This window comes from Phyllobates terribilis, unplaced genomic scaffold, assembly GCF_046119375.1.
Source record: "Phyllobates terribilis strain yellow unplaced genomic scaffold, ASM4611937v1 Scaffold_13__5_contigs__length_258822181, whole genome shotgun sequence".
Classification (NCBI taxonomy): domain Eukaryota; kingdom Metazoa; phylum Chordata; class Amphibia; order Anura; family Dendrobatidae; genus Phyllobates; species Phyllobates terribilis.
The window spans coordinates 159,748,322-160,005,088 of NW_027362773.1; the positions used below are offsets into that span (position 1 = coordinate 159,748,322).

Sequence of the window (256,767 nt, forward strand, 5' to 3'; positions counted from 1 at the left end):
ATATTGAATGAATTTGTTAGGAAAATTACTATTTTGGGTGTGCAAAATAACAAATCTTGTTTGCAATCAATGGTCGATATTTATGGGAGTATTTAGTAATCTGGCACCCAGAGAAAATGCTGATTCTGAAAGGAAACTTTTCTGACAAATCTGTTGGGGTGTACTCATTTATGCTGAGCACTGTGTGTCCCTTCCCAACGGCTACTGGCAGAATTCAGGCAGAAAATAACTGAAGTCCTTAGTTGCCTTACATATATATGTAGCGCTTTGAAGTTTTTAGGAAGGTGAATACTTTTGCAAGGCACTGTCTCTTCTGTATGAAAGGAGATCTAGATAGCATCTTGAGAGTCACTTAATATAGCGCTAAGTAAAATATGTAACACACCTGGCGGCGTTCTTGCATGGTGGTCCATCTCCCACTGTGCAAGAGCGCGCACTTGATCTCCAGTCCAGAATGTCTCTCTGGCTTCCCTCCATGCTGTCTGTTTGTGTCTGTTTCTGCTGCTTAAGGGCGGCGCCCGATCACTTCCTGCTTTTTGTACCTGCTGTGGGTCACACCCCTTGTGCGTCCTCAGCCTATTGCTGTCTGTCACCTGGTATATAGCTCAGCTGCTCCCATCTATCCCTGCCTGAGCATAGTGTTTCATTCAGTGTGTGCTTGCACTCTGAAGGTGCCAGGTCACGTTCTTTGTCTCCTGCTTTGCGGTATCAGTTCCCGTGTCTGAACTGAGTCCTGTCTATTTTTCCTGCTTTGCGGTATCAGTTCCCGTGTCTGAACTGAGTCCTGTCTATGTCTCCTGCCTTGCGGTATCAGTTCCCGTGTCTGAGCTGAGTCCTGTCTATGTCTCCTGCCTTGCGGTATCAGTTCCCGTGTCTGAGCTGAGTCCTGTCTATGTCTCCTGCCTTGCGGTATCAGTTCCCGTGTCTGAACTGAGTCCTGTCTATGTCTCCTGCCTTGCGGTATCAGTTCCCGTGTCTGAACTGAGTCCTGTTGTAGCGTCGGCGTCCCTGCCCTCTGCTAGGCAGGGACGCTGTTCCCCTCACCTCCCTGCTCCGAGCCCGGCGTCCTCCTCCCGCTCTGCTGGCAGCGCGCGCTCCTTCCCGGCCACTGTGCTTAGGGCGCGCGCGCTCCCTCCCTCTTAAAGGGGCCGCGCGCGCCGTCCTAAGGAATCCCCGGCCAATGGCCGGAGGACTTCACCATATATAAGGCACCTCCTCCAAAATGGAGGTGCCCGAGCAATGTTGTTGCACTGTTCTCTACTCTGCTTCAGCCCTCAGGTCCCGTTGCCAGTTACCTGCCTGATTCCTGCCAGAGTCCTGCCAGTTTGCTGTCTGTTTCCTGCCTGATATTCCTGCTACCTGCTTGCCAGCCTGAGGTCCGACGGTCTGCCTTCCTACTCCTGTCAGTCTGTCTATGGACCAGCTTGGCCGCTCACCTGGGAGCGCTCCTCCGCTACCTGCCTGCTAGCCTTCCTGGAGGCTCCGCCGTCACGTGCTGTGACCACCTGCTATTCCAGAGACTCCTGCCCGCTCACCTGGGAGCACTCCTCCGCTACCTGCCTGCTTGCCTACCTGGAGGCTCCGCCGTCACGTGCTGTGACCACCTGCTATTCCAGAGACTCTTGCCCGCTCACCTGGGAGCGCTCATCTGCTACCTGTCTGTTGATCTTCCTGGAGGCTCCGCCGTCACATGCTGTGACCACCCGATTATCCAGAGACTCTCGCCTGCTCACCTGGGAGCTCACGTCCATCATCTGCCGCCACAGGTCGTACCAATCCTTTACCCAGAGACTGCCCCGGTCACTTGCCGTGACCTCCTGCCCGTTTATCCAGAGACTGCCCCGGTCACTTGCCGTGACCTCCTGCCCGTTCATCCAGAGACTGCCCCGGTCACTTGCCGTGACCTCCTGCCCGTTCATCCAGAGACTGCCCCGGTCACTTGCCGTGACCTCCTGCCCGTTCATCCAGAGACTGCCCCGGTCACTTGCCGTGACCTCCTGCCCGTTCATCCAGAGACTGCCCCGGTCACTTGCCGTGACCTCCTGCCCGTTCATCCAGAGACTGCCCCGGTCACTTGCCGTGACCTCCTGTCCGTTCATTCAGAGACTGTCCCAGTCACCTGCTGTGACTGCCTGCCCGTCTACCCTGGTCGCCACCCGCTCCCTTACAAGGACCGCCCCCTTGTATAGTAGCTCAGAGGTTCCGCCTCCCAGACCCGTTACAGTTTGCTCGGGCCATGGAACCCGGTGGCACCCAAGCTCCCTCGCTCTCAGACCTCTGTCATGAACTGTCCCGTCAGAGGTCCCAACAGGAGTCCATCCTGGGTCACCTGCGGAATGTCAATTCTCGCCTGGACACTCTGACTGCTCCACCAGCAACCACCGCCAGTGCCATGACTCGCAACCCGGCAGCTCCGCTGCCCACCAATACCATGGTATCCTACCCCGGACCCCGGCTTTCTGCACCTCCTCGCTTCGGAGGCGACTCCGCCCAGGCTCGGGGCTTCATAAATCAGTGCACCCTGCACTTTGAACTCCTGTCCCACCAGTTTAACTCCGACCGGGCCAAAATTGCCTTCATCATGTCCCATCTCACCGGGGAGGCCCTGGCCTGGCTAAATCCTCTATGGGAGAGAGGAGACCCCCTGGTGTCCGACTTGCCTGCCTTTCTCATGGCTTTCCGGAAAATCTTCGACGAACCCGGACGGAAGACCTCATCCGCATCATCTCTGCTACGCCTCCGTCAGGGAAGTCTCACCGTGGGCCAATATGCCATACGGTTCCGTACCCTTGCCTCGGAGCTGGCCTGGGATAACGACGCTCTGGTATCCGTCTTCTGGGAGGGTCTGTCCGGCCGTATTAAAGACGAACTTGCCAGTCGGGATATTCCTACCACTCTCGATGACCTAATAACTCTTGCCACCCGGATTGACCTACGGTTCCAGGAGCGTGCCAAAGAGGTCACCCATGAGAGGAGGTTTCCACGTCTAGCTCCTACCTTTCAGAAATCCGTCTCTCCCCAGGTACACTCTCCTGAGCCTATGCAGGTCGACCAGACCAAGATGGTCAAAACCCGTCAGGACTTACGCCGTGCCGAAGGGAGCTGCTTCTACTGTGGCAGTAAGGAGCACCGGATCCGTACCTGCCCGGAGAGGTTGGGAAACGCCTGTGTCTAGGTTCGCTCAGAGAGGTCAACCTAGACAAGAATAAATCCTCTCCATCTCTGCTACTGTCAGTCTCTATTATCTGCGGGGAGAATCGTTATTTCGAACTAGCCCAACTTGACTCTGGAGCGGCCGGGAATCTTATCTCACAGTCCCTGGTAGAAAAATACCGCATTCCCACCAAACCTCTGGCTGTACCATTATCTGTCGCTGCTGTGGATGGGGGCCTCTTACCACGTCCCATCCAACTCATCACCGAATCCGTAACTCTGCAGGTGGGAATGCTGCATTCTGAGAGCATCTCTTTTCATGTTCTGCCTGGACTCTCTCACGCCCTCTTACTAGGTCTACCTTGGCTCCAGAGACATGCACCCGTGCTTGACTGGCAGACCGTAGAAGTCCTTCGCTGGGGACAGGACTGTCATAAGACTTGTTTGGTTCCTGTTCATCCCGTCCGTCCTTCTCCTACCCCAACTAATCTACCTGGACTTCCGATTCCCTACTGGTCATTTGCTGATGTCTTTAATAAAAAGGAGGCAGAGACATTACCCCCTCATAGACCATACGACTGTCCTATCGACCTGTTACCCGGTACTACTCCTCCCCGTGGGCGTATTTACCCATTGTCCGCTGCTGAGACCCGGTCGATGTCCGAATATATTGAGGAGAGTTTGGCCAGGGGATTCATCCGGAAATCTACCTCCCCGGCGGGAGCAGGCTTCTTCTTCGTAAAAAAGAAGGACGGCTCTCTCCGTCCCTGTATAGACTATAGAGGCCTTAACCAGATCACAGTGAAGAATAAGTACCCCCTTCCGCTCATTCCTGAATTATTTGATCGCCTGAGGGGGGCTAGAGTCTTCACCAAACTGGACCTCCGTGGGGCGTACAACCTGGTCCGTATCCGTCAAGGGGATGAATGGAAGACTGCATTCAACACCCGGGACGGCCACTATGAATATCTGGTAATGCCCTTTGGTCTCTGTAACGCTCCTGCCGTCTTTCAAGAGTTGGTCAATGACATCTTCCGGGACCTTCTCTACTCCTGCGTTGTGGTGTACCTGGACGACATCTTGGTCTTCTCTCCGGATCTCCAGACTCACCGGAGGGACGTTCGTCAGGTCCTGCTCAGGCTCAGGCAGAACCACCTCTTCGCTAAATATGAGAAGTGCCTCTTTGAGCAGACCTCGCTTCCGTTTTTGGGCTACATTATTTCTCAGACCGGCCTACGAATGGATCCAGAGAAACTGTCTGCCATCGAGAAATGGCCCCGACCGGAGGGGTTGAAGGCCATTCAGCGGTTCCTGGGCTTCGCCAACTACTACCGCCTCTTCATACCGCACTTCTCTTCCCGGACTGCCCCAATTTCCGCGCTCACCCGTAAGGGTACTAATCCCAAAGAGTGGCCGCCCGAAGCAGAGGAGGCCTTTCTTTCCTTAAAACAGGCCTTCTCTTCCGCCCCGGTGCTGCATCGTCCGGACGGCAACAAGCAGTTCTTTCTGGAGGTTGACGCCTCCTCCTCTGGAGCCGGAGCTGTACTTACTCAAAAATCTTCTTCCGGGAGGATGGTAACTTGCGGCTTCTTCTCCAAACTCTTCTCCTCTTCTGAGCGCAATTATTCCATAGGAGACCGAGAGTTATTGGCCATCAAGCTGGCATTGGAGGAGTGGTGTTACCTACTCGAGGGGGCTCTTCATCCGGTAATAATTTACACTGACCACAAGAACTTGGCTTGTCTCCAGCATGCCCAGAGACTTAATCCGCGCCAAGCCCGGTGGTCCTTGTTTTTTGCTCGCTTTGATTTTGTTCTACATTTTCGCCCGGCTGACAAGAACATCAAAGCAGACGCCTTGTCCCGATCCTTTCAGGTATCTGATCTCGAGGAAGAACCTAAACATATCATCGATCCCGCCAGAGTAATGCAGGTGGCTCCCGTGAGTCTAAATCGTCTCCCTCCCGGTAAGACGTTCGTATCGGTACCTGATCGGGAGAAGATCCTACACTGGGGTCATTCGTCTAAACTAGCTGGCCACGCCGGTCAGAAAAAGACCCTCCAGCTTATTTCCCGGCACTACTGGTGGCCTAACCTGCGCAAGGATGTAATAGACTTTGTTTCTGCCTGTGTGTCCTGTGCCCGCAACAAAGTTCCGAGACACCTGCCAGCCGGTCGCCTTCTTCCTCTGCCAGTACCTGCTGCCCCCTGGCAGCATATAGCGATGGACTTCATAACTGATCTTCCCGTCTCTGCCGGTTGTACGGTCATTTGGGTGGTCGCTGACCGCTTTTCCAAGATGGCTCACTTCATTCCCCTGCCAGGCCTCCCGTCTGCACCCGAGCTGGCTAAAGACTTTATCCGCCACATCTTCCGTCTTCATGGCCTGCCCCGTCACATCGTGTCGGATCGTGGGGTACAGTTCACTTCTCGTTTCTGGAGAGCCACTTGTAAATTGCTAGATGTCACCCTGGACTTCTCCTCCGCTTACCACCCACAGTCTAATGGTCAAGTGGAGCGGATCAATCAGATCCTGACCTGTTACCTCCGGCACTTCGTTAATGCCCACCATTCTGACTGGGTGGATCTCCTGCCATGGGCCGAATTCTCGTACAACAATCACGAGAGCGAATCTTCCTCCAAATCCCCGTTTTTTGTAGTCTTCGGTCAGCATCCTCGGATCCCGTTTCCCGTCTCCACCTCGGTGGACAATCCGGCTGCGGAATCTCTTGTTAACAAATTTTCCTCCACATGGGAGAGTACCCGGTCCGCACTCCTTCTGTCATCCGAGCGTATGAAAAGACATGCTGACAAAAAACGTCTGGATCCTCCTCAATTCCGTCCAGGGGATAAGGTCTGGCTCTCGTCCAAGTATGTCCGGCTCAAGATTCCTTCCTATAAGTTAGGGCCTCGGTTCATCGGTCCTCTGGAGGTCATCAGTCAGATCAACCCGGTGGCCTATAAATTTAAACTCCCGGCCAACTTGCGGATCCCTAACTCCTTCCATGTATCTCTCCTCAAACCTGTGGTACTTAACTCTTTTTCCAAGTCTACAGGTACGCCTCCTGCTCCGGTTTCCCCTGAAAACGAATTTGAGGTAGAGAACATTCTGGCCACCAAAAGGGTAAGAGGGTAGACCTTTTTTCTAGTAGATTGGAAGGGGTTTGGTCCTGAAGAGAGAACGTGGGATCCCCGGGAGAACATCCATGCCCCTCTCATCCTAGCTAAATTTCTGTCTGGCCTAAAAAAGGGGGGGCCTAAAGGGGGGGGTACTGTAGCGTCGGCGTCCCTGCCCTCTGCTAGGCAGGGACGCTGTTCCCCTCACCTCCCTGCTCCGAGCCCGGCGTCCTTCTCCCGCTCTGCTGGCAGCGCGCGCTCCTTCCCGGCCACTGTGCTTAGGGTGCGCGCGCGCGCGCTCCCTCCCTCTTAAAGGGGCCGCGCGCGCCGTCCTAAGGAGTCCCCAGCCAATGGCCGGAGGACTTCACCATATATAAGGCACCTCCTCCAAAATGGAGGTGCCCGAGCAATGTTGTTGCACTGTTCTCTACTCTGCTTCAGCCCTCAGGTCCCGTTGCCAGTTACCTGCCTGATTCCTGCCAGAGTCCTGCCAGTTTGCTGTCTGTTTCCTGTCTGATATTCCTGCTACCTGCTTGCCAGCCTGAGGTCCGACGGTCTGCCTTCCTACTCCTGTCAGTCTGTCTATGGACCAGCTTGGCCGCTCACCTGGGAGCGCTCCTCCGCTACCTGCCTGCTAGCCTTCCTGGAGGCTCCGCCGTCACGTGCTGTGACCACCTGCTATTCCAGAGACTCCTGCCCGCTCACCTGGGAGCGCTCCTCCGCTACCTGCCTGCTTGCCTACCTGGAGGCTCCGCCGTCACGTGCTGTGACCACCTGCTGTTCCAGAGACTCTTGCCCGCTCACCTGGGAGTGCTCATCTGCTGCCTGTCTGTTGATCTTCCTGGAGGCTCCGCCGTCACATGCTGTGACCACCCGATTATCCAGAGACTCTCGCCTGCTCACCTGGGAGCTCACGTCCATCATCTGCCGCCACAGGTCGTACCAATCCTTTACCCAGAGACTGCCCCGGTCACTTGCCGTGACCTCCTGCCCGTTTATCCAGAGACTGCCCCGGTCACTTGCCGTGACCTCCTGCCCGTTCATCCAGAGACTGCCCCGGTCACTTGCCGTGACCTCCTGCCCGTTCATCCAGAGACTGCCCCGGTCACTTGCCGTGACCTCCTGCCCGTTCATCCAGAGACTGCCCCGGTCACTTGCCGTGACCTCCTGCCCGTTCATCCAGAGACTGCCCCGGTCACTTGCCGTGACCTCCTGCCCGTTCATCCAGAGACTGCCCCGGTCACTTGCCGTGACCTCCTGTCCGTTCATTCAGAGACTGTCCCAGTCACCTGCTGTGACTGCCTGCCCGTCTACCCTGGTCGCCACCCGCTCCCTTACAAGGACCGCCCCCTTGTATAGTAGCTCAGAGGTTCCGCCTCCCAGACCCGTTACACCTGTCTATGTCTCCTGCCTTGCGGTATCAGTTCCCGTGTCTGAACTGAGTCCTTTCTGTGTTCTCTTGTCTGCCTATCCTGGAGGCTGTATTTCCAGGCCTGTCTGAACTCGCTCCTAGCCTGTTCCTCCCGCCTTCTAGGGGCCGATTACCTAGATCTGTTCCTGTATCTTGTCTGTCCTGTCTGAACACGCTCCTTGCCTGTTCGTCCCGCCTCTCTGGGGGCCGTATTCCCAGACCCGCTCCTGTATCCCGCTGCAGTGTCGGTCTCTTCCGTACACTCAGTTCCAGTCTGAACTCTTTCCTATCCTTTACCTGTTTTGCCTCTATGTCCGTTCCCTTCCTTTTTTTGCAGAGTCTGAACTCGTACCTAACTCCTGCTTGTTGTCTCTGTACTCCCGTTTGTGAGTTTGTGGTCCACTCGCTACTTCACTGCAAGTATCCTGTGGGTATCTGGCTCTGCCTTTCTCTTCCTGTCTGTTCCATGTGAACAGAGCCCTGTCCCCCCTGCTCTCCTTTGCTCACCGCTCCGGCGGTTCTAGCCTGCTCTGACTCCTTTGCTCACCGCTCCGGCGGTTCTAGCCTGCTCTGACTCCTTTGCTCACCGCTCCGGCGGTTCTAGCCTGCTCTGACTCCTTTGCTCACCGCTCCGGCGGTTCTAGCCTGCTCTGACTCCTTTGCTCACCGCTCCGGCGGTTCTAGCCTGCTCTGACTCCTTTGCTCACCGCTCCGGCGGTTCTAGCCTGCTCTGACTCCTTTGCTCGCTGCTCCGGCAGCCTTGCTCCGCTCTTATCCTTTTGCTCGCTGCTCTGGCAGTCTCGCTCCGCTCTTATCCTTTTGCTCACTGCTCCGGCAGTCTTGCTCCACTCTTGCTCACCGCTCCAGGCGGCCTCGTCCTGCTTTACTCTTGCTCACTGCTCCGGCAGTCTCGCTCAGCTCTGACCCTTTGTTCACCGCTCCTGGCGGCCTTGTCCTGCTCTACTCTTGCTCACCGCTCCAGGCGGCCTTGTCCTGCCCTGTTCTCGCTCACCTCTCTGGGCGGCCTCACTCTGCTGTGTTTGTCCGCCACATCTGTGGTTCTGTTCCTGAGTCCCAGTGTGTACTGGGTCCTATCCCGCCAGTGTCCCTACCTGCTAGTGCCTCCCTGTCTGCACTCTAGCTGTGCTTGCCGGTACCCCTCTGCCTGTATTGTTCCTGAGTCCCAGTGTGTACTGGGTCCTATCCCGCCTGTGTTCCTACCTGCTAGTGCCTCCCTGTCTGCACTCTAGCTGTGCTTGCCTGTACCCCCCTGCCTGCATACCCGCCTGCCTGCATACCAGTCGTGCCTGCCTATACCCACCAGTCTGTGTGCCAGCCTACCAGTCTGTTCCTGTATTCCCCTGTGTGGGTCAACAGCCGTGTCCGGGGTCTGTCCTGGAGTAGCACCTGGTCCCTCTGCTCGGTTCCTCCTTGGTGCACTGGCGTCGTATGCCGTCGTGCGACCCTGGTCGGATCGGGTGAATACCTAATTACGCCCCTCCAGGCATTCACTCTCCGGCACGGTCCAGTGGAATCACTACAATCACACGCACGCGCCGCTCAGCCCGGGCGTGTGCATTACAAAATATACTGAATTTCTGTTGTTTTTCACACTTTGTGAATGACTGTTTTCACATAGTATCGTTGCACTGCAGCATTGCAAAAATTGCACTGCTCAGAAGTTTCATACAAGGACTGGCATGGTCGTGCCAAAGTCAGGTGGCACCCTTTTGGCTATGATAGAATTTAGGTGCTGTCTCCATGTACTGGTGCTGAAGTCTGTTATGATAGTGACATCCTGTCATCTCACACTTTGAGCACCCTGTTAACCCGCTCTGTTGGGGGTGGAGGGGTGGCCGGAGAAAGCGACGCAGAGAAACAAGACAAATTCAAGAAGGAAGTATTTAAAAACAGGAAGGATCTACAAAAATATCAGTCGTAGAAGAACCGGGAGCGTCGGAGCTAAAGAGGGAAAAGGCAAGCAGGGTCGAGGTAGGAAGAACTGTCAGGAAAAGGGCTAAGTGAAGTGGAGCAGACTGCATGGAGGAGAGACAGAGCGGCGAGGAAAAGGAGGACAGAGTCTCCGAGAGGAAGGGACATCCCTGAGAGGAAAGAAGGCCACCGCTGCAAGGAGACAAGGGCACAGCTGTGAAGAGAAGGGAAACGACAGAGGGTGGGCCTCGAAAGGAACATAGCAAAAAACGCATAGATGTCAAAACTGCTTGAAGGCTTGCAAAAAAATAAAAAGAATGCAGTAAGTCAAGAAAAGTGAAGTGCGTGGTTGAGGTGGTGAAGAAAATTTAGGGTGCCAGAGGTTAGGAGAACATTGCAAGAGGTGGACGAGAAAAGAGAAGTGACATGTTTTTAAGAAGAGTGGTGGACACGTATGTGAGCTAAGAGAGAAGTGAAGTGTGCTCGGAAGTGAAGTACGAGGCGCTGGGTGTGAGCATGTAAGACCACAGACCAGGGAAGACCACCTTAATGGGGACCACATATGAGTAAGAAACTAGAGACATCAACTACGTAAAAGACCAGCGGAGACAGAAAGCAGGACCCATGTGGAAGAGACATTCCTGGGATGTGCCACAAATTCTGCCGGAGAATGTGCCAAGGTCAGTGGGCGTCAGTGCTATATTGCCATGCCGCATTTATTGCTCTCTGTTACGCCGCCGCCGTGGTCACACATGGCAGATTTACGCTGCAGAATTCACTAGAGCATTCTGCAGCACAATATTCATTAAGATCCCATCTATACGAAGCAGAAAAAAATCTGCACAGAATTCAAAGCACGTATGCCATTATGTGGAAAAGCAGATTTTAACCTCTGCAATACAATAAGGTGAAATCAGCTGTAAATCCACAGCCAATTCTGCACGCAGATTTTGCAGAACAATTATTCTGCAGCATCTGAACGTACTGAAAGCTTTATCCTGGTGGAAAAGAAAGGAAAACAAGGCTCTTGTACTATTTGATTTTGTTGTGCAAAAACATAGTACAATATGTCAGCGTTTCTTGCATTGAGTGGGGTTATCCATTGGAAGGATATTTATTATCACTTATCCACAGATAAAATTTCTACTCACTGGCATCTACACGGTCAGTAAAACAGGGGTCCCAGGCCTGAATGTTTCTACTCATTGCATAACCGCAGTGAGGAAGAGCTTGAATAGAGCCACTGTCACACTTGTGACTTAATGCACCATACATTGTATATGGGGGTGACTGAAATCAGCCCCGTACAACTTGGAGTTCCTGGGCTCCAATGCAAAAGCCACCACTGGGTCCCATAAATTACCTCTTATGGGGCCTAAAGGAACAGCGGTGGGGCCCCTTCAGGTTTCAGAACCTTTGCACCTCCTATAGTTACCTCTGATGATTCATGTAAGTGACCAGGGACTGGCATTAGTTGGCAGAGTGACGGGTCCCAGGTGCGGAGTCCTTTGCCAAATCAGCGCTGATATATCTGCAGTTCTAAAGATCTCCGGACCAATACTGACGTCAAAAGTGCCTGGCAGCTGCTCGTCTCCCTCTCCTCATTGAAATAAGCATGCGTGCTCAGCTGATAGGAGTGTGCATGTCATATGAGAAGGTTTGATGAGATATCTTCATGGCCAGCATATTTGTGCAGTTCTAAGAAATGTTCACAATAAATATGTCAGAAGGTTCAAAATATTTAATAAAATCTTACTGCAAAAAATGTGCTTTTTTTACCCAAAAATTACCGTACCCTCGAAAGTATCCAACTTTTTTAAATACAATTTATGCAATTTCTTTTATTAACTCAGCGTTATTGGCCATCTCCAGCAGACATCACACATTCCAACTGAGCTCATCAGTGACCTTATAAGAAAGTAGCCTGGAAATGTATCATTTAGAATAAACTGTAAGGTTAAGTCCCCACAATGAGTTTTTGACACTTTGTATTTTCACTGCACAAAAAAAAACGCAGGCTATGTTCACATGCTGCATTTTTGCAGCGTTTTTTTTTTTTTTTTTTTCAAATTTTAAGCTGTGCTTTACGGTACCAGCAAAGTCTATGAGATCTCAGAAATTTCTTGCACACACATTGTTTTTTTTTCCTGACTGTTGCGTTTTTGCAAAATGCAGCATGTCACTTCTTTCAGCGTTTTTGCAGCGTTTTCCACCCATAGAAAGCAATGGGTAAGTGCAAAAATGCAGCAAAAAAGGCAGGTATCAGGTTTTGCGGCGTTTTTGGTGCAAAAACCCTGATGAAGTTGAATCATGTTCTTTTATACACTAAACTTTATCGGCATGCACAAGAGACAAACGTACCTGACAAAAACACAGGGAAAAAAACCTAAGCAAAATCTGTTTTTTTTTTTAAGCTGCTTCTTTACTGCCAAGAGAGCAGGTTTTGCCTTTAGAAAAAAAATGCAGCAAAAACGCAACGTCTGAACATAGCCTTACAGTTCCAGCAAAGTGAATGAGATTTAGAGAAATTTCATTCCCTTTGTGTTTTTTTTTTAAACAGCGTAAACTGACCTGCGGTGTGTGTTTGAAATCCATAACATGTCAAATCTCTTGCGAGCACGCTGAGTTTTATGTGTGAGTTTTCCCCATAGAATTGCATTATGTGCGTAAAATCCACAAGTTAAAAAAAACAATACACGACTGTATCAAAAACATTTTGTCAAAGCCAAATACCAGAAAGGATCAAGAGCAAAGCAGCTCTATTTCAAATATGATATACCAAAAAGAGACAAAAACCGCAGTGTCGAAATGCGATAAAAATGCAAGTAACCAAGTTTACCTAATAAGTTTAGAAATGCTGCAGAAAATCTGCGACATCAAAAACTCGCCATATACTCATCGTGGGAACATAATATCAGGGTACATGCACTCAGAGTCTTTTTGCTGAGTTTTCAGAGCTGAAGCTCCAAGTTTTTTAGGAGTTTTGAGATTTTCAGTTTCTGCTCCAAAAATTATTCAGAGAACTTTATATTACATTCAATGTGATTAGCTAAGACCTAAATAAGGAATATTCATTTTTTGGGGGGGAATAATTTTGGTCCTTATTTGTCCATGTAGTGAAACTTTCAACATTTCAAATAGGAAACAGTTGCACCCCCCACAGGATACAAAGTAACCGTTGTGAGATGTCCCCCATAATGGATTTCCTCATATGTGCTTGTTCTCGATGTCACAGATCCTTCCATAAACCCAGCCTCTGTTTACCCCTTGCGACAATGAGTAGACAGGCGGGGGCAGGCCATTTCTCGAAATTTGCTGCTATTCTTCTTAAGGTTTTCCAGTTTAGCCAATAAATTCAGCTGCGCATCAAAAAATAACAAACCGCTGCACTTTATAAGCGCTAATCACATTGGAATACTCGGGTGCTCGACCCGAGTAACGAGCCCAATTGTAAGTCTATGGGAAACTCGAGCATTTTTCAGGCGGCTCCCCCCAGCGGTCTGCAGAGGGCCTAAAAATTGCCCAAATCAATGGGAACAGTGCTCAAATGACATGGGAACAGCATGGGGAAGACCCATGGAAGCATCTCTGACTCCCAGGTCACTGCTGTGAACAACGTTGTCAGAGGTATTACGCCACTTTTATGGCCTCACAATAAAACATACAAAAACTAAACCAAAATGGATTTTCCTGGGAAATATGTTAAGGAACATCCTTTTCAGGGTAATAACATGTATATAAAGTAAAATAAATAACCAAAAACAAAAATACTCCTCCACACCTTGGGCTATGTTCACACGTAGCGTTTTTGATGCGTTTTTGCACTTTTGCATTGCTTTCAACCGTGACAAATGCATTCACCAGGAAATGTCATTTTAACATTTTACAACCTTATCTGGCCATGTGCTGTGTGACACATCATTAGACACATCCTGTTTCATTTATGAAGGAGGGACTCTGAAAGTCGCAAAGCCTATTTTTATAGGGTCTTCAGTCGGCCTTTACTATTCTTAAAGGGCCAGCAGTCAGCCCTCACTATTCTTAGAGAGCCATCAGCCGGCTATGCTTCGTTGTTCCCATTACTAAAGAGTGGGTCTCCTATACTGTTATTGCATATGCAGTGAGTGGCATGGCTGCCCAAAAATTGGACGCACCCCAATACCCCTTTGAAAATTAGAGGAAGGCCTCCTGAAAACAATGTTCCCATTATTAGGAAGTGGTTCTCTCATACTGTTTGCCTATGCAGTGAATGCAAGGGCTGCCAAAAATTGGGAGACACTCCAATACCCCTTGGAAGAGATGTAGAGGGCCTCCTGAAAACAGTGTTCCCATTATTAGGAAGTGGGTCTCCCATAGTGTTTGACTATGCAGTGAATGCAAGGGCTGCCAAAAATTGGGAGGCACTCCAATGCCCCTTGGAAGAGACGTAAGAGGCCTCATGAAAAAATGTTCCCATTATTAGGAAGTGGTTATCCCATAGTGTTGGCCTATGCAGTGAATGCAAGGGCTGCCAAAAATTTGGAGGCACTCCAATGCCCGTTGGAAGAGACGTGGAGGTCAGAGGGCCTCCTGAAAACAATGTTCCCATTATTAGGAAGTGGGTCTCCCATAGTGTTGGCCTATGCAGTGAATGCAAGGGCTGCCAAAAATTTGGAGGCACTCCAATGCCCCTTGGAAGAGACGTAGAGGTCAGAGGGCCTCCTGAAAACGATGTTCCCATTATTAGGAAGTGGGCCTCCCATTGTGTTTGGCTATGCAGTGAATGCAAGGGTTGCCAAAAATTTTGAGGCACTCCAATGCCCCTTGGAAGAGACGTGGAGGTCAGAGGGCCTCCTGAAAACAATGTTCCCATTATTAGGAAGTGGGTCTCCCATAGTGTTGGCCTATGCAGTGAATGCAAGGGCTGCCAAAAATTGGGAGGCACTCCAATGCCCCTTGGAAAAGATGTGGAGGAGGCGCTCGTAAAAAAATGTTTCCATTAGAAAGGAGCGGGTCTCCTATATTTGTAATGCCCATGCACTAAGTGTATGGGCTGACAAACATTTACCCCTGGGGGGTATACATGAACATACAGTATAAAAATTTTTTTTATGGGCATCATAAACACCCTTTAAAAAAATTATGTGGGTGTTGCATCACGGACCACAGTCACCCTGGTGATATGGTGGTGGAGGATGAGGAGAAGGAGGAGGACAAGAGCAAATAGCCAAAATTAGGAAGTGTATACCCATGTGTGGGTGTGAAAAGGTGCATGGGAATACACCTCCCAAGAAAAGACACTGGATTGGAGTTTATGTTACGCTGCTATCATTCGGCGGTGTTGAGAAGTCTGGCCCAATCCAGCCCTTGTTCATTTTTATAAGAGTCAGCCTGTCAGCATTTTCAGTTGACAGGCGGATGCGCTTATCAGTTATAATTCCACCAGCGGCACTAAAAACCCGCTCTGATAAAACGCTGGCGGCAGGGCAGGCCAGGACCTCCAAGGCGTAGAGAGCCAGTTCATTCCGCGTATCCAGCTTGAATACCCAATAATTATAAGGCACAGAGGAATCACGGAGGACGTTGGTACGGTCGGCAAGGTACTCCCTCAGCACCTTCCCAAACTTTGATCTCCTTGTGAGAGTACCCCGTGCCTCAGGGCCTGTAAGATGGGAGGGTCTGAGAAAACAATATCAGAACTTTGACAGTGTTCCCCTGCCTCTGCTGGATTGGAGTTGTGTCTCTCTCGCCTGTACTCCTTGGTTGTCCAACGAACTGTGACCTCTGCCGCCAGCGTTTTCAGATGGGAATTTTTTTAATAGTTCCGCAACAAGGGCCTTCTGGTACTGCCCCATTTTTGTAGACCTGTCCGCCCCAGGAATAAGAGATATAAAGTTCTCCTTGTAGCGTGGGTCTATAAGTGTCTCTAACCAGTAATGACTGTCACCCAAAATTTTGAGAACGTGAGGGTCACAGGAAAGGCAGTGTAACATAAACTCAGCCATGTGTGCCAGAATACTAACAGGCAAAACTTCCGTGTCTTCACCAAGAGGATGAGTGACCATGCTCTCCTCCTCCTCCTACCTGTCCTCAGGCCATTCACGCTGAACAGACAGTATGACAGTTGTGCAGGTAGTACCGTCTATAGCGCATGAAACTAGCTCCTGTTTTCCTCCTCCTCCTCTTCCTCATTGTCACCCAATCCACAATTGGATGAGATGAGGCTGGGCTGTGTGTAATCACCCTGTATGGTTCCTTGCTCCATCTCATCGTGATCCGCCTGCAATGCATCCTCTTTGATTGTGAGCAGAGAGCGATTCAGAAGAAAGAGAAGCGGGATGGTGACGCTGATTATGGCGTCATCGCTGCTCACCATCTTGGTGGAGTCCTCAAAGTTTTGGAGGATGGTACATATGTCTGACATCCATGTCCACTCCTGAGGACTTATGTGTGGAGTCTGAACTGAATACCGACGGCCTTGTTGATGCAGGTAGTCAACAACTGCCCTCTTCTGCTCACAAATCCTTCCCAACATCTGCTGTGTAGAGTTCCAATGCGTGGGGACATCACACACCAGTCGGTGAGCCGGAAGCTGAAAACGCTGCTGAAGCACGGCAAGGGCGGAAGAAGCTGTAGCTTACTTCCTAAAATGGGCACCCAGGTGGCGTACTTTGACAAGCAGATTCGGCAGCTCCGGGTAGGTTTTGGTATCCTTTTGCGAGGTTAATCACATGGGCCAAGCATGGTAGATGTGTGATCTCGCCTCGTCTCAGAGCCGCCACCAGGTTACGGCCATTGTCACACACGACCATGTCTGGCTGCAGGTTCAGCGGTGTGAGCCACAGATCTGCCTGCTCTTTCAGAGCTGCCACAACTCTTCAGCATTGTGCGGTTTGTCACCTAAGCATATTAGCTTCAGCACAGCCTGTTGCCGCTTGGCTGAGGCAGTGCTTCCAGCTTTTGACTGATGTTGTCATCAGAGAAATAGTGGCGGCTGGGGACTGAGTACTGAGGGACGGCCGGTCCCTCCATCAGGTTGCGGAAAACTTCCGTCTCCACGAGCCTAAAAGGCAAGATTTCGAGAGCAAGCAGTCGCGAAATGTGGGAATTTAGTAATGTGGCCTGTGGGGCATTGGCTGCATATTTGCGTTTACGTTCCAAGGACTGGGGCATGGACAACTGAATGCTGTGCTGGGACAAGGATGTACTTGCTGATGGTGCTAGTTGAGAATTTGCAACGACAGGAGCAGGGCAGGAGGCATCTTTACATGCACTATGGACAGGGGATTGGCTTGCACGCACAACAGAGGAAGAAGCAGTGGTGTCACCCGCAGACACTGTTCCTGGACCTTGGTGTTCGGCCCACAAAGTCGGGTGCTTTGCTGCCATGTGCCTGATCATGCTGGCGGTGGTCAGGCTGGTAGTTTTACTACCCCTGCTGATGCTGGCCTGGCAGGTGATGCAAATGGCCTTTTTTGGGGTTACCGGCAGAGTGGCAGAGTCTTTAAAAAACAACCAGACTCGGGAAGATGTACTGGCAACTTCCGTCGTGTTGGTGTTAAGGGGAATGGTTGCCCGTCTTCTGTCTGCGGCCACCACATTGCTTCTTCCTGCCTTTTGTGGTGCTCTGCTTCCCTCCCCCTTATGTGCTGCTGTCCTCGGTCTGCATGTCCTCCTGCCAGGTTGGGTCAGTTACTATATCATCCACCACCTCGTCTTCCACTTCTGCACCCTGGTCCTCCTCCTGACTTTCTGGCAATTGTATCTCATCATCGTCCACCTCTTGTGACACTTTCCCACCGTCGCCTTCGTGTGACCGTGGCTGCTCAAATATTTGGGCATCGCTACATGTGATGTCCTCTTGCCCCGCTTCAAGTGGACCGGGCGACAGGCCCGAATCTATAAATGGAAAAGTGAACAGCTCTTCGGAGTGTCCAAGTGTGGGATCAGTTGTATCTGGGCACTCTGCATGGTGGGAGGATTAGGGTGAGGAATATGAGGTCCAGACTCATGCTACTAAGACTTGACCGTGTGGAAGAAAGGGTGGTGGTGGTAATGGTGGCTAAGCGACTGGAAGCATTATCTGCTATCCAACCAACAACCTTTTCACACTGCTTTGTGTTCAATAGTAGTGTTCTGCGGTCCCCTATTAATTGGGACAGAAAGGTCGAGCGAGAAGATGTGGGTGTTTGTTGTGGCACAATTTCAGCTTGCCCACGTCCTCGGCCTCTGCATGCACCATCACGTCCATTTCCCCACCCCTTGCCACACACCTTGCCCATTTTAAATGGAGGACAGTATCTTCCATGCTCATTACAAATGGCTGAATTTGGAGTGAACTTATATGTGATCCGTGTGACGGACAAACCACGGTTTTAAATAGCTGGCCTGTAGGTAACTATTTTTAACAGCGCCGACCTCGTGTCAATAAGTTCGCTGACACACTGCAACAAAATTTAAATGGAGGCCAGAAAAGGCAATATTTTTAGTGCAATTATATGTGAACTGCGTGACGGACAAACCACAGTTTTAAATAGATGGATTTTTAGCGCTGTAATATGGAATGGACCTGGCTGTATTCTGCAGTGCCAACAAGCAACTGCTTGCTCTAAAGATCTCCAAACATGTAGGGAGGGGACCCGAGCTCCCTCCGAGCAACCCCAGAAATACTCGGCAAGCGCCGAGCATCTTGAGCAGTGAGATGCTCGGGCGAGCACCGAGCAGTAGCGAGCATGCTCGCTCATCACTACATGCTATATGTTTATTATGGTGCAGCGCTTTCCTATATAGTTAAATAATGGTATGCAAAACACTCTTCTCTCCTCCATCTGGTAAATGGCAGACTATGGGACTGGCAAAGGTTCCCAGTGATTACTTTTACCTAAGTGCATGACACTTTTGCTCTTCTTTACACCACCTCTCGGTTGGTATTCTTAAACCAATATTTTGCAGCACAATTTTGGTGCAATATGGCACATTTTAAGCCACACCGATTTTCTCGAAGCCATGTTTATGTCCCGTGGTGCGGGGCGTAGCCGTGGCGAGGTACTCGTCTTCTATGCCCCGGCATGCTACATGAAGATGGGGGTCCTGGGTGGGTGTTTGGGCTTCGTCTATTGGGGCGCTACGTCCTTGCAGGCTGAATGATACCGATGACTTCGGCTGGCCAGGACTAGGTGTTGGGAGGTTCAATGAGGGAGACCACCAGTCAAAAATAAACACTCTTTTACTCAACATCAACTTGGTGGGGATTATATGCAACAGATAGCGGTGCATAACTTCACGAACGTTTCTTTTACAATATCTTCACACGATCTCTCTACTTCCTTCAAGCTCACTTGTTTTTGCCTCAAATTACTCTGGCTTCACCACAACCCAGCACAGTATTGCAGTCCAGTAAGTGAGAGTCCTGTCCTCAACCCACATTTCCGCGTCCTCTTTGGGGAACTAGTTTGCCACTATGGCCAGTACTTAGTTTCTCTGCTACTGATGCCTTGGAACTCCTGCCCAGGGCACTCTTTTCGTCACACGCTCCCTGTTCCATCTTGGCCCTTTACCTCTCTGAGTTATAAACTCGGGGTCGTACTGCTAAGCGTTCTGTCACAGGACCCGTCTCCGGTGCATCACTCTGTCCTTAGGTCACTTTCCTTCCTCTACTCCAGATCTCGCTATCCACTGTCTCAGTCTCCACTCACGTTAGGGACACCCGCGTTATGCTGCTCTGCTCACTGTTCAGACCATAGGTCTGCTTCTGGTACACGCTGGCCCTATCTGACGTCCTGACATGAAACTGTCTCTATCCCTTCGCTTCATCCCCTCCCACTCTGGACTTGTCCCAAACATGAACCCTAACTCTCCCTACTGTTGGGCAAAATACAACCTATCACTAATAACATATGTCACAATACACATAACACATTAAAATATACTGCAACAATACACGTGTCTTCAAGGGGGAACATGGCAGCATGCCCAGATCCTTATATTTACGTATATCATGGTTTCCATGTAGTACTACATTTTCTTTGCTGCAAGTGAGGCAAAGAAACAGCCTGAACAAGTGAAAGTTCCATGGTGCCGAGCTGGAATAAATTTAATAGAGACGTCTCCGCAAAGACAAAACCATTCAGATTGCACCTGACATGGAGATCGGCTCCTTTCGATATGAGATATGCTTATTCTGTATTGTCAGTATAAGTCCCCCCCTAAAATTTATAAAGTGCTGCGGAATATGTTGGTGCTATAAAAATTATTATTATTATTATTGTATTATTATTAGTGCTACATGGTGGACCTTTTAAAATATGGTCATCTATGAAATAGAAGGATTGCAAGAAGCTGCAAATCATTTGCCCCTCGTACAAAAGCTTTTACACCCAAGCTGGTTTTCACCACCCTATAAATAATCCCAATAACATTATTAAAATTGTTATCTAATGCCCACGAAGAAAAAAAACGTCAATTTTAACAGAATCTATAGGTCGAGTGTCTTACTTTACAAATTTCACTTTTTTAGTATGTTTTTTCTTTCCACTTATACCAGTGGGGTCCAATTGGATGGACCTCCCCTTACAGAATCATCTTCATAAGACATCCCTTATAAGTAAAAATACATCAAGATCTCTATCAGCTCCTCCAACCCTCCCAAACCTCTTCCATCTAAAGCCATAATCCAGCCTTACAATCATGTCCGTACTTTCCCATGCTGGTTTACACATGTATTAAAATCAACTTGTAATTGCATATGTTCTTGGACGAGTCCAACGGGGCGTCACTTCTATAGTCGAATACGACCGTCACTTCACACTTTATAATCAAGTTCCTCTTGGGTGTGACTGATATTATCCACCCTGCCCACGATATCTCTGGAAATCTTGCACATGCGCACAACTCCATAATTCCCTGCACATGCGCTGATATAAGCAATGAGCGTTCACCCGGCTTCCTTGCACTTGCCTAGAGAGGAGTGAAGTCTCACATGCGGGATGTCGTGGAGGGATTAGAGAGGGACTCTACTATAGAAGCGCTGCCCTGCCGGACTACTCCAACTTCATTTGCAATAAAAGTTGTTGTTTTTTTGCAGACCTTTGCAGAACTTTGTAATGCCGGATTATGGCAATTTGGATGACATGACAACTTTCTTTTTATTTGGCAGAAACAGTTATTTTTCACAGCTCTGATGAAAGGAGTTGAACAATCAGCGATAAAATATAGAAAAGTGGAAAACGGACTTTAATTCACAGAGAAGTGAATGCGGGAAAGTTTATAGTTCCGTTCATTAGTAAGAAGAAGTTTAAGTAAGTGTCAGCTGTGAATTTGTTACCCAAAAAAACTATGCAAAAACAACTTTCTATGTCATTACCAGAATAGGCTGACCGATTCTGAGAACCGAAGGCTACTTTCCCACCATCAGTGTTTGTCGAGTTCTTGATGCTGCAGAATTTCTGCACCTTAGTTTACTTGCGTTTTTTCATTGCATTTTTGCGTGCGTTTTTTGATGCTGCCTTTTTGTCACGTTTTTGACGCTGCCTTTTTGTCACGTTTTTGACGCTGCCTTTTTTTTTGTCTCTGTTATGTTTTAAATAAAGTTGCTTTGTTTTGAAATTTCCGGCTATTGATATTGTAAGGCCACGGCCCCACTATCAGTATTTGGTCAGTATTCGGTCAGTATTTTTGCTCAGGAGTGGGAACCAAAACCAGGTGAGGGACAATCAGAGAAAAGGTATAATAGAAATTGGCTCCCACTCCTGAGAAAACATACTGACCAAATACTGATAGTGGGGCTGTGGCCTTAGGTGCAGATTACATGCTTTTTTTTAATGCATTTACACTACATAAACACACTTACAACGCATGTGCGTTATTTTTTTTCTGTGGATTTTACGTATTTATTGCAAGTCTATGGGGAAATTCTGCACAGAAAACTCAAGAAAAGAAATTAACATGCTGCGGATTGGAAGAACGCACCGCAGAGCAGTTTACGCATGAGATTTCTATAAATCTCATCCACTCTGCTGGTAAAGGCAGCAAAAATATGCAGTGTCAAAAACGCAATAAAAGCTCATCGTGAACACGTAGCCTGATACAGTCATCTTTTGCAAAAACATAACAAAACTGAAAAATTCCAATAAGTCTAAATAGCATAAATCTTAAGATGTTGATCAGAAGTACCATAGCCGAGATGTGTGCCATCAGCTGAAATATATAGGAAATCCAGAAGCAAGTGTTCAATTTCCGTGCAGCGCCCCCCACAGGGGATAAATAGCATTACCTAAGCAAGTAGCATTACTGCCGGTCTGTAAGGGCATCTTTAGACGAGCGTTATTTAATTCCGTGTGCTGTCCATACACTATTCTGGTCAACAATATATATGTAGGCTGAAATTGGTCTGTTTGCTGTCCGTCGGCAGTCTGGTGTGCACACAGACCAAAAATACGTGTGATCAAGCGTAAGTCTTGGTTGGGATCAGATGGACATATGATATGTTGGCCAAGGCAGACAGGAGCATACACTATTAGGGTCTGTAAAAAAGACCACAATAGGTAATACTGAGATTTTTTTCCATGGAGACCATCGATCCGCTTTGAGAAATGCTCATGTGCACTAGCACATAGGCTAAAATGGGTTCCTGAGCTGTGCGTGTGTGGTCCGGTGGTCCGGGGCCTACAGGGCTTCACGCACATAAAAATCATGATGTATTAACAGTTATGCTTTGGCCGTCTTCTGCTATGGCCGTCTTCTGCTATGGCCGTCTTCTGCTATGGCCGTCCTCTGCTATGGCCGTCTTCTGCTATGGCCGTCTTCTGCTATGGCCGTCCTCTGCTATGGCCGTCCTCTTCTATGGCCGTCCTCTTCCATGGCCGTCCTCTTCCATGGCCGTCCTCTGCTATGGCCATCCTCTGCTATGGCCATCCTCTGCTATGGCCATCCTCTGCTATGGCCGTCTTCTGCTATGGCCGTCCTCTGCTATGGCCATCCTCTGCTATGGCCGTCCTCTGCTATGGCCGTCCTCTGCTATGGCCATCCTCTGCTATGGCCGTCCTCTGCTATGGCCGTCTTCTGCTATGGCCGTCTTCTGCTATGGCCATCCTCTGCTATGGCCGTCCTCTGCTATGGCCGTCCTCTGCTATGGCCGTCCTCTGCTATGGCCGTCCTCTGCTATGGCTGTCCTCTTCCATGGCCGTCCTCTTCCATGGCCGTCCTCTGCTATGGCCGTCTTCTGCTATGGCCGTCTTCTGCTATGGCCGTCTTCTGCTATGTCCGTCCTCTGCTATGGCCGTCCTCTTCTATGGCCGTCCTCTTCTATGGCCGTCCTCTTCCATGGCCGTCCTCTGCTATGGCCGTCCTCTGCTATGGCCATCCTCTGCTATGGCCGTCTTCTGCTATGGCCGTCCTCTTCTATGGCCATCCTCTGCTATGGCCATCCTCTGCTATGGCCGTCCTCTGCTATGGCCATCCTTTGCTATGGCCGTCCTCTGCTATGGCCGTCCTCTGCTATGGCCGTCCTCTTCTATGGCCATCTTTTGCTATGGCCATCCTCTGCTATGGCCGTCCTCTGCTATGGCCGTCCTCTGCTATGGCCGTCCTCTTCTATGGCCATCTTTTGCTATGGCCATCCTCTGCTATGGCCGTCCTCTGCTATGGCCGTCTTCTGCTATGGCCGTCTTCTGCTATGGCCATCCTCTGCTATGGCCGTCCTCTGCTATGGCCGTCCTCTGCTATGGCCGTCCTCTGCTATGGCCGTCCTCTGCTATGGCCGTCCTCTTCCATGGCCGTCCTCTTCCATGGCCGTCCTCTGCTATGGCCGTCTTCTGCTATGGCCGTCTTCTGCTATGGCCGTCTTCTGCTATGTCCGTCCTCTGCTATGGCCGTCCTCTGCTATGGCCGTCCTCTTCTATGGCCGTCCTCTTCCATGGCCGTCCTCTGCTATGGCCGTCCTCTGCTATGGCCATCCTCTGCTATGGCCGTCTTCTGCTATGGCCGTCCTCTTCTATGGCCATCCTCTGCTATGGCCATCCTCTGCTATGGCCGTCCTCTGCTATGGCCATCCTTTGCTATGGCCGTCCTCTGCTATGGCCGTCCTCTGCTATGGCCGTCCTCTTCTATGGCCATCTTTTGCTATGGCCATCCTCTGCTATGGCCGTCCTCTGCTATGGCCGTCCTCTGCTATGGCCGTCCTCTTCTATGGCCATCTTTTGCTATGGCCATCCTCTGCTATGGCCGTCCTCTTCCATGGCCGTCCTCTGCTATGGCCATCCTCTGCTATGGCCATCCTCTGCTATGGCCGTCCTCTGCTATGGCCGTCCTCTGCTATGGCCATCCTTTGCTATGGCCGTCCTCTGCTATGGCCGTCCTCTGCTATGGCCGTCCTCTTCTATGGCCATCTTTTGCTATGGCCATCCTCTGCTATGGCCGTCCTCTGCTATGGCCGTCCTCTGCTATGGCCGTCCTCTTCTATGGCCATCTTTTGCTATGGCCATCCTCTGCTATGGCCGTCCTCTTCCATGGCCGTCCTCTGCTATGGCCGTCCTCTTCTATGGCCATCTTTTGCTATGGCCATCCTCTGCTATGGCCGTCCTCTGCTATGGCCGTCCTCTGCTATGGTCGTCCTCTTCTATGGCCATCTTTTGCTATGGCCATCCTCTGCTATGGCTGTCCTCTGCTATAGCCATCTTCTTCATACTGTCTACCAAATCTGAAAATTACAAAAATTTTCTGTCAGAAAATGTGACAGGAGACTTGATATATATAAAAGTCAACCCTCAAAAAATGAAGGCTAAGGGTCCCACTTAGGCAGAATTCAGACGTCCTGACCCGAACTCGATAGCTTTATAGGAGGGAGACCTGCGGTCAATGCGTCATTCACGGGCCGTACTCATAATCGACAATTGTCAGAATCGACCTTGATTAGACGCCAGTAACAGTGCCGTAATTTTGCCACCTGCATAACCACGAGGCCGACCTGGAATTCCCTCCCTGTGGTTCTAGTAAACCATGGGGCAAATATGCAGTGGATTTTTCACTATGGATTTGGGCACTGAAAGTTTGCTGCGTAGAACAGTGCGAATTGCATGTTTAAAATTCTCATTCACGTGCGGCATAGAAAATCTGCGGCATTTCCCGCTGTGACTTTTGGTGCCGCACTTCCACTGTGGGTGAGTTTGTGTTTTTGTGCATTTTTTTAATGGTAAAAAAAAAAAGAATACTGCAGCCAGATGTTTGCTGAGAGTGAAAAAGAAAATATAAAACGACAAACACCCCCTGCATTTATATTTGGGTGGCATTTATTTTTATTTTTTGAGGATTTATTTTTATTTTTTTCAAAATTGTACCATTTCTTTCTTCTCTGCCACTTTGTGGCGTTTTTTTTTTTTTCCCACAATAGAACTCTATTTTCTTTTTAATTGTTAAAAAAAAGTGATGATTTAACTTTTTTTGTTGCTTTTTTTTAATTAAAACCAAAGAACTATATTTTTTTTTAAACACAATTATAAAAACAAACTTCGGACCCAATTCATTTTTTTTTATTGTCAGATTCTTCAAAGTGGTGCAATGTGCAAAGTAAAAACTGTTCTTTGTGTTTGTCTTTTACCTTTGTTACTCCTGGAAAGCAAAAATGCTGCCAAGAACAAGAATCAAAAACAGGCTAAAAGCACCTAAAACTAGACAAAAAAATCAGGTGCAAATGCAATAATGAATCCGCCTGTTAGGTTTTATTTTCACATGGAATTTTTTCGGCCTGAATTTTTAAGCAGATTCTGAGAAAAAAAAAAAGTTTAATACCTCTCTGACAGCGCTTTCTAATGATATCAATGGGAAAACATGCACGAAGGGCACATTGTGCTATTTTTCATGTATATTCTTGAGACATTTCTGCTTCAAACTTGGAATGGATTGAATCAGCAAAAAAAATCCCATACACAGAAAACAGGAAGAAAAAAAACCACACATACAAATTTTTTTTTTCCAGCCAGAAAAATCAGCAACTTAAAACTTCGTGAACACAGTGAGACACTTAGGGCAGGTGCAGACGACCGTTTTCTCCACATCCAAGAAAATCTGTCCAATTATGATGATCAGAGTTTGATCAGAGTGTGTTTTGATTTTTTTGGGAGATGGAAAGAAAAAAAAGTTTCTCCATCTTCTCCATTATGTCTGTGAAAATCAGACACTTGGGTCCAATTTGTTCCACAAACCCATAGAGCTGAATGGGCGAGTGCAGGGGCTAATTGTGCGTGCCTCGGTCTGAGAATAAAATTGGGCATGTGCACAGCCCCATAGAATAACATTGGTACGAGTGTTATCCTGGATAGCACTCGTCTGAGTTATACGGTTGTCTGCAGGAGATCTTAGGCCACGGCCCCACAGTATGTGGTCAGTATTCGGTCAGTATTTTTTCTCACGAGTGGGAGCCAAAACCAAGTGAGGAACAATCAGAGAAAAGGTATAATAGAAACAAGTCACCAATTCTGCATTTATCTCCCACTCCTGGATTTGTCTCCCACTCCTGAGATAAAATACTGACCGAATACTGATAGTGGGGCCGTGGCCATAAAAGAAAAAAAAGGCTTAAAAAAACACTTTACAAGCAACTTTTGTATTCTGCAGCTGAATGCACAGTTGTAGTGTTTTTTTACACTTCTGTGCATCTTTCTTCATGTTTTGTGCAGATCTCTCCTAACACTGCACACATGTTGCTGTACATTTTCCTCTTTTGCACAGTTCTGCACTGGTCTCCCTGGTCACACTGCTCCATCCTCCCAGTACACATGTTGCTGTACATTTTGCTCTTTTGCACAGTTCTCCACTGGTCTCCCTGGTCACACTGCTCCATCCTCCCAGTACACATGTTGCTCTACATTTTCCTCTTTTGCACAGTTCTGCACTGGTCTCCCTGGTCACACTGCTCCATCCTCCCAGTACACATGTTGCTGTACATTTTGCTCTTTTGCACAGTTCTGCACTGGTCTCCCTGGTCACACTGCTCCATCCTCCCAGTACACATGTTGCTGAACATTTTGCTCTTTTGCACAGTTCTGCACTGGTCTCCCTGGTCACACTGCTCCATCCTCCCAGTACACATGTTGCTGTACATTTTACTCTTTTGCACAGTTCTGCACTGGTCTCCCTGGTCACACTGCTCCATCCTCCCAGTACACATGTTGCTGAACATTTTGCTCTTTTGCACAGTTCTGCACTGGTCTCCCTGGTCACACTGCTCCATCCTCCCAGTACACATGTTGCTGTACATTTTCCTCTTTTGCACAGTTCTGCACTGGTTTCCCTGGTCACACTGCTCCATCCTCCCAGTACACATGTTGCTGTACATTTTGCTCTTTTGCACAGTTCTGCACTGGTTTCCCTGGTCACACTGCTCCATCCTCCCAGTACACATGTTGCTCTACATTTTGCTCTTTTGCACAGTTCTGCACTGGTCTCCCTGGTCACACTGCTCCATCCTCCCAGTACACATGTTGCTGTACATTTTCCTCTTTTGCACAGTTCTGCACTGGTTTCCCTGGTCACACTGCTCCATCCTCCCAGTACACATGTTGCTGTACATTTTGCTCTTTTGCACAGTTCTGCACTGGTTTCCCTGGTCACACTGCTCCATCCTCCCAGTACACATGTTGCTGTACATTTTCCTCTTTTGCACAGTTCTGCACTGGTCTCCCTGGTCACACTGCTCCATCCTCCCAGTACACATGTTGCTGTACATTTTGCTCTTTTGCACAGTTCTGCACTGGTCTCCCTGGTCACACTGCTCCATCCTCCCAGTACACATGTTGCTCTACATTTTCCTCTTTTGCACAGTTCTGCACTGGTCTCCCTGGTCACACTGCTCCATCCTCCCAGTACACATGTTGCTGTACATTTTGCTCTTTTGCACAGTTCTGCACTGGTCTCCCTGGTCACACTGCTCCATCCTCCCAGTACACATGTTGCTGAACATTTTGCTCTTTTGCACAGTTCTGCACTGGTCTCCCTGGTCACACTGCTCCATCCTCCCAGTACACATGTTGCTGTACATTTTACTCTTTTGCACAGTTCTGCACTGGTCTCCCTGGTCACACTGCTCCATCCTCCCAGTACACATGTTGCTGAACATTTTGCTCTTTTGCACAGTTCTGCACTGGTCTCCCTGGTCACACTGCTCCATCCTCCCAGTACACATGTTGCTGTACATTTTCCTCTTTTGCACAGTTCTGCACTGGTTTCCCTGGTCACACTGCTCCATCCTCCCAGTACACATGTTGCTGTACATTTTGCTCTTTTGCACAGTTCTGCACTGGTTTCCCTGGTCACACTGCTCCATCCTCCCAGTACACATGTTGCTCTACATTTTGCTCTTTTGCACAGTTCTGCACTGGTCTCCCTGGTCACACTGCTCCATCCTCCCAGTACACATGTTGCTGTACATTTTCCTCTTTTGCACAGTTCTGCACTGGTTTCCCTGGTCACACTGCTCCATCCTCCCAGTACACATGTTGCTGTACATTTTGCTCTTTTGCACAGTTCTGCACTGGTTTCCCTGGTCACACTGCTCCATCCTCCCAGTACACATGTTGCTGTACATTTTGCTCTTTTGCACAGTTCTGCACTGGTCTCACTGGTCACACTGCTCCATCCTCCCAGTACACATGTTGCTGTATATTTTGCTCTTTCACAGTTCTGCACTGGTCTCCGTGGTCACACTGCTCCATCCTCCCAGTACACATGTTGCTGTACATTTTCCTCTTTTGCACAGTTCTGCACTGGTCTCCCTGGTCACACTGCTCCATCCTCCCAGTACACATGTTGCTGTACATTTTGCTCTTTTGCACAGTTCTGCACTGGTCTCCCTGGTCACACTGCTCCATCCTCCCAGTACACATGTTGCTCTACATTTTCCTCTTTTGCACAGTTCTGCACTGGTCTCCCTGGTCACACTGCTCCATCCTCCCAGTACACATGTTGCTGTACATTTTGCTCTTTTGCACAGTTCTGCACTGGTCTCCCTGGTCACACTGCTCCATCCTCCCAGTACACATGTTGCTGAACATTTTGCTCTTTTGCACAGTTCTGCACTGGTCTCCCTGGTCACACTGCTCCATCCTCCCAGTACACATGTTGCTGTACATTTTACTCTTTTGCACAGTTCTGCACTGGTCTCCCTGGTCACACTGCTCCATCCTCCCAGTACACATGTTGCTGAACATTTTGCTCTTTTGCACAGTTCTGCACTGGTCTCCCTGGTCACACTGCTCCATCCTCCCAGTACACATGTTGCTGTACATTTTCCTCTTTTGCACAGTTCTGCACTGGTTTCCCTGGTCACACTGCTCCATCCTCCCAGTACACATGTTGCTGTACATTTTGCTCTTTTGCACAGTTCTGCACTGGTCTCCCTGGTCACACTGCTCCATCCTCCCAGTACACATGTTGCTCTACATTTTGCTCTTTTGCACAGTTCTGCACTGGTCTCCCTGGTCACACTGCTCCATCCTCCCAGTACACATGTTGCTGTACATTTTCCTCTTTTGCACAGTTCTGCACTGGTTTCCCTGGTCACACTGCTCCATCCTCCCAGTACACATGTTGCTGTACATTTTGCTCTTTTGCACAGTTCTGCACTGGTTTCCCTGGTCACACTGCTCCATCCTCCCAGTACACATGTTGCTGTACATTTTGCTCTTTTGCACAGTTCTGCACTGGTCTCCCTGGTCACACTGCTCCATCCTCCCAGTACACATGTTGCTCTACAGTTTGCTCTTTTGCACAGTTCTGCACTGGTTTCCCTGGTCACACTGCTCCATCCTCCCAGTACACATGTTGCTCTACATTTTGCTCTTTTGCACAGTTCTGCACTGGTCTCCCTGGTCACACTGCTCCATCCTCCCAGTACACATGTTGCTGTACATTTTCCTCTTTTGCACAGTTCTGCACTGGTTTCCCTGGTCACACTGCTCCATCCTCCCAGTACACATGTTGCTGAACATTTTGCTCTTTTGCACAGTTCTGCACTGGTCTCCCTGGTCACACTGCTCCATCCTCCCAGTACACATGTTGCTCTACAGTTTGCTCTTTTGCACAGTCGTGCACTGGTCTCCCTGGTCACACTGCTCCATCCTCCCAGTACACATGTTGCTGTACATTTTCCTCTTTTGCACAGTTCTGCACTGGTTTCCCTGGTCACACTGCTCCATCCTCCCAGTACACATGTTTCTGTACATTTTGCTCTTTTGCACAGTTCTGCACTGGTCTCCCTGGTCACACTGCTCCATCCTCCCAGTACACATGTTGCTGTATATTTTGCTCTTTTGCACAGTTCTGCACTGGTCTCCGTGGTCACACTGCTCCATCCTCCCAGTACACATGTTGCTGTACATTTTGCACTTTTGTACAGTTCTGCACTGGTCTCCGTGGTCACACTGCTCCATCCTCCCAGTACACATGTTGCTGTACATTTTGCTCTTTTGCACAGTTCTGCACTGGTCTCCCTGGTCACACTGCTCCATCCTCCCAGTACACATTGTTGCTGTACATTTTGCTCTTTTGCACAGTTCTGCACTGGTCTCCCTGGTCACACTGCTCCATCCTCCCAGTACACATGTTGCTGTACATTTTGCTCTTTTGCACAGTTCTGCACTGGTCTCCCTGGTCACACTGCTCCATCCTCCCAGTACACATGTTGCTGTACATTTTGCTCTTTTGCACAGTTCTGCACTGGTTTCCCTGGTCACACTGCTCCATCCGCCCAGTACACATGTTGCTCTACAGATTGCTCTTTTGCACAGTTCTGCACTGGTCTCCCTGGTCACACTGCTCCATCCTCCCAGTACACATGTTGCTGAAGATTTTGCTCTTTTGCACAGTTCTGCACTGGTCTCCCAGGTCACACTGCTCCATCCTCCCAGTACACATGTTGCTGTACATTTTGCTCTTTTGCACAGTTCTGCACTGGTCTCCCTGGTCATACTGCTCCATCCTCCCAGTACACATGTTGCTCTACATTTTGCTCTTTTGCACAGTTCTGCACTGGTCTCCCTGGTCACACTGCTCCATCCTCCCAGTACACATGTTGCTGTACATTTTCCTCTTTTGCACAGTTCTGCACTGGTTTCCCTGGTCGCACTGCTCCATCCTCCCAGTACACATGTTGCTGTACATTTTGCTCTTTTGCACAGTTCTGCACTGGTCTCCCTGGTCACACTGCTCCATCCTCCCAGTACACATGTTGCTCTACAGTTTGCTCTTTTGCACAGTTCTGCACTGGTTTCCCTGGTCACACTGCTCCATCCTCCCAGTACACATGTTGCTCTACATTTTGCTCTTTTGCACAGTTCTGCACTGGTCTCCCTGGTCACACTGCTCCATCCTCCCAGTACACATGTTGCTGTACATTTTCCTCTTTTGCACAGTTCTGCACTGGTTTCCCTGGTCACACTGCTCCATCCTCCCAGTACACATGTTGCTGTACATTTTGCTCTTTTGCACAGTTCTGCACTGGTCTCCCTGGTCACACTGCTCCATCCTCCCAGTACACATGTTGCTCTACAGTTTGCTCTTTTGCACAGTTCTGCACTGGTCTCCCTGGTCACACTGCTCCATCCTCCCAGTACACATGTTGCTGTACATTTTCCTCTTTTGCACAGTTCTGCACTGGTTTCCCTGGTCACACTGCTCCATCCTTCCAGTACACATGTTGCTGTACATTTTGCTCTTTTGCACAGTTCTGCACTGGTCTCCCTGGTCACACTGCTCCATCCTCCCAGTACACATGTTGCTGTATATTTTGCTCTTTTGCACAGTTCTGCACTGGTCTCCGTGGTCACACTGCTCCATCCTCCCAGTACACATGTTGCTGTACATTTTGCACTTTTGTACAGTTCTGCACTGGTCTCCGTGGTCACACTGCTCCATCCTCCCAGTACACATGTTGCTGTACATTTTGCTCTTTTGCACAGTTCTGCACTGGTCTCCCTGGTCACACTGCTCCATCCTCCCAGTACACATGTTGCTGTACATTTTGCTCTTTTGCACAGTTCTGCACTGGTCTCCCTGGTCACACTGCTCCATCCTCCCAGTACACATGTTGCTGTACATTTTGCTCTTTTGCACAGTTCTGCACTGGTTTCCCTGGTCACACTGCTCCATCCGCCCAGTACACATGTTGCTCTACAGTTTGCTCTTTTGCACAGTTCTGCACTGGTCTCCCTGGTCACACTGCTCCATCCTCCCAGTACACATGTTGCTGTACATTTTGCTCTTTTGCACAGTTCTGCACTGGCCTCCCTGGTCACACTGCTCCATCCTCCCAGTACACATGTTGCTGTACATTTTGCTCTTTTGCACAGTTCTGCACTGGTTTCCCTGGTCACACTGCTTCATCCTCCCAGTACACATGTTGCTGTACATTTTGCTCTTTTGCACAGTTCTGCACTGGTCTCCCTGGTCACACTGCTCCATCCTCCCAGTACACATGTTGCTCTACATTTTGCTCTTTTGAACAGTTCTGCACTGGTCTCCCTGGTCACACTGCTCCATCCTCCCAGTACACATGTTGCTGTACAGTTTGCTCTTTTGTACAGTTCTGCACTGGTCTCCCTGGTCACACTGCTCCATCCTCCCAGTACACATGTTGCTCTACAGTTTGCTCTTTTGCACAGTTCTGCACTGGTCTCCCTGGTCATACTGCTCCATCCTCCCAGTACACATGTTGCTCTACATTTTGCTCTTTTGCACAGTTCTCCACTGGTCTCCCTGGTCACACTGCTCCATCCTCCCAGTACACATGTTGCTCTATATTTTGCTCTTTTGCACAGTTCTCCACTGGTCTCCCTGGTCACACTGCTCCATCCTCCCAGTACACATGTTGCTCTACATTTTCCTCTTTTGCACAGTTCTGCACTGGTTTCCCTGGTCATCCTGCTCCATCCTCCCAGTACACATGTTGCTCTACATTTTCTTCTTTTGCACAGTTCTGCACTGGTCTCCCTGGTCATATTGCTCCATCCTCCCAGTACACATGTTGCTCTACAGTTTGCTCTTTTGCACAGTTCTGCACTGGTCTCCCTGGTCATATTGCTCCATCCTCCCAGTACACATGTTGCTGTACATTTTCCTCTTTTGCACAGTTCTGCACTGGTTTCCCTGGTCATCCTGCTCCATCCTCCCAGTACACATGTTGCTCTACATTTTCCTCTTTTGCACAGTTCTGCACTGGTCTCCCTGGTCACACTGCTCCATCCTCCCAGTGCACATGTTGCTCTACATTTTCCTCTTTTGCACAGTTCTGCACTGGTCTCCCTGGTCACACTGCTCCATCCTCCCAGTACACATGTTGCTCTACATTTTCCTCTTTTGCACAGTTCTGCACTGGTCTCCCTGGTCACACTGCTCCTTCCTCCCAGTACACATGTTGCTCTACATTTTGCTCTTTTGCACAGTTCTGCACTGGTCTCCCTGGTCACACTGCTCCATCCTCCCAGTACACATGTTGCTCTACATTTTCCTCTTTTGCACAGTTCTGCACTGGTCTCCCTGGTCACACTGCTCCATCCTCCCAGTGCACATGTTGCTCTACATTTTCCTCTTTTGCACAGTTCTGCACTGGTCTCCCTGGTCATCCTGCTCCATCCTCCCAGTACACATGTTGCTCTACAGTTTGCTCTTTTGCACAGTTCTGCACTGGTCTCCCTGGTCATATTGCTCCATCCTCCCAGTACACATGTTGCTGTACATTTTCCTCTTTTGCACAGTTCTGCACTGGTTTCCCTGGTCATCCTGCTCCATCCTCCCAGTACACATGTTGCTCTACATTTTCCTCTTTTGCACAGTTCTGCACTGGTCTCCCTGGTCACACTGCTCCATCCTCCCAGTGCACATGTTGCTCTACATTTTCCTCTTTTGCACAGTTCTGCACTGGTCTCCCTGGTCATACTGCTCCATCCTCCCAGTGCACATGTTGCTCTACATTTTCCTCTTTTGCACAGTTCTGCACTGGTCTCCCTGGTCACACTGCTCCTTCCTCCCAGTACACATGTTGCTCTACATTTTGCTCTTTTGCACAGTTCTGCACTGGTCTCCCTGGTCACACTGCTCCATCCTCCCAGTACACATGTTGCTCTACATTTTCCTCTTTTGCACAGTTCTGCACTGGTCTCCCTGGTCACACTGCTCCATCCTCCCAGTGCACATGTTGCTCTACATTTTGCACTTTTGCACAGTTCTGCACTGGTCTCCCTGGTCACACTGCTCCATCCTCCCAGTACACATGTTGCTGTACATTTTCCTCTTTTGCACAGTTCTGCACTGGTCTCCCTGGTCACACTGCTCCATCCTCCCAGTACACATGTTGCTCTACATTTTGCTCTTTTGCACAGTTCTCCACTGGTCTCCCTGGTCATATTGCTCCATCCTCCCAGTACACATGTTGCTGTACATTTTCCTCTTTTGCACAGTTCTGCACTGGTTTCCCTGGTCATCCTGCTCCATCCTCCCAGTACACATGTTGCTCTACATTTTCCTCTTTTGCACAGTTCTGCACTGGTCTCCCTGGTCACACTGCTCCATCCTCCCAGTGCACATGTTGCTCTACATTTTCCTCTTTTGCACAGTTCTGCACTGGTCTCCCTGGTCACACTGCTCCATCCTCCCAGTATACATGTTGCTCTACATTTTCCTCTTTTGCACAGTTCTGCACTGGTCTCCCTGGTCACACTGCTCCATCCTCCCAGTACACATGTTGCTCTACATTTTCCTCTTTTGTACTGTTCTGCACTGGTCTCCCTGGTCACACTGCTCCATCCTCCCAGTGCACATGTTGCTCTACATTTTCCTCTTTTGCACAGTTCTGCACTGGTCTCCCTGGTCACACTGCTCCATCCTCCCAGTACACATGTTGCTGTACATTTTGCTCTTTTGCACAGTTCTGCACTGGTCTCCCTGGTCACACTGCTCCATCCTCCCAGTACACATGTTGCTCTACATTTTCCTCTTTTGCACAGTTCTGCACTGGTCTCCCTGGTCACACTGCTCCATCCTTCCAGTACACATGTTGCTGTACATTTTGCTCTTTTGTACAGTTCTCCACTGGTCTCCCTGGTCACACTGCTCCATCCTCCCAGTACACATGTTGCTGTACATTTTGCACTTTTGTACAGTTCTGCACTGGTCTCCGTGGTCACACTGCTCCATCCTCCCAGTGCACATGTTGCTCTACATTTTCCTCTTTTGTACTGTTCTGCACTGGTCTCCCTAGTCACACTGCTCCATCCTCCCAGTACACATGTTGCTGTACATTTTGCTCTTTTGCACAGTCCTGCACTGGTCTCCCTGGTCACACTGCTCCATCCTCCCAGTACACATGTTGCTCTACATTTTCCTCTTTTGTACTGTTCTGCACTGGTCTCCCTAGTCACACTGCTCCATCCTGCCAGTACACATGTTGCTGTACATTTTGCTCTTTTGCACAGTCCTGCACTGGTCTCCCTGGTCACACTGCTCCATCCTCCCAGTGCACATGTTGCTCTACATTTTCCTCTTTTGTACTGTTCTGCACTGGTCTCCCTAGTCACACTGCTCCATCCTCCCAGTACACATGTTGCTGTACATTTTGCTCTTTTGCACAGTTCTGCACTGGTCTCCCTGGTCACACTGCTCCATCCTCCCAGTACACATGTTGCTCTACATTTTGCACTTTTGTACAGTTCTGCACTGGTCTCCCTGGTCACACTGCTCCATCCTCCCAGTACACATGTTGCTGTACATTTTGCTCTTTTGCACAGTTCTGCACTGGTTTCCCTGGTCACACTGCTCCATCCTCCCAGTACACATGTTGCTCTACATTTTCCTCTTTTGCACAGTTCTGCACTGGTCTCCCTGGTCACACTGCTCCATCCTCCCAGTACACATGTTGCTGTATATTTTGCTCTTTCACAGTTCTGCACTGGTCTCCGTGGTCACACTGCTCCATCCTCCCAGTACACATGTTGCTCTACATTTTGCTCTTTTGCACAGTTCTGCACTGGTTTCCCTGGTCACACTGCTCCATCCTCCCAGTACACATGTTGCTGTACATTTTGCTCTTTTGCACAGTTCTCCACTGGTCTCCCTGGTCACACTGCTCCATCCTCCCAGTACACATGTTGCTCTACATTTTGCTCTTTTGCACAGTTCTCCACTGGTCTCCCTGGTCACACTGCTCCATCCTCCCAGTACACATGTTGCTCTACATTTTCCTCTTTTGCACAGTTCTGCACTGGTTTCCCTGGTCATCCTGCTCCATCCTCCCAGTACACATGTTGCTCTACATTTTCCTCTTTTGCACAGTTCTGCACTGGTCTCCCTGGTCATACTGCTCCATCCTCCCAGTACACATGTTGCTCTACATTTTGCTCTTTTGCACAGTTCTCCACTGGTCTCCCTGGTCATATTGCTCCATCCTCCCAGTACACATGTTGCTCTACATTTTCCTCTTTTGCACAGTTCTGCACTGGTTTCCCTGGTCATCCTGCTCCATCCTCCCAGTACACATGTTGCTCTACATTTTCCTCTTTTGCACAGTTCTGCACTGGTCTCCCTGGTCACACTGCTCCATCCTCCCAGTACACATGTTGCTCTACATTTTGCTCTTTTGCACAGTTCTGCACTGGCCTCCCTGGTCACACTGCTCCATCCTCCCAGTACACATGTTGCTGTACATTTTGCTCTTTTGCACAGTTCTGCACTGGTTTCCCTGGTCACACTGCTCCATCCTCCCAGTACACATGTTGCTGTACATTTTGCTCTTTTGCACAGTTCTCCACTGGTCTCCCTGGTCACACTGCTCCATCCTCCCAGTACACATGTTGCTCTACATTTTGCTCTTTTGCACAGTTCTCCACTGGTCTCCCTGGTCACACTGCTCCATCCTCCCAGTACACATGTTGCTCTACATTTTCCTCTTTTGCACAGTTCTGCACTGGTTTCCCTGGTCATCCTGCTCCATCCTCCCAGTACACATGTTGCTCTACATTTTCCTCTTTTGCACAGTTCTGCACTGGTCTCCCTGGTCACACTGCTCCATCCTCCCAGTACACATGTTGCTCTACAGTTTGCTCTTTTGCACAGTTCTGCACTGCTTTCCCTGGTCATACTGCTCCATCCTCCCAGTACACATGTTGCTCTACATTTTGCTCTTTTGCACAGTTCTCCACTGGTCTCCCTGGTCATATTGCTCCATCCTCCCAGTACACATGTTGCTGTACATTTTCCTCTTTTGCACAGTTCTGCACTGGTTTCCCTGGTCATCCTGCTCCATCCTCCCAGTACACATGTTGCTCTACATTTTCCTCTTTTGCACAGTTCTGCACTGGTCTCCCTGGTCACACTGCTCCATCCTCCCAGTACACATGTTGCTGTACATTTTGCTCTTTTGCACAGTTCTGCACTGGTTTCCCTGGTCACACTGCTCCATCCTCCCAGTACACATGTTGCTGTACATTTTGCTCTTTTGCACAGTTCTGCACTGGTTTCCCTGGTCACACTGCTCCATCCTCCCAGTACACATGTTGCTCTACATTTTCCTCTTTTGCACAGTTCTGCACTGGTCTCCCTGGTCACACTGCTCCATCCTCCCAGTACACAGGTTGCTGTACATTTTCCTCTTTTGCACAGTTCTGCACTGGTCTCCGTGGTCACACTGCTCCATCCTCCCAGTACACATGTTGCTCTACATTTTGCTCTTTTGCACAGTTCTGCACTGGCCTCCCTGGTCACACTGCTCCATCCTCCCAGTACACATGTTGCTGTACATTTTGCTCTTTTGCACAGTTCTGCACTGGTCTCCCTGGTCACACTGCTCCATCCTCCCAGTACACAGGTTGCTGTACATTTTCCTCTTTTGCACAGTTCTGCACTGGTCTCCGTGGTCACACTGCTCCATCCTCCCAGTACACATGTTGCTCTACATTTTGCTCTTTTGCACAGTTCTGCACTGGTTTCCCTGGTCACACTGCTCCATCCTCCCAGTACACATGTTGCTGTACATTTTGCTCTTTTGCACAGTTCTGCACTGGTCTCCCTGGTCACACTGCTCCATCCTCCCAGTACACATGTTGCTCTACATTTTCCTCTTTTGCACAGTTCTGCACTGGTCTCCCTGGTCACACTGCTCCATCCTCCCAGTACACATGTTGCTGTACATTTTGCTCTTTTGTACAGTTCTGCACTGGTCTCCCTGGTCACACTGCTCCATCCTCCCAGTACACATGTTGCTGTACATTTTGCACTTTTGTACAGTTCTGCACTGGTCTCCGTGGTCACACTGCTCCATCCTCCCAGTACACATGTTGCTCTACATTTTCCTCTTTTGTACTGTTCTGCACTGGTCTCCCTAGTCACACTGCTCCATCCTCCCAGTACACATGTTGCTCTACATTTTCCTCTTTTGTACTGTTCTGCACTGGTCTCCCTAGTCACACTGGTCCATCCTCCCAGTACACATGTTGCTGTACATTTTGCACTTTTGTACAGTTCTGCACTGGTCTCCCTGGTCACACTGCTCCATCCTCCCAGTACACATGTTGCTGTACATTTTGCTCTTTTGCACAGTTCTGCACTGGTTTCCCTGGTCACACTGCTCCATCCTCCCAGTACACATGTTGCTGTACATTTTGCACTTTTGTACAGTTCTGCACTGGTCTCCCTGGTCACACTGCTCCATCCTCCCAGTACACATGTTGCTGTACATTTTGCACTTTTGTACAGTTCTGCACTGGTCTCCGTGGTCACACTGCTCCATCCTCCCAGTACACATGTTGCTGTACATTTTCCTCTTTTGTACTGTTCTGCACTGGTCTCCCTGGTCACACTGCTCCATCCTCCCAGTACACATGTTGCTGTACATTTTGCTCTTTTGCACAGTTCTGCACTGGTTTCCCTGGTCACACTGCTCCATCCTCCCAGTACACATGTTGCTGTATATTTTGCTCTTTCACAGTTCTGCACTGGTCTCCGTGGTCACACTGCTCCATCCTCCCAGTACACATGTTGCTCTACATTTTGCACTTTTGTACAGTTCTGCACTGGTCTCCCTGGTCACACTGCTCCATCCTCCCAGTACACATGTTGCTGTACATTTTGCTCTTTTGCACAGTTCTGCACTGGTTTCCCTGGTCACACTGCTCCATCCTCCCAGTACACATGTTGCTCTACATTTTGCACTTTTGTACAGTTCTGCACTGGTCTCCGTGGTCACACTGCTCCATCCTCCCAGTACACATGTTGCTGTACATTTTGCTCTTTTGCACAGTTCTGCACTGGTTTCCCTGGTCACACTGCTCCATCCTCCCAGTACACATGTTGCTGTATATTTTGCTCTTTCACAGTTCTGCACTGGTCTCCGTGGTCACACTGCTCCATCCTCCCAGTACACATGTTGCTGTACATTTTGCTCTTTTGCACAGTTCTGCACTGGTCTCCTTGGTCACACTGCTCCATCCTCCCAGTACACATGTTGCTCTACATTTTCCTCTTTTGCACAGTTCTGCACTGGTCTCCCTGGTCACACTGCTCCATCCTCCCAGTACACATGTTGCTGTACATTTTGCTCTTTTGTACAGTTCTGCACTGGTCTCCCTGGTCACACTGCTCCATCCTCCCAGTACACATGTTGCTCTACATTTTGCTCTTTTGCACAGTTCTGCACTGGTCTCCCTGGTCACACTGCTCCATCCTCCCAGTACACATGTTGCTGTACATTTTGCTCTTTTGCACAGTTCTGCACTGGTCTCCCTGGTCACACTGCTCCATCCTCCCAGTACACATGTTGCTGTACATTTTGCTCTTTTGCAGAGTTGTACACTGGTCTCCCTGGTCACACTGCTCCATCCTCCCAGTACACATGTTGCTCTACATTTTCCTCTTTTGCACAGTTCTGCACTGGTCTCCCTGGTCACACTGCTCCATCCTCCCAGTACACATGTTGCTGTACATTTTGCTCTTTTGTACAGTTCTGCACTGGTCTCCCTGGTCACACTGCTCCATCCTCCCAGTACACATGTTGCTGTACATTTTGCACTTTTGTACAGTTCTGCACTGGTCTCCGTGGTCACACTGCTCCATCCTCCCAGTGCACATGTTGCTCTACATTTTCCTCTTTTGTACAGTTCTGCACTGGTCTCCGTGGTCACACTGCTCCATCCTCCCAGTACACATGTTGCTCTACAGTTTGCTCTTTTACACAGTTCTGCACTGGTCTCCTTGGTCACACTGCTCCATCCTCCCAGTACACATGTTGCTCTACATTTTCCTCTTTTGTACAGTTCTGCACTGGTCTCCCTGGTCACACTGCTCCATCCTCCCAGTACACATGTTGCTGTATATTTTGCTCTTTCACAGTTCTGCACTGGTCTCCGTGGTCACACTGCTCCATCCTCCCAGTACACATGTTGCTGTACATTTTGCTCTTTTGCACAGTTCTGCACTGGTTTCCCTGGTCACACTGATCCATCCTCCCAGTACACATGTTGCTGTACATTTTGCTCTTTTGCACAGTTCTGCACTGGTTTCCCTGGTCACACTGCTCCATCCTCCCAGTACACATGTTGCTGTACATTTTGCTCTTTTGCACAGTTCTGCACTGGCCTCCCTGGTCACACTGCTCCATCCTCCCAGTACACATGTTGCTCTACATTTTGCTCTTTTGCACAGTCGTGCACTGGTCTCCCTGGTCACACTGCTCCATCCTCCCAGTACACATGTTGCTGTACATTTTGCTCTTTTGTACAGTTCTGCACTGGTCTCCGTGGTCACACTGCTCCATCCTCCCAGTACACATGTTGCTGTACATTTTGCTCTTTTGCACAGTTGTGCACTGGTCTCCCTGGTCACACTGCTCCATCCTCCCAGTACACATGTTGCTGTACATTTTCCTCTTTTGCACAGTTCTGCACTGGTCTCCCTGGTCACACTGCTCCATCCTCCCAGTACACATGTTGCTCTACATTTTGCTCTTTTGCACAGTTCTGCACTGGTTTCCCTGGTCACACTGCTTCATCCTCCCAGTACACATGTTGCTCTACATTTTGATCTTTTGCACAGTTCTCCACTGGTCTCCCTGGTCATACTGCTCCATCCTCCCAGTACACATGTTACTCTACATTTTGCTCTTTTGCACAGTTCTGCACTGGTCTCCCTGGTCACACTGCTCCATCCTCCCAGTACACATGTTGCTGTACATTTTGCTCTTTTGCACAGTTCTGCACTGGTCTCCCTGGTCACACTGCTCCATCCTCCCAGTACACATGTTGCTCTACATTTTCCTCTTTTGCACAGTTCTGCACTGGTCTCCCTGGTCACACTGCTCCATCCTCCCAGTACACATGTTGCTGTACATTTTGCTCTTTTGTACAATTCTGCATTGGTCTCCCTGGTCACACTGCTCCATCCTCCCAGTACACATGTTGCTCTACATTTTCCTCTTTTGCACAGTTCTGCACTGGTCTCCCTGGTCACACTGCTCCATCCTCCCAGTACACATGTTGCTGTACATTTTGCTCTTTTGTACAATTCTGCATTGGTCTCCCTGGTCACACTGCTCCATCCTCCCAGTACACATGTTGCTGTACATTTTGCTCTTTTGTACAGTTCTGCACTGGTCTCCGTGGTCACACTGCTCCATCCTCCCAGTACACATGTTGCTCTACATTTTCCTCTTTTGTACTGTTCTGCACTGGTCTCCCTAGTCACACTGCTCCATCCTCCCAGTACACATGTTGCTCTACATTTTCCTCTTTTGTCCTGTTCTGCACTGGTCTCCCTGGTCACACTGCTCCATCCTCCCAGTACACATGTTGCTCTACATTTTGCTCTTTTGCACAGTTCTGGACTGGTCTCCCTGGTCACACTGCTCCATCCTCCCAGTACACATGTTGCTCTACAGTTTGCTCTTTTGCACAGTTCTGCACTGGTCTCCCTGGTCACACTGCTCCATCCTCCCAGTACACATGTTGCTCTACATTTTCCTCTTTTGTACTGTTCTGCACTGGTCTCCCTAGTCACACTGCTCCATCCTCCCAGTACACATGTTGCTCTACATTTTGCTCTTTTGCACAGTTCTGCACTGGTCTCCCTGGTCACACTGCTCCATCCTCCCAGTACACATGTTGCTCTACATTTTCCTCTTTTGTACTGTTCTGCACTGGTCTCCCTAGTCACACTGCTCCATCCTCCCAGTACACATGTTGCTGTACATTTTGCTCTTTTGCACAGTTCTGCACTGGTTTCCCTGGTCACACTGCTCCATCCTCCCAGTACACATGTTGCTCTACATTTTCCTCTTTTGTACTGTTCTGCACTGGTCTCCCTAGTCACACTGCTCCATCCTCCCAGTACACATGTTGCTCTACATTTTGCTCTTTTGCACAGTTCTGCACTGGTTTCCCTGGTCACACTGCTCCATCCTCCCAGTACACATGTTGCTCTACATTTTCCTCTTTTGTACTGTTCTGCACTGGTCTCCCTAGTCACACTGCTCCATCCTCCCAGTACACATGTTGCTCTACATTTTGCTCTTTTGCACAGTTCTGCACTGGTCTCCCTGGTCACACTGCTCCATCCTCCCAGTACACATGTTGCTGTACATTTTGCTCTTTTGCACAGTTCTGCACTGTTTTCAACGGTCACACTGCTCCATCCTCCCAGTACACATGTTGCTCTACATTTTGCACTTTTGTACAGTTCTGCACTGGTCTCCCTGGTCACACTGCTCCATCCTCCCAGTACACATGTTGCTGTACATTTTGCTCTTTTGCACAGTTCTGCACTGGTTTCCCTGGTCACACTGCTCCATCCTCCCAGTACACATGTTGCTGTATATTTTGCTCTTTTGCACAGTTCTGCACTGGTTTCCCTGGTCACACTGCTCCATCCTCCCAGTACACATGTTGCTGTACATTTTGCACTTTTGTACAGTTCTGCACTGGTCTCCCTGGTCACACTGCTCCATCCTCCCAGTACACATGTTGCTCTACATTTTGCTCTTTTGCACAGTCGTGCACTGGTCTCCCTGGTCATACTGCTCCATCCTCCCAGTACACATGTTGCTGTACATTTTGCTCTTTTGCACAGTTGTGCACTGGTCTCTCTGGTCACACTGCTCCATCCTCCCAGTACACATGTTGCTCTACATTTTGCTCTTTTGCACAGTCCTGCACTGGTCTCTCTGGTCACACTGCTCCATCCTCCCAATACACATGTTGCTGTACATTTTGCTCTTTTGCACAGTTGTGCACTGGTCTCTCTGGTCACACTGCTCCATCCTCCCAGTACACATGTTGCTGTACATTTTCCTCTTTTGCACAGTTCTGCACTGGTCTCCCTGGTCACACTGCTCCATCCTCCCAGTACTCATGTTGCTCTAAATTTTGCTCTTTTGCACAGTTCTGCACTGGTCTCCCTGGTCACACTGCTCCATCCTCCCAGTACACATGTTGCTGTACATTTTGCTCTTTTGCACAGTTCTGCACTGGTCTCCCTGTCACACTGCTCCATCCTCCCAGTACACATGTTGCTATACATTTTCCTCTTTTGCACACTTCTGCACTGGTCTCCCTGGTCACACTGCTCCATCCTCCCAGTACACATGTTGCTGTACATTTTGCTCTTTTGCACAGTTCTGCACTGGTCTCCCTGGTCACAGTGCTCCATCCTCCCAGTACACATGTTGCTGTACATTTTGCTCTTTTGCACAGTTCTGCACTGGTCTCCCTGTCACACTGCTCCATCCTCCCAGTACACATGTTGCTGTACATTTTCCTCTTTTGCACAGTTCTCCACTGGTCTCCCTGGTCATACTGCTTCATCCTCCCAGTACACATGTTGCTCTACATTTTGCTCTTTTGCACAGTTCTCCACTGGTCTCCCTGGTCATACTGCTCCATCCTCCCAGTACACATGTTGCTCTACATTTTGCTCTTTTGCACAGTTCTGCACTGGTCTCCCTGGTCACACTTCTCCATCCTCCCAGTACACATGTTGCTCTACAGTTTGCTCTTTTGCACAGTTCTGCACTGGTTTCCCTGGTCATACTGCTCCATCCTCCCAGTACACATGTTGCTCTACATTTTGCTCTTTTGCACAGTTCTCCACTGGTCTCCCTGGTCACACTGCTCCATCCTCCCAGTACACATGTTGCTGTACATTTTGCTCTTTTGTACAGTTCTGCACTGGTCTCCGTGGTCACACTGCTCCATCCTCCCAGTACACATGTTGCTCTACAGTTTGCTCTTTTACACAGTTCTGCACTGGTCTCCTTGGTCACACTGCTCCATCCTCCCAGTACACATGTTGCTGTACATTTTGCTCTTTTGTACTGTTCTGCACTGGTCTCCCTGGTCACACTGCTCCATCCTCCCAGTACACATGTTGCTCTACATTTTGCACTTTTGTACAGTTCTGCACTGGTCTCCCTGGTCACACTGCTCCATCCTCCCAGTACACATGTTGCTGTACATTTTGCTCTTTTGCACAGTTCTGCACTGGTTTCCCTGGTCACACTGCTCCATCCTCCCAGTACACATGTTGCTCTACATTTTCCTCTTTTGCACAGTTCTGCACTGGTCTCCCTGGTCACACTGCTCCATCCTCCCAGTACACATGTTGCTGTATATTTTGCTCTTTCACAGTTCTGCACTGGTCTCCTTGGTCACACTGCTCCATCCTCCCAGTACACATGTTGCTGTACATTTTGCTCTTTTGCACAGTTCTGCACTGGTTTCCCTGGTCACACTGCTCCATCCTCCCAGTACACATGTTGCTCTACATTTTGCTCTTTTGCACAGTTCTGCACTGGCCTCCCTGGTCACACTGCTCCATCCTCCCAGTACACATGTTGCTGTACATTTTGCTCTTTTGCACAGTTCTGCACTGGTTTCCCTGGTCACACTGCTCCATCCTCCCAGTACACATGTTGCTCTACATTTTTCTCTTTTGCACAGTTCTCCACTGGTCTCCCTGGTCATATTGCTCCATCCTCCCAGTACACATGTTGCTCTACATTTTCCTCTTTTGCACAGTTCTGCACTGGTTTCCCTGGTCAACCTGCTCCATCCTCCCAGTACACATGTTGCTCTACATTTTCCTCTTTTGCACAGTTCTGCACTGGTCTCCCTGGTCACACTGCTCCATCCTCCCAGTACACATGTTGCTGTACATTTTGCTCTTTTCCACAGTTCTGCACTGGTCTCCCTGGTCACACTGCTCCATCCTCCCAGTACACATGTTGCTGTACATTTTGCTCTTTTGCACAGTTCTGCACTGGTCTCCCTGGTCACACTGCTCCATCCTTCCAGTACACATGTTGCTGTACATTTTGCTCTTTTGTACAGTTCTCCACTGGTCTCCCTGGTCACACTGCTCCATCCTCCCAGTACACATGTTGCTGTACATTTTGTACTTTTGTACAGTTCTGCACTGGTCTCCGTGGTCACACTGCTCCATCCTCCCAGTGCACATGTTGCTCTACATTTTCCTCTTTTGCACAGTTCTGCACTGGTCTCTCTAGTCACACTGCTCCATCCTCCCAGTACACATGTTGCTGTACATTTTGCTCTTTTGTACAGTTCTGCACTGGTCTCCGTGGTCACACTGCTCCATCCTCCCAGTACACATGTTGCTCTACATTTTCCTCTTTTGTACTGTTCTGCACTGGTCTCCCTAGTCACACTGCTCCATCCTCCCAGTACACATGTTGCTGTACATTTTGCTCTTTTGCACAGTTCTGCACTGGTCTCCCTGGTCACACTGCTCCATCCTCCCAGTACACATGTTGCTCTACATTTTGCACTTTTGTACAGTTCTGCACTGGTCTCCCTGGTCACACTGCTCCAACCTCCCAGTACACATGTTGCTGTACATTTTGCTCTTTTGCACAGTTCTGCACTGGTTTCCCTGGTCACACTGCTCCATCCTCCCAGTACACATGTTGCTCTACATTTTCCTCTTTTGCACAGTTCTGCACTGGTCTCCCTGGTCACAGTGCTCCATCCTCCCAGTACACATGTTGCTGTATATTTTGCTCTTTCACAGTTCTGCACTGGTCTCCGTGGTCACACTGCTCCATCCTCCCAGTACACAAGTTGCTCTACATTTTGCTCTTTTGCACAGTTCCGCACTGGCCTCCCTGGTCACACTGCTCCATCCTCCCAGTACACATGTTGCTGTACATTTTGCTCTTTTGCACAGTTCTGCACTGGTCTCCCTGGTCACACTGCTCCATCCTCCCAGTACACATGTTGCTGTACATTTTGCTCTTTTGCACAGTTCTGCACTGGTCTCCCTGGTCACACTGCTCCATCCTCCCAGTACACATGTTGCTCTACATTTTCCTCTTTTGCACAGTTCTGCACTGGTCTCCCTGGTCACACTGCTCCATCCTCCCAGTACACATGTTGCTGTACATTTTCCTCTTTTGTACTGTTCTGCACTGGTCTCCCTAGTCACACTGCTCCATCCTCCCAGTACACATGTTGCTGTACATTTTGCTCTTTTGTACAGTTCTGCACTGGTCTCCCTGGTCACACTGCTCCATCCTCCCAGTACACATGTTGCTGTACATTTTGCACTTTTGTACAGTTCTGCACTGGTCTCCGTGGTCACACTGCTCCATCCTCCCAGTGCACATGTTGCTCTACATTTTCCTCTTTTGTACTGTTCTGCACTGGTCTCCCTAGTCACACTGCTCCATCCTCCCAGTACACATGTTGCTGTACATTTTGCTCTTTTGCACAGTTCTGCACTGGTTTCCCTGGTCACACTGCTCCATCCTCCCAGTACACATGTTGCTGTACATTTTGCTCTTTTGCACAGTTCTGCACTGGTCTCCCTGGTCACACTGCTCCATCCTCCCAGTACACATGTTGCTGTACATTTTGCTCTTTTGCACAGTTCTGCACTGGTCTCCCTGGTCACATTGCTCCATCCTCCCAGTACACATGTTGCTCTACAGTTTGCTCTTTTACACAGTTCTGCACTGGTCTCCTTGGTCACACTGCTCCATCCTCCCAGTACACATGTTGCTCTACATTTTGCACTTTTGTACAGTTCTGCACTGGTCTCCCTGGTGACACTGCTCCATCCTCCCAGTACACATGTTGCTGTACATTTTGCTCTTTTGCACAGTTCTGCACTGGTTTCCCTGGTCACACTGCTCCATCCTCCCAGTACACATGTTGCTCTACATTTTGCACTTTTGTACAGTTCTGCACTGGTCTCCCTGGTCACACTGCTCCATCCTCCCAGTACACATGTTGCTGTACATTTTCCTCTTTTGCACAGTTCTGCACTGGTTTCCCTGGTCACACTGCTCCATCCTCCCAGTACACATGTTGCTCTACATTTTCCTCTTTTGCACAGTTCTGCACTGGTTTCCCTGGTCACACTGCTCCATCCTCCCAGTACACATGTTGCTGTATATTTTGCTCTTTCACAGTTCTGCACTGGTCTCCGTGGTCACACTGCTCCATCCTCCCAGTACACATGTTGCTCTACATTTTGCTCTTTTGCACAGTTCTGCACTGGTCTCCTTGGTCACACTGCTCCATCCTCCCAGTACACATGTTGCTGTACATTTTGCTCTTTTGCACAGTTCTGCACTGGTCTCCCTGGTCACACTGCTCCATCCTCCCAGTACACATGTTGCTGTACATTTTGCTCTTTTGCACAGTTCTGCACTGGTCTCCCTGGTCACACTGCTCCATCCTCCCAGTAATCATGTTGCTGTACATTTTGCTCTTTTGTACAGTTCTGCACTGGTCTCCCTGGTCACATTGCTCCATCCTCCCAGTACACATGTTGCTGTACATTTTGCTCTTTTGCACAGTTCTGCACTGGTCTCCCTGGTCACACTGCTCCATCCTCCCAGTACACATGTTGCTCTACATTTTCCTCTTTTGCACAGTTCTGCACTGGTCTCCCTGGTCACACTGCTCCATCCTCCCAGTACACATGTTGCTGTACATTTTGCTCTTTTGTACAGTTCTGCACTGGTCTCCCTGGTCACACTGCTCCATCCTCCCAGTACACATGTTGCTGTACATTTTGCACTTTTGTACAGTTCTGCACTGGTCTCCGTGGTCACACTGCTCCATCCTCCCAGTACACATGTTGCTGTACATTTTGCTCTTTTGCACAGTTCTGCACTGGTCTCCGTGGTCACACTGCTCCATCCTCCCAGTACACATGTTGCTCTACAGTTTGCTCTTTTACACAGTTCTGCACTGGTCTCCTTGGTCACACTGCTCCATCCTCCCAGTACACATGTTGCTCTACATTTTCCTCTTTTGTACTGTTCTGCACTGGTCTCCCTGGTCACACTGCTCCATCCTCCCAGTACACATGTTGCTCTACATTTTCCTCTTTTGCACAGTTCTGCACTGGTCTCCGTGGTCACACTGCTCCATCCTCCCAGTACACATGTTGCTGTACATTTTGCTCTTTTGCACAGTTCTGCACTGGTCTCCGTGGTCACACTGCTCCATCCTCCCAGTACACATGTTGCTCTACAGTTTGCTCTTTTACACAGTTCTGCACTGGTCTCCCTGGTCACACTGCTCCATCCTCCCAGTACACATGTTGCTGTACATTTTGCTCTTTTGCACAGTTCTGCACTGGTTTCCCTGGTCACACTGCTCCATCCTCCCAGTACACATGTTGCTGTATATTTTGCTCTTTCACAGTTCTGCACTGGTCTCCGTGGTCACACTGCTCCATCCTCCCAGTACACATGTTGCTGTACATTTTGCTCTTTTGCACAGTTCTGCACTGGTTTCCCTGGTCACACTGATCCATCCTCCCAGTACACATGTTGCTGTACATTTTGCTCTTTTGCACAGTTCTGCACTGGTTTCCCTGGTCACACTGCTCCATCCTCCCAGTACACATGTTGCTGTACATTTTGCTCTTTTGCACAGTTCTGCACTGGCCTCCCTGGTCACACTGCTCCATCCTCCCAGTACACATGTTGCTCTACATTTTGCTCTTTTGCACAGTCGTGCACTGGTCTCCCTGGTCACACTGCTCCATCCTCCCAGTACACATGTTGCTCTACATTTTGCTCTTTTGCACAGTTCTGCACTGGTCTCCCTGGTCACACTGCTCCATCCTCCCAGTACACATGTTGCTGTACATTTTGCTCTTTTGTACAGTTCTGCACTGGTCTCCGTGGTCACACTGCTCCATCCTCCCAGTACACATGTTGCTGTACATTTTGCTCTTTTGCACAGTTGTGCACTGGTCTCTCTGGTCACACTGCTCCATCCTCCCAGTACACATGTTGCTCTACATTTTGCTCTTTTGCACAGTCCTGCACTGGTCTCTCTGGTCACACTGCTCCATCCTCCCAGTACACATGTTGCTGTACATTTTGCTCTTTTGCACAGTTGTGCACTGGTCTCCCTGGTCACACTGCTCCATCCTCCCAGTACACATGTTGCTGTACATTTTCCTCTTTTGCACAGTTCTGCACTGGTCTCCCTGGTCACACTGCTCCATCTTCCCAGTACACATGTTGCTGTACATTTTGCTCTTTTGCACAGTTCTGCACTGGTCTCCCTGGTCACACTGCTCCATCCTCCCAGTACACATGTTGCTCTACATTTTGCTCTTTTGCACAGTTCTGCACTGGTTTCCCTGGTCACACTGCTCCATCCTCCCAGTACACATGTTGATGTACATTTTCCTCTTTTGCACAGTTCTGCACTGGTTTCCCTGGTCACACTGCTTCATCCTCCCAGTACACATGTTGCTCTACATTTTGCTCTTTTGCACAGTTCTGCACTGGTCTCCCTGGTGACACTGCTCCATCCTCCCAGTACACATGTTGCTGTACATTTTGCTCTTTTGCACAGTTCTGCACTGGTCTCCCTGGTCACACTGCTCCATCCTCCCAGTACACATGTTGCTGTACATTTTACTCTTTTGCACAGTTCTGCACTGGTCTCCCTGGTCACACTGCTCCATCCTCCCAGTACACATGTTGCTCTACATTTTGCTCTTTTGCACAGTCCTCCACTGGTCTCCCTGGTCACACTGCTCCATCCTCCCAGTACACATGTTGCTGTACATTTTGCTCTTTTGCACAGTTCTGCACTGGTCTCCCTGGTCACACTGCTCCATCCTCCCAGTACACATGTTGCTGTACATTTTGCTCTTTTGCACAGTTCTGCACTGGTTTCCCTGGTCACACTGCTCCATCTTCCCAGTACACATGTTGCTCTACATTTTCCTCTTTTGCACAGTTCTGCACTGGTCTCCCTGGTCACACAGCTCCATCCTCCCAGTACACATGTTGCTGTACATTTTGCTCTTTTGTACAATTCTGCATTGGTCTCCCTGGTCACACTGCTCCATCCTCCCAGTACACATGTTGCTGTACATTTTGCTCTTTTGCACAGTTCTGCACTGGTCTCCCTGGTCACACTGCTCCATCCTCCCAGTACACATGTTGCTGTACATTTTGCACTTTTGCACAGTTCTGCACTGGTCTCCGTGGTCACACTGCTCCATCCTCCCAGTACACATGTTGCTGTACATTTTGCTCTTTTGTACAGTTCTGCACTGGTCTCCCTGGTCATACTGCTCCATCCTCCCAGTACACATGTTGCTGTACATTTTGCTCTTTTGCACAGTTCTGCACTGGTCTCCCTGGTCACACTGCTCCATCCTCCCAGTACACATGTTGCTGTACATTTTGCTCTTTTGCACAGTTCTGCACTGGTCTCCCTGGTCACACTGCTCCATCCTCCCAGTACACATGTTGCTGTACATTTTGCTCTTTTGCACAGTTCTGCACTGGTCTCCCTGGTCACACTGCTCCATCCTCCCAGTACACATGTTGCTGTACATTTTGCTCTTTTGCACAGTTCTGCACTGGTCTCCCTGGTCACCCTGCTCCATCTTCCCAGTACACATGTTGCTCTACATTTTCCTCTTTTGCACAGTTCTGCACTGGTCTCCCTGGTCACACTGCTCCATCCTCCCAGTACACATGTTGCTGTACATTTTGCTCTTTTGTACAATTCTGCATTGGTCTCCCTGGTCACACTGCTCCATCCTCCCAGTACACATGTTGCTGTACATTTTGCTCTTTTGCACAGTTCTGCACTGGTCTCCCTGGTCACACTGCTCCATCCTCCCAGTACACATGTTGCTGTACATTTTGCACTTTTGCACAGTTCTGCACTGGTCTCCGTGGTCACACTGCTCCATCCTCCCAGTGCACATGTTGCTCTACATTTTCCTCTTTTGTACTGTTCTGCACTGGTCTCCCTAGTCACACTGCTCCATCCTCCCAGTACACATGTTGCTGTACATTTTGCTCTTTTGCACAGTTCTGCACTGGTTTCCCTGGTCACACTGCTCCATCCTCCCAGTACACATGTTGCTCTACATTTTCCTCTTTTGTACTGTTCTGCACTGGTCTCCCTGGTCACACTGCTCCATCCTCCCAGTAGACATGTTGCTCTACATTTTGCTCTTTTGCACAGTTCTGCACTGGTCTCCCTGGTCACACTGCTCCATCCTCCCAGTACACATGTTGCTCTACATTTTGCTCTTTTGCACAGTTCTGCACTGGTCTCCCTGGTCACACTGCTCCATCCTCCCAGTACACATGTTGCTCTACATTTTGCTCTTTTGCACAGTTCTGCACTGGTCTCCCTGGTCACACTGCTCCATCCTCCCAGTACACATGTTGCTCTACAGTTTGCTCTTTTGCACAGTTCTGCACTGGTCTCCTTGGTCACACTGCTCCATCCTCCCAGTACACATGTTGCTGTACATTTTGCTCTTTTGCACAGTTCTGCACTGGTTTCCCTGGTCACACTGCTCCATCCTCCCAGTACACATGTTGCTCTACATTTTGCTCTTTTGTACAGTTCTGCACTAGTCTCCCTAGTCACACTGCTCCATCCTCCCAGTACACATGTTGCTCTACATTTTGCTCTTTTGCACAGTTCTGCACTGGTCTCCCTGGTCACACTGCTCCATCCTCCCAGTACACATGTTGCTCTACATTTTGCTCTTTTGCACAGTTCTGCACTGGTTTCAACGGTCACACTGCTCCATCCTCCCAGTACACATGTTGCTCTACATTTTGCACTTTTGTACAGTTCTGCACTGGTCTCCCTGGTCACACTGCTCCATCCTCCCAGTACACATGTTGCTGTACATTTTGCTCTTTTGCACAGTTCTGCACTGGTTTCCCTGGTCACACTGCTCCATCCTCCCAGTACACATGTTGCTGTATATTTTGCTCTTTTGCACAGTTCTGCACTGGTTTCCCTGGTCACACTGCTCCATCCTCCCAGTGCACATGTTGCTCTACATTTTCCTCTTTTGTACTGTTCTGCACTGGTCTCCCTAGTCACACTGCTCCATCCTCCCAGTACACATGTTGCTGTACATTTTGCTCTTTTGTACAGTTCTGCACTGGTCTCCGTGGTCACACTGCTCCATCCTCCCAGTACACATGTTGCTCTACATTTTGCTCTTTTGCACAGTTCTGCACTGGTCTCCCTGGTCACACTGCTCCATCCTCCCAGTACACATGTTGCTCTACAGTTTGCTCTTTTGCACAGTTCTGCACTGGTCTCCTTGGTCACACTGCTCCATCCTCCCAGTACACATGTTGCTGTACATTTTGCTCTTTTGCACAGTTCTGCACTGGTTTCCCTGGTCACACTGCTCCATCCTCCCAGTACACATGTTGCTCTACATTTTGCTCTTTTGTACAGTTCTGCACTGGTCTCCCTAGTCACACTGCTCCATATTCCCAGTACACATGTTGCTCTACATTTTGCTCTTTTGCACAGTTCTGCACTGGTCTCCCTGGTCACACTGCTCCATCCTCCCAGTACACATGTTGCTGTACATTTTGCTCTTTTGCACAGTTCTGCACTGGTTTCAACGGTCACACTGCTCCATCCTCCCAGTACACATGTTGCTCTACATTTTGCACTTTTGTACAGTTCTGCACTGGTCTCCCTGGTCACACTGCTCCATCCTCCCAGTACACATGTTGCTGTACATTTTGCTCTTTTGCACAGTTCTGCACTGGTTTCCCTGGTCACACTGCTCCATCCTCCCAGTACACATGTTGCTGTATATTTTGCTCTTTTGCACAGTTCTGCACTGGTTTCCCTGGTCACACTGCTCCATCCTCCCAGTACACATGTTGCTGTACATTTTGCACTTTTGTACAGTTCTGCACTGGTCTCCCTGGTCACACTGCTCCATCCTCCCAGTACACATGTTGCTCTACATTTTGCTCTTTTGCACAGTCCTGCACTGGTCTCTCTGGTCACACTGCTCCATCCTCCCAATACACATGTTGCTGTATATTTTGCTCTTTTGCACAGTTCTGCACTGGTCTCTCTGGTCACACTGCTCCATCCTCCCAATACACATGTTGCTGTACATTTTGCTCTTTTGCACAGTTGTGCACTGGTCTCTCTGGTCACACTGCTCCATCCTCCCAGTACACATGTTGCTGTACATTTTCCTCTTTTGCACAGTTCTGCACTGGTCTCCCTGGTCACACTGCTCCATCCTCCCAGTACTCATGTTGCTCTAAATTTTGCTCTTTTGCACAGTTCTGCATTGGTCTCCCTGGTCACACTGCTCCATCCTCCCAGTACACATGTTGCTGTACATTTTGCTCTTTTGCACAGTTCTGCACTGGTCTCCCTGGTCACACTGCTCCATCCTCCCAGTACACATGTTGCTCTACATTTTGCTCTTTTGTACAGTTCTGCATTGGTCTCCCTGGTCACACTGCTCCATCCTCCCAGTACACATGTTGCTGTACATTTTGCTCTTTTGCACAATTCTGCACTGGTCTCCCTGGTCACACTGCTCCATCCTCCCAGTACACATGTTGCTGTACATTTTGCTCTTTTGCACAGTTCTGCACTGGTTTCCCTGGTCACACTGCTCCATCCTCCCAGTACACATGTTGCTGTACATTTTCCTCTTTTGCACAGTTCTGCACTGGTCTCCCTGGTCACACTGCTCCATCCTCCCAGTACTCATGTTGCTCTAAATTTTGCTCTTTTGCACAGTTCTGCACTGGTCTCCCTGGTCACACTGCTCCATCCTCCCAGTACACATGTTGCTGTACATTTTGCTCTTTTGCACAATTCTGCACTGGTCTCCCTGGTCACACTGCTCCATCCTCCCAGTACACATGTTGCTGTACATTTTGCTCTTTTGCACAGTTCTGCACTGGTCTCCCTGTCACACTGCTCCATCCTCCCAGTACACATGTTGCTGTACATTTTCCTCTTTTGCACACTTCTGCACTGGTTTCCCTGGTCACACTGCTTCATCCTCCCAGTACACATGTTGCTCTACATTTTGCTCTTTTGCACAGTTCTGCACTGGTCTCCCTGGTCACACTGCTCCATCCTCCCAGTACACATGTTGCTCTACATTTTCCTCTTTTGCACAGTTCTGCACTGGTCTCCCTGGTCACACTGCTCCATCCTCCCAGTACACATGTTGCTCTATGTTATGCACACGCCCGGGCTGAGCGGCGTGTGCGTGTGATTGTAGTGATTCCACTGGACCATGAACCGGAGAGTGCCTGGAGGGGCGTGACTAAGTATCTGGCCGATCCCACCAAGATGGCACGACGGCATACGACGCCAGTGCACCAGGGAGAAACCGGGCAGAGGGACCAGGTGCTACTCCAGGTCAAACTCCGGACACGGGGGTTGACCCACACAGGGATTACTGGATCAGGCTGGTTAGGCAGGCACACAGACTGGAGGGTATAGGCAGGCACGACTGGTATGCAGGCAGGCGGGTAAAGGCAAGCGCAGCTAGAGTGCAGACAGGGAGGCACTAGCAGGTAGGAACACAGGCGGGATAGGACCCAGTACACACTGGGACTCAGGAACAATACAGGTAGAGGGGTACAGGCAAGCACAGCTAGAGTGCAGACAGGGAGGCACTAGCAGGTAGGAACACAGGCGGGATAGGACCCAGTACACACTGGGACTCAGGAACAGGCAGGTTAGGCTGGCACAGACTGGTGGATGTAAGCAAACACGGCAGGTATGCAGATGGGTGGATACAGGCGAGTATGCAGGCAGGGAGGTACTGGCCGAAAGGACGGGCTGGAGCACAGAAAGGTTAAGACCCAGTACAGACTGGGTCACAGAACCGCAGATGCGGTAGACAACCACAGCAGAGAGGGAACGCCCGAAGCGGTGGGCAAGAACAGAGCAGGACGGGGCTGCAGGAGCAGCGAGCACAAGCAGGGCAGGACAGGACTGCCGGAGCAGCGGGCAGAAGCAGGGCAGGACAGGACTGCCGGAGCAGCGGGCAGAAGCAGGGCAGGACAGGACTGCCGGAGCAGCGGGCAGAAGCAGGGCAGGACAGGACTGCCGGAGCAGCGGGCAGAAGCAGGGCAGGACAGGACTGCCGGAGCAGCGGGCAGAAGCAGGGCAGGACAGGACTGCCGGAGCAGCGGGCAGAAGCAGGGCAGGACAGGACTGCCGGAGCAGCGGGCAGAAGCAGGGCAGGACAGGACTGCCGGAGCAGCGGGCAGAAGCAGGGCAGGACAGGACTGCCGGAGCAGCGGGCAGAAGCAGGGCAGGACAGGACTGCCGGAGCAGCGGGCAGAAGCAGGGCAGGACAGGACTGCCGGAGCACCGGGCAGAAGCAGGGCAGGACAGGACTGCCGGAGCAGCGGGCAGAAGCAGGGCAGGCTAGAACCGCCGGAGCGGTAAGCAAAGGAGTCAGAGCAGACTAGAACCGCCGGAGCGGTGAGCAAAGGAGTCAGAGCAGGCTAGAACCACCGGAGCGGTGAGCAAAGGAGTCAGAGCAGGCTAGGCTGAGTAGGGGGGACAGGGCTCTGTTCACACGGAACAGACAGGAAGGGAAAGGCAGAGCCAGACACCCACAGGGTACTAGCAGAGAAGTAGCGAGTGGACCACAAACTCACAAACGGGAGTACAGAGACAACAAGCAGGAGTTAGGTACGAGTTCAGACTCTGCAGAAAAAGGAAGGGAACGGACATAGAGGCAAAACAGGTAAAGGATAGGAAAGAGTTCAGACTGGAACTGAGTGTACGGAGGAGACCGACACTGCAGCGGAATACAGGAGCGGGTCTGGGAATACGGCCCCCAGAGAGGCAGGACGAACAGGCAAGGTGCGTGTTCAGACAGGACAGACAAGATACAGGAGCAGGTCTAGGTAATCGGCTCCTAGAAGGCAGGAGGAACAGGCTAGGAGCGTGTTCAGACAGGTCAGACAAGATACAGGAACGGGTCTAGGTAATCGGCCCCTAGAAGGCAGGAGGAACAGGCTAGGAGCGTGTTCAGACAGGCCTGGAAATACAGCCTCCAGGATAGGCAGACAAGAGAACACAGAACGGGACCTGGCACCTTCAGAGTGCAAGCACACACTGAATGAAACACTATGCTCAGGCAGGAATAGATGGGAGCAGCTGAGCTATATACCAGGTGACAGACAGCAATAGGCTGAGGACGCACAAGGGGTGTGACCCACAGCAGGTACAAAAAGCAGGAAGTGATCGGGCACCGCCCTTAAGCAGCAGAAACAGACACAAACAGACAGCATGGAGGGAAGCCAGAGTGACATTCTGGACTGGAGATCAAGTGCGCGCTCTTGCACAGTGGGAGATGGACCACTATGCAAGGACGCCGCCAGGTATGTTACACTCTACATTTTCCTCTTTTGCACAGTTCTGCACTGGTCTCCCTGGTCACACTGCTCCATCCTCCCAGTACACATGTTGCTCTACATTTTCCTCTTTTGTACAGTTCTGCACTGGTTTCCCTGGTCATACTGCTCCATCCTCCCAGTACACATGTTGCTCTACATTTTCCTCTTTTGCACAGTTCTGCACTGGTTTCCCTGGTCACACTGCTCCATCCTCCCAGTGCACATGTTGCTCTACATTTTCCTCTTTTGCACAGTTCTGCACTGGTCTCCGTGGTCACACTGCTCCATCCTCCCAGTACACATGTTGCTCTACATTTTCCTCTTTTGTACTGTTCTGCACTGGTCTCCCTAGTCACACTGCTCCATCCTCCCAGTACACATGTTGCTGTACATTTTGCTCTTTTGTACAGTTCTGCACTGGTTTCCCTGGTCACACTGCTCCATCCTCCCAGTACACATGTTGCTGTACATTTTCCTCTTTTGTACAGTTCTGCACTGGTCTCCCTGGTCACACTGCTCCATCCTCCCAGTACACATGTTGCTCTACATTTTCCTCTTTTGTACTGTTCTGCACTGGTCTCCCTAGTCACACTGCTCCATCCTCCCAGTACACATGTTGCTGTACATTTTGCTCTTTTGTACTGTTCTGCACTGGTTTCCCTGGTCATACTGCTCCATCCTCCCAGTACACATGTTGCTGTACATTTTGCTCTTTTGCACAGTTCTGCACTGGTTTCCCTGGTCACACTGCTCCATCCTCCCAGTAGACATGTTGCTGTACATTTTCCTCTTTTGTACAGTTCTGCACTGGTCTCCCTAGTCACACTGCTCGATCCTCCCAGTACACATGTTGCTGTACATTTTGCTCTTTTGTACAGTTCTGCACTGGTCTCCCTGGTCACACTGCTCCATCCTCCCAGTACACATGTTGCTGTACATTTTGCTCTTTTTGCACAGTTCTGCACTGGTCTCCCTGGTCACACTGCTCCATCCTCCCAGTACACATGTTGCTGTACATTTTGCACTTTTGTACAGTTCTGCACTGGTCTCCGTGGTCACACTGCTCCATCCTCCCAGTACACATGTTGCTCTACATTTTGCTCTTTTGTACAGTTCTGCACTAGTCTCCCTGGTCACACTGCTCCATCCTCCCAGTACACATGTTGCTGTACATTTTGCTCTTTTGCACAGTTCTGCACTGGTCTCCCTGGTCACACTGCTCCATCCTCCCAGTACACATGTTGCTGTACATTTTGCACTTTTGTACAGTTCTGCACTGGTCTCCGTGGTCACACTGCTCCATCCTCCCAGTACACATGTTGCTCTACATTTTGCTCTTTTGTACAGTTCTGCACTGGCCTCCCTGGTCACACTGCTCCATCCTCCCAGTACACATGTTGCTGTACATTTTGCTCTTTTGCACAGTTCTGCACTGGTCTCCGTGGTCACACTGCTCCATCCTCCCAGTACACATGTTGCTGTACATTTTCCTCTTTTGTACAGTTCTGCACTAGTCTCCCTGGTCACACTGCTCCATCCTCCCAGTACACATGTTGCTGTACATTTTGCTCTTTTTGCACAGTTCTGCACTGGCCTCCCTGGTCACACTGCTCCATCCTCCCAGTACACATGTTGCTGTACATTTTGCTCTTTTGCACAGTTCTGCACTGGTCTCACTGGTCACACTGCTCCATCCTCCCAGTACACATGTTGCTGTACATTTTGCTCTTTTGCACAGTCCTGCACTGGTCTCCCTGGTCACACTGCTCCATCCTCCCAGTACACATGTTGCTCTACATTTTGCTCTTTTGTACAGTTCTGCACTGGTCTCCCTGGTCACACTGCTCCATCCTCCCAGTACACATGTTGCTCTACATTTTGCTCTTTTGCACAGTCCTGCACTGGTCTCCCTGGTCACACTGCTCCATCCTCCCAGTACACATGTTGCTCTACATTTTGCTCTTTTGTACAGTTCTGCACTGGTCTCCCTGGTCACACTGCTCCATCCTCCCAGTACACATGTTGCTGTACATTTTGCTCTTTTGCACAGTTCTGCACTGGTCTCCCTGGTCACACTGCTCCATCCTCCCAGTACACATGTTGCTCTACATTTTGCTCTTTTGCACAGTCCTGCACTGGTCTCCCTGGTCACACTGCTCCATCCTCCCAGTACACATGTTGCTCTACATTTTGCTCTTTTGTACAGTTCTGCACTGGTCTCCCTAGTCACACTGCTTCATCCTCCCAGTACACATGTTGCTCTACATTTTCCTCTTTTGCACAGTTCTGCACTGGTTTCCCTGGTCACACTGCTCCATCCTCCCAGTGCACATGTTGCTCTACATTTTGCTCTTTTGTACAGTTCTGCACTGGTCTCCCTGGTCACACTGCTCCATCCTCCCAGTACACATGTTGCTCTACATTTTGCTCTTTTGTACAGTTCTGCTCTGGTCTCCCTGGTCACACTGCTCCATCCTCCCAGTACACATGTTGCTGTACATTTTGCTCTTTTGCACAGTTCTGCACTGGCCTCCCTGGTCATACTGCTCCATCCTCCCAGTACACATGTTGCTGTACATTTTGCTCTTTTGTACAGTTCTGCACTGGTCTCCGTGGTCACACTGCTCCATCCTCCCAGTACACATGTTGCTCTACATTTTCCTCTTTTGTACAGTTCTGCTCTGGTCTCCCTGGTCACACTGCTCCATCCTCCCAGTACACATGTTGCTGTACATTTTGCACTTTTGTACAGTTCTGCACTGGTCTCCATGGTCACACTGCTCCATCCTCCCAGTACACATGTTGCTCTACATTTTCCTCTTTTGTACTGTTCTGCACTGGTCTCCGTGGTCACACTGCTCCATCCTCCCAGTACACATGTTGCTGTACATTTTGCTCTTTTGCACAGTTCTGCACTGGCCTCCCTGGTCACACTGCTCCATCCTTCCAGTACACATGTTGCTGTACATTTTCCTCTTTTGCACAGTTCTGCACTGGTTTCCCTGGTCACACTGCTCCATCCTCCCAGTACACATGTTGCTGTACATTTTGCTCTTTTGCACAGTTCTGCACTGGTCTCCTTGGTCACACTGCTCCATCTTCCCAGTACACATGTTGCTGTACATTTTGCACTTTTGTACAGTTCTGCACTAGTCTCCGTGGTCACACTGCTCCATCCTCCCAGTACACATGTTGCTGTACATTTTGCACTTTTGCACAGTTCTGCACTGGTCTCCCTGGTCACACTGCTCCATCCTCCCAGTACACATGTTGCTCTACATTTTGCTCTTTTGCACAGTTCTGCACTGGTCTCCCTGGTCACACTGCTCCATCCTCCCAGTACACATGCTGCTGTACATTTTGCTCTTTTGCACAGTTGTGCACTGGTCTCCCTGGTCACACTGCTCCATCCTCCCAGTACACATGTTGCTGTACATTTTGCTCTTTTGCACAGTTCTGCACTGGTCTCCCTGGTCACACTGCTCCATCCTCCCAGTACACATGTTGCTCTACATTTTGCACTTTTGTACAGTTCTGCACTGGTCTCCCTGGTCACACTGCTCCATCCTCCCAGTACACATGTTGCTGTACATTTTGCTCTTTTGCACAGTTCTGCACTGGTCTCCCTGGTCACACTGCTCCATCCTCCCAGTACACATGTTGCTGTATATTTTGCTCTTTCACAGTTCTGCACTGGTCTCCGTGGTCACACTGCTCCATCCTCCCAGTACACATGTTGCTCTACATTTTCCTCTTTTGCACACTTCTCCACTGGTCTCCCTGGTCATACTGCTCCATCCTCCCAGTACACATGTTGCTCTACATTTTCCTCTTTTGCACAGTTCTGCACTGGTTTCCCTGGTCATACTGCTCCATCCTCCCAGTACACATGTTGCTCTACATTTTCCTCTTTTGCACAGTTCTGCACTGGTCTCCCTGGTCACACTGCTCCATCCTCCCAGTACACATGTTGCTCTACATTTTCCTCTTTTGCACAGTTCTGCACTGGTCTCCCTGGTCACACTGCTCCATCCTCCCAGTACACATGTTGCTGTAAATTTTGCTCTTTTGTACAGTTCTGCACTGGTCTCCCTGGTCACACTGCTCCATCCTCCCAGTACACATGTTGCTGTACATTTTGCTCTTTTGCACAGTTCTGCACTGGTCTCCCTGGTCACACTGCTCCATCCTCCCAGTACACATGCTGCTGTACATTTTGCACTTTTGCACAGTTCTGCACTGGTCTCCCTGGTCACACTGCTCCATCCTCCCAGTACACATGTTGCTGTACATTTTGCTCTTTTTGCACAGTTCTGCACTGGCCTCCCTGGTCACACTGCTCCATCCTCCCAGTACACATGTTGCTGTACATTTTGCTCTTTTGCACAGTTCTGCACTGGTCTCCTTGGTCACACTGCTCCATCCTCCCAGTACACATGTTGCTGTACATTTTGCACTTTTGTACAGTTCTGCACTGGTCTCCGTGGTCACACTGCTCCATCCTCCCAGTACACATGTTGCTCTACATTTTGCTCTTTTGTACAGTTCTGCACTGGTCTCCCTGGTCACACTGCTCCATCCTCCCAGTACACATGTTGCTGTACATTTTGCTCTTTTGCACAGTCCTGCACTGGTCTCCCTGGTCACACTGCTCCATCCTCCCAGTACACATGCTGCTGTACATTTTGCACTTTTGTACAGTTCTGCACTGGTCTCCGTGGTCACACTGCTCCATCCTCCCAGTACACATGTTGCTCTACATTTTGCTCTTTTGTACAGTTCTGCACTGGTCTCCCTGGTCACACTGCTCCATCCTCCCAGTACACATGTTGCTGTACATTTTGCTCTTTTGCACAGTTCTGCACTGGTCTCCCTGGTCACACTGCTCCATCCTCCCAGTACACATGTTGCTGTACATTTTGCTCTTTTGCACAGTTCTGCACTGGTCTCCCTGGTCACATTGCTCCATCCTCCCAGTACACATGTTGCTCTACAGTTTGCTCTTTTACACAGTTCTGCACTGGTCTCCTTGGTCACACTGCTCCATCCTCCCAGTACACATGTTGCTCTACATTTTGCACTTTTGTACAGTTCTGCACTGGTCTCCCTGGTGACACTGCTCCATCCTCCCAGTACACATGTTGCTGTACATTTTGCTCTTTTGCACAGTTCTGCACTGGTTTCCCTGGTCACACTGCTCCATCCTCCCAGTACACATGTTGCTCTACATTTTGCACTTTTGTACAGTTCTGCACTGGTTTCCCTGGTCACACTGCTCCATCCTCCCAGTACACATGTTGCTGTACATTTTCCTCTTTTGCACAGTTCTGCACTGGTTTCCCTGGTCACACTGCTCCATCCTCCCAGTACACATGTTGCTCTACATTTTCCTCTTTTGCACAGTTCTGCACTGGTTTCCCTGGTCACACTGCTCCATCCTCCCAGTACACATGTTGCTGTATATTTTGCTCTTTCACAGTTCTGCACTGGTCTCCGTGGTCACACTGCTCCATCCTCCCAGTACACATGTTGCTCTACATTTTGCTCTTTTGCACAGTTCTGCACTGGTCTCCTTGGTCACACTGCATCATCCTCCCAGTACACATGTTGCTGTACATTTTGCTCTTTTGCACAGTTCTGCACTGGTCTCCTTGGTCACACTGCTCCATCCTCCCAGTACACATGTTGCTCTACATTTTCCTCTTTTGCACAGTTCTGCACTGGTCTCCGTGGTCACACTGCTCCATCCTCCCAGTACACATGTTGCTGTACATTTTGCTCTTTTGCACAGTTCTGCACTGGTCTCCCTGGTCACACTGCTCCATCCTCCCAGTACACATGTTGCTGTACATTTTGCTCTTTTGCACAGTTCTGCACTGGTCTCCCTGGTCACACTGCTCCATCCTCCCAGTACACATGTTGCTCTACATTTTCCTCTTTTGCACAGTTCTGCACTGGTCTCCGTGGTCACACTGCTCCATCCTCCCAGTACACATGTTGCTGTACATTTTCCTCTTTTGTACAGTTCTGCACTGGTCTCCCTGGTCACACTGCTCCATCCTCCCAGTACACATGTTGCTGTACATTTTGCTCTTTTGCACAGTTCTGCACTGGTCTCCCTGGTCACACTGCTCCATCCTCCCAGTACACATGTTGCTGTACATTTTGCTCTTTTGCACAGTTCTGCACTGGTCTCCCTGGTCACACTGCTCCATCCTCCCAGTACACATGTTGCTGTACATTTTGCTCTTTTGTACAGTTCTGCACTGGTCTCCCTGGTCACACTGCTCCATCCTCCCAGTACACATGTTGCTGTACATTTTGCACTTTTGTACAGTTCTGCACTGGTCTCCGTGGTCACACTGCTCCATCCTCCCAGTGCACATGTTGCTCTACATTTTCCTCTTTTGTACTGTTCTGCACTGGTCTCCCTAGTCACACTGCTCCATCCTCCCAGTACACATGTTGCTGTACATTTTGCTCTTTTGCACAGTTCTGCACTGATCTCCGTGGTCACACTGCTCCATCCTCCCAGTACACATGTTGCTCTACAGTTTGCTCTTTTACACAGTTCTGCACTGGTCTCCTTGGTCACACTGCTCCATCCTCCCAGTACACATGTTGCTCTACATTTTCCTCTTTTGTACTGTTCTGCACTGGTCTCCCTAGTCACACTGCTCCATCCTCCCAGTACACATGTTGCTGTACATTTTGCTCTTTTGCACAGTTCTGCACTGGTCTCCGTGGTCACACTGCTCCATCCTCCCAGTACACATGTTGCTCTACAGTTTGCTCTTTTACACAGTTCTGCACTGGTCTCCCTGGTCACACTGCTCCATCCTCCCAGTACACATGTTGCTGTACATTTTGCTCTTTTGCACAGTTCTGCACTGGTTTCCCTGGTCACACTGCTCCATCCTCCCAGTACACATGTTGCTGTATATTTTGCTCTTTCACAGTTCTGCACTGGTCTCCGTGGTCACACTGCTCCATCCTCCCAGTACACATGTTGCTGTACATTTTGCTCTTTTGCACAGTTCTGCACTGGTTTCCCTGGTCACACTGATCCATCCTCCCAGTACACATGTTGCTGTACATTTTGCTCTTTTGCACAGTTCTGCACTGGTTTCCCTGGTCACACTGCTCCATCCTCCCAGTACACATGTTGCTGTACATTTTGCTCTTTTGCACAGTTCTGCACTGGCCTCCCTGGTCACACTGCTCCATCCTCCCAGTACACATGTTGCTCTACATTTTGCTCTTTTGCACAGTCGTGCACTGGTCTCCCTGGTCACACTGCTCCATCCTCCCAGTACACATGTTGCTGTACATTTTGCTCTTTTGTACAGTTCTGCACTGGTTTCCCTGGTCACACTGCTCCATCCTCCCAGTACACATGTTGCTGTACATTTTGCTCTTTTGTACAGTTCTGCACTGGTCTCCGTGGTCACACTGCTCCATCCTCCCAGTACACATGTTGCTGTACATTTTGCTCTTTTGCACAGTTGTGCACTGGTCTCTCTGGTCACACTGCTCCATCCTCCCAGTACACATGTTGCTCTACATTTTGCTCTTTTGCACAGTCCTGCACTGGTCTCTCTGGTCACACTGCTCCATCCTCCCAGTACACATGTTGCTGTACATTTTGCTCTTTTGCACAGTTGTGCACTGGTCTCCCTGGTCACACTGCTCCATCCTCCCAGTACACATGTTGCTGTACATTTTCCTCTTTTGCACAGTTCTGCACTGGTCTCCCTGGTCACACTGCTCCATCTTCCCAGTACACATGTTGCTGTACATTTTGCTCTTTTGCACAGTTCTGCACTGGTCTCCCTGGTCACACTGCTCCATCCTCCCAGTACACATGTTGCTCTACATTTTGCTCTTTTGCACAGTTCTGCACTGGTTTCCCTGGTCACACTGCTCCATCCTCCCAGTACACATGTTGATGTACATTTTCCTCTTTTGCACAGTTCTGCACTGGTTTCCCTGGTCACACTGCTTCATCCTCCCAGTACACATGTTGCTCTACATTTTGCTCTTTTGCACAGTTCTGCACTGGTCTCCCTGGTGACACTGCTCCATCCTCCCAGTACACATGTTGCTGTACATTTTGCTCTTTTGCACAGTTCTGCACTGGTCTCCCTGGTCACACTGCTCCATCCTCCCAGTACACATGTTGCTGTACATTTTACTCTTTTGCACAGTTCTGCACTGGTCTCCCTGGTCACACTGCTCCATCCTCCCAGTACACATGTTGCTCTACATTTTGCTCTTTTGCACAGTTCTCCACTGGTCTCCCTGGTCACACTGCTCCATCCTCCCAGTACACATGTTGCTGTACATTTTGCTCTTTTGCACAGTTCTGCACTGGTCTCCCTGGTCACACTGCTCCATCCTCCCAGTATACATGTTGCTGTACATTTTGCTCTTTTGCACAGTTCTGCACTGGTTTCCCTGGTCACACTGCTCCATCTTCCCAGTATACATGTTGCTCTACATTTTCCTCTTTTGCACAGTTCTGCACTGGTCTCCCTGGTCACACAGCTCCATCCTCCCAGTACACATGTTGCTGTACATTTTGCTCTTTTGTACAATTCTGCATTGGTCTCCCTGGTCACACTGCTCCATCCTCCCTGTACACATGTTGCTGTACATTTTGCTCTTTTGCACAGTTCTGCACTGGTCTCCCTGGTCACACTGCTCCATCCTCCCAGTACACATGTTGCTGTACATTTTGCACTTTTGCACAGTTCTGCACTGGTCTCCGTGGTCACACTGCTCCATCCTCCCAGTACACATGTTGCTGTACATTTTGCACTTTTGCACAGTTCTGCACTGGTCTCCCTGGTCACACTGCTCCATCCTCCCAGTGCACATGTTGCTCTACATTTTCCTCTTTTGTACTGTTCTGCACTGGTCTCCCTGGTCACACTGCTCCATCCTCCCAGTACACATGTTGCTGTACATTTTGCTCTTTTGTACAGTTCTGCACTGGTCTCCCTGGTCACACTGCTCCATCCTCCCAGTACACATGTTGCTGTACATTTTGCTCTTTTGCACAGTTCTGCACTGGTCTCCCTGGTCACACTGCTCCATCCTCCCAGTACACATGTTGCTGTACATTTTGCTCTTTTGCACAGTTCTGCACTGGTCTCCCTGGTCACACTGCTCCATCCTCCCAGTACACATGTTGCTGTACATTTTGCTCTTTTGCACAGTTCTGCACTGGTCTCCCTGGTCACACTGCTCCATCCTCCCAGTACACATGTTGCTGTACATTTTGCTCTTTTGCACAGTTCTGCACTGGTCTCCCTGGTCACACTGCTCCATCTTCCCAGTACACATGTTGCTCTACATTTTCCTCTTTTGCACAGTTCTGCACTGGTCTCCCTGGTCACACAGCTCCATCCTCCCAGTACACATGTTGCTGTACATTTTGCTCTTTTGTACAATTCTGCATTGGTCTCCCTGGTCACACTGCTCCATCCTCCCAGTACACATGTTGCTGTACATTTTGCTCTTTTGCACAGTTCTGCACTGGTCTCCCTGGTCACACTGCTCCATCCTCCCAGTGCACATGTTGCTGTACATTTTGCACTTTTGCACAGTTCTGCACTGGTCTCCGTGGTCACACTGCTCCATCCTCCCAGTGCACATGTTGCTCTACATTTTCCTCTTTTGTACTGTTCTGCACTGGTCTCCCTAGTCACACTGCTCCATCCTCCCAGTACACATGTTGCTGTACATTTTGCTCTTTTGCACAGTTCTGCACTGGTTTCCCTGGTCACACTGCTCCATCCTCCCAGTACACATGTTGCTCTACATTTTCCTCTTTTGTACTGTTCTGCACTGGTCTCCCTGGTCACACTGCTCCATCCTCCCAGTAGACATGTTGCTCTACATTTTGCTCTTTTGCACAGTTCTGCACTGGTCTCCCTGGTCACACTGCTCCATCCTCCCAGTACACATGTTGCTCTACATTTTGCTCTTTTGCACAGTTCTGCACTGGTCTCCCTGGTCACACTGCTCCATCCTCCCAGTACACATGTTGCTCTACATTTTGCTCTTTTGCACAGTTCTGCACTGGTCTCCCTGGTCACACTGCTCCATCCTCCCAGTAGACATGTTGCTCTACAGTTTGCTCTTTTGCACAGTTCTGCACTGGTCTCCTTGGTCACACTGCTCCATCCTCCCAGTACACATGTTGCTGTACACTTTGCTCTTTTGCACAGTTCTGCACTGGTTTCCCTGGTCACACTGCTCCATCCTCCCAGTACACATGTTGCTGTACATTTTGCTCTTTTGCACAGTTCTGCACTGGTTTCCCTGGTCACACTGCTCCATCCTCCCAGTACACATGTTGCTCTACATTTTGCTCTTTTGTACAGTTCTGCACTAGTCTCCCTAGTCACACTGCTCCATCCTCCCAGTACACATGTTGCTCTACATTTTGCTCTTTTGCACAGTTCTGCACTGGTCTCCCTGGTCACACTGCTCCATCCTCCCAGTACACATGTTGCTGTACATTTTGCTCTTTTGCACAGTTCTGCACTGGTTTCAACGGTCACACTGCTCCATCCTCCCAGTACACATGTTGCTCTACATTTTGCACTTTTGTACAGTTCTGCACTGGTCTCCCTGGTCACACTGCTCCATCCTCCCAGTACACATGTTGCTGTACATTTTGCTCTTTTGCACAGTTCTGCACTGGTTTCCCTGGTCACACTGCTCCATCCTCCCAGTACACATGTTGCTGTATATTTTGCTCTTTTGCACAGTTCTGCACTGGTTTCCCTGGTCACACTGCTCCATCCTCCCAGTGCACATGTTGCTCTACATTTTCCTCTTTTGTACTGTTCTGCACTGGTCTCCCTAGTCACACTGCTCCATCCTCCCAGTACACATGTTGCTGTACATTTTGCTCTTTTGTACAGTTCTGCACTGGTCTCCGTGGTCACACTGCTCCATCCTCCCAGTACACATGTTGCTGTACATTTTGCTCTTTTGCACAGTTCTGCACTGGTTTCCCTGGTCACACTGCTCCATCCTCCCAGTACACATGTTGCTCTACATTTTGCTCTTTTGTACAGTTCTGCACTGGTCTCCCTAGTCACACTGCTCCATCCTCCCAGTACACATGTTGCTCTACATTTTGCTCTTTTGCACAGTTCTGCACTGGTCTCCCTGGTCACACTGCTCCATCCTCCCAGTACACATGTTGCTGTACAGTTTGCTCTTTTGCACAGTTCTGCACTGGTTTCAACGGTCACACTGCTCCATCCTCCCAGTACACATGTTGCTCTACATTTTGCACTTTTGTACAGTTCTGCACTGGTCTCCCTGGTCACACTGCTCCATCCTCCCAGTACACATGTTGCTGTACATTTTGCTCTTTTGCACAGTTCTGCACTGGTTTCCCTGGTCACACTGCTCCATCCTCCCAGTACACATGTTGCTCTACATTTTCCTCTTTTGCACAGTTCTGCACTGGTCTCCCTGGTCACACTGCTCCATCCTCCCAGTACACATGTTGCTCTACATTTTCCTCTTTTGCACAGTTCTGCACTGGTTTCCCTGGTCACACTGCTCCATCCTCCCAGTACACATGTTGCTGTACATTTTCCTCTTTTGCACAGTTCTGCACTGGTCTCCCTGGTCACACTGCTCCATCCTCCCAGTACACATGTTGCTCTACATTTTCCTCTTTTGCACAGTTCTGCACTGGTCTCCCTAGTCACACTGCTCCATCCTCCCAGTACACATGTTGCTGTACATTTTGCACTTTTGCACAGTTCTGCACTGGTCTCCCTGGTCACACTGCTCCATCCTCCCAGTACACATGTTGCTGTAAATTTTGCTCTTTTGTACAGTTCTGCACTGGTCTCCCTGGTCACACTGCTCCATCCTCCCAGTACACATGTTGCTGTACATTTTGCTCTTTTGCACAGTTCTGCACTGGTCTCCCTGGTCACACTGCTCCATCCTCCCAGTACACATGTTGCTGTACATTTTGCTCTTTTGCACAGTTCTGCACTGGTCTCCCTGGTCACACTGCTCCATCCTCCCAGTACACATGTTGCTGTACATTTTGCACTTTTGCACAGTTCTGCACTGGTCTCCCTGGTCACACTGCTCCATCCTCCCAGTACACATGTTGCTGTAAATTTTGCTCTTTTGTACAGTTCTGCACTGGTCTCCCTGGTCACACTGCTCCATCCTCCCAGTACACATGTTGCTGTACATTTTGCTCTTTTGCACAGTTCTGCACTGGTCTCCCTGGTCACACTGCTCCATCCTCCCAGTACACATGTTGCTGTACATTTTGCACTTTTGTACAGTTCTGCACTGGTCTCCGTGGTCACACTGCTCCATCCTCCCAGTACACATGTTGCTCTACATTTTCCTCTTTTGTACTGTTCTGCACTGGTCTCCCTAGTCACACTGCTCCATCCTCCCAGTACACATGTTGCTGTACATTTTGCACTTTTGTACAGTTCTGCACTGGTCTCCCTGGTCACACTGCTCCATCCTCCCAGTACACATGTTGCTCTACATTTTGCACTTTTGTACAGTTCTGCACTGGTCTCCCTGGTCACACTGCTCCATCCTCCCAGTACACATGTTGCTCTACATTTTGCACTTTTGTACAGTTCTGCACTGGTCTTCCTGGTCACACTGCTCCATCCTCCCAGTACACATGTTGCTGTACATTTTGCTCTTTTGCACAGTTCTGCACTGGCCTCCCTGGTCACACTGCTCCATCCTTCCAGTACACATGTTGCTGTACATTTTCCTCTTTTGTACTGTTCTGCACTGGTTTCCCTGGTCACACTGCTCCATCCTCCCAGTACACATGTTGCTGTACATTTTGCTCTTTTGTACAGTTCTGCACTGGTCTCCGTGGTCACACTGCTCCATCCTCCCAGTACACATGTTGCTCTACATTTTCCTCTTTTGTACTGTTCTGCACTGGTCTCCCTGGTCACACTGCTCCATCCTCCCAGTACACATGTTGCTGTACATTTTGCTCTTTTGCACAGTTCTGCACTGGTCTCCCTGGTCACACTGCTCCATCCTCCCAGTACACATGTTGCTGTACATTTTCCTCTTTTGCACAGTTCTGCACTGGTCTCCCTGGTCACACTGCTCCATCCTCCCAGTACACATGTTGCTGTACATTTCGCTCTTTTGCACAGTTCTGCACTGGTCTCCCTGGTCACACTGCTCCATCCTCCCAGTACACATGTTGCTCTACATTTTGCTCTTTTGCACAGTTCTGCACTGGTCTCCCTGGTCACACTGCTCCATCCTCCCAGTACACATGTTGCTCTACATTTTGCTCTTTTGCACAGTTCTGCACTGGTCTCCCTGGTCACACTGCTCCATCCTCCCAGTACACATGTTGCTCTACATTTTCCTCTTTTGTACTATTCTGCACTGGTCTCCCTAGTCACACTGCTCCATCCTCCCAGTACACATGTTGCTGTACATTTTGCTCTTTTGCATAGTTCTGCACTGGTCTCCCTGGTCACACTGCTCCATCCTCCCAGTACACATGTTGCTGTACATTTTGCTCTTTTGTACAGTTCTGCACTGGTCTCCGTGGTCACACTGCTCCATCCTCCCAGTATACATGTTGCTCTACATTTTCCTCTTTTGTACTATTCTGCACTGGTCTCCCTGGTCACACTGCTCCATCCTCCCAGTACACATGTTGCTGTACATTTTGCTCTTTTGCATAGTTCTGCACTGGTCTCCCTGGTCACACTGCTCCATCCTCCCAGTACACATGTTGCTGTACATTTTGCTCTTTTGCACAGTTCTGCACTGGTTTCCCTGGTCACACTGCTCCATCCTCCCAGTACACATGTTGCTGTACATTTTGCTCTTTTGCACAGTCCTGCACTGGTCTCCCTGGTCACACTGCTCCATCCTCCCAGTACACATGTTGCTCTACATTTTGCACTTTTGTACAGTTCTGCACTGGTCTCCCTGGTCACACTGCTCCATCCTCCCAGTACACATGTTGCTGTACATTTTGCTCTTTTACACAGTTCTGCACTGGTTTCCCTGGTCACACTGCTCCATCCTCCCAGTACACATGTTGCTGTACATTTTGCTCTTTTGCACAGTTCTGCACTGGTTTCCCTGGTCACACTGCTCCATCCTCCCAGTACACATGTTGCAGTACATTTTGCTCTTTTGCACAGTTCTGCACTGGTTTCCCTGGTCACACTGCTCCATCCTCCCAGTACACATGTTGCTCTACATTTTGCTCTTTTGCACAGTTGTGCACTGGTCTCCCTGGTCACACTGCTCCGTCCTCCCAGTACACATGTTGCTCTACATTTTCCTCTTTTGCACAGTTCTGCACTGGTCTCCCTGGTCACACTGCTCCATCCTCACAGTACACATGTTGCTGTACATTTTGCCCTTTTGCACAGTTGTGCACTGGTCTCCCTGGTCACACTGCTCCATCCTCCCAGTACACATGTTGCTGTACATTTTGCACTTTTGTACAGTTCTGCACTGGTCTCCCTGGTCACACTGCTCCATCCTCCCAGTACACATGTTGCTGTAAATTTTGCTCTTTTGCACAGTTGTGCACTGGTCTCCCTGGTCACACTGCTCCATCCTCCCAGTACACATGTTGCTGTACATTTTGCTCTTTTGTACAGTTCTGCACTGGTCTCCCTGGTCACACTGCTCCATCCTCCCAGTACACATGTTGCTGTACATTTTGCACTTTTGCACAGTTCTGCACTGGTCTCCCTGGTCACACTGCTCCATCCTCCCAGTACACATGTTGCTCTACATTTTGCTCTTTTGCACAGTTCTGCACTGGTTTCCCTGGTCACACTGCTCCATCCTCCCAGTACACATGTTGCTGTACATTTTGCTCTTTTGCACAGTTCTGCACTGGTCTCTCTGGTCACACTGCTCCATCCTCCCAGTACACATGTTGTTCTACATTTTGCTCTTTTGCACAGTTCTGCACTGGTCTCTCTGGTCACACTGCTCCATCCTCCCAGTACACATGTTGCTGTACATTTTGCTCTTTTGTACAGTTCTGCACTGGTCTCTCTGGTCACACTGCTCCATCCTCCCAGTACACATGTTGCTCTACATTTTGCTCTTTTGCACAGTACTGCACTGGTCTCTCTGGTCACACTGCTCCATCCTCCCAGTACACATGTTGCTGTACATTTTGCTCTTTTGCACAGTTCTGCACTGGTCTCCCTGGTCACAGTGCTCCATCCTCCCAGTACACATGTTGCTCTACATTTTGCTCTTTTGCACAGTACTGCACTGGTCTCTCTGGTCACACTGCTCCATCCTCCCAGCACACATGTTGCTGTACATTTTGCTCTTTTGTACAGTTCTGCACTGGTCTCTCTGGTCACACTGCTCCATCCTCCCAGTACACATGTTGCTGTACATTTTGATCTTTTGTACAGTTCTGCACTGGTCTCCCTGGTCACACTGCTCCATCCTCCCAGTACACATGTTGCTGTACATTTTGCTCTTTTGCACAGTTCTCCACTGGTTTCCCTGGTCACACTGCTCCATCCTCCCAGTACACATGTTGCTGTACATTTTGCTCTTTTGTACAGTTCTGCACTGGTCTCCCTGGTCACACTGCTCCATCCTCCCAGTACACATGTTGCTCTACATTTTGCTCTTTTGCACAGTTCTGCACTGGTCTCCCTGGTCATACTGCTCCATCCTCCCAGTACAGATGTTGCTTGCTCCCTGCAGCAGTGCAGTATCTCTCAGCACCAACAGGTGGCTCCCCAGGACCCTGTGCTGGGCCACCTCTGATCAGGCAGCGACGCAGACACCTAGGCGGGGGTCCTGACAGCACACACTGCTCTGCTGACACTTCCTGGTGGGGAAGAGTCCTGTTATTGTGAGCTGGGAAGTGACAGCCAGGAAGCCTGTGTGTGCCAGGAAGGATTTGCTGAGACCTTGTGCTGCTGCCCCCTGGCACTGTATCAGGCTGCTGGGCAGACGTGTGTGGCTTCTATGCCTGCACCAGGTGAGGGGTGCATGCCTGGCTGCTCCTGGGTCCCAGCACTGAATATTGCTGTTACTTGTGTGGTAGCACATTCTGGATCTGTGCATTGGTTGTTGCTACTTTGTCCATAGGATGTGCTAATGGGGCTTAGACTTGTGCAATCAGCTGCTTGGTTTATAGCATGAAGTGCATAAGGCATCCAGTGTAGTGATGTATTGTGCCTGGGCAGCTAGTGATAGCTGGAGTGTGTAAACTTCTGCAATCTCCTACATGAAATGCTTGGTTGTAAAAAGTAACTGAGATGTGTGCATGGATGTAGCAATTTTTGCACTGCAAAATACAGAGTGTAGACTTGTGCAACTCCCCACAGAGTCAATGTGTAAAGTTCTCTCTTTAGGCTGGTAGAATTTAGCGGTTGTGAATATTTTTGCACAGAGTAGTCATTAGTGGGTGCATATACTTGTTTTGCACTGGGTATGATCATTAGGGGGTACATATACTTGTGCACAGGGTGTTGTCATTAGGGGGGACTAATACTTGTTTTGCAAAGAGTGTTGTCATTAAGGGGTGCATTTACTTTTGTACAGGTTATTGTCATACTTGTTTTGCACTGGGTATTATCATTAAGTCCTACGTATATTTGTGTACAGGTTATTGTCATTAGAGGGTGCAAATACTTGTGCACAGGGTGTTGTCATTAGAGGGTGCTTATACTTATTTTGCACTGTATATTGTCATTATGGGAGCGTATGCTTGTTTATACTGTCATTAGGGGGTGCATATACTTGTTCTGCACGGTATATACTGTCATTAGAGGGTGCAGTTCCCTTATTGTATGAAGTGCATATGTAGTGGGTTGTCAGGCTGCTCTTGCTCTATCCTATAGACTTGAGCAATGCGTGGGTGTGTATACATGTGCAACATTTGAATACATTGACGGTAATGTTTGCATAGTCATTGCAATGCTCAGTGTCCTGTGTAGGAATCCTTGCATCTTCATTAGTAGTCTAGGCAGGAGAGTGAGAGTAGTTGTCAGTCAATTACCTCGGGAGCATGACTTGAGGAAGCCCTGAGCTGCCTGGATTTTGGGGGTCCGGCTGGGATGGACGGGGAAGTGGAGTTTGCCAACACCAGCTCGGCAGCCTCCAGCGGCTCGGAGAGGACCCCTGAATCTGACAGAGGTGTTATCAGCCGGAGACACAGTGTCAAGACCTTCAGTGGGCTCCGCTTCTTCAGACGCAGGTGAGACGATAACTTTTGATTGTCCAACCATGCTGACTGTCTCCATATCTCCCATAGAAGTGTATGGAGCAGCAATAGGCCAATGCTTTGCACTGATGTAGCAGGTGACTAGGATCTACAGTATAGACCACAAGTTTGGACACACCTTCTCATTTAAAGATTTTTCTGTATTTTCTTGACTATGAAAATTGTACATTCACACTGAAGGCATCAAAACTATGAATTACCACATGTGGAATTATATACTTAACAAAAAAGTGTGAAACAACTGAAAATATGTCTTATATTCTAGGTTCTTCAAAGTAGCCACCTTTTGCTTTGATGACTGCTTTGCACACTCTTGGCATTCTCTTGATGAGCTTCAAGAGGTAGTCACCGGAAATGGTCTTCCAACAATCTTGAAGGAGTTCCCAGAGATGCTTAGCACTTGTTGGCCCTTTTGCCTTCACTCTGCGGTCCAGCTCACCCCAAACCATCTCGATTGGGTTCAGGTCCGGTGACTGTGGAGGCCAGGTCATCTGGCGTAGCCCCCCATCACTCTCCTCCTTGGTCAAATAGCCCTTACACAGCCTGGAGGTGTGTTTGGGGTCATTGTCCTGTTGAAAAATAAATGATGGTCCTGTGACTACCTCTTGAAGATCATCAAGAGAATGCCAAGAGTGTGCAAAGCAGTCATCAAAGCAAAAGGTGGCTACTGTGAAGACCCTAGAATATAAGACATATTTTCAGTTGTTTCACACTTTTTTGTTAAGTATATAATTCCACATGTGGTAATTCATAGTTTTGATGCCTTCAGTGTGAATGTACAATTTTCATAGTCAAGAAAATACAGAAAAATCTTTAAATGAGAAGGTGTGTCCAAACTTTTGGTCTGTACTGTAGGTAGGTGATGAATGCTGACAGCTGGAATCCCCCTTAATGTATATTTAATTTTTTAGCGCATTGCTTCCTTGTCACGTTTTTTCCAAGCAGCAGCTCCCTGGGTGAACTTAGTGGAGTATACAGAACGGAGCCGGCATTGCACTCGCTTCAACTTTAGGATTGCGGGGATCCCAATGATCATAAAGGGATGGCATATTCTAGCAATTTTATATAATCGGAATACCTCTTATACATTTTCAAGCTCTCCGCTTGTTGTAAGTAAATGGAAACATTATTGGAGGCTGGAAACCTTCAGTGCTATCCAAATGCTTCAGCAGCACAGATCATCGTTTGCTACAATGTATCAGTGTAGTCAAGTCAGAGTGGACAGTGCCGGATTGTGTAGAACTCGCAGAGGAATGGTAACACCCACTTGGAAATGTAGAAAGCACGATGCAGAATTCTAGGAAAAGATGCTCCAGAATAGTTATATTAGGGGGGATGCAAGTATTCAGTATTAGGAGAGCAGACAGGGCCCCTTTAATAGTAGTAGCATTAATGACTGCACCCAGTTGATCACAGTGGGTGCACAGATTTCTGCAAGCTCCATTTTGATAAATGGTTACAGTCCTATAACTTTCTGCAATAAATCTGCCGCATGAGAACTGACGATAAAAAAACGCTCAATATTGCACAAAGTTTCCTTGGAAATCTCGGTGCAATGACCCCCGATCCTTCCATCTTCTTCACACCCTGGAACATTGGACTTGTGTCTTTAGAGGAAATTCCTTGAAGCTTTTTTATTGTATCTCTTCTGTGCAGAGCGATTGCTACAATAGACACTTTACAGGTTCTCTTACAGAATTGCATAAATCATAGTGCCTTAAAGGGGTTGTCCATTACTCAGATGGCATCTTTTACACATGGCACCGATATCGCTCCTGTAGGGGAGGTGAGTATAGGGTATTTTTTTGTTTTACAATGGAGAATATAGTAATTAAGGGTTATCTGAGTAGTTTACAACCCATTAAATCCTTTAGAAAAAAAAAAAAAAAAAAAAAAAAGAGAAAACTTTCCTGAACATTTTTGACACCGGCTCATAATTGAATGAGATCAGATTGATGCCATTATAACCATAAGTGTATGATTCAATCAGTCAAACCTGAAAAACAAGGATTTACTGGCCTTAAAGGAAACTTGGCACTCGCCATAAACTTGTTATTTTTCTACCTGGTGTAAATGCCGCCGTTCTCCTGAATCCGGCGATGTTTTTCTTTTGTTTCTGCGTCTCTCCATTCCTGAGATACGGCCTCTTATCTCTGTTTATAAATCTAGTCTTCTTAGCTATGTGGGTGTGGTTATCAGTGGTTTCTTGTGGACCACGCCCCCTTGGCTAACAAGACTAGATTTATATACTGGGAAGAGAGGGCCATATCTCAGGAACGGAGAGGCGCAGGAAAAAAAGAAAAACCTCGCTGGATTCAGGAGAACAGCGGCGTTTACACCGGGTAAAATAATACATATTTATAGCGGGTGACAGGTCACCTTTAAAGGGGTTGTTCATAAATAACTAATCTCCTCCTGTCCATAGGAGAAATTCTAAATGTATGATTGCTGAGACCCCCAACAATCCCATGATTGAGGATTGCAAAGGAGCAATAGTGAGCATGTGCAACCACTGCAGCTGTTTTCCATCCTGACTTGCTGCTGTTTTGGATTTGGCACGCTCTCTAGTGACCTTCTTGGTCATTCCATGACATGCACAGTGAAGTGCTTCCTTTGGTGAATATGAGCTTGTAATTGATAAAGAAAAATGCATGATCTTGGCCGATTGCTCCTGATCTATCGCTCGGATACATTTTGAGTTGTCACAAGTTTTTTTCACTTTTACAAGACGTAACAAAACCCGGAAAGTGAATGACCTCTTGTAAGTGACAGTGGAAGATCTGTCAATCGGCAAAACTTTCCGTTTTCTTAAAGACACGCAACTAAAATACCAGAAAATCAAGTGTGACTGCAATTAACTCCGGTGCTCCCTCTCCATCTCGTATTACTTCCTCAGGAGTCCAGGTAGATGAGAATTAAGGTGTTGTTTTTGGGGTTCTTAGATGACTAAAGAGGTTGTACTGGATTGGGCTAAACATGGCTGTTATTTATTTTTATTTTTTTCTTGGAAACAGCACCACCCCTGTCTTCAGGTCGTGACTGGAATTGCACCCCAGCTCCATTTGAAGTGAAAGGGAGTGAGTTACAATGCCGCACGCAACCTTTAAACAGTGGAAGAAAGACGCCATTTTTATCTGATCCTATACAACGCGCCCGTAGCATAACTTTTTTTTTTTAACCCTGCATTTAAGAATAGGTTTATTGCTTTTCCTATTTCTAAAAACCATTGTGTGGAGCGACTGCAAAATGTTTGGAGGACCTGTCATGTTTGGCCATTACACAGGCAGCCTATTGATATAATTGGACAGGGTGTAATACTTCATTTTCCCTGTGGGGGCACTGTAGTCTGAATAACCAGTGATTGGACATCCTGCGATCAGATCGTCTCTTCTCACAGGCAGCTCCAATAGTTCTGTGTAAAGCGGTGTCTTTCTTTTGTGGAGGCATTTTATTCTCCTGTTTTATTATTGCTAGGATATGCCACCACTTTACGATGGGGGTCCAACCTCTGGGACCCTCACCGATCCTGAGATCAAAGGGTCCACGGTGTTAATTCCGCTCCGCAGCCTCCTAGTCTGGTCCTGCACATCGGTGCCTGGGTTCCCTATGTGCGGGGGAACTACCGCACCACTCTGCTCAGGTCCCTGCACAGCCGGGTGACCAGGAACCCCACTGTCCAGGGAAAAACCGCAATGATACGTCAATACGACTGCCCCGTTTTTCAATATGGCCTCTTCAACCCTGCCTAAGGGGTGGTTAGCAGCAGAGGCGGCTGTCAGCCGACATATGTCTCAGCTGCACCTTCACACAACATTGCAGGATCTGACTACGTAAGGTTGGATTGTAGTCTGTTACCATGGAGACGGATAACTCTGCATAGAAACTGTAAACACTAAAGATAGGTGATTTTTTTTTTTTTTTTTAAAAGATTTTTTTTTTCAATGGAGCAAATAAAAAAATAAGTTAAAGGTTATGTATATTTCCTTTTTTAACACCCATCAAAGGGCTTGTCTACTTTTAATTTAAAAAATATTTGTAGATGTGTTTGAAATCATCAGTCAGCCAGCCCCCTTCTCTAATAACTAGCCAGGATGGAGGAGGGGGGCTGGATTGGCTATTGAAATGGTCAGACAGCGCAGAGAAGGGGGATGGTTTGGCTATTGAAATGGTCAGCCTGCCCCCTTCTCTATTCACAGGACAGAGAAGAGGGGTGGTTTGGTTATAGAAATGAAGTCAGTCAACCCCAACTATTTTTACTGGCCGGGAAGGAGAAGGGGGCTGGTTTGGCTATGGAAATCATTAATGAGCCACCTTCTGTATTCACTGGCTAGGATGGAGAAGGGGGCTGGTTTGGCTACTGAAATCATTAATGAGCCACCTCACTGGCCAGGATGGAGAAGGGGGCTGGCTTGGCTACTGAAATCATTAATGAGCCACCTTCTGTATTCACTGGTCAGGATGGAGAAGGGGGCTGGTTTGGCTACTGAAATCATTAATGAGCCACCTTCTGTATTCACTGGTCAGGATGGAGAAGGGGGCTGGCTTGGCTATTGAAATCATCAGTCAGCCCCTTCATGTAGACAGAACTGATGATTCTGTGATTCAGGGTACGCTGGGAGTTGTAGTTCTGCAAAGGATTGGGTTGCTGCTCCCTTTCTTTAGGGTTTGGGGCTTATTTCTCAGTATTTGTTATTTGCTGGCGGTGCGGTGCCAGTCGTGGTGGTCTCTAGACATGTTACTGAATTTTTCCAGATTTTTTTGTGCATTGAGTTTAGTATTTAGTGTTTCCGAATTTGACATTTTAGGGGGGTCGCCGAAACTTTTGCAAACACAGACATGTCTGCTCCGTCACCGGGTCAGGTGTGTAGGAATCATGTTTTCTTGTTCAGAGCCTGATGTGAATTAGTCAGTCTCTCCAACGACTTCTATTGTTCCGCCTGTCACGGCGCTTCCTGTTGCTTCAGAGCGACACGTGGGGGTCGGAGTGACACTGTTTACTCCGCACAGACGCCCTCCGCCTCTTCTGTCTTTTTAGGAGAACAGGTGCTTGTGAGAGGTCACCCTAGTTCCCTTTCCCCAAACCTCCCCAGCCCAGGACTTCCTCATGTGCAGGTATATTTAGAGAACCGGTATTGATCATGGGGGAAGGACATTTGCTGGATTGCTGGTCGCCATCAAAGGGCAAACTTTTTTTTTTAACTCTATAGCCCTGAAATAAACTTTTTTTTTTTTTGGTTCTGTTTAAAAAAAAAAAAAAATGCAAATAGTTTTCATGAAACGTCCTTCCGTTTTGTGTATACAGCTCCTGCGCGTAATTATGCGTCTCCCATCTGCAGATGTAAAAAAAAAAAAAAAAAAAATCAGCTACATTTTATGGAAAGTGGTTAAGTTTTTTTAAGAAATTTCACCCATGCTGCGGAGAAAATCAGCGCTAAATTGACCTGCGCTGTACGAAGTCTACCGTCCATCCGTGCTGTGGTGCGAAGAGCGAAAGCTGCGCAGATTTGTAACATTTCTGCAACGAAACCCAAAGCGGTGTTTCCCGATGCAGCAGATCAGTCCCGTGTGAACGAACACCAGGAATAGGTAATTTTCGTAGCGTCTTTTCCTAGAGCTCCTCCATTCCTCTTCCTGGGAATGTATCATATATTGTTGAACAACTGAGTAAAGTTGAGCAGAAAGATTTGCAGGTCCCTGGACGGCGGTGGTCTTTGGGCACCAAAAAGGAGCCCTGTGAATCGGCACCTTCTGATTAGCGGGGGGGACAGGTGGATTAGTCGGGCAGCAGAGTTTAGGATGGATTGGAGGGGTGCGAGAGTGTTAGAGGGGCCACAGAACAGGAGGTTGCAGTAGTCCAGGCGGGAGATGATGAGGGCGTGCAGATTGTATGTATGTATGTATCAGTAATTAGAGGCGCTAGGAATGTGATTGGATAGGATCACTGGTCTTGTGGCCACGGACTACTGACCAGGGTCTTGTGAATATACTTTTGTTTTGCAACTAAATCCCCACGCTGTGATCGGACAGTGTCAGAACCAGTAGAGCGTGACCCGGTTGCCATTTCCAAAGATAAAGATGTCGGGATTGGTGCCGGGTCTTCTTTTTTGGCAGGTCCTGAATGTTGCTTCCCCTGACGGCCGGTCCCTGCGGGGCACGTGGGGCACGTTCATGTCTATATTCATATACCGAGCAGCGTGGAACTGGCACAAGCTGTTACTGTAAAGTGGAATTCAGTCCTGCGCTCGCCCCCACAACGCGCGCTGAGCTCATCTGTTCCTTCACTTCTGTGGTTTTGGGGATTTTTATTTTGCACGGCTTTTTCTTTCTGCCTTTCTATTAACACTCTCCATGAAAAAAAATAACAGAAATAACGCATCATCCCCTGTGGGGGCAGATGGAAGGGCACGACCCACCTGAGAGATGTCGTCAGCGCGCTCTATGTGCCTGATCTGTGGGTTTTCTTTTGTGTGTTTTTTTTTTTTTTTTGGCTTAGGACGTACATTACAATAAAGAGGAGGCGCTCGCTTCACATTTGCCAGGCTATGCCTTAAAGGGGTTGTCCTTTCGGCCGTCTAGAAACCATAAAATAGGGTTATGGTGGATCATCTCTCAGGTGGACTCAAGCTGTCTGTGAATTACAAGGGCGGCCATTCATCCATTATGTATGCTGCAGCGGCTCGGGTGGGTACATTTTTGGCTGCCCAGAATACCTATACGCAGGATAGGACCACCACTGATTTCCCCCCCCCCTTTGATGGAGCGATGGTCGAGCATGCTCACTACTGCTCCATTCATTGTCTACGGGACTGGTGACCAGTTCCATTTATTTAAAGGTGCTTTCCTATCCTAGTAAATGTTGGCGTTTCGCTAAGAGTTTGGCATCACTTAAAGGGGGTCTCAAATGAAAAGTCCTCATATTTCCGGTCACATGCTGACTAGTCTCACAGGGCTTCTCTCAATAGAAGAGAACTGAGTAGAAGTTTCCATGACCGGATTTTTCTTCTGAGACTGGACAGCCCCTTTAAGAATCACTGGAGGTCTGGGTGTACCTATTTTCCGGCCAAAACTATAAAAGGCACACGGCGCTAAAGTAATGCTGCGTCCTATTCATTCTTAGGATTTGTGGAGGTCCGAAAGCCCCGACATACCGCCCACGATCGTTAGGGGTGAATGGCCCTTTAATTTCTCCTACTCCTGAGGTTGTCACTTGGATATCGTACAAGAGAAGACATTTTTCCCATCGACCTTCTCGCCACCAGTTATATTTTCCCCAAAATTTATTTTTCGTTTGCATGTAGCGATAATTGTTGTATTTATTTCAGAGCGAATACAATGATAATCGAAAAGTCTAAGCCAAGCAGGAGTTAAAAATGGCGCTATATGTATGGTGTACCTTTACTCATGGACTAAGTCGGGGGAACCCATCACCTATCACCCCCATAGGCCCAAATAAGACATATTGAAAAGGGTGAGCGGTAATTATCCAACCATGGATGTTTATGGCAGCGGATATCCCAGAAATGTCTGATCGACACAAGTCATCTCCTCTCTTTTTACAGAAATTAAAAATGGATGCCCTCCAGGCGGATTGGTGGTCTAGGGACCCTCATTTTGCGCATAGGAGTGAATCTTGGGTCGGACTTGCAGCTATGGATATGCCATGAATTGTCCAAGACGATTGAATTCTGGCAGAAATTGAATTTATGATGACGCCAACATTTTTTTTTCTTTTCAAAACTTTGCAACTTTTCAAAATGATTGCAGAAGGTGTGTGCCGGTCGTAAAATGCGCCAAAGTCAGTAGCCTGGATATGAACCAAGCTTTGTAGGGTGCAGGCAGTTTGTTGCCATCTGATAAAATATCTTTGCCACAGAAGCTTTTCATTCTCCAACGTTCCCTGACGCGTTTCCAGGTGTCGGGCATTGCACCATTGTCTCGCTTTAGACTTGGCACCAATCTTGGCTTTGAAAGTCGCTGCGCGCGGTCTGCGTACGATATCTGTCCGGTGTGATGAGTTATGATGTGCGAGGATCCACCGGTGTTTACTCCACATTCCTGCATGTCCTGGCAGCGTGGGTTCACTTGTAGGTTGGGTTACTTAGTAGTCAGATAATACTTCTCTGCTCCGTCTGCCATTACTCAGCGTTCTCCTACACGGTTTACACACCGTGCCAGTCACTGCCCGTCATCAGGACAACGCCTGTGCACCACGCAGCCGCCGTCAGTCCTGATCCAGGACACAGCACTTGGGGTGCATTCATCTAAGAAATGCTGGAAGGCTTCAGAGTATGCTACATGAGCTTTTCTTATTAGAAAAGATTTAGTAGAACTTAGGAGTCCGGTGGGCGGTCTTACAAGTGTATGACAACCATCCTGGTAGGAGTGTGCAGGGGCTGCGTAGGACCGTGCACCGGAGCCTCTCTCGGGTATCTATCCTCCATGTTACTTATGGTCGATGCTTCCTAACAAATAGAAAGTTCTTTATCTCCCATCCGGACGACGTCTTGTCAAGGACCCGTTGGCGATGGTCTGATCCCCGGTGATCAGCGGTTATTCCTTCCTGTGTCTCTATAACCTTCTATTGGTCTGTGACTTGTTTTCGGGCTTTCATCTTGACGAGATCTTGGAGTCTTGATGCGATTTGTACATCTTGGCGAGATTTCCCCATAGATTGTGTAAAGGAACCGTTGCTGTAAGGGAACTCTGCTTGGAATGGCCACACAACATCATGTAATTTCCTGCCGTATGGGTGGATGCTACAGCTGTAGCGCCGTCGGTGGGGGCAGGGATCCATTATGTAGGTCAGAGGAAGCTAAGCTGTACAATATTATCCAATCCATATTCAGATGGAGCAGTATATGATCACTGCAGGCCGATATATTGGCCCGGGAAATGCAAGCGTTGCATCCGATTATCGCAAGTCCTGCAGCAGAACAGTAATATCCGGGCCAGGTACTGCGTGCACACTGACACTGCTGCATCGCAATGCTGTGCCTGGTCTACAGCGCCGTCACCTCTTCTTTGTTAGAGACCCAGGAGCTGCTGGTTTTGCAAAAAGAAGGAAGCGCTAATCCCTATAGGGATATAGGATGGGCAGTAAAAAAAAAAATAGCTCCGGATTTCCTGCACGTTTCACGCTTTACTTTGTAGAAGGGGAAAAAACAGGTGGTGAAATCTGCGTTTTCATCTTTGCAAATTTGCAGCTTCGGTCAATTTCCGCTGCAAGTTTTCTCTTCAGCGTGTGGATGAGATTTCTTGAAATAGAATCAGCAATAATGGAAAATCTGCTGCCGATCCTCCATTCCTAAAAGTATCTGGCAAAATCAGCGCTAAGCCAGATCCTGTTGTCTTTATTAACATGGATGACGCCTGCTAAATAATTATCCACTGGCTGCAGTGCGGACGCGGCGCCTGCACAGATTATTTACCCTTATGTGGACAGAAGAATCAGTCTTGCTCTGTGCAGGCGCCCGTCTCCTTCTAATTTCAGGGGTCCTTATCCTAAAACATCAATGACCATATCAGCGATAAAGCTAATGACTATGGGGGTGGGGTGAAGACTGGTGCGTGTGCTGCACAAAATTGATTCCCCCGTCCACAATGGCACGTTGCTCATGCGCTGGTTACTACTGTAGTGAGGGGGTCAATAACTAACGGTTTAGAAAGACCTTTCCAAAACTAAAATATGATCTGTCAGGTTGGAAAAATTTCTGCTGTGATCAGTGGTTGGCTCAAACTGATCTTGGTGAATCAGGCCCATAGTGACCCGGCGCATGCGCAGTGTCTTTTTCACTTTTATGAATGCAGTACTACATTGTGTTCAGGTTCCCATCTAACTTTTTGGGAATCATTACTCTGAATCTGTGATAAAGCGGATGACATTGGAAGTTTGAGGCGCGTGCAAGTGCAGCATGAAGGACACTGCGAAAAAGATTCTGTGCAAGCGGAGCATGAACGACACTGCAAAAAAGACTCGGTGCATGTGCAGCACGAAGGATACTGCAAAAAAGGCTCGGTGCATGTGCCGCACGAAGGATACTGCAAAAAAGGCTCGGTGCATGTGCCGCACGAAGGACACTGCAAAAAAGGCTCGGTGCATGTGCCGCACGAAGGACACTGCATAAAAGGCTCGGTGCATGTGCAGCACGAAGGATACTGCAAAAAAGGCTCGGTGCATTTGCCGTACGAAGGACACTGCAAAAAAGGTTCAGTGCATGTGCCGCACGAAGGACACTGCAAAAAAGGTTCAGTGCATGTGCCGCACGAAGGACACTGCAAAAAAGGTTCAGTGCATGTGCCGCACGAAGGACACTGCAAAAAAGGCTCGGTGCATGTGCCGCACGAAGGACACTGCATAAAAGGCTCGGTGCATGTGCAGCACGAAGGACACTGCAAAAAAGGCTCGGTGCATGTGCCGTACGAAGGACACTGCAAAAAAGTTTCAGTGCATGTGCCGCACGAAGGACACTGCAAAAAAGGCTCGGTGCATGTGCCGCACGAAGGACACTGCAAAAAAGGCTCGGTGCATGTGCAGCACGAAGGACACTGCATAAAAGGCTCCGTGCATGTGCAGCACGAAGGACACTGCATAAAAGGCTCCGTGCATGTGCAGCACGAAGGACACTGCATAAAAGGCTCCGTGCATGTGCAGCCCGAAGGACACTGCATAAAAGGCTCCGTGCATGTGCAGCACGAAGGACACTGCATAAAAGGCTCCGTGCATGTGCAGCACGAAGGACACTGCATAAAAGGCTCCGTGCATGTGCAGCACGAAGGACACTGCATAAAAGGCTCCGTGCATGTGCAGCACGAAGGACACTGCAAAAAAGACTCAGTACATGCGCAGCATGAAGGACACTTCGAAAAAGGCTCCATGCAATTGCTGGATACTGCTCTAGTTTGGATTGATAAATATAAGTTTAAAAAGGATATTTGCATGTCATTGTGGGAAGAGTTTATAGGGGTAACATGCAATGACAGGTTTCGAGGTTTGGCGGATACGGCATGTGGTAGCTGTGCCCGAGTGATGGCCGTTTTACATCCCTCTCTTCCTCCGTCAACTCTTTCAACCATTTACATCGCAGTTGGTGAAGTGTTTGGGTCGTCTTCTACTTCTTGTCTGACTGGGTGGCATCTTCCCCCCTTGTCCTGTCTGCAATAGATGAAAGCTACATATATGAAGAAATCGCAGCTCCGAATTGACCAGTGGCCCTTACCCCGTCCTATATAGCCGCCATGTCTATCCAGGTCCTCATGGTCTCATCCATCAGATTGCAGTGGAGAAATAAAACTCCGGATGTTTCTACAATTCCGGCCGTTTCGTAGCTCAGAATAGATTCTTCCCAGAATCCGTGACGTTAATGTAAAACCTGAGTAATTGACTCAGTCCGTCCTTTGCATACCGCCGACGGCTTTGGATGTCGTTTCCATAACTGCCCGTGATCTGTTTGCATTTTGGTGATCGCCCGCAGGGGTTACCTCTTGTCCAGCTGTTCTGCTTTCTGTCCCGGATTCTCGCTCTCCCCGGTCTCTCGCTCCTCGCGGGTCTGGTGCGGCTCTCGGCCGTTCTTCATAGTCTCCTCATTGTTTCTGGTGAAATATGCTTTTATGTGATGGAACAATGGAGTCTATAGAGGATCCCATTTATGGAGATCCCATTAATCGGTCAATATGACATATCTTAATTAAAGGGGAACTTCAATATCGGATTGCATTTGGATTTCGCCTGCATTTATTTCCCTTTGCTAAAGATAAGGTTTGTCAGCACCTCTTAAAATAAATGTACAGATGCAAATCTGCTGCTGTAACTGCGATGCAAAAGCAAAAATAGACACATGATGTAACAGCACCCTGCGGGCGGGCGGGCGGTACGGTGCAAGTAGTCATGTAATATTTGTATTATTTTATATTGCATCGTTGCTACATGATTGCTTCTTGGTGCACATTTTGATCAAATTGTATGAGCCCATCTGCCATATCTGCAAATTCCATAGGTATGTTTATAAAGCGGTAATGCAACAGTAAAGTCTTTGCACATTTAGCTCCGGTCCGTTGTTGCTGCTTCTTTTCGTTTGCTTTTGCATTTGCACATTATGAATTTGCAAATTTGACATATGGGCTCACACAGTTTGATCAAAATGTGCGATAGGAAACTTTAAATGTATTTCTATGTATAACAGTAATGCAATGTAAAATAATTATTTTGAGCCCATCTTGGCGCCCTCATGGTGCTGCATCTTTTTTGTGAGTTATTTTTACTTCCTGCTGAGAAAATTACTATAAAAAGGACTCGTAAAAAGTTTTACCGCATTCAAGTAACAACATATAGTGTTTGTCGTCCTACCGGTTTTACGACCAGTTTTTTTTCCTTGGACACAACACGGATATTTCTCACGGTTTTTGTTTTTTCACTATTTTAGTGACATTTCCCTGTTTGGTTGATGGTGGAGGGTGGCGAGGCGTGACGGCCGTGTGTTCATAGTTTTCAGATTCTGTATAAAGGGTTAAAAAAAAACACCCAAGCGGCCCCTTCTGGAATTCTCAGTTGTCGGACATCGGTGGCTTTGGCGCCTGGAATGTTTGGCTTTTTTTTGCAGGAGTTCTACTTTAAATGGTCACTGACATTCCAACAAACTTCACATTACAAGCAAATATAATAAACCTTGTAAGATATCTTACTTATCAGAGAAATCTGCGTCTTTCTCCACTTATGAGTCACGTCTTCTCCCTTCCTGATCTCTTCAATCTGAAAAACTGCTAAAATCTATCTTGCTCAAAGGAAGATCTACTGTTTACTCACTGAGAGATCAGATTACAGCCAGTATATGGAGATGTGGGGAAGAGAGACGCACAAACCATGCTGCTTCTTTCCAGTAAGTGTTTTATCTCATCTAAAGCTGGATTCAGAACAACATAGCGCAGTACTGCTGTATTATTTTCCTGCTGCTTTCTAGTAAGCACCTCAGAGCTGGATTCAAAGCTACATTGCTCCTTACTGATGTATAATGTCCTCTATACTACTGCTTTCTAGTAAGCTTTTATCTCACACAAAGCTGAATTCAAAGCAAGATTGCTCAGTACTGCTGTATGTTTTCCATGCTGCTGCTACTTACTAGTGAGTGTTTTGTCACAACTTTGAGCTATCCTGCTTCGTACTGCTGCAATATCTCATCTCTGTTGGTATTGCTTTCTAGGAAGTGTTTCTCTCACATCAGATCTGGATTCACAGCTGCGCTGCTCACTCCTGCTTTATAATGCTTCCCAGTAGTTGTCTACCTCACGTCAGAGCAGGATTCACATCTACACCGCTGAGTACCTCTCTATATTGTCCTCCAAGCTGGATGTGCTGTATAGAGACGGGAGCAGGAATCCCTCATGTCTGTGTTGTGTTCTATATGGTAGATGCCATACTAGTCAGTCTCTTCTAACTAGGTCAGAGATGACTGAAAATAATTGGAGATAATGCATAACTGGTGAAAATACCGGATAATGGCCATAAATTGTGTTATTCCTCATGTGGGCTCTTCCGTCATACATTGCACTGCCACCGCAGATGCCAGGGTAATATCAATATTATTATGGCGAGTGTGAAGCATGCAAACACCTTTATGTTGGCTTTGCTGTTGCTCCACAATGTTATGACTGAAGACCGCAGGAATGGGCTGCGCTGTGCGGTTAGATACCCATTTGGTTTGCGGAGATCGTGCGAATTTGTAATATTTTCTATTATTACAGTTTATGAAGCTTTTTACAAACAGAATTACTCGCACTTCGTTTTATTACCCAGTGGAAACTGAATATGTCGCTGAGCCAAGAAGCGAGGGGGGAGAGCTGCGAACGCCGTCCTGCTTCTCTCTACCACTTGGCATTGACCAGGGCAGCAGAAAATTTTTGGAATTCCCATTGATCATGAGCCGGGGAAGATTTTGCCATTGCCAAGCTATGAAGTTTTGCATCGCTGGGAATGTAATTCATATCTGACTTTTGATTATAAAATTGAAAAAAACACCATGTCCAACTCCCATGTCAATAATTATTACATGCCACTGATTTATAGAGTTGGCCTCCATGAACACTAGATATGGTGTATTTTTTTAAAATTTTTGGATAGCCGGATCTGCAGGAAGAACCACCTGTGGAGATGCGGTGCAGTCTGGTCATTCTTGCTGCCGCCCTCCTGACAATGGGGGGTTGTTCTTGGGGCATATAAACATCATTGAGGGGGATCTTGCGCTCAAAAACGAGCTCTACAAATCCAAGTGGAAGGCGGCCATACACCAATGATGTTTGGGGCAGGTGCACACCGAAGGCAAAATGCCAAATGGAGGATAATATTTTCCAACTCTTATCCATGCGATGTAAAATGTTTCCGCTCAGAAATTAACCTGCCGTGCAGCATCCGTTGCAAATTTGTTTTGCAATTTTTTTTTTTTTTTTTACTAATCTTCTCTATCAAAGTTAGTTGGAAAGTCCAAATCTGCCGCAGGTTTTAGATGCAAAGACTTTTATTTTTTTTTTGCAATTCGGATTCAGAAGGAAAATCCTCCTTAGATCTTAAAATCCCAAATTTGTGCGGATTTGTTTTACGGATTGTTGGTGGGAATTGCTGCAGAAAATGGATGATGGGAGTCGTAGCAGGCAGTAATGTTACCAAAACACTCCTTGCATTGAAACTTTAGAGGAGAGGCTTCCGGCGCCATATTGTTTCCCCGTCAGCTGACTTCTTCCCCTGTCGGATATAACTTGACCTGGAGACGTGAATGGTGGCGATCTCGCTTGTAGGCAGGAGACATTGTTGGATCATTCGAAAACATCTTGTGTTGGTTCTTAAAGGGGTGTCTAATGTTCCTCTGTCCTCCATCTCTATGGTTTCCGGGGGTCGGTGCTCATATAATGATTGACAGTAAAGACTAATCTGAACTCTCCCCGTGTTGCTGTATGAGCAGCTTTGGAGGAGCACAGATGCATTGAAGCTTCCAATGCAGCAATCCGTCCAGCTCCAGAGCAGCGCTCGCAATCGCATGTTGATTGCCTAGGAGACCGGCCACTCTGATAAGACAGCAGAGGTGGCCATTAACCGAGGCAATGAGCAGTAAATTATAAAATTACGGAACCCTTCATTCTTGAGATTACAACCACTTTGGAATTTTAACCATTTTAAGACAACCCCTTTAAGCAGAACCCAGGCTGCCATAACCAGCATCCTGTACTCTGCGGACAGTCAGGCATCCACAGGGAGAGGAGTGTTTTCGGGTCAGGCTCCTGCCTCGTACTTGATCTGCTATCAGGACTGGAGATGTCAGAGGAAATCTCCAGATCCACCTGTAAAACTTTAGGAAAACTTTAATAAAGTTTTTCATTCTTCTGTACCACAACTCAGTTCGCAACTTTTGCAAATAATTTTACGTGCCTTGACCTTGTAATAATCTTGCTCTGTTTTGGATTTTTTATTTTTTTTTCCCCACCAGATTTCTATAAATGGCAATTTCTTTTACATGTCCCCATATCAGGGCAGCAGCGGATACTGATCGTTATGTCATGGCTCAAGTATTCTCTCACTTAGTTGGAAAAGGGTGAAGATTAAAATATCAGCCAATTCCCCCCAAACCGCTGACATGTAAAAATGTTTCTTACTTTGAAAGGTTGATGCTGCGGAAAACTATGCAAAAAATCTGCATATGAATCTACTATTAAGGAATGGTTCACGCGGGATGGAACTTTCCCGTGCAAAATCTGCAAACGTTACGCGGTTTTGGCTGCAGATTCACAACAGATTTTACCCTGCTGTGTTCAACAGAATTGGATATTTGCACCTCCGCTCAGAGGGGTCTTCTATTGGCTTATACCCCTCACGCTAATAAAATATATGCACACTTGGCCAGGCCCAGCGTCCATGTATATGAGGCAGGCAGGGGTAATATCTAACAGATATAGTAGATATCTAAGTGTATGGACACTTTTTTTTTCCGACCATCACGGATAGTTTCATTAGGATCCTGGTAGGCACAGAAGCAAGTGTAATACCAGGTTCTCACCTGTAGATGTCGCCAGTGCTTTCCATGGCAGTTTTGTGCCTTGCAGCTGAGCAAAATCCATGTCCACAGGAGATCACTGCACAGCCGCGCCGTGGACTATTTACTGTGCATTTACTTTATCGGCTGCAAGAACCCCGAAGTACGAGTTACGTCTTAAAGGAATCATAACTTTTGGCACTTGGGCCTTGTCGTTTCTCACTTGGACCTCTGCTCTTCTCTATCGGAGTCTTGTTGAGGTCCACGCCCACTTGGCTAAAAAGACTGGATTAATATACAAAGAACAGCAGGCCATATCTCAAGAAGTTAGAGGTGCATGAACAAAAGAAAAAACATCGTCGGATTCAGTAGAACAGCGACATTTACACCAGATGAAAAATGATGACATATTTATGGCGGATGACAGGTCGTCTTTAAGTCTGGTTTCATTTACTTTCTGAACAAGTTTTGAGTCTATAAATGAGCATCTTCTGCTCGTACCTGTGCATTACATTGACAGCCCATTCATTTAAATAAAAAATGGTGTAATACTTCTTTCCACCTGCGGGGGTGCTGTAGTAGAATTAAACACTTATGAAGAGTTTCTCACTATATTATAGCTGTTTTCTGGGACCACCTGTGTTCTGCTTATTGTCGGTGACCACAATGAATTGTCAGGAGAAGAAAAACTCCTTTATGGCATAATCTAAGCGGAGCTGCAGTTGCGGTTTTGCCACATTTGGTGCTGGCGTAGAGGGAAATGAATACCTCTCTTATATTCCGTACACAACTCCGTCAATGGCAATTATTGTATTGTACGAACGGTTTTGGCAGAGGCCGCTCTTCATTTTAATATTCAGTCACAAAAAACAATACCGACATAATGGTCTTTTGTTGTCAGCGCCCTAATGAAGGAGCGAAATCCAAGAACGAAAAGATCTGAAGACTGGGAAATAAAGAAGATGACCTTGCGTATTACATCTTTCTTATTGTGCTATTTTGGGGCTGAGTCGAGTGTAATACGCTCTGGACACAATCTGTATTTTCATCCTAAAGAGAACCTATCACCCGGTCAAAAGTGGCCATTTTTTATTTTATTCCTGCTGCTCCTCCTGAGTTTTACATTTTTTTTTTTTTTTTTTTTTTAAATCCGCCATGCGGTTCCGGAGATATGGGTCTTTTTTTGGCTCTTGGGATCCTCGGGGGCGTGTTTTTTTCCCTTTTTAAATCCGCCATGCGGTTCCGGAGATATGGGTCTTTTTTTGGCTCTCGGGATCCTCGGGGGCGTGTTTTTTTCCCTTTTTAAATCCGCCATGCGGTTCCGGAGATATGGGTCTTTTTTTTTGGCTCTCGGGATCCTCGGGGGCGTGTCTTTAGGCTGCTTTGCATAATTACCCTGTGAGCCACGCCCCCTTGTAAAGACTCTAGCTCTAAATGAAAAGGCCAAGATGTCTGCAACCATATGGGAAAAAAGACACAAACTCGGGAACATCGAGAATAAAATAAGAGCAAAAACTGCCCCGTGGTGACGGGTCCTCTTTAAAGAGGTTCTTCACTTTGGAAAATAGTTACTAATTAGAAGTGTCTGAAAGGGTTTTTCCATCCCACCATTGGGGGAATTCTAGAATAATAAAATACTTACTTTTTTCTTTTTTAAACCGAGTTGCTCCAACACATTTCGCTCTAGTGTTCTCCATCAGAACAGGAAGTTTGATGTTTCGTCCGTCAGTCACCTGAGGTCTGTGATTGGCTGCAGCTGTCACGTGACTAGATGGGCATTGAATGATGTCCCTTTTTCGGTCACCTGACCCCAGCAGCCAATCACAGACTTCAGAAGTCAAATGACTAAAAGATGGGATGTTCTCCCTTCCTGTCCTGCCAGAGACAACCAGATTGGTTTTTTGCCAGAGTGATCGAGGATACAGCCTAGGAGTGTTGCTGTTTTTTTTTTTTGTTGTTCTTTTAAACAATTCCTGTCTTCTAGAAACAAATATAAAACATAGGTAGGTAGACAACCCCATTTAAAATTAGGAAGTGTCTTAACATTGGCATCAAATATAGGCTGCAAACTTAAGAAACCTGGCAATAAGTGCTCAACTTCCCAGCAGCACCGCCGCAGGACAGATGGAGAATTACAGTGTCCATTGGCATCATTAATAGAGCTAATGCTCCAGGGGTGGACACAGGCAGGAGGGGGGCCCTTTATAGTCCCATAGTTCCTCATAATACCCCCAGCTGTAACAGAAGCTGCTGTGGGGGCAGTCGTGGCCCCCTGATATATTGCAGCCCCTGTGGCAGCAATGAATTGTTTTGTGGGTGTGATGGTCAGAGATGTCAGCGAGTCTTCTCTCCCGCGTCTCTCGCTGTCTCTGGGCTCATGGGCGACGGCGCAGTAAATCCGAGCACTTAGTGACATTCTCAGGCGCAGGGGATGGTGCAGTGAGGGGCCGGTGTGATTGGTGGAGGCCGAGGGGGCGACGGCGACCCTGCAAGAGAACGGCTTAAACACACTGTGCTGCTAATCTCCTTATAGTCTTCAGCAGCTGACTGGAGCCCCTCATCCACCGCAGCTGTCCGCCCCACAGCAGTGAGATACAGCTATTATCTATCTATCTATCATCTATCTATTATCTATCATCTATCTATTATCATCTATCTATCATCTATCTATCTATCATCTATCTGTCTTCTATCTATTATCTATCATCTATCTATCATCTATCTATTATCATCTATCTGTCTTCTATCTATTATCTATCTATCATCTATCTATTATCTATCATCTATCTATCTATTATCTATCTATTATCTATCATCTATTATCCATCTATTATCTATCTATTATCTATCATCTATTTATCTATTATCTATCATCTATCTATTATCTATCATCTATCTATTATCTATCATCTATCTATTATCTCTCTATCATCTATCTATCATCTATCTATCATCTATCTATCATCTATCTATTATCTCTCTATCATCTATCTATCATCTATCTATTATCTATCTATTATCTATCATCTATCTATCATTCATCTATCTATTATCTATCATTCATCTATCTATTATCTATCATCTATCCATTATCTATCATCTATCTATCATCTATCTATTATCTATTATCTGTTATCTTATTTATCTGACATCTATTATCTATCTATTATCTATCATCTATCCATTATCTATCCATTATCTATGTATTATCTATCCATTATCTATCATCTATCCATTATCTATCATCTATCTATTATCTATCTATCATCTATCTATTATCTATCATCTATCCATTATCTATTATCTATCTATCATCTATCTATTATCTATCATCTATCTATCATCTATCTATTATCTATCATCTCTCTATCTATTATCTATCATCTATCTATTATCTATCATCTCTCTATTATCTATTATCTATCTATTATCTATCTATCATCTATTATCTATCTATCATCTATTATCTATCTGTCATCTATCTATCATCTATCTATTATCTATCTATCATCTATCTATTATCTATCTATTATCTATCTATCATCTATCTATTATCTATCTATTATCTGTTATCTTATTTATCTGACATCTATCATCTATCTATTATCTATCTATCATCTATCTATTATCTATCCCTCTATCTATCATCTATCTATCATCTATTATCTATCTATTATCTATCTATTATCTATCATCTATCTATTATATATTATCTATCTATCATCTATTATCTATCTATTATCTATCTATTATCTATCTATTATCTATCTATTATCTATCTATTATCTATCTATCATCTATTATCTATCTATCTATCATCTATTATCTATTATCTATCTATTATCTATCTGTTATCTATTATCTATCATCTATCTATTATCTATTATCTATCTATCATCTATCATCTATCTATTATCTATCTATCATCTATCATCTCTCTATCTATTATCTATCTATTATCTATCTATTATCTATCTATTATCTATCTATTATCTATCTGTCATCTATCTGTCATCTATCTATTATCTATTATCTATCTTTCTGTCATCTATCTATCATCTATCTATCATCTATCTATTATCTATCTATTATCTATCATCTATCTATCATCTATCTATTATCTATCTATTATCTATCTATCTGTCATCTATCTATTATCTATCTTTCTGTCATCTATCTATTATCTCTCTATCTATTATCTATCTATCTATTATCTATCATCTATCTATTTATTATCTATTATCTATTATCTATCTATCATCTATCTATTATCTATCTATTATCTATCTATTATCTATCTATCTGTCATCTATCTATTATCTATCTGTCATCTATCTATTATCTATCTATTATCTATCTATTATCTATCTATCTGTCATCTATCTATTATCTATCTGTCATCTATCTATTATCTATCCCTCTATCTATCATCTATCTATCTATTATCTATCTATCTGTCATCTATCTATTATCTATCTGTCATCTATCTATTATCTATCTGTCATCTATCTATTATCTATCTTTCTGTCATCTATCTATTATCTATCTCATATCTATATATCCATTGCATTTCTATTTGTCTTTCACACCTACATATCACATTTCTTCTTTCTCTGATTTTCTCTCTGTTCCTTTCTCTTTTTCTTTCTCTCAATTTCTTTCTTTCCTTTCTTTCTCTTTCTTTCTTGTTGTTTTTCTGTTTCTTTCTTTCTCTCTTTTTTTTCTTTCTTTTTTTCTTTCTTTTTCTTCTTTCTTTCTCTCTTTCTTTCTTATTCTTTCTCTTTTCCCTCCTTCCCCTCCTTCCCTTCCTCAGCTTTCTGTGACACATTCCTGCTTTCTTCCACTCCATGCCCCCTTCCAATGTTTTGTCTCCCATTATCTGTTTCTCCGTTGCCCCTGCCATACCCCCGATTATCTGGGAGAGGAGGCTGCTCTTTTATGGCGGTCCCTTCCCTCTCTATCGGGGCCTACAGATGGACGACTCTGCCCGTGACTCCCTCTTTATCTTGGGGTGTGTGAGGCGACTGTCCGGGGGCTTCGTAGGTTCTGGTGGGTCTGGGGTTGCTCTTCCCAGATGTTTCTGAGTTGTAGATTTGTGTAGATGATGTTTTGCTGATCTCAGCCATAGAAGTAATCACGCTGTATATGTAATAAAGCAGAAAGTGTTTCTCTGCCTCCTAACACCATGTTGTATTAAGTACTAAAATCCTGACATAATTTCCTCATATACAACATATCTTTATTGCGGTCGGAGCTCTGTTTTTTTTTCATCTGAGGCTCCAGGTCCTCTACATAGACGCTGTGCTGAATCATGATCGCCTTACTACCTGAAGCCACCACTAGAGGGAGCTCCCTGCATACTGTTTATACACTGAGCTCAGTATCTGCGCAAGATGCAGACTTGGCTCCCTCTAGTGGCAGCTGTAGGTAACTAGGGGATAATAAGGGTCAAGTTTGGATGTTTTTAATTTTTTTTTTCCCAAACAGATCCAGTAAAAAATCCATACGTTTCAATGGGGCTTTAACAGAACCCAATATAGTCAATGCAGTCTGTCGGGTGCCAGTCATGTGCTGGTGGCAGTAAGTGATGACCATCATTCAGTTTGTGCACATCCGGCGCCATCTGTACCTACGCAGCCGCCTCCGCTCACCCCGGCGATGCCCAGCGAGCTCCGCGCTTACAAAGCGTTTTCTTCAGGAAATAGCAGATTCACCCTTGGACTTTGTTTCACCTTTTGTTCATAGTAGATACCTTCTGCTGAAGACGTTTTATGTCTCATTGGAAAGTTTTTCTGCTCCCAACAAAGTACAAATTAAATCAATTTTAACCCCTCCCTGATGGGTGAATTTCCTTTTTTTTTTTTCGCCCTCTTTTTACCTCCCCTTTTTTCTATGCATCGTAACGGATCATACGTTTCTTTGCATTTCGGTGCCGGCACGGCCGTACGAGCGCTTGTTTGTTGCAGGACAAGTTGTAGTTTTGAACGGCACCGTTGGGGGATACGGTGATTGAAAAATGGCAATTCTGGCCATTGCGATTTTTTTTTTTTTTTGTGCTGTTTATAATATGGGTTAATTAATTTTACATGGCATAGATTGGAATTTTATACCAGGGTTACACAGCGACACTGGAATCGCAGCGACACTTTGCAACATTGAATGTAATGATTTCCCGTATGTGTCGCTGGTCGCGCGCGACACACTTGTCATAGACTCCAATACAACTCACATGCGACTTGTCTACAACTTGCCGGTCGGTTTTATTTACGGCGTAATCGGAGCTCTAATAATGGTCGCAGACATTGTGCGACTTATTGTGTGACGCATGTCGCCGCTTTGCCCCGGCCTCACCAATGCAGTCATACCAAATGCTTCTTGTTTCTTTTTGTATTTTGAATGATCAATTCTTTTTGGATTGGGAAATTGGTGGGATAATTCTATTTCCTTTTATTTATTTTTAATACTATAAATATATATATAATAATATAATATAATAAATATAATATATAGTAAGATGGCCGCCAAACAGGTCCTTGAGGGGGAGATATGTAACACCGAGGTTGGTAGCTCATGCTCCAGAGCATATAGTGCTGAGAGGGTTAATAAGGCGTACCAGGACCGGGTTTTACGAGCCGATGGGTTCCTTTTTGTGTGCTTGTTGGGGATAAGGATGAGGCAACATCCCCAGATGCCCACATCCCTGTGCTGGAGGGGTCTGGGGGAAACTTTGGAACCACCCAGCTCAGAGACTTGACTCTATAAGGGGCGTTTGATAATGTCACTGTTCTGAATGGTGTTGCTCAAGAGCCGGGGGCTTACACTCGATATCCGCACTTTGCCGTAAATGGGGAGCTACTATATCGGGTCACCAAGCTCAGAGGAGAGGTAATAGAACAGTTACTAGTGCCAGGGCCGTACAAACACAAGGTGTTAGATATGGCCAATGTCTTAGGTGGTCGTCTGTGGGTAGAAAAAACCCAGGAAAGTATCCGCCAGAGGTTCTCCTGGCCCAGGTGTCACCAAGAGATCGTGAATTATTGTAGGTCCTGTCCCACCTGTCAGCTGACCTCCCCGGTGGCCCACTTTCGTAGCCCTTTAGTGCCTCTGCCTATCATTGAGGTCCCATTCCATCGCATCGCCATGGATCTAGTGGGACCCTTGGTCGGGTCTGCCAGAGGACATCCGTATATTCTGGTGGTACTAGACTATGCTACGCGGTACCCGGAGGCCGTAAAACTATGAAACTCCTCTTCCAAGTGCATAGCCCGGGAGCTGGTCCATATCTTTTCCAGGACGGGGTTGCCGAAAGAGATCCTAACGAACCAATGGACTCCATTTATGTCAAAGGTGATGAGGGAGTTGTGCAAGACACTGCAAATCACACAACTCAGGACCTCAGTCTACCACCCCCAGACAGATGACTTGGTAGAGAGGTTTAATAAAACCTTGAAGGCCATGTTGAAGAAGGTCGTAGAGAAAGACGGCCAGGACTGGGACGGTCTACTACCGTACCTTCTATTCTCCATCAGAGCAGTCCCACAGCCCTCTACTGGATTATCCCCTTTTGAGCTGTTGTATGGCCGACACCCCCGCGGACTCCAGGAGACTTGGGAGGCTGAGTCTACACCCTACAGGATCGTAATTGAACATGTGGCACAGATGCAAGAGAATTGCAGAGATGATGCCCATTGTGAAAGGACACCTCCTCAAAGCACAAGAGGCACAGCCGAGGGTGTACAATAGATCGGCGAGAGTGAGACACTTCAACCCTGGGAATCGGGTACTGGTGCTGGTACCTACAGTGGAGAGCAAATTCCTGGCTAAGGCTGTGTGCCCACAATGCGTTTTTTAAGCGTTTCCGCAGTGGCAAAAACGCTGCAGAAACGCTTAAAAAACGCTTGGTAGAAGGTCTGCCATGTCCCCCAATGATAATCCCCATGTGCTGTGCACATGCTGCGGAAATTTCCGCTGCGGATTATCATTGCGGAAAAAAACGCAGCACTGCCAATTATTTTGCGGAAGCGCGGCGTTTTCGCCGCCATTGACTTGCAGTAGAAAGCATGGATTACGCATCACTGTATATGTAGATGCAGAATCCATGCGTTCTAATGTGCGGATGGTACCCGGGTCTAGAGGACAGGAGACTCTCCTCCGGACCCGGGTACCATAGAACCTGTAAAAAAAGAATAAAATAAAAAATAAATATTATACTTACCTTCTGGCGGCCCGCGGTGCGCTCCTCCTCGCATGCCGGCATTTCGCGATGGACTGAAGGACCTGCGCTGACGTCATAGTCATGTGACGGGTCACGCGACGCTGACGTCGGCAGGTCCTTCAGTGTACCGCTGCCGGCAAGGGAGAACGGAGGGAAGCAGGACACCGGGGGCCATCAGAGGGTAAGTATATATTTATTTTTTATTTTTTACCATTCTTTCGGCCACACTATATAAATCCATGCCGGTTGCATGGATTTATATAGTGTGACCAAGTTGTCAAGCACTTTCCAAGTGATGCTAAAATTGCTTGACAGCCCGCATGCAGAAATGCAAGTGAAGAACGCTACACATCCGCTTGTCCCTGGCAGGACAATCCGCATGGACAATCCGCATGCGTTTTTTTCTGCCAGGGAGATGCAGAAACGCTCAGGAAAAAATCCGGAGCATTTCTGCATCGTGGGCACATAGCCTTAGTGGCAGGGCCCGTATGAAGTACACTGCTCAAAAAAATAAAGGGAACACTTAAACAACAGAATATAACTCCAAGTAAATCAAACTTCTGTGAAATCAAACTGTCCACTTAGGAAGCAACACTGATTGACAATCAATTTCACATGCTGTTGTGCAAATGGAATAGACAATAGATGGAAATTATTGCCAATTATCCAGACACCCTCAATAAAGGAGTGGTTCTGCAGGTGGGGACCACAGACCACATCTCAGTACCAATGCTTTCTGGCTGATGTTTTGGTCACTTTTGAATGTTGGTTGTGCTTTCACACTCGTGGTAGTGTAGCGCCCCGAGGGCTCGGTTGCTACAGGGGTATTGCACCTCAACCAGAGGTATGGTATTCCACTCCCGGGTAAGGATGGAGTGTGGACCAGGGCTCAGTTAGCTGCATACACACACACACACTCGCCCCATTTCCGGGGGACACCTCTACGGTGCTCCCATTAGTATTCAGGCACGACTGACTATGTCCCTGGCTGGAGTGGGGAGGGGGGGGGCCCTAGTGATGTGGGAGCAGATAGGGGCTGGTTTCTGGGCATAGGAAAGAGCTCATTGGATGCAGGTCACCTGGGTTCAGACACGGAGGAGGAGGTATAAAAGGTGGGCACCATCTTAGAGTTCAGTCCAGTCTGTGAGGAGAAAGTGAGAGTGGAGGAGAAGGGGAGCAGAGGCTCCGCTGGAGTTCTGCTCCAGAGCCAGGCCCAGGGACACGGGCAGGGCGAGAGGGAGAGAGGAGAAAGGAACAGAACAGAAGGAGAAGGAATCAAAAAATAGAAAGGCCCAGGAACACGAAGGTAGAAGGGACCCTAAGGACCCAGGAGATTATGGGTGACGGGTCAGGCAAGAAAAGGGTACCGGATCCCAAGTTGGTGGAGGCAAATAATCCTCAGCCAAAGACCGGAGGTCGTGATCATTTATTGGTGCGACCCCTCGCTAAACCTACTAGGAAGGCACCACATAGGGCCAGGGAAGCTGGCACCAAGTTCTCCCAGAGAAGGCCCGAGGCAGCCGGACAGAAGTTTGGTCACTGGTGGGGCACGGCCAGAGGAAGGATAGAAGGGAGTTCTGTGCCATGCTCCTGAATTGCCTGGGGGTTGACCGAGCCCCGCACCTGGTGGACGCAGCACGGCTTGAGCAGTCCTACTCGCGCAAAAGTGACTTGGATAACAACTGTGAGTAAAAGAACCTGAACTGCAACACCTTGTCTTTGTGCTTCCTCGTCGTGTCAGCACTAACGATACGGGGACGCCCCGCACCACAACCCCCACCATCTACGCTCACTGCCCTGAGGCTGCACTCCTCCCGTGGGGAGTTGTACTATTCCCTGCTGCACTCACAACACCAGCCTCAGCGGTCTGCTCTGCAGCGGCTGTTCACTCTGACCGCAATCCACGGGTGGCGTAATCGGACATTGCAAACCATATAGAAGACTGCCACTGGTCTGACCACCCTGAGCCACTTGACCGGGTTGCTACTACTACCCCCATCAGCACCGTACACTAGAAGGCCCGGTTCCGAGTACCCCACGGCCCAGGGGGCGAGTCAGTAGCATGAGACGGACTCTACAACCCACAGAAGTTGCTCAGGTAGTGCAGCTCATCCAGGATGGCACATCAATGCGAGCTGTGGCAAGAAGGTTTGCTGTGTCTGTCAGCGTAGTGTCCAGAGGCTGGAGGCGCTACCAGGAGACAGGCCAGTACACCAGGAGACGTGGAGGGGGCCGTAGGAGGACAACAACCCAGCAGCAGGACCTCTACCTCTGTCTTTGTGCAAGGAGGAACAGGAGGAGCACTGCGAGAGCCCTGAAAAATGACTTCCAGCAGGCCACAAATGTGCATGTGTCTGCACAAACGGTTAGAAACCGACTCCATGAGGGTGGTATGAGGGCCCGACATCCACAGATGAGGGTTGTGCTCACAGCCCAACACCATGCAGCACGCTTGGCATTTGCCACAGAACACCAGGATTGGCAAAGTGGCCACTGGCGCCCTGTGCTCTTCACAGATGAAAGCAGGTTCACACTGAGCACATGTGACAGACGTGACAGAGTCTGGAGACGCCGTGGAGAGCGATCTGCTGCCTGCAACGTCCTTCAGCATGACCGGTTTGGCAGTGGGTCAGTAATGGTGTGGGGTGGCATTTCTTTGGAGGCCGCACTGCCCTCCATGTGCTCGCCAGAGGTAGCCTGACTGCCATTAGGTACCAAGATGAGATCCTCAGACCCCTTGTGAGACCATATGCTGGTGCCGTTGGCCCTGGGTTCCTCCTAATGCAGGACAATGCCAGACCTCATGTGGCTGGAGTGTGTCAACAGTTCCTGCAAGATGAAGACATTGAAGCTATGGACTGGCCCGCCCGTTCCCCAGACCTGAATCCGATTGAGCACATCTGGGACATCATGTCTCGCTCCATCCACCAACGTCACATTGCACCACAGACTGTCCAGGAGTTGGCAGATGCTTTATTCCAGGTCTGGGAGGAGATCCCACAGGAGACCATCCGCAACCTCATCAGGAGCATGCCCAGGCGTTGTAGGGAGGTCATACAGGCACGTGGAGGCCACACACAATACTGAGACTCATTTTGACTTGTTTTAAGGACATTACATCAAAGTTGGATCAGCCTGTAGTGTGTTTTTCCACTTTAATTTTGGGGATAACTCCAAATCCAGGCCTCCATTGGATAATAAATGTGATTTCCATTGATGATTTTTGTGTGATTTTTGTTGTCAGCACATTCAACTTTGTACAGAACAAAGTATTCAATGAGAATATTTCATTCATTCAGATCTAGGATGTGTTATTTGAGTGTTCCCTTTATTTTTTTGAGCAGTGTAGTTGAAAAGGTTGGCGACATCAGCTATAAAGTTGACCAACCAGGGAGAAGGAAGCCCTACCAGGTGTACCATGTCAACCTGATTAAGCCATAGCGAGATAGGGAGCCCGTGGAAGCTCCATGTTTGGTGGCTAAGTCTGAAGCCGACGTGAAAGAAGTCAAGGAGGCAGAATCGCTGTCACATGCTCAAAAGCAACAGTGCCAAGAGTTGGTACAGCGGAACAGGGACCTGCTGTCCGAACTACCAAGTTGTACCCAAATCCTAGAGCATGAGGTTCTTTCGGAGCCTCATGTCCGAGTGAACCTGAAGCCGTATAGGATTCCCGAAGCCCTCCGAGAGGTGATCTTGAAAGAGGTGAAGCAGATGCTAAGTCTGGGAGTCATTGAAGAGTCCCAAGAGTGGTTGATCCAGTCCCATAATCTTAGTGCTGAAACCAAATGGCGGTTTTGCAATGACTGTAGGAAACTGAATGAGGTCTAAGTTTGATTTGTACCCAATGCCCAGGGTAGATTAACTGATTGAGAGGCTAGGGCCGGCCAGGTACATTGCCACGCTTGACCTCACAAAAGGGTATTGGCAAATTCCTATGTCCCAAGATGCTAAGGAGAAGATGGCCTTTTCAACACCTGATGGTTGTTTCCAGTACACAAAGATGCCTTTTGGGTTGCAAGGAGATCCAGCTACCTTCCAGAGAGCCAAGGACCGTATCCTAGCTCCCCACGAGAAGTATGCAGCGGTCTACCTGGATGATATCGTGATCTACAGCCAGGATTGGGAAGCCATCTGAGTAAAGTCCAGGCGATATTTGATGCTCTACGGAAGGTGGGGTTTTCCATCAACCCGAAGAAATGTGCCATGGGCATGGAGGAAGCCGAATATATGGGCTATGTCGTGGGCAGAGGCGAGATAAAGCCCCAAATAAATAAAGTTGACGCGATCCAGAGTTGGCCACAACCTCTCGCAAAAAAAGCAGGTCAGAGCGTTCCTGGGCATCGTTGGCTACTACCGCCGGTTCATCCTTAACTTTGCCCCTTTGACAGACCTCCTTTAAAGGGACAAAATTGGCTATGGCTAAGTGGTCTCCAGAAGCTGAGACCGCCTTCCAGGAACTAAAGCAAGCTAGGTGTGAACAGCCGGTGTTGATGGCACCGGATTTCTCTAAGGAGTTTGTGATCCAGACGGATGTGTCAGATACTGGGCTGGGTGCTGTCCTATCACAAGTGGTGAACGAGGAAGAGCACCCCATAATGTATTTAAGCTGGAAACTGCCATCTTGTGAGAAGAATTAGGCTATGTGCCCACAATGCAGAAATTATCCGGATTTTTTTTGAGCGCTTCTGCATCTCCCTGGCAGAAAAAACGCATGCGGATTGTACATGCGCATAGTACATGCGGATTGTGCATGCGGATTGTACATGCGTTTTTCCTGCCAGGGACATGCGGATGTGAAGCGTTCTTCACATGCATTTCCGCATGGGGGTTGGCAAGCACTTTCCAAGCGTAAAGAATGGTAAAAAATTAAAAAATCAATACTTACCTTCCGATGTCCCCCGGAGTCTTGCTTCGCTCCGTCCTGGCTTGAAGGACTGAAGGACCTGCCGTCGCATGACTATGATGTCAGCGCAGGTCCTTCAGTCCACCGCGATCTGCCGGCAAGTGAAGACAAGGAGACCGGAGGCCATCAAAAGGTAAGTATAATATTTATTTTTTATTTTATTCTTTTTTTTTTTACAGGTTCTATGGTACCCGGGTCTGGAGGAGAGTCTCCTCTTCTCCAGACCCGGGTACCATCCGCACATTGAAACGCATGGAATCCGCATGTACAGATCCAGTGATGCCGAATCCATGCGTTCCAATGCAAGTCAATGGCGGCGAAAACGCAGCGCTTCCGCAAAATAATTGGTAATGCTGTGTTTTTTTTCCACAATGATAATCTGCAGCGGAAATTTCCGCAGCATGTGCACGGCACATGGGGATTATCATTGGGGAACATGGCAGACCTTCTACCAAGCGTTTTTTAAGCGTTTCTGTAGCATTTTTGCCGCTGCGGAAACGCTTAAAAAACGCATCGTGGGCACACAGCCTTACTCCATAGTGGAGAAATAATGTTTGGCCATCAAGTGGGGCTTGGACACCCTAAGGTACTACCTCTTAGGCAGGAAGTTAAGGCTGGTATCAGACCATGCCCCACTAAGATGGATGAGCGAGAAGAAGGGGAACAATGCCCGAGTGACCAGGTGGTTCCTAGCCCTTCAGAATTTAAGCTTCCATGTAGAGCATAGGCCTGGGAAACTGCATGGCAATGCTGACGCACTGTCGAGGGTCCACTGTATGATAGCGGGAGTTGCCAATCCTCCCGGCTTTGGGCAGGGGGGGGTATGTAAGATGGCCGCCGGACAGGTCCTTGAGGGGAGATATGTATCACTGAGGTTGGTAGCTTTGGTGATGTAAAACCAGGAAAGCATGCTCCAGCATGTATAGTGCTGAGAGGGTTAATAGGGCTCACCGGGGCCGTTTTACAAGCAGTCATAAGAGATGGGAGGGAATGGCTGCTCACATATCCCCACCCCCGGTGGCGTGGTCTTTGTGAATAAAATGGAGACCAAGTGTCTCATTCAGTGTCTGTGGCTGGAAGTGTGGACACCTCCAGTGGGTTTGTGCTAAAGGACACTGACCATGAGCGGGCGAACCCACAGTACAACATGGACTGTTTATATTCTGTTTTGTTACTCTGTGTTGGACAAGGCTGTGTTTTGTGCGGTTTATGAAGTTACAGTAAACCTGCCTTGGACATTTTAAAGAAACCGCTTCCTGTGCCTACCTCAAAAGCAGCTGAGTGAGTAGAACCCTACTATCTACTGTATCTATGTAATATTTTATAATATTAAATTATATTTAACCCATTTTTTTTTAAGTCCCTCTAGGGGACTTGAACCTCCATGATTTGATCACTTGTTCTATATTCTAGCATACAGTAATAATCATAATCTCTCATGACTCCACCTGCTGGGCTCCATGAGGGAGTAGTGATTAGTAGTTGTGATATATCGGATGTGACGGATGGTTTTCCCATAGCTTCTTTATATTGCCCTATGTCTATAGTCTGATTCCAGATGTCCCAAAATTGACTTTCTCCCTTCTGATAATTTACTTTTCCAGGGGGGGCTGCACAGGGTTTTAAAAACACAAAACTATGCTTCTTTCTTCCAAGCACAGCGACACCCCCTGTCGATAGGTTTTGTCTGGTATTGCAGTTTAGCTCCATTGAAATGACGACCCCAGGACTTTTTGACTTTCTTTGTTGCAATGGGGCTTAGGGGACTTTGGTCACCGGATGGTTAACGGCGCAGTTGCTCTTTGGAGATGAAGCAGAGCAGGACCCTACGTCATCCCCATCCTGCAGCGCCCCTCGCTGCCCCCTATGCTCCCTCTCCTCTGCGCTCCCTCTTGTACCCTGCAGGTGCCTTCCACCATGCCCTCCAGCCCTCCCGTCTGGTATTTTGGACCCCCCTGGCAGGCAGTTTGCTGTGTCTCCTGCTCACCTGCTCCTTCATCTCCCCCTCCTCCCTCCATGCTCCTCCTCGCAGTTCTCTCTCAAGGCTTCTGTGTCGTCCTGCGCTGGAGGGGGGAACCTCCTAACCCAAACTCCAAACTAGGACTGAAGTCCGGTGCCTGCGATTTGGGAGAATGGGCAGCGTCCTCCACTCTCCCTATACACTCGCGCACCCTACACCTTCTAGATTTCCTGTATACCCTGCACCCAGGTGCATTGTGGGTGACTTCTATATAACACACTAAACTTTTTCAGACCTCACAATTTGGACTCTCGGCCCCATATCTGCCCTCCACATCTCACACCGGACGCCCCGGGGTGCAATGCTCGCCCCCCATCACCAGCTGTAATGCGCCGCGTCTTCGTCCCTATTAACTCTTTAGTCATCGTTTGCGGCAGCTTTGCACCCCGGACGCCGGCGGTCGCACGCCTACACGGCACACTCACCTTTCACTCTGACTTTCTGGCACAGACAGGCTGACGGTTTCCTCGTTCTCACGCTGACACTCGGCGGGGCTCACCCGGCTGCACTCGCCGCACTCGCTCTTCCTCATTACTAATCCTCCTCGTCTCTCCTCACACAGTGGATCGCTCCCAGTCTCTGACTGCGCTCAATCTCCTGCCCGCCGGCGGATCAGGTCACAGACTTTTATTTCTTTATTCGGGGGGTGCGGGCGGGATGGGGGCTGCTTGTATTTTTAAAAGTAATTGATGAAAGTATCGAGGGGAGGGGGGGGTGTCGGTATCTTGGAGTCGGGAACATTTATGAAGCAATAATTTGTAACTATCCAGCACGGAGCTGGGAGTCGTTATTGGAGATAAGGATGGGATTGTGTCTGTGGGGGGTCACATTTGGACGACCTTTTGTTTGAGCTTTATATTCTGTAGACCCCGGTATTAAGGGAAATCTGTGAAATATCCGCTCTGAAAACTGGATGTATTTATAATTTTATGTGTGTACTGTGCATATAAACGTGCTGGGGTGTGTATACTTATATATCTATGAGTTGTGATCGTGTATATGTATGCGGTGTGTGTATTTTAGGTGTGTACTTTTGCATATACTGTACATCCATTTGTGTATGTATGTAAAATGTGTTTACTGTGTGTGTATATGTAGGTGCCATGTAAATGTGTGGATATATAATGTGTGTATCTATATAGAAGTGCATATTTTATATGGGTATGTTTTGTGTATGTTTGTATGTAAAATGTGTTTACTGTGTGTATACATATGTATGTACTGTGTATATGCATGGATGCATAATGTGTGTATATTTTATATGTGCGTGTATATATGCATTTATGTATGTAAAATGTGTTTACTGTGTGTATATATAGGTGCCATGTATATGTATGGATGTATGTGTAATGTGTGTAACTATATAGAAGTGCATATTTTATATGTGCATGTATATATATATATATATATATATATATATATATATATATATATATATATATATATATATATATATATATATATATATAATTTTTTTTTTTTTTTTTTTCCAACATCATTTTTATTTGATTTTTCAAAACATGAATACATAACCTACATGTAATCTGGTACATAGAGAGGTCAGAGTGGCCGTACGCAGACTGGGTCTATAACAACTCTATTCACATATTTAATTGGTATAACAGATTATAACAAACAACAAAATGAATTAGTTGACAGTATGTCTTATATCTCATTGAAGCCATCATGAATAATGAATGCATTTATATCTATGCCAGAAGTCCTGGCCCATTGATTGTTCTCCTCACCATTCTCTTCTTCATATATGTGTATATTTTGTGTTTGTATGTAAAATATGTTTACTGTGTGTATACATATGTATGGATGCATAATGTGTGTATATTTTATGTGTGTGTATATATATGCATTTGTTTACGTATGTAAAGTGTGTTTACTGTGTGTGTGTATATGTATGGATATATAATGTGGATATTTTATGTGTGTGCTGTGTATGTATGTAAAGTGTGTTTACTGTGTGTGTGTATATGTATGGATATATAATGTGGATATTTTATGTGTGTGCTGTGTGTGTATGTATGTAAAGTGTGTTTACTGTCTGTCTGTGTGTGTGTGTATGTATAGAATATATATGGTGTGTGTGTAGATAGACAGATATCATTTACACACACATCTGCACCAAAAAAAAAAAGTCACCGCAGTAACCAGAGCACAGTTTGGCGGTGACACCCGTAGAAAGAAAAGCAGCGTTTTTGAAAACCTGTTCCAAAAATTGGCCATACGCCTTAGATCGCTTTCGATCGAACTCTGGTAGGACCAACAGCCGACCTGTCCTGATTCCCTACAGATAATGGGGAGCAGGAAAAGTTCTATTCATCAAAGATCATTTCTTGGGAAAACAAGGGATTGGTCATGTCGAAATTCAAGATGTCCAATCGTTGTTTCTCCAACCTGAGGAGAGTTTAGACTAGGCCATAGGCATTAAGTAGTCGTCTGGTCCCACCAGAATCGTCACCATTTGGTTGGAACCTTATATTAGCAGTGGTCGACTTTTGGGGTCCAGTGAACCAAAACCAAGAAAACCCTGTGGTCAGATCTGCGAAGGCTGAAACGTATACATTTAATTCTATGTCCGGCCGGGACTTCCCCACTGATGATGGACGGCTGCTGTATACCATATATACCATTTATACCCTTCTCTCCGCTGCTTTGCATGAATTTGCATGACTTTTATCTTGTAGCGCCGATTCCCACCGATGACTTCAGCGCTTTCCATTTATACAAATCTTCCTGCCGGAGCTCCTCAGCGTCACTTGTGAGCATGACCTAAGTGCGGCGAGACGCGCGATGTCCGTCACAGTAATGGACCGAGCCGAGGCTTTATCTTTTGTATATGCCTTGTGTAGTATGTGACCATGTATGTACATTGCTCTTTAGTGATTAGTGACGGGGATATAAATTTGGGGAGTTCCAAAAAAAAAAAAAAAAGTTGTTTCTTATTCACATTTTCACCATAGTTTGGTGAATTCTTCTTTCTGTTTTTTCTTTTTGTTATGACTCAGATGGCATTTGAGGTCCCAAAACTGTGCAACACCGACTACAGTGGGGGACGGGCGGCAACATGTGCAGCGCTGACTGCTAAAGGCTGCAAATATGGCAATTCTGACTGCTAGGAAACGTGAAAGTAGTACAGTGCTCAATATTGGGGTCTGCAAAACTATACAATGCTCAATATTGGGGTCTGCAAAACTATACAATGCTCAATATTGGGGTCTGCAAAACTATACAATGCTATATGGGGATAGAATAACTGTGCTACATCGGTGACCGGGGTCTGCGAGCATTGGAACACTGACTACTGGATGGGTAGGGGGATAGCAAACTGCATCGCTTATCAATGTGCTATGGAAACCTCATCACTGACTACCAGACTCTGCAGACCACCTCACTGACTACCAGACTCTGCAGACCACCTCACTGACTACCAGACTCTGCAGACCACCTCACTGACTACCGGACTCTGCAGACCACCTCACTGACTACCGGACTCTGCAGACCACCTCACTGACTACCGGACTCTGCAGACCACCTCACTGACTACCGGACTCTGCAGACCACCTCACTGACTACCAGACTCTGCAGACCACCTCACTGACTACCAGACTCTGCAGACCACCTCACTGACTACCAGACTCTGCAGACCACCTCACTGACTACCAGACTCTGCAGACCACCTCACTGGCTACCGGACTCTGCAGACCACCTCACTGGCTACCGGACTCTGCAGACCACCTCACTGACTACCAGACTCTGCAGACCACCTCACTGACTACCAGACTCTGCAGACCACCTCACTGACTACCAGACTCTGCAGACCACCTCACTGACTACCAGACTCTGCAGACCACCTCACTGACTACCAGACTCTGCAGACCACCTCACTGGCTACCGGTCTCTGCAGACCACCTCACTGACTACCAGGCTCTGCAGACCACCTCACTGACTACCAGGCTCTGCAGACCACCTCACTGACTACCAGACTCTGTAGACCACCTCACTGACTACCAGACTCTGCAGACCACCTCACTGACTACCAGACTCTGTAGACCACCTCACTGACTACCGGACTCTGCAGACCACCTCACTGACTACCGGACTCTGCAGACCACCTCACTGACTACTGGACTCTGCAGACCACCTCACTGGCTACCGGTCTCTGCAGACCACCTCACTGACTACCAGGCTCTGCAGACCACCTCACTGACTACCAGGCTCTGCAGACCACCTCACTGACTACCAGACTCTGTAGACCACCTCACTGACTACCAGACTCTGCAGACCACCTCACTGACTACCAGACTCTGTAGACCACCTCACTGACTACCGGACTCTGCAGACCACCTCACTGACTACCGGACTCTGCAGACCACCTCACTGACTACTGGACTCTGCAGACCACCTCACTGACTACCAGACTCTGCAGACCACCTCACTGACTACCGGACTCTGCAGACCACCTCACTGGCTACCGGTCTCTGCAGACCACCTCACTGACTACCAGGCTCTGCAGACCACCTCACTGACTACCAGGCTCTGCAGACCACCTCACTGACTACCAGACTCTGCAGACCACCTCACTGACTACCAGACTCTGCAGACCACCTCACTGGCTACCGGACTCTGCAGACCACCTCACTGGCTACCGGACTCTGCAGACCACCTCACTGGCTACCGGTCTCTGCAGACCACCTCACTGACTACCAGGCTCTGCAGACCACCTCACTGACTACCAGGCTCTGCAGACCACCTCACTGACTACCAGGCTCTGCAGACCACCTCACTAACTACCAGGCTCTGCAGACCACCTCACTGACTACCAGGCTCTGCAGACCACCTCACTGACTACCAGGCTCTGCAGACTACCTCACTGACTACCGGACTCTGCAGACCACCTCACTGACTACCGGACTCTGCAGACTACCTCACTGACTACTGGACTCTGCAGACCACCTCACTGACTACTGGACTCTGCAGACCACCCCGCTGACTACTGGACTCTGCAGACCACCTCACTGACTACTGGACTCTGCAGACCACCCCGCTGACTATCGGGCTCTGCAGACCACCCCACTTAGTACCGGACTCTGCAGACCACCCCGCTGACTACCGGGCTCTGCAGACCACCTCGCTTAGTACCGGGCTCTGCAGACCACCCCGCTGACTACCGGGCTCTGCAGACCACCTCACTTAGTACCGGGCTCTGCAGACCACCCCGCTGACTACCGGGCTCTGCAGTCCACCCCGCTGACTACCAGGCTCTGCAGTCCACCCCGCTGACTACCGGGCTCTGCAGTCCACCCCGCTGACTACCGGGCTCTGCAGTCCACCCCGCTGACTACCGGGCTGTGCAGACCACCCCGCTGACTACCGGGCTGTGCAGACCACCCCGCTGACTACCGGGCTGTGCAGACCACCCCGCTGACTACCGGGCTGTGCAGTCCACCTCGCTGACTACCGGGCTGTGCAGACCACCCCGCTGACTACCGGGCTGTGCAGACCACCCCGCTGACTACCGGGCTGTGCAGACCACCCCGCTGACTACCGGGCTGTGCAGACCACCCCGCTGACTACCGGGCTGTGCAGACCACCTCACTTAGTACCGGGCTCTGCAGACCACCCCACTGACTACCGGGCTCTGCAGACCACCTCACTTAGTACCGGGCTCTGCAGACCACCCCGCCGACTACCGGGCTCTGCAACTGCCCCCCCCCCCCGGCTCTTGTTCTCTGCAGCCTGCGCCCCCCCCCGGCTCTCGTTCTCTGTAGCCGGTGCCCCCCGGCTCTCGTTCTGTGCAGCCGGTGTCCCCCCGTCTCTCGTTCTCTGCAGCCGGTGTCCCTCCCGGCTCTCGCTCTCTGCAGCCGGCGTCCCTCCCGGCTCTCGCTCTCTGCAGCCGGCGTCCCTCCCGGCTCTCGCTCTCTGCAGCCGGCGTCCCTCCCGGCTCTCGCTCTCTGCAGCCGGCGCCCCCCCCCGTCTCTCGTTCTCTGCAGCCGGCGCCCCCCCCGTCTCTAGTTCTCTGCAGCCGGCGCCCCCCCCCCCCGTCTCTCGTTCTCTGCTGCCGGCGTCCCTCCCGGCTCTCGTTCTCTGCAGCCGGCGTCCCTCCCGGCTCTCGCTCTCTGCTGCCGGCGTCCCTCCCGGCTCTCGTTCTCTGCAGCCGGCGTCCCTCCCGGCTCTCGTTCTCTGCAGCCGGCGTCCCCCCCCCCGTCTCTCGTTCTCTGCTGCCGGCGCCCCCCCCCCCGTATCTCGTTCTCTGCTGCCGGCGCCCCCCCCCCGTCTCTCGTTCTCTGCTGCCGGCGTCCCTCCCGGCTCTCGTTCTCTGCTGCCGGCGTCCCCCCCGTCTCTCGTTCTCTGCAGCCGGCGTCCCCCCCGTCTCTCGTTCTCTGCAGCCGGCGTCCCCCCCGTCTCTCGTTCTCTGCAGCCGGCGTCCCCCCCGTCTCTCGTTCTCTGCTGCCGGCGCCCCCCCCCCCGTCTCTCGTTCTCTGCTGCCGGCGCCCCCCCGTCTCTCGTTCTCTGCTGCCGGCGCCCCCCCCCCCCCCGTCTCTCGTTCTCTGCTGCCGGCGTCCCTCCCGTCTCTCGTTCTCTGCTGCCGGCGTCCCCCCCGTCTCTCGTTCTCTGCAGCCGGCGTCCCCCCCCATCTCTCGTTCTCTGCAGCCGGCGTCCCTCCCGACTCTCGCTCTCTGCAGCCGGCGTCCCTTACTACACAGCGGTCAACAAACTTGACCACACTGACCACTGGGATCTGTGAGCAATGCATGGCTAACTGGGGTCTTCGATGAATTAACAATCACCATTATGGGGTCTGAGAACAAGGCAACACTGACACTTCTCATTCAGAAATTGCAAATGCTGACACTTGGGACCCGTGTGCACCCCCAACCTTTGTAAACTGAGCTTCCAGCATGTAAATGTTTGTGCGCCCGTATATATAACGCTATTCGTGCGTACTGCTCATCACCAGCCGTATCTATCAGTCCCTTAATAATCCATGATTGCATTTTCAGGCTGAACGGACGCCAATTTTAATTAGTAGCTCAATTAATCTTCTATTATCTTCTTAGGATTCTCCCTTATGAATCAGCCCTGCAGGCGTCTCCCATCAGACGGAGCAGCGGCGTGCGTATATTGCCTGTATATAGCCGGGCCCCTATGCTTTGTGTTTCGGCTCGGGCAGTAGGGCCGTCCGTCAGCCCTGTGTGCGCGGTGACGTTTCGCTCTGTGCCGTGTCATCTCGGGCTCTGCACTATTAATAACCGTCCGTGTATCTGAGATCTGCTCCCTATAAATAGCCGGGGTTATGCTTTTCTTTGCCGCTTCCAGGTTAACCCCTCTCCTCTTCCCCCAACACAAACTCGTTTTTTTATTTATTGCGGTCGCCCAGCGTCCGGTTACTTTTCCTCCTCAGTGTAATGCAATAAGTGACATTGTATCCCCGGCCCGATAGCTGACACCGTATATGTAACCAGAAGTTTTCCCGCACGGACATGACACCAGATTAATGGGAGATTCCAGCTTTTGACTTAACGGTCGGCGAATAATGGAGGGTGATTAAAACCGGCGCGCAGATGTGGAGCTTTAATTCGGGCCGGTCGAGGAGATCGTGCACAGGAAATGCTCGTTCCAAGTGGTTTCCTGCTCATTCTTTTGCAAGGAGATGACCTTTAACCTGTGTCCTTTTTGGACGTTTCTGGGCTGCAATCCAAAATGGCCTTAGGAAAAAAGGCAGAGAACGTCCCTGCAAACAGGAGGCAGGATTATGCTCCAGTCGATTGCTCCGTGGCTACTTTTTGGCAGTCATGGGTTAGGGAAGGTCACCGCTCGTCTATGGCGACTCTGTACATTGTGTATGCTCATCTTTCGCCTGATGTCTGGGGAGCTGAAGCTAATCTCCCCCCTCCTCTGCCAGCATGTCGGATTTGGCCACTAAACCTTCTCCTTTCCAGCTGTTCTGCTTGCAAAAGAGATCCAACCCGTAGTGCGTGCCACATAGACGCGAGGGGGTCGGATAATTGGGCGTTTTATGAGAGAGGTGTGAAGATCTTTGCACGCGGTGCCACTTCACCTGGATTCCTTCATGACCTCCGCTCTCCTGACATGCCCCGGTTTTAGCTAATTCTTGTATCCCCCCCCCCCTTCCCCCTATCAAATTTGCTAAAAATTCCAGATAATCTTTTCTTTTTTGTTCCTCTATTATTCTTCCTGGAAACATAAAAGCACATTTACAAGAGGAAAAGTGACAAAAGATGCTCCAGTAAAACATCATAGGGGAGGTAATGGGTCCCATCATAGATCTGAACACCTGACTGGGGTCCCCCGACCCACTGACCCTGCTCAGGAGACCCTGCACATGATATAAGTGCACAGTGCATCTGTACTGCTGCGCCCCCTAAAGTTTTAATTTGGACAGCACTGTAAGAGAACAGCAGCTCTGAAGACTTTTATAGTTGCAGATTTTTGCAGCGAAACGTTCGATAGTGACGATGTCAGCATGTAATGTGGGTGAGCCGTCCCCGTTGGTGGCACAGTGTGCGGCGCTGGTTGCCCTCTCCTCCTCCCTTCCTGCGCAGGCACCGCTGGGGGGTCTGACACTGAATTACCATATGAAAGATCCTCATTAATATATACATAAACGCATCTCCTGAGGCCACGTATCACCTACATCAAAGGCCCATGAAGCCTGGGCTGACACTCGGAAGCATGAGCTGCGACGAAGGGTTAACCCTTCGTGCCCTTTCATGACACTTAGGCCAGCTCCCTACCCCCCTTTGATTACAATGCAGGTCCTTTTTCGAGGTACAACGGCCAATGGCAATTGTTAATATTTGTTTGGCCGCCAATATTTTTAGCAGCACATTTACACCGGAAGATATGCTGCTGACGATGATTTTCGTTCTGCGTAAAGATGTGACCATTTTGCTCCTTCATCAGCTGATCGCCGTCTTTTTTTACATGCGACAGTGATCAGGAACAATCGGCTTTTACTCCTATTGAAAGCCATTAGATAAAAGCAGGAGCAATGTATACTGTTAAGTGAAAGAACGGAAGTCCCAGCACCTTTAGTGCTGACAGAGTAATGAAGAGCTGTAAGTGTTAGGGACTATAGCCATTGCAAGAAGCTTATTCTGAGCAATGCCATAGGTGCCTGGCAGACAAGGGACTGCTTTATGACATAAGCCAGGAGGCTGTGGATAAACAGTACAAGTAGTGCTGTAGGTCATTGAATGGTGATGATGCATCCATGGTTGCAGCTTATCAGGATCTTCTGGAATAGCTCTTTGGGTTCTAGATTTAGTGTCGCGGCCGTCCAGTGCTGGATAGTTTACAGATCATTCATTCATGTAATCCTGATTTCATGGGGTCTTTATATAGTGCGTCTGTAGTTTCTGTGCTTAGGGTTTTACGCTCCTCTGTATAAGTTACAGCTTAGCATTTTCTGAATTCTAACATGGCGGTTTGTACGTTAACAGCCCCCTCCTCCGCTGACCACTCCGTACCATACCCCCTCCACGACGGGAACAGTATGGAAACCTTTTTTAAAAGGCACTTCAAGAAGAAACCTGCTCCTCCTCCTTCGGAAACTTTTTGCCCCCCGGCTTTGCGGAAGAGCAGCGTTGTCATAACCACTGGCAAAGCCCGCCGCAGATCCAGCGCTGGTTTGGCGTCCACCACCCTCTCTATGCAGAGACGTTGCTCTGTGACTCAACCGCCAGCTCTCCCCCTTGGTACGGCCACTCCGTCACATGGGGGAAGAAAGGACGGACGTAGAAGGTCGAGTACGACCACACCGGGCTTAAGTCCGAGGTTTGCTGTTCAGAAGAGACGTGGAGGGAAGTTACACTGCATAGATCGTCAGCTCTTGGGGCCTTCTATGTTACTTGCAAGCCTTATCCAAATGAAAAAAGGGGCAGAGACCAAAGAGATAAACTCTGACGAAGAGGAGATGGAGGAGACATCAGAGGAAGGAAGTGACCAAGAAAGCATGGAGATATGTGACCCACCACTCTGCACCAACTCTACCACTGACCAACGAAAACTGTACGCAGGGGACTAGTAAAGGGGGGTTAGCGTGTCTGCATTGTTTTTAAATGATATACCACCATTAAACATGATTATTACGACACCTACCATTATATTATAAAGGGTGAACCCCTTATTAAAGGGTTATTCCTAACTTGGCACCTACCAACAGGGGAGGTAATAACTTGCTGCTCGTTGGGGGTCCAACAGCTGGGACCCCAATTGATCCCAGAGAATGGGGCTCTGTTATAAAAGAGGAATGTGCGCTGTAGTTGCATTCATTTTCTGTAGGACTATCAAAGATGGGTGATCTCTGTACTTTACTCAGCAATCTTCAGTCCTATAGACAGTGAATGAAGCAGAGCTGCGCATGCTCACCATACTCTCATTCATTGTCTATGGGATAGGTGAGCTCTGTACTGCACTCAGCATACTTCAGTCCTATAGACAGTGAATGGAGCTGAGCTGCGCATGCGTGCCATACTCCTATTCATTGTCTATTGGATAGGTGAGCTCTGTACTGCACTCGGCAATCTTCAGTCCTATAGACAGTGAATGGAGCAGAGCTGCTCATGCGCACCATACTCTCATTCATTGTCTATGCCATAGACTCTATTGGGATAGGTGAGCTCTGTACTGCATTCGGCAATCTTCAGTCCTATAGACAGTGAATGGAGCAGAGCTGCGCATGCGCACCATACTCCTATTCATTGTCTATGGGATAGGTGAGCTCTGTACTGCATTCGGCAATCTTCAGTCCTATAGATAGTGAATGGAGCAGAGCTGCGCATGTGCGACTGATACCCCATTCTAAAAAAGCTTTGCCATAAAGTGCATGAAGAAATCACTTTGCTCATATGCAGTCCTGTATATATCCATTGCTATCGCTGGAGAAATTATTGGGAGGTTACTACCGTTTCAGAGCCCCATTATTGAAATCAAGGGGGGTCCCAGCGGCTGCCCTGTGGACAAATGATAACTTGCCAATTTTGGAATAACTTAATGGACCTCTACGACTATACTAGGTAATTGCTAGAATGTAGAAACAGTCAGCAGTAGCTGTTTATGGCGTCCTGTCCAGATTACAGGCCACCATAAACAGCAGCCTGTAGTCTGTTATGGGTTTTCTGGCCAGTAATAGAGATTATACTGTGTCATTATACAAAAGGGCGTGATTGCAGAAAATAAAAAGGCCCATATCTCCGGACTCGTACGGCAGATTTTAAAAAAGCAAAAACCAGAATATTTGGGAGCAGCGGGAACAAAATAAGAATAAAAAGGACCTTTTTTGACCTAGAAACCGGTCCGCTTTTAAGAGTCAGGCTGATTTTCTGGTACCCTTACTTGCCAAAATTTTCATTAAAGGGTTGTTAGTACTTTCCTGTTCAAAATGTGGTTGGGATTTAAATGTCCTACGAGTTGGGATTTGGATGTGTGTGAACGTCCTGATTGGTGGTATTTCAGGGGGCCATTTAGTCAGAGCCATTGTACCCACTAGTTACAAGGTTGGACGCTAGTGAGGACCACTAACTGCCCGTCCACTAACGTGAAAGCCATATCGGCCCCTGTACTGGTCACATTGGCTCCTGACTACTTAGAAATGGCCGATTTAGTGTACTGGATGATCATCGTTATATAAGGCGCCGGTTGTGTGAGAGGTGATACAACCCCTTTAAAGGAAGTACGATGTGTTCACCTCTGGGTTCCCGCTCGGGGAGTGCCCCATATTTGTGTATACAGAGCATTCATATTGGGGTTTGGCAGAGCCTTTTCTCCGCTCAACCTTTAGCTTTGTTTGGCCCAGTCCTATCTTTAGAAAGTGATATTTGAGCATGTTTTCCCCCTGCCATGTATCACTCAAGGGAGGGATTGGTGCTTTGTTTATTTTGGCTTTAGAAAGTGCTCTGTGCTGGCAGCATTAATGGGCACCTGTGTAATATCTCGTACAGAAGCAGGAATGTTCTGCCCTGACACCCGCGCTCTGTACAAGATACCAAGGTGTCCCGTCTTAGAAGGTATTGTATAAATCTCATCTTAACAGTGAAGGTGCCCACAATTAATTGGGCCTAGTCCATCAAAATGGTGAGTTTCTTCTGGCTGCCCATAGCAACCAATCACAGAGCAGTGTTCATGTTTCCAGTGCAGTTTTAAAAATGAAAGCTCATCTCTGATTGGTTGCTGTTGGCAATACCACCTGTGCTTTTTTATTGCCCCTTGCGTGGCCTGATTCTCATCTCAGATGTGTCTTCCCAAATTTATGGTCACATTTATCAACTACCTAGACTAAAAAAAACTGTCTATAGCAACCAATCGGAGCTCCGCTTTAATTTTTTAAACTGCTCTGGTAAAATTTAAAACTACGCTGTGATTGGTTGCTGGAGGTAACAAAGATATTTTCTCTTTTTTTTTTTTTTGACAGTTACAATAAATTGGGCCTAAAAATGAAGGATGTCTATGAAGTCAGGCAGACGAGAATCAGGCCATAACAAACACAAGTCATATCCCCTTAGCAACCAACCTGAGCTCAAGTGATATTTCACATAGCAACCAATCACAGTTCAGCTTCCATTTTACCAGAGCAGTTTTAAAAATGAAAGCTGAGTGCTGATTGGTTGCTATGGGGAACACCATTTTTTTGAGGCCTAGTGGCTCGCAAGAAAATAAATATTGTAGTATATAGCAGATGTCTCTTTACATGGCGACAATTAGATTGGCTTTGTTGTAAGAGTTATCTCAATATTGTTGTAAAGTTACGTTTATATTGCTTGGGTTCACACTTTTTTTCTCTTATTGGGGTCTGATCCTGATAATGAGGGGGATGCAACATTGTTTTTGCCTTGCACAGACCCCGCTGAAGGAAGTGCAGAATGGCCACATTCAAGTGCCGCTGTGCAGGGTAAAACAGTGAGGGGCAGCAATGCTAAACCAGTTGGGATCGATGGCCGGACCTCTGACTGATCAGAAAGCAATGGCTTGTCCTTACATTGATGGCAATGACCTTGGAAAGGGGTTTTCAGTAAAATATTGCCACCATATCTTGCATTGTGGCTGGAGCTAAACTGCTTTCTTGGCCACGACCCCCATTACATGGCCAAAGACGACCCTATGGGGGTGCTGCATCGCGGCGTCATAAAAGTGAAGGTGGTCCCATGTTGCTGCTTGCAACAAGACTGCATTCACTGCCATTACAGCGCGATGTCGCATTGCCACAGTGCAGTCTTTGGTCGTGCGGCATGAGTAGCGGCCATTGTTGTTGTGGTAAGTCGTCATGATGTGTGGCCCCATCTTTACAACTAGCTGAGAACGGGGGCCCCTAGTACTTCAGCCCAGAGGTCCTCAGGACCAAACTTGAGGCTTCCAGAAATCTGTTATGTTGGATACATCTGATCAATCACCTGTATATTTCCGATCGCTCATGGTCAGAGTATCTAATAAATATATGAAGCTTTTTAATTGGTCAGCCATGTTTGTTTGTAGTCACCAGGCATCTTGTAAATCTGCCATCGAGATAACTCACTTGATCGTTGGCCTCATGGCCACTTTTGCCCAGTGAGGATCTCCTGTCTGGTCTTTAGACTCTACGGACCACGTGAGCCGGTCGTTTTGTATCTCTTACACAATCTCAGATTCGTCTTTATGTTTTGCAGAAAAGCTATTGCCAAATCTGGAGCCCAGCATCTCACATCGTCATCGTCATCCAGCGTGGTGCACATCGACTCGGAAACACAAATCCGCAGTACCGTGGACTGGAGTGTGAGTATCCGCCATTATATTGCCATCCTGTGGCCATACTGCAATGATATACCATCATGTGAGGCCTTAATGCCTGAACCCCCACTAATTCTGGGTGTAATGCCAGTTTAGTGTTCAATTCAGAGCATCCACCGCACACCGGCATTACAAGGAGCTGAAGCACAGCACCGTTCACTTGCACGGGGACGTGCTGCAATCATTTGCATAGTGGATGGCTGGGAAAAAAAGAAGGCTGCAGCCCCTTCAATCTCAGGGATTGGTGAGCGTCTCAGAAGTCAAACCAACATCAAAGTTATGGTATATGTCATCACTTTGAGTGATGGGGAAACCTTTAACAACCTGTGACATATATTTTCGTCATAGATAGGAACCTTTTGTATGGTGCCAGCTCTGGGATTGAGCCAACACCAAACTCTAACTGGATCAGAACTAACTTCCATTACTGCCGTTAACTATTTAGATGCTGCTGTCAATCTCTCGAGCCGCATTTAAATGGTTGCGAATTTGTGGCAGGCTCCCTTGACGCAATTACAGGGTGCTGATATTTGATCATGGCAACTGAGGGCCCTTTGACGTGTACCCCATCGCTGCCATCTTGGTACACCTATGACGTCCAACCGCTGTCCACATAGGAGATCGTTATTTTGGCTATATCTGCAAAATATTTGCTGCAACACTGAAGTATAAAATAGTATATAGTACAGATAATCAAGTTAAAAGGTAAAGAAAAGTAAAAAATAAAATCTAAGTATATTTGGAATCGCCACATCCGTAAAAGTTGGATGTATGAAAGCATAAAATTATTTAACCCACAAGGTAAATACGGGGTGGAAGTCATTGAAATTCCAAGTAAGTGAAAAATGAAAATACAAAAATGAAAAGTTATCCTGGTCTTTAGGGGATTAAATAATCAGCTTGTACATTTTCCACCCTCAATGGACACAACAGGATAAACTTGTGGGTGGCCACAGGTTCCACTGATGATCACGTTAACCACTTGAAGTTTTTTTTGTTTTGTTTTTTAAAAACTTTTTATAATTGTAAAAAAATAATAAAGTAAAACTCGCCTTACCGCTCCCATGCCTGAACTTCCTGCTTCATCTGGACTGAGGCACCTCTGCAGCCAATCACTGGCCGCAGTGGTGACCAACACAAAGCAGAAAATGCTGGTATCTTCCAGGGAGAGGTTATTGGTTCTATTGCTATTAATTTTACACTTCTTAATGATTCATATTTACTGGCACTAGACGGAGGGCAAAGATGACATGGAGCAATAGTTTTTTTTTTCTTATAATGTGCAGGTATTTTTAACGTCCACAATTGAAAATATTTCTTATTTGGCCTTTTCCTTTCAGTTCTTTTTTGATCTTGTTTTGGTTGTTATCTTGTCCCTCTAGAATGGTTCACACGGTCCATCCTTCCTCCATAGGGAGGATGAGTTCTGTTCTGTGGCTTCTGCTGGATACTAATCTTTTGGCAGCTTTTACACAATCTCGGACTTTGTGTTTTCCCCACCAGTTCTGCGATCTGTTATTTTGCTCCTTCCTCTCGGGGGGACGCTGAGCGCTTGGCTGGTGGTGGGCTTCTCTTTGGCAAGATTTTCCTTCCTTATCGGACCAGTGGCTCGGTTTGTATGGCCCAGGTTGCCAGGCAGTAACGTTTGTCTCCAGACGTCTTCAGGTTCTGGTTTCCTGTGGCGTTTGCTGTTACTCCTATTTCCTGTTTGTATTTTGGCCATAGTTTTATTATAAGTTTACAGGGTCCCATGTCGGTCGTTCTAACAAAGGAAACAAAGAGATTTTAATATTCAATTTTTTATTCCAAGTCTTTAATGTCAAGTAGTTTCTTGCTGCTTCCTTAATGGTTTCCTTCTCTGGTTCCAGTTATAATTAAGAATACTTCCTCTTCGACTGCTTTCTACATTTTATAGGTAGAACCTAGCAGAGTCCTGAAAAATGTGGTAAAGGAGCTGACGTCATCTGCCCTGTAATAACTCTAATCTTTTAACATATTACGGTGTAACACTTCACAGCTGAACTCATTACTCTTTCAGATATATCACACTGTACATACATTAAATTACTGATCCTGTGTTACATTCTGTAATATACTCCAGAGCTGCACTCACTATTCTGCTGGTGCAGTCACTGTGTACATACATTAAATTACTGATCCTGTGTTACATTCTGTAATATACTCCAGAGCTGCACTCACTATTCTGCTGGTGCAGTCACTGTGTACATACATTACATTACTGATCCTGAGTTACATCCTGTATTATACTCCAGAGCTGCACTCACTATTCTGCTGGTGCAGTCACTGTGTACATACATTACATTACTTATCCTGAGTTACCTCCTGTATTATACCCCAGAGCTGCACTCACTATTCTGCTGGTGCAGTTACTGTGTACGTACATTACATTACTGATCCTGGGTTACATCCTGTATTATCCTCCAGAGCTGCACTCACTATTCTGCTGGTGCAGTCACTGTGTACATACATTACTGATCCTGAGTTACATCCTGTATTATACTCCAGAGCTGCACTCACTATTCTGCTGGTGCAGTCACTGTGTACATACATTACATTACTGATCCTGAGTTACCTCCTGTATTATACCCCAGAGCTGCACTCACTATTCTGCTGGTGCAGTTACTGTGTACGTACATTACATTACTGATCCTGGGTTACATCCTGTATTATCCTCCAGAGCTGCACTCACTATTCTGCTGGTGCAGTCACTGTGTACATACATTACTGATCCTGAGTTACATCCTGTATTATACTCCAGAGCTGCACTCACTATTCTGCTGGTGCAGTCACTGTGTACATATATTACATTACTGATCCTGGGTTACATCCTGTATTATCCTCCAGAGCTGCACTCACTATTCTGCTGTTCCAGCCGCTCCCTCTCTCCTCACACACATATTATACATATATACTCAATAATAACTATCTACACCATGACATCTGGTCCGGTTACCAAACAAATAATAACAATATAATAAACAATAACCGACAAATTATATACAAACTAATATATACATTCTTTTTTTCTTTTTTTTTTTTAAATAAAATAAATACGAACTATACAAATATATACAAGACAAAACAAAACCCCCCACACTCGAGCCCACCAGTCCCTCCCCGGCACTGACCTGAGAGCTGGTCCTGCGTCTCATGCCTCAGTCCATGTCCAACGTCCATAGGACAGATCAGGCAGTGCCAGTTTTTCACCCAAATAACCAGTGTCCCACAAGATGAACCCACCTCCCCCCTTTTCCCTCCACCCAACCTAACACCTACACCCAAACCCATATATACAATATATACAGAAACAAACAATACAATAACCACAACTGACAAAGACCAAGTTCGGCGCCTGCAGCCCTACATCACTGTCTACTGATCAATAAAACAAAAATCTATGGTGTCAGCAGCAGCCCACCACCAGGAGAGGAGATGACCAGACTAGGGCACACTAAAAGAAAAGCCCCTCCAGAGGAGAGCGGCCCTCCGTGTACCCAGTCTCTCATACTCCAGAGAACGCACCTTCACCAGGTCACCGAGTATGGTCCTAAACACATCGTCCACTGGGAGGATTTTCCGCTGCGTCGATACTAAGCACCGTGCGTTCCACGTGTGATACCTAACCACTGCGCTAACTAGAAATAAGGTGCAGCGGTCCCGACCACCCAGGTCCCCCAATGCTCCATAGGCCCATTCCGCATAAGAGAGACCGGCCAGCCGGGGCCAGCCAATGGAGGCGCCCACCCTGTTGTACACCTCTGTGTTAAAGGGACAATGAAGCAGGAAGTGGTCCATGCTTTCAAGCATGGTACCACAATGCTCCCGAGGACAGTTCCTGTCCTCAGAGCTCCTACACTTCAGATTGTCCCTCACACACAGTTTCCCATGGAAGCAGCACCAAGCCAAGTCCCAAACCTTCGAGGGGATCCTGATAGAATTCAAAAGATGCAGACCCACCCCAAGATCCCGACTTGGGCAATCTCTGAGCGCCAGAGGCGTCTGAAAATGGGTCAACAGAACCCTTTTGTCAATGAGCTTCCTTGACAGAGTCCTGACCTCCCACATTCCCAGACCCCACCGGCGAATTACCTTCAGAACCACGGTAGCGTAAGCCGGGAGATGTCCATGCGGTGTGCGGAGATCCTTCACTTGCCCTCCTGTCTCCCATTCCTGGAAGAAAGGCTGAAACCATCCCTTACAGGAGAATACCCACGGAGGAGCCCTCTCTTTCCAGAGGTTTGCAATATTGATCTTAATGAAGGTATTCACAAGGAATACCACAGGGTTGACCATACCCAACCCTCCTAGTCTCCTCGTACGGTAAGTAACCTCCCTCTTGACCAGGTTCAGTCTATTCCCCCATAACAGTTGAAAGAACAAACTGTAGACCCGAGTCCAGAGATGCTCTGGCAAGATGCACACACTGCCCAGATAGATCAGCAAAGGGAGCAGGTAAGTTTTGATCAGGTTTACCCTTTCCCTTAGGGTCAAGGACCAACCCTTCCATTGGTTCACCTTCTGAGTGGCGATCTCTAGCCTGCTGTCCCAATTTTGTTTGGGGTAATCCCCCTGGCCAAATTCGATGCCAAGAACTTTTGCAGAGACTTTGGGTTCTGGAAGGGTGTCCGGGAGATCAAAAACAGGATCTCCTCCTCCCAGCCAGAGACTCTCACACTTATCCCGGTTGATCTTAGACCCGGATGCCTCCGAGTAGCGATTTACCTCTGACATCAGCCATTCTGTCTCCCCATCAGAGGAAACAAAAACGGTGACGTCATCGGCATACGCCACCACTCTCAGAGTGGCTTCCGGTGCTGCTCGGTCCATCCCGATCCCAGCCAACGGTCCACGCTCCACCCTCCTAAGAAGTTGGTCAATCGCAAACACGTTCAGTAGCGGGCTCAAGGGACAACCCTGGAGAACACCACACCCAACCTCAAAAAAGCTGCCAATCCAACCATTCACAAGCGGGAAACTCTCTGCCCCAGCGTACAAGGTCTTAAGCCAATCAACAAACCCCCCCGGCAGGCCATACCTCAGAAGGACAGACCAGAGGTACTCATGATTAACCTGATCAAACGCTTTTGCCTGGTCCAATGACAGCATGTACCCCTTCCAGTGGCCAGCCCTACCCTGCTCCACCGCCTCTCGGACACAGAGTACAGCACTAATTGTACTGCGGCCCGGAACAGAGCAATGCTGGGCCCCCGAAAGGAGCTGGGGTGCAAGTTTCACCAGCCGATTAAACAGCACCTTTGCCAAAACCTTCCTGTCTGCATTGAGAAGCGCTATGGGATGCCAATTCTCAATGCAAGATGGGTCCTTACCCTTTGACAAGATGATCAGGGCAGACCTCCTCATTGACTTTGGCAGAGTGCCCGAGGAAAGACACTCATTGAATACCTCAGTCAAGAGGGGAACCTAGGCGTCCTTAAAGGTCTTATAGAATTCAGATGTTAAGCCATCCGGACCTGGAGATTTCTTTAGGGCAAGCCCTTCAATCGCCAACTTAACTTCCTCTTCCCTGATCATCTCTGTCAAAACGCCAAGAAAGGGGTCTACCCCTTGTTCGGGGACGGCTTCAGCCAGAAAAGCCGACATCTCATCCCAATCCAGATCCCTCTTCCCCAAGAGGTGCGAGTAGAGGGATCTGACGACCTCCAAGATCCCTGATCTGGATCTTTTCAGGGACCCCGCAGTGTCAACCAGTCCTTTAATAACTTTACTATTCACTGACATCTTGCTGTTTCTGTAAGGGTCGGGCGAGCGGTACTTCCCGTAATCCCTCTCAAAAACCAAAGATGCGTGTCTATCATACTGACACCTCATTAGCAAAGATTTCACTCTGGAGATCTTCTCGCGGCTACCTCCAGTTGAGACAAGATGCTCGAGTTTCCTCCTCAGGCCCTGATACAGGCGATACCTGTCCAGGCTCCTGAGGCTCGAGAGCTGGCGGAAGAATCTCGCCACCCTTTTCTTAAACATCTCCCACCACTCTGACTTACTACTACAAAGATCCAGTAAGGGTACCTGGCTCTGAAGAAAATCCTCAAAGGACTGTCTTATCTCCGCTTCTTCCAAGAGAGAAGAATTGAGCCTCCAAAAGCCTCTTCCCATCCGGGGGGGTCTCTGTAACATTCAGGGAAAACAAAATCATACAGTGATCGGAGAACTCCACCTCAACAACAGATACTGCTGAAGAGACGGCTTCCTCCTTTAAATAAAACCTGTCTATCCTGGACCTACAGTTACCTCTATGATAGGTGAACCCCTCGTGGCCTGGGGTGTGCCGGATGTGGACATCCACCAGGCGAGCCTCACTAGCTATACTATTAAGGGCGACGCTATCATAAGTCAGCTTGTCTCTGGAACCTCCTCTATCCCGGGGCCTCGTGACAGTGTTGAAGTCCCCTCCAAAGACGACCTGCCGACTCGTAAAAAGGTAGGGCTTGATCCTCGTAAAGAGACACTTCCGGTCCCACTTAGATTGGGGACCATAAATGTTAATGAGCCGAAGCTCCTGTCCCTTCATGAGGACATCTAATATCAGGCACCTCCCCATTTCTAACTCAATAACCCGTCGGCATTCTACCGGTGCGGTAAAAGGGACCGCCACTCCGCTATACGGCTCAGCCGCAAGAGACCAATAGGAAGGCCCGATCTCCACTCCCTCTTAGCTATAAACACCTCTGCCATATTTGGCAGCCTGGTCTCTTGCAAAAAGAAAGTGTCAGCTTCAACCCGGCTGAGAAAATCAAAGGCCGCAAATCTAGCCATATTTGACTTAATGCTGGCGACATTAATGGACGCCAGCGTCAACGGAGTGGGTACCGCCATCATTGGTGATTGAGTTAGATGGCTTTCTTCTTCCCACTCCCCTTATCCTCTGCCTCAGAGGATGAATCCTTCCCCCTCTTTAATGACACAGAGGTGTCCATTCCCACATTTTTCCTTCTTTTTTCGTCCTAGTCTCCGGACTCTGGGCCAGTCCCTCCCCCCAAGGACCTTGCATCCCCAGGAGAAGGAGACTCGGCGCCCCCTGTAAGCTCCGCTGAAGCCGGAACCTCACCCTCAGCCTCCTCCTCAGAGGAAGAGATGTTATCAAGGGCTTGGAACCGGTTAGAAAGACCAACCAGAGGGGAGTCGGTTTTACCTTCCTTAGGTACCTTGGTCAGAGCGGGAGAAGATGTTTTATCTCCCTTCTTTCTCTTCTTTTTGGTGCCGAGCTTACGCTTGTGCTCTAGCCACCGCTTATTATCCTCATCCATACTTTCATAATGGGAGGATTCTGAGGCAGAGGCGGTTTCCTCCCTGTGGATCCTCCTGACCTCCTCATCCAACTCATCATCCCTCGGGGCCTCAGCAGCAAGACTGGCATCCAGGACAGGGGCTGCCCCGGTAGTCTGGGGCTCGCCCCGCTCCCTCTCCTGTCTGCGCTTGTCTAGACGCCTCAGCTGGGCAGGCGTCTTTTTATTGCTTTTCTTCCCTGGCCCCTCAGCTCCCCCACCCCTGCTAGTCCCCTCCCTAGCAGAATCGGCCTCACGGCTTACTCCCACCGGGGTCTCGACTGCATTAGCGAAGGAGCGAGGACAACGGCTGAATGGGTGACCTAACTCACCACACAGGTGGCACCTAATCTCCACACAAGAGGCAGCAAGATGACCGACACCCCCACACAACGCGCATTTCTGCACGGTGCAGTTTGCACTGAAGTGTGTGGGGTCGCCGCACCTGTGCCAGAGCTTCGGTTGCCCCTGGTAGAAGACCAGGATACGATCCCTACCCAGGAAGGCAGACGATGGAATGTGGGCAACCGTACCACCTGAACGCTTAAGTTTTACCATAAACGTCCAGGCCCCTGACCAGATACCAAACTCGTCGCGGTTTTTCTTTGGCATCTCCTTTACTTCTCCATACCGACCAAGCCACGTCATGATGTCATAGCAAGAAAGCGACTCGTTACGAGTCATCACGGTCACTTTCTTGATCTGGTTTTGGCGAGACACTGCCTGAACGGCAAAGTCTCGCCAGCCGGGCTCATTTTTTGCCAATTCATAATTCGCCCAGAAGAGCTCAAGCCCCTCCGGCTGAACAAAGCTGACATCAAACTCAGGCGTGGAATAGGGATGTATCAAGGCGTAGATGTCAATCGCCTTGAAGCCCATCCTCAGCAGGAGCTCCACAACTTTAGACCTTGGCGGACATGCATCACTGCCCCTCCACCGAAGACGGGCCACATTCCTACGCACACTGCCTGGCCCGGCTGTTGGGAGGGACCACACTGTATCCCCCCCCCCTTTTGCTCTCGGAAGGCCCCGAGGCCATGCCTCTCTATCCAGAAGGATAGATCAACCTCTCGACCCTCTACCATTAGTGATCTCTCCCCCTTCTTTAGAGCCTCCAGAAGGCGCCGTTGCAACATGCCGTCTCCAAAGCCCGGAAACGAGGAGGATGCCCTATTTGCCCCGGAGGTGACACTGGCATAACTCTGGACAGGTGTTGCCACCCCCGGGGGGGCAACCGGACCAGTGACCACATCAGCCCCAACAGTATCACCATTACCCACCTCCATCCACCCTCCACCAAACCAGCAACCACACCACTAGACAATGAATTAGCCTCATTCACCCCCACCACCACATTCATTCCTGCTGGACCAGTAACAATGGTGGATGACCTTTTGACCTCCGCATCAGGCACAAGGGGCTCAGTCACCTCCATAGAACTGGAGGCGACCTCACCCCCGGTCTTATGTGTGCCCTCCACATCATCGGTCGGTAATTTCCGTTGTTTGGCATTTGGTATAATGTGCCGCTGATCTCTAGCTGCAGTTAGGCGCCGCTGATCTTTAGCATCAGGATCTTCCGGACCAGCGTCGTCAACACAAAATAGCACTTTCGTGGGAGGACCGGAACGCTCAGCCCCAACTGCCCCCTCACACTGCCGCCGCTTCTCAACTAAGTGATCAGCGGCAACAGCATTCAGAGGCGCCGAGGCTACCGGAGCTGCCCCCGACACCGGGCTGCTCCCCCCTCCCACTGAGGAGCGCACCACAGCATCGTGGCCTGATGGAACGTCCGCCGCCGGGCCGCCCTCACTGTCCAGCCTCTCGGCTGATGCACCTCCTGCTACGTCCCCACTACTAAAAGCAGAGACGGAGCTCTGCGCCTCACTACCGCGCTCTGTAATCTCCCCGCGCCTTTGCACCGGATCCACAGCAGAACCCGGGCTGGGCTGGGCAACGGGGCTTATACAGCGAGCTGAGCCTGCCGCCGACTCAGGGGGTACAGGGAGGGGGCATATACGTATCTTACCGCTTCCTGCAGCTTTGGCTTGGTCTTCTTTGCCTTTTTGTGGCCCCCAGGTGCCTCTTCTGGTAGATCGTCACCAAGATGGAAGTTTTGGAGGCACACTGGGGACTCCAGGAGCTTAATCTCCGCCATTAGCGCCCCTCCCTGAACGCTGCTGTCACTGTCCTCCCCAGAGCCGGCAGAACTGCGACCGGGTGTCACTGTCGCCTGTCCTGCAGGGAGCTCGCTGCACGTGGCCTGCGGGTGACTTTGCAGGCTGCCAGGTGGGGCTTCCTGCTGGTCATCATCACTCTCATCATCCACCTGGCTCTCAGGCTGCAGCCCCATCTGCCTTTGCTCTCTGGTATCAGCCATTTCTCTAAAGTGGTCTTCATTTATAAGTTTTTCTTTGAAAGGACCACTCTGCTCCCTGATGTCAGCTTTCCTTATTTCCAGCAGGTGAATCTCGCTGGTCAGTCTTTTTACCTCGGCTTGGAGCATGGCCTTCCTTGGTTTGGAGGCCCCTGCAGCTTTTGCGCTTGTGCAGCGCAGCTCCTCCCGGAGCCTCCTGATGAGCTTACTGGCATCTTCATACTGATGGAGGTGGATCATGACCCGGGAGGCATAGGTGGACACAGACTCCCGGGGTCCCTGCAGCGCCCACCCCCCCTCAGGGAGGTCGGCCTCACCTCCGTGAGCACTCAGCTTTCCTCCGGAAGGAGCGCCAACATGCACGCCGCTGTCAGGCTTTTCCTCCATGCTGGAAGCCTTGCGGCTTCTAGGGGTCTCCACAATCCCAGGGGGAGTAGGAGCCACATTGCTGCGACTCCTGGTGGAGCGTCTCACCCCCGAGTCCTCCGATGTGCAGGCCGGTTGCTGGTTTCTTCTGCCCCCCGCCGGCCTGGTTCGGGAAGCAGAAGCCTGGGGCTTGGCTCCCTCACTCATCCCAGAAACCCGCTCCCTCCCTGGGAAAGAGAGAGAGAGCAGGTCCCCAGGTGGAGAGGTGTTGGTTTCTCAGAGATCAGGAGCTCACAGCAGGATCTGCAGCCACCACACCTGTAATCACCACACTGACTAGCAGCTGATCAGAGCTGCACCCAGTATGCTGCTGGTGCAGTCACTGCGTACATACATTACATTACTGATCCTGAGTTACATCCTGTATTATACTCCAGAGCTGCACTCACTATTCTGCTGGTGGAGTCACTGTGTACATACATTACATTACTGATCCTGAGTTACATCCTGTATTATACTCCAGAGCTGCACTCACTATTCTGCTGGTGCAGTCACTGTGTACATACATTACATTACTGATCCTGAGTTACATCCTGTATTATACCCCAGAGCTGCACTCACTATTCTGCTGGTGCAGTCACTGTGTACATACATTACATTACTGATCCTGAGTTATATCCTGTATTATACCCCAGAGCTGCACTCACTATTCTGCTGGTGCAGTCACTGTGTACATACATTACATTACTGATCCTGAGTTACATCCTGTATTATACTCCATAGCTGCACTCACTATTCTGCTGGTACAGTAACTGTGTACATACATTACATTACTGATCCTGAGTTATATCCTGTATTATACTCCAGAGCTGCACTCACTATTCTGCTGGTGCAGTCACTGTGTACATACATTACATTACTGATCCTGAGTTCCATCCTGTATTATACCCCAGAGCTGCACTCACTATTCTGCTGGTGCAGTCACTGTGTACATACATTACTGATCCTGAGTTATATCCTGTATTATACTCCAGAGCTGCACTCACTATTCTGCTGGTGCAGTCACTGTGTACATACATTACATTACTGATCCTGAGTTCCATCCTGTATTATACCCCAGAGCTGCACTCAATATTCTGCTGGTGCAGTCACTGTGTACATACATTACTGATCCTGAGTTACCTTCTGTATTATACTCCAGAGCTGCACTCACTATTCTGCTGGTGCAGTCACTGTGTACATATATTACATTACTGATCCTGCGTTACCTCCTGTATTATACTCCAGAGCTGCACTCACTATTCTGCTGGTGCAGTCACTGTGTACATACATTACATTACTGATCCTGAGTTACATCCTGTATTATACTCCAGAGCTGCACTCACTATTCTGCTGGTGCAGTCACTGTGTATATACATTACATTACTGATCCTGAGTTACATCCTGTATTATACTCCAGAGCTGCCTCACTATTCTGCTGGTGCAGTCACTGTGTACATACATTACATTACTGATCCTGTACTGATCCTGAGTTACATCCTGTATTATACTCCAGAGCTGCACTCACTATTCTGCTGGTGCAGTCACTGTGTACATACATTACATTACTGATCTTGAGTTACCTCCTGTATTATACCCTAGAGCTGCACTCACTATTCTGCTGGTGCAGTCACTGTGTACATATATTACATTACTGATCCGGAGTTACCTCCTGTATTATACTCCAGAGCTTCACTCACTATTCTGCTGGTGCAGTCACTGTGTACATATATTACATTACTGATCCTGTACTGATCCTGAGTTACATCCTGTATTATACTCCAGAGCTGCACTCACTATTCTGCTGGTGCAGTCACTGTGTACATATATTACATTACTGATCCTGCGTTACCTCCTGTATTATACTCCAGAGCTGCACTCACTATTCTGCTGGTGCAGTCTCTGTGTACAATACATTACATTACTGATCCTGAGTTACATCCTGTATTATACTCCAGAGCTGCACTCACTATTCTGCTGGTGCAGTCACTGTGTACATTACATTACATTACTGATCCTGAGTTACATCCTGCAGTATACTCCAGAGCTGCACTCACTATTCTGCTGGTGCAGTCACTGTGTACAATACATTACATTACTGATCCTGAGTTACATCCTGTATTATACTCCAGAGCTGCACTCACTATTCTGCTGGTGCAGTCACTGTGTACATACATTACATTACTGATCCTGTACTGATCCTGAGTTACGTCCTGTATTATACTCCAGAGCTGCACTCACTATTCTGCTGGTGCAGTCATTGTGTACATACATTATATTACTGATCCTGAGTTACATCCTGTATTATACTCCAGAGCTGCACTCAGTATTCTGCTGGTGTAGCCACTGTGTACATACATTACATTACTGATCCTGAGTTCCATCCTGTATTATACCCCAGAGCTGCACTCACTATTCTGCTGGTGCAGTCACTGTGTACATACATTACTGATCCTGAGTTACCCTCTGTATTATACTCCAGAGCTGCACTCACTATTCTGCTGGTGCAGTCACTGTGTACATACATTACATTACTGATCCTGAGTTACATCCTGTATTATACTCCAGAGCTGCACTCACTATTCTGCTGGTGCAGTCACTGTGTACATACATTACATTACTGATCCTGAGTTCCATCCTGTATTATACCCCAGAGCTGCACTCAATATTCTGCTGGTGCAGTCACTGTGTACATACATTACTGATCCTGAGTTACCTTCTGTATTATACTCCAGAGCTGCACTCACTCTTCTGCTGGTGCAGTCACTGTGTACATATATTACATTACTGATCCTGCGTTACCTCCTGTATTATACTCCAGAGCTGCACTCACTATTCTGCTGGTGCAGTCACTGTGTACATACATTACTTTACTGATCCTGAGTTACATCCTGTATTATACTCCAGAGCTGCACTCACTATTCTGCTGGTGCAGTCACTGTGTACATACATTACTGATCCTGAGTTACCCTCTGTATTATACTCCAGAGCTGCACTCACTATTCTGCTGGTGCAGTCACTGTGTACATACATTACATTACTGATCCTGCGTTACCTCCTGTATTATACTCCAGAGCGACACTCACTATTCTGCTGGTGCAGTCACTGTGTACATACATTACATTACTGATCCTGAGTTGCATCCTGTATTATACTCCAGAGCTGCACTCACTATTCTGCTGGTGTAGTCACTGTGTACATACATTACATTACTGATCCTGAGTTACATCCTGTATTATACTCCAGAGCTGCACTCACTATTCTGCTGGTGCAGTCACTGTGTACATACATTACATTACTGATCCTGTACTGATCCTGAGTTACATCCTGTATTATACTCCAGAGCTGCACTCACTAATTCTGCTGGTGCAGTCACTGTGTACATACATTACATTACTGATCTTGAGTTACCTCCTGTATTATACCCTAGAGCTGCACTCACTATTCTGCTGGTGCAGTCACTGTGTACATACATTACATTACTGATCTTGAGTTACCTCCTGTATTATACCCTAGAGCTGCACTCACTATTCTGCTGGTGCAGTCACTGTGTACATACATTACATTACTGATCCTGAGTTACATCCTGTATTATACTCCAGAGCTGCACTCACTATTCTGCTGGTGCAGCCACTGTGTACATACATTACATTACTGATCCTGAGTTCCATCCTGTATTGTACCCCAGAGCTGCACTCACTATTCTGCTGGTGCAGTCACTGTGTACATATATTACATTACTGATCCTGCGTTACCTCCTGTATTATACTCCAGAGCTTCACTCACTATTCTGCTGGTGCAGTCACTGTGTACATACATTACATTACTGATCCTGAGTTCCATCCTGTATTATACCCCAGAGCTGCACTCAATATTCTGCTGGTGCAGTCACTGTGTACATACATTACTGATCCTGAGTTACCCTCTGTATTATACTCCAGAGCTGCACTCACTATTCTGCTGGTGCAGTCACTGTGTACATACATTACATTACTGATCCTGAGTTACATCCTGTATTATACTCCAGAGCTGCACTCACTATTCTGCTGGTGTAGTCACTGTGTACATACATTACATTACTGATCCTGTACTGATCCTGAGTTACATCCTGTATTATACTCCAGAGCTGCACTCACTATTCTGCTGGTGCAGTCACTGTGTACATATATTACATTACTGATCCTGCGTTACCTCCTGTATTATACTCCAGAGCTGCACTCACTATTCTGCTGGTGCAGTCTCTGTGTACAATACATTACATTACTGATCCTGAGTTACATCCTGTATTATACTCCAGAGCTGCACTCACTATTCTGCTGGTGCAGTCACTGTGTACATACATTACATTACTGATCCTGTACTGATCCTGAGTTACATCCTGTATTATACTCCAGAGCTGCACTCACTATTCTGCTGGTGCAGTCACTGTGTACATACATTACATTACTGATCCTGAGTTGCATCCTGTATTATACTCCAGAGCTGCACTCACTATTCTGCTGGTGCAGTCACTGTGTACATACATTACATTCCTGATCCTGAGTTACATCCTGTATTATACTCCAGAGCTGCACTCACTATTCTGCTGGTGTAGTCACTGTGTACATACATTACATTACTGATCATGAGTTACATCCCGTATTATACCCCAGAGCTGCACTCACTATTCTGCTGGTGCAGTTACTGTGTACATACATTACAATCCTGATCCTGAGTTACATCCTGTATTATACTCCAGAGCTGCACTCACTATTCTGCTGGTGCAGTCACTGTGTACATACATTACATTACTGATCCTGAGTTGCATCCTGTATTATACTCCAGAGCTGCACTCACTATTCTGCTGGTGCAGTTACTGTGTACATACATTACATTCCTGATCCTGAGTTACATCCTGTATTATACTCCAGAGCTGCACTCACTATTCTGCTGGTGTAGTCACTGTGTACATACATTACATTACTGATCCTGAGTTACATCCTGTATTATACTCCAGAGCTGCACTCACTATTCTGCTGGTGCAGTTACTGTGTACATACATTACAATCCTGATCCTGAGTTACATCCTGTATTATACTCCAGAGCTGCACTCACTATTCTGCTGGTGTAGTCACTGTGTACATACATTACATTACTGATCCTGAGTTACATCCCGTATTATACCCCAGAGCTGCACTCACTATTCTGCTGGTGAAGTTACTGTGTACATACATTACATTCCTGATCCTGAGTTACCTCCTGTATTATACTCCAGAGCTGCACTCACTATTCTGCTGGTGCAGTCACTGTGTACATACATTACATTACTGATCCTGAGTTACATCCTGTATTATACTCCAGAGCTGCACTCACTATTCTGCTGGTGCAGTCACTGTGTACATACATTAGATTACTGATCCTGAGTTACATCCTGTATTATACTCCAGAGCTGCACTCACTATTCTGCTGGTGTAGTTACTGTGTACATACATTAGATTACTGATCCTGAGTTACATCCTGTATTATACCCCAGAGCTGCACTCGCTATTCTGCTGGTGCAGTCACTGTGTACATACATTACATTACTGATCCTGAGTTACATCCTGTATTATACTCCAGAGCTGCACTCACTATTCTGCTGGTGCAGTCACTGTGTACATACATTACTGATCCTGAGTTACATCCTGTATTATACTCCAAAGCTGCACTCACTATTCTGCTGGTACAGTCACTGTGTACATACATTACATTACTGATCCTGAGTTACATCCTGTATTATACTCCAGAGCTGCACTCACTATTCTGCTGGTGGAGTCACTGTGTACACACATTACATTACTGATCCTGAGTTACATCCTGTGTTATACTCCAGAGCTGCACTCACTATTCTGCTGGTGTAGTCACTGTGTACATACATTACATTACTGATCATGAGTTACATCCCGTATTATATCCCAGAGCTGCACTCACTATTCTGCTGGTGCAGTCACTGTGTCCATACATTAGATTACTGATCCTGAGTTACATCCTGTATTATACCCCAGAGCTGCACTCACTATTCTGCTGGTGTAGTTACTGTGTACATACATTAGATTACTGATCCTGAGTTACATCCTGTATTATACCCCAGAGCTGCACTCACTATTCTGCTGGTGCAGTCACTGTGTACATACATTACATTACTGATCCTGAGTTACATCCTGTATTATACTCCAGAGCTGCACTCACTATTCTGCTGGTGTAGTCACTGTGTACATACATTACATTACTGATCCTGAGTTACATCCTGTATTATACTCCAGAGCTGCACTCACTATTCTGCTGGTGCAGTCACTGTGTACATACATTACATTTCTGATCCTGAGTTACATCCTGTATTATACTCCAGAGCTGCACTCACTATTCTGCTGGTGGAGTCGCTGTGTACACACATTACATTACTGATCCTGAGTTACATCCTGTATTATACTCCAGAGCTGCACTCACTATTCTGCTGGTGCAGTCACTGTGTACATACATTACATTACTGATCCTGAGTTACATCCTGTATTATACTCCAGAACTGCACTCACTATTCTGCTGGTGCAGTCACTGTGTACATACATTACATTACTGATCCTGAGTTACATCCTGTATTATACTCCAGAGCTGCACTCACTATTCTGCTGGTGCAGTCACTGTGTACATACATTACATTACTGATCCTGAGTTACATCCTGTGTTATACTCCAGAGCTGCACTCACTATTCTGCTGGTGTAGTCACTGTGTACATACATTACATTACTGATCCTGAGTTACATCCTGTGTTATACTCCAGAGCTGCACTCACTATTCTGCTGGTGCAGTCACTGTGTACATACATTACATTACTGATCCTGAGTTACATCCTGTGTTATACTCCAGAGCTGCACTCACTATTCTGCTGGTGCAGTCACTGTGTACATACATTACATTACTGATCCTGAGTTACATCCTGTGTTATACTCCAGAGCTGCACTCACTTTTCTGCTGGTGTAGTCACTGTGTACATACATTACATTTCTGATCCTGAGTTACATCCTGTATTATACTCCAGAGCTGCACTCACTATTCTGCTGGTGCAGTCACTGTGTACATACATTACATTACTGATCCTGAGTTACATCCTGTATTATACTCCAGAGCTGCACTCACTATTCTGCTGGTGCAGTCACTGTGTACATACATTACATTACTGATCCTGAGTTACATCCTGTGTTATACTCCAGAGCTGCACTCACTATTCTGCTGGTGTAGTCACTGTGTACATACATTACATTACTGATCCTGAGTTACATCCTGTATTATACTCCAGAGCTGCACTCACTATTCTGCTGGTGCAGTCACTGTGTACATACATTACATTACTGATCTTGAGTAGTGTTGAGCATTCCGATACTTTTACAATATCGAATACCGGAATCGGAAATTCCCATAATGCCTGCGCTCTGCAGTGTCTGTGAAGGATGACAAGTTGGATGGCAGCGCTCAGCTGCGATCCAGCCTGTCATCAGAATGCCATCCCAGCGGGGGAGAATTCTCCTGATTGTTTAAAAGCCGGCGCGCGGTAAAAAGCCGCCGGCTTTTAAACAATCACACAGCCCCATACTGGTTCCCCACAGCCTCCCACCCCGATCCTCCGCTCCCCTCGCCACCTCCCATCCCGATCGTAAGTTAGGACCGGGCGGGGAGCGCAGCACCAAGGAGCGGGGAGCGAAGGACCCGGGCGGGGAAGCCGGCAGTGAAAAGAAATCACCGCCGGCTTTCCCGTTCTGTGCTGCGCTTTCCCGCCGGTTCTTTCAAATGAACAGCTGAGGTATTAGGTGATGCCGATCAGCTGTTCATTTGAAGTAGCCGCGGTGCCCTCAGAGGGTTCATGTGAGTTCATGCTTGACTGCATTGTATGAACTCACATGAACTTTCCTACGGCCGCACAGGTCAGCCTCACCTCCCAGACCCGTCATGATTGGTGTGTGCGGGTGTCTGTGCGATGTCTGCGTGTGTGTGAGGGGTGTCTGTGCGATGTTTGTGGGTGTGTGCGGGTGTGCGCGGTGTCTGTGCGTGCAGGCAGACATAGGCCGATGTGACACTACTACTCCCATCTGTCCCCCGTCCACTCCTGCCAGCAGGATCAGCTCGATGGGAGCAGTAGTTCCCATCAGCCTGATCCTGCTATTTAAATTGCCCTACTGTGTCCCCAATAAATTTTAAATACATGTCATTGGTGGCCAGTGGTTACCTACAATAAATTAGCTGTCAGTGACATACATGAGGTGAGGTCATGTCCAATGAACTCAGCTCACCTCATGCACGTCACTGACAGCGTGGGAAAATTATCATGCTGAAGCGCTGAGTGCAGGAGAATTTTCCCACGCTGTCAGTGACGTGCATGAGGTGAGCTGAGATCATTGGACATGACCTCGGCTCATCTTTATGCCGTCACAGCCAGACACTGAGGAGCGCAAGCATGCCTGCGCTTCTCAGTGTCTGCGGGATGACAGGCTGGATGGCAGCGTTCTGCAGGTCCAGCCAGTCATCTCGATGTAGCAGAGCTGGTGCCGTCGTGGGAACCATGGAAAGGTAAGGATGAGGTTGCTTTATTATTTTTCTTTTATTGCAGGAGATCGTTGGCTTCAGCTGGAATGGGTGTGATGGTAAGTATGGTTTAATTTAGAACAATAAAGAATTGTGTGTTTATTTCAATTAAAGGACTTTATTCTGGGTGTTGTGTTTTTTTTTTAACTTTGACTATGGGGTTAGTAATGGGGGTGTCTTATAGACGCCTCTCCATTACTAACCTGGGCTTGATGTCAGCTGGCATTATAAGCTGACATCAACCCCAGCCCTATTACCCCACTGCCACCGCTACAGGGCAGCGTGGAAGAGCGAGGCTAAGTGCCAGAATTGGAGCATCCTATGGATGCGCCATTTCTGGGGCGGCTGACGGCTGGTGTTTCTAGCCTGGGAGGGGGCCAATATTCATGGCACCCTTCCTGGGCTATTAATATCAGCCCCCAGCTGTCTGCCTAGCCTTTGCTAGCTATTAAATTAGGGGGGGACCCCATGTTATTTTTTTGGGGGGGGTCCCCCATTTTAATAGCTAGTAAAGGCTATGTATTCAGCTGGGGGCTGATATTAGTAGCCTGGGAAGCTCCGTGGGTATTACCCCCTTCCCAGGCTTCAAACATCTGCCCCAGCCGTCTGCTTAACCTCCGCTAGAGCCTAAAATTCCGGGGAACCCCACGCCAATTTTTTTTTAAATAAATCCTTTATTTTAACACTAAATGACAATTACAGTAAGCAACACTGTTACTGTACTTCATATATATGTGACTGACATGTTTCTATCTATCTAATCTATGTGTGATGCTCTATTCTTTCTGTTGTAAATTGTCGGGTACCGGTGAATGCCGCTGATGAATTGCCGGCTTTTCATGTCATTCTACATTATTCTTAGTTGTTTTACTTCATGTAGAATTAACCTACAAGGAAAGAAAGGGTTTATTTTCATTCCGATATTTGTGTCCCATTGACTTGCATTGGTTTCCGGTATCGGAATCGGCGATATCCGATACTTTTTGGGTATCGGCCCGATCCAATCCGATACGATATTTCCTGATATCGGAAGGTATCGCTCAACACTAATCTTGAGTTACCTCCTGTATTATACCCTAGAGCTGCACTCACTATTCTGCTGGTGCAGTCACTGTGTACATACATTACATTACTGATCCTGAGTTACATCCTGTGTTATACTCCAGAGCTGCACTCACTATTCTGCTGGTGTAGTCACTGTGTACATACATTACATTACTGATCCTGAGTTACATCCTGTATTATACTCCAGAGCTGCACTCACTATTCTGCTGGTGCAGTCACTGTGTACATACATTAGATTACTGATCCTGAGTTACATCCTGTATTATACTCCAGAGCTGCACTCACTATTCTGCTGGTGCAGTCACTGTGTACATACATTACTGATCCTGAGTTACATCCTGTATTATACTCTAGAGCTGCACTCACTATTCTGCTGGTGCAGTCACTGTGTACATACATTACATTACTGATCCAGAGTTACCTCCTGTATTATACTCCAGAGCTGCACTCACTATTCTGCTGGTGGAGTCACTGTGTACACACATTACATTACTGATCCTGAGTTACATCCTGTGTTATACTCCAGAGCTGCACTCACTATTCTGCTGGTGTAGTCACTGTGTACATACATTATATTACTGATCCTGAGTTACATCCTGTATTATACTCCAGAGCTGCACTCACTATTCTGCTGGTGCAGTCACTGTGTACATACATTACATTACTGATCCTGAGTTACATCCTGTATTATACTCCAGAGCTGTACTCACTATTCTGCTGTGCAGTCACTGTGTACATACATTACATTACTGATCCAGAGTTACCTCCTGTATTATACTCCAGAGCTGCACTCACTATTCTGCTGGTGCAGTCACTGTGTACATACATTACTGATCCTGAGTTACATCCTGTATTATACCCCAGAGCTGCACTCACTATTCTGCTGGTGCAGTCACTGTGTACATACATTACATTACTGATCCTGAGTTACATCCTGTATTATACTCCAGAGCTGCACTCACTATTCTGCTGGTACAGTCACTGTGTACATACATTACATTACTGATCCTGAGTTACATCCTGTATTATACTCCAGAGCTGCACTCACTATTCTGCTGGTGCAGTCACTGTGTACATACATTACATTACTGATCCTGCGTTACCTCCTGTATTATACTCCAGAGCTGCACTCACTATTCTGCTGGTGCAGTCACTGTGTACATACATTACATTACTGATCCTGAGTTGCATCCTGTATTATACTCCAGAGCTGCACTCACTATTCTGCTGGTGCAGTCACTGTGTACATACATTACATTACTGATCCAGAGTTACATCCTGTATTATACCCCAGAGCTGCACTCACTATTCTGCTGGTGCAGCCACTGTGTACATACATTATATTACTGATCCTGAGTTACATCCTGTATTATACTCCAGAGCTGCACTCACTATTCTGCTGGTGCAGTCACTGTGTACATACATTACATTACTGATCCTGAGTTACATCCTGTATTATACTCCAGAGCTGTACTCACTATTCTGCTGTGCAGTCACTGTGTACATACATTAGATTACTGATCCTGAGTTACATCCTGTATTATACTTCAGAGCTGTACTCACTATTCTGCTGTGCAGTCACTGTGTACATACATTACATTACTGATCCAGAGTTACCTCCTGTATTATACTCCAGAGCTGCACTCACTATTCTGCTGGTGTAGTCACTGTGTACATACATTACATTACTGATCCTGAGTTACATCCTGTATTATACTCCAGAGCTGCACTCACTATTCTGCTGGTGTAGTTACTGTGTACATACATTACATTACTGATCCTGAGTTACATCCTGTATTATACCCCAGAGCTGCACTCACTATTCTGCTGGTGCAGTCACTGTGTACATACATTACATTACTGATCCTGAGTTACATCCTGTATTATACTCCAGAGCTGCACTCACTATTCTGCTGGTGCAGTCACTGTGTACATACATTAGATTACTGATCCTGAGTTACATCCTGTATTATACTCCAGAGCTGCACTCACTATTCTGCTGGTGCAGTCACTGTGTCCATACATTACATTGCTGATCCTGAGTTACATCCTGTATTATACTCCAGAGCTGCACTCACTATTCTGCTGGTGCAGTCACTGTGTACATACATTACATTGCTGATCCTGAGTTACATCCTGTATTATACTCCAGAGCTGCACTCACTATTCTGCTGGTGTAGTCACTGTGTACATACATTAGATTACTGATCCTGAGTTACATCCTGTATTATACTCCAGAGCTGCACTCACTATTCTGCTGGTGCAGTTACTGTGTACATACATTACATTACTGATCCTGAGTTACATCCTGTGTTATACTCCAGAGCTGCACTCACTATTCTGCTGGTGTAGTCACTGTGTCCATACATTACATTACTGATCCCGAGTTACATCCTGTATTATACTCCAGAGCTGCACTCACTATTCTGCTGGTGCAGTCACTGTGTACATACATTACTGATCCTGAGTTACATCCTGTATTATACTCCAGAGCTGCACTCACTATTCTGCTGGTACAGTCACTGTGTACATACATTACATTCCTGATCCTGAGTTACATCCTGTATTATACTCCAGAGCTGCACTCACTATTCTGCTGGTGTAGTCACTGTGTACATACATTAGATTACTGATCCTGAGTTACATCCTGTATTATACTTCAGAGCTGTACTCACTATTCTGCTGTGCAGTCACTGTGTACATACATTACATTACTGATCCAGAGTTACCTCCTGTATTATACTCCAGAGCTGCACTCACTATTCTGCTGGTGTAGTCACTGTGTACATACATTAGATTACTGATCCTGAGTTACATCCTGTATTATACTCCAGAGCTGCACTCACTATTCTGCTGGTGTAGTCACTGTGTACATACATTACTGATCCTGAGTTACATCCTGTATTATACTCCAGAGCTGCACTCACTATTCTGCTGGTACAGTCACTGTGTACATACATTACATTACTGATCCTGAGTTACATCCTGTATTATACTCCAGAGCTGCACTCACTATTCTGCTGGTGCAGTCACTGTGTACATACATTACATTACTGATCCTGAGTTACATCCTGTATTATACTCCAGAGCTGCACTCACTATTCTGCTGGTGCAGTGACTGTACATACATTACATTACTGATCCTGAGTTACCTCCTGTATTATACTCCAGAGCTGCACTCACTATTCTGCTGGTGCAGTCACTGTGTACATACATTACATTACTGATCCTGAGTTACATCCTGTATTATACCCCAGAGCTGCACTCACTATTCTGCTGGTGCAGTCACTGTGTACATACATTACTGATCCTGTGTTACCTCCTGTATTATACTCCAGAGCTGCACTCACTATTCTGCTGGTGCAGTCCCTGTGTACATACATTACATTACTGATCCTGAGTTACATCCTGTATTATACCCCAGAGCTGCACTCACTATTCTGCTGGTGCAGTCACTGTGTACATACATTACATTACTGATCCTGAGTTACCTCCTGTACTATCCTCCAGAGCTGCACTCACTATTCTGCTGGTGCAGTCACTGTGTACATACATTACATTACTGATCCTGAGTTACATCCTGTATTATACTCCAGAGCTGCACTCACTATTCTGCTGGTGCAGTCACTGTGTACATACATTACATTACTGATCCTGAGTTACATCCTGTATTATACTCCAGAGCTGCACTCACTATTCTGCTGGTGCAGTGACTGTACATACATTACATTACTGATCCTGAGTTACCTCCTGTATTATACTCCAGAGCTGCACTCACTATTCTGCTGGTGCAGTCACTGTGTACATACATTACATTACTGATCCTGAGTTACATCCTGTATTATACCCCAGAGCTGCACTCACTATTCTGCTGGTGCAGTCACTGTGTACATACATTACATTACTGATCCTGAGTTACATCCTGTATTATACTCCAGAGCTGCAGTCACTATTCTGCTGGTGCAGTCACTGTGTACATACATTACATTACTGATCCTGAGTTACATCCTGTATTATACCCCAGAGCTGCACTCACTATTCTGCTGGTGCAGTCACTGTGTACATACATTACATTACTGATCCTGAGTTACATCCTGTATTATACTCCAGAGCTGCACTCACTATTCTGCTGGTGCAGTCACTGTGTACATACATTACATTACTGATCTTGAGTAGTGTTGAGCATTCCGATACTTTTACAATATCGAATACCGGAATCGGAAATTCCCATAATGCTTGCGCTCTGCAGTGTCTGTGAAGGATGACAAGTTGGATGGCAGCGCTCAGCTGCGATCCAGCCTGTCATCAGAATGCCATCCCAGCGGGGGAGAATTCTCCTGATTGTTTAAAAGCCGGCGCGCGGTAAAAAGCCGCCGGCTTTTAAACAATCACACAGCCCCATACTGGTTCCCCACAGCCTCCCACCCCGATCCTCCGCTCCCCTCGCCACCTCCCATCCCGATCGTAAGTTAGGACCGGGCGGGGAGCGCAGCACCAAGGAGCGGGGAGCGAAGGACCCGGGCGGGGAAGCCGGCAGTGAAAAGAAATCACCGCCGGCTTTCCCGTTCTGTGCTGCGCTTTCCCGCCGGTTCTTTCAAATGAACAGCTGAGGTATTAGGTGATGCCGATCAGCTGTTCATTTGAAGTAGCCGCGGTGCCCTCAGAGGGTTCATGTGAGTTCATGCTTGACTGCATTGTATGAACTCACATGAACTTTCCTACGGCCGCACAGGTCAGCCTCACCTCCCAGACCCGTCATGATTGGTGTGTGCGGGTGTCTGTGCGATGTCTGCGTGTGTGTGAGGGGTGTCTGTGCGATGTTTGTGGGTGTGTGCGGGTGTGCGCGGTGTCTGTGCGTGCAGGCAGACATAGGCCGATGTGACACTACTACTCCCATCTGTCCCCCGTCCACTCCTGCCAGCAGGATCAGCTCGATGGGAGCAGTAGTTCCCATCAGCCTGATCCTGCTATTTAAATTGCCCTACTGTGTCCCCAATAAATTTTAAATACATGTCATTGGTGGCCAGTGGTTACCTACAATAAATTAGCTGTCAGTGACATACATGAGGTGAGGTCATGTCCAATGAACTCAGCTCACCTCATGCACGTCACTGACAGCGTGGGAAAATTATCATGCTGAAGCGCTGAGTGCAGGAGAATTTTCCCACGCTGTCAGTGACGTGCATGAGGTGAGCTGAGATCATTGGACATGACCTCGGCTCATCTTTATGCCGTCACAGCCAGACACTGAGGAGCGCAAGCATGCCTGCGCTTCTCAGTGTCTGCGGGATGACAGGCTGGATGGCAGCGTTCTGCAGGTCCAGCCAGTCATCTCGATGTAGCAGAGCTGGTGCCGTCGTGGGAACCATGGAAAGGTAAGGATGAGGTTGCTTTATTATTTTTCTTTTATTGCAGGAGATCGTTGGCTTCAGCTGGAATGGGTGTGATGGTAAGTATGGTTTAATTTAGAACAATAAAGAATTGTGTGTTTATTTCAATTAAAGGACTTTATTCTGGGTGTTGTGTTTTTTTTTTAACTTTGACTATGGGGTTAGTAATGGGGGTGTCTTATAGACGCCTCTCCATTACTAACCTGGGCTTGATGTCAGCTGGCATTATAAGCTGACATCAACCCCAGCCCTATTACCCCACTGCCACCGCTACAGGGCAGCGTGGAAGAGCGAGGCTAAGTGCCAGAATTGGAGCATCCTATGGATGCGCCATTTCTGGGGCGGCTGACGGCTGGTGTTTCTAGCCTGGGAGGGGGCCAATATTCATGGCACCCTTCCTGGGCTATTAATATCAGCCCCCAGCTGTCTGCCTAGCCTTTGCTAGCTATTAAATTAGGGGGGGACCCCATGTTATTTTTTTGGGGGGGTCCCCCATTTTAATAGCTAGTAAAGGCTATGTATTCAGCTGGGGGCTGATATTAGTAGCCTGGGAAGCTCCGTGGGTATTACCCCCTTCCCAGGCTTCAAACATCTGCCCCAGCCGTCTGCTTAACCTCCGCTAGAGCCTAAAATTCCGGGGAACCCCACGCCAATTTTTTTTTAAATAAATCCTTTATTTTAACACTAAATGACAATTACAGTAAGCAACACTGTTACTGTACTTCATATATATGTGACTGACATGTTTCTATCTATCTAATCTATGTGTGATGCTCTATTCTTTCTGTTGTAAATTGTCGGGTACCGGTGAATGCCGCTGATGAATTGCCGGCTTTTCATGTCATTCTACATTATTCTTAGTTGTTTTACTTCATGTAGAATTAACCTACAAGGAAAGAAAGGGTTTATTTTCATTCCGATATTTGTGTCCCATTGACTTGCATTGGTTTCCGGTATCGGAATCGGCGATATCCGATACTTTTTGGGTATCGGCCCGATCCAATCCGATACGATATTTCCTGATATCGGAAGGTATCGCTCAACACTAATCTTGAGTTACCTCCTGTATTATACCCTAGAGCTGCACTCACTATTCTGCTGGTGCAGTCACTGTGTACATACATTACATTACTGATCCTGAGTTACATCCTGTGTTATACTCCAGAGCTGCACTCACTATTCTGCTGGTGTAGTCACTGTGTACATACATTACATTACTGATCCTGAGTTACATCCTGTATTATACTCCAGAGCTGCACTCACTATTCTGCTGGTGCAGTCACTGTGTACATACATTAGATTACTGATCCTGAGTTACATCCTGTATTATACTCCAGAGCTGCACTCACTATTCTGCTGGTGCAGTCACTGTGTACATACATTACTGATCCTGAGTTACATCCTGTATTATACTCTAGAGCTGCACTCACTATTCTGCTGGTGCAGTCACTGTGTACATACATTACATTACTGATCCAGAGTTACCTCCTGTATTATACTCCAGAGCTGCACTCACTATTCTGCTGGTGGAGTCACTGTGTACACACATTACATTACTGATCCTGAGTTACATCCTGTGTTATACTCCAGAGCTGCACTCACTATTCTGCTGGTGCAGTCACTGTGTACATACATTACATTACTGATCCAGAGTTACCTCCTGTATTATACTCCAGAGCTGCACTCACTATTCTGCTGGTGGAGTCACTGTGTACACACATTACATTACTGATCCTGAGTTACATCCTGTGTTATACTCCAGAGCTGCACTCACTATTCTGCTGGTGTAGTCACTGTGTACATACATTATATTACTGATCCTGAGTTACATCCTGTATTATACTCCAGAGCTGCACTCACTATTCTGCTGGTGCAGTCACTGTGTACATACATTACATTACTGATCCTGAGTTACATCCTGTATTATACTCCAGAGCTGTACTCACTATTCTGCTGTGCAGTCACTGTGTACATACATTACATTACTGATCCAGAGTTACCTCCTGTATTATACTCCAGAGCTGCACTCACTATTCTGCTGGTGCAGTCACTGTGTACATACATTACTGATCCTGAGTTACATCCTGTATTATACCCCAGAGCTGCACTCACTATTCTGCTGGTGCAGTCACTGTGTACATACATTACATTACTGATCCTGAGTTACATCCTGTATTATACTCCAGAGCTGCACTCACTATTCTGCTGGTACAGTCACTGTGTACATACATTACATTACTGATCCTGAGTTACATCCTGTATTATACTCCAGAGCTGCACTCACTATTCTGCTGGTGCAGTCACTGTGTACATACATTACATTACTGATCCTGCGTTACCTCCTGTATTATACTCCAGAGCTGCACTCACTATTCTGCTGGTGCAGTCACTGTGTACATACATTACATTACTGATCCTGAGTTGCATCCTGTATTATACTCCAGAGCTGCACTCACTATTCTGCTGGTGCAGTCACTGTGTACATACATTACATTACTGATCCAGAGTTACATCCTGTATTATACCCCAGAGCTGCACTCACTATTCTGCTGGTGCAGCCACTGTGTACATACATTATATTACTGATCCTGAGTTACATCCTGTATTATACTCCAGAGCTGCACTCACTATTCTGCTGGTGCAGTCACTGTGTACATACATTACATTACTGATCCTGAGTTACATCCTGTATTATACTCCAGAGCTGTACTCACTATTCTGCTGTGCAGTCACTGTGTACATACATTAGATTACTGATCCTGAGTTACATCCTGTATTATACTTCAGAGCTGTACTCACTATTCTGCTGTGCAGTCACTGTGTACATACATTACATTACTGATCCAGAGTTACCTCCTGTATTATACTCCAGAGCTGCACTCACTATTCTGCTGGTGTAGTCACTGTGTACATACATTACATTACTGATCCTGAGTTACATCCTGTATTATACTCCAGAGCTGCACTCACTATTCTGCTGGTGTAGTTACTGTGTACATACATTACATTACTGATCCTGAGTTACATCCTGTATTATACCCCAGAGCTGCACTCACTATTCTGCTGGTGCAGTCACTGTGTACATACATTACATTACTGATCCTGAGTTACATCCTGTATTATACTCCAGAGCTGCACTCACTATTCTGCTGGTGCAGTCACTGTGTACATACATTAGATTACTGATCCTGAGTTACATCCTGTATTATACTCCAGAGCTGCACTCACTATTCTGCTGGTGCAGTCACTGTGTCCATACATTACATTGCTGATCCTGAGTTACATCCTGTATTATACTCCAGAGCTGCACTCACTATTCTGCTGGTGCAGTCACTGTGTACATACATTACATTGCTGATCCTGAGTTACATCCTGTATTATACTCCAGAGCTGCACTCACTATTCTGCTGGTGTAGTCACTGTGTACATACATTAGATTACTGATCCTGAGTTACATCCTGTATTATACTCCAGAGCTGCACTCACTATTCTGCTGGTGCAGTTACTGTGTACATACATTACATTACTGATCCTGAGTTACATCCTGTGTTATACTCCAGAGCTGCACTCACTATTCTGCTGGTGTAGTCACTGTGTCCATACATTACATTACTGATCCCGAGTTACATCCTGTATTATACTCCAGAGCTGCACTCACTATTCTGCTGGTGCAGTCACTGTGTACATACATTACTGATCCTGAGTTACATCCTGTATTATACTCCAGAGCTGCACTCACTATTCTGCTGGTACAGTCACTGTGTACATACATTACATTCCTGATCCTGAGTTACATCCTGTATTATACTCCAGAGCTGCACTCACTATTCTGCTGGTGTAGTCACTGTGTACATACATTAGATTACTGATCCTGAGTTACATCCTGTATTATACTTCAGAGCTGTACTCACTATTCTGCTGTGCAGTCACTGTGTACATACATTACATTACTGATCCAGAGTTACCTCCTGTATTATACTCCAGAGCTGCACTCACTATTCTGCTGGTGTAGTCACTGTGTACATACATTAGATTACTGATCCTGAGTTACATCCTGTATTATACTCCAGAGCTGCACTCACTATTCTGCTGGTGTAGTCACTGTGTACATACAGTCATATGAAAAAGTTTGGGCACCCCTATTAATCTTAAGCTTAATGTTTTATAAAAATTGGTGTTTTTGCAGCAGCTATTTCAGTTTGATCTATGTAATAACTGTTGGACACAGTAATGTTTCTGCCTTGAAATGAGGTTTATTGTACTAACAGAAAATGTGCAATCTGCATTCAAACAAAATTTGACCGGTGCATAAGTATGGGCACCCTTATCATTTTCTTGTTTTAAATACTCCTGCCTACTTTTTACTGACTTACTAAAGCACTTTTTTTGGTTTTGTAACCTCATTGAGCTTTGAACTTTATAGCCAGGTGTATGCAATCATGAGAAAAGCTACTTAAAGTGGCCACTTGCAAGTTGTTCTCCTGTTTGAATCTCCTCTGAAGAGTGGCATCATGGGCTCCTCAAAACAACTGTCAAATGATCTGAAAACAAAGATTATTCAACATAGTTGTTCAGGGGAAGGATACAAAAAGCTGTCTCAGAGATTTAACCTGTCAGTTTCCACTGTGAGGAACATAGTAAGGAAATGGAAGAACATAGGGACAGTTCTTGTTAAGGCCAGAAGTGTCAGGACAAGAAAAACATCAGAAAGGCAGAGAAGAAGAATGGTGAGATCAGTCAAGGACAATCCTCAGACCACCTCCAGAGAGCTGCAGCATCAACTTGCTGCAGATGGTGTCACTGTGCATCGGTCAACTATACAACGCACTTTGCACAAGGAGAAGCTGTATGGGAGAGTGATGCGAAAGAAGCCGTTTCTGCAAGCACGCCACAAACAGAGTCGGCTGAGGTATGCAAAAGCACATTTGAAGAAGCCTATTTCTTTTTGGAAGAAGGTCCTGTGGACTGATGAAACCAAGATTGAGTTGTTTGGTCATAGAAAAAGGCGTTATGCATGGTGGCAAAAAAACACAGCATTCCAAGAAAAACACTTGCTACCCACAGTAAAATTTGGTGGAGGTTCCATCATGCTTTGGGGCTGTGTGGTCAATGCCGGCACTGGGAATCTTGTTAAAGTTGAGGGACGCATGGATTCCACTCAGTATCAGCAGATTCTTGACAATAATGTTCAAGAATCAGTGATAAAGTTGAAGTTACGCAGGGGATGGATCTTTCAGCAAGACAATGATCCAAAACACCGCTCCAAATCTACTCAGGCATTCATGCAGAGGAACAATTACAATGTTCTGGAATGGCCATCCCAGTCCCCAGACCTGAATATCATTGAACATCTGTGGGATCATTTGAAGAGGGCTGTCCATGCTCGGCGACCATCAAACTTAACTGAACTGGAATTGTTTTGTAAAGAGGAATGGTCAAAAATAGCTTCATCCAGGATCCAGGAACTCATTAAAAGCTACAGGAAGCGACTAGAGGCTGTTATTTTTGCAAAAGGAGGATCTACTAAATATTAATGTCACTTTTCTGGTGAGGTGCCCATACTTATGCACCTGTCAAATTTTGTTTGAATGCAGATTGCACATTTTCTGTTAGTACAATAAACCTCATTTCAAGGCAGAAACATTACTGTGTCCAACAGTTATTACATATATCAAACTGAAATAGCTGTTGCAAAAACACCAATTTTTGTAAAACATTAAGCTTAAGATTAATAGGGGTGCCCAAACTTTTTCATATGACTGTACATTAGATTACTGATCCTGAGTTACATCCTGTATTATACTCCAGAGCTGCACTCACTATTCTGCTGGTGCAGTCACTGTGTACATACATTACTGATCCTGAGTTACATCCTGTATTATACTCCAGAGCTGCACTCACTATTCTGCTGGTACAGTCACTGTGTACATACATTACATTACTGATCCTGAGTTACATCCTGTATTATACTCCAGAGCTGCACTCACTATTCTGCTGGTGCAGTCACTGTGTACATACATTACATTACTGATCCTGAGTTACATCCTGTATTATACTCCAGAGCTGCACTCACTATTCTGCTGGTGCAGTGACTGTACATACATTACATTACTGATCCTGAGTTACCTCCTGTATTATACTCCAGAGCTGCACTCACTATTCTGCTGGTGCAGTCACTGTGTACATACATTACATTACTGATCCTGAGTTACATCCTGTATTATACCCCAGAGCTGCACTCACTATTCTGCTGGTGCAGTCACTGTGTACATACATTACTGATCCTGTGTTACCTCCTGTATTATACTCCAGAGCTGCACTCACTATTCTGCTGGTGCAGTCCCTGTGTACATACATTACATTACTGATCCTGAGTTACATCCTGTATTATACCCCAGAGCTGCACTCACTATTCTGCTGGTGCAGTCACTGTGTACATACATTACATTACTGATCCTGAGTTACATCCTGTATTATACTCCAGAGCTGCACTCACTATTCTGCTGGTGCAGTCACTGTGTACATACATTACATTACTGATCCTGAGTTACATCCTGTATTATACTCCAGAGCTGCACTCACTATTCTGCTGGTGCAGTGACTGTACATACATTACATTACTGATCCTGAGTTACCTCCTGTATTATACTCCAGAGCTGCACTCACTATTCTGCTGGTGCAGTCACTGTGTACATACATTACATTACTGATCCTGAGTTACATCCTGTATTATACCCCAGAGCTGCACTCACTATTCTGCTGGTGCAGTCACTGTGTACATACATTACATTACTGATCCTGAGTTACATCCTGTATTATACTCCAGAGCTGCAGTCACTATTCTGCTGGTGCAGTCACTGTGTACATACATTACATTACTGATCCTGAGTTACATCCTGTATTATACCCCAGAGCTGCACTCACTATTCTGCTGGTGCAGTCACTGTGTACATACATTACATTACTGATCCTGAGTTACATCCTGTATTATACTCCAGAGCTGCACTCACTATTCTGCTGGTGCAGTCACTGTGTACATACATTACATTACTGATCCTGAGTTACATCCTGTATTATACTCCAGAGCTGCACTCACTATTCTGCTGGTACAGTCACTGTGTACATACATTACATTACTGATCCTGAGTTACATCCTGTATTATACCCCAGAGCTGCACTCACTATTCTGCTGGTGCAGTCACTGTGTACATACATTACATTACTGATCCGGAGTTACATCCTGTATTATACTTCAGAGCTGCAGTCACTATTCTGCTGGTACAGTCACTGTGTACATACATTACATTACTGATCCTGAGTTACATCCTGTATTATACCCCAGAGCTGCACTCACTATTCTGCTGGTGCAGTCACTGTGTACATACATTACATCACTGATCCGGAGTTACATCCTGTATTATACTTCAGAGCTGCAGTCACTATTCTGCTGGTGCAGTCACTGTGTACATACATTACATTACTGATCCTGAGTTACATCCTGTATTATACTCCAGAGCTGCACTCACTATTCTGCTGGTGCAGTCACTGTGTACATACATTACATTACTGATCCTGAGTTACATCCTGTATTATACTCCAGAGCTGCACTCACTATTCTGCTGGTGCAGTGACTGTACATACATTACATTACTGATCCTGAGTTACCTCCTGTATTATACTCCAGAGCTGCACTCACTATTCTGCTGGTGCAGTCACTGTGTACATACATTACATTACTGATCCTGAGTTACCTCCTGTATTATACTCCAGAGCTGCACTCACTATTCTGCTGGTGCAGTCACTGTGTACATACATTACATTACTGATCCTGAGTTACATCCTGTATTATACTCCAGAGCTGCACTCACTATTCTGCTGGTGCAGTCACTGTGTACATACATTACATTACTGATCCTGAGTTACCTCCTGTATTATACTCCAGAGCTGCACTCACTATTCTGCTGGTGCAGTCACTGTGTACATACATTACATTACTGATCCTGAGTTACATCCTGTATTATACTCCAGAGCTGCACTCACTATTCTGCTGGTGCAGTCACTGTGTACATACATTACATTACTGATCCTGAGTTACCTCCTGTATTATACTCCAGAGCTGCACTCACTATTCTGCTGGTGCAGTCACTGTGTACATACATTACATTACTGATCCTGAGTTACATCCTGTATTATACTCCAGAGCTGCACTCACTATTCTGCTGGTGCAGTCACTGTGTACATACATTACTGATCCTGAGTTACATCCTGTATTATACTCCAGAGCTGCACTCACTATTCTGCTGGTGCAGTCACTGTGTACATACATTACATTACTGATCCTGAGTTACCTCCTGTATTATACTCCAGAGCTGCACTCACTATTCTGCTGGTGCAGTCACTGTGTACATACATTACATTACTGATCCTGAGTTACATCCTGTATTATACTCCAGAGCTGCACTCACTATTCTGCTGGTGCAGTCACTGTGTACATACATTACTGATCCTGAGTTACATCCTGTATTATACTCCAGAGCTGCACTCACTATTCTGCTGGTGCAGTCACTGTGTACATACATTACATTACTGATCCTGAGTTACCTCCTGTATTATACTCCAGAGCTGCACTCACTATTCTGCTGGTGCAGTCACTGTGTACATATGCATCTGGGTGTCACCATTTATAGTCAGTGGGGTGCGCCTTTGTAGGGTGACCCTGGTCATTACTGGTAGAGACCGTTGATATTGATGATTGTTGCCTGGGAGTAATGTAATGATGTCCTCTCTCCTTACAGGAGGCGGCTTTGTACGGCGATCACCTCTGGTTTGAGACCAGCGTGTCTGGAGATTTCTGTTATGTTGGCGAGCAATATTGTACAGCTAAAATCCAGGTATGTGCGCTGCAGGGGGGCACTTTCTTCGGGAGGGAGGGGGGCACTTTCTTTAGGGGGGCACTTTCTTCAGGGTGTGGAAAGTGAATTGGGAGGGCAGTGTTATTGCTGTGGTCTTGTGATTAGTGACTCCAGCTCATTTATTGTGTGTCTAATGGAATCAGTCCTCTGCCTACCAGATCATGTCAGACTCTCATAATGTTACCCTATATATTTTCCCCAGTGCTTTACACTGCAGTTCAGCTTTTTTTTTTGCCTGCGCAGCAGGCCGATGTAAATAATTTACAGAGCTGAACAACACGACTCTGTATACTTTGCAGTCGTTTTTGTCATCCCAAAAGGGATCCAAATAACTGCTGGATGTGTGAACAGAGCCCCAGACCGCTCCTGTTCACCCCCTCGACGCAGTTCCCGGCTGAGTGGCTCTGAACTAATGTGATCAAGTTAAACCGTCTGAATCCATTTTAGGGAATTCTCTTACACGGATTGTTCTACTAAACGGGTTCACGCTCCGGTTAATTCTGTGTTTACCGCTGGAGGCATTTAGTGCCTGTATTAAAAGCCATTTATCCTGAGTCCGGCCTCCTAGAGGAGGTCGATGTATATAGTAGAGGCTTGTAAATGATCCTCCTGTGCAGCGAGCGTCGGGATCAGTGATCGTCTACATCGTAACCGCCAGTGGATTGTGTCCTTCATATTCCTGTACATCGGCCCGTGGCCGCTCAGACTGGCTCTCATCTACGTGGCCCTTACACCGCTGTGTCAGCACAGAGGTCACAGGGCTTCCTGGAGTCACTTCCCACCGGCCTCCTTTCTGTAATGATAGAGCGACGGTCCACAGTCAGTGTTCATCCCTCCCACTGTGGAGTCTATTTCAGCCCACGCGCCACAGGAAACAGTTTAATTTTTTTTTTTCTGTTTGCACAATTGTGTCAGTGGAGAAGTGCAAAACTGAGATTGTCATTCAGCTGCCTCAATGAATGATGGATGGATGGATGATAGAATAGACGGACTGACGACGGAATTGACGGACGGACGACGCACGGAAGAAGTGCAAAACTGAGATTGTCATTCAGCTGCCTCAATGAATGAATAATGGACGGATGACGGACTGGACGGACGGATGACGGACTGGACTGACGGACGGATGACGGAATGGACTGACGGACGGATGACGGAATGGACTGACGGACGGATGACGGAATGGACTGACGGACGGATGACTGAATGGACTGACGGACGGATGACGGAATGGACTGACGGACGGATGACGGAATGGACTGACGGACGGATGACGGAATGGACTGACGGACGGACGGACGACGGAATAGACGGACGGACGGACGACGGAATAGACGGACGGACGGACGACGGAATAGACGGACGGACGGACGACGGAATAGACGGACGGACGGACGACGGAATAGACGGACGGACGGACGACGGAATAGACGGACGGACGGACGACGGAATAGACGGACGAATGACGGACGGAATAGACGGACGACGGAATAGACGGACGGAGTAAACGGATAGACGGACGGACGGAGGACGGAATAGACGGACGGACGGAGGACGGAATAGACGGACGGACGGAGGACGGAATAGACGGACGGGCGGATGATAGACAGATCTATTCTATTATCCATCTGTCTATTCTATCTATTAATCCATCCCATCTCTATCACAATTTGACCTGAACATAGGTATATATATGACGCAGACCAATAATCTGAATTTTGCTGTTATTACAATAATTGCAGATGACATTAGGCTTCACTTTGTGCTCCGCAGTAGAACATGGAGTGCCCCTTAAAATCGTGTCCTGTGCGTGTGAAGTGCTCTGTGCCCGGCACGGTGGAGGGCATATAGTGTCAGCCGCACGGGAAGCGGCCACTTCACGATAATGACTGCGCCTGATGGGGGAAACACATCCCTTCTGTTCATGCAGAAAGCTTCTTCTTCAATTATACCTTGTGCCTTCTGTTTGTCATAGAGATAGAGATGAGATGTCTGTGCTGCGCCGTCTCTGTGACTCCCAATCACTTCTATGGAAGCTATGAAGCGGGGTATAACAGCTCACGTGTATCCGGAGCCTGCCCTCCTGAGTCCGGCACATTGGACAAATAGTCGCGTCACAGCCAAATCTGCAGTGTCCTCCGCCTGTAACACATGCAGATATGTCGGATGTCCAGCATACAGATTGGTGTGGATTTTACCACTCCCTGTTTGCTGGGGGGCGGTAGGAGGCGGCGCGCACCTGATTGATTGTAGGAGGCGGCGCGCACCTGATTGATTGTAGGAGGCGGCGCGCACCTGATTGATTGTAGGAGGCGGCGCGCACCTGATTGATTGACAGTTCAAACCATCGGCAAAACAGCTTGTTAGCACTGCTGATGTTCGTCCACTGCGGGTAGATTGCAGCAGTGGTCGGCATACTAGGCCTCGTGGGCTAGTATGCCATAAATTATATATGCCATATGTTCTTTATTCCATAAAGGATAAAAAAAAAAAAGAAAATGTTATCTGGAGGACTGTGCACAATTTTAATAAAAAGTAAACTATAAAGTGGAAAGTTTTTACAAGAACTTTCCAGTTGCGCTGCTCTTTTAAGATGGGAATAACCCTTTAAACCAGGTGAAAATCCACAATATTTCGTATCCAATCTGACTAATAGTTTGTATAGAGGTAAAAATATATTCTCATCTGCAGCTTTGTGCCTTTAAAGCCTCCCACGATCCTGTTCGCCTTGGCCGCAGCCGCCTGGCACTGGATGCTACCGTTCACTTTACACACCTTTCAGTTTTGCTAAACGTCCAAATCCAGTTTCTTGCCAAAACTAGGTTCTTTCCAAATAATTTTTTTTATCCCAAAACAAAAACACTTAAGGTCTAATACAAAAAAGTATCCAAAAACTTTTGCAGTGCAGACTATTGCCATAAGAGCGTCCGCCAATGGCCTGCAGCGCTCACACCTCCACCGGACTTCCGAGTTTCATCCTAGGTAAATGACCCATTGGGGGCCGCTGATTGGCTGCAGCGCTCACGTGGCCTAACAACATCAATTAGACGCTTTTTTTTATAGAGGCCGATGCGGGGGGATCGATGGATCCTTATTATGATCATGCGGGTGATGGAGAACGATCGGCCGATTAGCCGCTCGCACAGGAGGTATTTGTGTGAGTTTCCCACACACCGGTGCTTTATAGATCTCGAATTCTTTATAGTACGGCTATTCTCCGTCATCGTGTTGCTTTTTTTTCCACATTAATGGTATTTTTGTCTTTTCAACAGCAAAAGTCGGCGTCCCGGAGGAAGTGCGCGGCGTGTAAGATCGTGGTTCACACTCCTTGCATCGAGCAGCTGGAGAAGGTGAGTGCTTTTCTAATTTCTCATCTAATCCCTGCGGAGACTTGTGTCTTCAGCTCTTCTTGTGCTTTCCTTTCCAGATAAATTTCCGATGTAAGCCATCATTCCGCGAGTCTGGATCTCGCAATATACGGGAGGTAAGGGGGCAACGCTTATTCTCCTGCTTTCTGTTCTAGGCCTGGCCGCATCCTGGTATATATGTCCCCCCATCCTGGTATATATGTCCCCCCACCCAGGTATATATGTCCCCCCACCCAGGTATATATGTCCCCCCACCCAGGTATATATGTCCCCCCATCCAGGTATATATGTCTCCCATCCTGGTATATATGTCCCCCCATCCTGGTATATATGTCCCCCCATCCTGGTATATATGTCCCCCCATCCTGGTATATATGTCCCCCCATCCTGGTATATATGTCCCCCCATCCTGGTATATATGTCCCCCCACCCAGGTATATATGTCCCCCCACCCAGGTATATATGTCCCCCCACCCAGGTATATATGTCCCCCCACCCAGGTATATATGTCCCCCCACCCAGGTATATATGTCCCCCCACCCAGGTATATATGTCCCCCCACCCAGGTATATATGTCTCCCATCCTGGTATATATGTCCCCCATCCTGGTATAGGCTCTCAGAAATCCTTTTTAAGAACGATCATAGTGCTGAGATCCCCAGCGATCATCTGCAATCAGCGGCAAGTGTTCATTTTCCCTGCAGCTCCACCACAGGAGAAATGAAGCATTACACCGTTCCAATTGAAATCGATTGCACTTGTACTGCAGGTCCTGACACTGCTGGGACATCTCAGAACCTGCAGAGCATGCAAATTTTTTTTTTTTTTTTGGGAACTATATGCCCACTTTAACCCTTTTGCGATATGCGATGTACATATGTCACACATTGGGTACGGGTATATGGAGTGGACCCAGAAGCTGAGCCCACTTTATATAGGTCATGTATATGCTGTTGCTAACAGACTTGATCTCAAAGTACCGATGGGATGCCATAGCATTTTGGGGGGGGGGGGGTCTACAGAGAAGCTCCATTACTGCCATCTTTTTAATCCTATCATAGGAGATGACTATGGGTACTGAAAAGTAATGAAAAAAAAGTGTTTTTTTAAAAAAATTAACAATACTAAAAGAAACCTAAAAATGTTGTATCAATTTGAAAGCAAAGAAATGGAAAAGAATATTTGGCCCTAAAAGTCGGATCTATCAAAATATATAAATTTAAGCAACCCATGCAGCAAACGGCGTAAAAAAAATAAAATAAAGGAGAGAATTATAGGATTTTTTTTTCCTGTTTTTTTTTCAGTGCATTATATGGTAAAAATTAATAATGTTTCTCACAACTACAATTTGTCCCACAAAAAAAAAAAACAAGATCTCAAATGGCTATGTAGATGCAAAAATAAAAACCTTATGGCTCTTAGAAAAAGGGGCGCGATATAGTCCGGGCAGAAGGAACCCGTCTGTTTTGTAGCAAATGCATTTTAATTACAGGTATCTATGAGAAGTCCTTAAAGGGGTAAAGCCGGTCTGACATTATATGTGCTGTGCTATATGAGGGGCAGGGTGTTGGCATGACCCGGTACTGTGGGGGTTGCACCATTGACCACGGATGCCCCTTCCACCCTCCTCACCAGTCATGGACAACCACCGACGAGCGTAAATATCTGCACCTTAAATACAATGAATATGATCATTTATTGGTGATGTATAAACAGTTTCCCCCCCCCCCCATGTCTTTCCTGTCCCGTAGCCAGTGATTGTTCGGCATCATTGGGTGCACCGCAGGCGCCAGGCGGGGAAATGCCGGCAGTGTGGGAAGGTGAGCGGCAATATGCACTTGTCTATAGAGTCAGATCTGGGGCTGTGTTTTGGTCATTACACGTTGCATAATTTTGTATTTGAGTAATTAGGACCACGACTTGCTGTCAGTGAATAGAAACGTTATCATTAGGCCATGTTCACACAGTCAGTATTTGTAAGCCAAAACCAGGTGAGGAACAATCAGAGGAAAAGTATAATAAGAAACAAGTCACCAATTCTGTATTTTTCACCCACTCCTGGTTTTGGCTTACAAATACTAATGTAAAATACTGACTGAATACTGATTGTGTGAACGTGGCCTTATACACCATATTGATATCCGTGACGTCGTCCTGTTTATGCATTGATCTGGCCAGCTTCACAGCAGCGCTTACATATAGCAAACAGCATGCAAGCGCTGCACTCCTTGCCTCTGCTGATAGACTGCAGAGGTGGCCGGTAACCCAGTGCTGTGGGCATGCTCTTTACCCTCATTTATTGAATTCTTTAGTTGAGTGTTGTGGGCATGCTCTGTGACCCTCACCCATTGATTTCTATGTTGGAGTGTTGTGGGCATGCTCTGTGACCCTCACCCATTGATTTCTATGGTGGAGTGTTGTGGGCATGCTCTGTGACCCTCACCCATTCATTTCTATGGTGGAGTGTTGTGGGCATGCTCTGTGACCCCCACCCATTGATTTCTATGGTGGAGTGTTGTGGGCATGCTCTGTGACCCCCACCCATTGATTTCTATGGTGGAGTGTTGTGGGCATGCTCTGTGACCCCCACCCATTGATTTCTATGGTGGAGTGTTGTGGGCATGCTCTGTGACCCTCACCCATTGATTTCTATGGTGGAGTGTGGTGGGCATGCTCTGTGACCCCCACCCATTGATTTCTATGGTGGAGTGTTGTGGGCATGCTCTGTGACCCTCACCCATTGATTTCTATGGTGGAGTGTGGTGGGCATGCTCTGTGACCCCCACCCATTGATTTCTATGTTGGAGTGTTGTGGGCATGCTCTGTGACCCTCACCCATTGATTTCTATGTTGGACTGTTGTGGGCATGCTCTGTGACCCCCACCCATTGATTTCTATGGTGGAGTGTTGTGGGCATGCTCTGTGACCCTCACCCATTCATTTCTATGGTGGAGTGTTGTGGGCATGCTCTGTGACCCCCACCCATTCATTTCTATGGTGGAGTGTTGTGTGCATGCTCTGTGACCCCCACCCATTGATTTCTATGGTGGAGTGTTGTGGGCATGCTCTGTGACCCCCACCCATTGATTTCTATGGTGGAGTGTTGTGGGCATGCTCTGTGACCCTCACCCATTGATTTCTATGGTGGAGGGTTGTGGGCATGCTCTGTGACCCCACCCATTGATTTCTATGGTGGAGGGTTGTGGGCATGCTCTGTGACCCCCACCCATTGGGCATGCTCTGTGACCCCCACCCATTGATTTCTATGGTGGAGTGTTGTGGGCATGCTCTGTGACCCTCACCCATTGATTTCTATGGTGGAGTGTGGTGGGCATGCTCTGTGACCCCCACCCATTGATTTCTATGGCGGAGTGTTGTGGGCATGCTCTGTGACCCTCACCCATTGATTTCTATGTTGGAGTGTTGTGGGCATGCTCTGTGACCCCCACCCATTGATTTCTATGTTGGAGTGTTGTGGGCATGCTCTGTGACCCCCACCCATTGATTTCTATGGTGGAGTGTTGTGGGCATGCTCTGTGACCCTCACCCATTCATTTCTATGGTGGAGTGTTGTGGGCATGCTCTGTGACCCCCACCCATTCATTTCTATGGTGGAGTGTTGTGTGCATGCTCTGTGACCCCCACCCATTGATTTCTATGGTGGAGTGTTGTGGGCATGCTCTGTGACCCCCACCCATTGATTTCTATGGTGGAGTGTGGTGGGCATGCTCTGTGACCCCCACCCATTGATTTCTATGGTGGAGGGTTGTGGGCATGCTCTGTGACCCCACCCATTGATTTCTATGGTGGAGGGTTGTGGGCATGCTCTGTGACCCCCACCCATTGGGCATGCTCTGTGACCCCCACCCATTGATTTCTATGGTGGAGTGTTGTGGGCATGCTCTTTACCCTCATTTATTGAATTCTTTAGTTGGGTGTTGTGGGCATGCTCTGTGACCCCCACCCATTGATTTCTATGGTGGAGGGTTGTGGGCATGCTCTTTACCCTCATTTATTGAATTCTTTAGTTGAGTGTTGTGGGCATGCTCTATGACCCTCACCCGTTGATTTCTATGGTGGAGTGTTGTGGACATGCTCTGTGACCCCCACCCATTGATTTCTATGGTGGAGTGTTGTGGGCATGCTCTGTGACCCCCACCCATTGATTTCTATGGTGGAGTGTTGTGGGCATGCTCTGTGACCCCCACCCATTGATTTCTATGGTGGAGTGTTGTGGGCATGCTCTGTGACCCCCACCCATTGATTTCTATGGTGGAGTGTTGTGGGCATGCTCTGTGACCCCCACCCATTGGGCATGCTCTGTGACCCCCACCCATTGATTTCTATGGTGGAGTGTTGTGGGCATGCTCTGTGACCCTGACCCATTGATTTCTATGGTGGAGTGTTGTGGGCATGCTCTGTGACCCCCACCCATTCATTTCTATGGTGGAGTGTTGTGTGCATGCTCTGTGACCCCCACCCATTGATTTCTATGGTGGAGTGTTGTGGGCATGCTCTGTGACCCCCACCCATTGATTTCTATGGTGGAGTGTTGTGGGCATGCTCTGTGACCCCCACCCATTGATTTCTATGGTGGAGTGTTGTGGGCATGCTCTGTGACCCTCACCCATTGTTTTCTATGGTGGAGTGTTGTGGGCATGCTCTGTGACCCCCACCCATTCATTTCTATGGTGGGGTGTTGTGTGCATGCTCTGTGACCCTCACCCATTGATTTCTATGGTGGAGTGTTGTGGGCATGCTCTGTGACCCCCACCCATTGATTTCTATGGTGGAGGGTTGTGGGCATGCTCTGTGACCCCCACCCATTGATTTCTATGGTGGAGGGTTGTGGGCATGCTCTGTGACCCCCACCCATTGATTTCTATGGTGGAGGGTTGTGGGCATGCTCTGTGACCCCCACCCATTGATTTCTATGGTGGAGTGTTGTGGACATGCTCTGTGACCCTCACCCATTGATTTCTATGGTGGAGTGTTGTGGGCATGCTCTGTGACCCTCACCCATTCATTTCTATGGTGGAGTGTTGTGGGCATGCTCTGTGACCCCCACCCATTCATTTCTATGGTGGAGTGTTGTGGGCATGCTCTGTGACCCTCACCCATTGATTTCTATGGTGGAGTGTTGTGGGCATGCTCTGTGACCCCCACCCATTGATTTCTATGGTGGAGTGTTGTGGGCATGCTCTGTGACCCCCACCCATTGGGCATGCTCTGTGACCCCCACCCATTGATTTCTATGGTGGAGTGTTGTGGGCATGCTCTGTGACCCTGACCCATTGATTTCTATGGTGGAGTGTTGTGGGCATGCTCTGTGACCCCCACCCATTCATTTCTATGGTGGAGTGTTATGGGCATGCTCTGTGACCCCCACCCATTGATTTCTATGGTGGAGTGTTGTGGGCATGCTCTGTTACCCCCACCCATTGATTTCTATGGTGGAGTGTTGTGGGCATGCTCTGTGACCCCCACCCATTGATTTCTATGGTGGAGTGTTGTGGGCATGCTCTGTGACCCCCACCCATTGATTTCTATGGTGGAGTGTTGTGGGCATGCTCTGTGACCCCCACCCATTGATTTCTATGGTGGAGTGTTGTGGGCATGCTCTGTGACCCCCCACCCATTCATTTCTATGGTGGGGTGTTGTGTGCATGCTCTGTGACCCTCACCCATTGATTTCTATGGTGGAGTGTTGTGGGCATGCTCTGTGACCCCCACCCATTGATTTCTATGGTGGAGTGTTGTGGGCATGCTCTGTGACCCCCACCCATTGATTTCTATGGTGGAGTGTTGTGGGCATGCTCTGTGACCCCCACCCATTGATTTCTATGGTGGAGTGTTGTGGGCATGCTCTTTGACCCCCACCCATTCATTTCTATGGTGGAGGGTTGTGGACATGCTCTGTGACCCTCACCCATTCATTTCTATGGTGGAGTGTTGTGGGCATGCTCTGTGACCCTCACCCATTCATTTCTATGGTGGAGTGTTGTGGGCATGCTCTGTGACCCCCACCCATTCATTTCTATGGTGGAGTGTTGTGGGCATGCTCTGTGACCCTCACCCATTCATTTCTATGGTGGAGTGTTGTGGGCATGCTCTGTGACCCCCACCCATTGATTTCTATGGTGGAGTGTTGTGGGCATGCTCTGTGACCCTCACCCATTCATTTCTATGGTGGAGTGTTGTGGGCATGCTCTGTGACCCTCACCCGTTCATTTCTATGGTGGAGTGTTGTGGGCATGCTCTGTGACCCTCACCCATTCATTTCTATGGTGGAGTGTTGTGGGCATGCTCTGTGACCCTCACCCATTCATTTCTATGGTGGAGTGTTGTGGGCATGCTCTGTGACCCTCACCCATTCATTTCTATGGTGGAGTGTTGTGGGCATGCTCTGTGACCCTCACCCATTCATTTCTATGGTGGAGTGTTGTGGGCATGCTCTGTGACCCTCACCCATTCATTTCTATGGTGGAGTGTTGTGGGCATGCTCTGTGACCCTCACCCATTCATTTCTATGGTGGAGTGTTGTGGGCATGCTCTGTGACCCTCACCCATTCATTTCTATGGTGGAGTGTTGTGGGCATGCTCTGTGACCCCCACCCATTGATTTCTATGGTGGAGTGTTGTGGGCATGCTCTGTGACCCTCACCCATTCATTTCTATGGTGGAGTGTTGTGGGCATGCTCTGTGACCCTCACCCGTTCATTTCTATGGTGGAGTGTTGTGGGCATGCTCTGTGACCCTCACCCATTCATTTCTATGGTGGAGTGTTGTGGGCATGCTCTGTGACCCCCACCCATTCATTTCTATGGTGGAGTGTTGTGGGCATGCTCTGTGACCCTCACCCATTCATTTCTATGGTGGAGTGTTGTGGGCATGCTCTGTGACCCCCACCCATTGATTTCTATGGTGGAGTGTTGTGGGCATGCTCTGTGACCCCCACCCATTCATTTCTATGGTGGAGTGTTGTGGGCATGCTCTGTGACCCCCACCCATTGATTTCTATGGTGGAGTGTTGTGGGCATGCTCTGTGACCCCCACCCATTCATTTCTATGGTGGAGTGTTGTGGGCATGCTCTGTGACCCTCACCCATTCATTTCTATGGTGGAGTGTTGTGGGCATGCTCTGTGACCCTCACCCATTGATTTCTATGGTGGAGTGTTGTGGGCATGCTCTGTGACCCTCACCCATTGATTTCTATGGTGGAGTGTTGTTGTCATGCTCTGTGACCCTCACCCATTGATTTCTATGGCGGAGTGTTGTGAGCATGCTCTGTGACCCTCACCCATTGATTTCTATGGCGGAGTGTTGTTGTCATGCTCTGTGACCCCCACCCATTGATTTCTATGGCGGAGTGTTGTGGGCATGCTCTGTGACCCTCACCGATTGATTTCTATGGCGGAGTGTTGTTGGCATGCTCTGTGACCCCCACCCATTGATTTCTATGGTGGAGTGTTGTGGGCATGCTCTGTGACCCTCACCCATTGATTTCTATGGCGGAGTGTTGTGGGCATGCTCTGTGACCCTCACCCATTGATTTCTATGGCGGAGTGTTGTGAGCATGCTCTGTGACCCTCACCCATTGATTTCTATGGTGGAGTGTTGTGGGCATGCTCTGTGACCCTCACCCATTGATTTCTATGGTGGAGTGTTGTGGGCATGCTCTGTGACCCTCACCCATTGATTTCTATGGCGGAGTGTTGTGAGCATGCTCTGTGACCCTCACCCATTGATTTCTATGGCGGAGTGTTGTGAGCATGCTCTGTGACCCTCACCCATTGATTTCTATGGTGGAGTGTTGTGGGCATGCTCTGTGACCGTCACCCATTGATTTCTACGGTGGAGTGTTGTGAGCATGCTCTGTGACCGTCACCCATTGATTTCTACGGTGGAGTGTTGTGAGCATGCTCTGTGACCATTTGCCGAGAAGAGCTCCGAAAAAGACAGGTAAAAGCATTGCACACTCTCTGACGGGATCTCAGTTCACTCATTCTGCTGCAGCCAGCAACACACAGTCCAACTCGGAGGATATAGAAAATAAAATGTACACGCGGGGTTTCCTTTTTTGCAGCATGTGGCGGTGTGGGAGAGGCCGCCGCTCCATACGTGGTGCACATTTCTTTACAATGGAAGCCTGGTATCTGCGCGTCTCTATATTTCCTGTGCTCGTCTTTTCACTGAACAAATTCGTTATGACGAAGGGAACAGGTGTGAATTTGCGTCTCACCACTTCCTCCCACGCCGTGACATTACGCTACTGATGAGATTAATCACATTGCCTCCTGTTACCTGCAGACCTGTGAATGTGTGTAAGGGCCAATTATTACAATGCACTCACCTTGACGCTCTCCTAAAATCCAAAGCCTCGTGCACACAGTCCTGTAGATCCTCGTACAGATTTACTTACTTACGTTTACTTGTTTACACGGGTCAGTTCTCTCGGATAATTTTCTTGCCAGTCGGCCTTTGCACTTTGCCATTTTTCTCCACATCAGCAGAGGATGACTAGTAGTAACGGAGCCCACCACGGTCTTTTAGACTGGATCTATTTTGTCTTTTTATCGCTATTTCAGCTCACTGAGTTTCCTTTGCTCTTCTCAGGGTTTCCAGCAGAAGTTTGCCTTTCACAGCAAAGAGATTGTTGCTATCAGCTGCTCATGGTGCAAACTGGCGGTGAGTATTTTATGTGTCATCGATCTACTATACATATATATATATATATATATATATATATATATATATATATATATATATATATATATATATATATATATATATATATATATAGTAGCATAGCTGGGAAGGACAGGGTTAAATCCCAGCTCTGCTGGGTCTGAATTAGAGGCACCTGTAGGGTTTTGCTATGAAATTGACACTCCCATGAAGCTACTTTCTATCTGCTGGATGTTGAGTGTGCCATTGGTGAGGGACCAACCAAAATGTGAGCTGTAGCTGAGGTGTGTGTTTATATATAATATCGGGGGTTGATCAAATACACAATGTTGGGGCTTCCACATAACCTAGATTTGCATTCAGTTCGGCTAGGTTTTCACATCCGCGTGCTATGGCAATGTTTGTGGACAGGCGGCCGTGGTTTTGGTGGTAGCATGAAACGCCAACTTTTTAGTATGCAGTAACCTGTCTTTAACGCTTTCACGACATGCGCTGTATATATACGGCGCATGTCAGAACTGGGAGTATGGATCAGGTTCCCGCAGCGAGCCCACCCCATATCAGGCAGGTGATGGCTGTGTATGACAGCCAGCACCTGCCCCTAGTAATCGCGGGTCGAGAGGAGCTCCGCTCGCGATTGCTAACTTGTTAAATGCCACTGTCAATCTCTGACAGCGGCATTTAACACGTGCCGACGTGCCGCATGTCATTACCTCCGCCCATGAGCTCGCCCATGACTTGATCGCGGGTCGCCGACGGGTTGTCATGACAGCCGGGGGGGTCAGCTGATGACCTCCGTGCTTTACATTACGAAGCTCCTTTGAAACCTGCTGTGGTTGAGCTTCAAAGGAGTCTGTGATTTCTGCTATGTGCAGCGATGCTGTGGCGTCGCTGTATATAGCACAAGCAATCAGAGGCTCAAATATTCAAGTCCCCTAAGGGAACTAACAAGATCAGTAAAAAGTAAAAAAAAAAAAAAAAAAAAAGTTTTAAAAAAAATATGAAAAAAAAAAAAAGTTCAAATCACCCACCTCCCCCCATGAAAATGAAGATATTAAAAAAATACTCACATTTGGTATAGCCATGTTCAGAAATGTCCGATCTATCAAAATATAAAAACAATTAACCCTATTGGTAAACACCGAACATGGAAAAATTCAAGAAGTTTTTTTGGTCACCGCAATTCCACCCAAAATGCTCTAACAAGCGATCAAAAAGTCATATCTATCCCAAAGTGGTAGCAATAAAAACTTTGTCTCACCCCTGCAAAAAATAAGCCATCACGCATCTCCATCGGCTGAAATATAAAAATATTACGGGTCTCGGAAAATGGTGACACAACCGTAAAAACTTTTTTTTTTTTTTTTGCAAATGTCTGATTTTTTTTTCACCGCTAAACTAATAAAAAAACACTGGACATGTTTGGTATCGCCGTAATCGTATTGGTGAGGAGAATCATATTGTGGGGTCATTTTTACTACAAAATGTACACCGTAAAAACAATTCCCAAAAAACAAGTCACAATTGTGGTTTTTTTTTTCACAATTTCACCGCACTTGGAATTTTGTTTTTCCCGTTTTCCAGTACACGATATGGTAAAATGAATTGTGTCATTCAAAAGTAGAACTCGTCCCACAAAAAAACGAGCCGTCGTATGCCTATGGGGACAGAAAAATAAGCGTTCTGGCTCTGGGAAGAAGGGGAGGAAAAATCGGAAAAGCAAAAATGAGATTTAAGGCGTTGCATTGCAGGGTTAGTGCTGCTTGTCCGGCCACCCGTTGCTGCAGTGTGAGCGCTGCTCTGCAGGAAAACAAACTGTGAAGAGGCACAATGGTCGGAGCATCAACTGATGGCTGAGACGGCAATACCCCATCAGTTCTTTACGTTTTCTTCTTTCTGTGCTTCCCGTGCCTTTTATTCATCCTGATTACGTGCTTTTTCCCCCCCGCAGTACCACAACAAGGTCTCGTGCTTCATGCTCCACCACATAGAGGAGCCCTGCTCTTTAGGGGCTCACGCTGCTGTCATTGTGCCCCCCACTTGGATAATCCGAGTGCGGCGACCACAGGTAAGCGACCTCGCACTCCCTCCTTCTTGTCCTTTGGCATTTCTCTGGTTCTTATGTGGTTCTCTAATTCCTTGCAGAGCTCAATCAAATCAAGTAAGAAAAAGAAGAGGCCGTCTTTCAAGAGGAAGCCCAGCAAGAAGGGAGCTGAGGTGGGCTTCATACTATAAAATGGGGGTGCCCAATCTGCAGAATGGTGATCATAAGTGGCTTGTGGCTCATTTTATGTGATCCCAACCTTCTGGCCACAGACATAGCGGCTGTGTCTGGGGGGCTACTGCTACGTCAGAAGAGGAACAGGGACTAATCAGCATTACTGGTGCACCGTGGCCATGTATCATCAGAATGGGGGTGTAGGACATGTTATGGAGGCCATTCATGAACGTGACTACCTTCATTGTGGCTGTCAGGAGAACCGTGAAACAGTCGGCTTTCTCCAGAATTCCCATAAAGTACAATGGAGGAAGTTGCATGTATGTTCTCTACCTGGAGCGTAAATGGGGGTGAGGGAACCTCTGTGCTCCCAATGGGCTAAAGTCGTGCTGCCGCCTGTCCTAAGCTTATAGCATGTACTTTAAAAGTGTCATGAGTGTACTGCAGCCATTGGAATTGGCCCGTAGGCGATAACTAATGCTATAAAATATAGGGACGACTCAGAACAGTCCTCTACTTGAAAAACTGAAAAAGGAGCAATCAGCTCACCTGTCCACGTACACAGCAAAATACTCCAGTAATAGCAACAGTGCAAACGATAGCCGGCACTCACATCTTCTTAAAATAATTGCTTTATTGATCCATTAGAATAAAAGGAACAAAAAACGGTTAAACACAAATGCACAAAAATGAAAAAGGTAGAACAGAAATATCTGCTCCCTCCCAAGCAACAGGTTTCAGACCTGCATTGTCCTTTGTCAGGCTCTGCTCAGACTTGATAAAGGACAATGAAGGTCTGAAACCTGTCGCCTGGGAGGGAGCGGATATTTCTGTTCTACCTTTTTCATTTTTGTGCTTTTGTGTTCAACCATTTTTTTGTTCCTTTTATTCTAATGGATCAATAAAGCAATTATTTTAAGAAGATGTGAGTGGCGGCTATAGTTTGGTCTGTTGGTACTTGAATAACTGTAATACTTTGGTCCTTTAGGAGCCCAGGATGCGACCGTTCATCATCAGACCCGCTCCGTGCCCTCTCATGAAACCTGTGCTGGTATTCGTCAACCCAAAAAGTGGAGGAAATCAAGTAAGGAGCCTTATTCTACCATCACAGGACCACCATCGTCCTGCCTGCTTCACTTCATAGTCCCTTACATGCCTCCCCTTTCTAATTCTAATGGCAGCACATTACCCGCTCCATCAGGCTCGTCTTATCCTTTGGCTATTTCGTCTCCTTATTTCTTCTCCTTACTAACCGTATAAATTGGGAGGACTGTTATATATGGGAGCTGCAGCTCCGTCTGCTGCCTTTTACTCTGGAGATTATATAGATAAGCCAATTGGAAAGTGAATTAGTAGCTGAGAAATGTGAAATAGGGTCAGTCAGGTTTACCAAATCCATTCATCTTGGGTCATTGTGAATTACTGGTGGGGGTCCCTAATTCGGGACTCCTACCTGTTACCCCAGGGTAGAGATGGGGCTTCAAAAACTCGGAATTTATTTCAGTTTACTTTTAATTGTGGGGGGGGGTCCCGGAGCTGAGACCACCCCCAATCACTATACGATTGGCCAAGCTGCGCGGTATGTCAGTTTGGGTGAATAATGTGTGCTGTTGGGGGCGCTGTCTGATGTATTTGATGTCTATCCCCCAATAGGGTGTGAAGATCCTTCAGTCCTTCATGTGGTATCTGAATCCACGGCAAGTGTTTGACCTCAGTCAGGGTGGTCCTAAGGAAGCGTGAGTACACAGGTTACACTATTGCGTATTTTACTATTAAAGGGTAATATGTAAGTGGCTTTTACCTTTTGTGGGACACGAGGAGTTTTAATATGGAGTGAAAAGTGGATTAGAGGCGATGGAGAAGCATCACGTGTGGTTTGGTGACAGCGGACGCTCTCCAGCTTTCTGGGGACTGGATCTGATCCGCTGTTACTTACATGGAACATTTCGCTCAGCAAACACCTCCCCATTATATAACGAGCTGACGACATTGCTTCATGGTGTGATTTCACTTCCAACTATAGAAATAGGTATCGCTCACTTTACTGCAAAAATAACGTATGAATCAGACGCCTCTGCCCATAAGCGCTGGATGTGCCGCGTGCTCCTCTGCGTGACTCCTGGAGGAAGGGTCTGTACCTCTCTGGGTGGAAAGCTCTAAATTGGGATCCCCGTACCTGCCCGAGATCCATCCATGTCTTCTTTTACCCTTTCAAGACCAGCGGAGGGGGGGGGGGGGGGGTTAAACTTTCATACACAGAGCAAAATTTAATTTCCCTTATTTTCCATTCTCAGAATTTTTTTTAAGGAGATGGTGCCGGGGTAAAATTCTCTGTCGGGGATGATTATTTTATGTTCTGCCTGATAGGGATGTAATAATGCCCGAGCACCAGATTCCCATTCTAAATGTCTTTATCCAAAATTGGTGCATGTGGATATGGATTTTTTTTTTTTTTTTTTTCGTTTTTATTTTTAATGATTTGTTAATTGTATTCAAAGGGGGCATTCCCGGAACATAAAATTTTCCAATATCCATAAGATAGCAGTATACTTACTGATCTCTTAGCATCGAAATCCTGGAGAACGGGGATCCGGTGAACTGGAACCAGGCTACTAGGAGAAAGGCCCTTAGAAAAAACTTTTATCCCGGCGAAACGCGCGTCAGGGACACATCTTAGATGAGAGTCTTTGTATAAACCTATGAACAACAGATTCTAGAGAGAGTCTATATGTAATAAACCTCAGAATTCCAATATGGTATAATGAATATGCCACCTCCGCCTTTGAGTACTGACAGTCTGTAGATTATTATGGCTGTGATCATCTGGCAAACATACTGAACTCCGCTTGTAAGTACAGTGCGAGCGGCACACAGATCGGCGCGGCGGATGCGCCTTAGCTGGCTGAACTATACGCTGGTACAGACAGTCTCAGAGAAATGGCGCCCTTAGCTGCTGTGCGGACTGCGTATAGCCTATGCGGCTTACGTGGCGACCGTCTGGACGGCATAATTAAATCATTAATTATAACACCGGCAACACAGCTCTTTAAAGTGTGGTCGCTGATGCAAGCTGCATATATTCAGATGTGGTTGGTGGAGCATATGCAATGGTGATATGCTTGCATTAAATGTGGGGATATCACTACATGCTTTATATAAAGGCTCTTCATGGTGAATCATACAGATCTGCACAATAATTGGGGCTTGTCTATTATTTCATTGAGGCAGAGCTGTACGTATTTCAGTACAGTCACATCTTCTAATCCCTTCCAGAATATTGGAGCAATTTGGTTTTTATAATGTTGCACCAGTCCCTTAATTTGAGACGCCGTCCTCCTGTGTCATGGCTGGCGTGGTCCCAGCGCTCTCACATCCGCCCCCTTGTATCTCTGGCAGGTTAGAGATGTATCGGAAGGTTCCCTCGTTGCGTATCCTGGCGTGTGGCGGTGACGGCACGGTGAGTCTTCTGTTCCTCTCTGCTTTGGTCGGGGACGTCGTGTACCGTGGACGATCTTGTTTTCCTCCTCCAGATACATCTATGATTCAGGCTGGTAAATTTAGCAGGACAGACAGAGACGTGACAGTTGCCGGATCCCCATCATCTGTCTTCAGCTCCCGGATAAATCATCATTTACTATCCGCATCCTTCATTTTATCTAGAGATTGAACCCCAGCCGCAGCCTCACCGTGTAGCGTCCACGTCCTTAGTATTTTGTCCGCATGTTTGTAATGAAATATTTTTTTGCTATTTCTCCAGGTTGGCTGGATTCTCTCTGTATTGGATCAGCTGCACCTTTTTCCTCCTCCGCCTGTCGCCATCCTCCCTCTTGGCACCGGAAATGACCTCGCTCGGACTCTCAACTGGGGCGGGGTAAGTCTCCGTAATCAGGGCTGACTTTAAAAGGCTTTTATAGTTTTCATATTTATGGTACTTGCTTCTCCCGTCTCTCCTGCTGCCCACATGCCTTAGTTGACACATTTGCAGCGGTGACGTCACTGCTGCAGCCAATCACTCAATCACTGGCTGGTATTTTCATACCAACTAACTCTGCATGATCGCTGAACCCAGTGGTTCCAATGGTACCGCTAATAACGTACCATCCCAGTCACCTGACCACTGCCGCCGATCACAGAGCCCAGTGGTCAGGTGACTGTAAATGGGATGGAGCCTTCGGAGAACACTGAAGCGGCCTGCACTGGAGTGATATGGCTTCACCCTGGAATAAATACTTGCATTTATTATTTTATTCTGTTATCTGCCATCATGGATTTTTTTTTTTATTTAGGTTGTACAATATCTTTTACGCAGGTGAAGGCGTTGGACATTAAAGTTTAAAAACGGATCACCCCATTAAATATATATTCTCATCTTGAGCATGTATGGCATATCCACTAGATGGTGCCAGCCCAATCTTTGGGGTCTGTCTCTATCACAAGGAGCTGGCTAGTCTATAAATGGCTGCCAGTGGCCGTGTTTGCTGATCTCTGTAGATTAGAACTGATCTCAGGAGATCTGTGATACCCAATAATTGGCTGATGATCAGGAAAAACTTCTAGCAAAAAGGGATTGTCCAGAGTGGAGCGCCCTTTTAAGACTCAGTACTTTGTGCTTTAGATTGAGTTGTGATCTCGCTTTTCATGAGTCCTGGATCTGTAATCTCTCGACGTTCTCCTATGTGTCAGAATCGGCCTTCATTCTGCGCGGTGCTGCGTGCTGGAGCGAGGTGCGGTCCCACAGATTGGGCTTTGCCGTATTCTTTCTTTTCTACTGAAGTTTTGGATTCATTGTTCTGCGTCTGCCACATTTCCTCTAGGGTTACACAGATGAGCCTCTCTCTAAAATCCTGAGCCACGTGGAGGAGGGATCCGTGGTCCAGCTCGACAGGTGGAACTTGGAAGTGGATCGAAACCTTGAAGCCTGCGAAGAGGACCGAGGAGAAGGAGCAACCGATAAAGTGAGTGATGCAGGATAGAGGGCGGGCCGCGTCCCCTTGCGAGGGCGGGCCGCGTCCCCTTGCGAGGGCGGGCCGCGTCCCCTTGCGAGGGCGGGCGGCGTCCCCTTGCGAGGGCTGGCTGCGTCCCCTTGCGAGGGCTGGCTGCGTCCCCTTGGGAGGGCGGGCCGCGTCCCCTTGGCGAGGGCGGGCCGCGTCCCCTACAGGACTACCTTTCAGAGGAAATCCTAGCGTTTAACCTTCTGCCTCTCTTCCTGCAGCTGCCTCTAGATGTGTTCAATAATTATTTCAGCCTGGGATTTGACGCTCGTGTCACCTTGGAATTCCACGAGTCCAGAGGTAATTCACCTTTATGTTATACCATATTCACCTATATGTTATATCTTATTCGCCATAACAAGTATGTGACAATAGGGGGCGCCATAGCTAGTAGGTGACAGGAATACAGCAGTGTTATTTTGTTATGCAGTGTATAGCTTTGTGCTGTGCTGTGGACGTGTAATAGTTGCACACTTTATACATTAACATCCGCTTTCTGCAGAAAACCATTGACCCGTGTTTGGTGTTTGTTTCTCTCTGCAGAGGCGAACCCCGAGAAGTTTAACAGCCGATTTCGCAATAAGATGTTCTATGCCGGAGTGAGTCTGTCTCTTCATATTGTTCAGTTGTCCTCATGTCCTGCAGCTTCTCACCAGCTCTTCCCTCTTTCAACCCAGACCGCATTCTCTGACTTCTTGACCGGCAGCTCCCGAGATTTGGCCAAACACATCCGAGTTGTTGTAAGTCGCCTGATCGTTACTTATGCTATGTATTGCTTCAGATAAATGGTCAACAGCAGGAACAGATGAAGCGAATGGACCAATAAAAATTTAAAAAACAATGCATCCTGCATTATACTCCAGAGCTGCACTCACTATTCTGCTGGTGCAGTCACTGTGTACATACATTACTGATCCTGAGTTACATCCTGTATTATCCTCCAGAGCTGCTCTCACTATTCTGCAGGTGCAGTCACTGTGTACATACATTACATTACTGATCCTGAGCTTCATCCTGTATTATACTCCAGAGCTGCAGTCACTATTCTGCTGGTACAGTCACTGTGTACATACATTACATTACTGATCCTGAGTTACCTCCTGTATTATACTCCAGAGCTGCACTCACTATTCTGCTGGTGCAGTCACTGTGTACGTACATTACATTACTGATCCTGAGTTACATCCTGTATTATACTCCAGAGCTGCAGTCACTATTCTGCTGGTGCAGTCACTGTGTACATACATTACATTACTGATCCTGAGTTACATCCTGTATTATACTCCAGAGCTGCACTCACTATTCTGCTGGAGCAGTCACTGTGTACATACATTACATTACTGATCCTGAGCTTCATCCTGTATTATACTCCAGAGCTGCACTCACTATTCTGCTGGTGCAGTCACTGTGTACATACATTACATTACTGATCCTGAGTTACATCCTGTATTATACTGCAGAGCTGCACTCACTATTCTGCTGGTGCAGTCACTGTGTACATACATTACATTACTGATCCTGAGCTTCATCCTGTATTATACTCCAGAGCTGCACTCACTATTCTGCTGGTGCAGTCACTGTGTACATACATTACATTACTGATCCTGAGTTACATCCTGTATTATACTGCAGAGCTGCACTCACTATTCTGCTGGTGCAGTCACTGTGTACATACATTACATTACTGATCCTGAGCTTCATCCTGTATTATACTCCAGAGCTGCACTCACTATTCTGCTGGTGCAGTCACTGTGTACATACATTACATTACTGATCATGAGTTACATCCTGTATTATACTACAGAGCTGCACTCACTATTCTGCTGGTGCAGTCACTGTGTACATACATTACATTACTGATCCTGAGCTTCATCCTGTATTATACTCCAGAGCTGCACTCACTATTCTGCTGGTGCAGTCACTGTGTACATGCATTACATTACTGATCCTGAGCTTCATCCTGTATTATACTCCAGAGCTGCACTCACTATTCTGCTGGTGCAGTCACTGTGTACATACATTACATTACTGATCCTGAGTTACATCCTGTATTATACTCCAGAGCTGCAGTCACTATTCTGCTGGTGCGGTCACTGTGTACATACATTACATTACTGATCCTGAGTTACACCCTGTATTATACTCCAGAGCTGCACTCACTATTCTGCTGGTGCAATCACTGTGTACATACATTACATTACTGATCCTGAGTTACATCCTGTATTATACTCCAGAGCTGCACTCACTATTCTGCTGGTGCAGTCACTGTGTACATACATTACATTACTGATCCTGAGCTTCATCCTGTATTATACTCCAGAGCTGCACTCACTATTCTGCTGGTGCAGTCACTGTGTACATACATTACATTACTGATCCTGAGTTACATCCTGTATTATACTGCAGAGCTGCACTCACTATTCTGCTGGTGCAGTCACTGTGTACATACATTACATTACTGATCCTGAGCTTCATCCTGTATTATACTCCAGAGCTGCACTCACTATTCTGCTGGTGCAGTCACTGTGTACATACATTACATTACTGATCATGAGTTACATCCTGTATTATACTCCAGAGCTGCACTCACTATTCTGCTGGTGCAGTCACTGTGTACATGCATTACATTACTGATCCTGAGCTTCATCCTGTATTATACTCCAGAGCTGCACTCACTATTCTGCTGGTGCAGTCACTGTGTACATGCATTACATTACTGATCCTGAGCTTCATCCTGTATTATACTCCAGAGCTGCACTCACTATTCTGCTGGTGCAGTCACTGTGTACATACATTACATTACTGATCCTGAGTTACATCCTGTATTATACTCCAGAGCTGCAGTCACTATTCTGCTGGTGCGGTCACTGTGTACATACATTACATTACTGATCCTGAGTTACACCCTGTATTATACTCCAGAGCTGCACTCACTATTCTGCTGGTGCAATCACTGTGTACATACATTACATTACTGATCCTGAGTTACATCCTGTATTATCCTCCAGAGCTGCTCTCACTATTCTGCAGGTGCAGTCACTGTGTACATACATTACATTACTGATCCTGAGCTTCATCCTGTATTATACTCCAGAGCTGCAGTCACTATTCTGCTGGTACAGTCACTGTGTACATACATTACATTACTGATCCTGCGTTACCTCCTGTATTATACTCCAGAGCTGCACTCACTATTCTGCTGGTGCAGTCACTGTGTATATACATTACATTACTAATCCTGAGTTACCTCCTGTATTATACTCCAGAGCTGCGCTCACTATTCTGCTGGTGCAGTCACTGTGTACATACATTACTGATCCTGAGTTACATCCTGTATTATACTCCAGAGCTGCACTCACTATTCTGCTGGTGCAGTCACTGTGTACATACATTACATTACTGATCCTGAGTTACATCCTGTATTATACTCCAGAGCTGCACTCACTATTCTGCTGGTGCAGTCACTGTGTACATACATTACATTACTGATCCTGAGTTACATCCTGTATTATACTCCAGAGCTGCGCTCACTATTCTGCTGGTGCAGTCACTGTGTACATACATTACATTACTGATCCTGAGTTACATCCTGTATTATACTCCAGAGCTGCACTCACTATTCTGCTGGTGCAGTCACTGTGTACATACATTACATTACTGATCCTGAGTTACATCTTGTATTATACTCCAAAGCTGCACTCACTATTCTGCTGGTGCAGTCACTGTGTACATACATTACTGATCCTGAGTTACCTCCTGTATTATACTCCAGAGCTGCACTCACTATTCTGCTGGTGCAATCACTGTGTACATACATTACATTACTGATCCTGAGTTACATCCTGTATTATACTCCAGAGCTGCACTCACTATTCTGCAGGTGCAGTCACTGTGTACATACATTACATTACTGATCCTGAGTTACATCCTGTATTATACTCCAGAGCTGCACTCACTATTCTGCTGGTGCAGTCACTGTGTACATACATTACTGATCCTGAGTTGCATCCTGTATTATACCCCAGAGCTCCACTCACTATTCTGCTGGTGCAGTCACTGTGTACATTACATTACTGATCCTGAGTTACATCCTGTATTATACTCCAGAGCTGCACTCACTATTCTGCTGGTGCAGTCACTGTGTACATACATTACATTACTGATCCTGAGTTACATCCTGTATTATACCCCAGAGCTGCACTCACTATTCTGCTGGTGCAGTCACTGTGTACATACATTACATTACTGATCCTTAGTTACCTCCTGTATTATACTCCAGAGCTGCACTCACTATTCTGCTGGTGCAGTCACTGTGTACATACATTACATTACTGATCCTGAGTTACATCCTGTATTATACTCCAGAGCTGCACTCACTATTCTGCTGGTGCAGTCACTGTGTACATACATTACATTACTGATCCTGAGTTACCTCCTGTATTATACTCCAGAGCTGCACTCACTATTCTGCTGGTGCAATCACTGTGTACATACATTACATTACTGATCCTGAGTTACATCCTGTATTATACTCCAGAGCTGCACTCACTATTCTGCAGGTGCAGTCACTGTGTACATACATTACATTACTGATCATGAGTTACATCCTGTATTATACTCCAGAGCTCCACTCACTATTCTGCTGGTGCAATCACTGTGTACATACATTACATTACTGATCCTGAGTTACATCCTGTATTATACTCCAGAGCTGCACTCACTATTCTGCTTGTGCAGTCACTGTGTACATACATTACATTACTGATCCTGAGTTACATCTTGTATTATACTCCAAAGCTGCACTCACTATTCTGCTGGTGCAGTCACTGTGTACATACATTACATTACTGATCCGGTACTGATCCTGAGTTACATCCTGTATTATACTCCAGAGCTGCACTCACTATTCTGCTGGTGCAGTCACTGTGTACATACATTACATTACTGATCCTGAGTTACATCCTGTATTATACTCCAGAGCTGCACTCACTATTCTGCTGGTGCAGTCACTGTGTACATACATTACATTACTGATCCTGAGTTACCTCCTGTATTATACTCCAGAGCTGCACTCACTATTCTGCTGGTGCAGTCACAGTGTACATACATTACATTACTGATCCTGAGTTACCTCCTGTATTATACTCCAGAGCTCCACTCACTATTCTGCTGGTGCAGTCACTGTGTACATACATTACATGACTGATCCTGAGTTACATCCTGTATTATACTGCAGAGCTGCACTCACTATTCTGCTGGTGCAGTCACTGTGTACATACATTACATTACTGATCCTGAGCTTCATCCTGTATTATACTCCAGAGCTGCACTCACTATTCTGCTGGTGCAGTCACTGTGTACATACATTACATTACTGATTATGAGTTACATCCTGTATTATACTCCAGAGCTGCACTCACTATTCTGCTGGTGCAGTCACTGTGTACATGCATTACATTACTGATCCTGAGCTTCATCCTGTATTATACTCCAGAGCTGCACTCACTATTCTGCTGGTGCAGTCACTGTGTACATGCATTACATTACTGATCCTGAGCTTCATCCTGTATTATACTCCAGAGCTGCACTCACTATTCTGCTGGTGCAGTCACTGTGTACATACATTACATTACTGATCCTGAGTTACATCCTGTATTATACTCCAGAGCTGCAGTCACTATTCTGCTGGTGCGGTCACTGTGTACATACATTACATTACTGATCCTGAGTTACACCCTGTATTATACTCCAGAGCTGCACTCACTATTCTGCTGGTGCAATCACTGTGTACATACATTACATTACTGATCCTGAGTTACATCCTGTATTATACCCCAGAGCTGCACTCGCTATTCTGCAGGTACAGTCACTGTGTACATACATTACATTACTGATCCTGAGCTTCATCTTGTATTATACTCCAGAGCTGCAGTCACTATTCTGCTGGTACAGTCACTGTGTACATACATTACATTACTGATCCTGCGTTACCTCCTGTATTATACTCCAGAGCTGCACTCACTATTCTGCTGGTGCAGTCACTGTGTATATACATTACATTACTGATCCTGAGTTACATCCTGTATTATACTCCAGAGCTGCACTCACTATTCTGCTGGTGCAGTCACTGTGTACATACATTACTGATCCTGAGTTGCATCCTGTATTATACCCCAGAGCTCCACTCACTATTCTGCTGGTGCAGTCACTGTGTACATTACATTACTGATCCTGAGTTACATCCTGTATTATACTCCAGAGCTGCACTCACTATTCTGCTGGTGCAGTCACTGTGTACATACATTACATTACTGATCCTGAGTTACATCCTGTATTATACTCCAGAGCTGCACTCACTATTCTGCTGGTGCAGTCACTGTGTACATACATTACATTACTGATCCTTAGTTACATCCTGTATTATACTCCAGAGCTGCACTCACTATTCTGCTGGTGCAGTCACTGTGTACATACATTACATTACTGATCCTGAGTTACATCCTGTATTATACTCCAGAGCTGCACTCACTATTCTGCTGGTGCAGTCACTGTGTACATACATTACTGATCCTGAGTTACCTCCTGTATTATACTCCAGAGGTGCACTCACTATTCTGCTGGTGCAGTCACTGTGTACATACATTACATTACTGATCCTGAGTTACCTCCTGTATTATACTCCAGAGCTGCGCTCACTATTCTGCTGGTGCAGTCACTGTGTACATACATTACTGATCCTGAGTTACATCCTGTATTATACTCCAGAGCTGCACTCACTATTCTGCTGGTGCAGTCACTGTGTACATACATTACATTACTGATCCTGAGTTACATCCTGTATTATACTCCAGAGCTGCACTCACTATTCTGCTGGTGCAGTCACTGTGTACATACATTACATTACTGATCCTGAGTTACATCCTGTATTATACTCCAGAGCTGCGCTCACTATTCTGCTGGTGCAGTCACTGTGTACATACATTACATTACTGATCCTGAGTTACATCCTGTATTATACTCCAGAGCTGCACTCACTATTCTGCTGGTGCAGTCACTGTGTACATACATTACATTACTGATCCTGAGTTACATCTTGTATTATACTCCAAAGCTGCACTCACTATTCTGCTGGTGCAGTCACTGTGTACATACATTACTGATCCTGAGTTACCTCCTGTATTATACTCCAGAGCTGCACTCACTATTCTGCTGGTGCAATCACTGTGTACATACATTACATTACTGATCCTGAGTTACATCCTGTATTATACTCCAGAGCTGCACTCACTATTCTGCAGGTGCAGTCACTGTGTACATACATTACATTACTGATCCTGAGTTACATCCTGTATTATACTCCAGAGCTGCACTCACTATTCTGCTGGTGCAGTCACTGTGTACATACATTACTGATCCTGAGTTGCATCCTGTATTATACCCCAGAGCTCCACTCACTATTCTGCTGGTGCAGTCACTGTGTACATTACATTACTGATCCTGAGTTACATCCTGTATTATACTCCAGAGCTGCACTCACTATTCTGCTGGTGCAGTCACTGTGTACATACATTACATTACTGATCCTGAGTTACATCCTGTATTATACCCCAGAGCTGCACTCACTATTCTGCTGGTGCAGTCACTGTGTACATACATTACATTACTGATCCTTAGTTACCTCCTGTATTATACTCCAGAGCTGCACTCACTATTCTGCTGGTGCAGTCACTGTGTACATACATTACATTACTGATCCTGAGTTACATCCTGTATTATACTCCAGAGCTGCACTCACTATTCTGCTGGTGCAGTCACTGTGTACATACATTACATTACTGATCCTGAGTTACCTCCTGTATTATACTCCAGAGCTGCACTCACTATTCTGCTGGTGCAATCACTGTGTACATACATTACATTACTGATCCTGAGTTACATCCTGTATTATACTCCAGAGCTGCACTCACTATTCTGCTTGTGCAGTCACTGTGTACATACATTACATTACTGATCCTGAGTTACCTCCTGTATTATACTCCAGAGCTGCACTCACTATTCTGCTGATGCAATCACTGTGTACATACATTACATTACTGATCCTGAGTTACATCCTGTATTATACTCCAGAGCTGCACTCACTATTCTGCTTGTGCAGTCACTGTGTACATACATTACATTACTGATCCTGAGTTACATCTTGTATTATACTCCAAAGCTGCACTCACTATTCTGCTGGTGCAGTCACTGTGTACATACATTACATTACTGATCCGGTACTGATCCTGAGTTACATCCTGTATTATACTCCAGAGCTGCACTCACTATTCTGCTGGTGCAGTCACTGTGTACATACATTACATTACTGATCCTGAGTTACATCCTGTATTATACTCCAGAGCTGCACTCACTATTCTGCTGGTGCAGTCACTGTGTACATACATTACATTACTGATCCTGAGTTACCTCCTGTATTATACTCCAGAGCTGCACTCACTATTCTGCTGGTGCAGTCACAGTGTACATACATTACATTACTGATCCTGAGTTACCTCCTGTATTATACTCCAGAGCTCCACTCACTATTCTGCTGGTGCAGTCACTGTGTACATACATTACATGACTGATCCTGAGTTACATCCTGTATTATCCTCCAGAGCTGCACTCACTATTCTGCTGGTGCAGTCTCTGTGTACATACATTACGTTACTGATCCTGAGTTACCTCCTGTATTATGCTCCAGAGCTGCACTCACTATTCTGCTGGTGCAGTAACTGTGTACATACATTACATTACTGATCCTGAGTTACATCCTGTATTATACTCCAGAGCTGCACTCACTATTCTGCTGGTGCAGTCACTGTGTACATACATTACATGACTGATCCTGAGTTACATCCTGTATTATCCTCCAGAGCTGCACTCACTATTCTGCTGGTGCAGTCTCTGTGTACATACATTACGTTACTGATCCTGAGTTACCTCCTGTATTATGCTCCAGAGCTGCACTCACTATTCTGCTGGTGCAGTAACTGTGTACATACATTACATTACTGATCCTGAGTTACATCCTGTATTATACTCCAGAGCTGCACTCACTATTCTGCTGGTGCAGTCACTGTGTACATACATTACTGATCCTGAGTTACCTCCTCTATTATACTCCAGAGCTGCACTCACTATTTTGCTGGTGCAATCACTGTGTACATACATTACATTACTGATCCTGAGTTACATCCTGTATTATACTCCAGAGCTGCACTCACTATTCTGCAGGTGCAGTCACTGTGTACATACATTGCATTACTGATCCTGAGTTACATCCTGTATTATCCTCCAGAGCTCCACTCCCTATTCTGCTGGTGCAGTCTCTGTGTACATACATTACGTTACTGATCCTGAGTTACCTCCTGTATTATGCTCCAGAGCTGCACTCACTATTCTGCTGGTGCAGTAACTGTGTACATACATTACATTACTGATCCTGAGTTACATCCTGTATTATACTCCAGAGCTGCACTCACTATTCTGCTGGTGCAGTCACTGTGTACATACATTACATTACTGATCCTGAGTTACCTCCTGTATTATACTCCAAAGCTGCACTCACTATTCGGCTGGTGCAGTCACTGTGTACATACATTACATTACTGATCCTGAGTTACATCCTGTATTATACTCCAGAGCTGCACTCACTATTCTGCTGGTGCAGTCACTGTGTACATACATTACATTACTGATCCTGAGTTACATCTTGTATTATACTCCAAAGCTGCACTCACTATTCTGCTGGTGCAGTCACTGTGTACATACATTACTGATCCTGAGTTACCTCCTGTATTATACTCCAGAGCTGCACTCACTATTCTGCTGGTGCAATCACTGTGTACATACATTACATTACTGATCCTGAGTTACATCCTGTATTATACTCCAGAGCTGCACTCACTATTCTGCAGGTGCAGTCACTGTGTACATACATTACATTACTGATCCAGTACTGATCCTGAGTTACCTCCTGTATTATACTCCAGAGCTGCACTCACTATTCTGCTGGTGCAGTCACTGTGTACATACATTACATTACTGATCCTGAGTTACATCCTGTATTATACTCCAGAGCTGCACTCACTATTCTGCTGGTGCAATCACTGTGTACATACATTACATTACTGATCCTGAGTTACATCCTGTATTATACTCCAGAGCTGTACTCACTATTCTGCTGGTGCAGTCACTGTGTACATACATTACATTACTGATCCAGTACTGATCCTGAGTTACATCCTGTATTATACTCCAGAGCTGCACTCACTATTCTGCTGGTGCAGTCACTGTGTACATACATTACATTACTGATCCTGAGTTACATCCTGTATTATACTCCAGAGCTGCACTCACTATTCTGCTGGTGCAGTCACTGTGTACATACATTACATTACTGATCCTGAGTTACCTCCTGTATTATACTCCAGAGCTGCACTCACTATTCTGCTGGTGCAGTCACAGTGTACATACATTACATTACTGATCCTGAGTTACCTCCTGTATTATGCTCCAGAGCTGCACTCACTATTCTGCTGGTGCAGTAACTGTGTACATACATTACATTACTGATCCTGAGTTACATCCTGTATTATACTCCAGAGCTGCACTCACTATTCTGCTGGTGCAGTCACTGTGTACATACATTACATTACTGATCCTGAGTTACATCCTGTATTATACTCCAGTGCTGCACTCACTATTGTGCTGGTGCAGTCACTGTGTACATACATTACATTACTGATCCTGAGTTACATCCTGTATTATACTCCAGAGCTGCACTCACTATTCTGCTGGTGCAGTCACTGTGTACATACATTACTGATCCTGAGTTACCTCCTGTATTATACTCCAGAGCTGCACTCACTATTTTGCTGGTGCAATCACTGTGTACATACATTACATTACTGATCCTGAGTTACATCCTGTATTATACTCCAGAGCTGCACTCACTATTCTGCTGGTGCAGTCACTGTGTACATACATTACATTACTGATCCTGAGTTACATCCTGTATTATACTCCAGAGCTCCACTCACTATTCTGCTGGTGCAGTCACTGTGTACATACATTACATTACTGATCCTGAGTTACCTCCTGTATTATACTCCAGAGCTGCACTCACTATTCTGCTGGTGCAGTCACTGTGTACATACATTACATTACTGATCCTGAGTTACATCCTGTATTATACTCCAGAGCTGCACTCACTATTCTGCTGGTGCAGTCACTGTGTACATACATTACATTACTGATCCTGAGTTACATCCTGTATTATACTCCAGAGCTGCACTCACTATTCTGCAGGTGCAGTCACTGTGTACATACATTACATTACTGATCCTGAGTTACATCCTGTATTATACTCCAGAGCTCCACTCACTATTCTGCTGGTGCAGTCACTGTGTACATACATTACATGACTGATCCTGAGTTACCTCCTGTATTATACTCCAAAGCTGCACTTACTATTCTGCTGGTGCAGTCACTGTGTACATACATTACATGACTGATCCTGAGTTACATCCTGTATTATCCTCCAGAGCTGCACTCACTATTCTGCTGGTGCAGTCTCTGTGTACATACATTACGTTACTGATCCTGAGTTACCTCCTGTATTATGCTCCAGAGCTGCACTCACTATTCTGCTGGTGCAGTCACTGTGTACATACATTACATTACTGATCCTGAGTTACATCCTGTATTATACTCCAGAGCTGCACTCACTATTCTGCTGGTGCAGTCACTGTGTACATACATTACATTACTGATCCTGAGTTACATCCTGTATTATACTCCAGAGCTGCACTCACTATTCTGCAGGTGCAGTCACTGTGTACATACATTACATGACTGATCCTGAGTTACCTCCTGTATTATACTCCAAAGCTGCACTTACTATTCTGCTGGTGCAGTCACTGTGTACATACATTACATGACTGATCCTGAGTTACATCCTGTATTATCCTCCAGAGCTGCACTCACTATTCTGCTGGTGCAGTCTCTGTGTACATACATTACGTTACTGATCCTGAGTTACCTCCTGTATTATGCTCCAGAGCTGCACTCACTATTCTGCTGGTACAGTCACTGTGTACATACATTACATTACTGATCCTGAGTTACATCCTGTATTATACTCCAGAGCTGCGCTCACTATTCTGCTGGTGCAGTCACTGTGTACATACATTACATTACTGATCCTGAGTTACATCCTGTATTATACTCCAGAGCTGCACTCACTATTCTGCTGGTGCAGTCACTGTGTACATACATTACATTACTGATCCTGAGTTACATCTTGTATTATACTCCAAAGCTGCACTCACTATTCTGCTGGTGCAGTCACTGTGTACATACATTACTGATCCTGAGTTACCTCCTGTATTATACTCCAGAGCTGCACTCACTATTCTGCTGGTGCAATCACTGTGTACATACATTACATTACTGATCCTGAGTTACATCCTGTATTATACTCCAGAGCTGCACTCACTATTCTGCAGGTGCAGTCACTGTGTACATACATTACATTACTGATCCTGAGTTACATCCTGTATTATACTCCAGAGCTGCACTCACTATTCTGCAGGTGCAGTCACTGTGTACATACATTACATTACTGATCCTGAGTTACATCCTGTATTATACTCCAGAGCTGCACTCACTATTCTGCTGGTGCAGTCACTGTGTACATTACATTACTGATCCTGAGTTACATCCTGTATTATACTCCAGAGCTGCACTCACTATTCTGCTGGTGCAGTCACTGTGTACATACATTACATTACTGATCCTGAGTTACATCCTGTATTATACCCCAGAGCTGCACTCACTATTCTGCTGGTGCAGTCACTGTGTACATACATTACATTACTGATCCTTAGTTACCTCCTGTATTATACTCCAGAGCTGCACTCACTATTCTGCTGGTGCAGTCACTGTGTACATACATTACATTACTGATCCTGAGTTACATCCTGTATTATACTCCAGAGCTGCACTCACTATTCTGCTGGTGCAGTCACTGTGTACATACATTACATTACTGATCCTGAGTTACCTCCTGTATTATACTCCAGAGCTGCACTCACTATTCTGCTGGTGCAATCACTGTGTACATACATTACATTACTGATCCTGAGTTACATCCTGTATTATACTCCAGAGCTGCACTCACTATTCTGCAGGTGCAGTCACTGTGTACATACATTACATTACTGATCATGAGTTACATCCTGTATTATACTGCAGAGCTGCACTCACTATTCTGCTTGTGCAGTCACTGTGTACATACATTACATTACTGATCCTGAGTTACATCTTGTATTATACTCCAAAGCTGCACTCACTATTCTGCTGGTGCAGTCACTGTGTACATACATTACATTACTGATCCGGTACTGATCCTGAGTTACATCCTGTATTATACTCCAGAGCTGCACTCACTATTCTGCTGGTGCAGTCACTGTGTACATACATTACATTACTGATCCTGAGTTACATCCTGTATTATACTCCAGAGCTGCACTCACTATTCTGCTGGTGCAGTCACTGTGTACATACATTACATTACTGATCCTGAGTTACCTCCTGTATTATACTCCAGAGCTGCACTCACTATTCTGCTGGTGCAGTCACAGTGTACATACATTACATTACTGATCCTGAGTTACCTCCTGTATTATACTCCAGAGCTCCACTCACTATTCTGCTGGTGCAGTCACTGTGTACATACATTACATGACTGATCCTGAGTTACATCCTGTATTATACTGCAGAGCTGCACTCACTATTCTGCTGGTGCAGTCACTGTGTACATACATTACATTACTGATCCTGAGCTTCATCCTGTATTATACTCCAGAGCTGCACTCACTATTCTGCTGGTGCAGTCACTGTGTACATACATTACATTACTGATCATGAGTTACATCCTGTATTATACTCCAGAGCTGCACTCACTATTCTGCTGGTGCAGTCACTGTGTACATGCATTACATTACTGATCCTGAGCTTCATCCTGTATTATACTCCAGAGCTGCACTCACTATTCTGCTGGTGCAGTCACTGTGTACATGCATTACATTACTGATCCTGAGCTTCATCCTGTATTATACTCCAGAGCTGCACTCACTATTCTGCTGGTGCAGTCACTGTGTACATACATTACATTACTGATCCTGAGTTACATCCTGTATTATACTCCAGAGCTGCAGTCACTATTCTGCTGGTGCGGTCACTGTGTACATACATTACATTACTGATCCTGAGTTACACCCTGTATTATACTCCAGAGCTGCACTCACTATTCTGCTGGTGCAATCACTGTGTACATACATTACATTACTGATCCTGAGTTACATCCTGTATTATCCTCCAGAGCTGCTCTCACTATTCTGCAGGTGCAGTCACTGTGTACATACATTACATTACTGATCCTGAGCTTCATCCTGTATTATACTCCAGAGCTGCAGTCACTATTCTGCTGGTACAGTCACTGTGTACATACATTACATTACTGATCCTGCGTTACCTCCTGTATTATACTCCAGAGCTGCACTCACTATTCTGCTGGTGCAGTCACTGTGTATATACATTACATTACTGATCCTGAGTTACATCCTGTATTATACTCCAGAGCTGCACTCACTATTCTGCTGGTGCAGTCACTGTGTACATACATTACTGATCCTGAGTTGCATCCTGTATTATACCCCAGAGCTCCACTCACTATTCTGCTGGTGCAGTCACTGTGTACATTACATTACTGATCCTGAGTTACATCCTGTATTATACTCCAGAGCTGCACTCACTATTCTGCTGGTGCAGTCACTGTGTACATACATTACATTACTGATCCTGAGTTACATCCTGTATTATACTCCAGAGCTGCACTCACTATTCTGCTGGTGCAGTAACTGTGTACATACATTACATTACTGATCCTGAGTTACATCCTGTATTATACTCCAGAGCTGCACTCACTATTCTGCTGGTGCAGTCACTGTGTACATACATTACATTACTGATCCTGAGTTACATCCTGTATTATACTCCAGAGCTGCACTCACTATTCTGCTGGTGCAGTCACTGTGTACATACATTACATTACTGATCCTTAGTTACATCCTGTATTATACTCCAGAGCTGCACTCACTATTCTGCTGGTGCAGTCACTGTGTACATACATTACATTACTGATCCTGAGTTACATCCTGTATTATACTCCAGAGCTGCACTCACTATTCTGCTGGTGCAGTCACTGTGTACATACATTACTGATCCTGAGTTACCTCCTGTATTATACTCCAGAGGTGCACTCACTATTCTGCTGGTGCAGTCACTGTGTACATACATTACATTACTGATCCTGAGTTACCTCCTGTATTATACTCCAGAGCTGCGCTCACTATTCTGCTGGTGCAGTCACTGTGTACATACATTACTGATCCTGAGTTACATCCTGTATTATACTCCAGAGCTGCACTCACTATTCTGCTGGTGCAGTCACTGTGTACATACATTACATTACTGATCCTGAGTTACATCCTGTATTATACTCCAGAGCTGCACTCACTATTCTGCTGGTGCAGTCACTGTGTACATACATTACATTACTGATCCTGAGTTACATCCTGTATTATACTCCAGAGCTGCGCTCACTATTCTGCTGGTGCAGTCACTGTGTACATACATTACATTACTGATCCTGAGTTACATCCTGTATTATACTCCAGAGCTGCACTCACTATTCTGCTGGTGCAGTCACTGTGTACATACATTACTGATCCTGAGTTGCATCCTGTATTATACCCCAGAGCTCCACTCACTATTCTGCTGGTGCAGTCACTGTGTACATTACATTACTGATCCTGAGTTACATCCTGTATTATACTCCAGAGCTGCACTCACTATTCTGCTGGTGCAGTCACTGTGTACATACATTACATTACTGATCCTGAGTTACATCCTGTATTATACCCCAGAGCTGCACTCACTATTCTGCTGGTGCAGTCACTGTGTACATACATTGCATTACTGATCCTTAGTTACCTCCTGTATTATACTCCAGAGCTGCACTCACTATTCTGCTGGTGCAGTCACTGTGTACATACATTACATTACTGATCCTGAGTTACATCCTGTATTATACTCCAGAGCTGCACTCACTATTCTGCTGGTGCAGTCACTGTGTACATACATTACATTACTGATCCTGAGTTACCTCCTGTATTATACTCCAGAGCTGCACTCACTATTCTGCTGGTGCAATCACTGTGTACATACATTACATTACTGATCCTGAGTTACATCCTGTATTATACTCCAGAGCTGCACTCACTATTCTGCAGGTGCAGTCACTGTGTACATACATTACATTACTGATCATGAGTTACATCCTGTATTATACTCCAGAGCTCCACTCACTATTCTGCTGGTGCAATCACTGTGTACATACATTACATTACTGATCCTGAGTTACATCCTGTATTATACTCCAGAGCTGCACTCACTATTCTGCTTGTGCAGTCACTGTGTACATACATTACATTACTGATCCTGAGTTACATCTTGTATTATACTCCAAAGCTGCACTCACTATTCTGCTGGTGCAGTCACTGTGTACATACATTACATTACTGATCCTGAGTTACATCCTGTATTATACTCCAGAGCTGCACTCACTATTCTGCTGGTGCAGTCACTGTGTACATACATTACATTACTGATCCGGTACTGATCCTGAGTTACATCCTGTATTATACTCCAGAGCTGCACTCACTATTCTGCTGGTGCAGTCACTGTGTACATACATTACATTACTGATCCTGAGTTACATCCTGTATTATACTCCAGAGCTGCACTCACTATTCTGCTGGTGCAGTCACTGTGTACATACATTACATTACTGATCCTGAGTTACCTCCTGTATTATACTCCAGAGCTGCACTCACTATGCTGCTGGTGCAGTCACAGTGTACATACATTACATTACTGATCCTGAGTTACCTCCTGTATTATACTCCAGAGCTCCACTCACTATTCTGCTGGTGCAGTCACTGTGTACATACATTACATGACTGATCCTGAGTTACATCCTGTATTATCCTCCAGAGCTGCACTCACTATTCTGCTGGTGCAGTCTCTGTGTACATACATTACGTTACTGATCCTGAGTTACCTCCTGTATTATGCTCCAGAGCTGCACTCACTATTCTGCTGGTGCAGTAACTGTGTACATACATTACATTACTGATCCTGAGTTACATCCTGTATTATACTCCAGAGCTGCACTCACTATTCTGCTGGTGCAGTCACTGTGTACATACATTACATGACTGATCCTGAGTTACATCCTGTATTATCCTCCAGAGCTGCACTCACTATTCTGCTGGTGCAGTCTCTGTGTACATACATTACGTTACTGATCCTGAGTTACCTCCTGTATTATGCTCCAGAGCTGCACTCACTATTCTGCTGGTGCAGTAACTGTGTACATACATTACATTACTGATCCTGAGTTACATCCTGTATTATACTCCAGAGCTGCACTCACTATTCTGCTGGTGCAGTCACTGTGTACATACATTACTGATCCTGAGTTACCTCCTGTATTATACTCCAGAGCTGCACTCACTATTCTGCTGGTGCAGTCACTGTGTACATACATTACATTACTGATCCTGAGTTACATCCTGTATTATACCCCAGAGCTGCAGTCACTATTCTGCTGGTGCAGTCACTGTGTACATACATTACATTACTGATCCTGAGTTACATCCTGTATTATACTCCAGAGCTGCACTCACTATTTTGCTGGTGCAATCACTGTGTACATACATTACATTACTGATCCTGAGTTACATCCTGTATTATACTCCAGAGCTGCACTCACTATTCTGCAGGTGCAGTCACTGTGTACATACATTGCATTACTGATCCTGAGTTACATCCTGTATTATCCTCCAGAGCTCCACTCCCTATTCTGCTGGTGCAGTCTCTGTGTACATACATTACGTTACTGATCCTGAGTTACCTCCTGTATTATGCTCCAGAGCTGCACTCACTATTCTGCTGGTGCAGTAACTGTGTACATACATTACATTACTGATCCTGAGTTACATCCTGTATTATACTCCAGAGCTGCACTCACTATTCTGCTGGTGCAGTCACTGTGTACATACATTACATTACTGATCCTGAGTTACCTCCTGTATTATACTCCAAAGCTGCACTCACTATTCTGCTGGTGCAGTCACTGTGTACATACATTACATTACTGATCCTGAGTTACCTCCTGTATTATACTCCAGAGCTGCACTCACTATTCTGCTGGTGCAGTCACTGTGTACATACATTACATTACTGATCCTGAGTTACATCCTGTATTATACTCCAGAGCTGCACTCACTATTCTGCTGGTGCAGTCACTGTGTACATACATTACATTACTGATCCTGAGTTACATCTTGTATTATACTCCAAAGCTGCATTCACTATTCTGCTGGTGCAGTCACTGTGTACATACATTACTGATCCTGAGTTACCTCCTGTATTATACTCCAGAGCTGCACTCACTATTCTGCTGGTGCAATCACTGTGTACATACATTACATTACTGATCCTGAGTTACATCCTGTATTATACTCCAGAGCTGCACTCACTATTCTGCTGGTGCAGTCACTGTGTACATACATTACATTACTGATCCTGAGTTACATCCTGTATTATACTCCAGAGCTGCACTCACTATTCTGCTGGTGCAGTCACTGTGTACATACATTACATTACTGATCCTGAGTTACATCCTGTATTATACTCCAGAGCTGCACTCACTATTCTGCTGGTGCAGTCACTGTGTACATACATTACATTACTGATCCTGAGTTACCTCCTGTATTATACTCCAGAGCTGCACTCACTATTCTGCTGGTGCAGTCACAGTGTACATACATTACATTACTGATCCTGAGTTACCTCCTGTATTATGCTCCAGAGCTGCACTCACTATTCTGCTGGTGCAGTCACTGTGTACATACATTACATTACTGATCCTGAGTTACCTCCTGTATTATGCTCCAGAGCTGCACTCACTATTCTGCTGGTGCAGTAACTGTGTACATACATTACATTACTGATCCTGAGTTACATCCTGTATTATACTCCAGAGCTGCACTCACTATTCTGCTGGTGCAGTCACTGTGTACATACATTACATTACTGATCCTGAGTTACATCCTGTATTATACTCCAGTGCTGCACTCACTATTGTGCTGGTGCAGTCACTGTGTACATACATTACATTACTGATCCTGAGTTACATCCTGTATTATACTCCAGAGCTGCACTCACTATTCTGCTGGTGCAGTCACTGTGTACATACATTACTGATCCTGAGTTACCTCCTGTATTATACTCCAGAGCTGCACTCACTATTTTGCTGGTGCAATCACTGTGTACATACATTACATTACTGATCCTGAGTTACATCCTGTATTATACTCCAGAGCTGCACTCACTATTCTGCTGGTGCAGTCACTGTGTACATACATTACATTACTGATCCTGAGTTACATCCTGTATTATACTCCAGAGCTCCACTCACTATTCTGCTGGTGCAGTCACTGTGTACATACATTACATTACTGATCCTGAGTTACCTCCTGTATTATACTCCAGAGCTGCACTCACTATTCTGCTGGTGCAGTCACTGTGTACATACATTACATTACTGATCCTGAGTTACATCCTGTATTATACTCCAGAGCTGCACTCACTATTCTGCTGGTGCAGTCACTGTGTACATACATTACATTACTGATCCTGAGTTACATCCTGTATTATACTCCAGAGCTGCACTCACTATTCTGCAGGTGCAGTCACTGTGTACATACATTACTGATCCTGAGTTACATCCTGTATTATCCTCCAGAGCTGCACTCACTATTCTGCTGGTGCAGTCTCTGTGTACATACATTACGTTACTGATCCTGAGTTACCTCCTGTATTATGCTCCAGAGCTGCACTCACTATTCTGCTGGTACAGTCACTGTGTACATACATTACATTACTGATCCTGAGTTACATCCTGTATTATACTCCAGAGCTGCACTCACTATTCTGCAGGTGCAGTCACTGTGTACATACATTACATTACTGATCCTGAGTTACATCCTGTATTATCCTCCAGAGCTGCACTCACTATTCTGCTGGTGCAGTCTCTGTGTACATACATTACGTTACTGATCCTGAGTTACCTCCTGTATTATGCTCCAGAGCTGCACTCACTATTCTGCTGGTACAGTCACTGTGTACATACATTACATTACTGATCCTGAGTTACATCCTGTATTATACTCCAGAGCTGCACTCACTATTCTGCTGGTGCAGTCACTGAGTACATACATTACATTAGTGATCCTGAGCTTCATCCTGTATTATACTCCAGAGCTGCACTCACAGACATTATTATGTGCAGTGGAATAAATCCTTATTTGCGGAATATTTCCTCTTTGCCATATTATTACATTTTTAGCTTTTTCCATGTCTTCTTGACTTGTATTTCTTTATATATATTTGCAGTGTGACGGCACTGACCTGACGGCTAAAATTCAGGAGCTGAAGTTACAGTGTTTGGTGTTTCTAAATATCCCTCGGTAAGTGGTGACGGCCGGGTGTTCTCCCCCTCGTCTTCTGCCGCCTGATAAGGTGGCGCGGTGACACTTCACCCTTGTGGAAGTATCGCAGTGTCAATCCTATATTTGGACCAAAAAAATATTAATAAGAAAATAAAAATTTATGGGAAACATTGTGAATGTGAACAGTGGAGTTAAAATTGTTGTCCACTGCAGGACAATCCCTTCCACAGAACAAAAGAAGCTGAAAACTTACCTCCAATGTCCATGCTGTGTCTTACAACTAGCGAAGGCTGCAGCTGATCAGCAGCCTGTGATTGACTGCAGCGGTTGTGTGACACAGCACCATCATGTGTTCACCGAGAGGCACAGCAACGCCAGCATTTAAGGAACGGCTTCAGTCCAGGAGTTTAAGGGGTATTCCCATCTCCAAGATACTATCCCAATATGTAGTACGTCTAATAATAATAATAATGTTAGTAAATGCCTCCAATTACAAATGTAGTATAGTTCTTCTGATTTGCTATCTTGCTTTCCTTGTGCAGAGCATTGCAGTGGCGTTGGTATCCATGGTTACGACCACTGATATAGTGACAGTTAGTTGTTAGTGGTCGTAACCATGGATACCTAAGCTCCTGCAATGCCCTGGACATAGGGTAAGCAACATGGCTTATCAGGAAAACTATGCTACATTTAGAATTGGGGCTATTTACTAATATTATTATTATTATTATTACACCTACTACATTTAAATATTATATTTTGAGTGATCAAAAAGTCCCGTTCACCCAAAACGGTGCCAACGAAATCCTCCAATTCCTCCTGCAAAATATATACAAGCCCTTCGACGAAAACATAAAAAATGTACTGACTAAACAGAAGCAATTTTTTTATTTCAGTTTTTTTATTTATTTATTTACATGTTTATTTGTTATTGTTCCCTAGTAGGAAAACATAAAAAAAATATTTATTAATTTGATGTTGCTGTAGTCGTAGCGATCCATCGAGTGACTCTATAATGTTATTTATATTGTGCAGAGAACACTAAAAAGAAAACGCTTCTATTAGTCCCGGAAAAGAGTAAAAGGTTATTATGGCTCTTAGAATGCAGCGACAAAAATAAAGACCGAGACACAAAATACCTGCATATGTCTTCAGTAATAATGTCCCGAGGGGTTAGACCAGGGATGGCAAACTCAAACACACAGAGGGCCAAAATGAAAACCTTGGGACTAAGTCACGGGCAAACCAGTATACAGAATAATGGGCCCCACATAGTCCTCCATACAGTATAATGGGCCCCACATAGTCCTCCATACAGAATAATGGGCCCCACATAGTCTTCCATACAGAATAATGGCCCCACATAGTCCTCAATACAGTATAATGGACCCCACATAGTCCTCCATACAGAATAATGGACCCCACATAGTCCTCCATACAGTATAATGGGCCCCACATAGTTCTCCATACAGAATAATGGGCCCCACATAGTCTTCCATACAGAATAATGGCCCCACATAGTCCTCAATACAGTATAATGGACCCCACATAGTCCTCCATACAGAATAATGGACCCCACATAGTCCTCCATACAGTATAATGGCCCCACATAGTCCTCCATACAGAATAATGGACCCCACATAGTCCTCCATACAGTATAATGGCCCCACATAGTCCTCCATACAGAATAATGGGCCCCACATAGTCCTCCATACAGTATAATGGCCCCACATAGTCCTCCATACAGAATAATGGGCCCCACATAGTCCTCCATACAGTATAATGGCCCCACATAGTCCTCCATACAGTATAATGGCCCCACATAGTCCTCCATACAGAATAATAGACCCCACATAGTCCTCCATACAGAATAATGGCCCCACATAGTCCTCCATACAGTATAATGGGCCCCACATAGTCCTCCATACAGTATAATGGCCCCACATAGTCCTCCATACAGAATAATGGGCCCCACATAGTCTTCCATACAGAATAATGGCCCCACATAGTCCTCAATACAGTATAATGACCCCACATAGTCCTCCATACAGTATAATGACCCCACATAGTCCTCCATACAGTATAATGACCCCACATAGTCCTCCATACAGTATAATGGCCCCGCATAGTCCTCCATACAGTATAATGGGCCTACATAATCCTACATACAGTATAATGGCCCCACATAGTCCTCCATACAGTATAATGGGCCCACATAATCCTACATACAGTATAATGGGCCCACATAGTCCTCCATACATAATAATGGCCCCACATAGTGCTCCATACAGTATAATGGCCACACATAGTCCTCCATACAGTATAATGGGCCCCACATAGCCCTCCATACAGTATAATGGGCCCCACATAGCCCTCCATACAGTTTAATGGGCCCCACATAGTCCTCCATACAGTATAATGGCCCCACATAGTCCTCCATACAGTATAATGGGCCCCACATAGTCCTCCATACAGTATAATGGGCCCCACATAGTCCTCCATACAGTATAATGGGCCCACATAGTCCTCCATACAGAATAATGGGCCCCACATAGTCCTCCATACAGTATAATGGGCCCACATAGTCCTCCATACAGAATAATGGGCCCCACATAGTCCTCCATACAGAATAATGGGCCCCACATAGTCCTCCATACAGTATAATGGGCCCACATAGTCCTCCATACAGAATAATGGGCCCCACATAGTCCTCCATACAGTATAATGGGCCCCACGTAGTCCTCCATACAGTATAATGGCCCCACGTAGTCCTCCATACAGTATAATGGCCCCACATAGTCCTCCATACAGTATAATGGCCCCACATAGTCCTCCATACAGTATAATGGGCCTCACATAGTCCTCCATACAGTATAATGGGCCCCACATAGTCCTCCATACAGTATAATGGGCCCCACATAGTCCTCCATACAGTATAATGGCCCCACATAGTCCTCCATACAGTATAATGGCCCCACATAGTCCTCCATACAGTATAATGGGCCCCACATAGTCCTCCATACAGTATAATGGGCCCCACATAGTCCTCCATACAGTATAATGGGCCCCACATAGTCCTCCATACAGTATAATGGGCCCCACATAGTCCTCCATACAGTATAATGGCCCCACATAGTCCTCCATACAGTACAATGGCCCCACATAGTCCTCCATACAGAATAATGGGCCCCACATAGTCCTCCATACAGTATAATGGCCCCACATAGCCCTCCATACAGTATAATGGCCCCACATAGTCCTCCATACAGTATAATGGCCCCACATAGCCCTCCATACAGTATAATGGCTCCACATAGTCATCCATACAGTATAATGGCTCCACATAGTCCTCCATACAGTATAATGGGCCCCACATAGCCCTCCATACAGTATAATGGGCCCCACATAGTCCTCCATACAGTATAATGGCCCCACATAGTCCTCCATACAGTATAATGGCCCCACATAGCCCTCCATACAGTATAATGGCCCCACATAGTCCTCCATACAGTATAATGGCCCCACATAGCCCTCCATACAGTATAATGGCTCCACATAGTCCTCCATACAGTATAATGGCTCCACATAGTCCTCCATACAGTATAATGGGCCCCACATAGTCCTCCATACAGAATAATGGGCCCCACATAGTCCTCCATACAGTATAATGGCCCCACATAGCCCTCCATACAGTATAATGGCCCCACATAGTCCTCCATACAGTATAATGGCCCCACATAGCCCTCCATACAGTATAATGACCCCACATAGTCCTCCATACAGTATAATGGCTCCACATAGTCCTCCATACAGTATAATGGGCCGCACATAGTCCTCCATACAGTATAATGGCCCCACATAGTCCTCCATACAGTATAATGGCCCCACATAGTCCTCCATACAGTATAATGGCCCCACATAGTCCTCCATACAGTATAATGGCCCCACATAGTCCTCCATACAGAATAATGGACCCCACATAGTCCTCCATACAGTATAATGGCTCCACATAGTCCTCCATACAGTATAATGGGCCCCACATAGTCCTCCATACAGAATAATGGGCCCCACATAGTCCTCCATACAGTATAATGGCCCCACATAGCCCTCCATACAGTATAATGGCCCCACATAGTCCTCCATACAGTATAATGACCCCACATAGTCCTCCATACAGTATAATGACCCCACATAGTCCTCCATACAGTATAATGGCTCCACATAGTCCTCCATACAGTATAATGGGCCGCACATAGTCCTCCATACAGTATAATGGCCCCACATAGTCCTCCATACAGTATAATGGCCCCACATAGTCCTCCATACAGTATAATGGCTCCACATAGTCCTCCATACAGTATAATGGGCCCCACATAGCCCTCCATACAGTATAATGGGCCCCACATAGGGATGGTGTTTCTGGTGTCGATGGCCAGATTTGGCCCCGGCTTTTGACACGTGTGGGTTAGACAGAGGCTGATTCTCCGGACGTTATATGGTAATTACTGTATTATATGGTAATTGCTGCTTTGTACGTTTGCGCTCATCTGTTGGTTTTGGTGTTTTTGCCCCGTCCAGGTACTGTGCTGGCACTATGCCGTGGGGCAACCCTGGTGAGCACCATGACTTTGAACCTCAGAGGCATGATGACGGATGTATTGAAGTGATTGGCTTCACTATGGCATCATTGGTACTGTACATGTCCCTGCGACCGTCACCTTGCTCTGTTTGTTCCTTTGTGCCTTTTTTTTTTTTGCCCTTCTCCCTGTAATCTATACTCTCAGCACGCCGTTCAGGTGGCTGCTTGCACGCACATTATAATGGCGCAGGAGCTTCCTGCTTCCACAAGGTGGCAGCGCTGCCCTCGTACATGGAAATCCGTGCATGCTCTCCTGCTCCTGTGCCCGCTGCAGTGATTGCAGATGTTGCACGGCATGTGTATACTAGATGATTCTGCCAGTGCATTGCGCTATATAATACTCCCATATAATGCACATGCTCTAGTAATGCCAAGCATCATTGCATTAATGCCCTCTAGCTCGATATGCTGCCACCAAGACAATATAGTCTCCGCACACCACTGTACATCTGTATAACTATACCAGGAGGTTTCATTAGTTTCCTGTGTAAGCTTTAGCAGTGCCATCTTTTCTGGCTTTGCCGTATATCCTGGAGCATGACGACACGGTCGCTTGCTAGGTCTGCGCACACTGTATTCTGTTCTGTCCTCGGCCTTTACGCTGTGACATATTCCTTCATTAGCTTTGCTATGCCGCTCACGTCCTTGTGGTCCTCTTTGCCGCAGGCTGCTCTCCAGGTCGGAGGACACGGCGAGCGCCTGCACCAGTGTCGGGAGGTCCTGCTGCGGACATACAAGTCGATTCCCATGCAGGTTGACGGTGAACCGTGCAAGTTGGGGCCCTCCGTAGTGAAGATCAGCCTGCGCAACCAAGCCAACCTCGTCCAGAAAACCAAGCGGCGGACGTCTGTCACTCCGCTGAACGAGTAAGGATCGGCGTGCGTTATATATCTTACATTGGTGCTATGCCCAGGCTTTTGGGAATTGCATTATGAGCAGTTCTCCCATAGGATGACAACCGCTGTAATTCTCTAATAAAGGTTGAGTGGGTCATCATCATCATCGACTTCCTTCCAGGTGCTGTTTTTGGCAGCCTGTGTTTTTTGCATTGCACACGTTGACTTTTTCAGCGTGCTGATTTGAAAAGCAGCCATTAACCTTCGAGAATCCTGTGCTTTTTTATATTTGGGAATTGCTTATGATGCATTATCAGAAGTGCACTTACTTTTCTTCTGTGGTCTTCTACTTGCCGTTTAGTCAGCAGACCGTCCCGGACAGATTGCGCCTCCGCGTCAGCCGTATCTCCATGCACGACTACGAGGCTTTGCACTATGACAAGGAGAAGCTGCGGGAAGCCTGTGAGTATTGCATGCACATAACCTGCTATAAACCTGAGGTTTTAAGGGTTGGGGGGGGTTTATTGTCCCTGCTCATTATTAATTTACAGCAGCCATTTACTGTGCAGTTTATATTTACGAGCCGTGAGAGGTCACATAAAACTCTATTGCCGGAGAGCTGTGACCTCATCCTCGCAGTAATTCGGTAACAGAAGCGATGAAGAAGGTGTGACATAATGTATATCAGACGACGGTATAAGGTCCCGCAGCAGCTCGGAGATCACAGAAAAGCCGCAGGTCACCAACTTTGATATACCTGTATAATAAATGGTCAATGCACCAGTCATGTTATATCCGGGATGTTGTGGAAGCAGTAATCGGGGAACGGGGGCTCGGAAAACGATCCAGCAAACACCCGATGAATGAGCAAAACTCTTAATTCACCCAATGCATAAAGCTTGCTGAAAACCCATCGTTCTCAGCAGCACGTCGTCCGTGTAAATGTAACGTGCTGCCGATCGCGATATTCTGTGTATATATATATATGCGATCTGTCTGTCTACACAGGCTATTAAACAATCGACTTGCATGCATGGTTGTTTAACGGCGCCATTTGTACACAGCACATGTCCTAAGCTGGTCGTACAGTTGTCTCCCCAGTCTTCACCCTCCTATAAACATTGGAGGATTGGATCAGTCAAGTGCATGTCATGATTATTGAAATTAGAGGGGGGATAAGTGATTGCCTGTCTTAGTAATGTGGCATCACGTTACAGGGGTACTCCATCTTGTAAAGGGTTGTTCTCTGGATTGCTCTCCTGCACGCGCGTTGGGGGGGGGGGGATTGCGCTCTTGAATAATTGCCTTATTCGGACCAGTTGCACCATTCCGGTTCTTCTTGTGCCGCTCTGCAGCTCCGGGAGAACGTAGGTGGACTGAAGCTTGTCGGATCCCACGATATAACCAGCTTCAGAGCGGCGCTTACAAGCCTCCATTGGAAAGAGCTTGTAATCGCTGTGCTGCTTACAGAATTTTTAATAACAAGTAAATGACAAAGTTTCTTATTCTTACAGGCACTTTGCAATTTTAGCCATTTATGATGATGAAGAGTGTGGTGTAATATACCTGTCATTTATTGCACCAGGATCCTCTTCTCCAATATTCTGCATGGAGAATGTGTGCTGTCCTCTTATTTTCTGTTCTTTCTCCCTTCCTTATGCCCCCTTTGTCCTCACCACGGACCCCCACCATCCCTCCCCTGTCCCCCTTTTATCCCACCCTCCCCTTCCCTTTTCTTCCTCGGTTTAATTCGCTCCCTGTTTCTCTCTTTTTGGTGATTGCAGCTCTCCCACTGGGAGTTATTGTGGTCCCTGGAGACAGTGATCTTGAGACATGTCGTATACACATACAGCAGCTGCAGGAGGTAAGGACACGCTGTACACACATACTAATCACTGGACGCTCTTGGTATAGGCATTGATGGGTATATATGGGCATCGCTACCTTGGCATCAAAGCTGTTGGCTCAAAGAAATGTTAACTATGTATTGACCGGATCCAGAGTTTGCAAAAAAAGGCACTAATGGGCTCTAACAGGTCCGAGAAGTGCCGCCTGTACCTCGCACCGAATCTTCCCACACATTATTGCACCGTGTCACTGAACCTGACTGATGAATCCTCATTGTCACCGTGAGGCCGTGACGGGGTCGCCGGTGTCCGTATGTACCAGGCGTTCTGCAATATAGGAGGCTTCTGCTGGAAACTAATAAGCCTAGGAATTGCACTTATTTGTGCAGCCTGTTTTGCAGTGCCCGCTCCATGCCCAGTAATTTCACGGCAATTGTGTGCACATTACAATCCAAAGACATAGATATACAAACACTACTGTGGCTGCTCCGCTACCGGCACCGCCGCACACTACCCCCATGCACTACTCCTTCATTATAACACCTACTGCCGATACTACCCCTACTGCTTACGTTTCCTACCGCTCCATGTAATGCCCGGCTGGCTGCAGCGTCCCCCAGCAGAATTGTGTCAGGGGACACATTTGTCGGTGGCGTTTGCACAATGCATGCCTCTATGTCTCTGCAGGAGAGCGCATAGCGCCCGGGCATGCTAGGAGTTGTAGTTCTGCAGCGTGTAAAGCCTCTTGCATAGGACAGTTATCTGCAGCTTTCTGGCTGTCCTTCTTAAATTACAACTACAACTCCCATCATCCCCTGACTGGCTATTTGTGCTGTCAGTCTTTGGATCTTCTGCTTTTTGCAGGATGACGCATGTCCCGTAAGCTCAGTGTCGCCCCCTGCAGGGAGCAGCCGCCGCAGGTTCCTGCTTCCCGAGTCGCAGCACATGTCACTCAGGAACTCGCTGACATCATGGAAACACTTCGTTATTGCACATTATTCCAGACTGAGCTGTTTTATGTGGCAGAATCCCAAAACCGCCACTTTTATTTCTGCCATCAGTCGTCGTCCCCTCCCCCCCGCTCCCTCCTGAGCGCTGAGGTCATCTCAAAACGGATTTAGATTTATTTGATTTGGCGCCTAATCCCGAGCGCTCGACGGGGAACCGGCTGCAGCGACACCTTCTCCTTCACAATGGCGGAAATACGGATTGAGCAACACTTCGCCCTATAGAAACCATCACTCTTCTAAGCAAACACTTTTTTTTTCTTTTTACCTGAAAAGCAGATTTTTTATTTTTTTTTAAAGACTTTGAGGAATTTTCAGACTATTGGGCTTCCCATAACCCCCCTCTATGTACCCCCAAAAGTCTGATTATTTGCCTTATTATATGAAGTTATGCCCCAGAGTTGCTGCTGTATGCACCAATGTAGCAGAGTTGCTGCTGTATGCACCGATGTAGCAGAGTTGCTGCTCTATGCACCGATGTAGCAGAGTTGCTGCTGTATGCACCGATGTAGCAGAGTTGCTGCTGTATGCACCGATGTAGCAGAGTTGCTGCTGTATGCACCGATGTAGCAGAGTTGCTGCTGTATGCACCGATGTAGCAGAGTTGCTGCTGTATGCACCGATGTAGCAGAGTTGCTGCTGTATGCACCGATGTAGCAGAGTTGCTGCTGTATGCACCGATGTAGCAGAGTTGCTGCTGTATGCACCGATGTAGCAGAGTTGCTGCTGTATGCACCGATGTAGCAGAGTTGCTGCTGTATGCACCGATGTAGCTGAGTTGCTGCTGTATGCACCGATGTAGCTGAGTTGCTGCTGTATGCACCGATGTAGCTGAGTTGCTGCTGTATGCACCGATGTAGCTGAGTTGCTGCTGTATGCACCGATGTAGCTGAGTTGCTGCTGTATGCACCGATGTAGCTGAGTTGCTGCTGTATGCACCGATGTAGCTGAGTTGCTGCTGTATGCACCGATGTAGCTGAGTTGCTGCTGTATGCACCGATGTAGCTGAGTTGCTGCTGTATGCACCGATGTAGCTGAGTTGCTGCTGTATGCACCGATGTAGCTGAGTTGCTGCTGTATGCACCGATGTAGCTGAGTTGCTGCTGTATGCACCGATGTAGCACAGTTGCTGCTGTATGCACCGATGTAGCACAGTTGCTGCTGTATGCACCGATGTAGCACAGTTGCTGCTGTATGCACCGATGTAGCTGAGTTGCTGCTGTATGCACCGATGTAGCTGAGTTGCTGCTGTATGCACCGATGTAGCTGAGTTGCTGCTGTATGCACCGATGTAGCTGAGTTGCTGCTGTATGCACCGATGTAGCTGAGTTGCTGCTGTATGCACCGATGTAGCTGAGTTGCTGCTGTATGCACCGATGTAGCTGAGTTGCTGCTGTATGCACCGATGTAGCTGAGTTGCTGCTGTATGCACCGATGTAGCTGAGTTGCTGCTGTATGCACCGATGTAGCTGAGTTGCTGCTGTATGCACCGATGTAGCTGAGTTGCTGCTGTATGCACCGATGTAGCAGAGTTGCTGCTGTATGCACCGATGTAGCAGAGTTGCTGCTGTATGCACCGATGTAGCAGAGTTGCCGCTGTATGCACCGATGTAGCAGAGTTGAGTTTCACACGTTGCCGAAATTTTGCATTGTGCAAATAAAACCCCCCCCCCAAAAAAAACAAGGCGCTGACACCAGGCACCCAAATAGGCGAATTCAGCTCTGCTACATCTGTACTCGATCATCTAAAAGCCGACGTAAACGGTGACGGAGCGCCTGTAACTTCATAAGATTGCTGCAGGTTGTCCTGCCCGGACTCCGAGGGTTAAGGCGACATCACTTTGTGTTCCCAGGACTTTCCCGAGTACCCCACAATCTTGCAGCGTCTCGACCTGAAGGTGTGTGGAGCTGGACGCCATGTGCCATCTCGTGCATTGTGTATACGTGTCGTGTGTGATATGTGACTTGACGTGGGTCGTGCTGTGTCTGCATGCTCTTATTTCGCCCCCTAGTACTTGGACTTTTCTTATTCTTAAAGGATATGATCATTATTCGCTTGTACTTAAGATATAAAACATTTCCATCTCATATCAGATCTTCAAAGACAGTTTATCGTAGAGCCCAGAGCTGCATTCATAATTCTTCTTGGTGCTGGGAAAGGCGGTCTGCGTTTATTTTCTATGACGCCACTCTTGTGCTAGGTTTTGTATGGTATTGCATCCAACCCTGCTCTCTTGCAATACCAGACCTTACACAACTCCAGAACTTCTATGTGGATCAGTGGATGTCCAACACTCAGTCCTCTCCTAATCGACTGTTTGTAGCTTCCTGATGTACGTATTGTGCAGAGCTGGAAGAGTGCAGCTCCGTACACAGTGTAGTGGCTGCTCTCAGTTCTGCGGCTCAGTTCCTACTAAAGTGAATGGGATCTGAGTTGCAGTACCAAGAACAGCCACTACTCGGTGAATGGCGCTCTTTACTTGCCGCCGCTGATCGTTTGGGTGGTCAGGTGTCGGATCCCCACCGATCTGATATAGGATCCCTATATAATTCCTGGATAGTCCCATTACAAGATGCTTCCGCTGATATTGCTCTGTCTGTGTGTCCGTCTGTCCAATTCCCAGTCTATGGTCATCGTACCAATCCAGCCTTTTTTTTTGTTGGCATCGTCTCGGGACCGGTGACCGCCCGATAGAGAAAGCCGCTCGTCGTATCGGTGCTGAAACACTAAAGATTTGTTTTGATCCTTCAGGAGGATGGAACGAGCCGACCTCAGACCGTGTCCTCACAGAAACTCTCTCCGAAGTGGTGCTTCTTGGATTGTGAGTGGCGCGTACATCACCGTATCGCACACAGACGCTGCGCTAACATCACCTACACGCTCCTCTGGGGTCACTTTTTGTTGCCTTTTATATTTGGCTAAAATTAATTTCTTCAATTGGGATTTATTAATTTGTCAGTTCAGAACAGAGATTAGATGAGGATCCATCGGGGGGCGCTGTGTCAGACGCTCTCTGGCGGATTTGTCTAGGAATATCATTATGTGGTTTATGGTACCAGCAGCAGTTTTGTTTTTTTTTGCCAAAAATACATACATCTCAGTAATAATAATAAAAAAAATGAGGTGCATAGCTTGTAACTTTAATATAGGTTGTAAATCAGGATTAGTATACTTCAGAGCTGTATTCACAATTCTGCGAACGACAGAGCTGAAAGCTCACAGCATTCCCTGCCGGCTCGGTGTGTGCACAGATCTTGCCCTGGAGATTTGCATTATGGGGAATGTAGTCTTTATATCTGACATAAGAGGAAATATAGGTGCCCATACACACAAGACAACGCCGAGGGAGTGGGGGAACGGGGAGAAAGCCGCTGCCAGACTCCATCGGCGGCTGAGAATAAAGGATAGGACGCTCTATTGAAACACACCCCAACATCATCAGATGATTGGCTGACCCCGCTGAGATCGTCCAACCTTCATCTAATGTGTATGGGACCTATAGGATCAGCTGCATTAAGCTTGCTGACTGGATTCCATGGGCAGCAAACAGAATTGTGAATGCAGCTCTGCAGAAAGCTACAGACTTTTAATTCCTCATAGATAAGTGATGCAGATTACACGTCATAGTTTACCTATACATACAGATGTATTTCCATGTGTTTTGTGCCTTTTTTTTTTTAATACTGTAAAGTAATCCAGTGTATCTCGTTCCTTCCGCCAGCCACCACCGCTGATCGCTTCTATAGGATCGACCGCGCGCAGGTAATTTGGAGATGGTACAATCCACAGGACCGATGTCAGTAGGGCGGCCTTAGGCTTCAGGACAAGGAAAAGATACGACGTCTTTTTTTATTTTTTCATATTTTCTGTTGTGGATCTGCCCCGTCACGGAGAGAAGTTGATTTTCCCCATGCCAAAAAGAAAAACAATATATAAAAAGTAACACAAAAGCCTTTTAAGTAAATTGAAAGTAAAGAACACTGAAAAGTTCTTCTGGGGCTTAATATTGGTGATGTACCCTAAAGCCCCCCCATAAACATTAGACTAATGGCGGCCACAACCGCCGATAGCGACAGGTTCGGCCGAGAGCCTGTTGTATACGGGGATCCCTGGACAATTGATTGTCGGAGGAGTTAAGGATACGGCATGTCCGATTTCGGGATACAGATTCTTTTGTTCTCCCAGACCCAAAAAAAAAACCAGGGGGGCTTCTGTGCACGGGAGAGATACATGGCGGCCGAATGAACCGCCAAACCTTTATTCGGCCGACAGCTATTGGGCATGTATGGGGGCTTTAGGGTAGGTCAGATCAATGGGGATCAGACACCGGCATCTCCACTGATCCATTGCAAAGTGTCTGTGAGCGGTACTGCACTGCCGTTACACCGTGTACGGAGCTGTGTCAGTTTGGGTGGGACACGTCACCTTTAATCGGCTGATCGGTGGGGATACCTGGTATCTGATATTGACCTATCCTGCTAGAAGGTCACCAATATTAAAGTCCCAGAAAAAAAACTTGCCAGTGTTCTTTATCTTCCATCCACTAAAATGCACTTGGCAGACGTTACTTCTGATTTATTTTCCATCAGCAGCTAAATGACTTTTTCTCGGTGAAGGGCCTGATACACCGCACCTAGAAAGATCTGTGTCCGTGTTTTTTTGTGCTACTCTGCTACGTCTTTGTGCGTCTTTTATAGGAACACTTGAACTATGTGCTGGAAATCTGCCAGGACGAGCTCTACGTCCTGGACCCGGAGCTGATCATTACACAGTCCGTGGGCACTTCCCCCGCAATGCCGGACTCCAAGGACCACTCCGCAAACTCAACAACTAGCCAACATTTCCAGTTTCCACTACAACCACCATCCTCTCCACTGGACTCCCCTGCTTCTTCTGATCATCCGCAAGGATCTGCTCGCCGGGGAAGGACGAGTAGCGATGGCTCCTTGACCAAAATGGATGTGTCGTCTGGACATAGGTGTGTTGTGGCTCAATCGGGTTGGCGCTAACTATCCAAAGTATGTCAAGTGGCAACTTATAACTTTCTGTTTTGTTGGGTTTGTCGCTGACCGCCATCTGCCTGCTAATATCTCTTCTACATGCTGCGGATTTCACTCTTTGCTATTCGTAGTGTAAAATCCACAACAAATCAGAGCCACAATCCACACCAGATTGTTTCCGCCACGTGTAATTATTCCCTGAATCTTTGCAATGAGCGGCCGCACAAGAACATATTTTTGTCATCCGGACAGCAGAAGGATTGACTGATTTATACTGCAGATTTAAGGTGGGAACAAAGGTTAAAATGACAAGGAGTGCAGACGTATACCTAACCTTCAGGCCAGGCGTAACCGTGCAGATAATGGACGGGGTGTTATCGTTACTTCCCCCTAAAATTTTCCCACGATCATCTGCATCTCCTCCTCCTCCTGCTGCTCGGCCTTATGTACATCTCTGCACAAATCCTAAAATGTAAATCCTAGTAAAAATCATTAGTAAACCAAGTTTTACAGGATTGGGCTCAGTGCAGCGGACGGGGCTTCTAACACTAAAAAAAGTTTTTGTTTTACCTGCCAAGGACTGAGAGAAAGAATAAGGTCAGTGCACAGAGCATTCATCAATGCTTCATTCTGGAACTAATATATATTTCCACAAAAAATGGGATATAGTCAAGCAAAAAGATTTGCAGGACCCTGGTAGAGCAGTCGCATTGATAGTCCATGGCCAAAAGCCCAGAGCCCTGCGGACCTCCTGCTGCCTGACGCATCCCCACCCCCTTTTCTAATTAGCCGGCCCGGTGTGACTCCATTTTTGCAGAGCCAGGGATGGCGGGGGACAGGATGAGGTTCACAGAGGAGGTTGGTACATTTGGCATACTTCAGCCTCTTAGCTGACAACTTTCTAGGTGCTTTAATGTCAGACAAACAGGTTGTCAGCAGCGGTCCAAGAAGCCAATAAAGAATTGTTTTTTTCAGTACTTATATCTGTCTCCATGAAAACTCTGTCTCCATCCTCTGGATAGGTGATAAATATGTGATTGTTGGGGGTCCAACTACTGGGACCCCCACCTATCCTGAAAACAGGGGTCCAAAAGCTCTCTAAGTGTATAGAGCGGTAGTGAGCATGTGTCACCACCATATCATTAACCTTTGTGGGACCTGGTGGAACGGCTCTCTCTTATAATAAAAGTTAATGGGGCAGTGGTCACTACCGCTCCACTCACACAGTGAAGTTTGGAGACTCCTATCCATGGGATCAATGGGGGTCCCAACATTTGTACCCCCCCAGCAATCACACATTTATCTCCTACCCTCTGGATAGGCAGTAAATGTATTTGTCATTCCCCATTATGTATCAGTGGGGTCTGTAGATTCCTCAATGGCAGAATTTAGGGGGACAGCCCCAAAGAATGTAAAGTTCACTGTATAAATACCCCAGGATGGGGGGTATTTCCAAACTTGATAATCTTTTAATCTCCCTGAAGATGAGCAGCTGCCAACAGTGTCTGGCAGCAGCTTACTCTCCTCTTGCCATAGAAAACACTTCGGCTGGGGCTACATGGCGGCTTTGGCCGCGACACTCGTTGTGCGACCAGAGTTTGCTAGGTGTCGCTCTGTTGTGATGTAGCAGCGACACCTGGCTAACTTTGGTCATATGACAGGTGTTACAGCTAAAGTGGTCACGTAGCCCCCCGCTGAAGTGTTCAGCTGAATGTTCATGTGTCCGTGTAAGATCGCCCGATGATCCAGCAGTCGGACCTGATCGCCTCAGCCATTTTACATGAGGATTGTGGCCTGTAATACCAGCTGCGCGCACACGTGGGATCGGTCGTATGTACGGACATACGAAGGGAACATCTGGCCTTAATAAAAATGTAGAAACCACACAAAGCGTCCATCGGATCCATTACACCAGCGAGCCATAAACCTCTCGGGGCGCCTGCAGAGCATCTCTCCCGGGCTATATGGAGGAGAATGGGACTGTCAGTCGTTAAAATGTTCTTGAATTTACAGGAAAGTCTCCCCTTTCTTGTACGCAGCTCTGTCACGTAAGTCACGTACAGTATTTTGCTGACATACTAGAACATCACACCCCCCGATTATTGGGAAACCATGAGAACCTTCCGCCATGAACCACTATGTGAGGATAAGAAGCAGTGTGATTAGGTGGGCAGCCATTTGTGCAGAGTCCTGCAGCTGTCAGTGCATGCTGGGAGTTGTAGTTTCACGACAGCCGGAGTGCCCAAGGTTGCCCCCCGTGCTATGATCACGATGCATTTATAATAGAAATGTATTTTTGTTTTTAGGAATGGAAATGGCTTCTCGGATTCTAACCCAGGTGAGTGTAATCTCACATCCGCTTATCAAATGACAAATATATGTAGTTTTTGTGTTTTTTAATACTTTTTATTTTTTTTTGCTAGATGAAACTTTATTGGAATCTGCAAAAAATGATGACCCTGGAAAGGTACGTGGAGGATTGTAAAAGAAGGGTTGTGTAAATTACAGGGTAATATCTAGACCAGGGGGGCACAGCCATTTTTTTTAGTCCATGGGCCACATTTTCCAGAGAACACCAAAACGGTTACTCTGTGCGAGAGCAGCGAGCCTGCCCCCTATAGGATGGGGGGGGGGTAACATGCATAGGACCGCAGCGTCCCGGCATCGCTCCACCTGCGCATGGACACTAGAAGGAGAAGACTTTGTTTCTTCGAGGGGGATTGTTAAAGAGTAATAATGCACCAAGTGCCCCCCTTTATAAGGACACCCTGCTCATTATAATCATTGCTAGGACACATCGAGGGCTTCTGAGATTCCTTTGAATGTGGCTCTTAGAGGTTAATGTGACACCAAAGGTGAGAGAGGTTATTTTCCCCGTGTCTGGAGAGTAAATGTAAAGGGATTGGCGTTTGTGTTTCAGGCCTGTACCTTGATGTGGACATGACCTGCTGGCGCTTTCTAGTCCATTTTTTTTCTTATTTATTTCAGTTCAGAGATGCACACCGCGCTGGTGGTAACCTGGCTCAGAAGGACTTTGGTGGCTGCACGCTGTTACATCACGCAGTAAATGCTGGGAGCAAAGAGATTGTCAAATATATTATTGACAATGGTGAGTGTCATGATCATTAATGGGATATTTCCATCTCGGCCATTTATGCATCGGTCACAGGCGGTCGGGACTTGCCGTCCTACACTGTTTCTGTCGCTTTCATCCACTTCTATGGGAGATATAGACCCAGCATTGCGCAGCCCACTCTTTCCAAAGTCCCACCCTCCTGTGACCACCTTACTTTAAGCCATTGCCGAAGTGTATCCCTGTGCCCTTGTGAAGAATACATACACTCTCAGAAGGGAACTCGTGCCCTGGTGAAGAATACATGCACTCTCAGAAGGAAACTCGTGCCCTGGTGAAGAATACATGCACTCTCAGAAGTAAACTCGTGCCCTGGTGAAGAATACATGCACTCTCAGAAGGAAACTCGTGCCCTGGTGAAGAATACATGCACTCTCAGAAGTAAACTCGTGCCCTGGTGAAGAATACATACACTCTCAGAAGTAAACTCGTGCCCTGGTGAAGAATACATGCACTCTCAGAAGGAAACTTGTGCCCTAGTGAAGAATACATGCACTCTCAGAAGGAAACTCGTGCCCTGGTGAAGAATACATACACTCTCAGAAGTAAACTCGTGCCCTGGTGAAGAATACATACACTCTCAGAAGTAAACTCGTGCCCTGGTGAAGAATACATGCACTCTCAGAAGGAAACTTGTGCCCTGGTGAAGAATACATGCACTCTCAGAAGGAAACTCGTGCCCTGGTGAAGAATACATACACTCTCAGAAGGAAACTTGTGCCCTGGTGAAGAATACATACACTCTCAGAAGGAAACTCGTGCCCTGGTGAAGAATACATGCACTCTCAGAAGGAAACTCGTGCCCTGATGAAGAATACATACACTCTCTGAAGGAAACTCGTGCCCTGGTGAAGAATACATGCACTCTCAGAAGGAAACTCGTGCCCTGGTGAAGAATACATGCACTCTCAGAAGGAAACTCGTGCCCTGGTGAAGAATACATGCACTCTCGGAAGGAAACTCGTGCCCTGGTGAAGAATACATGCACTCTCGGAAGAAAACTCGTGCCCTGGTGAAGAATACATACACTCTCAGAAGGAAACTCGTTCCCTGGTGAAGAATACATACACTCTCAGAAGGAAACTCGTGCCCTGGTGAAGAATACATACACTCTCAGAAGGAAACTCGTTCCCTGGTGAAGAATACATACACTCTCAGAAGGAAACTCGTTCCCTGGTGAAGAATACATGCACTCTCAGAAGGAAACGTGTGCTCTTGTGAAGAATACATACACTCTCAGAGGAAAACTGCAACGATCAACCGATCCATGGGACGGATTCTGCTGAAATCCACAAGATAAAATGTGGACAAGCTCTTTAAGGATTAGCTTTCTATATAACTCCCTATTTCTGCTGGAGCTTATGAGACCCCCCCCCCCCCCCCCCGACACTTGGCTGATTTCGTCAGGTCAATCCTCTGTCAGCCAGATGAATGGAATGTAGCATTACCGATCGACCCGTCTAATGAATGGCTTTCCAAGTAATATATGGACGGCCAGGGGGCTCCTGAGCACAGGACCCTCCTCTAAGATGTCCATAGGCTATATAGGCAGGGGCCGTCCTGATTGGACACCCCCTTTAAAGCCCCTGTCACATGCAGATATGATCTGCGTAGCCTTAGGCCTTTCACAGTTGTCTTCTGCCATAATAACATATGTCTTTTTTCCTCTCCTCCCTTGTCCAGCTCCATCTGAAATCCTGGATGTTGCAGAGCTGAAGAAGTAAGTTTACAAGCGAAGGCCTGCCAAGATTCATTATGTGGCCGAGGCGCTGAGTCATAAAGAGGCATTAATGTAAAAAATGACTTGGAAGAGGAATGTTACTGATAAAAAAGGCCAAAAAGTGGCCTCCGCTGAGGCCTCGCTGACGCCGCATCTCCCTCCGGTAATAAGCCCCCGCCTGCAAACTATAGGACGGACACAGCCGCAACGGGCAGAGGATATTCCTTCTAGGCCAGGGCCAGCACAAAGTCTCATGGAGTGTGTAGGAAACTTCAAAAAGTTACTCATGACCTTCTATAGTTCCTAAATAATCCAACATGGAACTTTTTATTACAGGGTTATTCCTAAAATCACAAGTAATCCTCTTTAGATAACTTGCTATTAGTTTGTGGTTCAACTGTTTTGGATAGGAGATAACTTGTGATTTTGGGAATAATTAAGTCAGCCCACTGTTCTTCAGTCGGGATGAACAGATTATACTCAATTAGTCTAGTGCATGCAGCAAGAAGTATAATTAAAACCTAACTTTTATTAGATATATGTTAAAATAATACCAATGAAAACAAGACAATAAAGTGCCAGTGCTAATAAAGAAAATGGTGTCCTCATATTCCCAAGTACACTCCCCTGATGGGTATTTAGTCTATATTTGGGCACTGCTCTTGTTAGAGCAGGAGACATACAGGGCACGACAGGGTAGGTAAGGTACACATTTTTTGTATCCTGCGTGCTATGGTATGCCCGTTTCCATGCTGAGGACCCGATTGGAGTCATCTCTTTGGGTGAGATTGTGAATTTTTTTTTATTAGCACTGGCACTTTGTGCACTGGCACTTTGAGCACTTTATTGTCTTGCTCATATTGGTGTTATTTTAACATATATCTAATAAAAGGTTTTAATTATACTTCTTCTTGCTGCGTGCCCTGATTTTGGGAATAACCCTCTAAAGTTAGGTGTAAAAGGATTTCTGGGAAAAATCATGAGTGTCTCGCAACTCTTACATTTAAAGGGGGTTATCCCACGACTAAGACTTATCCCTCAACAAATGGATGAGTCATGTTAGAGACATATTTGTCATTAATATTAATTAGTCAATGGCACCCCCTTGTTACTAGAATGGCATCCTGAGCCCCCATTTTGGAGGATTTGGAGTAGAGCTGACATCGAGCATTCACTATTTAAAGGCATTGTCCAGGATTAGAAAAACATGGCTGCCCTTTTTATACAAAAATAATACTGGTCTACAGGTTGTGTCTGCAATACCACACACAACCTGTAGACATGGGTGGCGCTGTTTTTAGAAAGCTGCCATGTTTTTATGAGTGGACAACTTGTTTTTAAATATGAGATAAACTGGCAAAGAGTCAGTAGTGATCGCAGGGCAGACAACATTCTCAATTACCAGTGACTCAGAAAAACCTTACAGTCAGCCCCTTGCGGTGGAAAATGGCTGATGACCAGGAACAATGGACCTCAGTAGGGTCGCTTGTAGGTTTTCCATCATTTTAAGTGGAAGTGAATGGCTGCCTGAAGGAAGTGGTGCACGCCCTCCTCATAAGATTTTACGTACCCATTAAGTAAAAGAAGTTTGCTAAAGTTATTTAAAGGAACCAAATAGAAATCTAGAAACTGCTTATCTCCTGCTAGACACTGACCGGCACAATAGAGGCCGGGAGTTCGATGGCGGGACGTGTCCTGGTGATAAGTTCCCCTATAAATGGTATCCAGACCACAAGGACTATCTGCTAAATGATCATTTTTACCTAAGTCCCCCGATCCGGGTGATCTGACCCTGATTGATATCACTTGGCCATCACCACCGCCAGTCTCGTGTGATCGGCTACCACCCTAAACTCCTGCCGTGCCACCAGAAGAGAACTGAAGACCCTCAATCCGACGATTGGTGGGGGTCCTGGCGTAAATGTGATCGTTTATATATTCTGAAATGCCCTTTAAATCTTCAGACGCCAAAGATTTATAAAGTAATATACAGATTCCCCCAGGATGACTGATCAGGTACTGCAAGCCAGAGGATTAAAGTTCTGACTCCACTTTTTATCTCCTTTTCTTGTCTTTCAGCGGGGAGACGGGTCTGCACCTCGCGGCGTCTCTACGTCAGCGCACTATCTGTCATTACATCGTGGAGGCCGGGGCATCACTCATGAAAACCGATCTACAGGTGTGGCCTTACTGTGGAATTTTTGGGGTTGGAGAACAGAATAATAATAAAAAAATATATATTGTGTATTCTTTATTGGTGACGATATTCCCATAGCTTTTCCTGGTTTCTCAGTTGACTTATTTTTTTTTATATATATATTTATTTTGATTTTATTCCTTTTAAGTCTTTTAAAGGCGTATTCCTACTTAGTTCCGTTCATTAGTTGCATATCCACAATGCGGATCTAGGACCGCAGCTCTTTTAAGAATGGGAATAACGATCTCTATTCATTTATATGGGAGATCCAAAAATTGCGTGTTTTGGCAATTTTTATTAAAACTCTTCCACCTCTCCACTAATTGCTGCGCGTGACAGCGCCATTTTCTGGAAACAGATCCGGATCCTAATTCCACATTTCTCATACCTTGTGGAAATGCCTTACGTGTACTAAGTGGGACTACCCCTTTAAGGTATCGCTCAATATAGTGTTAAAGGGGTTTTCCACCTCATTGTTAGAATGAAAGCAGAATGCTTTCCTGCCACTGCAATCCCCAACAATCAGCTATGATATGTGGGGGGAACCCAGCAGCAAGTGCTTAATTCTCCTGCAGCGCCCCCCACAGGTGAAGAAAATAATACCTCCAAGTCAGTTGATATAAATGTAGTGCATGAACATGCTGGGTCCTCCAGGGACAGATGGTTTTTTTTCTATTCCAGCCCCTCCGTTCTGGATAACAGAATTGAATAATCAGACCGGTGCAGCTGGGGGCCGTGAACCTAACCGCTGATGATAGGTGCCGGTGACACGTCTCACCGTGTATTTTTAATTCCTTTTTTTTTTTTATTCTTTGATATATTTTTGAATCCTTTTTTGCACCAAATTAGTGTGACTAAATCAGGTTTACTTATCCGAAGTACTACGGACCCCGTGAAATACAGGTGCTCGGAAACGCATACGGGCGCCTGGTTATTATAAGTTCAGCTGTACCCCTCTGCCTTAAATCCCCTGCCCCCCTACCCTTCCGTCCTTGCCCCCCCCCCCCCCCAGACAGCTGGAAATACAGAGGTGCCTGGCAGGAATGGCGGAGGGTGTAAAGCTGATGAGGAGGGGGCCATAGAAGAGCGGGGAACTGTTAGCATAGGGGATAAGACAGAAGCAGAAGAATGCCAGACAGCTGCCGGCAGCCTCGCAGCCCCCTCCCGCTCACATTGCCCCCCTGCCCTGCAGCTGCAGGTATTAATGTGCATTCCTTCCACCGGCTGGTACTGCGCCGGCTCCTGTAATGATGGGTCAGTGAGACCTGATCTGCACTGCGTTACTTTAATATCTATATTTAATAATTATTATTATTATTATCTTGTGGCAGCGTTGGGTTCGCATTGCCTCAACCCTGGACCCTTTATACTTGATGCAAGGACCAGCACTTAAATTTTGCATCGCCTAAAAGAAGAACTCTCCTTTAACATTTTGTGAAATAGAAAGTTATTAAAAAGTTATGGCAGCATTACAGATATCCAGAAACCTGATCAATGTTCAGAGTCCAGTTATTTGTTGCTGATGTTCTTCGATTGGAAAATTAAAGCGATGTTCTTCTCTATAATCGCACACGTGTCAATGCCGCTTGGGTTTAAGAAACCATCTAGAAGTACAGTAAGCACCTACAAATTAGGGTTAGATTTTTAGGGATCCCTTTAAAGTGCTAACATTGCTTCTCACTACTCATATCTAGGCAATACCATACTGTAAATTTGCAGCCACCACTAGAGGGAGCTCCCTGCATACTGTGCTATCATTGAGTTTAAAGCGTAAACTTGTATGCAGGGAGCTCCCTCTAGTGGTGAGTGCGTGGAGACAGTAAGAGCAGAATTTCAGCTATATGTCTATGCAGGGGGTCTGTATAAAAAAATAGTGTCTGACCATTAAAGAGAGTGAAATTAATAAGTGAATTAGAACAGAATTTTAGATCCATTCTGCAGTAGTAAGGTTAAGTTTTTATGTTATATCCCCACTCAAAAAACTTTTCCTTCAAAGACAAATAAAGCTTACCCCAATTGTCCCCTCCACCAACCTCGGATTAACCCTGTAATGTCCATAGTACTGCGGAGATCAGCTATTAGTGGTCCACACATAGACACCATATCTCCAGCACTTTCAGGTCTTCCTGCGAGTTTTCCCTATTTCTGGGAATGGGATTACTCATTGTTTTTTCTGAATAATGAGGGCAAACAGGACAGATCAGCGGCCAGAACTAAGAGGGGAGCTCCTGAATGTGTCTAGGCTCTGCAGTATTACATGAAGGTGATAAGATGGAGAAATGCTGCTTAAAGGGGTTTTCTCAACATCATAAATTAGTAAACTTGCAAGGTCCTTCAAAAAAGCAAGCAACTTTGCAATTTACCTCTTTTAAAAAAAAAATCCTCTGTTGTTAATGGAGAGGACTACTTTCTATACTTTCTTGCTTATGTTTACCGACCACTGCTGCAGTGTATCAGAAGTGGCCAGTTTCTTGGGCAGGAGTGCAACACTTGCAAGATCTTTGTTTGAGAACTTGTAAATGCCGATCTATAGCTGTCGGGGTCCCTGCGCTCCTCCGATGAGGCAGAGGCAAATCCGCAACCTAAATTGAGGAGTCAAATCTACAGGACCGCTCTTTTTAACTTGTGTATTTTCTCCTCTGCAAGTAGATGAAATATAATAAAATCTCATTCACAAATTCCTGTCCAGAAAATATGGATGACCCATGTGAACATGACCTAAAATTGATGCTCCAGGCAAACCTTGATACAGAGGATCTGATATTTTAAGCTACATGGGCCACAAATCTGTCTCAATTTGTGCCAGAAAAATGTCTGCCATGCCTTATTTTGTTTTAGACATTGTCACTAGGGAGCATGGCCTACCAGAAAGTGGGCAGAGAAAGGAATTGGCCTAAATTGAGATCCCAAGCACCGAAATCGCACCACAATTTGGCGAAACCTAGTGGACCAAAGTAAGCCAACTAACAGATGATAACATTTTAGTCCAGACAGTCTATACATGTGCCAAATTTACCAAACAGGATGATCCATTTTGCCGCTAAGTTTGCACCATCTAAAAGCTTTAATAAATCCACCCCATTGTGTTACTCCTAGTGCCGGAGATGAGCGGGCGAAAGTCTCTTCTCAAACATGAGGCATGCCCTTTATTTCCTTGCAAACCAGGTCAGGCAGAGATGTGACTAATGACAATCTGTGTACAGCGCTGCAGTAAAAATAAATATATAAAATTTCTATCTGTATTTCAGGGAGACACTCCAAAAAATCGGGCCGAGAAGGCAAAGGACTCGGAGCTTGCTGCATACCTGGAGAACAGGCAGCACTATCAGATGATCCAGAGAGAGGATCAGGAAACGGCCGTGTAACAGGAGGACTCTTCCCCACAAAAACTTTTATTTGCTCCTTTTTTTTAAAAAAAAAAAAATCCTAAACTTCCTTATCCCCTGTTCTGGGGGGAAAACCTGCACCTTTCTCATCCCCCCATCTAACTTACAGGAAGCCTTATTGTACATCTGGAAGCCCCGCCAGGTGGACTCGACACTTGCTGGAACCACTAGCTTTTTGCTCCTGACATGTACCGGAGCCCTTATCCGTTATGGGGGCGCTCACCTGACCCCGCAAGCTGTGGACGACCTGCAGAGACTATGGCTCTAACCTAAATAATTCCTTCCCATTTGCAATATGCTTCCATGGTAGAAACTTCCTCCTCTAGCGACCTGCTCACTGTGCTTAGCCCCCGCTGTAGCTGTATTTTTGGATTCCCTTGTGTCCGGCCATTTTGGGCCCGTAGGCAGCGCTGTCCTCCTGGTCATTTCTGAAGATTTCTCTCGGATCCCCTAGGGCACAAGGACTGCCCTGATCTTGCACATATGGTCTCCGCAGCCGGGGCTAGTTTACATGCGTTTTTGACGTTCACCTCTCATTCGATGGCTCTCGTCGATTATTATTTTTTCTCTGTAAAGATGCATCTGTTTTTGTTTTTTTTTTATTATATTTCGTTTTTTTAAATCCACATTAGTCGTGTGCGGTGTAGAATTGTATATACATATGTACATGTCGTAGAACAGCGAGTCCTGCCTTTTCCGCAGATATTATCTTATTTATCGACCTGGTATCAGTAGACTTGTTGTGAATTGGAGAAGTAGGAATTTTTTATATATATATATATATATATATATATATATATATATATATATATATATATATATATATATAATTTTTTTTTTTTTTTTTTTTTTCTTTTGTACATAAAATGTGCGACTCGTTTATGTCCAGGGTGTTATTCAAGTGTTTACACTGGATCGTAACGTCATCATGGTGTAAACCATTGCTTGGTGTTCAGCGTAACCCGCCGGTATCGTTCTGTCGACCCCCGGTTCATACATTTTATCCATTTTGCTTACGCCAGCCATCTTGAAGCTCTTCATGTCGGGAGATCCGGTCACAAGGACGATCACTCATCCAAAGCGTGGCTTCGGCCTTGTAGTGACTGATTGCATGCATCGGCTCAGAAAATGGCGGCCTTCGATACGTGTGGTTTTATGGGTTTGCTATATAAGGCTGTCGGCGCAGCAGCCGTGTTGTGTATTTCCTCTCACCATGTCGTCATGTTCAGTGTGATTTTAGTTATTTTATTTAACTTATTTCTTTTTATTAATGTTTTAATTCATGACTTTGTACTGAGATCAGAGCGAAGCCTCTGACCGTCGAGCGACACGACCGTATCCCGATCAACTCCACTGACTTTATTTCTCCCCGATCTCTGTTGCTCAACAATCAAAGATATATTTTATGGGCGAGGGCAAGTTGCCCTCAATCTCCAGGGTCAGATACGGATCTGTATACAAACGGAAAATTGCGACTTTTTTCTTCGGATCTCCACTTCCGTCCTTAGCACTTTACCATTAAAGTGCACAAACTCAAAGCAATATGTTGGCGGAGCGCAGAATTAAGTGCATCGAAACGTGAATGTATAATGTGTAATAAGCAGGTTGCATGACGACCAACCAACTCCAACATTTGTGTATTTCATGGCCAGAAAATGCTTCTTTTTTTTTCTATAATGGTGGTTTGTGTTTTACTTTGTATTTCGTGTTTCTGTGAGGACACAACTGTGGATCTGTGAGGACACAACTGTGGAGAAACGTGCAGGGCTATATGGGCGTAGCAAAGCAAAGAGGTGGTGTTGCCCATAGCAACCGACCAGATACCAACATTTCTGCACTCGTTTATGTCCCATCTGTCGCGGGAACGCCCACCTGAGGTTTACATTAACCATGCCCCCTTTTAACCTTGCCATTTTTCGTGTGTAACCCATGCTGGCCAACTGTCCTGGACAAGGTGGAGGACTTATATTTTTTTGCAACAATTCTCAGTTTTTCTGGGACTGTCACTGATAAATTTGGGAATGTCCTGAGCTGAGAAGAGGCAGGTTTTACACAAACCACATCCACAAATGGGGTTTAGGAGTGATCCTGTGTTGGAGTGGTGCTAAAACTTTCCGAAATTGCCAACATCAAGTTTGGTAACTATGGAGACCTCCAGCCAAACCTTTCCAGGATCTAACAGTTGTGGAAGGTTTATTATACCCTGGCGCTTTTGGGAGATGGGACCGAGCGAGGCATGGAGGAACGGTGAAGAGATGTGGACTAGGAAAGGGAACGTGGCCACGTGGCGATGTTAGGCAGCGCGCTAGGTGGCAACTATCTAAAGGTGGCAAGTTCAGTGTAACCTAGAAAATGAAAGCCATCTTCTGATTGGTTACTATGGGCCACGGTTCTGATTTCCTCTTGACTTTCTGACTGTGATCTGTTATATACACAGTCGTGCTGCTGCCATATTGTAGGCCCCAAAACTAATACAGTCGCCAAGGAGAGACTTGCCCATAGCAACCAATCAGATTGTAGCTTTCATTTAACCAGTACAGGATTGATAGTTAATGAGGAGATGTGATTGGTTGCTATGGGCAACTGCAGGCCCAGTATGGTGATCGATGCACTAGAACAACATGGTTTTATGTAATTTTAAGAAACATCTAATCTTCATGGATATTAAAGAAAAGTATATATTATATTGTATTCTATTTTTAATGAGAAAATATGACAGTCACTTTTATTACACATTATAGGGTAATTGGGATGTCGTAGTATTCCTGTAACTTGTTGCCCACAAAAAAACTGAGGGAGCCATTTTGTGGGAAATTTTGTTCAGAAGTAACAAAGGGGCAAAATGGCAGAAGACATTTTTAAAGAAGGGCCCGATCACACGACTGCTATAGACAATGATGTATATGAAATCCCTAGTGCACGCTGCGCTAATCTCCATTACCCACAAGAATCTGTCAAGGCGAGGGTCTTCTTCAAATTGGGGGGTCTATTAGCCCAACCCAGCGGGTACGCTTGTACTCGCTCCCAGTCTCAGCAGTCTTAGTCCACACCACATCACTTGACCAATTGTATAGCACCTGTACAATGGATCCTGGCCGACCAGGAGCGCAAAATCAAACGTATACCGAGCATGTGCCGTTGTGAAGCTGGGCTAAAGGTGGGTAGTGAATGAAACCCCCTTTAATGGAGGTTTTCATTGTCCTCCTTTAGCCTTGCCAAACAGCAACACGTACGATCGTATGCCGCGCATGTGCAAACGTATGCCGCGCATGTGCAAACGTATGCCGCGCATGTGCAAACGTATGCCGCGCATGTGCAAATTCAGATTCGGTTCAGATTCACAACGGCACATGCATGAATGTGCCCCTTAAAGAATCTTTTTTGGGATTTTATATTGATGGACTATTTTTATTCATACCGCAGCCCCCCCCCCCAGTGATGAGCAGTCGTCCCTACGCTGCAGCCGTAACCGCGACAGACTTCTCTCAGCAGCTTAGCCCACTCCTTGCAAGATGGTTTGGCGGTTGTATTGTATTATACTGCTGACTCCCGCCTCTAACTGCCGGACAAGTCCTCTCCCAGGATCTTCATGGGAGATCTTAAAAATTTCTATACACAAATTTTCATGCAAAAAAAAATTATTATTCTGAAAATAAAACCTGAAATTGCTAAATATCTCTTGAATTTACCTACACTTTAAATGGCGTTAAAAAAAAAAAATAACCCTCCAGACTTCCCATTTATAGTCACCTCATTTCCCTCAACAAATGGATCAAAAAGCGATCAGAATGTCATGTGTACCGCCAAATGGTGCCAAATAAAGCTCCAACGCCTCCTGCAAAAAAACAAACAAGCCCTAACACAACATATAAACTTTTTTTTTTGTATATATTTTTTTTATTTGAGACCCATAATTTTTTATTAATATTCTAAGCCTTATAATGGCAACTTAACATATTATAGCAAAGAAAAAATATTATACGTTCAAAACAATTCGCCTAGCAAAAAAATAATATGGCTATGTTGATCAAGAAAAAAAACAAAAAACTTATAGGCCTTCCAAGAGCCAGAACTTTAAGGCAAATACCAAAATTAGTTGCAGTGAAAAGGGGTTAAAATATGAACTTCAGATTATTACGACCCACAAAATGGCTGCCTCCACCAAGTTGGGTAACAGGTCCACTTTAAGTCTGGATGTCGGGCAGACATGAAGCACACAGGGACTCCACCGTTATTCCGTATTGTGACGTTTTACCTTTTTACTGTTAGAACTGTTTTATTTTGTTCCTCGGGGTGCTGGATGGTGGGGATTAATCTCACTAACCCTGCGCCCATCCCCCTTCTGTCCTCACCACCGTGTGTGCGCAATACTGGGTTTCTGTATCAGAACATGAGTGTGACCTCTGTTTTTATAGCAGTCGTGTTAGTGATTGTCTCACTCTCGTCACCATTGCGCTCACGTTGCGTTCGCCTCCGCTTTCCGTCCGGGGAGACGGCGGCATACCACTTGTCACAACTACGTATTGTTTTCTTGCCATTGAAATAAAATATTTACGTATTAACGTTGTCGTTTGCTGCATTTTGTACTTGTTTTTCCAGTTATTCTTAGACGGTTATGTAGCCGGTGCATGAAGCCCGTGCAACCCCATAGTTTGGGTCTGTACAGCCTCCATACATGCTTCATGTGTAAGAAGATATTCTCTCTTGGAAGCATTGCTACTTATTATTGTCACCTGTGGAGCATGCACCATATCTGATTTATGCAGATTTTCGTAAATAATTCCCTCCATATGCAATTGGAGGTACACACAAGTTCTGTGGAAGCCACATGCACCTCTATGGAAGCCGTAGTATGGCTATATGGCCTGCACATGTGCTTTACCGCAGAAGGGCAGGTTTTAACCGTGCCATCAAACATATTGTATGCCGCTATATCCCCTAAAGAAAAGCCCGCACAAAGTGATATTTGGGGATTTTTTTGTTGTAAAGAGAACAATACCTTTTTTTGGCTAGAACCCAATTCTGGCACGAATGGGAATTATGGCAGTCACACCCATATTCATCATGATTGAAGTGGGACGCCAGATGGAAAAGTTGCATGGCACAAATACAGCGCGAGCGCAGATAGCCGTGATCTAACGATGGGCTCTTGCTCACAGGTCTAGAGTTTCTGAACACAGATTTTGTTAGACCATCGTGTTCCCTTGGCCCTATTTGCAGTTTCCCCAGATGTAGGCAGCACCATCTGTCACATTTCCAGTAAGGATGCACTAAATAGCGCACTTGTATGTTCCTTCAAACTCTTGTTGAAAAGCAAGAGTTGGGAAACCAGGATTGTGCTGTGATGCCTTGATGTGATCGGCCATGTGGTTCTGGTCTTATTGGCAGTAAATCCAATGCCTTGACGTGATCGGCCATGTGGTTCTGGGCTTATTGGCAGTAGTGGCCGGTGAATGCCATCTGTGGATACAGCCAAAGTTCACCTCTTGTATATTGCAGTTCTTACTTGACCGTTTTATAACCCTGGATTTGGACCTGGATCAGTTCATCCTGAGCTACTTGGAGACCATCCCAGATTTCTAAACAAGATTACAAAATGATTTTTAGAATAATCTGAATAAAAACATGGTTGAGGCTAAGCTTCATAGTATTGATCACCCTAATGGCCATGGATTGGCTCGAATTCTGTATGTTTACTGCAAGAAAAATAAAAAATATGGCACTCATTATTCCAAATTGGCTTTCTGTCATATAAGGCAAGGGCTAAACAAGATTGGGATGCCAACCAGTCCAGCAGTGCAAAAATCACAACCCATTATTGATGTGACCACATGCTCACCCATTGTATTGGGACTTAGAAGCAACTCTGTGCACCACTGGATCACCGTATATCATTCTTGTCACTCACTACATTCCCTATCAGTCTTTGAAGTGTGGGAGGAAACCGGAGAACCTGGAGGAAACCCACGCAAACACGGGGAGAACATACAAACTCCTTGCAGATGTTGTCCTTGGTGGGATTTGAACCCAGGACCCCAGCGCTGCAAGGCTGCAGTGCTAACCACTGAGCCACCATGCAGTGCAAACCACTGAGCCATCTTCCTTTTCCAATGTAACTTACAAGATATTCAACTTTATCCTATCAAATGTTTTTGAAATACCAGATGGAAATTTGCAGTAACCCTGTAGACCATTTGCACCACATATTAAGCAGGGCTGTGGAGTCGGTAAGCCGAACCTCTGACTCCTCAATTTCCATACCTCCGACTCCCTAATACACGGCTCATGTGTGATAAATTTACTGTAGCACAGATTCATCTCAGATAAAAGTCTAGACCCTTAGATCAGGAATAGGACAGACATTTATAGGACATTTCATAACTTTCCCAAATTCTTATGAAAAAAATATTCCCCACAAACTGCATTGAACTCCTGTACCCAATTTATTATATATTTTAGGAGTCGGAGTTGGTGCATTTTATACCGACTCCACCAAAATGGGCTCCAACTCCGACTTCACGACTTCGACTCCACAGCCCTGATATTAAGGAGCTTTTGGGTTTTTTTTTTCATTGGTGGCTTATCACTTCCTGAACTGAGATTTGGAAATTTGTCTGGATTGAAATTGGAAGGTAATTCTACGCCATAACGTTCAGTGATTAAACCACGGCCCTAAGGACATGCTCAGAGTTGTGGTTTCCAATATTTGTAGAGCCTCAGGCAGGAGATCATTGCTGTAGAGCATCATAGGTTGTACTCAAAGGATGTAAATGTTTTCCAGGTTTTTGGCTGCATGACCATTCATCTGTGAGCTCCTTCAATGTCTGTGTCTACAGCTCTATTCACATCTGTGATGCAGCAAAAAAGAAAATAATGGGGCATCGGCAGCAGCTATTGACTATAATGGCCGACTGTCAGGTTTCTCTAAATATCTATTGTGGAAGTAAACACAGCCTAAAACACATGCAAAGCGAAGAGTAAGCAGATCAATATTGTGATGTACAGTAGCAAAAGAACAAATGCCAGACGTCACCAGCGCCTGATGGACCCTATTGACTATAATGACCTTCTGTCTTGGTGCTTTGAATCTGCAAATAAGTCTCCAACACAGAAGTGAACACAGCCTAAAACGCATGCAAAGTGAACAATAAGTGCATCAACGTTTCATCCAGATTTTATAGTAGACGATGCTATCTTGCACACTTTCTTGGCCCTTACGCCCTCTCTGAAGCAACTCCAGCGAAGTATGATTCCTCTCCAGCCATCTTTTCAAACCTTGGAGAGACAGTGAGCAGTTTTGGTTGAACATTGGATCTTTAAACCCTCGGGGCTTCTACATATTCTCTATAACCGCATGAGTCACTCTGTCAGACACGATCATACGCCCTATTGAGAAATCTTCAAAACCCCTCACTTTTGTTTCTTTACTGGGTAATGCTACAGCTGGAAAAAATGTGGAGCTCTTTCAAACTCTCTGTGCCATTGTTCTTTCCAATTCTGCTCATTTGCCGTTACTTGTTGCACAGAGAATCAAGTCTAAAATAATCTCCCAAACCTAATCTCCAATTACTGTTTTTATATTCTTCATTATTTTCTACGCTTTTTTTTTTTATATCTTCATTTGAAGATTTGGATAGGACATAAATGATTTTGCTGCACTGCGACGTGTAACGAAGTGTGTGGGGTCTGCTCCGCAGGACCTCTTTTATGGGGTCATTGCTTGCCAACCTTCTGTGTGAGCAGACTCTTAATTTGAGCGATTATTAAACATGGCCGTGTTCATTCCTCTTCCTGAGCATATATCGGTCATGCACCTGGAGATCAAAGTGTGATCCCAGCTATTATGTAGATTGCAGTTCATTGTAATTAGCTTCTCTGCTCGGATAGATAATCGGCTGGAGCAAAAATTCCTACGCAAATTTTTGATCATTATACATGAATATATAAATCTCTGCCCTGGATTAATTTTCTGGCAAAAAAAAAAGACTACTTGGGTTCTTTTTATAAAGGGTTATTCCCCAGTAGGCAAGTAATCCATTATCCATCTTGCTGATGGTCCAACTGCTAAAGCCTGCACCAGCTCCGAGAATGGGGCTCTACAATGCCCTATAAAACTGGAGGCGCCACCACTCAATTCATTGTCTATTGGACTGCTGTACAAGATTTCTCGATCGCTGGCAGTCCCATTGCTTCATTTTAATGGGATCATCAAGGATCCTAAGAATTGGGCTCTGAAATGCCCCAAGGTTGGACCCCCATCGATCAGCAATTTATCACCTATTCTGTGGATAAAGGGTTATTCCCTGCCGGGAAAATTAAGGGCTTCTACTTTTGCTTCTTTTTTTGCCGCTTGATACTAGATCTTTCCATCCTAAGCCAAGTATATGTAGTAAAATATATGGCGACTTTGATTTCTTGAAAAATGTGCATCCTAGACCGAGCCGATAGTTGCATCTTATCCAGAGGTTTCTGACTTGAAATATCATCCTCTCCCCCCACCTCCACTTTATGATTGTTTTTTAACTAGAAAAACAGATTTAAGGAACAATTAGAGGACCGTGCCCCGGACATGCTTTCAGAATAAAACTATTCATTGATTTCAGTGAATAGAAATGCAAATTCACTGACAAGGAGCAAGACTGTAGCTCCCACACATGCTCACAATTATCACTCTGTCATTTGCATATTGACAAGGGCTGGAATTTTCTCACCAGGTGTAAGTACAAATGAAGACAATCATGGCTATGAATAGAGAGCAGTGCGTGCCCGGCCAGGCCTTCTGTAAAGCTCATTGATGGCCATTTTTTGGGAACATTTGGCAGTTTTTGTTTAGGAGCACCTGTCGTGCTGCGGTGGAATGCTTCTGATGTCACCAACAACTAACAACACAACTGAACTTGATGAAACCTAGAAAATGGAGCAGTGTGTGGGGGGGAGTGACGTGGAACTTAGATGGTGTGTGTGTGTGTGTATATATATATGTGTGTATGTATATGTGTATATATATATTATACAGTACAGACCAAACGTTTGGACACACCTTCTCATTTAAAGATTTTTCTGTATTTTCTTGACTATGAAAATTGTACATTCACACTGAAGGCATCAAAACTATGAATTACCACATGTGGAATTATATACTTAACAAAAAAGTGTGAAACAACTGAAAATATGTCTTATATTCTAGGTTCTTCACAGTAGCCACCTTTTGCTTTGATGACTGCTTTGCACACTCTTGGCATTCTCTTGATGAGCTTCAAGAGGTAGTCACCGGAAATGGTCTTCCAACAATCTTGAAGGAGTTCCCAGAGATGCTTAGCACTTGTTGGCCCTTTTGCCTTCACTCTGCGGTCCAGCTCACCCCAAACCATCTCGATTGGGTTCAGGTCTGGTGACTGTGGAGGCCAGGTCATCTGGCGTAGCACCCCATCACTCTCCTTCTTGGTTAAATAGCCCTTACACAGCCTGGAGGTGTTTGGGGTCATTGTCCTGTTGAAAAATAAATGATGGCCCAACTAAACGCAAACCGGATGGAATAGCATGCCGCTGCAAGATGCTGTGGTAGCTATGCTGGTTCAGTATGCCTTCAATTTTGAATAAATCCCCAACAGTGTCACCAGCAAAGCACCCCCACACCATCACACCTCCTCCTCCATGCTTCACGGTGGGAACCAGGCATGTAGAGTCCATCCGTTCACCTTTTCTGCTTCGCACAAAGACACGGTGGTTGGAACCAAAGATCTCAAATTTGGACTCATCAGACCAAAGCACAGATTTCCACTGGTCTAATGTCCATTCCTTGTGTTCTTTAGCCCAAACAAGTGTCTTCTGCTTGCTGCCTGTCCTTAGCAGTGGTTTCCTAGCAGCTATTTTACCATGAAGGCCTGCTGCACAAAGTCTCCTCTTAACAGTTGTTGTAGAGAGGTGTCTGCTGCTAGAACTCTGTGTGGCATTGACCTGGTCTCTAATCTGAGCTGCTGTTAACCTGCGATTTCTGAGGCTGGTGACTCGGATAATCTTATCCTCAGAAGCAGAGGTGACTCTTGGTCTTCCTTTCCTGGGGCGGTCCTCATGTGAGCCAGTTTCTTTTTAGCGCTTGATGGTTTTTGCAACTGCACTTCGGGACACTTTCAAAGTTTTCCCAATTTTTCGGACTGACTGACCTTTATTTCTTAAAGTAATGATGGCCACTCGTTTTTCTTTACTTAGCTGCTTTTTTCTTGCCATAATACAAATTCTATCAGTCTATTCAGTAGGACTATCAGCTGTGTATCCACCAGACTTCTGCACAACACAACTGATGGTCCCAACCCCATTTATAAGGCAAGAAATCCCACTTATTAAACCTGACAGGGCACACCTGTGAAGTGAAAACCATTTCCGGTGACTACCTCTTGAAGCTCATCAAGAGAATGCCAAGAGTGTGCAAAGCTGTCATCAAAGCAAAAGGTGGCTACTTTGAAGAGCCTAGAATATAAGACCTATTTTCAGTTGTTTCATACTTTTTTGTTAAGTATATAATTCCACATGTGTTAATTCATAGTTTTGATGCGTTCAGTGTGAATGTACAATTTTCATAGTCATGAAAATACAGAAACATCTTTAAATGAGAAGGTATGTCCAAACTTTTGGTTTGTACTGTATATATATATATATATATATATATATATATATATATATATACAGTACAGACCAAAAGTTTGGACACACCTTCTCATTTCAAGATTTTTCTGTATTTTCATGACTATGAAAATTGTACATTCACACTGAACGCATCAAAACTATGAATTAACACATGTGGAATTATATACTTAACAAAAAAGTGTGAAACAACTGAAAATATGTCTTATATTCTAGGTTCTTCAAAGTAGCCACCTTTTGCTTTGATGACTGCTTTGCACACTCTTGGCATTCTCCTGATGAGCTTCAAGAGGTAGTCAATGGAAATGGTCTTCCAACAATCTTGAAGGAGTTCCCAGAGATGCTTAGCACTTGTTGGCCCTTTTGCCTTCACTCTGCGGTCCAGCTCACCCCAAATCATCTCGATTGTGTTCAGGTCTGGTGACTGTGGAGGCCAGGTCATCTGGCGTAGCACCCCATCATTCTCCTTCTTGGTCAAATAGCCCTTACACAGCCTGGAGGTGTGTTTGGGGTCATTGTCCTGTTGAAAAATAAATGATGGTCCAACTAAATGCAAACCGGATGGAATAGCATGCCGCTGCAAGATGCTGTTGTAGCCATGCTGGTTTGTCTTCAATTTTGAATAAATCCCCAACAGTGTCACCAGCAAAGCACCCCCACACCATCACACCTCCTCCTCCATGCTTCTCGGTGGGAACCAGACATGTAGAGTCCATCCGTTCACCTTTTCTGCATCGCACAAAGACACGGTGGTTGGAACCAAAGATCTCAAATTTAGACTCATCAGACCAAAGCACAGATTTCCACTGGTCTAATGTCCATTCCTTGTGTTCTTTAGCCCAAATAAGTCTCTTCTGCTTGTTGCCTGTCCTTAGCAGTGGTTTCCTAGCAGCTATTTTACCATGAAGGCCTGCTGCACAAAGTCTCCTCTTAACAGTTGTTGAAGAGATGTGTCTGCTGCTAGAACTCTGTGTGGCATTGACCTGGTCTCTAATCTGAGCTGCTGTTAACCTGCGATTTCTGAGGCTGGTGACTCGGATAAACTTATCCTCAGAAGCAGAGGTGACTCTTGGTCTTCCTTTCCTGGGGCAGTCCTCATGTGAGCCAGTTTCTTGCAGCGCTTGATGGTTTTTGCATCTGCACTTGGGGACACTTTCAAAGTTTTACCAATTTTTTTGCATTGACTGACCTTCATTTCTTAAAGTAATGATGGCCACTCATTTTTCTTTACTTAGCTGCTTTTTTCTTGCCATAATACAAATTCTAACAGTCTATTTAGTAGGACTATCAGCTGTGTATCCACCAGACTTCTGCACAACACAGCTGATGATCCGAACCCCATTTATAAGGCAAGAACTCCCACTTATTAAACCTGACAGGGCACACCTGTGAAGTGAAAACCATTTCCGGTGACTACCTCTTGAAGCTCATCAAGAGAATGCCAAGAGTGTGCAAAGCAGTCATCAAAGCAAAAGGTGGCTACTTTGAAGAACCTAGAATATAAGACATATTTTCAGTTGTTTCACACTTTTTTTGTTAAGTATATAATTCCACATGTGTTAATTCATAGTTTTGATGCCTTCAGTGTGAATGTACAATTTTCATAGTCATGAAAATACAGAAAAATCTTTAAATGAGAAGGTGTGTCCAAACTTTTGGTCTGTACTGTATATATAAAATATATACACTGCTCAAAAAAAATAAAGGGAACACTTAAACAACAGAATATAACTCCAAGTGAATCAAACTTCTGTGAAATCAAACTGTCCACTTAGGAAGCAACACTGATTGACAATCAATTTCACATGCTGTTGTGCAAATGGAATAGACAATAGATGGAAATTATTGGCAATTATCAAGACACCCTCAATAAAGGAGTGGTTCTGCAGGTGGGGACCACAGGCCACATCTTAGTACCAATGCTTTCTGGCTGATGTTTTGGTCACTTTTGAATGTTGGTTGTGCTTTCAAACTCGTGGTAGCATGAGACGGAGTCTACAACCCACAGAAGTTGCTCAGGTAGTGCAGCTCATCCAGAATGGCACATCAATGCGAGCTGTGGCAAGAAGGTTTGCTGTGTCTGTGTGTCTGTCAGCGTAGTGTCCAGAGGCTGGAGGCGCTACCAGGAAACAGGCCAGTACACCAGGAGACGTGGAGGGGGCCGTAGGAGGGCAACGACCCAACAGCAGGACCGCTACCTCTGTCTTTGTGCAAGGAGGAACAGGAGGAGCACTGCCAGAGCCCTGCAAAATGACCTCCAGCAGGCCACAAATGTGCATGTGTCTGCACAAACTGTTAGAAACCGACTCCATGAGGGTGGTATGAGGGCCCGACGTCCACAGATGGGGGTTGTGCTCACAGCCCAACACCATGCAGCACGCTTGGCATTTGCCATTTGACACCAGGATTGGCAAAGTCGCCACTGGCGCCCTGTGCTCTTCACAGATGAAAGCAGGTTCATACTGAGCACATGTGACAGATGTGACAGACTCTGGAGACGCCGTGGAGAGCGATCTGCTGCCTGCAACATCCTTCAGCATGACCGGTTTGGCAGTGGGTCAGCAATGGTGTGAGGTGGCATTTCTTTGGAGGGCCGCACAGCCCTCCATGTGCTCGCCAGAGGTAGCCTGACTGCCATTAGGTACCGAGATGAGATCCTCAGACCCCTTGTGAGACCATATGCTGGTGCGGTTTGCCCTGGGTTCCTCCTAATCCAGGACAATGCCAGACCTCATGTGGCTGGAGTGTGTCAGCAGTTCCTGCAAGATGAAGGCATTGAAGCTATGGACTGGCCCGCCCGTTCCCCAGACCTGAATCCGATTGAGCACATCTGGGACATCATGTCTCGCTCCATCCACCAACGTCACGTTGCACCACAGACTGTCCAGGAGTTGGCTGATGCTTTAGTCCAGGTCTGGGAGGAGACCCCACAGGAGACCATCCGCAACCTCATCAGGAGCATGCCCCGGAGTTGTAGGGAGGTCATACAGGCACGTGGAGGCCACACACAATACTCAGCCTCATCAGGAGCATGCCCAGGCGTTGTAGGGAGGTCATACAGACACGTGGAGGCCACACACAATACTCAGCCTCATCAGGAGCATGCCCAGGCGTTGTAGGGAGGTCATACAGGCACGTGGAGGCCACACAATACTCAGCCTCATCAGGAGCATGCCCAGGCGTTGTAGGGAGGTCATACAGGCACGTGGAGGCCACACACAATACTGAGCCTCATTTTGACTTGTTTTAAGGACATTACATCAAAGTTGGATCAGCCTGTAGTGTGTTTTTCCACTTTAATTTTGGGGGTGACTCCAAATCCAGGCCTCCATTGGTTAATAAATGTGATTTCCATTGATGATTTTTGTGTGATTTTTGTTGTCAGCACATTCAACTTTGTACAGAACAAAGTATTCAATGAGAATATTTCATTCATTCAGATCTAGGATGGGTTATTTGCGTGTTCCCTTTATTTTTTTGAGCAGTGTGTGTATGTATATATATACTGTGTGAGTTCCATTATTTTTCTATATTCATGTTCTCATTTTGGACCCATATGTATTCGGATCCGGGGCTGGCTCTATTATGGTGGTAACCAGTGTGATTATAGAGGTCTCTGCAGCCACCCCTGCTGATGGGACGGTTACACAGGTCTCTGCAGCCACCCCTGCTGATCGCAGGGGCGGAACTACCGCCCGTGCAGCCGGTTCATTGAACGGGGGCCCCGAGGGAGAGGGGGCCCCTCCAGCCTCCAGCAGGGCCGCCATCAGGGCATGACTGCCCTGACTCCAGTGTGGGGCCCGGCCAGTAGGGGCCCCCTCGGGGGCCCCCCTCTTGTGCGTCTCTCTCCTCATGGGGCCCCCGGCCCCATGCTAAGCGCCGGGTCCGGGACATTTCAGCGCTGAGCTGCGCTGTTGCAGCAGCGCCTTCATGATTCCCCTGACTTCCGGTCATGTGACGGCGCCGTCACATGGCCGGAAGTCAGGAGAACCTGCTGTCAGCGATTTGGACGAGCGCCAGGATTCTGCAGGGATCGCATGGGGGTAAGTATAACAAGTTTTATTTTTTTTAAAATACAATTAACTAGGAGTGGAGATATGGGAGAAGCACATGTGTGTGTGTGTATGTGTGTGTATGTGTGTGTGGGGGGGGAGATGGGAGATGCACATGTGTGTGGGGGGGGGAGATGGGAGATGCACATGTGTGTGGGGGGGGGGGAGATGGGAGATGCACATGTGTGTGGGGGGGGAGATGGGAGATGCACATGTGTGTGGGGGGGGGAGATGGGAGATGCACGTGTGTGGGGGGGGAGATGGGAGATGCACATGTGTGTGGGGGGGGAGATGGGAGATGCACATGTATGTGGGGGGGGAGATGGGAGATGCACATGTGTGTGGGGGGGGGAGATGGGAGATGCACATGTGTGTAGGGGGGGGAGATGGGAGATGCACATGTGTGTAGGGGGGGGAGATGGGAGATGCACATGTGTGTAGGGGGGGGAGATGGGAGATGCACATGTGTGTAGGGGGGGGAGATGGGAGATGCACATGTGTGTGTGGGGGGGATGGGAGATGCACATGTGTGTGGGGGGGGATGGGAGATGCACATGTGGGGGGGGGATGGGAGATGCACATGTGGGGGGGGGGGATGGGAGATGCACATGTGTGTGGGAGGGGGAGATGGGAGATGCACGTGTGTGGGGGGGAGATGGGAGATGCACATGTGTGGGGGGGAGATGGGAGATGCACATGTGTGGGGGGGGAGATGGGAGATGCACATGTGGGGGGAGATGAGAGAGGTGCACATGTGGTGGAGGGGGATGAGAGAGGGGCACATGTGGGGGAGGGGGATGAGAGAGGGGCACATGTGGGGGAGGGGGATGAGAGAGGGGCACATGTGGGGGGGAGGGGGATGAGAGAGGGGCACATGTGGGGGGGAGGGGGTGAGAGAGGGGCACATGGAGGGGGATGAGAGCTGCACATGGGGGAATTGGGAGTAGGGGGATAATGAGCTGCACATAACGAATGTGGGGTGGGGGAGAGTAAATGATAAATGATGATGGGGTGGGGAGAGCACGGACATGATATAATGAATTGGGGCAGGGGGTGCATGTAAATATTGAATGCGGGGAGCAGGAAGTATAGAGTAGGGGGCGTTGCGGATGCAGGAGTGTGACTGGTAACAAATTGGCGGAAAGAGTAGAGGTTCTAATTAAATTATATATTAAGTGCCTATTTACAGTTAATGGGGGCACAGTGGTGGATTACAATTTATATTTGGAATGGTAGGTTGCCTAATAACTAACCATATATTGATGGTGGATGCACGTCTGTATTCAGCTGCGTAATGTAGAAGTTGGGGAATGTGCTCTAGATAACTGTTATTTTATGCAGAGACGAGTCCTGGCTGGAAGACGTGATGGCGGTCTGTGCTGGATGAAGGAGAAAAGCGAAGATGAAGGACTTCACCTAGAGACGTCACCGGTGAGTCAGTCTATTACATGTACACTGTGTATAATGTCACTGGTGATCACTGTATTACCTGTACACTGACACTATATACAGAGCTCCTGTGTATAATGTCACTGGTGATCACTGTATTACCTGTACACTGACACTATATACAGAGCTCCTGTGTATAATTTCACTGGTGATCACTGTATTACCTGTACACTGACACTATATACAGAGCTCCTGTGTATAATGTCACTGGTGATCCCTGTATTACCTGTACACTGACACTATATACAGAGCTCCTGTGTATAATGTCACTGATGATCACTGTATTACCTGTACACTATATACAGAGCTCCTGTGTATAATGTCACTGTATTACCTGTACACTGACACTATATACAGAGCTCCTGTGTATAATTTCACTGGTGATCACTAGATTACCTGGACACTTACGTTATACATACCATGTATAGAGCTCCCGTGTATAATGACACTTATGGTAATATTAGTAATGTGGTGGTAATATTAGTAATGTAGTGGTAATATGTGGTCTGGTCATGGTGTGGCAGTTTTTCTCCCTTCTGTGTGGTATTATTCGGTCACTATGTTGTGGTAATATGTGGTCTGGTCATGGTGTGGCGGTATTCCCTGTATGTGGTATTATTGGTCATTTAAAAAAAAAATGTATATGACACATTCCCTTAAAGAAAACTAAATAAAAATATATCTAAAAAGAGTATTGGATATTTTAAGAAAATTTTAATAGGTTAGAGTAGGGCCCGCCCAGAAGAGTCTACCTTATCGTGGTGGCGGCTTTAAAAATCTTTTGGCCAAAACAAAAGCTGATGGCTATGTATGTGGCGCCGTCACATGGCCGAACGTCAGGAGAACCTGGTGGCAGCGACGTGGACGAGCGCCAGGATTCTGCAGGGATTGCATGGGGGTAAGTATAACAAGTTTTATTTTTTTTAAATACAATTAATTAACTAGGAGTGGGGGGAATCAGAGATGCACGGGGGGGATGAGAGATGCACATGGGGGGGGATGAGAGATGCACATGGGGGGGTGAGAGATGCACATGGGGGGGGTGAGAGATGCACATGGGGGGGTGAGAGATGCACATGGGGGGGTGAGAGATGCACATGGGGGGGATGAGAGATGCACATGGGGGGGATGAGAGATGCACATGGGGGGGATGAGAGATGCACGGGGGGTGAGAGCTGCACATGGGGGGGTGAGAGATGCACATGGGGGGTTATGTTTACATAACTTTGTTGCCTTATGAAGGGCAGGGGGGGCCCCCCAAAATTTCTTGCACAGGGGCCCACTACAGTCTGTGTCCGCCCCTGTCTGATGGGACGGTTACAGAGGTCTCTGCAGCCACCCCTGTTGATGGGACGGTTACAAAGGTCTCTGCAGCCACCCCTGCTGATGGGACGGTTACAGAGGTCTGTGCAGCCACCCCTGCTGATGGGGTGGTTACAGAGGTTTCCGCAGCCACCCCTCCTGACGGGGCACCCCAGTTGACCTTAGATGAAGCTTTGAATACCGTATGGAGGTGCCACTTCCAGCATGTGGTACTGTAAAATATATAATTGCTGTAAAAAGCACTGTATTGAGGTGTTTTTTGACCAGAGTATGGCTGTATTATTTTGGCGCCATGCTGTATAGTGCTTAGAATAAGACACTGTATGGTATGGTTATTTGTACACTATATGACAGCACACCTTTATGGTGGGGAGTGTGCAAAACAAGGTACCTCATTGGCCCTATCCAGTGAAACGCTGGCTATGTTTGCATTTTTTTTTGCGCTGCAAAGACTGATTATGCCACTTTACTCCTCAAGGACTGATGGTAGCAGTTGGTGACGCATAAGAAAACTTCTGGACCCCAAGACTGGGTGCAAAAGATGGTGACCGTTCTCATTTTTAGTTTTCATTGTTGATGCATGTCAAACCTGGTGCCTGAGGGGCCCCATGATCCCCCAACCACATAAGCCTAATATATCTGGAATTTATTGTCCATTGCTCATGCGGTGGTAACATGTTCCTTGGCGCTGTACAACTATCTAAATGATGAGTATGGTGGGAAATCTGCAAACATGGGGGCCCTGTGATATAGCACGGACCCTCTTGCACATTGTTATTGGTGTCCAGAAGATGAGTTGCGTCAAACGTTGTTTTTGCCCGTGTTTTTTCAAGAGAATTTCAGATTGCAATTTTTGAAGAGGATCCTATAAGTTCAGTAATATATACTACATGTATAACTACACACACGTGACTGTGCGAGCCTGGTGCTACCAGCGATCCTGTGCTGCCGGAGCCTTCCACTCCCCGTTCTCTGCTTTATGTATATAGACTGGTGTGTATGACAGTCGGTTTATCTTGTGTATACAATCTCTTATCGCAGGGAAGAAGCCTGCGTCATTTTACCACCTTTGTATATGGCAGTATTCTGCCAGACACAACATAAGGATTTTCTACTATTGTGCAACCATTAACACCACAACCGCCGACTAGGCCTCAGCAGGAAAGGCTGGGTGTAAGCAGAACTGGGCCTGTTGCCCATGGCAACCAATCAGAGCTCAGCTTACATCTCTGAAACTGCTGTGGTGTAATGAAAGCTGCCCTGTGATTGGTTGCTATGGACAGCAAGGACTGTTTTGATAAATTTGCCCTTACTCTATTGATGCAACTGCATCAATATCAGTACCCTTACACACATATAGGGCAGGTGTATGGAGCGGGCTCAGGCTGGACTTCATTTTTACTATATACTATGCCATAGTATTGCAGTATATAGAACAAGCAATCACAGGTACAAGTCCCATAAAAGGACCGAAAAAAAAGTAAAAAATGAAAAAAAAAAAAAAATTTCAATTTATCAAAATATAAAAATCATTAAGTGTCCCTCCAAAAAAAGAAAATAGAAGATTGAAACTCTAGATTTGCCCTTTATTGGTCACTGCATTCTTCTACCCTCGCGCCAAGACAAAAATACAGCAAAAATTATTATTATTATTTATTGCAAAAAGCAATAAAAATCCTATCTTATATAACCCAAAATAATATCAATAAAACTGCAACTCACCACACAAAAAAAAAACAAGTCTCCAGAGCTCCAACAACAGAAAAAAAAGTTCCAGATCTCAGAGAATGTAAAAAAATAAATAAATTAGGTTTGTATCACCAAAATTCTGATTTTTTTTTTCGCCACTAAAATAATAATAAAAATAAAAGGTACAAATTGGGTATCGGCATAATTGTACAGACCTGAAAAATCATGTTACCATTGCAAAAAGAAAAACAATGGTGGATTTTTTTATTTTTTTAATTGCATTTGGAATTTTTTTTTTCTTTACATATTTTTCAGTACACTATATAGTAAAAATTAATGATGTCATTAAAAACTATAACTCGCCGTACAAGTGGTACAAAAAAAAAAAAAGTTACTTGAAAGAAAGGGAGAAATAAAAAATCAAAAGTGCAAAAATGAAATAAAAAAATAAATAAATAAAACAAAAATATAAAAAATATAGTTTATAGTGCAAGTTCTTCCGAAAACCAAAATTAAAGCTAAAAGCGAGACATTTTACAGCCTGCAGTAGTAGAAGGGTTAACCTGGGGCCTGGAATAACATCCTGCAGTAAGACATTACTCACAGCTCAACACTCAGTCCCCAGGGACTGAATCAGGCTGCTCCAGGTCAAGAGAAGGACCCCCTCCATCCGCTGCTCCTCAGCTCCCATTGGAGTAGGGGCTGTAATCGGATCCACGCTCGCCCCCCTCGCTCTGCTGTTTCTCAAGGCACAAAGGTTTAACTGCAGGGGAGACAGAGCTGTTTGTAAACCACTCAAGATGCAGTTCATTAAAAGAGAGCGAAGGGGGGTAGAGAATGGGCAAGCCATCAAGTCTGACATAAAGCGGGTCTCAGTGCCCCCTTTCCTCTCACCCACCCCCCCCCCCCTCCCCCGCACACTCCTGAACCAGCTTCACCCAAAAACATAAGGGATGAGAAAAGTTTTTTGACCAACCAAAATCATTGATACGATGCGAATCCCAAAAAGTAGAAAAAATATTTAGATTTGAGAGTCCTCAGATACCTTTTAATGGCGAACCGAAAAGATGGTAACACATAGCAAGTTTGTGAGACTACTCAGATACTGATGAAGAGATCTCGCCATTTGTTACCATCTTTTCGGTTCGCCATTAAAGGGTATCAACCCCTGAGGACTCTCAAATTATAATATTTTTCTATCTACTGGCTAAGACGGTACAAAAATATATTTTTCCTGTTCCAAAAAGTGTGAACTGACCATCTAAAATAATAAATATCTACATTTAGGGGTGAAACGCGAAGAGTTGAAAGGACAGAAACTTCTGGATCAATGCAATTTCAAAAATGGATACCTAAAGTTTGGACACAGCGGGCCTCATATATTAAAGGGGAACTGAAGTGTCTTTCAAAGTTTCTCAATAGAATGAAAGAGTTATTCCTAACTTGGAAAGGGCAATAACTTGCTGAATGAGCACCGAGACGCCCTCCAATCCTGAAAATGGGCCCCTAAAATGCCCCTTTGGAATAGAGCAGAGGACACGCATGTGCAGCTCCATTCCATTCATGGTCTATCATGGAGGTAGCCGAATAAACTTGTTTGTCTATGGGAGGGCCGGTAAGTTTACTGTGCTATCTCCACCGTAGACAATGAATGCCATGGAGCTGCGCATGTGCGGACTCTGATTTATGTCAAAGGGGCATTGTGGAGCCCCATTCTCAGGATCAGAGGGGTCCCAGTACTCGTTCAGCAAGATAGGGTTATTCCTAACTGCGATAGGTAATAATTTGCAGAACAAGTACTGAGACCCCCTCCTGTCTTGTGAATGGGGTTATAAACTGCCCCTTTGGAGCACACATGTGGCCTCTGCTCTATTCCATTCAATGTCTATGGTGGAGATAGCTGAGTAAACTTGTTCCGGCAGTCCCAGACAAACAACTTTACTCGGCTATCTCCGCCATAGGAAATGAATGGAGTGGAACTGCGCCTGCTCTATCCCAACAGGGTATTTTAGAGCACTGTTCTTGGGATTGAGGGAATATGAGTGGTCGGACCCCAGCGATTCTTTGAATAGGTGGTTGACACCTCAGCAGTTGGCAATGCTCATTTGGAAGACAGCTATATCTCAACTTGTTTGTGTTTTAATGGGTAGAATGGAGTAGACCGCTACCAGACAGCTCAGACAACAAAATGATCAGGCAGTGAAAATTAACATGCCCAGTCGTTTCGTCTCCAGCACTATCTGTTGGGGCAGCATTGAGAGTCTTCTATAAATTTTAGCCAGGCTGGCAGTGCACATGACTTTAGTGGATTTAGCCAATTTTTACTCCAAGGTGTATAGTGGCTATAAGTCATCAACCTTATTACCACGGATGGAGACACCAGCCAGTCCTATCTGGGAAACATTTAGGAGTCCTTCAGGGACTGACGTTCAGTGTCACTTCTGTTAGTAGGGTTTCCACTGAATCACCAGTTTAGGGGCTCAGGTACTTTCCAGCTGGAGCCACAGTGGGGTGTGACGCATGGATAATATGACCACACATCCCATTACACAGTGTGACTGAGGCTTGTTGGGCCCCCAGATAATTAATTCCATCTAGGTCTACTATTATAGCATTATATGTGCAGAACAGGTCAACAATCCGGGTGAACAGATGATCTTTGCATCCTGCCATAAGTAATAGACCCTGGTGATAAAGGATTGCTCCAAAGTCGCCTCCAAATGGGGTTGTCTGCTGCAGGACCTATGTGGCCTATAATTGTGTTTAAACACGCCAGCATACATCCATTACTTAAAAAAAAACATCCCTTGACCAGAACTGCACGGCCAACTACAGACCTATTTCTAATCTTCTCTTTATCTCTAAACTCCTGGAACGCCTGGTCCATTCCCATCTAATACGCTATCTCTCAGACAACTCTCTTCTTGACCCTTTACAATCTGGTTTCCGCTCTTTACATTCTACTGAAACTGCCCTCACTAAAGTCTCTAATGATCTACTAACAGCTAAATCTAATGGTCACTGCTCCCTGCTGATCTCATGGATCTCTGCAGCATTCGACACTGTGGATCACCAGCTCCTCCTCACTATGCTCCGCTCTATCGGCCTCAAGGACACTGTTCTCTCCTGGTTCTCCTCCTATCTCTCTGACCGCTCCTTCTCTGTGTCTTTTGCCGGCTCCTCATCCTCTCTCCTTCCCCTTACTGTTGGGGTTCCTCAAGGATCAGTCCTAGGCCCCCTTCTTTTCTCCTTATACACCGCTCCCATTGGACAAACAATCAGTAGATTCGGTTTTCAGTACCATCTCTATGCTGATGACACCCAATTATACACCTCTGCTCCGGACATCACCCCTGCATTACTACAAAAGACCAGTGATTGTCTTTCTGCTGTGTCTAACATTATGTCCTCTCTCTGTCTAAAACTGAATCTGTCAAAAACTGAACTCCTTGTCTTTCCTCCCTCCACTAACCTACCTGTGCCCGATATTGCCATTTCCGTTTGTGGCTCAACCATTACTCCCCAGCTACAAGCCCGCTGTCTTGGGGTCATTTTTGATTCAGCTCTTTCCTTCACTCCTCACGTCAAATCACTCGCTCATTCATGTCATCTACACCTCAAAAACATCTCAAGAATCAGGACTTTTCTCACCTTTGACTCGGCAAAAACTCTTACTGTAGCTCTTATTCATTCTCGTCTGGACTATTGCAACTCTCTACTTATCGGTCTCCCTCTTACTAAACTCTCCCCTCTCCAATCCGTCCTGAACGCAGCAGCCAGGATCATATTCCTCGCCAACCGCTACACCGATGCCTCTTCCCTGTGCCAGTCATTGCATTGGTTGCCCATCCAATATAGAGTTCAATTTAAACATCACTCTTACCCACAAAGCACTCCATGCTTCAGTACCCCCCTACATCTCCTCCCTTGTCTCAGTCTACCACCCTACACGTGCCCTCCGTTCTGCAAATGACTTAAAACTAAAATCCTCCATAATCCGAACTTCCCACTCCCGTCTCCAAGATTTCTCGCGTGCTGCGCCAATTATTTGGAAAGCACTACCCAGGACAGTTCGATTAATTCCCAATACCCACAGTTTCAAGCGAACCCTAAAAACACATTTCTTTAGACTGGCGTATCACCTCAACACACTATCTGTCCGTCCCAGTTTATCCCCATATTAAAATCTTCTTCAATTTCAGGTTCATACCATCCATGCACTTAATAGCCTCAGTCAGGACTGCACACATACTGGCAGGCGACCAGTCCATGTATTTTTTATCCTTTTTAGTATATCAAGGCTGCATTATACAATATATGTACACTTTACCTTTTGTGTCTCCCCCCATTTCCTCATAGACTGTTAGCTTGCGAGCAGGGCCCTCACTCCTTTCAATATGTGATATGCTTATTCTGTATTGTCTGTATAAGTCCCCCCCTAAAATTGTAAAGTGCTGCGGAATATGTTGGCGCTATAAAAATAAAAAAAATATTATTATTATTGTGTTGAAGCCTGGGCCCCCTACAATATGATGCCCGTAACCTTGCAAGTAATTCATGGAATTTGACATAACAATGTAAGCTACATGCATTAATAAGTAGACCTTAGACCTGTTGAGGTTGTTGTACTTGCAGTCATAATTTATTCCAGCTGTATAATCCTAATATTAGGCTGAGTGGTTTATGTGCCCAGCTAGAAGCAGGAAAATTTACAATAAACTACTATCCTGCCGTTTTGACATGGGTTATCCAAGTAAGTATTCCAGCCTCATCAGGTTTAAGAGATCTACTTATGATGTTTGTATTGTGAAATCGGGTGACAGATTTGTGCTAAGTAATCTCCTTATATAAAGTTTACAGGACTATTGCAAGTCTAACTTTTAAAGAGGCTGTCTGGCCAAGAATTGTTTCCATTCATCATCTCAGTATTGGGTACCATTCACGTCTTGGGGTCAGCCATGACTTATTATTTTAGCCAAGATGTTAGTTTGGGGTACAACCACTGTGGGTGCCCTCAGATACATACCTGAGTACTCTTCAGTTATCCGGAGGCACCAGGGGTGCCATTTTAGCTCCTGTGCGAGGTCTATAGGAGCTTGGACTTGGCCGCAGGAACCCAATAAATGCTTGAGGCACCTTGGGCCTCTTTTCGGAGGCATCACTGACTTCTCCCACAAAGGGCCTCAAAGCCCTGGAGCAAGCAGGTGCATCACTGTAAGGCGGCAGGGAGGAAACTGAAGTTTCTCATTATTTTCAGTCTCTTAATAAAAAAAAGTTACTAAAATACTTCATATCCCTACTGCGCTAGTTCCCGTCACCTGGCAGACTGAGTCTGACCACAAAAAGCGATCATCTTCATAGTTGGGAGCATGTACGGACTTGCCATCACGTACAGTAATCCTACAGACTCGCAATTATCTGGTTCTTCATGACTGGCAGATCCCAGGTGCGGATATTTGCAATGGAGGATATATGGGTTCGGAGGGTGCTGTCCATTAAAGTTTATTTTTATAGTATATGTAGTCAAGTCAATCTGATCGTCTTGTTGTGATCAGATTGTGGTGGGCTTGTGCTCATGTTCAGAAGCCAATCTGTAAAGCAGAGCTGCACTGTAAAATCATGGGTGTTTGTCAGAGAGACTACTACTTTTTAGGGCCCTTTTTTTCCATTTAATGCCGTATCGTATAAAGACAATGATGCCCATACAGGTGGACACCTGACCCTCGGGAACAGTCTAAAGTTTAAAGTGATCCATTCTGAAGATTCTTGGAATCCTGTGTGTTTTTCATCTGTGACATATGGGAGAATAAACTGTAATGTATGAGGAGTTTCTTCAATGTGGTCATGATCGTCATTGGCCAAACTGGCTGGGAAGGAAGGAGGTCCGGGATTATCTGTAGCGCTGGATTTCTTAGATCCATGAGGTCATCTTTTATTCCCATATAACGTGTAGTAAATAGGGCTGAGGTCATGCTGTCCACCTTAACTAAAGGGAGAAAAAAACTAGAAAAAAAAAAGAGAACAGACTCTGACGTCTTCAGATGTTCCTCAGATGATGTCCCATGGGCTCCGCAAGACAAGTGGACTCTACATTTATACTTTTTGGGATTTTTTTTTTCTCTCTGAGATAAAAACCCAACAGACAGAAGAACAAGCTTTCATTTGCAAAGTTTTCTTACTTTCCCTTACTGGTATCTATTGTAATTTTCCTTTTTAATGCCAAAAATTATATTTATCTTCTGGACAACAAAGTCTGAACCTATTAAAGGGACACTCCGATCGATGCCCTGCAGCTCCCATTCTGACATTGACCTCATTGCAGTCAATGATTGACCAAGCGGGAATTTCTTGCATTTTCTGGTGGGTCAAGACAGGACCCGTGGGAACCCTCTTCTTAAGACCTCAAGGAAAACATAGTTTTCCTGCAAAAGTGTGATTTGTCACATCAAGCTTTTGTAGAGAAATTGTGGTACTACATGGTACCCATTGAAATTATGAGGTGACCACATATAATATGGCCTGACCAGGTCCACCAAAACAGGCGCTGTTTTTGCTTATTGTTCTCACTCGTGAAGGAAGGTCCCAAGTGGGGACTCCCATTTATGACATCCATATACCCTAAAACAGTATATGGACAAGGGTTGTCTTGATGATAGTTAGCAGCATTCAGCTCGAGCCATGGCGACTTAATGGATGAGCGGTCTGTAGAAGAATTGAACTTGTGCAAGCCTAGATGGGTCCACCAGGGTCTTCTCCACCATTATCTTGATAGTATTGAGCCATTGGGTTGCTGATCTTCCTCTTTGCCTTGTTCCTTCAATTCTTCTGACCATAATGTCCTTCTCCAGTGATTGTCTTGATGAGACCACCCAAAAGACATAGCTGTAGGGGGTGCAGAAGACACCCACAGCACAATAGATACGAACAGTGCTGAAAAAGACCCCCCTATTTTTTCATTATATTTTTGTGTCCATATGACTCATGGCCCCCCCACCATGACAAACGAGACAGACTTCATAGGGTTCGATGATGATAAGTTTGGTTCAGTAAAATTTCTCGGCGGTCTGGGGCCGTAATGCAAAAGTAAAACGCAGCTCAACACGGATGTCTGAGACCGTCCTTGGTTTGTAGCTAAGAGGTTAACATTAGCTTGCCCCAATGTCCTCAGTTTTGGAGAAGGGGGCTCACAAGTTTGACACATTCCAGCACACAGCAACTAAGGGCTTCTAGGTAAAGAGCCAAATCCTCAGATTTTCAGAGTCCAGATTTGGCGCAGCTGGCTAATGTGAAATGGCTAGCATAGCCCACCCCTCCTCTTTCACCACCTCCTCCCCTCTTCTTTATACTTTAGGGGGAGGGTTGGAGCTGGGCAGAGTTTGGGAAAACTCCCTACTGGTGTCAGCTGAGCAGATAATTGAAAGGTTTCTGTCCGACTAGCTGAAACTAGTTGGGAAACACAAAGGAAGAGATAAGAACACTGCGCTCCTTGTACTTCTACTCCATCCAACCTAACAACCAGGACCAGGAGGCTGCGACTAAAGCCAGGGCACAGGTAGGAATCACCTCTACTTCTGTTCGAAGCTAAGGCAACTCAGGAGGGGTGCAAAAAGTTTTGAAAAAGTTTAGAAGTAGTTCTTTAGCAATAGAAACTAAGTCTTTGGATGTACTATAGAACTTTTATCCTACAAGGATCTCATGGGTGAAGGGTTTGTAGGTCCTTGGAATATACTTAAATTTTGTCGATGGGTCGGTGCCCCCTAGATCTTACAGTCTTCAGGAATCCATCTCTTTAGCATGTAGATGAATGCATTTGTAACTTGCCTGAACAAGATGCTTCCTCTCAAGACAACCAGGAATCCTTAGAGTCACTTATTCAAGGTCACAAGGGTCTTGACCCCAGAGATTCACAAATCATTCCCCCTTCCCCCAAATTGCTGCAGGAGGTTAATATATTAGTGAGGAGTTGAGTTTTTGAGTCAAAGAGTATTAAAGTAAAGAGGGTAAGATGAAGGATGCTGGACTGGTATGTGCAGAAGATGGGAGAAGAGCTGGTGCCACCGAGAAGGAAAACTTCTGAAAGTTTTTATATTCAAAAAGTTCTCTGATATTTAATAATGTTCTCTTTGTCTGTTGGAACACGTCCCCCCTCTCCATACCCTTCTTTCTTCCCCTGTAAAGGCCTCTTGGCATCGTTTAAATGACAAAAGAGGTCGTATAATTCATAAATCAGTATGATCCTTTCCTATGCAGTGAGGGGACAATAAGTTTCTTTATTCCGTTACCTACAAAAGAATGTTCCCCTCAAATTCCACCCACTTTATCCAAAAAGTGCACCCTGGGGAGCATAAGAATAAATTCACTCTTCCAGTCGTAGAAGACAACGGACGACCCGGGGAGTTACCTACCAAATCCACTTCTCAAATACCCATTGATTTAAAAACGAATCAAATAAACTTTTACAAAGTTTTTTGTTTTTTTTTTCAAGCGATCACATTATATTGAAATTTTCCTTATTTTTTAACATGATTTTCTGTCTAACTCTACTTGCCCTATTATCATGAAAAATACACTGCAGTAGCCGATTAAAAAAAAAAAAAAACAGACAAAAAATGACTTGTTTAAGAAGTTTTATGGCAAAAAGATCTTCTAAAGTAAAGTAAACACAAATCAAATTGAAGGAAATGTTCGATTGTTGGCCAGGCTGGGGACAGGGCTGACACCAACCTGGATTACGTACAAATATATAATGGGTGATAAGTAATGCAGTTTGGGACAATTTTAGAGAAGTTTTTATTTTTCTGCCCTCTAATCTCAAAATGTCACTTATAAAGCGACAACAAATGCCCCAAATTAATTTGGCTTTAAAATATCATTACGCAAATCTTCACCTTCTCTTAGTTTCCCGGCCTCTTACGTATTCATCCCTCTCTTGTTAACCTCCGTAGCTCTTCCCCACTCCATTAAACTCCATTAAACTCTCTCATGTGGCTTCTCAAATATTTATGCAGCTTTTATTATGCTGTATTTGACCGACATCCAAAAGCTCTCGACCTGCGGAATCCCTAACGAGCGAGAGTTCCCCATTTCCTTAAACAACGCCATCCAGTTAAAGTTAATTGGGCAATTAATGCGTAATCCTGAATTTGGAGACGTGAGCATGACATGAAATGCTGGGAATGAACCTGTGTGCGCTTTAAATCCCCAGAAGTTGTGGCTCTCGGCCAATGCTAACATTAGATTATTGACTTTAAGAGGGGAAAAAAAAGAGAAACGAAGATCGAGACCATTATAGGAGTTCACTTCTAAAAGCCTCAACTGTGAGACGTACAGAGGTATAAACTGTGATAGATGAGCGATATGAGATGAATACCAATAGATGGCAGTACACAAAGTCATATGTCAGGGGTTCCCAAGGATGGTGAGCTGTGGCCCCCTTTATAACCTGTGTAGTTGGTGGGTTTCTACCTTTGGAGTGGCCAAGTGCTCAACAATGGCAAAGCTTAACTCATATTGGAGGCTCGATCACTAAGTGCTCCATAATAATATGTAAAGTCTTTGTTCACATGTACACGGGCCCTCGCTGGTCACTGGGCCTCCTCTCTCTGAGGTCCATCCTTTGGATGGTTTTTCTTCTCATCTTCTTCCATGTTGGTTACAATTCAGGCCCTGGTCCTGCTGGGGCACCATCTTCACCTGCAGTCTCTCTTGGGTCTGGCTGTCCTTGCCATGAGCTTCTACAAGCATCGAAAACTTGCCCCCCTCTTGGCGACAACTTGCTCACTCATTTCAGTTGTCAGGTTTACCTCGCTCTTCTTTGGAGCTCCATCTTTCTCACAAATTATAGGACTGCGCTCTTAATGGGCAGGTTTTTTCCTTTATTCACTATAGGCGGACCGAGGTTCCTCTGTCAGAGACACCCGCAGACGCGATTTCCCATCTGTAACATAGCCTGCCCGTATCTGACCAATGTGCCTGCCCCAAAACTATAAGCATACTGACCAAGATTAATGTTGGGGGAATAGAGACATTTAAGTCTCGCTCTCCAAACACTCCTGGTAATGCCCAACGCCCACCCCAAGAATGCCGTTTATGGGAAAGGGTTTACACAAACTCTTCCCCCTTTCAGCCTAGAATGTCCCCAATTTGCCGAGATTGGGGGTCAAAATTTAGGGCCATCTTGGAAAATTTTGGGCAGATGGCAGTTATGTCTACGAGGGTCAGGCACCACAGGATACAGAGGTCCAATCTGCTGTACGAGACCTCTGCAAGTGACCCCAGTCGCATACTAAATACACAAGTAAAACCTACCCTAGCAGAGCTGGGTTGTATGGTGTTTTCTCCAGGAAAAGAAAGGACTGAACAGAATAAAACTAATTAACACAAAGATAGACCACAAGAACAAATGATGCCCAAAGACCCCTCTATTTTATGAGCAGACCCCAATATGGCACATGGTAGACCAGGGACCCTGTTACCGATTTTGCACTGGGGCTCAGGAGTCATGACTCTGGTGGGTAGCCTTCCGTAATGGGCACTGGTTGGCATCATGGTTCTTCAGACTGGTCATAGTTGATGCAGGACTTTCTTTTTCTATCTGAAGCTGTGATTTTAGAATACTTCTCCGTATGCATTATATAGAGATGTAGCTGAGCCGAGATTGTCAACGCAAATCGTGGAGTTATTGTGCATTTTCCTTAGTTACAATGCTGCACAAAAAAAGTCACATTCAACTCTGCATCATCCAAACGCACTTTGATGGAAGGGTTCGTCATGGTAAATTTGGATATAGTGATGTTGCACCGTGAATGCAACGGAGTTGAGTTCGTCAGATACAGCAGAGCTGTTTTTGTCATTATGAAGTCAAGATTTTCTGTGTAGCACCAGGATTAAAGGATCTTGTGCACATGACTGGCTGTAGTGTGCAGTCAAGGCCCCAGGTGGGAATTTTCCCCCTGGGGGGAAAGCACCATGCTGGGTCCTGTGGCTGGAATGTGCCCGAGGCTATTAGCCCAGCATTGTATAGGGCATAGAAGGAATCCACATGCACCAGATGTCAGCAGAACTGGACCACCAAGCTGTAAACCAAGGGAGGGGGTTACCTTTCGGGGGTCATCCATTTCATTTGTGATATCTGAGCTTCTAGTATATTATTATAAGGCATGTCGATAATGAAACTGGGTATTAGTATTGTCTGCAGGACTCGGATCTCTGTAATTCCTATAGACTTCTATAGGCAGAAATGCATGCAGTCGTGGCCATCTCTGATGTGGCTGATGACCACTTTGCATCTCTTGATAGATGTGGATCCAAGAGGTGGACTTTAATATGTGATCAGTGGATGTCTATGACCGCCACTGATTGGCAGGATGAAGGGGCATTGACACTGGGTGGTTCCAAGCTGCCGCTTCACTACTGTACCCCCCATACACATTGGCCAATGAGCCCTTTCTAGACCCCTTTTGGGCATAAGCTGCAGGTAAATACAGCACCAAGGATGCATGTGTCCAGGGGAGGAGGAGTGGTGCTCCAGAGAAGGACGCTGCCCACTTTGTTGATCGCTCGGGGTGGTCCCGGGGGTATAGGACCTGTTTGCAATAAAGATAAGCAATCAAATAAATAAAAAAAAAAACATGAAGTTCGGAACCAGATGGACTATAGAAGGGACTAAAGTGCCTAGGTCAAAAGTTAGGACCGTCTCTGCGTAGGAAGGACCATTTGTCTGCTTCCTAGTTGCTGTGTGCAGTGCGCTACTGACTGGAGATTGACAGTTCGGGGTGGCGTGATCGAACTGCACCCAAATTGCGTTCTCCCATGTTGATAGAAAATGCAGATTTTTCTCTGCAGCCCCGGAGCAGCGCAGATCCCCCGGTGAGATCCCCCGGTCCAACCTTTAAGAAGACCACAGGGTGGCCGGTGACCCAGGCATCGAGCTATAAACTATAGGATTAAAATCCCACCGTTCTTGACAACAAAGAGGATTTTTCATTAGAGGTAAATTGCACAATTGTTTGTTTTTACAAGCATTTTGCAATTTTACCCATTTAAGCAAGATGAGTTAAACCCCTTCAAGTGGCATATTCCCCCCCTCCCCCCCGGGGCTATAGATCCTGAAGGGTTATTCTTGGGTTGGTAAACAATGATGGGGCCCTATAGACCCTGCATACATAATAGGAGGCGTCAACCCGCTATAAGTACCTCTCAGTGAGATTTCCCATTCAGTCTCTGATGGAGAACAAAAGGCCTCTGTTGTAAATCACTGGAGGAAAGTGTTTCTTAGATGTTAAGCCTGAAGGGCAGGAACAAGGCTGCAATGGCTTCCTCATCCATGACATTAAGTGATTACAAGTGGCCGGGGAACTGGCTTCTGCCTACTAGGTCACTTCAGAAAGGATTTTTCATTTGCAAATGTCCTGCTGTTGTATCGGCCAACCATGTCTTTACTTGTCAGCTGCTGAATAGGTGTTATATTCATAGCTGTAATGGGCCCATGTACACATAGCTTATTCATAGTCATTTACAGAGCGCTCCCTTCTGGAGGACGCATTGTCCATGCATTTGCACTGACAGCCCATTGATTTTAAATGAAAATGTGTAATACCTCATTTAAACAGCGGTGGCACTGCAGGAAAATTAAACAGTTACCTCCCTGCAGATCATTGACGATCACCGGGGATCACAGCAGGAATATAACTTTCGAGGACTTTTCTAACAATTGGATGTTAGTACATTATATACAGTTTTTGATTATTTGACACTTTCTCGTGAATTATAAACTTTCATGTTCACTTGGTAACTTTTAACTTTTTCTCTCTTCCTCCCAGGATGGACCTGCGAGCTTTGTGCGTCATTGTGTTGGTGGCAATTCTGGCTGTGAGTTCTCAGGCTGCTAAAAACAAAAAAGGTAGGAATTTTACTGTCACTTCACTTACTTTACGTTTGGCGTGTACGCGGTGAAGGCACCTGACGTGTGTCCATGGGCATCCACTGTAAGACTGTGATCAAGAGTGGCCATTTGTCCTCCTGACTAGGATACCCGAAAAAAGGCTTGGACTACTTCAGGGAATCTAGCTCCTCTATCTAGTGCAATGTTGACCAACTCCAGTCCTCAAGAGCCACCAACAGGTCATGCTTTCAGGATTTCCTTAGTGTTGCACAAGTGATGAAATTCTTGCCTGTGCAGGTGATGTAATTATCTTCTGGGCCATACTAAGGAAATCCTGAAAATGTGACCTGTTGGGGAACACTGATCTCTTGGGACCCCGTAGACTTTGGCTTAAGAACCTACATCCTTGAAGTTGTCTCCAGGGTCATTACACATTTTGTTTTTACACCATCAGAAAAAGGCAAGAAAGGAACATCGGACTGCGTGGGATGGAAGTGGAGTCGCTGCATCCCTAATAGCAAGGACTGTGGTGTAGGAACCCGGGAGGGAACATGCAAAGAAGAGACCAACAAACTTAAGTGCAAAATCCCTTGCAACTGGAAGAAACCATTTGGAGGTGAGAAAGATCTATAATTACATTTTCTATATAAAAGAACTTCATGATAACCAAGAGATTGGTCCTTGCAGGACGTGGTCTTATAGAAGCATCCTAGTCAACAGTCCAGATTTTGTGGAGCAATTCTGCAAACTTAATCTGTGGTAGGGGCAGGGTTTAGAAAATTATTCATTAGTGCTGTGACCAAACCATCTTCAGAAACCAGTACAACTTCTCTTTCTGTGTCTCATATTCCACAGCCGATTGCAAATACAAGTTCGAAAACTGGGGCGAATGTAACGTGGAAACCGGTGTGAAGAGCCGTTCCGGGACCCTGAAGAAGGCCCTCTTCGATGCAGAGTGCAAGCAAGCCGTGCAAGCCACCAAACCATGTTCCATCAAGACCAAAACCAAAGGTGAGACAGATGATCTTCAAAGGTCTTGGTGGCCTTGATTAAGGGGAAGGAGAGAAGAAACTAAATTAAAAGCTGGAGAGGATCAAAGATGCTTCTCGTTAATCCATATGAACTGTACTGGTGGTGATGAATATGTTGTATTTTGGTAGAAGAATTCTATAAACTAAATGCACAAATAACTTTTGTGTATTTTTCCTCCAGGCAAAAAAGGTAAAGGAAAGGACTAGAATTGAGCAGCTGGCACCCCAGGAATGGTCCCATGGCTTCAGCACCCTCAAAAATAATGGAATCTTCAGAAGCCCCTTAAAACCTGTCTCCACCATGCACTCTGACCTGATCTCCCCCATCCCTATTCTCAATATTTTTATTTTTTAATCACTAATGTCTTTAGGAAGAAAGAAAAAAAGTGTAAAAAAATAAAAAAGAATCTTTCCCTCCTCTTACGAACTTAAATTGTCCTCCATGTCACCCCTGCTTCCATCTCACGGTCTCGTCTGATTTCTGCCGACATTGGCCCTCAAGTATATAAACCCTCTTCCCTATTCGTACTGTATGTGGTATCATATTTGTGTTTTTTAGGAATTTTTTTTTTTTGGGCTTTTTACTTTCTTTTTGTTTTTAAATAAATGTACAGTTTGGATTTGTAGCTCCGTTTTTGGCATTTCTTTCTTGCCATATATTTACACTTTGAGGGCCCCGAAATAAGGGGAGACCTCCCAAACTAATGAAAAAGTCAGTAAATCTCTGGTGCCCTGCCGAATCGGCCTGGAATCTTGGGGAAACCTGCTGATCGGGGAAATGATCTCATTTGGCAAGCATGAGGTTCTGATTAAGCCAGGTCCCTGGACAGTTTAGTTTGTGTGGGGCCCCCAGTCATCTGATGTGTCATGTCACCCAAGGATGGTGGGGAAGGTGGGGGTCAAATGATAGGACCATAATTTTTCTCACATGGCAGAGCTGTACATAACAAACGACATTCTACATACCTCCCATCATTGAAATTTAGAAACGATAGACACATACTGCTTAGTGTGTCATGGCAATTTTGATTTTATACTTAGCCACTTTTCTAACCTCACCCAGTTTTCTTTCTTTCTGTGTGTCCACACAGAAATATTCCTTCTAGTAAAACCCATTAATGTGCCCACACAGTACGATACCACTTTCTTGGCTCCAAAAGTGCCCACCACACACAGCCTGATGCCCTACACCACTGATGCCCTCACATTCCCCCACACATGATAAATGTTCCCCCAATCTTCAAGACACATTGACGCACCCACAGTTCCCCCAGCACAGTATATTGTCCCAATTGCCCCCCTTTCCAACAATCCAATGTCCCTACAATCCCCCCACACTCCGGCACTGCCCCTTATACACTGTATGAAAAACAGCTCCCCTACATAATGCAATACCCTGAGAAAACCTACAACACCTAGAGTACATTGGCCACACGGGACCACCATACAGTATAATGACCCCACAGCTCCCATACAGTATTATGTCTTCACAGCCTCCTTCCAACAGTATAATGCTCACACAGACCCACCCAACGGGAGCCCCCTGCTATCTGCCTGCTTCACCGACTAAGCTGGCGTCAGTCTCTAGTGTCCAATGACATGTCCTGAGGACGTCACATGAGTTGTAATCTGAAGGTCCTGTCGGGGCCTTCAGTCTCTACATAAACTGAATTATGGAGTAGAGATCAGGTTGTTTCTTGCTCCACCATTATATTAAACTGCATCTTGGTCGTGAGGTCATTCACCCAATCTCCTGGGACAGCAGGACGGGGCTCCAAAGTCAGGATTTTCTCACTGGATTGGAGACGGTTAGGCGGTATGTGGTGTTAAAACAAGCACTGATACTATGTCATAACAGGATGGCACTATATATACAGTACAGACCAAAAGTTTGGACACACCTGCTCATTTAAAGATTTTTCTGTATTTTCTTGACTATGAAAATTGTACATTCACACTGAAGGCATCAAAACTATGAATTACCACATGTGGAATTATATACTTAACAAAAAAGTGTGAAACAACTGAAAATATGTCTTATATTCTAGGTTCTTCACAGTAGCCACCTTTTGCTTTGATGACTGCTTTGCACACTCTTGGCATTCTCTTGATGAGCTTCAAGAGGTAGTCACCGGAAATGGTCTTCCAACAATCTTGAAGGAGTTCCCAGAGATGCTTAGCACTTGTTGGCCCTTTTGCCTTCACTCTGCGGTCCAGCTCACCCCAAACCATCTCGATTGGGTTCAGGTCTGGTGACTGTGGAGGCCAGATCATCTGGCGTAGCACCCCATCACTCTCCTTCTTGGTCAAATAGCCCTTACACAGCCTGGAGGTGTTTGGGGTCATTGTCCTGTTGAAAAATAAATGATGGTCCAACTAAAAGCAAACCGGATGGAATAGCATGCCGCTGCAAGATGCTGTGGTAGCCATGCTGGTTCAGTATGCCTTTAATTTTGAATAAATCCCCAACAGTGTGACCAGCAAAGCCCCCCCACACCATCACACCTCCTCCTCCATGCTTCACGGTGGGAACCAGGCATGTAGAGTCCATCCGTTCACCTTTTCTGCGTCGCACAAAGACTCGGTGGTTGGAACCAAAGATCTCAAATTTGGACTCATCAGACGAAAGCACAGATTTCCACTGGTCTAATGTCCATTCCTTGTGTTCTTTAGCCCAAACAAGTCTCTTCTGCTTGTTGCCTGTCCTTAGCAATGGTTTCCTAGCAGCTATTTTACCATGAAGGCCTGCTGCACAAAGTCTCCTCTTAACAGTTGTTGTAGAGATGTGTCTGCTGCTAGAACTCTGTGTGGCATTGACCTGGTCTCTAATCTGAGCTGCTGTTAACCTGCAATTTCTGAGGCTGGTGACTCGGATAAACTTATCCTCAGAAGCAGAGGTGACTCTTTGTCTTCCTTTCCTGGGGCGGTCCTCATGTGAGCCAGTTTCTTTGTAGCGCTTGATGGTTTTTGCAACTGCACTTGGGGACACTTTCAAAGTTTTCCCAATTTTTCGCACTGACTGACCTTCATTTCTTAAAGTAATGATGGCCACTCGTTTTTCTTTACTTAGAATTTGTATTATGGCAAGAAAAAAGCAGCTAACAGTTGTTCAGTAGGACTATCAGCTGTGTATCCACCAGACTTCTGCACAACACAACTGATGGTCCCAACCCCATTTATAAGGCACGAAATCCCACTTATTAAACCTGACAGGGCACACCTGTGAAGTGAAAACCATTTCCGGTGACTACCTCTTGAAGCTCATCAAGAGAATGGCAAGAGTGTGCAAAGCAGTCATCAAAGCAAAAGGTGGCTACTGTGAAGAGCCTAGAATATAAGACATATTTTCAGTTGTTTCACACTTTTTTGTTAAGTATATAATTCCACATGTGGTAATTCATAGTTTTGATGCCTTCAGTGTGAATGTACAATTTTCATAGTCATGAAAATACAGAAAAGCCTTTAAATGAGAAGGTGTGTCCAAACTTTTGGTCTGTACTGTGTATATATATATATATATATATAAATATACATCCATGCAAAAATGGAGGCAGCACACAGAGTAGATGCTTGAGAAAGGTCCACAATTTTGGACCGAAACGTTGCCATATGGGCTATTAAACCTTATCACTTTATTCTACTCTGTGTGCTGCCTCCATTTTTGCATGGATATCTAAAGGACTGGTATGTACCTGGGGGGCTTTTTTTTTCACCAAAAACATAATTTTTGGGCTGTTTCCTATTTTTTTATATATATATATACAGGGTGGTCCAAAAGTAGGTGGACAGAAAGTGTAATAAGGTTATGAAGGGGGAGATTCATCAAACACTAAATTGCAGCCGCCTGTCTGGATCATCCTCCAATAAACCATGAATTAGACGTGGACGATAAGCTTTCCACCCAATAGATTTCAGGATTCGCATGATAGAAGCTCGTGAAATTCCCAATTCCACAGAGGCTCTTCTGTGGACTTTTTTGGACTCTGAACAAATGTTTCAGCAAGAAGTTGTTTCTTATCTTCTGTACAGACTGTTTTGGGTCGAGCAGTTTTTGGAGCATTAAGGATTGAGCCGGTGGCATTGAATTTGTCACGAATGTGGTAAATGGTTTGTCTCTTTGGGGCTTGAGTACCAAATGTTTCAACCCAATTTGCTCTAACGGTTTCAGCATTTTGAGATTTCCAATACTCTGTTAAAATCCATTTTCTTTGATCTGTATTTAAATTATTTGCCATTATGTGTTATCTGAATTATCTGAAAAGAAAACACATTTGGGGGAGATCTATCTGTGAAAACTAGATCTGTGAAACTGGCTCCGTTGCCCTTAGCAACCAATCAGATTCCACCTTTCATTTTCCAAAGAGTCTGTGAGGAATGAAAAGTGGAATCTGATTGGTTGCTAAGGGCAACTGAGCCAGTTTCACTTTACACCATGTTTGATAAATCTCCCCCTTCATAACCTTATTACACTTTCTGTCCACCTACTTTTGGACCACCCTGTATATATATATTTTTTCACACACACAGTCATTTCATTAAAAATCCCATTATTACATAGTGTCCTACTATATACAGTGGGTACGGAAAGTATTCAGACCCCTTTAAATTTTTCACTCTTTGTTTCATTGCAGCCATTTGGTAAATTCTAAAAAGTTAATTTTTTTTCTCATTAACCGGTTCCCGACCGCCCACTGTAGATAAACGTCCACGCTGCCTGGGGTCTGTGCAGCGCCGACGTTTAAAAATGGTGGGTGGTCTCGCAGTGCTCAGGACCCCCAGGGTCCTGCAAGCACTGCGATTCCGGTGCAGAGCGTTAGCTCTGACAGAGTACATCATCGGGACCTGATTAGATCAGGTCCCAGTGATGTTAACCCTTTGCTGTCTTCTATATGCTGCGATCTATAGTGATCGCGGCATATAGGAGACAGCAGGAAGAGAGGGGGTCGTCTTACTTACCTCCGAAGACCTCCGTTTCGTTTGAGGACCTGGGGTTGCTATGGCAGCTGGAGGTCACATGACCGCCTCCAGCTCTGCCATATATGGTGTCCTTCCTGTCTGGCTTCAGCCTGTATGTAGCTGATGCCAGACAGGAGACTGACTGAAACAGTCAGTGAAGATCTCATGTAATGTAATATATGTCTATTACATTACATGAGATCAGTGATCAGAAAAATAAAAATTAATGTCCCATACAGGGACTAAGTAAAAATGTAAAAAAAAGTAAAAAAAAAGTTTTTAAACTATTAAAAAAAAAAATCACAAAATAAATAAAAATAAATAAAATATTAAACCAATAAATCCGTATATTATTACAAAACCAAAAAAAGTACACATATTTGGTATCGCCGCGTCCGAAACAACCCGAGCTATAAAACTGTCACACTAATTAACTCCTTCTGTGCACACCGTAATAAAAAATAAAAAACGGAGCAAAAAAATATGCTTTTTCATCATATCGCCAAACAAAAAGTGGACAAAAATGCGATCAAAAAGCAGAATAGAAATAAAAATGGTACCGCTGAAAACTTCATCTTGTTCCGCAAAAAAAAGCCGCCATACAGCTCCATCAGCCGAAAAATAAAAAAGTTATAGCGCTCAGAATAAAGCAATGCAAAAAAAATATTTTTTTTTCTATAAAATTGTTTTATTGTGTAAAAGCGCCAAAACATAAAAAAAATACAGTAAGTGTAGTATCGCTGTAAACGTACTGACCCGAAGAATAACGCTGCCTGATCACTTTTACCACACGCAGAACGGCATAAAAAAAACCTCAAAAAACAATTCCTGAAGTGTTTGTTTTTGTTAACTTTACCTCCCAAAAAACGGAATAGAAAGCGATCAAAAAATGTCACGTACCCAAAAATGGTTCCAATAAAAATGTCAACTCGTCCCGCAAAAAACAAGCCGTCACATGACTCTATCGGCCGAAATATGGAAAAATTATAGCTCTCAAAATATGGTGATGCAAAAACTAGATTTTGCAAAAAAAGCGTATTTTAGTGTGTGACAGCTGTCAATCATAAAAACCCGATATAAATCTGGTATCTCTGTAATCGCACCGACCCGAAGAATAAAGTAATCTAATCAGTTATATCACACTAGGAACGGCATAAAAAATAAATAAAACAAATATTATTCACCTGCTACTGATTTGTTTATTATGTCTCCCAAAGATCCCAGTAAGGCTCTGCTCACATTTATCCTGTGCTCTGCGCTGAGCACTTACACCAGAGTTTCCGTGTAAATCTCTGAAATACGTGATTCAGCCAGAACCCATGACGGAAGATTCCCTGTAATGAGGCAGATATAGGCCACTGTGGATGCCGTCTAGCCTGGGATCCCACGGTGTCATTTGTTTTAGGCGTGCATAAAAGTGCGGTTGGCCACAGTTTTGTGCACTTCTGAAAAAAAGGACACCACTAAACAGAGGCCAGACGGAGTCCAGAGTAACTCTGCTGCCTCATTATAGTGAATGGATCCCGCAGGGGTTTCATCTGAATTACATCACTTGGAAATTTAGATGGAAACCCCGATGTAAGTGCTCAGCCTAGAGCGCCGGGTAAATGTTACGTAAAATGTTCCCAATAAAAGCGTCAACTCAGTCCTCAAAAAAAGCTAGTCCCCACTCAGGTCCATCATCTGTTAAAAATATAAGGGACTTCCAAGTTACTGGTAGCAGAAAGGCTCTGGAAAAGCAAAATGGTCCTTGCCCCCCAAAAGAAATTCAGAAAATTTTGTGCTCCCAAATCCAAATGCCTATTCTACAATAATTTGTTCTCCAATTGTCAAATAGCACTCCGTCCCCCCCCAGATCTCACCGTATGGCTAAGTGGTACGATACAGCCACATATGGGGTATTGCCACGTTTAGAAGATATTGTGTGACACATTTCGGCACCATTTTTACCCATTGCCCTGTGTGAAAATGTCAAATCTGAGGGTAAAACATTTTTTTGTGGTAAAAATATAATTATGCTTTTTTCACTGCCCAATGGTATAAATTTAAAAATTAAAAAATGCTCACTACTTCCCTAGATAAATTCCTTGAGAGGTGTAGTTTACAAAATGGGGTCACTTGTTGGGGTTTCTGCTGTTTCGGCATGTCAGCGACTCTTCAAATGTGACATGGTGCCTGCTGCCTATCCCAGCCAACATAGCGCTCCTTTCTCTTCCGAACCCTGCCGTACACCAAAGCAGTGGTTTTCCCCCACATATGGGGTATCGGCGTACTCAGGAGAAATTGTACAACAAATTTCATGGTGCAATTTATCCTGTTACCCTTATGATAATGCAAAATTAGGGAATGAAAAACATTTTTTATGGGAAAAATGTGAAAATTTTATTTTTACGGCTCAATATTATAAACTTCTGTGAAGCACATGGGGTGCAAGGTGCT

The 256,767-nt window shown here is 46.5% G+C and overlaps 3 protein-coding genes across 3 annotated transcripts; 2 read left to right on the forward strand and 1 right to left on the reverse strand.

Moving 5' to 3' along the window:
- The first annotated feature begins 105,207 nt into the window (after window positions 1-105,207).
- DGKZ (diacylglycerol kinase zeta) lies at window positions 105,208-220,866 on the forward strand. Its single transcript, XM_073658862.1, has 33 exons — window positions 105,208-105,359; window positions 114,223-114,790; window positions 118,420-118,525; window positions 152,472-152,567; window positions 155,861-155,938; window positions 156,016-156,072; window positions 157,708-157,776; window positions 164,574-164,645; window positions 166,597-166,713; window positions 166,791-166,862; window positions 167,852-167,947; window positions 168,517-168,599; window positions 170,260-170,320; window positions 170,621-170,734; window positions 171,678-171,818; window positions 172,076-172,154; window positions 172,398-172,453; window positions 172,532-172,594; window positions 192,483-192,556; window positions 197,117-197,228; window positions 197,844-198,043; window positions 198,375-198,475; window positions 199,798-199,877; window positions 202,721-202,765; window positions 203,620-203,689; window positions 204,590-204,630; window positions 205,566-205,846; window positions 208,175-208,206; window positions 208,292-208,335; window positions 208,857-208,977; window positions 210,685-210,721; window positions 212,801-212,900; window positions 216,167-220,866. Exons 2-33 carry the CDS (start codon window positions 114,276-114,278, stop codon window positions 216,281-216,283), a joined length of 3,330 nt encoding a protein of 1,109 aa, XP_073514963.1. The 5' UTR covers window positions 105,208-105,359; window positions 114,223-114,275; the 3' UTR covers window positions 216,284-220,866.
- On the reverse strand, window positions 119,669-128,463 carry LOC141174476 (uncharacterized). The gene is made up of 2 exons (XM_073659409.1): window positions 127,876-128,463; window positions 119,669-120,302 (listed from the first exon to the last, which is right to left on the reverse strand). Exons 1-2 carry the CDS (start codon window positions 128,461-128,463, stop codon window positions 120,279-120,281), a joined length of 612 nt encoding a protein of 203 aa, XP_073515510.1. The 3' UTR covers window positions 119,669-120,278.
- Window positions 220,867-242,798: 21,932 nt separating the features above from the next.
- On the forward strand, window positions 242,799-249,998 carry MDK (midkine). Its single transcript, XM_073658863.1, has 5 exons — window positions 242,799-243,010; window positions 248,280-248,359; window positions 248,796-248,957; window positions 249,197-249,352; window positions 249,554-249,998. The coding sequence occupies exons 2-5, from the start codon at window positions 248,281-248,283 to the stop codon at window positions 249,577-249,579; spliced, it is 423 nt and encodes a 140-aa protein (XP_073514964.1). The 5' UTR covers window positions 242,799-243,010; window position 248,280; the 3' UTR covers window positions 249,580-249,998.
- Window positions 249,999-256,767: the final 6,769 nt, after the last annotated feature.

Excerpts from the sequence above, each read along its gene's own strand:
- DGKZ (XM_073658862.1), top strand. The coding sequence starts at position 114,276 with ATGGAAACCTTTTTTAAAAGGCACTTCAAGAAGAAACCTGCTCCTCCT. Across the intron at positions 170,735-171,677 it reads GGACTCTCAACTGGGGCGGG|GGTTACACAGATGAGCCTCT; the intron begins GTAAGTCTCCGT and ends CATTTCCTCTAG. Across the intron at positions 198,476-199,797 it reads GGAGAAGCTGCGGGAAGCCT|CTCTCCCACTGGGAGTTATT; the intron begins GTGAGTATTGCA and ends TGGTGATTGCAG.
- LOC141174476 (XM_073659409.1), bottom strand. The coding sequence starts at position 128,463 with ATGATCCACCTCCATCAGTATGAAGATGCCAGTAAGCTCATCAGGAGG. Across the intron at positions 120,303-127,875 it reads AGCCAAAGCTGCAGGAAGCG|AACGACCGACATGGGACCCT; the intron begins GTAAGATACGTA and ends TTCCTTTGTTAG.
- MDK (XM_073658863.1), top strand. The coding sequence starts at position 248,281 with ATGGACCTGCGAGCTTTGTGCGTCATTGTGTTGGTGGCAATTCTGGCT. Across the intron at positions 248,360-248,795 it reads GGCTGCTAAAAACAAAAAAG|AAAAAGGCAAGAAAGGAACA; the intron begins GTAGGAATTTTA and ends TTACACCATCAG. Across the intron at positions 248,958-249,196 it reads CTGGAAGAAACCATTTGGAG|CCGATTGCAAATACAAGTTC; the intron begins GTGAGAAAGATC and ends CATATTCCACAG.